The 288,358-nt window shown below is 39.7% G+C and overlaps 9 protein-coding genes across 22 annotated transcripts in view; 3 read left to right on the top strand and 6 right to left on the bottom strand.

Annotated features, from left to right (window-relative positions):
- The first annotated feature begins 7,321 nt into the window (after window positions 1-7,321).
- Window positions 7,322-22,999, top strand: MCUR1 (mitochondrial calcium uniporter regulator 1). The gene is made up of 9 exons (XM_058832701.1): window positions 7,322-7,737; window positions 8,806-8,916; window positions 10,359-10,462; window positions 12,566-12,667; window positions 13,516-13,557; window positions 15,209-15,280; window positions 18,815-18,868; window positions 20,046-20,160; window positions 21,514-22,999. The coding sequence occupies exons 1-9, from the start codon at window positions 7,494-7,496 to the stop codon at window positions 21,567-21,569; spliced, it is 900 nt and encodes a 299-aa protein (XP_058688684.1). The 5' UTR covers window positions 7,322-7,493; the 3' UTR covers window positions 21,570-22,999.
- Window positions 23,000-59,440: 36,441 nt separating this feature from the next.
- RANBP9 (RAN binding protein 9) lies at window positions 59,441-98,237 on the top strand. Of its 5 annotated transcripts, none has more exons than XM_058832509.1 (14): window positions 59,441-60,038; window positions 68,434-68,545; window positions 79,168-79,220; window positions 80,974-81,141; window positions 84,211-84,233; window positions 86,193-86,377; window positions 87,176-87,288; window positions 88,603-88,711; window positions 90,127-90,317; window positions 91,975-92,122; window positions 93,822-93,895; window positions 96,044-96,195; window positions 96,808-96,919; window positions 97,267-98,237. In XM_058832509.1, the coding sequence occupies exons 1-14, from the start codon at window positions 59,579-59,581 to the stop codon at window positions 97,395-97,397; spliced, it is 2,031 nt and encodes a 676-aa protein (XP_058688492.1). In that variant the 5' UTR covers window positions 59,441-59,578; the 3' UTR covers window positions 97,398-98,237. The 5 variants fall into 5 exon arrangements, with proteins under 5 accessions (XP_058688492.1, XP_058688490.1, XP_058688493.1 ...); XM_058832507.1 differs by having other exon boundaries at window positions 93,822-93,943; XM_058832510.1 differs by having other exon boundaries at window positions 96,047-96,195; window positions 97,267-98,119.
- Window positions 98,238-98,631: 394 nt separating this feature from the next.
- NOL7 (nucleolar protein 7) lies at window positions 98,632-102,823 on the bottom strand. Of its 2 annotated transcripts, none has more exons than XM_058832514.1 (8): window positions 102,495-102,823; window positions 101,927-101,987; window positions 101,755-101,837; window positions 101,540-101,571; window positions 100,549-100,645; window positions 99,909-100,030; window positions 99,751-99,828; window positions 98,632-98,995 (listed from the first exon to the last, which is right to left on the bottom strand). In XM_058832514.1, exons 1-8 carry the CDS (start codon window positions 102,674-102,676, stop codon window positions 98,922-98,924), a joined length of 729 nt encoding a protein of 242 aa, XP_058688497.1. In that variant the 5' UTR covers window positions 102,677-102,823; the 3' UTR covers window positions 98,632-98,921. The 2 variants fall into 2 exon arrangements, with proteins under 2 accessions (XP_058688497.1, XP_058688498.1); XM_058832515.1 differs by having other exon boundaries at window positions 100,549-100,636.
- A 40-nt stretch (window positions 102,824-102,863) lies between these two features.
- On the bottom strand, window positions 102,864-112,278 carry SIRT5 (sirtuin 5). 2 transcript variants are annotated; one of them, XM_058832512.1, is made up of 9 exons: window positions 112,216-112,278; window positions 111,535-111,673; window positions 109,344-109,477; window positions 107,706-107,931; window positions 106,203-106,290; window positions 105,758-105,811; window positions 104,765-104,888; window positions 103,377-103,492; window positions 102,864-103,001 (listed from the first exon to the last, which is right to left on the bottom strand). In XM_058832512.1, the coding sequence occupies exons 2-9, from the start codon at window positions 111,647-111,649 to the stop codon at window positions 102,926-102,928; spliced, it is 933 nt and encodes a 310-aa protein (XP_058688495.1). In that variant the 5' UTR covers window positions 111,650-111,673; window positions 112,216-112,278; the 3' UTR covers window positions 102,864-102,925. The 2 variants fall into 2 exon arrangements, with proteins under 2 accessions (XP_058688495.1, XP_058688496.1); XM_058832513.1 differs by lacking the exon at window positions 112,216-112,278 and adding an exon at window positions 111,913-112,124.
- Window positions 112,279-114,736: 2,458 nt separating this feature from the next.
- On the bottom strand, window positions 114,737-219,596 carry KIF13A (kinesin family member 13A). Of its 5 annotated transcripts, XM_058832501.1 has the most exons (41): window positions 219,170-219,596; window positions 218,870-218,960; window positions 178,585-178,597; window positions 172,497-172,557; window positions 165,370-165,462; window positions 164,715-164,895; window positions 163,584-163,671; window positions 162,171-162,305; window positions 161,536-161,648; window positions 156,446-156,557; window positions 155,842-156,054; window positions 154,123-154,233; window positions 152,822-152,956; window positions 151,579-151,709; window positions 149,721-149,807; window positions 149,446-149,612; window positions 148,248-148,370; window positions 144,138-144,348; window positions 139,441-139,603; window positions 138,664-138,804; window positions 136,848-136,997; window positions 136,519-136,683; window positions 135,785-135,958; window positions 135,095-135,246; window positions 134,848-134,980; window positions 134,608-134,754; window positions 133,582-133,620; window positions 132,188-132,287; window positions 131,970-132,096; window positions 130,877-130,932; window positions 129,617-129,741; window positions 128,399-128,575; window positions 127,929-128,021; window positions 126,949-127,101; window positions 126,453-126,530; window positions 125,892-125,939; window positions 125,317-125,428; window positions 124,204-124,355; window positions 123,572-123,655; window positions 117,147-118,242; window positions 114,737-116,282 (listed from the first exon to the last, which is right to left on the bottom strand). In XM_058832501.1, the coding sequence occupies exons 1-41, from the start codon at window positions 219,222-219,224 to the stop codon at window positions 115,996-115,998; spliced, it is 6,072 nt and encodes a 2,023-aa protein (XP_058688484.1). In that variant the 5' UTR covers window positions 219,225-219,596; the 3' UTR covers window positions 114,737-115,995. The 5 variants fall into 5 exon arrangements, with proteins under 5 accessions (XP_058688484.1, XP_058688487.1, XP_058688485.1 ...); XM_058832504.1 differs by lacking the exon at window positions 148,248-148,370 and having other exon boundaries at window positions 133,582-133,617; XM_058832502.1 differs by lacking the exon at window positions 123,572-123,655 and having other exon boundaries at window positions 219,170-219,595.
- A 13,233-nt stretch (window positions 219,597-232,829) lies between these two features.
- NHLRC1 (NHL repeat containing E3 ubiquitin protein ligase 1) lies at window positions 232,830-237,228 on the bottom strand. The gene has a single exon (XM_058833394.1). It carries the CDS (start codon window positions 236,350-236,352, stop codon window positions 235,192-235,194), a length of 1,161 nt encoding a protein of 386 aa, XP_058689377.1. The 5' UTR covers window positions 236,353-237,228; the 3' UTR covers window positions 232,830-235,191.
- Window positions 237,229-239,613: 2,385 nt separating this feature from the next.
- Window positions 239,614-249,672, bottom strand: TPMT (thiopurine S-methyltransferase). 3 transcript variants are annotated; one of them, XM_058830555.1, is made up of 9 exons: window positions 249,548-249,672; window positions 248,922-249,082; window positions 248,055-248,147; window positions 246,868-247,000; window positions 246,330-246,382; window positions 242,336-242,410; window positions 241,516-241,601; window positions 240,491-240,535; window positions 239,614-239,734 (listed from the first exon to the last, which is right to left on the bottom strand). In XM_058830555.1, the coding sequence occupies exons 2-9, from the start codon at window positions 249,059-249,061 to the stop codon at window positions 239,619-239,621; spliced, it is 741 nt and encodes a 246-aa protein (XP_058686538.1). In that variant the 5' UTR covers window positions 249,062-249,082; window positions 249,548-249,672; the 3' UTR covers window positions 239,614-239,618. The 3 variants fall into 3 exon arrangements, with proteins under 3 accessions (XP_058686538.1, XP_058686536.1, XP_058686537.1); XM_058830553.1 differs by lacking the exon at window positions 249,548-249,672 and adding an exon at window positions 249,269-249,511; XM_058830554.1 differs by lacking the exon at window positions 249,548-249,672 and adding an exon at window positions 249,359-249,511.
- KDM1B (lysine demethylase 1B) lies at window positions 249,591-277,028 on the top strand. The gene is made up of 22 exons (XM_058830549.1): window positions 249,591-249,713; window positions 249,897-249,963; window positions 252,485-252,587; window positions 253,443-253,567; window positions 255,393-255,482; window positions 256,268-256,379; window positions 257,067-257,183; window positions 257,905-257,943; window positions 259,034-259,238; window positions 260,291-260,475; window positions 261,330-261,506; window positions 262,413-262,487; window positions 263,066-263,203; window positions 264,648-264,819; window positions 265,701-265,828; window positions 267,290-267,421; window positions 267,824-267,898; window positions 268,744-268,860; window positions 269,721-269,846; window positions 271,306-271,428; window positions 273,343-273,495; window positions 274,084-277,028. The coding sequence occupies exons 3-22, from the start codon at window positions 252,498-252,500 to the stop codon at window positions 274,165-274,167; spliced, it is 2,463 nt and encodes an 820-aa protein (XP_058686532.1). The 5' UTR covers window positions 249,591-249,713; window positions 249,897-249,963; window positions 252,485-252,497; the 3' UTR covers window positions 274,168-277,028.
- Window positions 277,029-280,360: 3,332 nt separating this feature from the next.
- The window catches only part of DEK (DEK proto-oncogene), a 17,653-nt gene continuing 9,655 nt past the window's right edge, over window positions 280,361-288,358 (bottom strand). Inside the window, exons 8-11 of one of the 2 annotated variants that reach the window (XM_058830551.1) lie at window positions 286,938-287,070; window positions 284,510-284,658; window positions 283,115-283,183; window positions 280,361-282,171 (exon numbers count right to left, since the gene is read on the bottom strand). In XM_058830551.1, coding sequence (XP_058686534.1) covers window positions 282,160-282,171; window positions 283,115-283,183; window positions 284,510-284,658; window positions 286,938-287,070 — 363 coding nt within the window. In that variant the 3' untranslated portion in view covers window positions 280,361-282,159. Of the gene's footprint in view, window positions 282,172-283,102; window positions 283,184-284,509; window positions 284,659-286,937; window positions 287,071-288,358 lie in introns of those variants that run through there. The other variant, XM_058830552.1, reaches the window with a different exon arrangement.

Below are 288,358 nucleotides of genomic sequence, written 5' to 3'. Positions count from 1 at the left end.
CTTAAAACACAAAATTAACTCTACAATGGTATATAAAAACATTTTGAAAACCCAATAAATCACGACCGGCAACAAACCAGGCACCATCTCAGTGCTCCCCCACGAGAGAGGGAGCGGGGGGGGGGGTGGATGGCCCGCTCTGCTGCTGCTGCAGCTCTGCTCTTATCTTTCTTCACATTCTCCACATATTCTCGCAGCGAGGAAAAACGGAGAGAAAGAAAAAAAAAAAGCCTCACAAAGTTAACTTTAACAAATGCAGTTTTTCTCTCAATCTCTCTTGTTGCTTGCTGATAGAGGAAAAAGGGGCATGATTATGCAAAAGCAGGCGATTTTACACGAAAAGTCTCTCACGGCCAGGTGCTAACAACGGCGATCAGAGTGGCCTTGGAACTTTTCTTGCGCTGCTTCTACCCCCAGGGTACCTTTGTTCTTTGCGCTCACCTCGCTCCCTCATATCTTCCTGGTTCGGGTGGAAAACAATTTAAATTTGGCTTCTTTTCTTCCAGGGTGGTAAAGATGGAACTTAAATAAGATTGTAGTGCTAAAAGTGACTCCAAAAATGAAGCAAATAGTTCTGGATGTATCACATCCTGCCATAACTGAACAGATTCTGTTCGTTGTTTCAGCGTTCCCTGTGGAACTTTTTTCTCATTATTTTTTTTCTCCCTAACTCTCCCTCCCTCTCTCCATGGGCAATATAGATAGGAGAGCTTGCCCAGCAGTGGGAGGTAAAGGCATCTGCCACTGTGACGCAGGTAGAATTACGGAGCTCATAGCCTCAGCATATCTCACTTTTCTGTTTTTTAAGGTATTAATTACAATCTGCCAAGTTCGACCGAGAAACACAGTGTCCTTGCTCTTTTCCGTAATTGCCGTTTCCCATATCAGAGCCGATATATCAGTCCGTTCTTGCTCCGCAAGAAGCAGTGAGCACTGCAAATGCTCAAGACAATTAGCCCATATAATGAGCATATCCAGGTCCCTTTCCTGGGCTGCTTCGCCTCGTTTAACGAGGATGCTGAGAAGCAGTTGATTTACTGCCGCAAATTCCACATCCATGACGACAGTACCCGCAAGAGGGAAGGTTGCGACCCTTCTACTACGCCCTTGCCTTCTGGGCCCCCCCCAGCAGCCCTACTTCCACGTCTAACCGCTCCGCGTCTCACCGCGCTCAGGCTGCTTATTTGGTGCCGATCCAAGCCCTCGACGTAGAGCCCAGATCCACTCCGATCACTCCAGAGTCCTTCTGCCCGCAGGGTGTCTCTGGTCGGAGCGCCAAATATTGAGAAGACCCCCGAGCTGTTCACCAGTCTTCACAGAAGTAATCGTGAATGCCAGTTTATTTCTATCTTTAGCACACTTTTATAGGGTTCTACAGGGTCTGCAGGCAGAACAAGCTACTATTGGCTAACACACACAGTTTACATTTTTTCTCTTACACACAGGGATATTGTTTTACTTTACTCTCTCTTCTGCATGAAGGTTTCAAGGACTTTAGCCCTTAATATCACGACTTAGTTCAAAGGCTGGTTTGTGCATACAGGCCTTTACTAATATATAAAATATAGCAACATATAACGGTTTCTCTACTTAACTGACAGACTTTGGTAATAGTTCTCTGAACAATTGATTCATATTGCTGTTGACTCTCCCCATTTTTATTTAATATCAGGAATGATTTGCTATATAACTTCCTCATTGCTTAACTTATTATCTACACAATTGCTTGGTATTAAAATTGATTCACTGCTTAACTGTCCCACAAGATAATGAACAGCAAGTAATGGCCATCCACTTTTTACCTCCATTTGCTTTCCCTACATCTGCCTCTTCCTTTCTTTACATGACAACCCAAATTGTGCCTGACATCCACTTCAGACCCTCAGCCCAGTACAAAATGTCACTGCTACCATCAGTCCCCTGGCCCATATTCAGATTTCTCCAGCCCCCTTTAGTGTCTTTCCCTATTGCTCTCCCAGCTCTGGGTCTGTTGTATATTCTCAACATATTCTCAGCCTGTTTTTCAAACCTTTATGATCATCTCTTCTGTCCTCTTTTCACCACTTTAAGTTCATGTCTGTACCCTCTATGCACATTTTTACTTACTACTAGTGCTTGTAAACTTTCTTTTGCACATTTACACCTCTGGGCTACTCCACAAAGCCTCTTCTCTGCCTCATCCTTAAAATCTTCCCTCGAACCCACACTTTCTGCACTGCACACAATGCCTGCAATACCAGAGGCCACTACAGTATTACTGTCCTCATATGACAGTGGTAAAACTTTAAAACTGCTGGCAACACACCCAGATTGCTCATGCATCCTTGCACACACCATCACACAGCTCCTGATCCTAATTCTCTTTACAGCATATCATGTCCTTCTTAAAAAGCACACATAGGCTGCTGACTTTGTCTTGTATATTTGCACTGCCCTGCCTGAGATACTGGGGAAAACTAAATAATAGATGCATTTCCAGAAAGTTAAAAAGCCAACGCACAATAATCCCTAGGGAGGAAAGGTTGCACCAGTAGAGATGAGCCCCAAATTCCAATCTACTCCTTCCTTTTTCACTTGCCTGGAAATTATATATTTTTTCCAAATCTTCTGCCAGTACGAACCAGATCTCTGAGGAGCAATTAAAATGCAGCATAGAAAGTCCTCTCTGGCAATCCCACTGCAGGATTCCTTTAGGAAATAAGTAAGATCAGGGTTGAGGGGACATGAAATTCTTATTTGCAACTTATATTATTCCCAGCATGTAAAGATAAATAAGAAACTCCTATGGATAATCTCCTCCCTGACTTCCGTCTTCCTGCATACAGCAGTCAAAAGCAGCTGCTGCTGCCCCTCTCTATCATAACAACAATTCCTCCTGCCTTTATTCAGTCAAAGGTGGTGAATACATAAATATTTTGTATACAAGGTAATTCTTGGGTTAGCAGGAAGGGATATTGGTCCAAATTGCCCTCCATTGTAATGTACTCAGTTTTGATAGCTTTAAACACAGACGGTATTTATCTGTTCATTCTACAGGAAAAACACATCCGATGAGAACATAGCAGGATTTAATATTCTAATATAAATGCCATTTCTTACTGCTGTCAACCATAGCACTTGAATAAATATTATACCTCCTTCCTTCAAGAAATCACAGCAGGGTTATCTCTGGCAATTGAACCAGCTTCCAGGAAGATGCACTCTTCTGGTGGATTCTGCAAGGAGTTCAGTGCATGACCCCATTTTAAGATCTCTGGAATAGCTCTTTAGCGACTCAGAGGATCGGGTCAATTGGTTTAAACCTCGTCTGGCTCCCAAGGCTGAATTGGAGCGGCACTGACAGGCAGCAGCAGCAGCAGCTACTGCTGCCACCTACGGGTAGCATCATTTTGGCTTCGTTCCGCAGCGGTCCTTTCCTCCTTAGAAGCCGTCTATAGCTGTTGGCGTGTGTAAGCAAGTACAAAGGAAGAAATCTCATACTCATCGCTGATTTGTCCTCTAAAAGAAAAACAAAATAATAGAGGAAGAACTTCACCTATGCATCCCCCTGAAAAGAATCGGAGAATATTTTGAGCACTTACAATTATTGTCTGATGTAGATAATGAAAACAATGGTATCTTTTTGTTTTCTGCCTTCGGTGTTTTGGGTGCTGCCTTCACTTTAAAATCACTGGAGCATTCTCATCCCTGACATAACAGCGCTGAAATTACTAGAAATGCACCTTATCTTTTGCATATTCATGTGAAAGTTGTTACAGCCCTTTTCTTCCATTCAATATGGAAAAGCATTCATGCACTGGTGACTGTCATTCTTTCCCATACTGGGAGGTTTTTAGCTTTTTCCATTTAGAATTAAGAACAGTTTGGGGCATTCATCTCCCCTGACAGCTGTTAATCCCTTTGAACTCTATACAATTACTGCGTTAAAATATTTTAAGTAACAGCACTAGTTAATGCTATTTTGGTGCAGTTGTGGTACTTTTAGTTCATTAGTCTGTCTCTGACAGTGGCTAGTCCCAGATGCTTGAGGTGCAAAATGAAGAACCTCAATAGCAGAGAATTAATGCAAGGGCACAGGAACCAGTCCCTTGCTATTATAGGGAACTTGTATTGTAAAATCCCTTTCACAAACGAATCACACTCATCTAAGAAATGATTTCGGTTTTTGATCCCTCCTGATTCATGTGGAGAAGCTTTTCAGGCTTTTCACAAGCTGTACTGTTGAGAAAAAAACCTTTTAATTTCCAATCTACATTTATTTACAGCCACTTTATACCAAATGTTCTTTTACCAGTAATGCTCTTTCACATAAATAGTAGTTTTATTTTTTCCCATTTTTACTCTTCCATTTTGTTTACAGATGCAAACAAGAACCCCTCTCAAGCTTTGTTTTGCTTAGTTAAACAAGACAGTTTCTTTTAATCACCCACAATTGAAAGGATGCTTATGCTTCACTCCCCTTAATTATCCTGTTTACACAAGGGTCTCAGTTTCAGTTGGATTCATCTGTACTGTACTGAAGAGGCCAGAACTGTATTTCATACTTGAAATTACATTATACTCAAGGGTCAATGAAACTTTCCATGTGAACCACTGAAAAGATCCTATTTGATACACCTTGGGGTTACATTTGCTTTTCTTGCAGCCATAGCACATTGGTGGGTCAACTAATACATCCCAGAGCTCACTTTACCCTCCTTCAGTTTTCACCTAGAAGTACAGAAGATGTTGTAATTAATCCTTATTTTGCACTTTGCATTACTTTGCCATGTCTGTTACCCTAGTTTGTAAGGTCATTCACCACTTGTTCTGTCTGTGCAGATCTCACTTTTACAACCAAGGGGGTTGTAACTCCATAGATCACTGAATGCTGTGTGCCTGCAGGGATCAAGTTTTCAGGACACAAAACATTTGCTTAATTTATAGTCTTTAAGTATGGTCTATTGGTTTTCAATGGGTAATGGATAGATTAAAGTCAAGCATTAAGCAAGTTAGAATCATGAAACAGAAAGTTTTTTGTCGCATTAACTCTCCTGGCTTGCAACTACACCAGTCCTGCCTTTTCATGCAGAAATTAGTCACCAATGCTCAGTTACCAAAACAGATAATTCTGAAGTTACTGTAGCCTATGGAAGGTGCCTCCAGAACTCAAGGAATCTGCCTGCTGGTAGCACACAACAATCTCCAACATGGAGAAAAACATCAAAAGTAGGATGTGGAAGATCATAGAGTCATTCCAAGGTTGGAAGGCACCTTAAAGAGCATCTGGTTCCAGCCCCCCTGCCATGGGCAGGAACATCTTCCATTAGACCAGGTTGCTAAAAGCTCCATCCAACCTGGCCTTGAGCATTGCCAGGGATGGGGCATCCATGGCCTCTCAGGGCAACCTCTTCCAGTGCTTCACCACCCCAATTTTTTACTAATATCTAGTCTAAACCAACTCTCTTTTAAGTTTAAAGTCATTCCCCCCTGTCCTGCCACTACATGCCCTTGTAATTAGCCTCCCCATCTATCTTGTGGCCCCCCTTTAGGTACTGGAAGGTGCTGCAAGCTCTCCCTGGAGCCCTCTCTTTTTGAGGGTGAACAATCCCAATTCTTTCAGCCTGTTCTCCTGTAGAAGAGGTTCTCCAGCTCATGTTCATGTTCATGACCTTACTCTGGACTCACTCTGGCAGGCCCATGTCCTTCATCCATTGGGGACCCCTGAGCCAGATGCACTACTCCAGATGGAGTTCCACAAGAGGCGAGTAGAGGGAGAGAATCACCTCCCTCAATCAAGTGACATGACACTGGAAAGGGAAACAAAATGAACATGCTGATCTCTGACACAAAGATAGAAAGTCATCTGCCCTAGGAGATCTCTGTAGCTCGTGGTAGTGACTTTGCTTTCATTAGAGCAGATGAAAAGGGGCACTGTGTGATAGCCAGTGTGTGCGGGTGCATCTGACCTTGAAGTCAGAGCCTCAATCTGTACAGCACTTCTTGCACCCATTGTCTGCCACCATGTCCAGGCACAAAAAACAACTGAAAAATGCAAACTCACAGATAATATAAAAGAAGATATTTCAGTAGTCATAGTTTTGCCTTTCAATTACCATAACAAGCACAGGGCTTTGAAAGGGATCATCGAAGAAAGTATCAAAGAAAATACACTGCACCAGTTTCTGAATTATCCATAGAATGAAAAGACAACTGCCTACAGACTCACAAATGTCAGCAATTAGTGTTGTGCTACTGCCAGGCAGTGTGCACGAAACAGCCAAGCAGATGCAGTGAACATATTAGACGTATTTCTGCTTTTACTTACAATGAAAACAAACACGGCTGTGCGTGTCAGCCCGCTGATGTCCCTGACCATCAACAGTGCAAGCAGTTTAAGAAATAGCTATCCATGCCGTCTGCCAGTACAATGGTATCTCTCTGATACACAGAAGTAATATTTATAGTTTATTTCGTAAAAACACCAAGGCCTTCAACTGTTCTTCTTTATCACCACAGCAGCTGGAAGGAGGTGCTGCTAAAAACCTGCTGGCCTTGTGTACATGCAGTCTCAATTGCAGTGACACTGCCACGTGCCATGGTTGGGTCACCCACCTTTGCATTTATATAGATACACCTGAATGATGTCATCTTCATGCTGTTTTGCTGTAATTATTGATTCTAGTAGGAAGAAGCAAAGGTGCCGTGTGTTTTTTTCTGTGAATTTGTATCTAACAGAAAAAAATATCAGCTTGCTCTGAAGTATGTGCTGCCTGGAGAAAATGGCAGTGGGATGAAATAACTTCTTCTCCTATTAATTTCCTACAAATATTAATGTGTCTTAACAACAGCACATAAAGAAAAAAACTTGTTTTCCTGTATTCCTCAGAAATCTGTATTTTTGGCAGAACCAAACAAACAACACACCTGGCCCACTCTAGTGCTTAGGGCACCTGTTCAATAGTTAAGGCTCCAGACCCACCAAGTTGTCCAGTCCTGGGCATTACTTGGTTAATAACTTCAAGCCCGGAAATCTCAGTCCAAAATTGCAGAGCGACAAGTTCTGTTTGAAACTGTTTGTCTGGTTTAGGGGTTACAGCAGCAGTGCTGCGCTGACGGTAGAACTAGATGATCTCAAAGGCCTCTTCCAGCCTTGACGGCCCCATGATCCCAGGATTTTATGGTTTTGTGACCGGGGAGTGTCCGTCCCAAACACATCGAGCCCGGACCGCCCTCGCAAGCACCGCCCCGCCGAAACGCGGCCCGCCCGCGCCGCTCTTCTCGCCGCGGCCGCTCTGTGAGCCGTAGAATCAATCGCCGTCGCTGGCGGCGTCACCTGCCGTGTTTGGCCGCGTCCCGGAGGCGGAAGCGGGACGGCGCCTGTGGCGGAAGTGAGCCACCGGGGCGGCGTGTGCTCGGCCATGGCATCCCAATAGTAGCGACGGCAGCAGCGGCAGCAGCGGTTTCCCTCCTTCCCCTCCCCTTTTCCGCCTTCGGGACCGGGTGGCGCGGCCATGGCCGGGGCCCAGGCGGCCGCGAGCGGCGGGGGGCGCGCGCTGCTGCTGCTGCTGCTGCGGCCGCGGCCGCGCGGCTCGGACGGCGCCTCACGGGACGGCCGCGCGCCCGCGTCCCCCGCGCGCCGCTGCCTCGGCGACTGGCGGTGCCCGCCCGCAGCGCCGCCGGGCCCCGGCGGAGGCGCCGTGTGGGGAAGGGGCGGCGGGAGCGGCGCGGGGAGCCGGCGGCACCGCGGGGAGCGGGGTGAGCCCGTGAGGATGGGACGTCCTGAGAGCACTGAGAGTTCGGGCACCGGGAATGGGGGAGGAAGGGAGGGTCTGCAGCGCACGTCCCATGCAGAGCAGCTGAGGGAGCGGGGGGTGTTTAACCTGGAGAAAAGGAGGCTCAGGGGGACCTTATCGCTCTCTACAACTACTGGAAGCGGGGGTAACAAAGTGCGGGCCGGCCTCTTCGCCGAGACAACCAGCTGGGAAGGATAAGAGGGCATAGCTGTGGCAGGAAAGGTTTGGGTCGGACATTAGGAAGAATTTCTTTACAGAAAAGGTGACTGGGCCGCCCAGGGAGGTGGTGGAGTCACCGTCCCTGGGGCTGTTTAAGGACGTGACGCTCAGTGCCGTGGTCTGGTTCACAACGTGGTGCTCGGTCAAAGGTTGGACTCGATGATCGCAAAGGTCTCTTCCAACCTAATTGATTCGCAGATTCTGCCTCTTGGCGCTTCACCTCATGCCCCACCTCACGTCCATTCTGTCAAGGTAGTTTATACACTACACATCCCAGTGGAGACAATGCACTGTCTTAGATTGGCTTTCAGTGTTGAAAGTATTTTCTGCAAAGCCAGTAAATGGCAAATTGTAAGAAATTACTTCTTGCCTAAATGACAAGTGATGAAAGTTCATTTCTTTAACAAAGAAGGGAGAGAATGTGCAGATTTAGCCCTCCAGCTTTGAAGTGCTCGCAGGTCCCACCTGCTGAGGTGATTCCAGTAAAGGAACAGATGCAGGACCCTGTGAATTGGAGGGATTTTTCCCAAAGCATTGGATTCCTGGAGAGCATCTTGTAAGGGCAGCAGTAGCGTAGTGTCCTGTTTTCCAGCTCTTATATATGGAACTTAGTGATCAGATGTCTTTTCACTTCCAAGCAAACTGTGGTAATCTCAACACAAACTATTTTGTCATAAGTGAAAAGCATTCCAGTTAGTAAGGAAACGCCTGGAAAGCAAACATGTTGATAAAAATATTCTTTCTTAAGAAATAACTTTGTTTTCGTTTCTCTCTCTTTTTTTTTTTTTTTTTTTTTTTTAAATTTCCCCAGATGTAAGCATCTCTGTGTCATCTTTACAAAGCAAAGAGAATATTTCCTTACTGGGAAATAGGAGGCTTTATTTTGACACTCATGCGCTGGTATGCCTCTTGGAAGAAAATGGTAATTTGTTTGAAACAAGTAGCTATTTTTAATGGCTTTAATGAGTTGTTTTTTTAGTTTACAAAGTTTGTTACTTAACATGCAGTGTTACACCTTGATTTTTATGGATTTTTGGGGGTCTTATCTATATACAAGGTAGGGACACATAGGGTTTTCTTCAGCTTCAAAAAGGAAACAGCTTATATAACTTTGTTTGGAATAATTTTTACCCTATTGGTAGTTTAAAATGCTAAGAAAAAATGAAATTTTAAGAACTGAGTTTTCAAGGCAGTGGTTTAAAATGTATTAATTTGATTCCTTCATACCAAGTATATTACACCTTGAATATGCACCAATTCGTTACAACTGGATGGCATATGGGCTACTTTGTATCCTAAAAGTGCAGCTTTTAGGATAGAGCGTAGAATACTCTATAAAATAGTATTATGCTAAAATATAGACAAGGGAATAGATTATTTTGGATTCAATGCTGAGATGGGAGAGGTACCCAAAGATGAAGCTCAATACAGCTGAAGTGACTTGTAACAGCTCTCCATTCCTAAAATGGAGAGATTCCTAGCCCCCTTCACCTGACAGGTGGTTTCTTCTTTTTCCATGTGCCAGGAACTTCTCAGGAAGCTCTCCAGCTCTTGTTTGGTATTCTGAGACACCAGTTTAATGAGCTGCTGGATCAGTTGAGTGAGCACAGGTCAGAGCGCCAGGAGGAGGGATAAGGGGAGAGGGAGCCTTTTAGAGTAGTAAACTTTTATATCAGCTCAGCTGCTGAAAGTGACTTGCTCTCAGCCTTGCTTGCTGATGCTTAGCTGCTGGTTAGTTTGTAATAACTGTGTTTTTGCAAGTGTTTCTTTTCATAATGATTAACACTTATTCGTGACATTTTAACTCCTACATTTTGAGGGTGGAAAAGATGAAGGTATTTTTAGGGACAGTGTTTTACTATAGTTTCCAGTATATTCAGTTCAAAAAGTTTCTAATAGGCACTCAGAAGCTGGTAGACCTAGAATCAGGACAGTTGGCTTTGTTTTTAGTTGCTGAGTTTTGTACATCTTCAGTGGCACTGAGTATAATTATTTTTTTATATGGTATAATGAAGTATCTGCTTTTCAGAGTCAGAATTCTTGTTTGCTCATGAAGGTAACCATGTGTGGGAGGCAACATTCCACAATTAGTCTGGAAAATTCCCTGTTTATCCTGCTGATGGTATAATAATGCTGTACTATGGAAGCAGTCATAGTCTGTACTGTGTCACAGACATAGGTTTGGGGTGGGGAAATTTGCAGGTACTATGTTCTTTTGTTAGTGCTGGATCAAGAGGTCTGTGTTTTGTTATCTTTCATAACTGGCATTTGTTGTAATTTGATGATGAGTTATCAGCAAGTGGCATTTCTGTAAACTGTCCAGATTTGGATCCCTCTCTGAATGTTGCTTTTTGTTTCGCTTAGGGTTCACTACTCAGCAGTCGGAGGTCATTGTATCTGCATTAGTGAAAATCATGAACACCAACCTGGATATGATTTACAAGGACATGGTCACCAAAGTACAGCAGGTTAGATCAGAGGCAATGGTGGGGTTAAAGTAAAAGAATGCCTTGTATGTCTGCTAATGAAATATGTGTTGCTATTTATTACTATTAGACACTGCATTTTAAAAGTTAGAAGGTGAAGAGCAAACATTCCTCTCTATCTATTGACTGGTTCATTTTGTCTTGAGTTTATCAGATAGTTACCAAAGTGTTATGGTGGAACTTGAGATTTTAGTACTGTGGGTTGGTGTGCAAACCACAAGTAGTCTTTTAGTTTCAACCTTACAGTAACATTACACAGAGTTACTGAAAAGGGTCTAGACGGGCATAAGAGGTATTCAAGGCATGGATTTGAATTTCTACACATATTCTTTTGCAGACTTGTAACAAGGAGGTACAGATCCCCTCAGTTCGTTACCACCTTATTATGTGGTACTTTTTTATTTATCTCTGTGTCTCACAGGGACATTTATGTTGTATTAGAATCGGGCTGAAGTGAGCCTGAGGTTCTCAGCCCCAGGTCACCTTCCTATCACAAGCTGTAACTTGTTTCATAGTAACCAGGCTGCTGTCTTGAGACATGAGAAAACAGCAGCTGCTCTCTTTGTAGCGTAACAGTCTTGGCAGAAGGGTGTCTCATTAAAAAGTGGGATACTGCAAAAGTGGATTTTGTGGCACTTTCCATCTAGGGAGCTTTCAAGTGAATCTTCTTAGCTTTTGGATTGTAGGCAAGCCTACAATTCTCCTCTTGTGCTGAATTTGTTCCACAGTCACTGAGGGAATGCAGTATTAAAGGGTCCTTTTCTCCCATGGTTAGTTGTATTTTACAACAAGCGGTCTCAGCCTCCTTCTGTGCCTACTTTTTTGAATGAAAGTTGTTCTGTGTTGAATTTAATGTTGCTACTGATGGTAGATATTTTCTGAGACTGTTAGATTTGACCCTCAAGTGATTTTCTGTCATTAAGATGCAATGTGTAGCTTTGTATGGCAGCTCAGGAACTATGTGGGCTATCAACACTGGGCCACATGATAAATTTGTACTTCCTTATAGTCTTTGATTGCACAAGGGCTTCTGCAGAAAGAGAACAAAGGATTAGAAGAAAGATTTGGAATCTGTGGTTGAGCTATTATCAAAATTCTACCTTGGTTAGATAGAACCTTAGGGAAAAACAGATTTACAAGTGTGTTTATGTATATGCCTGAAGAAGAGAAAGAATATGGAAGATTCTGGTCTCTGTTTGCTGAGTCCACTGAGGAAAAGAGAGAACAAGAGCAATCTGAAGATAGTGAGGAGTATGAAAAGAGGTGTCCATGCACCCTTTCTGTAGACTTTCTGTAGTATGTCCAGAACACTGGCCCGTTTTTTTCAGTCCTGTGATCAGGTAGCCTGGAGAGGCATCTTTAGATGCTACTTAGAAATAAAATGCTGCGAGGTAGAATCACATTTTCTGACAAAACTGAAGTTAGAGTGCTGTGTAAGATTTGTAGGGGTCTTAGTCCAGAACAAAAAGCAAGGGACTACTTATTAGAGGAAGATCTTTAGTAGAGAAGGCAGTTCCTATTTGCATATGTGGGTAGTGTAGGATCTAGAACAATGTCTACAGACTTTTCCCTCCTTTAAATTTGCAGAGAATTCTTGTTTGTCTTCTGTCAGTTCAATGTAATGGGCTGAGACCAGCAATTCAAAGCATCAGTGCGTGATTCTGAGTAGTGAGGCAGAGACTTCCTTGCAGGGAGGGGAAAAGAGGTAATTACAGAAGAGTATGGTTGAGCTGAGGAATTTTGGTCTGAAGGCCAGCTTTCTTCATTTGGCTCAGAGACAGCCTTCCCTAATGCCTTTGCTAGCTTAAGAATTTGATTACTTGAAAGTGAATCTTTCCTAGGCTAATAATTGAATTATTCTGATCTGTGTTAGCACTGCCAATTTTGTCAGACATTATCAACATTTGAGCCTAACTTGCTTATTTTGACACTGTCACTCTATCTTGCTTTCTGAAGCTTGGAACCTGAAATTGCTGAATTAAAAATTTCAGGGTACCAAAATCATCTTTCATATTTGTAGGCACAGATGAGGAAAAGGCATTATAGTTGTGATATGTTCTGAGATTCATCTTCCTTCTTTTAAAGGAAATTGCACTTCAGCAAATAATGTCCCATATTGGTGGTGTGAAAAAGGACATGATTATTTTGGAAAAAAGTGAATTTTCAGCACTTCGTTCAGAAAATGAGGTAAAAAATACTGTCTTGGAAAATGCTAGTTTAGAACCTGCTCTTTCCTTTCCCCTTTCCCCTTTCCCCTTTCCCCTTTCCCCTTTCCCCTTTCCCCTTTCCCCTTTCCCCTTTCCCCTTTCCCCTTTCCCCTTTCCCCTTTCCCCTTTCCCCTTTCCCCTTTCCCCTTTCCCCTTTCCCCTTTCCTCTTTCCTTTTCATGATGTAGAAAAGCATCTTGTACCCAAGGAGATGACTGGGCCTGGGATGTTTTGGCACCTATATTAATGACATTGTTGATGGAGCAGAGCAGAGGGCACCTTCAGCAAGTCTGCAGATGATCCAAAGCTGGCAACAGCAGCTGATACACCAGGTGGTTGTGTTACCATTCAGGGGGACATCAGCAAGCTGGGAAAATGGGATGAGAGGAATCACATGAAGTTGGAACAAATGGAAATGCCCAGTCATGCCCCTGGGGAATACCCTCAGGCACCAGGACAGGCTGAGGGTGACCAAATGGAAAGCAGCTTGGCAGGGAAGACCTGGTGGACACCTGGTGTACTGTGAACTAGTGATGAGCCCTTATGGCAAAAGCAGCCAGCAGCCTCCTGGGCTGTGTTAGGATGGCTGCCAGTGAGACACTGCAGATTTCTGCCTTGTGCTGTTGTTTGGAAGGGCACAGTACTGAGTGAACATGCATGTGCATTCATCTGTACACATACTGAGGACATAGAATAGTGCTTGGTTTGCCTGCCTTTTCATATTATGAATTACAGTCACTGTTACTGATCATGCAAATTCAGTAGATTTCTAGATTGTGTGGTTTTAAATACAGTAATAAAGTCTAAAATTCTTCTCCTTCTCTCACAGAAAATAAAACTTGAGCTCCAACAGATAAAGAAGCAAGTCATGGTAAGATACTGTATCAATATAATTAAAAATTAACACCTGTCTAATTAGCTGGAAAAAATAAGAAGTGTTACTTTCAGAATTTTATTTTCTAAGCTGTATTTAGTTGTTACCATATATGTGATACTGAAATTGCTGTTGACAGTACACTGGGCTGCAGCAATGGCACTTTGATGCATACCTCATTTATGGGCCCAGGAAACTATGACTAGAACAAGATGTGAACCAAAATATAGCTGAAGAGGTTTTTATGTCCTTAATTCAGATTCAGAAAGCAGCTGCCATGTCACAGTTAAGACTGAGTGAAGTTCTGCATTTAGGGCTGCCTGTTCATTAAAGATGCAGCATACATTTAAAATCACAGTACTTCCTAATTTTGATGGTTTGATTGTTTGATTTGGTGGTGATTTTGTTTCTTTTTTTCTCTGAAGAAAAACCAGAAAAACCTGTCCAGAATTTAAGAGTCTTTAAATGGCTTTTTAAGGCCACCAAGTTTGGAACCATTATGTTTGGTCCCATTTGTTTGGGAGCAAATAACCATTGCAAGAAAACAGGCTCTGTGTAGAAAGCTTACTCTTTTAAAATACATGTGGCATCTGATTTTTGAATTTTAACTTATTTTATGGTTTTGGTTGCATGTAAATGAGTTAGTGTAATCCACTGGTAGAGCATCAAATATCTGAGTCATCTTTTCTTAAAAGCTAGATGTCTTTATATTTTACTTTGAGCTGTAAATTCAATTCTCACAAGGGTGTGTTGTTATATGCTTGCTCATACAAAAAGACACAATGTAAAACTTCAAGGAAATTTTCTATTTTTTTATTTATTAAACTGTAATGTGTTCTGTTGAAATGACAACTAAAGATAAATCAATTAAAGTTAAAAATTCAAACACAGAATTGAGTTGGCATTGGCCTACTTGAGAAATGCTTACTTGGTTCTAGCAGTAGAATCTCCCAGAACATCAGCAATGTTTTGCTTCTCCCACATATTCATCTGATCAGCAGTTTGCCACATGACAGACTGTCAGCTGGCTGGAATTCCTGCCGGGCGGTTGCATTAAAATGGCAGCTGTCACCAGGAAAAGCAGGACTCACAGCTATTGATAAAGTCAAATGCAAGTGTGCAACTTAATTAATGGTAGTTTTAAAAAGTTAGATGTTTAAAAATGCAGTAAACATTTCCTGACTCTTAAGATGTCTATAGCTTTTTCTGAAAACCCTAGATGTAGTCTTTAGAAACATATTTTCTTTTGCATTGGAAGGTGAGAAACTGCTTTGAACATTATTTTGAGCATCAAGGTTGCTTTGTGGAAGGAAGCCAACTTAGAAGTATAGCCAGACATGGGTTGCTGGATATGAGAGAGATTTACAGGATATATGAAACATTCTCTGCATTTATAGAAGGATGTGCTCTCAGTTAAGTGTTGTTCTCAGGGTTAAAAGTAATTTTTAGTTTTTGATTTTGAGATTCAGTTTGAGCTATAGAACATCATACTTCCCAGGTGAAGAATACAAATACTGAAAATTTAGATACATTAATTGGAGAGCTCATATTCATGAGTTAAATAAAGGTACAATGTATTTGTCTAAGTATTTCTGCTTATGATAAAACATAAGATCTTGCTTGCTGCTTTATCAATTTTTCCTATTAGGATGAAATTACCAAAGTTCGTGCAGATAACAAGTTAAACCTAAACCTGGAGAAGAGCAGAGTAAAAGAACTGGTAAGTTTTGGTTACTTCTAGAAACATTTCAACACTGAGTATGCTCCAAATTTGGGTAAAAGCATCTTTCCCAAAGAGCATTTTCGTACTAACCTATAGTATCACTCAGCTTCAAGATGTTATTTATCCAAGTTACTTGTCCTTATGCTGGTATATACCAGCATATATATGCTTGTTTGAGTCTGTATGTCTTGCCTGTTTTAATCTTGTTTTAATATCAGGATTAACACATTACACTTAAATATTTTAGATATTTAATGTAATATGCTGACTAGTTGCCTAGAGGGTTTTCTATTTTATATCTCTTTCTCTGTTTACACACTTAATATTGTCCACACATTTTGTTGAATCATTGTTGAAGATGTTTCATTTTCCTGTATCTAGTTTGTCAGAAAATACCTATTGTGGAACTAGTTGTAAATTTTTTTTTAAATTTTTATTTGTTTATTGTAAGTTATCCTGATTAGTATTGGTTTTGAGCTCTGAAATACCTGGTAGATCTGAATTGATGTAATCTTAAATTAGGGTAATGTAGATATAAAATTAGAAGATTCACAAGTTTTTGCATTATGCATAGCACTCTTGAGTTCTGTTCTCATAGATTTATTTCTTTTCAGTAGCTTTTACGATCTCAATGAAATGGCATCTTCTAAATTGAAGGATCTTTTAATGACTTTTTCTAAATTATTATTATTATTATTATTATTATTATTATTATTATTATTATTATTATTATTATTATTATTATTATTATTATTAATTTCTCAGTCCCTTTCCCCAGGTATGTCATAAAGACGTAACACTTATGTTCAATCCAGGCAGTAAGAGCTATTCAAGTAGATATCATTGATCTTCTGTGTGTGCCCCTAGAAGTTTTTCACAGTGATTAGTTTAGGTAACAGCTGTGTTAGTGACTCAGTATAATGACTAATAGTCTGTTAGCCCATGGTAGATGCTTGAATAAAGTACAACTTGAGCAGGTAGACTTCTTGTTAAAAGGTTAATACTTCATGCTAATGTTTAAAAAAATTTCTTATGAAATGTAATCGTGTTTATGATAAGCTTTGCAATAATTTGGGCTTACAAAACTTATATGAAATGACTGCAGTGGTGATAAATTAGGCAGCAGTGTTTTCTTGTATATTAATGTAGGATCATGGAAACTGGACTTTGGTCTTTTGTGCAGAATACAATTTTATGCCTCCCAGGAAAGGCAAACTGTGCATGTCAACTTTCTCATAATAAAGTTGACCAACTTTGTAGTCTGTTGTGCAACTATAATTTCATAGTTTCTATGGAAACTGCTCTTTTTTTTCCCCATCCCCCCATCCCACCATTTAATTGCCAGCTCTGCAATGCGTGAATAGAAGAGGAAAAAGGGAGCTGAACAAGGAGCAGGTTGTAGCACATATGCTGAGCCGGGAGAAAGATGTAATCCAGTATTTTCTATAGTAGGCACAGCATTATTGTTATATTTACTTCAATTGTAATGTGACTAAGGACTGAATATCCAGCTTTCTGAGAAAAAAACCTAAGGATAATTGAAAATTACTGTGCATTCTTACTAAGTTACTTTTCAGAAAAAAATGTCCAAAGTTTTTTAGTTGTTTTAACTTGAAGCAATAAGTAAAAAAAGGTTCTTGTCCTTCAGTTTTATGTGGAATAAGTGCTGAAAGAGAATTTCTTACTTTGCCTACACTGATGTTGGCAGTCTTTAATGTTTCAAATTCTAAATGCTTTATATTTTCTTTTATATAGTTTATTATTTTATAGTCTCTTCTACTTTATTTCTCAGAGAATCCTACATTGCTTAGTGTACATCTCTTTATGTGATTTACATCTTCAGTGTACAGATGGGGTTAAAAAATTTGAAGTACAGTACAAAAACTTGTATATATTCCTGTGTTCGTGCATCACAGTGCCTCTAATCTTACTGATAAAAACGTCAAGTATCTGACAAAACTGATTTTTTCTTGCACTGTGAAAAATGTGAACTTAAGGGGAAATCTCTCTGTTAAATTTCAGAGTGGGAGGTTTAGCCTTGTCCTTCCTTCTTTTTTTTTATGCACCATGGTTATGTTGTTACAGACATGATGATGGCTTGCAGTAAAAGGCCAATTTCACTGTCTTAAACCTAAGAGTAAAATCCTTGAGTCTGACCTAGAGAGTTCTAAACACAGATTTTCTAAAACTTTAAGAAACATCCAGAAAGAAGTAGAATATAATTCATTCGGAAGATATGTATTTGGCTAACTGCATCTATTTCAAGTAAAGCAGATGAACTATTTCAGTCCATAAAATTATTTTAATTCTCATGGTTCTTTTGATAGTGATCAATTCCTCAGTGTAAGGTCCAATTCTCTTGCATTTCTACCGAAACATAATTTTGATTAGATTATTTTTATTCTGACATTTTGACATTTTCAAAAAGGGAGATTTATATAAAATGTCTGAATTTCTTTTTTTTATCGCTGTCTTCACTTTGCAGAATCAAGTGACTCCATTAATTGTAGACATGCTGTTATTTATGTAATTTTCGACATTTGTAGCAGCCTGCTGTCTTTTAACATCAACTTGAGATCAGTCAAAAGTCCAAACAGAGCTCTAGATCTTTAAGGAATGTTTTTCAGTGCTGAGGCATTTATGTAGATTAATCTGATTTTAATGTTAAAATTAAATAAGCTTCCAGAGTGAAGGAAAAGTAAGGTGACTTTCCACGTGGGAATGCCAATAGATAAGGTTATTGCTGTTTAACTCAGGATTCTGAGCTGTGTGCCTGATGACCTTAGTTCTCTTCACTGAAGGCTGGTGTTTTGTCAGTTGTCTATAAATAATTTAATTGCGCCAGTAGTGGGGCAGGAACCATTATAGGTGTCAAGGTAACTCAAGCCTGTTCATGAAGCAGGTAACCTGGTGTGCTATCCTTATTTTGGATATAACTTTTCCTTGAATCCAAATAGCCGTAACTTAAAAATAAGCCACAACTTCTGATGATCCACAAACAAAAGGCTTCACAGTCCATACAAATGTTCTGTTTTTAACAAATATACCATGAAATGACAGAGGTCAGAAAAATCAAATTGTGAGTGCATACAGTGCTAGCTAAACATTTTGTTGCTAGCTGAGTTTGATGTGATCTAAGAGTTTTTTCCCTTTCCTGAACTGATTGTTCAGTCTTGGTTATGCTTGCATGCTCAGTAGATTAGTCAGCTGTTCCAGAGTTACTGTTTAGAGTCATAGATCCTTGCTTTTCAGAAATGCAAATCTGCCAGTCTCTCTTTAGCTGCTTACTAATATATACAGTTTTTCTGGAAGATAAGTGTCTGAAGAACTTGTTACACTTCACATTTCTGAAGTGTGCTTTTCAAAAGGACAGCTACAGTACTGTCTCCCAAGTGCTGTCAGACAATAATCTTGTCCAGATTATGTATTTTTCCTAATTTAGAGGCAAGGAAACATGCTTGTAAGTGGGGGGGAAAAAAGGGAAAAATGTTTAAGGACAGTATCAAATTTAACTTTTTTTTCCTCTTCTAGTATTCACTTAATGAAAGAAAACTACTTGAAATGAGGACAGAAATAGTGGAATTGGTAAGAACTTAGTAGCTGATTATTACACGGCAAGTCTTTTTGTAATTGTGTTATAGACCTTGTATCCTTTTTGGACTTTGTGATGGCCTTATGCACTTTAACTTAAGTGTCTATAGAATTAAAAGGCTTTCATATATATTCTTAGAGCCTCTTTGTGTCAACAGAGCTGTTCAGGAGTCACTTTAAAACCTCATGCATGTAGCATTTTCTGTAGATAAAATTCCACTCACAATGTGAAATTAATTCTTTCCACCATGTTTAGAGAAACTCATTGCTAGACTGATTTGCCTTCATTGTAGAGGAGGTTTTTACCAAGAACTACTACTTCTCTTTGTTTCCTTTCTGTAGTTTAGGGAATTATCCCTAGGAAGTCATCTATCAGTAAATCATTAACTGATTCATAATGTTCTAATAGTGCTGATTTGAAGCTATCAGCAACTCAGCAGCTGTTGTTCTTAGTTTACAAGTTAGATTTTTCAGTCTCTTCTGAGTAATAATTCTATCCCAAATTTTTTTAGCAGAAGTCCTGTCTTCTGTCATAACCAAATTCTGAATTTGTAGCTGATTTTGTGGTAAAACTCATTGCAAGACAAAGACATGATTTTCTACAACAGAAGACCAATTCTCAGTTTTTCTAATGATCCATAAATCTCTCTGCTCCAGTATGATTTTGTCACAAGAGGCTTTTAGGCTTCTCAATAGCTCTTACAATTGAGCAGTGACTTTAGTCAGTGGGCTGAATGACAGATTGAAGTTAATATTTATGCTGTTAGATTGAGATAAGAAGGCATCCAGTTCTGCCAGTTTCTAGATTACTTGTTAAGGAACTTGTAATCACATAAATTTCCTGAGTTCACCGAATACTCAGTTCCTTGGATATAATCAGCTAAGAAGGAGCTTGTTCTCTTTGAATAAGGTCTGTATTAGTTCAGTTGGTTAGAGCATGATGCTAATAATGCCAAAGTTATGGACTCCATCTCTGTACAGACCCTTCACTGCAGAGTTGGAGTTATCCTTGTGGATCCTGTCTAACTCAGAATATCCTGTAACTTCTGTAAGAATGCAAATTAACATCCATTTAAGGAGGAAGCAAAAATACAACTTGAAGGGATGGGTTAAATTTCTAGATAAACTAGGAAATGTTCAAATTGCATTATTTTGTTGCTTTGCTTTTTAGCACGCACAACAAGACCGAGCTCTGACCCAAACAGACAGAAAAATAGATACAGAAGTTGCGGATCTGAAAACAATGCTCGAATCACACAAACTTGATAACATTAAATACTTAGCAGGTAAGGAATCTGGTGGTTGTCTCTGATGGTGAAACTGCCAAACATTTTACAGTGTTTGGCAAACTCGACTGTAGAGACTGTATTTATAAAGGCCCTGATTAAAAAAAACAAAACAACAAAAACAATCCAAGAAACAAACTTGAAATAGTCTTAGGCAAGATTAGCAGCCTTATTTCTGTACTTAACCCAGAATAAGTTTCCTATGATTCACAGCTTTACTTTGCATGGGCTTTTTTCAGGTTTTTGTCCTTCTTTATACTGTTAATAATAATGTGTGTAAGAAATCTAAAAGACTGCCTGTTAACAAGGACGAAAAAGTTCTGTGCCTGACTTAATTTACCTAAGCAGCCTCCTGCGTGCATTACTAGCATTTCTTCATCCATTTGATGGAGATCTGTGTTCAAAAAAGGAACGTTTCAGTTTTTCTGTCTGTTTAAGGCAACATATTCTTTAAACTTCCATATTTACACAAGTGCTTGGAGAAGATACTATATATGTGTGCCTCTGTTATTGCCCTAGGTAATTGTAACATTTTGACATTTTATTGCTGAGTGTGAAGTATTAATAAATGAGGTTTTCAGTCCAAAATAATTCTGATTTAGATTTTCTGATGATTTTTTCACAGCTTTGTCAAAAATACGATTGCATAAGCCTATATAATTATTAATTATTGCATAAGCCAATATAATAGTGCTGTATTTCAGACATACCATTTACAGAGAACCAATAAAATGGAAAATAAAAGGTGCTTTACTAAAATGAGAGGAAATTCTTTTCCATAGCATTCCTACTGAAAAACAAGTTGAACTCTACATGGAGGAAAAAATAATTTAAAATAATATGCATTGTGTTTGAAGTGCTCCTGTTTGCAAACAAAGGCAAAAATATTTTGTGTGTATGTCTTGAAATAAAAATTTGATTTCATTTAAGAAGAAATTTTAAAAATATTAAGCTGATAAGCCTTGTTAAAAATTACTTTCATTCGTTTGCTAAATACTTGACTATTTTATTATTCCCATTATTTATTTCCTCGTTTTATATCTGTAACTTATTATATTGATCTTTTTGGAATGAAAAGCAAGTAAGGGTTTCTTTCTGCCTTTTGATAGTTTTCCAGCATTTTTTTTTTCTCTTCTTCTTATTTGTCATTTTTATACTCTTCCTACCTTGAAATGGCTTGTTGTAAATGAAAAACTTAATCTCTCACATGGGGGTGGGGAAGTCATTGGACTTCTAGTGTTGTAGCAAGATGTGTACATAGCTTTCTGAAGAGATGTTTTGAAAGCTATTGATTTAATGTTGTTTAATGTCAATATTAATGCCATTTTCCTCCCCATCTTTATTTTCTTTCAGGTTCAGTATTTACATGCCTTACTGTAGCACTGGGATTTTATCGTTTATGGATATAACAAATCACGAATTTAAACGGACTTCTTTGCCTGAGTTTTGGGAAAAAAGAAGTTTTTAATCTTTCCCTGGGTTTTAACCAAATCTTGACTGTTTTATTTATTATTTATAAAGCAGACTTTGTTGAGAATGTAACCAAAGACGTGCCTAAAAACAAACTGTGCATATACCTTGCATACGTTGAACCTTACCTCTTGATGGAAGCACTTTTGCCATTTCCCTCTGTTCTGAGCTGCAGGGCACCTGCTGATGCCAAGTGTCCTGTATAGGCAAAGACTGGCATTCCTGACAATGGAGTGGGCCTGCATGCTGTAAAGAAAACCAGTGGAATTAAGTTCCATTGCCTGCTTAGACACATTGGCCAGACTCAGTTGTGTGTATTGGACTGAAGTATTTATTATTAGTGTAAAACTGAAGCTACGTGTTCTGTGGCTTGGAGGCACTCTTGTATAAGTGGAGTTTGTGCTAACTGAATCATGCTTACTTCTCTCTTTCTAACACTTGTTCATACAGTTACTATGATCAAATATTTGTTTGGCTATTTCTGTAACATAGCTATCAGCTTGTTTTCCAGATAGCTGCCCAATCAGTTGTGCTCATGAACGAATCTTTTGTAAAGATAGCAGTGTTTGCTGCTAGTTTTGTCTGTAAGGTATTTGTAGAGATTTTTGTGACTAACTTGCCTTTGGTACACATAAGTATCTGATACTCATTCCGTATGCTAATTGCTTACCTTACTACTGTAACTGGAAGCTGGAAACGCAGTGACATATGCTGGTTGTGTTAATTTGTGCTTAGGTAATACAAAGTGTCTCAGGTGCTGCCTTCTTGAAGAATGGGAATTGATGCTTCTAGAAAGGAAGGAGATTTTAAATGGTGGTTATGAAGCAGGCTCTTAAGCAAGAGAACTGCAGTACCAACAATCTTCTGGGGGTTTTATTGTTTCATTTCTTAAAAAATCATGTTGGTTCTTCAAATGTGGAACTCTAATAGTGATTATAATAATTGAAGCAGCAGTGGACACCTGTAAAGATGTTAGACCCACATGAATCAGGAAGTGCCACTGAAAGCAGTGAATAAAGATGTCCAGTGTATCCAGGTATCTGTCATTCTTCCAGTGATTAAATGACTGTTTTAGTAGCAGAGCTGCCATCTGTATTCTTTCACTGAAGGGAAATCTCCCTTTCCTGCTTGCTCTTAGGAGAAGGGCTCAGTTTATGCACTGGTAATAAATGCTGCTAGAGCACAGTAATGGCTTTGCTTAATGAAAGTAAAGCTTTTTGGCTACTTTGTGCCTATACTGTAATAACCATTTAACATTTTTGTGGTTGGAAGTGCCAACTTTGATCATGTGCAAGTTCAGAGGAAGAGATGGATGCCTGTAACAATACTATACTGGCCTGAAATAAAAGATTTTGAATATTTCATAGAATATGATGTGTTTTCATTATAAAAGCAACTTTTTGATTTTAAAATGGTCTCTTTGGTTGAAGGTAAGTCACTGTTTGCATAGCAAGTCTTTTCAGCTAAGAATTTGCAAAGTCAACAGCCCCTCCAAGACACTGCAGACAAATAGCGAAAGGAGAATTATTATTGTAGACTAAACAGCCCCTCTAAATTAATGAATTTATACTCAAGACCTTCACCTGTTGTTTAAAAAATTATTTTTATATTAAGTTACAGGATTTGACACCTCAAATTAGACAAGCAATAATTCAGTTTTTAGAATGACTTTGCTGTTGGTCTTATCTTCCCAAGGCAGATGGTTCTATATATGTCCATGGAATCAGTACATGTTGTCCTGCAGGCTTGTGAATCTGACAAATAGTTGCTAAAATAAGTATTTAAGACTAATTTTAAACATAGGGTCTATCTAGCTAAAAACAGATACTGTGCAAATAAATTTCTATTTAGGGCAGGTGGAAGGAGGAAGTGAAAGATTATAGAGCACCAGCATCTTGGAGTTACCGAAGTGTCAGCAAACCAGCACTTCTTGGTGAGCATTTAAGCAAGGAATAAAGTCCATGTGTCATTCAGGAAAAATGCACTATAAATAGAACCTAATTATTATATCCTCATCCATAAAGTCTTCAAGTGTTGTGTAGAGAGCTTGTTACTCTCAATCTGTGTGCATAGACACAAAATCTTCTCTCATTTGCTCTTTTTAACACTGTCTCATTATATATACCACATGTATTTATTGCCTTTCCAAAAATTTAGAAAATCCCTCCATGTATTTCCAAACACAAATCTAACAAAGATATTTAAACTCAAGGAATGAGCATTTTGGTACAGGCAAGAATCTGTTACAGAATTACAGATTGGTTTGGGTTGGAAGGGACCTTAAAGATCATCTTGTTCCAGCTCCCCTGCTATTGACAGGGACAGCTTTCATACATCAGGTTGCTCAAAGCCCCATCCAACCTGGCCTTGAACAGCCAGCGATGGGGGCATCTGCATCTTCTCTAAAATGAAAAAAATAAAGAAGAAAAGAAAAAAAATCCAGAAATGTTAGATATCTCACACTTTCTCTTTAAGATGACTTGCCAGCTGAAGCTGAGCTCCAGCCTTAATTTGCTTTCAAGAAAAGTCCATTTCTATTGTGAGCATGTAAGGGTCTGTTTATACTAACACTAGTTGTGAGTTTTTCCCATAAATTTCCCCATTTACATAGGAAAGATAGAAGGTTCTTTAAGATTTTTTTCTGGAGAAGGAAATTGAGAAGCATTCCATTTGCTGGAAAGCCCAAAGCACCAAAACTTCTTTGTGTTTTGCAGAACACATTCAGATTCAGAGTTCTTACAAAACTGTATTTACTTGTGATATGTTACTGGGAGTATCCTGAGTTTGTCTGCTTTGCTTTCCTTCTTGTTTTCAGTAAAAATCTGCAAGGGAGCAGTCTCCCTTTCACTGGTATGTTTTAGACAAATTGTTTGCTTCAAGTATTTTATTACTATTAAATCCCATGTAGTCTAGCCCCTTCCCTATTGGAAGTGTTGCTTGCATCATTCATTTCCCAGAATGTTGTAGAGTTGTACTTAAAACCACAAGTTGACAAATGGAAACATATTTTTAACGTAGATACGAAATCTGCTTCAATTTTACTAACCACAAATGTTTTGGTTTACTAGAATAACACTTCTCCTAGTTGTGAATGTTCACTTAAATGACCTTTCCAAAAATGGTGAAATCCTAGCTCCAAGCAGCTACTGACAGTATCTTCAAGATGTTTTGAGTCATACTGCCTTAGTGGACTTTTCTCTTCTTACCCTTGCTACCATCTGCAGACCTTGCACAGGAAAACTGGTGAAGTTTTTCATGTGGTTTGGGGTTATTTTAATCAGCAAAGTTAGGTAAATTCCTGTAACTAGTTTGCTTGAACTACTGCAAGATGTGAGCAAGACCTAGTTTTGCATCTATCTCCCCATTGAGTTTTCAGGAATCAGGTAAACTGCCTTTATTGTGATTTCTAAAAATTATCAAAACTCTGCAAGACAATTTACTATTTAACAAAACTGCTATTTAAAGTCTCTTTTCAAGGAATAAGTACACAGTAGAATTAATTTTTAATGTTTTAATATATTTGAAAATTATTTTTTAGTTTTTGATACTAATGGTTTATTTTTAATTGTTTTTCCTTTATTTATAAAGATCTTGAATTTAAGGAGGTATTTGTTGGTGAAGTTTTTTTTGTTGGATGTTGTTTGTTTTTTTTTTAATTTTAGAATAAAGATTTCTGTGTAAGCAATACATTTCCCTTAGTCTCTAAACAGAAAGTTCATTTACAATCAAATATGTGCCTGGAGTTTTGGGGGTTGCTTTAAGCAGAAACAAATGCACACTCCCTTGGAGATAGATGGCCTGCTGTGTCTTTGTTAGGAAAGTTTCCTTTGGCTTAAAATTTATTTTTTACCCTACTGGTAAACATTTTAAAGTGGTAGTGTTGATTCCTTATTTTACACTTAAGTTCTATGTCAGAGCAGTCACCCCTGATCCTCAACATGCAGTGTTACACCTACATAGAGATCACAGAAGAAGATGGCCAGTGTTTGCATAGTGCTCCTTTGAAATCTGCCCATTCCAAGGAAGAAGATTTTGGTTTTCTTGGGAGGGTGCCTAGATGGTATCGAAAACAAAATTCTGGAAACAAGTAACAACAGAATATTGCAACAAATATCAACCATGGGCCAATGTTTATTCCCGTAGTGAGGCATGTCAACATGGTGTAATATTTCAAATAGCCCACGTTTGATATGCACCCTGTCAAACTCTTAGAAGTGCATTCGGTTCCCCATTGTATTCTGAAGCTATATCAGCTTGATTCAAATCATGAGTAATACTACCCATGAACAGTCTCTTCTTGTTGCATGAGCAAAAATGTAGTGAGGGGAAAAAAGAAGGGTGGTTTGTTGTTTTGATTGTGGTTTATTTTTTTTCCCTGCAGGGAAGTGACACATGTTCTGTGAGAACTTTAAACAGAGCTGTGTGGTACATGAATATAACAGTGGTGTATTTATAGCAGCAACTGAATTTGGTCAAATCCAGCTTGTATACAGGGCTCCAGGGTTTGCATCAAAACCGACAGAGGCAGTAATAGTTGCCTTGGCGGGGGTCAGGTATGGAAGCAGGGCAGGTTTCTCAGCATGAAGGGAAAACTGGGCATTTATACTGCTTACACTTTAATCTCCAGCATACATTGGTCTTTCTCCACTGTTAGAAACCCTGTAGTCCTCTTGTGCAGGACTGTTGGGAATGCATGTTACTTCATGAATAGGCAGCTATTAAATGTGTCACTTTTAATTGTGATTTTGTCCAGAATAATGGGTCGCTCCAAGTAATTTTCTCTTTACCCAGGATATAATTTCTTGTGGCAAAGGTATACTGTGCTTTATATACAAAGGCCACTGCAGAAGCTCTTTTAAAGGCTACTTACCACAAGCAGATCCAGATAGTGGCAGGAGATTTTTAAAATGTTTTATATTGTGGCTTTAAAAGAAGTCAGTTCCTTTTCGTAATGGTTTACATGCAGAGTTCCCTTGTGTTCCTTGACTCCAGCTAAGCCAAGAACCTAGACACCTCTTGTCTGAGCTACTAAGCTCTTCACTGAGCATTTGAGACCAAATAAAGTGACAGGCATGTGCCTATTAAAAGAAAAGACCTCTGCTGGTGCTCGGAAGAGACTGAGCATGCCTAGTGTGGATCTTGCACGTGGATTTCACATTTTTGTTCAGTGGGTTTTTTGATGTAGTTAGTTACCTTGTCTCATGTTACATTGCACCACCACACAGAAGGACTGGGCTCTGAGAAGTTTTTTAAGAATGAGCTCAAATTGTGTGGAAATTGAGGAGGGTAAAGTGCTCACACTTCAAAAATCCATGGGAGAATCATTGCAGAGATGTTAGTATTTTCATTCCCTCTAAAAAGGAACCATGTTTAAAAATAAACTGAGTTGATTTATTTCTTTAATCCTTCTAGCCACCCTCTACTCTGCATTGCAGCATGCTCTTGTATGTGAATTGTTTCATTTTTAATAATCTCTTTTGGGCATGCCCAAACTACAGCTCTCAAAAAAAGCTATGTAAAGATTACTCTCTTTTTACTACAGTAAAAATGCATTCAAGACTTCAGCGTATATGTATTGTCTGCTGAGCTGCTTAAGCAGTTAACATGTCTTGTTTGCAACAGGGTCCCAGTTTGCCCTGAGGTATCAGACCACGCCTGACAAGTTATAAATTTGGTGATTCATAAGGTGCAGCTAACTAGAGGGTTGGGAATGTCTAAGGAAGCTAATCCTGTTTGATAAACAGTGGTAGTCATCAGCTAACAAAGAAAAAGTATGCTCACTGTGAAAGGTAAATGTTCAATAGAAACCTCATTTCCATTTGCTTAAAAGTCCAATTTTTTGAAAGGTATTTTCTTTTTCTGCTGTTACTTAGAAGGAAAAAAGAAAAAAAAAAACCATAGCTCTGTACTTAGGTGCTCTTAGCTCATTTTCCTTTGCAGCTCCTATCTTCGAATTTTCCATATGTAATTTAATAAATTCTTTTTGATTTTTTTATATGCTATTTGTAGTATCAACATTGTTTTCAAGCTTTCTTGTCCCTGCCAGGTTGTAGAGAGATTTGGAGGAGGCAGTGGTTGTTTTTCAGTGTGTTCTTAATGAGGGATTTAATGTATTTCATAATAAAACAACGTTCAATGCATTAAAATATGACCAAAGGCTCCCTTTCAAGCCTTTACTTGTTGACTGAAGTTAAAGGCTTATTTATATGGAAGCTTCATATCAGTCTTCTGATTGATGCTTGTTTAAGTTTTTGTACAAATTGTATTTCAAGTAGCAATTTAAATATTTTTGTACACTGTTAGTACATCACCACATGCAGCAAAACCACAAGACCCTGAGGTACTCAAATGTCTCAGAATAAAACAAGCCACTGGATCACATATAAACAGATACAAATATAGGAGGGGAAAAATTGCAAGGTGCTGGAAGTCTGTGTACTGTAGAAATATCTAAGATACCAAATAGATAAGACAGTAGCAACAGTGAAAGAAAACATAAGCAAAGCTAGTTTCTTTGGTCCATAAATGAAGGTTAAGGCATGTGGCTCCTCTTTGCTCTTGGACAAAACCCAGCAATGGAGACAGGCAGCTGTTCAACAACAGCCTTTGCAGCAAGTGTAGCTGCCCGTTCCTGTAGCTCCTGGTAGCAGTGTGTTAACCCAGAAATTTCTTCACTGTGAAGGTGGTGAGGCACTAGAACAGGTTGTCCAGAGAAGCTGTGGATGTCCCATCCCTGGAAGTGCTCAAGGTTGAATGGGGCTCTGAGCAGCCTGGTCTGGTGAAATGTGTCCCTGTCCATGGCAGCGGTGTTGGCAACAGATAATCTTTAAGGTCCCTTCCAACCCAGCCCTTCTCTGATTCTATTAAAATGGAGCATTATTTTGTGTACTTTTCTGCTGTCCTGGGATGAAGCACATTATTACAAATAAGTGAAGTTTTATATGAACTGCATTAGACTTGGTGTGAAAATCATAACTTAAACATGATGGGGATTGGCTTTTTTTTAGATCTTTTACCTGTGTTGCTCTAGCATACTGTGTTTGAGTCCTGATTGCTGATGACCAAAGGATGATTGTTCTTTGCTAATTACCCTTACTGAAGTAACAGCTGGGGTAAGTGATGTGGTGATAGATTTAAGTCAGAAGGAGCTGTAGCCGTGCTGGTGAATTTCTGTAGAGAGATTAGAGAGCCTATAAAAGGCCAGAATCAAGAAAGGTGAATTGCTTCTTGAAGCACTGCCTCAGGGGGAAGAATACTTGAAATATATACAGATAATGAAGGGGAAAAGCTCAAGAAATGGTAACATTAAAGAAGACCTAGGACCAATAGCAGGAGCAAGTTTGTTGCTAAGTTACGAGGCAATTTTGGACAGCAGCTATGTAGGCAAGGATGGTTTAACAGGTCTGTGCCAAAGTTCCCATGTTCAGAGGTTATATGGAAGCGTTATCTCAGCATCAAATCATCACACAGAGTGCAGAAATTCTGTTGTTGGGAGAGATACCTGCACTGCCAGGGAAAAGACTGCCTTGCTTTCCACTCTACACAGGGCTGGGGGAGCTGGCCAGTGCCAGCCTTTATGCCTTGCTCAGTCCCACACTCAGATGAGTCCCTCAAATTCCAGCTCCTACGGGGATAATTATACAGGAAAATCCAGCTTTTGGGAGCAGGAAGGTAGTTTCTGACTGCTTCTCCTAGCATGGTCTACCAGGTCTGCAAGTACTTCAACCTTCGGCCCTCTCCGAAGAGATCCCAGCCTGCCTGAGGATAAGAAACAATGGCCCTTGGCATAATCTTTTCTGCAGTGTGGATGAAATAGGGCCACTGAATGACAAAAAGAGACTACTCTTCTGCTGAGATCCCAAGGGCTGAAGGGCTTTTGTTGCAGAATGGATTCTAGCATTTCCAAAGACAAAGGACGGTGAATTCAGTAATGAGTCCCTAGATAGCCAGCATAATAGGTTCACTCTATTTAAACCTTGTCCCAAGGGACCTGTAGTGGGTTGCTTTTTTTTTCATTTGTGGTCTCTGCCACCACAGAGCTCAGATCTATGGAAATACTCATCAAATTCATCAAATATGTAACTGGCACTTGTGATGGAGATTGACAAATATGGCTAAGTACAGCTATGTGTTACAGAGACTTAGTTCCTTGAACGGATGCTGTGGTCTGATATAGGCTGTTGCCAGAATCTTTATTTAATTCCTTTTGGTATGTGATAAATGTTAGTCAGCTAGACAGACTTATGAAGCCACATTTGATCTGTACGACAATTACAATTCTTTGAGCTCTTTCCCTAATACATCCAATTTCATTTCCTGAGGATTGCTACCTCTACTCATTCAGGGAGCTGTTCAAATAATACAAAGGAAAGAATACTTGGAAATGTAAAAGGAAAATTGCACAAAAGTATAGTTTTATCAAGAGTAGATTGTGCCAGACTAATGTGGAAGATTTCTTTGGTAATAACTGTATAACAGACTTTCTAGGCAAAAGAAGCTCTATGGATGTAACAGATCTTGACTACAGGTTCCACATAACCTAACTTGAAGGAGACATGAAGATAATGCTGTTAAGAAGTTACCTCATGATGGCAAGACAAAGAGTTCTGTTCACTGCTGTTCAAGAAAGGCCAGTTCAAACTGTAAGTGTTCTGAAGAAGAGCTACCAGGCTGTTCCGAAATACGATTCACTTACCCTAACAAATGAAAACTGAAGTCAGGCAGGCTCTGGGCATGCTCTCACAGGTGCTATGTTAGTAGCAAACACAAGAAAAAGGAAAGAATTATTTAAGGTGACAGGCACAGACTTACCACAAGTACACTCTAGGGTGAAAATTATAAATATATTCCCGACCATCAAAGAATTTAGAATTTGGAATAGGAGTCCAGCAAGAAGAGATATGGTTGGAAAACTTGTGTGAATCAGTGGAGTCACATTATAGTGTGACTGTGTTGTGCTTATCTTAGCAAAGACAGGACTCCATAGGGAACTTACCTCTGCTGTAGGCTCATATAAACACTGGAGGGAAATGCTTTTTATTTTTTGGCTATCTGGAAACTTTTACCAAAGCTATAATGCAACGTTATATCCACTGGTTCAAATGTCAGGAATATGTCAGCATTTTTTTACAGTAACCAGTAGATCAAAAAACACATGTCATGCCCTAGTGTTCAATGAGTATGAAAAATGAGATTTTTAAAGGCTTGAGGTTTTTTTATTCTTCTAATCTTCTGCCAATACATATGAAATAATTTATTATAAAACTCAAGACATCACTTATGGGCTATTGCCCTCAGTATTACATGAGTTTAAAAGGGGAAACATCTAGATTCTGAAGTGTGCTATGCCTTATTTTGATCTTGAAATGATATTTTAAATTTTTTAAAGATATTTTTAATATATATGCATATCTAATTACAGCTAAAGGTAATTTATACTTCAATTATCCTCCCTTCCTGCTAGTCCTCAGCAGATGAACAAGCCCAGAGAGAGGCTTTAGCCTGGGTGCTCTCTGCCTCACCATACCTTGATGGATCCTCTCTCCTGCTCCCAGAAGGGAGTCCAAAGATGAAAAAGGGTAAATGTGTGTGAAATATATACACACATGCACGGAGGGCAGGAAAGGACACATCTGCCCTGTTCTACATTCACTGTATCCAGCCTTAGTATTTAAACAGAGTTACTTCTGAACACACAGCCCAGGTTTGAAAAAGGAGTTTCCCACACTGCTATGAAAAGTTGTTTCTTGGAGTGTCAGAATCCAAGGCTCGCAAGTAATTTGATTGTTTTACAGTCTTCTTAATCTCCCTTTATGACTTGCACGTTCTCTCCCTTATTCAGTCCCAAACTGCAGACGCCTCATTTCACCACAGCCTTAGTGCCTTGCCCTGCTTCATTCTGGGCAGCTCCCAGGGGTACCTCTGCTGCTCCCCACTGTCCTGGTCCTGCACAGGCTCTTGCTGGAATCTGGGGTGCAATTCCAGCAGCTGGTCTCAGCCCAGCTAAGGCTGATGGGAAGCTGCAGGCATTTTGAGAACACATGAAATGGAAGCCTTTTCTTGGGTGTTGATGACACAAGTAACCTCTGCTCCTTTTCTGTCCACCAGCTCCAACTGCTGGTCACCATCCAGCTCTCGGATGTTGCAACCCTGCCTTGCAAGCCTCTGTGTTCTCATCCTTTGTTCCCAAGTCCCGCTCCTGCTGGCAACACCATGTTTTACCTCTGGCAAAATGACACACATCTGCTGCTCCTCAAGGGCTGTCTGTCATCCTGCCCTCCTCCACCAACACAAGACTTGCCTTAATCGGGATTTTCAGGTGTGATAGAAGAAGAAATTAAGTTATTTGGGAGGTTCAAGCTGTCAGCCTACATGTTCTCGGTTATTTACTTATTTTTTTACTTTTCCTCAGATAAGATAAGGTCCTTTAAAGCAGGTTCTTAGTTGGCAGCTTGGTGAAGGAGCAGTGGGAATGTGTATTAAAGAAGCTGGAATAAACAACAAAACCAAAACATAAGGTCACAATTCAAGCAAATATGCCAGAGGGAACACTAGGAACAGACGATGTTTATTGCTCAATATAATCTAAAGTCCAGACAGTGTGAGAATGCAGTCCAATGGAGCACTCCTGAAGCTCAGAATGGAGAGGTGCACAGAGAGCAGGCCACAGAGGAGGCAGCATGTTTTTCTTTGAAAAGGGTCAATAATGATTGTGCAGTAGGCTGGAAATACTTAGTCACATAAAAGGTGTCAGTGCTAGCAGCAGAATAGAAGCTTTCACACATTTCTTTATTAAAAAAAATGAATCAGACATTAAGTGTTAATGTGAGACAGCAGGTCAGTCACCATTTCTTATACAAACTATTGCAGCTGAAAATGACTGTGGGAAAACTTCCTAATTAGCCCTGTTGGGGTTTTTTGTTTTTTAAGAGAAAAACAACTGAACTTCTGAATCTAGTTTCCTGTGGAAACAGCTTACACAATCAGTGTTTGTCCTGTACCTAATACTTTTTGTAACCCTCTGGCAAATCAGGTTTTGACTAAAGTTGAAAGAGTGATAGTGTTGGACATGATTATATTTTTTTAAACATTTCATGAAGTCTGGCAGCAGGATAAGGGATGGAGTCAAGTTACTACCCTGACTGAAGAAAAGGCTCTCAGCCATTATGTGTTGGTCCCAGCCAGCTGGCAAGGCAGCACACACGTGCCGACAGTGAGTATATTTGTAGCTTCGAAATAGCCCCAGTTTGTTGTCTCTAGGTAGTGGCAGGGTGATCGGAGGCATGAGGAGAGATGGGATTGTTGTGGTGAAGAGAAAGAGATGTGGGACAAAGGACTCAAATCCATAGGAAATCAGGGTTCGTTAGTTGTGCTGCTCAGGAACAACATGTTTATCTAACAATAGCTTTCTGCCCAAGCACATACGTCAGAGCCAGATTAGATTTCTATTTGCATACCTCCTTACCTTTCTCAGGAATGCCTCTGGCATAAAAGTCCTTAATTTCTCTTTCTTCCTTAAGGCATGGGTCTCCTGGAAAGTAACTGTAAAATTTGCATCTTATTTCTTAATAGATTTATTACTTTGTTTACTTAAAGTCAGATGAACTGGGTTTAATAACCACATCAAATGTTTACTGCTTTTTTTTTTAATCCTCTTGGCTCTTCAGAAATAACTTAACAGAGAGAGAGCAAATGAGCTGGATGCAATTACATTTTGTGCACACACACTGAGAGCAGAACCTGAAGACAGCACTCTTGTGCAATGTAAACAAGGCACAAACTTATCCTGCTGAACCCTAGTAGCTAGTGATCTGAGAGGGAAAGAATCCAATGGATTTCTGAAGCATAGGGATGAGCTTGTAGTACTGACAGGAAGAACAGGATTATTTTGTTTTCTTTAGAACAGAACACGTTTTATACTTACTTGTTGAAATAATAAGGATGGAAAAAACAAGCCACATGAAAACTTTTATCAGCCACAGTACAAAAGAATGCTGTAGTATCCAATCTGCAGGGGGGAGAGAACTGGAGCTGTGTTCTTTCTGTCTTACGTAGTCTAAGGTCTGCATTATGCTCATTATAATGATATCAGTGTTTCTAAATTAAAGTGGCGATGTCTAGATTCCACAGGGATGCGTGTCACAGAAATGCATGTGCTAGTAATTAAAACAGAGCGTTCAAATATTGCTTCATATTCAGACAAGAACCTTTTTATGCAGTTGTGTAATAAAAAAAGGGAAGCTAGAGCCAAACTGAGGGCAGCAATAATACACTGCACAGCCGCTGAGACAATGTGAGACCTTGTGCACTATTGCTGCCACCAGCCACACTGAAGAAAAGTCTTTTCAAATACTAGGTAGCATTTCAGAAAGATTTTATGAAAGTCCATTCAAACTCCAGCCCTATGTTCCCACTGCTAAGTAGCCACTTAGGAAACTCACTCCAAAGAATAATTTGTCACCTAGAAAGTAAATGAGATACAGCTACAATGAAACAGACACTACTTTAGTAGATCCTACCACTAGGCTACTCTGCATGCAGCCATCAGTATTGTGCCTTTTCAGGGGCAAGAATTTGCAACTACCGGGGGCGGGGAAAAAAAGGCACAAAGAGGCAATTGGGCTGTGCTGCACTTCATGGGGTAGGGGATAGTCCTTCCTTATCCCCCCATTGTCGGTTTATGAAAAGAAATACAGAGCAATTACCCTAATCACAGTCTTAGCAAATGCGATTAATGATCAAACAGTTTTCCAACGTTTTGGAAAATCCTGTCTTAGTGTTATTTGCCTTGATTTCCTCCCACAGCAATAAGCTGTGTAAGTTGACAAAATGCAAATTCAAAAAGCACTACCTTTTTTGTCCCAGGGGTGCTATAGCTTCATTATACCAAACCTACTCTTTAGTAGCTGACCTAATTTCTTCTGTTGTTATAATTTTAGAAGGAAGTTTTTACAGGCTCTTTGTACATGATACAGATTAGTACTCGAAGGTATCTTGGCCAAAAAAAGAGGATGAAAAGTAGTCTTTTGTTCCCAGTACATTGTTGGTTTAATTTAGTCAGGTGTGTCCCGTGGAGGAATGGAGGAGTCATATTTAAGGCTTGCTGATTTTGCTCCCAACTTGTCTTTATGTGTTCTGAGGCTAAAATAAAGCTTGTATTGCACATGTAATGTGGCTAAAGAATTATCTGTCCTCATCAGCTAAACTACCAAGGAGTTTTACAGTGAGTCAAACCTAATGAATTGGCACTTCACAATCTAGCAGCTCAGATCTGCTTTCAAAACAAGCACCTCAAATGTGTCATTAAAAGGCTAAAATACACCCACTGGGCAAGGCCTCTATCCCAGTAAGGTGGCTGCATGAGTCTTAGGCTGAGTCAAGGTGATCCTACAATAAGCAACACTTTGCTCAGAGCAGTAGTGAAGGGGATGGCATTTGTCTCATACGATTTTTGCAGTAACTTGCTATAGTCTGTTGGTATTTGTTCAGTCACACCTGGTCAAACAGGTTTACATTGTCTCCTGCCCTATCATCCCTTCCCCTTCCCCTTCCCCTTCCCCTTCCCCTTCCCCTTCCCCTTCCCCTTCCCCTTCCCCTTCCCCTTCCCCTTCCCCTTCCCCTTCCCCTTCCCTTTTTTTTCACAGCTCTGCTACAATTGTTATCAGAAACTATCAACATGATAAAAATAGAGTGAGCTTCAAAGGCCTGTCCTGAGTTCAGACTTAACTGCCTGAGATCACTTGCTTATGATATATGTTCATTTAAGTAATTAATACATATGACTGAGTGCAGAGCAGAGCTTTAGAGTCTTCCCAGCCCTGTGCGGTTCAAGTAACTACATTTTCCTATCATGACACATGCCTCGTGAGAAATCAGAAAGTGGTTTTTGCATGGCACAAGCTGAAAGCTTTCCCCTTGCTCACAAGGGAAGAAAGGCTGACTTGCAGCAATTTTAAATCCAGGAATACAAACTCTGTGGAGATGAACTCTCTTGAAAAGCTGTGACAGCAGGGCTAATTTAGAGTAAAGCATTTTTGGACCAAATAAATGGCACACCAGGGAGAGTAGGAAGTCTGGAAGGAGGCTGCAGAAAGAGTGGATGAGTAACCTAGGTTATTGAACTAATGAGATTATATTTTACTTCGAGATCTACTGTAGAGAGAGCCTGAGTCATTTTGTCTTGGCCTGTGTCATGAGGAGGGGGAGGCTAAGATTTAATTTTATGACCAAAATAGCTGTATTTCTGCCAATATCTTGGTTCCCTGGGCACCCCCTCACAGCTGTCCAGGAGAGTTACAGGGAACTTTTCCTTTTAGTCTTCTCTATGCCACCAGCCACCGTTCTCTCACCAAGACCTCCCTTAGCTTCAGGCAAAAAGCCTCCAGGCTTTATGGCATCTCCACTGATGCTTGGAATCTCATCTGGGAAGTGTCTGACAGCAGGAACCCTCCTCACCTCACTTTTTCTGGGCTGGGACTTCCCACATCTAGGGCCTCCCCAAGCCCCCTGGTACAGGGGAGCCTCTCTGCACTGCTGGGGGACCCCTCTCCAGGGAGCTAAGATTTCCTTTCCCTACAGGCATTGCAATGCTAATGGCCCCTGCTGAGCTGGTGTTTGATCTCCCTGTTTTATCTCCAAGCACCAAACAGAGCATTTCATATCTACAAAAATGTGTATATTATATATCCTGCTAGAGTGATATAACGTAGACTGGTGTAAGTCCCTTTTATACAGCTTATCAGACTCCCTCATAGGGAATTAATTTATTGTGTTTTAATTATATTGATGTAGTTGCAGCAGTACATAGTTCTCTATGTATAAATAGGATGAGAAAAATCCCTAGGTAAGGGAAATTTTGCTGGTCAGATTAAAAAAAACCTTCATATGCCTAACTTCTGTTTCAGGAATCCTGCCATTTTCTGTATGCATTGATGATAACTTCTTTCTCCAAGTGATATAGAGGAGCCACCAAGGAGAGGGGCTGTTCTGGACCTTGTTCTCACCAACAAGGAGGGTCTGGTGTGGAATGCGAAGCTCAAGGGCAGCCAGGGCTGCAGCGACCATTGAATGGTGACATTCAAGATCCTTAGGGCAGCAGGCAGGGAGCAAAGCAAGCTCACTGCCCTGGAATTCAGGAGGCCAGACTTGGGCCTTTATAGGGATCTGCTTGGTAGAGTATCACAGGATAAGGCTCTGGAGGGAAGAGGAGCTCAAGAAAGATGGTTAATATTCAAGGATCACCTCCTCCAACCTCAGGAGTGATCCGTCTCAAAAAAGAGGAAGTCCAAGAAAGAAGAAGTCAGGACAACATGCAAGAAAGCCTGAACTGATGAAAAACTTGGTCTATTAGAAGGTTTCCCTGCCCATGGAGTGTAGTTGGAACTCATTATTTAAGGTTTCTTCCAACCCAAGCCATTCCATGCCTGACTAAAGTAACTCCACAATTATATTTCTGTAACTCCAGCCTTCTCCACTGCTCCCCTTTCCTCGGTTATCTCCAGTCTGCCATCATCCAGACTTGGTGCTCTACTAGCACAAAGTGCAGTGCTCAAGGTGGTGATGTTTGTTCAGGGATGGGTTCTCTATGGATACATTGTACAGATCACTTGTTCTGTCAGAATTCAGGTGTGATGTTGATTTAAAAATTGGAAGGAGAGAACTCATCTTAAAGTGTATCCAAACTTGATTTTAGCCTTACTCATTGCTTTTTGTATTAGACAGAACTGTCAGTAGAGTTTCTACAGGACTAGTTACACCCCAAAAATAAAAGCATGCTTATGGTTTATAGTAGTGGTGGCAGAGTTGCATCTACAGAGTGTCAGGATCTGAGGCAAAATTGCTTTGTTTAGTTCTCTTCCAACCCCAAGTACTCCATGAGTCTGTGGACATTAACAGAATTAAACACCGTGCAGAGGATGAAGCCCTAAATTAGAAAGCACTAGGCAGAAATTCAAACAGACTATGGAATTGCTGGGCCGGGCAAAAAGCTGTTAGCCTTGTAAATTCATCTCATTCATTTTCTTCCTTTCTCAATGCAGTGAAACCATAATTTCTATCCCCCATATCTTCCATGAAAATATTTTAATGTTTGTGTCAGTGCACTCCTGGCAGTTAATAGATTCTTTAATATATTTGTGATTGCTTGACTTTCATCAATTTACATTTGTTTGTTCATGGTACATTTTAATCCCTCAATGGGAGGAAGTAAAAAATCAACAACCACTTAAGCCATTTATATCAGTTTTATCAAATTGTTCTTTAATCAATACTGGGCATTTTTCCTTCCTTTTAGACTGCTAAAAAAAAAACAAAAAAAAAACCACCAAAAAACAAATCCAGTTTCCTAGCTAGTTTCTTCAAGTTTATCTGAAAGAGACAGGGTGGAAAGGGAAGATAGATTGCCCAAGTTTTGTATTTGTAATATAGCTATTCAGGTGGAATGAAAATAACTATTTAAAAATGAGTGGCAACAGATTTTTCAAGGATTAGCATTTATATCACAGATAAAGCAGAGAAAGACAGACATGGCATGATAAGAAGTAAAAGTGGTCAGAAGTGGGTGTGACTGTGAAGGAGGAAGAAAATTAGAAGTTGAATGATGGTAAAAGAGAGAGTCAGGGAAGAGACTTAAACCAATGAGAAAATGGGCAAGAATAAGTGTACCAATTTCTGTTTGTGATAGGCTATTAAGGATGTCTCCCAAAAGGAGAGAGGGGGAAAGAAAAGGCAGGGAGCATACAAGAATGCTGTGACTTTGAGAGAAAAGGTTGCAAAGCCTCAGCATGGTCCATCTGCCTTGAGGTAGGACTGATTTTGATTAGTTCAAGCAACAGGGCAGGACAAAAGGAAGAACAATGAAGACACTGGAGGAATTGGATTAGCACCGCAGGGGGCTCCTTGGAAGTTCAGCAGCAGCCATGAGAAAACTGAATTGGCAAAGACACTTCACCAAGAAGACATAATGGCTAAAATGTAGGCCTGGGTGGATGGAGAGACCAAGATAAATGCCCATGTCACTGGTGCCAATGTGACTGGGTACTGATGCACCAGGAAAGGCAGAAGAGTGAAAACCTCCTGAGATTCCCATGGCAAATGGGAATGGAAAAAGAAGCCTCAGCTGTCAAAAGGGAGAAGTAAAGATGGAGTTGCGAAGGCCAAGGAGAGCAAGCTTTGAGTGGAAAAAGAAAGTTGGCAGAGAGGTGACAGAAGTAAGAGACAGGGATCACTGAAGATAGATAAAAAAACCCCAACATCATTTAAAGGGGCACTGGTCACAAGAGTGATTTCAGTAGCGTAACGAGAGAAGACAGCAGAATATCAGAATGTAAGAGAGAGTAGAAAAGAACCTTGGAAGTATTCTCTGTGTGTGAGTTGTGGTTTTAGTCTTGATGAGATTAGAGCCAAGGAAATGAGGAGATGTTGTGATTATTGAGAATAAGTGTGCACACCACAGGAAAGTTAGTGAAGGCTCTGAAGGACAGAGGGAACAAGACAGAGAAGTGATACAAGCATGAGAAAGAGAGGTGGTGTATTAGTATCTTCAGGAATTGCACTGTGAAGAGAAGTCATAGGAGAAAGCTTGCTAGCACAGGTATGGAAGATGTTTTCAGAGATTTTTCCTTCTCTGTCTGCAACTTGATGGATGTACATGGATCCTTTAGCATCAAGGCTGGTTTTCAGACAAACCAGTAAGATGGAAAGGAACAATTAACCATAAGAAGAGATAATAAAGGGAATGGAGGAAAAGAATTTGGTTTAGAAATATGGAACTATCTAATTAGTCTAACTGGCATCCATCATCTACCATTTCCCACAGCATCACCATTTCCCAATATCCACTGTACTGAAAGTCTTTGTAATGAAAAATTGTCTGTGTAATGACAATGTCAGGTCACTTGGAAGACCAGCAGCTGTACCTGCTGATTTCTAAGGTTATCCCTGTCTTCTCTTTTGTCAAAGATGAGAAGCAAGAAAAGAAAAACCAATTTTCAAAGTCAGGGTCAGCAGAGATGAGCACACCATTTGCATTTTACTTTATCAGTGTGGGCTAGCTCAGCAGGCAAAGTCTAGAATACTGATAAAAGATTCTGTAACCAAGAAAATGTTGCAAAAAAGTAATGATTGCAAATCATTTTCCCCCTTAATGTAAATGTGGCGCTGTTAGGGGGACATTGAGGGGTGTGTCATACTTGATTTCACTGAGGAAAAACAGATTTGGGCTGGACAAAAAAGGCTCCAGATATTCCACCAAGGAAACATTTTGTGAAAAAAAGAGATTCAGCTGGGCCCCATGATGGTCACATAGTCCTGCTCCTAGGTGGTGCCTGCTGTATTGGGTCTACATGTTCTCCCTTTCTTTCTGATCTGATCAGCTCACAGAAAAAAAGCTCTATCTTTGGTTTCTGGCACAGAAACCCTGTTAGTCCTCTGTAGAAAGTGAAACCCTTCACAGCTTGGATCCTATAATCTCCCAAAACATAATTGCTCTTCCCTTTACCCCACACTTCCCATTAGCTCAAGCACAGGTTTTTGTCTCTCCCTTCCTATAAAGTAGCATGAGGTTGCTGAGTACAGAGCATCTCCTCATGGCCCTGTGGTTGTGGAAACCATTGGGCACATGCATTTGAGGGGGGCTAGCACTGAACATGCCTTACTGAGGCAACTCAAGGAATACACAGATATGTGTAAAATTATCAGTAGCTACGTGTTTTTCCTTGCCTGAAGCTTCTGAGCTTTCTTAGGGCTGGGATCAGAGATTTGGAGGCCTTCTTCTCTCCTCCAAATCACAGGAAACTTACACTTTAGTTTGAGTTGAATCTCACAGTTAAACCAATGTGCTATGAAAGAGTTGTCTGTTGTGTTCTGCTCAAGTTTTCTGTGCCTGCGAGAGCACCCCCAGCCTGTCAGGCCCACCGTGGGATTACACAGTTTGTCTCACCTGATCCAATAATTACTTGCTGCCAAAAGGAGTGATCCCACTCCACCTCCTCCCCAGCCGTGTACCCCAGCAGCTTCCCTTCCTTGGCACTGGAGCTCATCTAGTCTCACAGCAAGGATTTCAATGGACCTAATCCAGTAGAAAACTAATTGTGACACAGAGGGTGAGCAGTATTTTTGCTGGATTGGCTAGAGGAGCCACCTCACCAGAGGATCACATTAGCACAACCTGTGGGAGGCAGGACTGCCCTCCGTGGTGTCAGAGAGCTGCCAGAGAGGCTTGGCTCTATCATCACACCCTACCCCACAGCATTGAAGAATCCACGCTTAATGCTGTTTCATGCTCTGCGTCCAAGAAAATTCTTCCTCTGTCCTGGACATCAGGTAAGCTAGGCAAAACTAATCCTTCCTCCAGCCATCTGACTTTCCAGAGATGGTCCTATTTTGAATGGGAGCAATTGACTTCCACTAAATCTTGTCTCTGGAAGGTGTGTGACATGGATCTGACAGTTCAGCTCCACATTCACCAGTACATTCAGTAACTCATCAATTTCTTACCTTAAATCAGAATACAAAAATTTACACACAGTGCCCTGATTATCACAGACAGACATGATGAAGAATCTTCACATTGACCCAGAGGATGTGTTAATTCGTTCCTAATTATATTAAGCCTGGTACCAGAACAGGGATAAGCAGATACTGAATTGAGATGAATTTATGTCTATTTTATATTGAACTGACATATGTTTCAGTTTCCAGCACATTTATAAAAATTAAAATATAAAAAATACACCATGTGTTGTATTTTGATTAATTGGTACTTGTTTTTTTCTAGGTGTCTTTCTTTTTTCTTTACCTTCATGCTTTATCTGTTGGCACAGAGCTAAACCCAAATTTCACCACTGTGTATCCAGGGCTAAACAGCTGACTTACTGTCTTTTAACTGTTAATTTTTAATTTTGTGGGTCTTGGCTCTGTAATCTCAGACAAGAAAAGTTAAAAGTATTGCGCATTCTAGTCTTTTGCAATGTCTCATCCATGAACATAATCATTCTGCTTGGATCCAACACAGAGCTAAGATAAAAAACCTTATTTATGAAATGAAAATTCTGTCTTCAGTTATGGTTATTAAAAGCACGTGTGTGAAACTAAAGGTGTTCTGTCATGTTGGCTTATATCATAATGGTACAATAGCTGTACAATACAACATTTTACTTTTGCAATCCTTTGATTTGTTTTGGTCTAAACTTTAAATAGTATAACAAAATCTACTGGGGAAATAAATGTGCATACAGAAACCTTGTATCGTTACATAGGCTTCTAGATGTAGCACCGTATGTTCATTTGGAAAGAAAAATAGACAACTATTCTCTAATCAACACCTTTTAACTCTGCTTATTTACCTGGAGAGATACTCGTACATCTGCAGAAAAGAACCGTAACAGAAGTTATGCCATCACCGTGTCCCACATGAAACCTTGGGCCGTGGGGCCTTGGCAGCATGGCAAAGCAGATGTATCTCAGACCAACACAGACATTTGCTCAGTGACTAGTTTCACATGACAGAATGTGTGGGGTTTTCTCATAGGATGACAGGAATGTTTAAGTAGCGGTCTGCAGAGGCACTGCTGCACATCTCGCTGCCTGTGGCCACCTCAGTGGGTGCTGGGTGACTTAGAGTGACTTCTACTCTGTCGCTTGCAGTAGCTCAGACAGCTTTGAATGAATCACAGGATTCCAAGAATTAGCAACAAACCTCATCATGTGGGCAACCTGCAGCACAGGAGCTGTCAGAACAGTGCAGTGACTAAGGAAGCTGATGTGAAGCTGGATGTAGAATACCTTCCGTAGGAGTAGAGAGGTGATATTACAGTAACAATAAGGGAATGGTGTGTCTTGTTCTGGTGCCCACACTTGAGAAAAATTATGTTGACAGTTTAGACTTCACAAAGGACTAATGAGAGCTAGATGATATCTAAGCAAAGCTGATTAATGGCAAAAGACTTACAATCAGTCTTTTTATTTTGTTGAAAAGGAGACTAAGAGGAAACCTGGTGGTGAACAGCAGGTTGTGCAGGTTCTCAACTGCAAGGGGCTCTGTCATCATCTACAGACAAAAAACAGCCACATCCCATGGCAGGAGAAAGCTAGAAATAAAGTAGGTAGAGTAGTTCAGGGTAAAGATCAATTAACTTCATCACAGTATTGTACTTGGATGATATTCTGGCTTAACAGCCCCAGAAGCCCTTTTAATTATGATGGCAAAGGTGTCAGGAAATGTGTGCATGAATAATTGAGATTATATGCTGTGTAAATAGCGCCAAATGAAATTTCCCTCCACAGAACTTGAAAGTGCTGACTGGGATATCTGCACTTGAGCAGCTCTTAAGGGAGGGTTGTACAAATCAAGGACTCTTTTGCTGCTATGGGCAGCTCCAGGAGACACTGCTTGTGGCCTTCCCAAAAGCATGATTATCTTCAATTCCTTCCTTTGCCATCTCTGCCATGTTAGCCTGTAAAGCAATAAGTCATTCATCCCTATATTCCTCTTCAGTGATGGTCATTCTTGTATTTGGGGAAAAATACTCCTGCGCTTCTCTCTCATTAAAATCATTGAGTCTTCAGGCTCTTGAAAAATAAACACAGAGTTCAGGCTTTTTGAATGCAGCAAGTAGCCTAGTGATTGTGTCTAAGTGAAGAGTCAGTGGGGATCTTTCATTTCTTTGACTTCACACCAGTTTATTTCATGTTGTCTCTTTAGATGCTAAGTGCTTTAAAGTGCAAACTGTCATTTCTGTGGATGTAGTGTTTATCACAGCTGAAGCCTGTCTTGATTGGGGGTTCTAGACTCAACCTGAATGCAGATAATATAAATTTATAATAAGATTTCAATTAATGCTTAGTCTCCCATGCTGTATAGTTTGACATCAGTGCTGCTTTTTTACTGTGAGCATTTACAGAAGTTACAGTCTTTCCAAGAGGACTCATCAAATGCTGCGGTAGAGGATTTTGTGCTTTGTCTCATAGAATGTATTTCCAGAAGTGGAAAATTTTTTTACTTTCTTTTACATGATCATGTGCACAAAGAAGAGTAGAAGAAATCTGTATTTGCTATCAACAACTAATCTGAATCTAGGTAAGGACTGAAATGAAAATTTAAAATAAAAACAACTTTTAGCTTATATGGGCACTCAGCAGGTCCTTGGGTGCCTGCCCTCAGCTCTCTGTACATAGCTCTAGTTGCTATCAGGTCCTGGATAAAACTCAAAACAGTTTCAGCATTGTTGCTGTCTCTTCTAATTGACTGTGTCCATACACTTAGCTGGTGGGAGGGACACAGGATCAAAGCATGCAGAAAGGACCAAATGTTTTCAAACACATGCTAGGCTATTCAGAAAAATCTTATGGATGCAGAGGCCTGACACTGGACAAGCACTGGGATTCCCAGTGTCCTGCCACAGAGCACTCTGTCAGGAAGCAGAGACCTCTTTCTTTGTTAGTGTTAGAAGCATGAGGACCAGACAGACAGCGGTTGAAAACCACAGTTCAGCTGGCCATCAGTGCTGTGCAGCAGCAGAAGCACGTGGAAAAATTCTGGATGACTCATCCATAATTCATCTGGTGTCCCAAGGAATGTGTGGGATCCCTGGCACCCCTGCAAGGGAGAGTTCTCCTACCCTGGCATGATGTGGGCAGCAACCAAGCTTCTCTCACCCAGGGAACCCCTCAGTCCCCGTGAGAGGGGCTGGTCTTCCTCCTGCAGCACAGGGCCAGGAGTGGAGCACTAGGATGCTTCATGAGGATGCTACTGTGGGGAAGGGTCAGTGAGGGGGCTGGCCCCATACCCTGGGATAACACATGCAATGATTTGAGGAATCCATCCCAGCCAGTTCAGTCTTGGACCTTCGTAGCTCTGTGTGTGTGTGTGTGTGTGTGTGATGTAAACTCTGCTTTGAGAGACTCTGCTCTTGGCGTACAACCTCCTGCTGGGCTGAGTTTCCAAGTCCTTCTGGCAAAGGTCTGGCCAGGTGTTATTAAACCTTAATGATCTGTTCACACAGAACCCAAAAGGCAGGCAGCTGCAACCCAGGGCAAAGGAATTTTTAAACCTGACCTTCAGCTTGGCAGTAGCTAAGCAACATATTCAATATTGAGGGATTTCGGTCACATGATGAGGTTATTTTGAAAGTATGACTGGCCTGAAAGAGACAAGTAGAAAGTCTTGAGGGCTATTTGAAAGAAAAACAGAAGAAACAGAATGAATATCAGAGACTGTGATTTGCAGTTCTGTGCAGTAGCCTAAACTCTGTTTAGGCTAGAGTTTAGGAGTTTGCAAGATAATCTTATGGAAAAGAATGATAATAAGTAGGAGGAAAAAATTAAAGACATTAGAGACAAATTAAAGTAGATGTCAATTACTTTAGCTCCATCCATGCATTCCTTCTACTGCCAAGGGAGAAGTCCTCCAGGACTGACTGCTTCCACTAATTTTCTGAAGGGATGAATGAAGTTGAGAGTTCTCAAAATACCAGAGCTACAAAAAAAGTTTGTGGGAAACCTTTCAAACATTAGTCCTGGGACTGTGTGGTCATCCACACAGCCTGGGCAGAGCAAAGAGCTGAAGTGCATGTGTACACAGTAATTCCCAGTACAAGAGCCTCGGGATATCAGCTGGGTTGCAGATGCCCCAAGGCGCCCATAGATCAAGAGGGCTCTATGCCGTAATTCTTGCCGCGGTGAATAACTTCCAGCTGAATGCTGTATCGGCAGGAGCATGGAAAAACTTCATGAAACAGGATTCAGAACTCACTAGATAGTGCACATGAGCCAAACACATCAGTTACATCCAGAGTCTGCAAAAGTATATCTATTTTACCTCCAGATGTGGATAATCTCAGGCAATTATCTTTACAGGGCTGTAGCCATTTTTGCTACCCTTGATCATAAAAAAAAATAAAAAGAAAGAAAAGAAAAGATGTGAATAGAGACATAATATAGAGAACGTGGCATGTTTTAATAATAAAAGCTTTGCCTGGCCAAAGCAAAATTCCTTTACTACATGATGCTTGATCTTACACATGCTTCTGTAATTATTTTCTTGTCTTTTGTTACTTCACAATATTTCAGTTGGTTATATATATTTTTGTCTTGTGTTCTGCCACTGTTCTCGAGAGCACTCTTCATTGCACAATTCTCTGTATTATTTATTTTGAGGCAGCTTCTAGGATAAAGAATTAGTCCTGGGATTTATTCACAGTTTTGATATTGGCCAGCTGTGTGACTTCTGGCCAAGTCACTGCACCTCATCACCACTGTTTTCCCAGCAGGAAGTGTAGGGTAATAACCCTTTCTGAAATCACATGGAGTTCTACAGATGAAGTACTGTATAGTTTACAGTCCCTGTTTACAGCAGTGATTTCACCCATATAGATGACTTACATACAGAATTTTCCTTTTTTTTGTTTTGTTTTTATCAGATAAAAACTTGAAGAGCACCTGTCAAAGTGCTTATAAACCTACTACAGAACTGGCAGAAAAGGACGAGCACTAAATATTTCTGTTCCTCAGCCTGTTTTAAAAAAGGCACAACAGTAATAGAGATAAGCTTTTAAATTAGATGTTTGTGACCTATTTGGAACATGTACAAACAATGCAGACTTTGCTCTTTGTTTTGAATTTTTTTCTTAAGGTGGCCTCTGCAGGAAGAGATACAATGTTTATTATACCTGTAACAATGCACACCCTTGGTCCAGCCAGGCAGGGATGCTGCTTGAATTGCAGCAGCCCCAGGACATGGCAGGGAAGAGCTGCCTAAATTTAAAGGCCTCCCTGTGACACTTACTTTCCAGTCCAGCCTGAGAGTTCACTTAACTCCACATAGAAATTAGAAGAACTTCCTGTAGTGTCTCTGCCTCTTTAAAAAAGCCAACAGCCAGATTAAGTTTGTCTTCCAGTAACTTTCAGGTCCTCAGACTCAGGAGTCTCTAAAGAGATGCAAGTGCAACAGCCAAGTAATTTGGCTAGAGATTCATCAGTTAATTTTAAAAGATGTTTCCTCTTTCACTCTTTTGCATAATCTTCTCTTAAAAAAAGTAAATTAGTACTAAATACATTTTCTTATAGACATCAGCTACTGGAAAGGTTCTTTGTAACATTATAGTCATTATAACATTACAGTCATGATCCTGTAATTGTCTTGTACAGTAATCAGCATATCTTATCTCCAAAGTTCACTTTTGGAGTTCAACTACGTATCAAAAAAAATTCCCCCAAAGGGGGATATTAGTCCGATTACTCCTGGCTTGCCTTTTCTTTGTAACTTTATTTCCTCATTTACACACAGCATAGTTCAAACACTGCATGCCCCTTCACAGCAAAGCCCTCCATTCCTGCTCAGAGTTGGGGCCCCAGCTTTGATATCTGATACTCTATCTGCAAATGTGAAAGTTGATTTAGCAATGAGAATCCAAGGGAGTTCAAAATCCTACTAATACAAGTGAAACTAGATGATCAGGGACTAGGACTGCTTTGGAGCTGCTGGTCAGGGATTTTTGCAGTATTATAGTAGATGATTTGTCCATCATTTGAGCCCTAATAAACAAAGGCAAAACTCTGCAGTATTATTTTGATATTTATTTTAAGTGTATCACCTTGCAGTGCCAAAGTCAAGTCATGCATCTGTTCATTTTGTAACTAAAGTACTGTTGGTTAAATTGTCCCCCTTACTACTTCATAACTGTGGGAGGAAAAAATTTAGTGGATCAGAATAGTGCACCACAACAATGAATGTTACTCTCATCTAAGACACAGGATATGAGAGAGAGGAATCAAACTGGAGTCAGCTGAGGACATCTCTTCCACCACACACTCAAGTTCCTCTAGGAGGATGTTATCCACCCCTTGAAACCTACTTGGGATGTTTCTTCCAGTAGAGCTACACCTGCAGTGTATGCAGGGTGCAGACATTTTACCACATTCAAACCACATGCAGCCTAGTAACACTTTGTTGTGTTCTTGGCAGCACTGAAGGAGAATGATTTAGTGAATTTCTTTCATGTATGTGTTTGTAAAAGGCACAGTACTGGATGTTCGACATCACTAAGGAGCCAAAATAAATATACTGTGGTAATGACCTTCAGGATGTGGAAGAGAATGTTCTATCACTTAATGATAAGTAAATAAATAGAATAGCAATTCTGGCCTTCTTAATTCGACAATGTCATTAACTTCAATACAGTAGTAGACACCTGGCCCCTTCTTACCATGATTTTAAAGTTCTGTGCTAAGAACTGGACCTGTACAGTCCTTCCGTCTCAGTTAAAAATTAAAGTTCATTCTTATACAGGCTCAGAAACTACACAAGATTTTGATAAAATACATGGCTAATTCTAGTGGTACAAAGCCCTTACTCCTCTTCCCACCTTCCCCTGATTTTAGAACTCATATTAAAAGGAAGAAGAGTTATCTTTCAGGTAGTGTTGATGCCCATCTCCATGGCGCCCCTTTAAAATATGTTGCTGGATATGTAATCATTAGCATTCATTTCCCTGGAAATGCAGAGAGCCCTTGGTTTCCAGAGCTGGAAAGCACAAGCTCCAACAACCATACCTTGGTACTTCTCACTGGCCAATTTTTCACTGCTGCTTTCACACACATTTGTCTCTGGCAGTTCACTAACGAGGAGTGGTCAGTTTCTTGTTACAGCAGGGGTGGCCCTAAACTTTTGCTGCCCTGTTGCTCCAACAATGTTTGCTGGGTCTGTTTTCCAGTTCACATTAATCCTGCCTGAGCCAATACTGAGCTGTAAGCACATACCTGACCAAGGAACATTTAAAAGATTTGTGTGGCTGCATTTAAATTTCTGTGAGTAGATATGGTTATAATACTTCCTTTTCCTGCATTTTTCTCTGTGATTCAACATTCTTATACACAAGACTGTGACACTTTATGGATTGTGCTTCCATTTAAGTTGATAGGGAACTTGTACTAAAACTTTGTAAGAGAATTTGCTGCCTTCTCTGCTATTAATAGTATTGCTGCTTTATATAACTTCATGATTCCCATACAGTGGATAAATTATAACAGACAAATAAGCATCTCTGCCCACAAGGAACTTTTACTTCTGCATAAAAAGAGCTTAAAAGACACAGTAAGAAAGTTCAATGCAGAAAACAGACTGAGGTTTGGAGGGCAGAGAGAAAATGCTGCAAAGTAGCAAGTCACCAAAAGGTCAAATCTTACTCTATTGATGAGGGACAGTCACCAGAATTATGGCCAGCATTAATGTTTCATAATACATACAGAAATTACTGGATGAGCAGTGAAAATTGAGACATCAGGAAGAGAGAAGAAGAGGCTATTTTTCTTATAAAGTGTTTTAATTTTCCAAGTGTATTTCCTCTTGGCCAAGCTTTGTCTCACCTCTTCCTACGGGCCAAGGATGACACGTCACTGAGTCACATGTCACTTCAGCTGCATCTTCAGCAGCTTTTGTCCCCACCTCTTCAGCATTTTTGCCAGTGCTACGTCCTGTTCTTGCTCAAACACAAAGCCCAGTCAGGGTGGAGGGACAGTGAGTCTGCCCATACCCACTGCCACTCTGTGCTGTGCCACCTGTGTGCCAGGCTGGGCTACGGCAGAGCTTGGCTTTGATCAGGGTGCTGGGTGGCACCAAACGGCTCCTACGGGAGAACCCACAGGGGCCAGGTAAAGACCCTTGTGCAGAATTGCATCACATAAAGGGTTTCATGCTGCAGGCAGAGGATGTGGACAGGGAAAGCATGGTTTAAATAATACGCTGTCTCTAGAAGCCAAATATGTACTACAAGAAATCTCTGAGAGAAAACACCTCCCTCTCTCCCCCCAAATTATACTATTTAAAAGGGCATAGATTAAAATTTACTATACAGTGAGTTTAATGTAAGTATCTCATGCTTGTAAAAATATTGTAAGACATTATAAAGGTTTCAGAGTCAAGCATCCATAATAATTAGAAACACAATAATTTGAACGAAGCTTTGCAGCTTTAATTCTGAGTGCACTTGCATCCTGGTAGTCTTAATTTGTATGATCACATATAACTTTTTTAAGAACACAGAATGATTGATTAAGCTGGAACTGGTTCTTATGCTTTTGTCAAATGTGCTGGAATGGGAGGGATGTCTCCAGGCACCTTTCTGTCTCCATTAAATGCTGACACAGCTGAGGTGAGACGTTAGGTGAGAAGCTCAATGTACTGGTCAGTGAAGTGATTCATGCTTCTCATACTGACACAGAGCATTCTTAGTGGGAGTGCTACATTTGTTCCAAGTAAATTTCACCACCAGCTGATCCATGACTGGTGCAAGCCTTGCACAGAGAGAAACTGTAATGCTTGATGGTTCCTGGTGCACTCCCACAGCCTGTCACTCACTGGCTAAGAGGGCTGGCTGGCCCAGAAACCTTCTTGCAATCAAAAACTGAAGCATGTCTCTTTATGCACCAGTTTGTACCTTTCTGCAGTATGGCAACAACTTTTGAAAATGCATTTGCAGGTTCTTCTTTTTATTATGGACCCTAAGGTTGTTGCAAACAAGAAAAATCTAATTTAATTAACCCATGGATGTGCTTTTAATATGGGCTTTGGTTTGCTGTCACTAATGAGCTGATTCTCCGATACAACTTCTGTTAGTGTTGGAGGGGCTGACCTTCTCTACAGCATTGGGCCTCCTACAGATTGCACCTTTAGAAGGGTGAGTTCAGAGTAGGGGATGAATGCTATGGGTCATACGAATTTAATAGGGCACTCCAGGAAACTCGCAAGTTGCTATAACTGTGCTCTCTCAGCAAGCCCAGCAGCCAAGTGCAAGGCACTACACAAAAGGAGGTCTTTGCATTCATGGAGTTTACTCAAAGTTGCCTGGCACATCAACAAAGGTAACACATTCACTAGAAGAAATAAGGACTCTCTAACATAAGGGCACAATATATTCACTAGAAGAAATGAGTCTCTAACAGCAAGTTTATCCTAGAACAGACCATTAAAATTAAGCCACTTGTTTATCAAAAGGTTCCTTTAATTACCAAGAAGAAGCCAAATGTGACAAATCCATGACAACACTGAATTGTTATTTTACTGAAAACTTTATGTTTTAAAATAAATTCTTCTCTACCACAAGGCTCAACTTATTAAAACCAGGGAATACAGGCAGTATTTGCCTAATAGCAGGCATTATTATGCATTAATTACCTTAAGACAAAGAAAAGTGAAACTGCAATATACAATGTTAGCAATATACAATGGATAGCTTTTTGAGATGAAAAGGATTCCCACTCCACACTTTTCTTCAGCCTTTCTCAAAATACACCAAATTAACTAAATGTGAGGGGATCTATACATACAGATCACTATTTGTTTCTCTACAAGGCTGTAAAATTGAGAAGAATGCTGTCAGGTCAAATTAAGGGTTGCTGATTTTTATTATTTCATTGCAAATCCTTCAACACTTTTTTGTTCTGGGGTCAAAGTCAAGAGACTGCAGTAAGAATCCTCCCTTTTATATTTTTTAAGCAAAGTTTTAATTTTTCTGTACCACAAAGATGGTACATATGAAAAGAAAATCTCCTAAAAACTCATAAAACAGATGGCAAATAACCAACCACCTACCTATCTTCTCTAAATGTCTTATTTTTAAGTAAATGGGCTTTTAAGCCAACTTCATTTGTGGGTGGGCATTGACTCATGAGTTTTGAACACTCACTGTGGCAATGTAAATCTGGATCAAAACTTAATCTCTATATTTCAAAAAAATACAGTTGAAAAAATATTTAAAGCAAAAGAAGTGCTTGTATTCCATTTAATTTTCAGACTATCCAAATTAAATATGTATTTTCAAATCACTCAAGCATTCCCTGGCATTGCTACTAGACAAAATGCAAGAGAAACCTGTTAGTGTCTCAGTCACAGGAGGTTTAATAAAGAGTTTAAGCAAGTGCCTGTCAGGAATGCTCATGGCATATCAGGTCCAGCCATGGATGGGAGAGGTCAGATCACCCCCCAGATTTTTTCAACTTTTTGATTCCTAGAAAGGAATTATTATTGAGACACTTCAAAGGGAGGCAGTTCCATAGAGCTGTGACAAATCAGTGATGATACTGTGGTTTTTATATACTGAAGATTTTTATATCATATTCTATAATATCTTCACACAGATAAGTTCGTAAGGTAAGATAAAAAAAGCTGCCAAGTAGATAAGATTTAGTAATTTTCAAGCTGATTAAACAATATTGTTGATGACAGAGGTTAGCATAGATCTGGCTTGGCAAACAACAGTAATTGCTGATCATCATAATAATAATAATATGTACTAGAACAGGAAGCTACTCTTCCTACAAGCTTCTGAGCATATACACTGCAATCATGACAGCATACATAATGGCAAGTTAATCTTAAAAACAATCACCTGCAAAATCATGACCTTGTTTGAAATATTTTAATTGCTCTGTCATGCAAGTATTTTCCAAGGTTACTTTGACTGAACAAAGTCAAAAAAATACTTCACATTTTGTCAGACAATATGTTTTGTAGACACGTTTTTATACTTCTGAAATAAAAGGAGGTAACTGTCTGTACATCCTACAGGCTTCTTGTATATTTAACATAGTCCATAAATCATAACATAGGGATTGGTCACGTACAATAAAATGCTACAATCTAAGAAGGGCAGCAGATATTCAGGATTTCAGGTTTCAACAGATATTCAGGATTCAATACTAACTTGTTTCCCTGGAACAGATGTGAAAAAGACAAACTACAGATTGGTAGGAGTGGGAGCAGCTACAATAGCTGAAGATTATTAGAACACTGTGTTTTCACCTGACAATTTCACATCACTAAAGTCCATTTAAAATCTACTTTTGTCACTAAATTAACATGTGGAGCATTTAAATTTGTATGTGTGACAGATGCAGAGAGGAAAAAAATAGTTTCTCATACGTAAGCATCTCTTTTACTGAAGAGCCAAGTGAGCTGAAGAGAAAAGCAAGACAAAACTCTATCTGTGTGCAATTCCTGGAGCCTTACTCATCTCACTTCCTGATTCTTCTTTTTGGCCTCCTTTCCCTTAGGGCCCTCCCACCTCTATAAACACCATAACAATAATTATCACGTCAGTGGAGACTTAAACATTCTTGACATCCTAACATCTAACAAGTACAGGACATTTCACAAAGGCCTAGCCTGGCTTTCAAGAAGTGGGTCAGCTTGACACATCCCATGTGTCTCTGAAAGCCTGAAGTCTTTGAGCTTGCTCATCTATGGTAATGGGCACCCTACCAATGCACGGGCTGGAAACAAAACACTGCCTGGTTTGCCAGGGGAACTTTAAATTGTTTATCGAAAGCACATAACTCCTTAATTTCCATCCCAGAGAGGATGTCTTATGGTGCCTGGTCACACAGCAGTTTCCAAACTCGGCAGCTTTGTGACCCACCTGCCCCTGTTAGACAAAAGGGTGCTGGAATTCCTCCAGCTGCACGCAGGAGTCAGGCTGCTGATGTGCCCAGCCAGGATAAGACAAAAGGGAGCTCAGAGTGTTTCCATCCATTAGTCCAAGAAGGCTGCATGATGAGCTCTTCTCTTTCATCTTCTCCTGTCCTTCAGCCTCACTTCACTTAGTTATATACCACAACAGGATTTTTTAGTCCTACCTGATCTGGCCAAACCAACTATTTTCCAATAGAAATTCTGGACACTGTGGGTTTTTTTTAGTCACCCTTCAATAGTTTTTCTTATAGTTCAACATTTAAATCATGCCAACTTGCTTCCACCCTCGGCAGAAATTCATGATGACTCAGAAATGGATCTTGTCCTGCTAGCTGAGAATCACTTCTCTAATAGTGCTATGGTTTGATATCTGTTTTCACAAAGGGAATAAGCCAATGTGTCTCATCATATTTTCTATCCTGCCCCCACATAAATTTGTGCTGTGAATAAAAAACATTCTATTCAGCTTGGAGGGCATTTTATTTTTGTGCACATTTTGACATTTTAGTTAGAATACGATGCTTGTACAGTAACCCAGGCAGTGGAGACTACAAAATCTTCTATTTATGATCTATTCCAGTGAACAGATTTTCAGTTCTCCTTAAACTGACTTTTAATGTTAAGTAAAAAACCCGCAACTCTATGCACCAGAAAACGATCCAAAAGAATTGCTCTTCAGTGTGGAAAGACGATATGGTAAAGACATGTGAATAGTTTGGAAGAAAAGCATGAAGTTAGGTAATAAACTCTCTAAACTCATCAACAAAATGCAAAGAAATAATAAAAATCAGACTGCAGAGATTAAATTTGGTGGGATTTTGTATAAAGAGTGAATCATACTTCTATAAAACTTCGTGTGCCTGGAAATCACAATGCTCAAGTACAGACCAGAAAGGTAAGAACAGAATAAAGAGAACAAGCCTGATCCTGCTGTGTATACATGCTGATGTTCAAGTGCCAAAACTAAATCTATCTATCTATCTATCTATCTATCTATCTATCTATCTCGCTATATATTATATATATATATAAATACCACAACTGAAGCATTGGCAAACAAGTGAGATCTCTAATGACTTTTGCTCTAAGATAGCACAGGCATAGTTGAGTCATACAATAAAATTATTTCTATTAGCGGATTGCTCAGCTTTATCAAAGCAGAAGCAGCAATATAGCAATACTGTAAATTGCAAACGGATTACCATTTGATTCAACAATGTTAATAAGTGATGATGGCCTATAATTCATATGTGATTCATTTTGGCAAGTCTTCCATTTGTCAGTTCATCAATCCTATCCTATACATAAGCAATTAAATCAGCAGGGCTAAAATAAGTCCAAAGAGAAAAGGACTCTGGTAGTTTAAAGATATCTATCCTTCATACTGTTGAAATATCATTGCCTACTTCTTAGTGGTTTTCTTTTTCTGCTAGGACCAGTAAATCAGCTCAGTAGGCACAATAATAAATAACACACTGCTGATTTCCAAGCAGCTTCTAGAAGCAGGAAAATTAATTCCAAAACAGTTACAAAGAAACTACGCACTGGAAAAGCTTAACTGGGAGGAATACTAAACAAAGAACAGCAAACAGTTACCATCACTACAAACGGGAGATATTAAATTTCGGAGAAGTGGCTGGAAACGTGTCAGACTGGCAGCCGCAGCACAAGCACTAAATTCATGTGCAACTAGAAAGCTTGGTCCTATGGCAGGGACAAAGGACACATACAGAAATAGATTCCCAAGGAGAATCCTGCCTCTGTTTGTTGATGATAGCCAGAATGCTATCGGCATCACTGGCACAGATGGCCATAGCCCACTTACTCATTCTTAATGAAAACACAGAGAGCAGCCAACACAGGATCCAGGAGCTAAATTAACCTCTGCAACATCAAGGCAGTGCACAAAGCTCTGTTGTGAGAGAAAGATGTGTTAGTGCCATCAGGACAGCTTTATTCTTACTGGTGCTGCCTGAAGGGTGTCAGTCAGGGTTGCTCTCCCCTCTCCTCTGGCTCTGGATTCCCCAAGGAGAGCGATGGGTGTACTGACAGTGAGCTGATGCCCACCCAGCACACCGGCCCAGAGGATACAGCTCCTGGACTGAGGGAGTGATCACCTGCACTCATTTTAAAACATGTTCAACACATTGACTCCCTCTTGATAGGCTCAACAAGAGACCGAACAAATACCCTCTGTGCCTGGAATGTTTGGATTGCATTTTCTTTGGTTGAAATGGCCCCTAAAAGTAAATATAAATGAGAACCAAGGATACAGAAGAGAATGTTTGCATTTGAATGTCAAAATTAGGCCTAACAAAAGGGGGGCATTGCTTTCTGCAAAGCTGAATAATCTCTAGCTGATCCATCTACTGAAATTCTTTGAAAATGTCAAAAAAGCAACAAAAAACTAAAAAAAAGAAAACCACCACCCCAAAAAACCAAAGAGATTTTGGCCGACTAGTCAATGTTTTACAGTGCTTCAAAAGGCCTTTGATTAAGTCTCTAAGCCAGAGAGGACTCAAGCAGCTAAGTAATCACTGGGCAAAGAGAAAAGTACAATCATGGTTCAAAAACTGGAGATGGAAAACAAAGAACAGAATTGAACTGCGAATTTCTGCGATGGTGGAAGGTTAATGCCAGCCAGCTTCGAGGCTCTGCAGCAAGTCTCATATTGCTGCTGTATTTATCACTGATCTAGAAAGAGGGCTGTATTGTGAGATGGCAACATTTGCAGCTGTCATAATTATTTCAGCTAAGCAAGACAAGAGGGGACTGTGATGATGAGGAAGTGCTAACAAAACAGAATGCACCGTGTAATGGTGAATTAAATTCAATACTGAAAATGCAAAACAACGCACATTAGGGAGGGACATGAGTGCTGCTTCTAAATATGACAAGCTCCCATTCATTTATACTAAACTGGAAGGTAGAAACTGGGCATTTATATAAATATCTATGTGCTACCTCTAATCCTCACAAAGCTGTAGTCAAAAAACAAGTTAGTAGAACACAGGAGGAATAAGTAACATACTGGTTAACACCAATTATTAGAAATCTCTACAAAACCTCTGGCATAGCGTGCAGTCTAACCTTACTCAGAAAAGTGATGTGAATGTGTTTGTCTAGAGGCATAGTTTGGAGAAAAGACTTTTAGAAAAAGCAATGCTTTGTCACACTTGGGTTATTTATCCTTGGAAGATGGCAAAGGATGTGATAAAAGCAACCAGAGTAGCAAAGTAGGGAATAATGTCAAGAAGTAAGTGCAGAAACACCTGCTCTCCTATGTTACTGTTCAAGAAACAGGAATCTAATGGTGGAAATCTCAAAAGGGTGACACGAAGTATTTTGGCACAAATGCTAGAAGTGAGACACAGTTGAGGGAGTAGATATGGCAGAAAATGTATTGACAATCACAAAAGAGTTAAGACACATCTACGCTTATGAACATAACAAATGTATGTCTATAGTTAGCCAAATACTGTATTTTTAATAAAAATGTAAACAACTAACAACAACTAAACAACTTACAACATCTAGATATTAGAAAGCAAATTTATGAACAGTGGGAGACAGCCTACAGTGCTGGGGTAATTGACCCTCAGGCATGACTCAGCTTGTGTTTCAACATCCATCCTAGACACGTCCACTCTTGTACAGTTTTCAGTTCCTCATGATAGGGTATTTTTACATAACTGCATTTTGTCCAGCCATAAATGCTATTCGACATCATGAAGCAGTCACATGTGACAGGATATTTTGGTAACTATAGGTGAGAAATGTTTAGCTTCATACAAGCCTTTGTGAATGTCACACCTGCATTACCTCACATGCCATTTCACACAGATGAAGCATAATTAATGTCCTCTGTTTCCTGCTTCTGTGCCTATTCTCCAATATGCTGTCAGCTGGAAAAGGGTTTGTGAAGTGATCAACATTTCAGGTTCATAGATTCACAGAATTGTTAGGGTTGGAAGAGATCATCCAGTCCAACTTTGTTGCCAAGGCAGGGTCATCTAGAGCAGGTGACACAGGAACACATCCAGGTGTGTTTGGAATGTCTCCAGAGAGGGAGACTCCACGACTCTCCCAGGCAGCCTCTTCAGTGCTCTGCCACCTTCAATGTAAACTTCTTCCTCATGCTCAGGTGAAACTTCTGTTTTAATTTATAGCCATTGCTCCTTGTCCTATTGCTGGGCGCCACTGAAAAGAGTCTGGCACAGTGCCCTTGACACCCACCTTTGAGATATTTATATGCATTAATGAGATGCCCTTTCGGTCTTCTCCAGACTAAACAGGCTCAGCTCCCTCAGCTTCTCTTCATAAGAGAGATGCTCCAGACCCCTCGTCATCTTTGTGGCCTCTGCTGAACCCTCTCCAGAAGCTCAGTACAAGTTTTTCTTGTACTGAGCAGCCCAGAACTGGACAGAGGTTCTAGACTCGCCAGTGACATTCCCTTCCTTTTCTAATGTTTTCCAAGGCAAGCTTGCCAATCTGTAAACCATTTCTCTTTCACTGCTGCCATGTGAATATATTAGTGTGGGCAACCACTGAATATCCAACAACATTAAGCACAAACAAAAACCACCCTCTAACACACGAATCAAAGAAGGAAAACAGGCCCTGAACAAAGCTCCCTCAGAAACACTGCGCTGCTCCTCCTGTCTTCCTGAGTGGAGGCATTCCCAAACTTTCCCACCTCTGGAAAATGCTCTTAGTGGCATTTACCCTTACCAACTGTAGTGCTGGACACAAGGTGTGGGCAGCAGACCCGTGTTATGCCTGTCAGGAGGCGCAGCCTCCCCAGAGCCACATGCCAGCCTGTCTCCATTTTCCTCAGCCGCCGTCCACAATCATCCCCAATGGTGGCAGATCCTGCTGCGATGCTGCCTTCTCCTTCTTCTCCAGCTTGGTCTCATGACCTGCACCTGAAGGCAAAGGTAACTGAGGTTGTTGTTAATAGATCACTTGGAATGGACTAGAGTGAAATGACACTGAGTGACTGGTGTTTACATATACATATGTATGTATGTACGTACGTATATATATATATATATATATATATATACACATATACATATGTATGTATGTACGTACGTTTATATATATATATATATATATATATGTCTCTGTGTGTGTATGTGCATAGTTTATGTTCTTTTACAAGATTCATAACTTGGTCTCACTGCTTGTGTGTCATGCCAACTACTATGAGTCCAGGTCATACAGGGAAGAGAAGGGCTGGCATTAGGGCTGTTTCATTTCATCAGGAGGGGATGTTCCCCATTGGACTCACTCTGGAAAGTCAATCCTTTTGAATCGATCATTAGCACATTGAGGGTTAATGACTCTCTCCCCATTACCCCTCTGAGGGTCATCTTGACTTTGTCCCAGTGAAAACCTTTCAACAGGTCCGGGTTACACCAGAAAACTTTTCAAGAGGTCTGATGTGCCCATGTCCACACCACGAGAATTATCATTACAGTCTCATGACTGTAATGTCAGTGACAGGACTCGAGGAAACAGCATGAAGCTGTGTCAGGGGAGGTTTAGGGTAGAGATCGGGAAAATGTTCTTCACCCAAAGAGTGGTGGAGCACTCACTGGAACAGGCTCCCCATAGAAGTTCTGCACCAAGCCTGGCACAGTTCAAGCCACATTTTAACAAATCTCTCCAGCGGCATATTCAGATTCCACGGTAATTTCATAACGAGAGGACAGTCACCATTTGGCTGGCCCTCGGCAGCAACACCCTTCAGTAACCCACTGAGGGTCAGCGTCCCTTTCACCACTACCCCCGGGGACTCGCTCAGACTTCCTCCTGGAGAAAAGCTCGCGACAGGTCCGGCTCACGCCAAAGATCCCCACAGCAGCTTTGGACCGCACGGATCACTCCAGCACCAGAGCCAAGGGACCCTGTCGGTGCGGCCAGTTCAACTCCCCCGACATGGCCCCCCTCCCTCTCCCGCCTCGCGCCCCTCCCTCCGCGCCTCGCGCCCGCCGAGGGGCGGAGGCCCCGCCCCGCCGCGAGCGCGGGGAGGAGGCGGGGCCGGGCCGCGGGCTCAGCTGACGCGGGGGCGCGCGGCGGCGGGGGCGCGCCGGGGGCCGGACGGAGCGAGTGCGCGCTGGGCGCGCCCCCGACCGGAGGAGGGGCCGGGGGCCGAGTCAGCCCCGCCGCCGCGGCGCCCGCTCCCCGCCCGCCTCCCGCTTCCGCCCGGCGCCGCCGCCGCCGCTCCGCCCGCCTCGCCCCCGGCCCCGCCGCGCCCCGCGACGCCCCTCGCTCCCATCGGGCACCTCCACCGGCCGCCGTCATCGCCAACCCTCCCCCACCCCGCCCCCCGTCTTCTTCCGAGACGCTCCGGTTGTGGGGGTGACCCGCGCTCCGCACGGCCCCGGGCCTGCCCGTCGCTCCGCCCCCGGGCCCGTCCGGTGACAGTCGCGACCGCCGCGGGAGGTGGCGGCGGAGGAGCAGGAGGAGGCCGGAGCCGGGATGTCCGGGCAACAGCAGCAGCAACAACAGCCGCCGTCGCCGCAGCTCCCCTTGGCGGCCGCCGTTCCCCCGCCGGCGCCGGGGATCCCCTCCGCCGCCGCCAGCCCCGGCCCCGCTCCGGCCGCCGCGCTCCTGCTCCACCCGCCGCCGCCGCCTCCGGCCACCGCGGCGCCGCCGCCACCAGCCGCCGCCACGGCCGGCAGCAGCGGGCCCGCGGCCGCGGGGGGCGGCGGTGCCGGCGCCGCGCTGGGCCTGCCGGGGAGCGGCACCAGCGCCCCGGCGCCCTTCCCGCACGGAGACCCGGCCCTGAACGAGCAGGAGAAGGAGCTGAAGCGGCGGCTGAAGAGGCTCTACCCGGCCGTGGACGAGCAGGAGACGCCACTGCCCCGCTCCTGGAGCCCGAAGGACAAATTCAGTTACATCGGCCTCTCGCAGAACAACCTGCGGGTGCACTACAAAGGTGAGGAGGGGCGGCCCGGGCCGCCGCGACACCCCCTGTGCCCCCCTGGGGCCGGGGGCTGCCCGGCCCCTCCGTCGGGCAGTGGGCACAGGAGTAACAATAACAGGAAATAACACACGCTCCTCTCCCTCCTTCTTCCCTGTTTTCCGATCCCCTAAATTTTCCCCCGCAGCGTGGAGATAAGGGGCTTGTTTTCCCTTATTTCGGGTTTATTTTTCTCTCCTTTCCCCTCCCCCCCCCCCCCCCCCCCCCCCCCCGTTTCTGTCGCCGTGCGGGGAGAGGGAGGGGGACACAAGGGGCCGCCCCCGCCTCCTTATGCTTCTAGAGTGGGCATTATGTAAACTCCGAGACTTCCTCCGTGGATTCAGGTATCGCCAGAACGTTTGGGTCGGAGGCAGGAGAATAAAGGACGCTCGGCGTGACGTGTCCTGTTTATGGTAATGAGCGAGAAAAAGAAGTGGCTGCTTTTTTTTTTTTTTTCCCCTCTCGAGAAAAGCAAGGGTTAAATGGAGTTAAGAGCAGCAAGCGTTAAGCTATTGAACACGGAAATGACGGGAGGGGAAAGCACTGAGAAAAACACGGTTTATTTTTAAACTGTGAAAAGAATTACTTTAAAGTCACTGATAATAGTCTTGCCTAACTATTGCACAGAGTGATTTGAGGGAAGGAGCGACAATAGGACTTAAATTAATAAAGGTGACTAAAACTTTCTTCCTACACGTTTCACAGTTAAAGTTACAGATTTTCAAATAAAAGGTAAAAAACAGAGTATGCTTTTGTATTAAGAAATCACATCAGCGAGAGGCATTAGAAGAAAAACTTGTGTTGATTGTTATGAAATGTCATAAAATCTGGAAACATAAGCTTACACTCTGACCTGAAAAAACACACTCACATCTGGTGTTCTAGGCCCAAAGTCCTAAAGTAGAAGTGTTGTGGATTCAAAGCCACTTCAGAGTTGGCTGTGAAGAACTGGATCTTTTGTTAGTCTGTAGTCAAATGAACGTAGTGGGAGGGGGAAAAAACAACCGTGCAATTACCCTTTCTCAGAGTTCGCAGTGGAGAAATTCAAGGGAAATCTCGATAAACATGTTACTGTTTAATCGGAGGAGGAAAACGGCAACACAAACACATGGCAGGATTTGGCTGCCATGAAAGGATTAAATGTACTCTGTGAGACTTTTTTTTTTTTTAAATAGAGAGGTTTTATTATTACACACAAAATACTCTGTTAAAAATGCTAAGTTTAATGCACCATACAAAGATAATAAAGGAGCTTGATGACTATAGAGCAGGTTTCTGGGAGGCACTGAGTGATTTAAGGATGTGTAATTTAATGCTCAGCTCTGAATTTCCTGGCTTTTGTTCAGTGTTTTATGACCTTGTATTTTTAGAAACATTTTGTATTTTCTGCTGCTTAGTGGTGGTGGGTTGTTTGGTTTTGTTTTTTCTCTCCTAAGATGATCATAGCTTAGTGGCTATCAAGTCCTTCTGCTGGTTTTTGTTTTGGCCAACTTCTTTTTCTCATGAGCTAGAATTTAGAGGTCGAACCTCTGATCTTTCAGTGTAATTGCAAAAGTATATTTTCAAGCTTTCCTTGTGCTATCCCTGTTTTTCCTCACTTATCCCCTTTGCCACGGTGTTAAGGAAAATCATTACCTCAAAGAAATTACAGAAGTCATGAAGCACAGTCAGTAGGTTGTAACAGTGAAATATCTTTACTCTAGCTCTTAAATAATGGTAAATGTTGAAGGTTGAAGAGTTCCTAGGTTAGCCCAGAGCACTCTGAAAAGGAGAGGTGCCAATATAACATGTCTGTGCTTTTCTTTTTCCTAAGTGCAGATGGGAGTAAATGGCTCCTTAAATGGCCCATCTTTTCTTCTGGGTAATTTAATGAAGGTGGCTGTTAGGGCAACTCCGTGTTTATGTTACCAGCCTGGCGCCTGGAGTTGCTAACTGGGTTAAGCAGTGAATGGTATCAGAGCATTCCTACCTGAGAACCATGGGGCAAACATGCTAAACATCTCCTGCCTTTTTCCCCTCCTGGATCTTTCAGCTCTAAGAATACAATAAAAGGGAAGAAAATGAGGTTTAGTGAGGAGAGTAAGGGAAAATAGCAAGTAAGAATGTGCTTAGCACTGTGAAATAGTGTTTCTACAAATCAGTTCTCAAAAAAAAGGCGCTCACGGTATCTTTTGTAATATTGGCACTTTCAGTGCTTCTGAAATTACCTAAGTAGTAGTGGAAGAATGTTCGATATTTTTGTTGAAAGGAAATATGAATTATATATTGAGCAGGGATAAAGAACTGTTGTATTTTTGACCAAAATACTCAAGGAAAAAGACAGATCTGTCCAAAGAGGCCAGTGACTTAAAGCAATTCTTACCATTTTCTAGTACTGTAGTATAGGTGCCATCTTCACTAAGATTTTCTCTTCCGCCTCTGTAGATTGCTGGCTATAGAACTGTTTCTTTGGAGTAATTTCCTTCTGTTCTCTGACTGATAGGAAGCAGAAAGTGTTAACAGCAGTGCTTTGCCTTCACCTTGGACGTGTTGAGGCTGCTGAAAAAATGGGTGGAGAGGAACAATCAGTGCAAAAGCTTTCAAAGTTATTTTTCATATAGTTAGGGTCATAATTTTAATGTGCTGATGTATTGTGAACAGTGATGTTTTAGTTTCATTGGTTTATGAGAGGAATGAAGGTTCTCTTGATGTAATTTCTGAAGATTGCTTTCATTTTCTTGCTTACCAGTGGACAAGTTGTATGGAAGCATGAAGTGCAGTAGATGTCTCTTTCTACCAATTGCAGCTGGGATGTTTTGTGTACTGCATTTCTGGACCTGAAGATTTTTGCAAGCATCCTACAGAGTGCTTAAAAATGAAAACTACCACAAAATCAGGCATTGATCTGGTGGAGGTGGAGGTTTAAAAAAAAAAAAAAAAGGAGTATAATCTAGCATCAGGATAAAAGCACTTTAAATTTTGTTAGGGTCAACAAAACCCAAGAGTCAGTACTTTTTTGAGCTGTCTCTCAGAATCACAATGTTACTTGGAAAGGAAAACTTACATGGAGAGGTTTTTTGTTTAGCAGATTAGGTAGCTTTGTCAAAATATTGATACGAAGTACGTAGTGGCATCAGTGATATGTAAATATATACAAGACTATACTTAGAGTATTTTTGTTTTTCATATGGGCTGACACACATTTTTGTGTTGCTGCCAGTTAGCTGTGTAGAGAGCTAACACTGTCATACTACCTGTTGTTTGTGGTGTATCTTTGTAAGGGAGATAGTAAAAAACTATCAGAAAAAAATTGATGTCATTTCACTTAATTATAATTTTTACCGCTCTGAGGTGTAGGTAAGTGGTAAAGAAAGCGTAAGTGCATGCTGCATATAAAGCAGTTACTGCACAAAATTATGTAGCTATTAAGGTAAGTCATCTTCAAAAATATTCCTACGTATTTCTAAAATATTCACAATTAACACATGGATCCTGTTGAAAAACAGGGAATTCCTAAATGCTATATGTGATATGAAAGGTCCACGAGACAGACAAGTTAGGTTTGCAGGCGATAGTGATCTATACTGTGTAGTGTAAGGAGACAAAAACAGACTCAGTGCAGATTTGTAACCATGGAAGAAACTATAAACAGAATTAGGTAAAGGGTCAAAATCATATGTGCTGAAATCATGGAAACTCCTATAGAAATTTCACTTAAATTAGTCTTGTGACGATTGTCCAAAGAAACTGAAGAAAGTTATGCAATTTTGAGTAAGCTGCCATTTCATTAACTTTTTCTAATGTATCACAGGCCAGGGAATCTTAGCCAGATATTTATTTACAGTGCAGTTGCCTTTGAACTGTCTGTCGTGCAAAACAAAAGAAAACACCAAAAATAAACTATTTTTCAGTTGAAACTATGCGTTCCATATTCTGTTGGAAAATGAAGAGGATTCTATACTCCATATAATATATAATATATTCTATACTATATAGTAGTTCTGTGTTGTCACTCTGTTACAAGGATGTTGTCAGTTTTTCTGTCAGAAAACACTCAGGGTACATTCAGTACAGTTTGCCTGTTTTGGATAGCCTTGTAGTTCTGAGATATCTTGCTTTTTTTAAACTGGGGAAGAAGTTAAGGAAAAATTAGTCATTTGTGTCTTCTGATTTGTTTTTTTTCTTAGAATTATAGGATCGTTTAGTTTGCAAAAGAACTCTAGGAACACTGAGTCCTACCACACTCAGTACTGCTGAGTCCTTGACTAAACTGTGTCCCCAAGTGCCACATCTACAGGTTTTGTAAATACCTCCAGGGATGGTGACTCAACCATTTCCCTGGGCAGCCTGTTCCATTCTTGTCTCAATGAAACTTTCCTAATGAATTCAACAGAAGATTAGGCTTTGATTATTTTATTTTTGGCAGTGTGAGCAAGTCATGGAACCACCTGTTGGAAATAACTGCACTTCAGCTTATGTAAACTTCATTTAAGGATTTAAACTGGATAAACATGCTTGCTTTTCTCTAGGTAGGTGGGCCTATAGTCTTCTTTTGGACTATTTGGCGTGTATGCATGATACACTTAGATTTAGGTTGAAAGATTATCTTTTTGATAGCAGAGATGGCTTCTCCAAACATATTTTTCTGAATTAGCTTTTTTTGAAGTAGATAGAATTTAAATTTAGATTAATTTCACTGTAATTTTGCTTAAGGAGTGGTGATACAACTTGTACTAAAAATCATTAGTGTGAATGCTTAAAAAATGAAATAAAGCGCGGTCAACTCATGGTTGTCAAACACTTCTAATGAAAGCCCAAGTGAAAACAGTTCTGGTAATGGAACTATGATCTGGTTTACAGTGTGAAGTTCAAGATTTGTAGACTTATTTTCCCTTCTCTGCCCCCAGTGCATCTGTTTGCAGTGTTCTCTTTTTAATGCTGAAAATCTTTAGTGTTAAATATGACATACTTCAAAAGTGTTACTTTAAATACTCAACCTATAGCTTGTGACTGTAAAAGGGGTCTGTTTTGAGGAAAAACTGGGCAGTATTTGTGTGATGATCTACTTCAGATGTTTGGAACCTTTGATTCCAAAGTTCAGAGTTGGGTGTCGAAGTTCTTTTTTATTCACAAACCAGGAAGTGAGGAGTCAGGTTACCAAAGAATGTGGCAGCAGTGTAAGACATGAAGCTAATGGGCCACTCAGCTCAAGAGTCCCATTGGTGACAGTGGTCACAAGTGCCTGAGAAAAAAATATAAAAACATGCTGGGCATAAACAGTGTATGTGTGTTTCCCTGCTTGGCTTCCAGCCATTTTAAGCTGAAGGACATTCTGAACTCAATGCAGTGTCTCAGTTAACTGCTGTTCTAGAAGCTTGCCCAATGTCCTCTTAAACGCTAACATCTATAGTATCCTTTGGTAATAAATTTTACAGTTCAGCTGTCTGTTGAGTTAAGAGCCTCTTCCTTGCTTTAAAGCAGGCTGATAAACTAGGATCTCATGACCACACATAATTCAGTGTAGCTTGGTGGCACTGAAAGACTCAACTACCACGTTTAGACAGTGTAGAGATACTTGGAATATTGGAAAGTGGATAACTGGATGATGCTTAGCCTTCTCTTAGACATATTAATTGTATGTAAGTACAAATAGAAGCAGTGTGCTCAAGCAGTAAAATGGGATTCATAGGAGATTATGTTAAAAGGACAGCAGTTCTAAATTTAGGGTGTCTTCTGTTTTATATGGGATGAAAGTAGTTTTGGGCATTGACTTCCCCAACCTTGTTGCTTCACCCCATGAAGTGTTTGGCAATACTGGTAAGGTGTCTTGTTACTTCTGCCCCTCTGTTGACCTCTTACTTGCAGTGTGACAGCTGTATGTGGCTGTGTTGTGAACTGGATCAGGGAACTGATCTGCTGCTTAAAAAAAAAATCTGGTAGGTTTCTTAAACCCTGATCAACTAATCAATCTGGTTCCTGCTATGTCCTTGCAAATAAATGCCTGGGTTGGGGAGGAGGTGAGAGAAGGGGAGTTTCAGGAAGAGGTGCTAAGAATACCTTAAATAGGTCTTGTTTCCAAACACTTAGATTGTGATTTCACAAAGCTAAGTCTGCTGGGTAATAGATTTACATTTTCAATAATAATTTGGCTGGTTGATACTGCTTTAGTCTTTTCTATGTAGAAGACTTTCCCAAATAAGGAGAGTGACTCAGACTGAAACTACACAGATTGTCAAGTGCATAGAGTAACCAAGGGAACTTCTTTGCAGCCTATTTTAAAGTAAAAACCTAAAAGCATTTTAAAAGTATTTTTCCTTTCTCCACTGCATTGTTTAATCAGACTTCTTTGAACTTAAGGGATGTCTTAGGAGTTCAGTGTTCTGCCCCTTTTAGCTGAAGGATTTCTACATAGTTAGGCAAAATAATCTGTAATAGCTAAATAGTGATCTACCAGCATTTGAAAACCAAGAAAACTCGTGGAAGCTCTAACTAAGACTATGTACTTGGTTATTACACTGGTTGTCACAGCCTGAAGAAATAATTTAAATATAGTGAACAATAAAGCATATTGTGTATGGAGGAGAAAATTACTAGTTTTTCTTCATGTGATACATCAGAAATCAGTATGCAGAAAGTAGGCAGCAAACTTAACATTGTCAAACCTGTGAAGTGATCGAAGGATCTCTATACAAAGGAGAGTTGCTAGTACTAGCAAGTACTAGCAACACGCTGAAGCGAGCAGTGGATTTGCAGTCAGAAAAGTAAGGTTGTTGGCTGTTTGTCTTCAGGTAGTAGCACACTGGGGTGAGCCATTAACATCAGAGAAACCTTGGCAGATTAAACCTAATGTCAGTGGGTGAAGAATTTGTGGTGTGCTAGTAAAGGTTTGATTGCTGGTGTGGCCATGGTGAGAGTTATCCCTGGGTGAGCACGTGCCATTGGTTAGGGGCTGGTGCATGCTGGCTCTACAGGCTGATAAGCACTGACAATTCCATGAACATTTGCACAAGGGAGCACTGTGCTCAGAGGTTCTGTGCAGGTCAGTCCCTTAGAAGTGCCCTTAGAAGTTGTGTCCTGTGGGCCAGCTGGGCCTGATCTTTCCTGCCTGCGTACGCTGTCATTCTCCTGTAGTTTCTTTGCTGTGTGACCTAACTTGCTGCACCTGAGACATGATTAATCTGAGCCTGAGCAGTCATGCCAGTGTTAATGCCTCTGGAAGAAGTGTGTTTGGTTGTGGGATTTTTGCATATGCAGATCAATTGCTATGCAGGTGCAGTAGGCCTCCCTGTCTGGACTGGAAATGACAGCTGGAGTGCTGCAGCACAAGTGATTTGTACAGCACACTCAAAACAGGCAGCTCCTTTCATCATGCTACAGATCCACATGAAGAGTAGGCATGGGATCTGTGTGAATTATGGCAGTGACAGTCTATTCCTGGTTTCCATCTTACTGAATTACCTTACTTTGTGCCATGATCCCATACACTTTCCATCTTGGTTTTTAAATTTTTTTAAACTATGTCCAGGGTCCCCATGCATGACTGTCAAACAAAAGTTGAGGAATTTGGGTGTACCTGGGAGACACTGTGCTTGCTTGAGCAGGTTGTTGCTAAAACAAGTCGTCTGGTCAAAAGCCTGCTTCCAGGTTGCCTTTGGAAAGGGCTGTGAAGAGGATGACACATTCAGAAGGTTAGTCTTAGCAGAGTACAAGTGGCTCTTGGGTTTAGATTGAAAATCCTGAGAGTAGACAAGAGCTGAAATTGGGTATTATTGTGGCAGAGGTAATGTATAGTGAGCCTAATAAGAAAAAGGAGTAGGAGCTGTGTGAGTTCAGTTGCAGGCTGTAAGGCTTAATGCTGTCCTGAAACAACATTTGTTACATGGAAATTAATTATGAGTAGTACATTCTGTATAATGACTGATTTTTATTCTGGAGGACATTAGAATTGAAGTATCTTTACTAACCTGTAGATTCAGAAGTACTGAGCATTAGATGAAACTCTCTTACATCATGTTTCAGTCTATAAAAATGAGTAAGCCCTGTGCATTTGAGAAATCATACAGTTCTTTCAAACACTGGTAGCCTTTTGTCAATGGTGTTACTTAGAGTGGTGAAACTTTTTTCTAGTTTCCCTTCAAATAATTGTAGGACCTTTTTGGATTACTATATCCAGGACTTCTTTTGGCATTCTTAGTTGCAATACAGGTGCTTACAATGCAAATGTAATGTTGAAACAAAATACTTCAGCATAAAAATCAGGTTGATTAGAATATTGTATGTTGTTTGCTCATTGCCTAAGCCTTTTGAGTAGTTGGTATGCATACCTTTGAGTCACCTTCTACAATTAACTAAAATGTGGTTTTTGTGTGTTTTGAATGCTCTTGTTTTTCAGGTCATGGAAAAACTCCGAAAGATGCTGCTTCTGTTCGAGCTACACATCCTATACCTGCAGCTTGTGGAATATACTATTTCGAAGTTAAAATTGTCAGTAAGGGAAGAGATGGGTAAGCAGAGTGCATTATTAATTATTTCTTGAAATACTGCCTCACATTATGTTTCAGTCAACAGATCTCTTTGGTACCAAAACTTAGTTTCATATTTTACCACTTTATATATCTTGATTCCTTATTCTTGAGAAGTTGCACTCTTATATTTGATTATTTTAAGAGAGTTCATTGTCTACAAATCAGTGTACACGATCAATACCAAAATATCATCTCATTTTTTCTTGACAAAAAAGTTAGGGTTTGAACAACTGGTTTGATCCTGCTGTTATCTTTAAAGATGTTGGGTTTTGGCTATATGGATTTAAAGACTTCTATGTAATTTTTAGGGTGTGTAGCAGACCAGTTTATTTCCTCAGTGATCTTTTCACGGAGGTCATACCAGTTTTGAAACAGAAAGTTATTCTTAAGGCTACTTGTTGATGAACAGTAATAACAATAGAGAGGAGTATTCTGAATAAGTGCCCGGGAATTTGTCACCTCATGGAAAGAACAAGAATTGATGAATAAGAAGCTGCTGCTTCCCATAATCCATCTGAATTATGAATCTGTTGAAGCACAAGTGATACATGCTTTTAAGTCTGCTGAGGCAGATAGAATCTCACCTGGGAAAGTCTTGAAGTGCTAATGAAATCTTTGCTGGAGCACTTTAATTCCTTTTCATCTTTCACTGCTTTTGGTAGAGGATGTGTGTTAATTCTGATACACTGTAGGACTGCTTTCTAATGTGCTGTAGTACATTCTGTGGTTCTGCTTCAAGGTTCTAGTCAGGACTGGCTGTCCCTGTTCTAGGTACTGTACAATCATGTTGCAGGTGCTTATGCCCTGTTGTGAAAATAAATCTTGAGAGAAAAGAGCTATGGAGGAAATTCAGTACTTTTGTCTTTTCTTTGTCTTGCTGCGGTTTGTTTCTTTCATTTGCTCAGAGTCCTGTAAGCCATCTGTAAGTCAGAAACAGTATTCAAACTTCTTTGTTTTCCTTATAGTATTGCATAGTGATATTTTGAAGGAATAGCCTCAATAGCACTGCAGCTTTGTAGAGGTATTTATGAGTTTGTTGTTATTTCTGTTCTCAAAAGTTAGTGCTGGGAGAGTTCTTTGCTATGAAAAAGTTACATCCGTAGCTACTTTTGTTATACTGTGAAGACCTAATTATATTTAAATTGAGGGTGTAGAAATTAGTTTTTCAAGTAATATTCTGCTACCAATTTTACGAACACCTTTATTTTTTTGCGGGGGGTGTGTGTAGGCTTATTGCTTATTTAGTTTTGGTGGGTTTTTTGTTTTTGTTTTTATTCTATGAACTTTTAAAAAAATTATCCTGCTGCTGTGGCTTAAGGAGAGGTTCTTACCTTAACTTTGCTAGCGGTGTGTCTCTTCTTGAAGTAGGTTTCTGCCTACTTAGTTTGGAAGGTAGCTTTTTTGAAGTGATGGATTTCAGAAAGTGTCCGCATTATGTGGGTTTGTCATTTTACATAGCTCCTCTAACACTTCACCTTAGATACTTAGTGTTGGATTTTAGTACTTTCAAGCTCAAACTCAGCTGGCCACTCAAGGCAATCCTGCAAAAGTAGGAAAACATGACTAAGTAAAGCTTTTCAAGGTTTGGTATTTAAACGGTTGCTTGTGAATTTGTACATGGCTAGGACTTGCAAAGTTGCCTGCTGAGATTGCATAGAAAATGGTGGGGTACTTTTTTCAGTTAGTACTGCCTCATCCTTGCTTCAGCCTTGTGGCCTTCATTTAATGCCACTTTATGAAACATTAGCTGCATAATGAGCTGAGATGTTCATTTTTTCATTGCATAAGATAGTATGGTAGCTGGGAAATACTGTATACACACAGCTAAAGCCCAATGTAGCTTGGCTGATAAAAGCCAGGAGTCAACATGTGGGCACCTCACTGGATGTTAAATGTGTATCTCAGGTCCAGGAGGTCTTTTGATGCGATGCATGATGAATCTCTTACAGTTCAGTGTTAACCTTGCCTTCAAACTAATAAATTTTTCTGTAATAAGTAAACTGGGGAATTTAATGTAGAGAAATAGGGCTATAGAAACCAGTTTGTGTCTGTTTGGATTTATTGGTTCTTTTTCACTGCCTGTTGTGTTTCACCCAGCTTGCTCCAGTACATTTTTACCACTTTTTTTTTCTTTTTGTCATCTGGTAATGGGAAGAGAGTTCAGGAGGACCATGTCTGTAGAAGACCAGCCTGTAACTAATAGCGTCAATTATAAAATGCTTTCTTGCAAAATTATGTGTTCTCAAGGTCTAAGCCTAGCTGTGGAAGCAGTAGAACTGTGTTTTATGGTACTGTTTAAAGGAAATCGTAGACTATCCAAGGCAACTGAGAGATCTATCTTTGAGCTGAAGTACAGCTTCCAACTTTCATAAATGTCAATGGATAATTTAGTGGTGTTTGTTTGGAGTTCCCTTTGGTAGTAGCCTTTACTATTTCTATTTAATTTTTTAAAAAACTCAGCGTAAAGTATTTAGACCATGTACTATATTATAGGAGTATGTCTAAGAGCATTCTTGCTTCTGTGCTCTATGTAGCATGACTTGCCTGAATTAATCAAAAGACCTTTACTAAAAATCTGCTGTAGGAGATCAATTTTTCATGCTACTGTAGCACTTGAAGGTGCTGCTCCTGGAATCTGATCTTGCATATCTGAAAGTAGCAGGGCAAAAATTATTCCACTCTGAAGAAGCACAGCTCTTTTTTGTTTAGGGTGTGAATATAGCATGGCTTCTTCTGGCTGGCTGTGTTTGAGCACAGCATTGGTTTTGTCACTCTAATGACCTAGGTCATTAAATTATTTAACTTATCTAGGTGGGTAACTGGCTTGAGTAGAAATTTCAAAGTGTGTAATATGTTAATTTTGCAGAAGTTCAACTTTGGGAGCATTATGAACACACTGAAGGAAGTGTGATAAAAGCAGGTTTACTAGTAAGGAAGAACTGGACTTGGAAATCAGTGTTGCAGAGCAGATGAACAGTGAAGTTGCTTTTTGATACCTCCATGTGGTATGATAGGGTCAGTAACTGATGGTACTGGATGAGAAAAAGGGAAGTGAGAATTAAGTTCAGTAAAAGTAGTAAGGTTGAAATGTCATTCAAACAAAATCTGTCTTGGTATTTGTAAAGAGTTTGACACAAGGAGTCCTAATGTGCTGCTACGTGAAATAATTATCCTAGATATTTTTGAATTCTTGCTGAAAGTTCTAACCAACTGTCATATTGCTTTGTAAATATTTCCTGCTGTTCTTTATTTCTTCAGTTTTCTTTCTTAGTTTCATGTTGTCTTTTGTAGCCTAAGGGTCTCTATTTATATATATATATTCTCCTTTTATACTCTCTTTCGCTTTGCTTTGTTTGGCTCATGTGGAACGTTGTGGATGGTTATGTGAGTGATTAGAGACAGTAACAGTAGAAGGGTAATGGGTATATAGGGAACAGTACCAAGGTGATGATTAGAAAGCATGGTAGGAAGGGGGTTATTAACTAACAGTAAGTTATGTCTACATCTCTGTTGAAATGTCCAGTTATAACTTAAAAATAAGTAAAAAATATGGCCAGAGAAGAAGCAGTCTCTGAACACTCATTGAGTTCATATCCCTTTTCCCAGTTTGTGACTGTGTCAGCTTCATGGTAAACCTGATTGGCTAACTCATTTTCCGAAAGTTGACCTGCAGAGTGAGTTAGTTTTAATTCAGTTTTGTTCCTCAGTGTGGCTGTTTGTATTATTTTATGGGTACCTGTGACAGCAAAAGAGAGTAAAACTAGGAGCAGAAAGCAGAATCTGGAACAATGGGACTGGAAATGCTGCTTTTGGTCACAGTACTAGCTTATATTCATTAATTTTAGTTTAAATACAGATTTTTGGCTTTTTTAAATCTTTCACCATGAGAGACCTGTTTCTTTCCCAGGAAAAATGAACTTCTGGGAAGAATATCTTTATTCTCAGTGTCTTGAATTTCTGTCCATTCTTACCCACTGATTTTTAAATACAATTTATAAGAATGGGTAAATAATAGTAATGCCATGTACTTCTAGATAGTCATCACTGCTTTTAGAACAGCTGAGGAAGACATATGCTTAAACTGCAAAATCATAGATTTACAGAAGGTTTGGGTTGGAAGGGACCTTAAAGATCATCCAGTTCCAGCCCCACCACCAAGGGCAGTGCCACCTTCCACTTGACCAGACTGCCCAATACTCCATCCAACCTGGCTTGGAACATTTCAGATTTTTTTTTTTTAAAGGAGAATGAAAACAAGGATTGGGAGTGGCAAGCCATATAGAAGGATCAATGAAAACTAAGTTTAGAAAGGCTGAATTCTTTTAGCAGATTGCACTGAGCTTACACTTCTCTGACCAGGGATGTTTAGTCTGTGGTGTGGCGGTGCTGATGCAGATCTTCATGGCCAGGCTTTGTAGCACATGTGTAAGTTCTGCTAAATGTTGTGCACTAAAATAAAATGTTAGTAGAGCAGTTCATGCAAGTAATCAGTATGTTTTTGGTAAAGCGAGAAGAAAAAGGCTTTAGATGCTTGTTACACTATGGCTGGTTTTTAACACTGGGTATACAACAGTCATCTGTTGTTTTGGCAGTATCTTGTGTAGTATGTGTTGTGTATGTGAAGAAGTAGGTGGTGAAATAAAAAAGGAAAAACTATCCAAAACAAAAATACCATGAGAATTAAATTTGAGTTTTCATGACACCTATGCCTGTGGTAGAGCCTGAACTGTTTTAGAGTGTTTGAGTCATGTTTGTGAAATACAAATGCTTTGTTGTCTTCTAGAAGGATGTATGTGTAGCTCTTCAAACACAAACTATACTTTTTTATTACAATTTGTTTGTGTTGAAGTAAGTTGGCTTTTTCTTTAGCATCCAGTATACCCATTTTCTTGTTCAACAGAAACATAAACCAATAAACAAAATATATACCATTGTCAGTTGCTGGTTGGTTTGTATTTGTTTTGTACTTTACTGATGCAGTCTGAAAATTTTATGCAGTCCTAAGACCTATTTTTATAGTTTTAATATGTCTTCAGAAGCTATTTGTTACAAGAACAGGCATTTGTTAAAACAACATGCAAAACTTTGCTTAGTCTCTATTTACACGTAAGTAGGCCTTGCAGCATTATTAGCAGAGTACTTGTGTATAGAGTAGAATCTGATAAGGTCTGAAGTATCCTTCTTTCATTAGTGTCTTCATTTGAATTGTACAGCTGCAAGAAGAGATCAGGGCCTGAATCAGCAAGTGTATCTTTTCTTAAACAGTAGTAGTAATTAATTTTTTGCCTGAGTGTATGAGACCAGACATTGACAGAAATGAACATCACCTAAATGTGTAATAAGATTGTTTGAGGTTTGTGTTTAACTAGTCAGAAATACTGGAACTGTGACAAAAGTTTTGTTGTTGTATGCTAGAAATTAAAAATAGTATATTCAATTTTATCGATCTTACTTCTTGAAAAATCTTTTAGTTCTTTCTTCTGAAGTTCATTCACATAAATATAGTGTATAGATGATAACTTTACTGTAGCTCATATTTACATTATATTATTTTCTTTGCACCTATTCTCTTCTGACAGAATGGCCCCCAAAAAGGCTCTAGTGTTTGGGGACAAGTGTCACAACATGAAAGGGTGAAGCCTCAAAGTGGGATGGATGTCAGTAAATGGGATCCTTCTAGGAGAGCAATCACAAGCAAAATGTTACATGAGTAACAGTTTTGAGCACTATGCAAAATGACTGCCTGATTTATTTTTGGTTTTTCCTCTCTATGCAGAACTGCATTAATCTGAAACCTGGGTTTAACATGTTCAAAATACTGTTTCCTTGGAAATACTCCATAAAATTAAACTTGAAAGACTTGAAATGAAAGACTCAAACTGTGTATGGCATATTTTGAAACATTTAAATAGATTAACATCTCATTTCTTATTGTGATTGTGCAGACAATAAGGATCTTGAATTGGCACATACAAAATTTTAATGCAGAGTAATGATATTAAAGATAAATGTAGGTACCTTTTTCATGTGCCTTACTTCTGGCCTCATAGTGTCAGCAAAGGCAGTGTAGAAAACTATAGGGGAAAGTTATTCAAACTTTCTATGTCATTGCAAATTAGTTGTGAGGGCCCTGTGCAAGTTCATTAAATCTTTAAATTCCTACAGATGATGCAGTTTTTTCCTCTTTGTCCTCTTTTCAAGATACAAACTATACCTGTTATAGAGCTTACATTTTTTTCAAGTTGCTTCTACTTTTCTTAATAATCAATGCATTCAAAACTTTCAGGTGTTTTCAGTTGCCTTATTTATGACTGTAAACATCTGTTAGTGCTTTGTCTCAGATTCCCTATAGATATTATGGTAACTTAGGTTTTAACACTCTATGATTGAAGTTGCTTCCTTTAAATGTACAGTATGTAGGGAATAAGGTACCACGTTGATTACTTACTTTCTGCAACACCAAAACAGTTGTTTTTTGAAGCATCATGTAGCAGTTCCACAGGTTATAATGTGTTCAGTAGCATATATAGGCGCAATGGAAGTCAGAATTAATTTAACTCTGCAGATAGCAGGTGAAATTTCTGTAGTTGGGAGGCTTTTACATACTACTATGTAAATATCTGCTAAATTATTTTAGTTGTCCTTATAAATACAGTATGGAATTTTCGGTGAGTTTTTTTCTGAGAAGTGATTATTTAGTATTTGAATTTGTCTTCAGGCTTTCTGAGGTATCTGTGGTTTGGTATAGTTTTTGAGATTCCTCTTTATGGAGTGAGGAGGATAGGATATAATTAATCTGAATTCTGATTTTTATCAACTTTCATAATTAAAGATATTCCATATACCTTCCAACACAGTGGCTACAAGATCGAATGGAACAGTTATAAGTAAAAACCAGAGTTGTTTCTTTCTGTCTTTTTTTTTTTTTTTTTTTAATTTCCCAATCTTTTAGCATCTGTAGTTCTGTACCATCTCTTACTGTTGTTTTTTCCTTCCATTTGGCTCTGGCTGTTTTTATTTCTCACAATTAGTCTATTCAGGAATCCAAGTAGAAACTTCAGGCTCCAGCAAAAATGTAAATTTAGCTCTTTGACTAGAAAGATACTTGAGGAGAAAATAGTTATTGTGAGTTTTCTGCTTCTTAATCATTTCTCTGCAAAGAAGCCTAGGCTTTTCAGTATGTGTTATAGGAAAAAAGTAGGTATCTTAGTGCCTTTTTTCTTTGCTTTGTGGTAAAAAAATTGAGTCTTCAGTGGATTTTAAATTCTGTAGTTTTGTGATGTTCCTAAACTTTCTGTATGACTTGTGAAATGAAAACTAGCAAATGTGCTGAGACACTAAAATGGTAACCTATATCTTAACTGAACTGGACTGGAACAAGAATAAATACAATTCAAAGTGAAAAAGCAAAACTTTGTAAAATACATTTGCTTTCTTGGTCCTTAATACCAATTTGTCTGCACTTTAAATTGTGTTCCAGCTATAGTCTCTTATTTCTCTCATGGGTTGATTTCATGTCTTCCAGTGAGTGGCTGTTCGTTATTTTATGAGCTCCTGTAAGAGCTGAGCATGTTAATGAGGTGATGAGTGGGATTGAAAATTTGTGCCATTTGCCTGGATAAATGATCCTCCCACTGCAGAGCCAGGGACGTGGCTGGGTAGGGAGCTGAGGTGAACGGACAGTCCTCAGGTAGTGAGGGAGGCAGCATCAGAACCACACCATTGTTCGCCCTCTCTGGTCTCTCAAGCCGCACTGTGTCAGGTCCACTTTTGGAAGGTGCTACAGGATGGACTGAGGGTGCTGCTTCGTGGTGCTGACACCTCCGCCTCCCAAGGACAGCTCTTATGGCCTGACATAGCTACAGACAGGAAGAACAGGTCTGCTTTGGTCTCCTAGACCAAACCCATTGATGTGACAGGACAGCAGGAAGTGTGTCATGAGCTGACTTAGAACATTCTGGGCCTGCATTGCACCTGGGCTGCTTGTTGTGCTGCCCATCATTTTTGTTGTAGGCTAAGGGAGGAAAACTTAAATATGTAGCTCTGCCGCTGCTCTTCTCCTGATCCTGACGTGCATGAAAGGTGAACTCCAGGCAGCAAACAGGAGGACAATTTATGTACTTCCTCCTACTGAAGTGAGTCTTTTTGTATACCCTGACTTCTGACCTAAACAAAGGTTAAATGTCTTAAAAAAACAAACAAAAAATTGATTTGAGTCTGTTATGGTTACAGGTGTGAGGAAAAAGTAAGAAAGTTACATGTAGTGGTTTGGCATAAATACAATTCCTATTAATAAATTTTAGGGGTTTAAAGCCTGTCTGTCATGGTATTGTTTTCCTCCTCAATTTATAGTGTACTAATCTAGTTGAACATGGGATTACCTATCTATCAGGTATAAAAAACCAATAAATTAGCTTAGTTTATGAACCTTTAATTTTGGTCACTTCAAACCATAAGTTGTAGACATTCCTTTTGCCTTGTGAAAGATGTCTATAGTAAATTTATTAATTATTTGTAGTGTTTTTATCTAACTTCAGTTTTTATTAATAGCAAGTCTCCTTCATGAAATGGTGTTAACATTTCAAGTAGTTGTAAGTGAATCCTGGGGAAAAATACATATTTGTTGATGATCCATCTTCTTTCTGAGGTGGTGTTAGTGCCTAGTGCTTTCCAGTCACTACCATCGAGTAAAGATTCTTTGTTCCCAGCTGTATTAAATACAGTTTGTCAGTGTTTACAGCTGTTACTGAGGATGCTTGGAAGTTAGGATATCTGAGGAAGAAAACAGTGGTAATATCAAAATGTTGCCTAGACAATGATCTTCTTTGTAATATTTTACATTTTTGTGTAACCTTAGTCTTGTTACTATAAAAACACTGAAACAAAACTTTGATCACATTTTTAATATGACTTGCATTCAAAGGCTTTCTGCAGTCAGTGGAGTCCAATTAATCTAATTTAAAAGTAAACATCTTTTCTTTAATGAACAAGAGATTTTCAGTCTTCACATGAGTATCCTTCATGTGTCAGACCCCAGACTACGCTAATAACAACTCTGCCTTTATCATTTAAGACAAAATCAAGGGGTTTCCACTTATTGCTTTCATTTATAATTGTTTTGTTGAATCTGCTGCTGCAGTGTTGCCTCAGTAATGTATTCAGCAATGCAGCAGACTAATCTTTTTGTTTGTTGCCCTTTGCTTCAGCTCTCCAGTATTTTTAATTATAATATCTGCTATGTATGGTTCTGAGGTTCCATTTCATGCTGGTATGTTTGAGGGAGAGGAAGCTGGTATTGTACATTAGAAATTATCAGAGGAGGGCTTTGCAAGTATCAAACAGAATCAGGTAAGATAACTGTTGGAAGTGATCCATAGAAAAAGCAAAAACTGCCGTACACAATCAGCCATATCAATTCTGAGATGTCCTGCTCAGTTTCATTCTGTGTCAAAAGCATTTTCAATAGCAGATTAAACTGCAAGGTTAATTCCAAGTGGAATAGTTGCTTTAAAATTTCATTTTATGAGATGTGGATACAAAGGCTTGTTGACTTGAACTGCTTTTAGATTGCCACAGGTGAATATTTTATTTTCGTACACTTTTTTATTTCATAGCAAATTCTTGTTAACTGATGTGAACTAGTGTCAAAATACTTTGAACAATTTGATAGGAAATATAAGTTTAGATGATTTTTGGATGCTTGCTTTAGTTGTTGGAGGGGGGGGTTGCTTTATTTTTGGGCAAGGAAAAATGGTGAAAGCCTCTCTTTTTTCTTTTTGTATTCCAGTTGTTTTTCTTTTTGTATTCCTGTTGTCTTGGTAATCGCATTAGTTTTGCTTAAGAAACAAACAAAATTGATTTTGCTAACTTCTATTAGTGTTGTTTAGGGGTGAGGAAATTCTTCATTTCAGCTTTCCAGTATTTGCTGTTAAATTGTTAACAATTATACTGGACACTGACTTTATTAAAACAAGCATTTTGTACAGCTGGCTTTTGGACTTTATTTCAGATTACTGGTTAGTATAGTACAAATATTTTGCCCTCTTGAGTATGCCATCGGATTGCAAACAGCTAAGTACCATTGCTGGTAAATTTCTCAAGTTAACATTCTGCTCTACAATCCAGGGCTTTAATGTTTCAGTGTGATCTTTCCATAAGTGCTGTGCAGGGATGCCTTTTGCTGCTAAAGTAATGCAGTGTTGCATGTATTTTATAAAATTACTCATTCCAGTTTTTCTGCAAAACATCATTAGGTATGTTGAAGATGATAGAATTGTATTTGTATGGCTGTACCCCTACTTTCAGAATAAGATGTGACTTTTGTCTTTCGTTGTTCATGCTTTAAACATTTTAGCTAATACCATTGTTCTTCTCTGTCAACAACCCAGGATGCTAAAAAGTTGTCTTTACCTCCTACAGAGACAGGATCTGTGCATATTAAACCATATATGCTGGGAATCCCTTGTTCTTATGCCACTGTTAAATGACTTCTCAGTAGCTTAATTGGTAGATGATTAGTCATAGTGTTTCTTGGCAACATTCCACATACGTATGTATTTTTGTAAGAGACAGATGCATTTCTTTTTTTCTTTCATTTTTAGTTACATGGGAATTGGGCTTTCTGCACAGGGTGTGAACATGAACAGACTACCAGGTATGTTTCAGTTTCTTGCATTATTTTTTGAAGTATGTTTCACCTTTGGTAAGCAGTGGAGTGTAGTGTGACACCTCTGTGTTGTATTTGTTACTGGACTTGGGCAACACAGCTGAAAAGTTTAACTTTTACTGTACATTTGCTCCTGTACTACTTCTGTCAGCTCTTACTGTTATTTATAACATTATGAAGGTACTTCTTAGCAAACACATACATTTTCAAATTTTCATCATGTTTCCTGATAAAAATGAAGCTATAGATTTCCATGCTCTGTACGCTGGATTTCTAGCAATAAAGATGAGCTACTATGATAACAACTTTCTGTCAAACATGGAGGGAGCTCTCCTCCTGTCACTTTCTGTACCTTTACCTTTCCAGGCTTCATATTAAAAGTATGTAGCCTAGTTTTAAGTTTTGACTGTTCCATTGACCTGCATGGTCAGGGACACTGTCTAGTTAATTTTCTGTAATATCTGTGAATAGTACTTGGGAAAGTTTTGTGTGTGTATACATAAAAGACTGAGCTTTTTAACAGATACTTAAATGTTAAAAATATCCACCCAAAGCAAACCAACTGACTTCCTTGAAATTATCAAAATATAAACCGTGTTGAATTGACCTTCGAGTATCTGCATTTTCTTACTTTTGAGTTTTAACTTTCTTACCCAAATGCTGTGGTAGAGATCCATATGATGACTGCAAGTCCCTGTTACACTGTGAGCCCGCCTAAGGCTGATGAATTATTAGTGGCTGGCATTAAGTTTGAGTATGATTTAGGATGCTATAATTATCAAAGATACTACTAATCAATGTAACTGCAATAATTTGGGGTTGTCTTTAATTTACTGGGAGATGCTTAATGTGGTACCAGCTGAAGCTACTGATGATAAAGATTGAGGGTCTAAGTGTGGAAAATGCTGCCAAATTAACCTACTAGGCAGCAGCTTGACAGAAGAGGTTCAGTATTGAATTGCAGAGAGTGTAGATAGGTATTTATGAAAGAGCAACAGACCAAAATGGCTTGCTCTGAATTTCATTGAATAGTGTAACAGTATGAAGCTTCTTAAAGATTCTGCAGCTTCTTCACCTGCAAAATCAGCACCATATTTGCATGCATAATGATTTGCTCTAGGCTGTGATTTTCACCTGTATTGCTAATTCTTTTCCTTTTATTTACAATTTATTTTTATTTTCAGGGGCAGCATAGCTAGTTACACTTCAGTCTGGAGATTGTTATTATGCAGAGGCTGCTTGCTGCTGAATAGTCATTGAGAATAATCAGGACTAGAAATATGTTTCCCCAGAGATGCCTGTTTGGTTTTTAGCCAGGAAGAATCTGATTATGACATATGGTAGCAATAGTTTTGCAAAATGAAAGGGAGAACAGGAGAATCTTCGCTGCTTTACTGGGATGTGTCAGATCTGTATATAGCTTTTTGAATTTCAGCATTGTAGCTGATGATATTTTTGGTGTTGGTAATATCATATGTTTGCGTAAAGAGAAGAATGTGTTATCTGAATTTGTATTACCTGTTATATACTAAAAATGCAATTACTTATTCAGCGACTATGATAAAGGAAGTTGTCATTTTAAAGATTATACAGCTTTCCTAGATAAGAAAGAATAGAAAGCAGAAAGGTGAGCATAGAAATTAACTGTATTAACCTGGCTAGAATATACCAACTTAGCACAGTCTTTAATTTATTCAATAATAAAGAAAATTAATAAATTCCAAATGCTTTTGTTCTCTAGGTTGGGATAAACATTCATATGGTTACCATGGAGATGATGGACATTCATTCTGTTCCTCTGGAACAGGACAACCTTACGGCCCAACGTTTACTACGGGCGATGTCATTGGTTGTTGTGTCAACCTTATCAATAACACCTGCTTCTACACCAAGAATGGACACAGCCTGGGTATGGAAAAATGCTGCCTTTCATGACAGCATTACGTCCCTAAGTCTGTTGTGAATAGGAAACCCTCTTCACTTCAGGAGCAAAGAGTTTGAATACTTTTGATAGTTTGATAGTCTACAAAGTAATTAAAGAACTGGGAAAAATAATTTCTTCTGTACTGTTTGCACTAACATTCCTTGTGAATTTGGGAGGATTCATCTTTTAGCATCTCATTCCACAGGATCTACGTTAATGAACTCCGTTACTAAATCCACAAATAGTGCTTGATGGTCATAAGAGAACTGAAGATAAGGAGAATGGATATAGCTAAAATTCCTTGCTGTTGTAGGGGGAACACCCAGCCTTCACTAAAACCGTACATTGGATGCATGTTATTTTGAGCATATGTTGCAGAACAGTGTCTTTTGGATTCCCAGTCTGGAGTCATTCATAGTTGGGCTAAAGCCATAAATTATAAAAGTTGAGCTAAAATTAAGTCCATTAAACTCATGCAGTAAATTGTGGTATTATGCAACACTGCAAGACAGTTTTTGAATTTGAAGATGTTAGGAGTGGGTGGAGTTAAAAATTTTTGTGGAATATCTATTTCAGTTACTTAATGTAATTTAATGAGCAAAGAGAGGGAGTGTAAAGAAAGAAGAAAAAAAATTACTTCCTGCAGTAAGGAAGGAGTGGGGGCTTGGGAAGGGATCTTAGAATTGTGCTGAGGGGAGCAGGACCTGTGAAGGGATAAAGCTCAAAGAAGAATAAGGTTTCTGTGATGGGTGGAAATGCGATAAGGAAAGGAGAGGGTAGCATGAAATGAAGTAAGAGATTATTGAGATAGGTGTTCTTGAAGTTGCTGTTCTGTTTTCTTACAGTGGCAAACACAAAGTAGGTTTGGAATAAGGGGGAAGGATGTGGTTTAAATTCTTTTCCTAGCCTCCCTGAACGAGACTGACAGTTTGTTTGCTCAGGCCTTGAGCAAACACATCTGACTTGGGAGTTTTCCTGCCTCTACTCAGAGCAGGGCTTAGGAGTCTCCTGAGGTCAATTCCATGTAATCACGTCTGTGATTCTAGTCTGTCATGATTTAATGTTCCTTCTAAAAAGAATGGGTCTGTATACCTTGAGACCTAGGGCAGTGGGACACTTGAACCATGGCACTGTGTAGTTGTTTCTTCTGGCATCCTGTTGCAGGATAGGTCCAAGTGGAAGATAACAGGCTTGTGTTTGCCCTGATCTTTAACTGGGTTAAAGCTGAGAAAAGCAGTCTTACCTTATTCACTTTTTGAAGCGTTCACAATGGGCCTGCAAGGAAATTGGATCATTTGATCTGCTAAAGAGACAGGAGTGTTCTTACTATCCTTATGGTCCCATGAAATCATGAGCAAGTTAGGAAGGCAAGAGCAGAACCCTCCTTTTCAGTGGAAAACTTTAAGCAGACTGGATTAGGCCAACTGAAACAACAGTGCAAAAGATTAAAATCTGTTTTTAGAGGAGACCAGAAAGCATAGGTGAGGGGAGGCTAATAAAATGTCATCTGTCACAGACTGAGTCTGACAAACACTTTATGGATTCCAGAAGGAAACCTGACAGCTGTTCTGCTGTCATGGGCTTTGCTAGCTTTAGCTTCTGACAGAAGAAAATTGATTCTGTGTTGAGTGGAAAAAGAAATCAGAAATTTTGTCTGTCTCATTGAGTTGTTTGTTGCAGCTGCTAGTTGTCCAGAATTCCTGTATGTTCGTGACTTGGAGGACATTGATGTTTCTTCTCTGGGCCCACATATATGCTCTAGAATATTGAAAATCTCTGGCTCAGCCTGGGATTTGATGCTGCAGAGAGGGCTAAGCAATTCTCATGCAAGTGTGAAATCCTGGTTTGGAAAAAGGCCAAAACCAACCCCCCCGCCCCCACTAAGACCCCCAGCACCTACATATCAGTCATTTATTTCTCATGCCTACAGCCTCCATTTTGGAAAAGAGCAAGTTGGGTGTCAAAACTACCAATTAGAAAAAGTGGTGTATCTTAGAAAAAGTTAGGGCAAGAGCAGGGAATAAATGAAACAATAGCTTTGAGATATGATGGGGGGAAACAAAATAAACAGATTCACTCAGTATGCCATCCTTCTCTCTCAAGAGATGTGGGTAAGGAATCCAGATGCTCTTGAGGTTTGAAATTCTGGTGAAGAATAGAGATTGGAAGCAGGGATGGAATTTAGGACAAAAGGTTAAAAGCTTTGTTTTCATCTTAAATTTGAAAAGATGGTGGTGCAAAATAAATTGAAGTTTGAAAGGATAAGTGGATTTGAGTAATTCTGCATTTAAAAAAAATGCTTGCAACAATAAAGGAAATTCTGAAATACTGTTACTATTTGGCTGTCAGAAGGAGATTACTGATGGGGTTTTTTTAACTGAAAGCTTTCCGCCCCCCAAAGTTGCCTGAAGTCCCTGAAGTGTATAGAGGTCATATTTTTCTCTAATCCTGAGACAGCAAAATCACTCCCTTAGTTTTCTGGGTAGATGGATGCTTGTAATTGTGTAACAAGATATTAAGCTGTTCTGTTGGAAAACCAGAGCATGCTGGCGTGGATTAGAGTGAAAACGTTTGCAGGCTGGTCTGGAGTATTATAGACATGTGCTGCTTGTGTAAAGATCATGAGTGAATATTTATGAAGAAAAGTAGTAGCAAACAAGAAAAGACACTATTAAATCTTGATGTTGCAGCATTGTGACATGCAAGTGAAAAAGTATTTTCAGATGTCCTTACCTTTCTTCTCTAAATTTAGTAGATAGCTAGAACTTTCAGACTTTCTAATCTGCATACCTGGATGATTTGCTAAATCTTATTACCTATTATGAAAAAATTAAGGGCAATTTAAGTATTTTTGAATGACGATTACTTTTTGCCAAATATCGCTATTTATCATTTAAAAACATGAATTGTGCCTAAGCATCATGAATTTCACCATATTTAACTTATTTCTGAGATGGTTTGGGTGAGATTTCTGAGCAGATAATGACACATTTAAGAAAATGATGCTAGAATCCAGATACATGGAAATTAATCTTAATTTCCTCTTTATTACAGGCATCGCTTTCACAGATTTACCGGTAAGACACAAGTGCATTTCCAAACTATTTTCAGATACTTTCCTTTGTGTCATAAATAGGTGTTTCATATCAGACTAGCATTTACCTTATGCTTGTTGGAATTACAATGGCAATCTTTGTAACCTATTTAATATTAGATATTTCTCATCATGATTTCAGTGGTGATTTTTTAACTGAAGGAGGAAGTGTTTTGGTTTTACCCTGATCCTTACAAGAGGTTTTCCTTTTCAGTTTTTTTTTAGCAGAAAATAATACATGTAAATAGTTATTACATACTTTGGCACTTTCAAGCCTTACGTACAAAGTCAGAACTGTATTAAACACCAACATGGTGGATAGCTGCTCGAGATACTGTCTTTGTAACTCATTCTTGATGCCTGATTTTCACAATCTTTGCTTCATAGAATCAAATGTATCAAATTATTTTTTTTAAAGCTGCACATCTCTGAAGTATTGTAGCTTTTGAGTCAGTTAAATAGTGCTTTCCTTAAAACTGGCATCTGTTCCCTATACTGCTGATACAGGCATGATACTGCACTTACTGTGGTTTTCTTCTCATCCACTTCATTTCTGATTTAATCTGTTTAAGGTGCAGTGAGTGATGCACATCCATCTGGCCAGCTACTCCCTTTGTGTGGCCTTAAGAGCAAGGACAGATATTAAGGAAAAATGAAGTCAGTAACCCAAGGAGCCTCTTAGTCCTACCACAGGGTTGAGTGTTTTATGTAGAAAACCACTGCCACTGTTCTGGCTCTTCAGGATGCTAGCAGGACTCCTTGCTAGCACATGGTGCCAGCTCAGGAAAACTGACACTATAATCTAAAGTGTGAAGCTGAACCCCTTCTTAGAATCAACAGTTTCCATCTCATTAAAAGATTTGAGACTTATGGTTTGTTGGTTATTTTAGACTAGGTAACAGTATGAGCATGTTTATTTAAAACAGCAAATGGTGTATTTGTGAAAATAGAGGCAAGCTTGACTTGGCCATGGTGTGAGCAACCAGAGTGATTTCATTTCACTGGGTGCTCTGGGCTCCAGAGTTCCTACTGACCTGCATGTCGATAACTTCTTACTGATAGCTTTAATTTATTTAGCGTAGTAGTTCTGTAGATCAACATCCCATTATACCATACCACCGTTGTCTGCAGTGTAATTATGATGTAGGTAAATTTATTAAATAAACTTAAAAAAAAAAGTTTAAACTACCTCCCCCCCCCCCCCCCCCCACGAGACCCCAGCAACAAAACCACATTCACACAATTGATTGCCTTGCCATTGCTGAGATGCTCATTGAATTTAAGAAAATTACCTTTATCCCAACAGGCAGATTTTAACTTTCTCATATTTGTTGTATTTTAAATTTGCATGGAGACCTAATCTCTAAGCAGAAAATAAAACTGTGACAACAATAAATGCTGTGTTTTCCTAGATACAAGTCCAGGAATTCACAAAAACATCAATGCACTGTTACAGTTCTTGTTAGACACTAAAATTGGATTTTGAGGCTGTTGAATTTTCTATCCTATCAGTTCTTACCACTAAAATTCAACTATGTTTTAAGTATTTCACCCAAGAAGAAAAATGGCCCACTTTGTAAGTTTTTAATTTCTGTTCTCTTTTTAAAAGAACAAAAACCAGGTCTTTAAAAATCAAGAAAAAATGTTACCTAATATTTTGTGAAATTGAACCCAAAAGTTGTAGCATTTAGCACAGTTTAAAAAGTGTATTTTGTGACCAGAATGTCAGTAATATTTTCTTCTTCCAGACTAAAAAAAATCATGAGCACTGGGAATAAAATTAGTCAGTCATTGTACTGCTGTATTGGCAGCAGCTGCTTTTACTGCTGGAGCACACAACAGGAAGCAGTGAGAATATTACTAGAGATGGAAAAAAAACAAACCCCACAACAGTGGGGATTTTAGAACAAGTGTCAAAAACTAACTAAAATATTTCTTGCAGCCAAACTTGTACCCTACAGTAGGGCTTCAAACACCAGGAGAGGTTGTGGATGCTAATTTTGGACAACACCCATTTGTATTTGATATTGAAGACTACATGCGAGAGTGGAGAACCAAAATTCAAGCACAGATTGACAGATTCCCAATAGGAGATCGGGAAGGAGAGTGGCAAACAATGATTCAGAAGTAAGGCCTGTAATATTATTAATTTTTTAACAAGTTGTTAGTTGCCTGATTTCAGAGATCTTTAAAACATTCTATCTATTGCCTTGTGCAAGAACAGATACTGTTAAAAAATACTGCAAGTAATTTTGTTAGCAGGTTTGCTAAGTGTAAAAGGGAACACAAACAGATTTTGTGGCAAAGTTGTCTGTGTCATTAATAATTTGGACTTCATAATACTGAGTGTAAGATTTCTGTTCTGATTTGACCTATCTAATATGGACTGGGGAGTCTGTAGGAAAGTTGCTGTGGTTGTAATGGGCAGTTTCAATACTCTGGGCTCTGGAAATTTCCCTTTTTATTCTCAGCCCTTGGCATGCCAGGTTAAGTTGTGTCTCATTAGTGTTCCTTGGAAAAATAGTTGTGACTTTGTATTTTTTATTTTTTCAATTAAAACAAAAACTTAACAAGCAGCAATTTCACTTCTGTGTGTGTAATGAGAAAAAAACCCCCAGCTTAGTTAGCAGTTACTATTTGAACTGACCCTGCTTTTGAGTGATGAATAATTGTTATTAAAATTGATTATTAAAAAGTTAGGCATTTATTATTTTTAAAAATTCTTTTTATGTACAGTGTTTCGGAGAATATACTGACTTTTAACTGAATTACTTTTGTCTGACTTGTACAGAAATCTCTACATTTCAAGTAGAATTTTTCAATTCAGTTAGCTTATCTTAGCAAAGGGTTTTTGCATTCAGGAGGTCTTGGTTTCTTACCTATATTCAATGAGCATTTCTGAGTTTTGTTTTTGTTTATTTTTAGAATGGTATCATCTTACTTAGTTCACCATGGATACTGTGCAACAGCAGAGGCATTCGCCAGATCAACAGACCAGACTGTGCTAGAAGAATTAGCTTCCATTAAGAACAGACAAAGTAAGGCTGGAAAGCACGTTGCATCCCTTTTTTCTCCTTTAAACAGATACTACATAAAGCTTTCTCTTAAGCAGCATTGTAGAATTTGCTTGCAGCACTACTCCATAGCACAGTTCCTTGCTGTCACCTAATGTTACACATGTATGAGCAGCTGGGTATGAAAAATCTGCGCAGTAATACTTTGTAACTTGTTTGATGTAGCAGTGTGGTAAATTATCTGTTGTCTTTTCTCTTGAATGGAAAGTTGTGATATGTCTGAAACAAGTGTGTGTAATGTCTCTGAGTGTTTGTGAGAGCTAATGGTTAGTCACAGGAATATAAAACTTAGTCTTGACAAACATTTATATTTTTATCTGAACTGTGAAAAGAGATTGAGTTTAGAGAATGTTTTATAAGTTAAATGAAACTTGAGTTTTCCTGCTTACAGATGTGAGGGGGAAGAGGACAAGAACAACTAACAGCAGTTCAGTTCTAACTTGTCATGCCAGTGCTGTTTGGCAGCCTGATGGAACAGTGCCTTCCCCTTCCATTTAAATCCCTGCTCTATGACCATCAGCATTTGTGTTCCTGTATGACATACCACATGGGGAAACTGCTCTGGTTGTAAAACAACACATTTGTTGGGCTATTTTTCATTTGGATCCGTTTTTCTGTTGGTTGAGAGAGCTGGGAGGCTGTTGGCAACTTGAGCCAAGTTACAGCCACAGAAGCAATTAAAGCAGGGACTGTTGTGAAAGATTTTATTCAACTGTAATTTGATTTGAAGTTGGTGAAAGAGACTAAATTTTTGTTTTTCATAGTCAAAATTGAACCTGTAGGAGTGGGATGCAATTTGGATGTTCTTGAGTGACAGTAGTTTGGTATGTGCTTATTTATAAAGTTGTGAAAATGAGAAATAAATCACAGAAGAGTGTCTGCAGTCTTATTCTAGTTCTAAATTCACAATCTGACTTCAAAGCAATTGGATGCTGGCAATAAATAAAAATACTGAGTTCTCATTTAGATACATGTAGGTGGAGTGCAGTTCTTAAATTTTCCTGTTGAACATTTTAAGGAAGCATGATCTTTCCTTATGCTAATTTTTTCTAAAAGGAAAAAAAAATCTTGTTGATTGATGGTTGCAGTGTCTTTTAATCATTAATGTACGTGTATTAATCCATAAGCTGTCCATTTAACTGATGTTGGTTTTGCTGAACAGAAATTCAGAAATTGGTTTTGGCAGGATGAATGGAGAACCCATTGAAACAACATAACAGCTGTATCCAAGTTTACTAGAAAAAAATCCTAATCTCTTATTTGTTTTTTGGTGAACAGGAATTCAGAAATTGGTTTTAGCAGGAAGAATGGGAGAAGCCATTGAAACAACACAACAGTTGTATCCAAGTTTACTAGAAAGAAATCCTAATCTCTTATTTGCATTAAAGTGAGTCTTCAAATTATACAGATGTGTGTTTATAGATGGCACAGTACCTTCTGAGACAAGACAATTACTCATTTAAAGCTTTCACAGAAACTTATACAAAGTTAAGCAGCGCTTTTTAGAAAATGTGTATATTTCACTTTTTTATGCTCTTCTTATTTGCTACATGTTTAACTAGGTTTTGTCATCGAGGTCCTGGTTTGCAGCATAATTCACATCTCCCTGTAGACTTGTTCTCTAGAACTAAGTTCTGTAGTTTTTTTTAAATGAATTTTAGTCCATTTGGATGTCAAGTAAAACTTAAAATGGAAACTGATATAGTAGCACATTCAAGAAGGTTAAAAATCACGATGACATAAGTTAGTCTGTTAATCTCCAAAGGGGTGACTGACTTTAAAGACCAGTTTAAATGAGCTGTTTCATTCTATGCCACTTTACTAGAAACCTCTGGCTAAAACTGTGGAAATCCCATAATCCCAAAGAGTTCTCTTGGCTTCCCAGGCACACAATAGTCACCTTCATTCTGGCATTTTTACTTGACAGCTGCGCTGTTCTCCAGAATTTTGTATCACATTGCAGTGTTTGAATGTGGAAAAAATGTGTTATCTCCTCTAAGAACAAAGCACTTTAATTTTATGTTCAGTTAAGTAACTGGGAATGTGTTTGAAGTCTGTCATGCTCAAGTGCTGAACAGAATTCACGTGATAGTACTCCACACTTATCACAGAATTCACAAAATGCGAACATTTTGATGAAAGACTTCACTCAATAGCGTCAATTGTGTGTTATCTTTTTCTCAATCTCTCTTTCTAAATTTTGCCTGTTCTGTTGAGGCTAGTGAAGCCTAAAGCATGAAGCAGGAGTTCTGAGCTTCCTTAAAGTCCATAGTAAAACCTCCTTATCTAAAATGAAATTGACAAAGAGCAACAGCCTCTAAAGAGAAGGTTTGTATGGGAGTTTGATTTTCAAACTGTTTTCTAGTGCAGGTGTTTAATGTTAAAAGTTACCCTTTAACGCTTAATGTTCCAGACAGTCAAACTCTGTTCTCATTTACTTTGAGAGAAATGACAGACATGACAACATAATGACATATCTTTCTCAAGAAATAACCTTGCCCCTGCCAATAAAAGAAAACAGTTAGAACAAGAAAATATAGTTTAAATCTCTAAACTTTGAGGACTTAGTGACAAAGGCTGTCCTCCAAGGATAATATTCCTGTTCTGCTCCCTCACAAATTTGTAATTGTGTATTTTTGGTGGAATGCTCCAGAGCTTATTGATGATTGGGTTACTGATAATCCAGCATTTTGTTGAGTCAGACTTGTTCTATATTTAATGCTAAAATGAAATCATTGCTGTCGTTGGTAATTTGAAATGTGTAAATGGTTTTATTAGCTTAACTTTTTGCCTTTTGTTTAGGGTGCGCCAGTTCATAGAGATGGTGAATGGTACAGACAGTGAAGTGCGGTGTTTGGGAGGCCACAGTCCAAAATCTCAAGACAGTTATCCTGTTAGCCCACGGTCATTCAGTAGTCCTAGCATGAGTCCCAGCCATGGAATGAATATTCATAATTTGGCAACAGGAAAAGGGAGCAGCACACACTTCACTGGTAAGTTCACGTGGAGGGTAGATCACACAGATTTGGACATATCACACTACATGGATTTTTATCTTTTTTTTTAACTTAAGATTTCATGCTGAATGCTGTGTGTAACAGTAAATTTTTAATGATTAAAATACATGATTTCCAGTCACTGAGAAAACCAGAAGTTTTATCACATGAATTTTGCGTGTGCTCTTGGCTTTTCTTCTTGCAAAGTAGGTTGCCACCGATTTCTAAGACGTGCTTCCCTCTGGAAGATAGGAAGTTCTGACATAAATTTCTGTTGTCCTTTTGATGATAATTTATGGCTTGGGCAAGGTGGTTTAAATCCAGTAAGTGGCGTATATGATCCATTTCCTTTGGTGTTGATGGAGAAGTCAGAATAGCTGTGGTTGAGCAGGAAACACCAGAAGCTGGGTGGTATGGTTGAGTAAAAGACGTGCTGCTGGCAGCCACATTTCAGTCTGCACAGCTGAAACCTTTCTTAGAGCATGTAAGTAATGGGAAATCTTCAGTGGGAAATCATCAATGTTCAAAGCTGCCCCAAGCTTATGGGGAGATCCCCCTGCCTTCCAAAGCACCCCTGCTGAGAGGAAGCCAAGCATGTTCAAATGGTACCTGAACGTAGCATCCTTGAAAATTAAGACTCTTAAGGCAGCAGAGACCATCGGCTTTCACTTCTTTTTCATTTCCAGATCCAAACTGGAGCTGACTGGGGGCACTTTATTTTTTTATTTTTTTCTCTGGGATAGAGTGGAAAGCCAGTGTAGCCTGGCCATCAGAGTAAGGGCAGCAGCTTTGCTTTTTTTCCCTCTGCATCAAGAGGGTGCCATCATGTGTGTCAGTGGAGAACCACTCAAATTTTCTGGTTGTTCTTCAGGTGGTTATTGGGATGGATTGTGGAAAGTATCTGTAACTTTTGTAATTTTGAAAATAGAGGCAGGTTGATGAACGTATTATTAGAATTGATGTTTGGGATTTTGTAAACGGCAGCAGCTGTTTTCTTTATAATAAGCCCTTCCTGTGACCTGTTTCTATTTTAGAACATACTAGGGAGCTCTTGGTTTGATGCAACTTGCAATTACATGTTTGCCTCAAATGGTAGTTTTCCTGTTATATTTTAGAAGGGTCAGAAGAGATTTTAGCTAGGCATCATAATTTCACAGCATGATGTAATTTTATTTAGCAAAGCACAATATTAACAATTAAAATAATTACATGGTAAAGGAGGGAGGTTGGGTGTAAGTATAGCAACATGCAAAGTATTCAGCACTGAATTGTACTGCACAGTTATCAAAATAATTATGTGATCGGGAATTAATAATATTTGTTTCTATTCATAATGATTACAGTGGCCTAGAAAAGATTTTCTAAAAAACTCTTCCACATTAATACAGTTTTCTGTTTTACCAGTATATTAATACAACTGGAAAAACCTTTTTGTGTCTGTGTTGGTACTTGTTAAATAATGCTTAACTTCTGCGCTCTAGAAGCCTTAAAGGTTCAAATACCTGAAACGTTGGAGGTGTGTTGTACTTGAGTTTGTGTGGCAAATTTAGCATACTTGTTCCTGGTCAGTAAATGCTACACTTACTTAATTTTTTTCTACAAACTTACCTGTAAGTACCACTTCATGACTACAGTTACTAAAACTTTCTTGCAGGGTTTGAAAGTAGTTGCAGTAATGGAGTAATATCAAATAAAGCGCATCAGTCTTACTGTCACAGTAAACACACGACCACCAGCTTGAATGTACCAGAGCTCAACAACATAAATGTATCCAGATCACAGCAGGTTAACAGCTATTCCAGGTAAATAAACTTTAGATGCTTCTAAATCACATTAAGGCTTGTCTTCTCTATGTGTTTGCATGGCAGGAAAAGTTTTGATATGTTTTTTTTTCCCCAAGGACAGTTGAAACATGTTGTAAGGAACCAACAGCTTATGATGTCTGGTTATTTTGGCAGTTCAAGATCAACAGACCTTTTTCTCCTGTTGGGTTAAAGAAATGCAGTGGACAAAAATAAATTACCTTGCCGATAGCTATGGTCAATTTTGAAGTTGCATAGTGAGGGTTAATTAGCTCATTGGCACTTGGGATTTCAGTTGAAGCCACTGACACTGATTGAAGTGTGTTGCACATAGGTAATGAAAAGTTCTCCAAATACTCTCCATTTGTGGCAGTATTTGCAAAGTAAGCACAGTTGAGATTCATAGGAGGTGTGAATTCCCTTTCACTGTATACACCAGGATTGTTTGCCTACTCCAGTCACTGTCACAAGTGCAAACGCTTTCAGTTCAGAGAATGAAAATAAATCTGTTAACCAGGGTTAATACTGTTATTCATAACTGGTACATATTAAACTCTGGTTTGTATGGATGCAGCAGAACCTAATTTGATGTGAAATGCAATAGCACTCAGCTGCATTGCCCAAAATGGATTCCCAAACCTACCACATATGATGTGATGATGTGGTGGTGATAACCAAATGTATTTTACTTGAATAGTGATAATGGGTAAAAAGGTAAGAGTAACAATTTACTTTCTAACTTTCCACAATTTCTGTCTGCATCAGCAGTTGGCTCTGCCAAAAGGCCTGGCAGCGTCCAGGCAACTTGGAGATTTTTCACAGAGGAAGACAGTTCCTTGGCTGTGTTCTTGCCCAGTCAGAGAAGCCTTTTGGTTTCCTTCCCCAAAGGAAGCTGAGTATTTTTTGGTTGCTTAGAGGCAAGATATTAAACTTCCAAATTGAATCTATTTGGTCTTGACAGAGGTTTTAGGTTGCTGTTCTCTATGATGGAATAGAACAGGCCAGGATGCAACTGTCAGCAAAGCTCAGTCCCCAAAGCCACACTGGCATTTTCTAAAAGCACTTCTGTGAGCTGCTGGAAGCAATGGAGTTGAACGGTGAGGAGTTGAATGCTCTGCATTTGCCACTGAATGTCTCTTCAGTGTACTGCTTTACTCAACATTTGCTTTGGGGCTTTCTTTTTTTGTTTTTCCTCTGTCATTCCACAGAGTAAATAAGAGGAAAACACATTTTTTCAAAATAATTAGTTACCTGAGTATGGTGTTTTCAAAGTAGGATGTATATTGACTTAACTATATTTTTTATGTATAAATATTAACTATATCAAAAAGTGGGAGTAGTATATTTTCTCAATGCATTTTCTTCAGGTATGTGTACATACAGTTAAATAAATAAGGTAAGAACTTTTTGGTGTGTATTTAGAAAGTGTTATAGTCCTTACTCCTAAGTAGTGGAGGACATGTTTAATTTTTCAGCATCTGGAAATAGTATTTTACTGAAAACTAATGTTGAGACAGCCTTAAAACTTCACACAGTGCTCTGGTATCTCCAGCTGCTATCAGAGAAACTGTGGTCTAGCTTGGTAATATTTAACAGCAGCTTTTCAGTAGCTAAGATGAAGAAGTTCTGTGACAAAGCTGTAAAGATAACCAAAGTACTTAAATATGAGTAAAACTTATATTTATTACTCTCTTTTCAGCAATGATGTAGACATGGAAACAGATCACTACTCCAATGGGGTTGCTGAGACTTCATCCAATGGCTTCCTAAATGGTAGTTCTAAACATGATCACGAAATGGAAGAATGTGACACAGAAATGGGTCTGCAGTGATATTTCTTACATTTTTATTAAGTGATGGCAACAAGGTTATGTTTTTACTTGCAATGCTTCCCAACTTGAAAATTAGGGTTACTTGCTCAAATCTGAATTTTTTATTTGTTTTGCTATTACTAGATGTAAATTTTAAAACCACTGATTTAGGCAGTCCAGTATCAGTGTGAAAACAGGGGAAATGGGTAACTCATGGCCACTGAAACTAGCATTCATTTCTAAGGAAGTGCCTTTGAGAAGAAACACCCGGTTGTGTAGCACCCTGTATTTGAGTTGGGAAATTGCTTCTCCCTCTTCCCATTCATGGTTCTCATGGCATCTTTGTGCTCCGCAGTAAGCGTAGGAATTCTAAATCTTTCATATTGAAATGCAAAGTGCTATTATTTAATGCTCAAAAGCTTTATTTGGGAAATGTAAAAAATGAAAAGTTAACTTTTTTCTCCATGTTTTCCACCAAAAAATACCAATTTATATAGTTATGAGCTAAAAATTAATTTTGTTTTACATAATATGCTTTATACTCTGTCATGCCTGTTGATGTTGTTGGCAAATGAATATTTAAATCCCCTCTGCTTGCCCTTTGTGCAGCTGCAGAATTGGTATGCAAACAATGGATTTAAGCAGATGTCAGTTAAAGTGTAGTTTAAGTGAAATGTGAAACCTTCAGAATGCAGCAGCACGTGCAGAGGTCTGTGAGCACTTCCCAGTTCTGGGGCATGTGCTGCTGCTGCTGCTGAATCCTGCAGCTTTGCTGGGAAATGCAGGTAACTGTGGAACAGCAGATGTCACTCTGTTACAGCCCTGCAGGGAGGAATGCAAGCTGCCAGACTATTTTCCCTGCATTATACTCTGAAACTGGATAATAACAATTATTATTTCTGTGACAGAAAACCCAAAACAGGTTCTCACTCTCCTGCAGCTTCTTCTGCAGAGACTTGCTGTGACAGGCATGCAGCAGCTGCACAGGGCAGGGAGTTGTGTTTTTTGTAATGTAGTTGTCCCCTGCCTTTGGAAAGTCATGTCTTAGATGAGGCTGAGCTAGGGACAAACACCACTACTTGATGACTTGTGGGTGCTTCACCTACACTGTTAACACCTCCCCACACACACACTCCCCACCCAGTTTGAGTCTGGTGGTTTTTAATTTTTTAAAATATTTATATATTCTCTTAGTGCTGTGTATGTAACGTTTAGTAGGCAGGCATTTTACAGAGGTGATACATCTAAGGAAAAAAAAAGTGGCCAGTTAAAAATCCTTTTTTGGAATAGTAGTCAAAATACATCACTAAATAGCAGTGTTAAAGTGAAAAAGAAGAGTGGATTTGTAATTGAAGAGTCTGTCAAAATGCTCATTTTAAAACTTGATTTCATTGATGAAAAAAGACAAGGAATGGATCAATGCCTTTTTTTTTAATGTGGTGCTTTAGATGTAAATTTTTAAGAAGCAGATTTTTCAAAGAAGCCAGGTGTTGGTTTACTATTCATAAGCTGCATCAATATGTTTTAAAATCACTAGTATTGGGGAACATTGTAGGAAACAGTAAAGAAATCAGTTGTAGTGTCCTGCTTTATTACAAAACAAGCCTGAAATAGCCAAATGACTAAGATAATGTGTTCTGTGAGGGGTATGAACAGCCTAAATGATTGTCTTGTAGCAGAATCCATCATGGCTGTTGAGGAAGGTTGGCATTTTCTTACCCTCTGTTAGTTCCCGATTTGGTTTATCTTTAGAAATGCAATGCCAGATAATTAAGAAAGTTAGGACTGTGTGGACTTTCATTGTTGTTTTTTTAAACTTTAAAATTTTAGGGTAAAATCTGGTTTATCTTCTAGTTAGTTTAAAATTACCCCTTGCAAATAAAGAGCACATGCTGTGACAGCCTTTGCCGTTAGTTAACCAGGTCTCTTAAATGTTTATAAGGAGCAGTTCCGCAGTGTGTGTGGTACAGGAGCACGTGGGGCCAGGGTCTCTGGCTGACCTGCTGTCCCTCTGGGCAGGCAGCTGTGGTTGAGTGAGACCAGTGCAGAGAATGTAGATCCATAGGCTGTTACCCTGTCAGTGGTGATGATGACGATATCATTTCTTTAGAAGTAGATTCAAGTCAGTTAAGACGCCAGCTATGTGGTGGCAGCCAAGCAGCCATTGAAAGGATGATCCATTTTGGAAGAGAATTGCAAGCAATGAGCGAGCAGCTAAGAAGAGAATGTGGCAAAAACACAGTGAATAAGAAAATGCTCAAGGTATGTTTCATCTTCTTGTAAAGGTGCTGCCCAGCAGGAACTGCCCACAGCATGGTGTGCTGATGGAATACTGTTGTGCTTTAACTTCTGCCATTTTTCACTTGTCTCAGAGTGGGTGTTCTGGTCAGCTGTGGTGTAGCACGTGCACAGGGAAGATAATTTTGTGCTGTTACACAGTTAAACACAGAAATTAATCTAGCACTTTCTCTCATTTGTGACCACGTAACTTGGCCTCTTGAATCAAAACTGGTTTTGTCTCTAATGATAAATGAACTGCAAGGGTAGAGGTGCCCAAAATGTGCTGTGTCATTAGTACTCTGCATGTTAATTAGTTTGCCTTGATTTGAGACTGCTCTGGAATTCTTCTGCCAAAGACTGCACGCAGTTTTCAGTCTGTTTTCTCTTACCCCATCACTTAGTAAAATAATGCTACCTTTTGCCTTGCTCTTGGGAAAAAACACTAAATGGAACAAGTCCTGTCACAGTTTCTTTGTCTTTTTGTGTTGATGGACCCTGACAGTCACCTTTGTGATTCTGAATCAAAATAGTTGAACAGAATAGCCCTGCTTTTCACTAGTAGCTTGTAGCTGTAATAAAATCATCTTCCCACAGGATGCATTCAGTTTACTTGCATATTCTGATCCCTGGAGCAGCCCTGTTGGAAATCAGCTCGACCCCATACAAAGAGAACCAGTGTGCTCTGTGCTGAATAGTGCAATACTAGGTAAGTGTGGCCTGCCCAGGAAGCTCAGGGTGCCTCCCTCTTGTCCCACACAGGTGGCCCTGCTGCTCCACCGTAGGGCTAGCAGTGTAGGGTACACTTCTGGGAAGAGAGGGATAGTTTAGGAGGGTATATAAAGTAACAGGTACTTGTCTGCTGTTGTAGTTCAGAGCAAAAATAGGCCTGTTCAATAATGGTGCTGTGCACGGTCACTTTGTGTCACTCCTGCTTTGTGTCTTGCTCTAAGAGGAAACTTTGCAAATGATTTAAAGTAGTTTAAATGTCAAGTTTTCATTGTATTACTATGAAATGATTCAGGTATTTTAACTGCCACTGTGATTCTTTTTCAGAGACTCACAATCTGCCAAAGCAACCCCCACTTGCCCTTGCCATGGGACAGGCGTCACAGTGTCTAGGATTGATGGCCCGGTCAGGAATTGGATCCTGTGCGTTCGCCACAGTGGAAGACTACCTACACTAGCTATGCATTTTGAAGGTCTGAAAGGTGTTGTGGCATATTCAACATGGAAAGCAGACCAGCTCTGCTGACTGGAATTTGGAATTTTAATTATGTACTAAGGACAAGTCTGTCGCTTTATGTTGCTTCCTAGTTTACAGCATGATGCAAATGATTTCTAACTTAGTGTTAGGAGAAGATTTCCATCTTTAAACCTCTTAGACAACTAAGAGTTGAAAATATCACTGGTAACGTCAGACATCCAAATTGACAAGTACCAATCCTTTGAACGATTGTCCAAAACAAACCAAAAATCCTGCTACCTTGTGGTGGGACGGAAGAATAGAAAACATGGATGTATTAGCATGTGGGTGATGTAAACGTCAAGCAGGATGACTTGCCAACCTCCACCCCCATTGTTACATAGTTCAATCAGTGTAATTTGCAAAATGCAAATGGTTTGGATATATAGTGTTGATGGGAAGAAATGATATTTTTTAATGTGTACTGTAAAACTTGAATTACTCAGGAGCTGAGTGAATATGTTTGTTGCTACTTACAATCCCAACCTGTTGATCTTAGTAGTTTTTTGTTTTAACATGGTCTTTTCAACTTTGTTTCCTTGTTTAACTACAGACAGCTTCTGTTGTGTAGGCTCACCAGTTTAACTGTTGTATTATAACAGTATTACATGTCAACACAGTGTGGTTATGACCTATTTATATAAAAACCAAATATTTAGTCAATTTACAGTCTTAATTTAATCTTTGTACACCTTGCATTTTTAAAAGTGCTTAAATAGTACTATATTGCAATAAAATGTAGTGATATCATAATTAACCAGCCATTAAAAACTTACATCCACATCCACGGTAGCAGGGACGTGTATGCTACATTGTCTTGTTCGAGCTCCAGCGGTTCTTGTGGAGAGCGTGAGGGCAGTGGCTCATCCCTGGAGCCAGGGCTGCCACTTCCCCGCGGGAGCTGGGCTGGTGCCAAGTGAAAGGCTTTGCCCTGTTCTTGCCACACAGTGACTCTAGCTAGCAGTGCAGGAAGCTAACTCAGGACTCCCTGCAGATGGGGAAAATCCCATCCCTTACAGCTGGAAAGTAAGCATCAGGCTGAAGAGAAGTGTCCTGCTGTGGGAGCTGATTTAATGATTCTGCTGTTAGGGTACAGCCTTTCCTTAGAGACACGAGTCACTGAAGTGGCAGGAATAACTGCCTGCTGTAAGGAATTCAGCATCCACAACAGTAGGTAGAACATTGCTTATCTTTATTCTCTGCAAAGGCATTTGCCTCATGGAGGCAGCTCAGCAAGCCTGGCACTAGCACCTGGTGTTCCACAACACTGGCCTGGCTGCTCTGTAGCTTCCCCAAGAACTTCTGACGGGGAGAGAACAGGGAAGTCTGATCTGGCACAGCTTGGAGCCTTCTGCTGGCTGGAGCTGAAAGCAAAGTGATGATGAAGGGGGCAGAAAACACCTGTGTTGTGTTGAGATCAACTGTCACTGAAAGTCCTTAGCAGCATCTTCTGAAAAAGCTGTCTTCAGACTCCATTTTTAACCTGTGTTGCCAGCCAACGTTTCTTAAACCTTGCTGCTTTTTCCTTTTTATCTTGCCCTTAAAAAAAAACCAAACAAATAGCTGTTAGTTACCATTTTTCTTAGCCCATGTGCTGGAGAAGCCAATCCCTTGGCTGCTGCAGCATTTCAGAACAGAACCACATCAAACACTCATAAACTTTCTAATGTGTTTTATATGCATCAGGTGCATTCCACTGGCCAGGAGTACCAGTATGCACCAGGCTCCTTCAGAGGATGGGGGGGTACAATGTTGCTTTCAGTGATGGAGCACAGATGGAAAGCAGGCCCTGCTTCCTAAGGATCAGTAACTTTCCTCTGGTGTTCATGAGCCTCACAGATTGTGTGGCTGTGAGCCTGTCCCCATCCATTATGGAAATGAGGAGAAATGGGTCCTATTTCCCTGTCCTCACCACACAGATGTCCTGGGATCTTGCTGTCCCTCTTTATCATCTGAAATGCCTTCCAACAGCTCAGAGACTGGAGGCTGAAACAACACCTACTGAAGTATTTATTTCACTGAGCAGCCCTGGTTCTAGCACAAGAGCTGTCTCTTAACATACCAAAAATTAAGTAAATTTTTTTCAACTTGGGTCTCGTACACCATCCCCAGGGGTGTGCTCATGACACCCACTGAGGCTGCAGTGCCCTGCTGCCCCTTCCTTACTCTCCAGGTGCTTGGAGTTAAGAGAATCACAAGCCAGGATGCTCTAGCACAGAAACCCAGATTTTATTCAAGTGTACTTTTAGCCACATATGCAGAAAATAGTACCTACTCTGACTTTCTGTACTCACCCCAAGACTTGTCCACAAACTGAACTGCAGCTTTTTTGACTGGGTCTCTCTTGTTTGCAAAGGAAAAAAATTCACTTGCTGAAACGGAGACAAGTGTTAATCACCAAGCTGAAAGCAGACAAGGCTCGCTCCAGACCCAGCCAAGCAGCAGTGCTTACCCTGTACCCGGTTGGTGTGTGGCCCATAGAGCTGCGCATTTAGGAAGTCTTTGGCGACCTGTTGGTGCAGGCCTGTTACACTGTGGTCTTTCAAGCACACAGCCACGTAGTTCCCTTTTGTCCTAGTCAGAGAGAGATGTAAATCCCTGCACTGTGGTTACAGTATCCAGAACAGACCCTGCTGTCAAGCTTTGCTGCTTGAGCACAGCAGCAGCCAGTGATGGTTTCTGATACTCAGATGAGCTTCCTGGCAGTATTAAAAAAATAAAAAGCTGGACCAATACTCTAAAGCTGTTGTCATATGCATTTGTGTACCCTGAGTAGTTTTCTTGGCCATCCTGAGCTCATCCTACCAGGAGCTAGGGCAGTTACTATCTAAGGCCATCAGTGACAACGAAATAAAGAGGAGCGAGAAAAATAGCTTAAAATGCAGGAATTTGGTGCTCAACCACCCCACCTGTAGCAGCACACAACACAATGTGTATATATATATATATTAAAGGTGCTTTTAGCACATAAATATGCTTTCAATCAAAGGACAAGGGAACATAAAGTGCAGAAGAGGGTACAGCCATGCAGTGACAGAACAGCTGCTGTGATGCCCCTTCCCACATCAGGTAAAGCCATCTCCTCCTCTTACCTGGCACCCTTTCTTCTCTTGCCTTTCTTCTCCTGTGCTTCAGCTTGGCCTTGTTCCAGCTGTACGGCCCCAGCTTCAAGTTCTTCACCTAGAGTAACTTGCAAATGAAATTTCCCAAAAACGTTACAAATCAAAACCGGTCAGTGAAACAGGAACAGGATTTAAAACAAGCAGCATTTTCCAGAAGCAGTGACTAGGAAGAACAGCTTTAAGAGGGAGGGGAAGACATATGCTCAGGAGGCAACCCGAAGTACTGCTAGCGAGCTTTCCTCTTCCTTGTCATCAATTAAGTGGGATTCATCACGGGACAAAAATTCAGTGCAACACAACAGCTACAGGTAACCCATATAGGGAAATCCAGCTCTAGCTTTAGTCTTGCTTAAGTCTCAGCTTATCTCTTTGTTATGTCAGATCTTGTTTAAATAAAAGCAAGAAAAAGTAGCAATTACGGCATACAGCAGTATGTGAGGTTCGGATGAGAGAACTGTTTAAATAATTTTGTGAAGTCCTACAAAATACAGATGAATGCACTCATAAACACTAGGTTCTTGATTTTATAATTCTGAGTTTGAAAAAAGTTAATTTTCTACAGATGCTATTAAACTGCAGTTTGATATATAAAGTTTGTGGCAATTTAACAACTCTACCTAGGAATAGCCTTTATAACTTAAACACAGGCTAAATATGAATTCACCTCTGGTAGTCCTTGCTTTTCCTGCTGTAACACCTGCCCATGATTCTCTTAAACATGTCAGGCTATTTAACTGAAATCACCACACAGCAAGTGACTTCTGTAAAAGGTGTAAGAATTAGACTGAATTTTTTCCTCAGATATTTCTTTTCCTGGGGAAAAGACACTCTGTTCAATGTGTTCGTGTTTAAGACTTGGATAAGGTCTCTTCACCAGAGCTCCCCACTGGAGCTCTGGCACAAGAATGAACTCCTGAAGTACCAGATGTGCACCTCATTAGCAAAGCAAGCTGTAGCGTACCTGGGTCATCTGCCGCAGCCTGCTCAGCGGGTCTGCAGAGCAAAGGGAAGGCAACAGTTACTCTTCAATTAATTCTCCCTTCGTTTACCCAAAGCCACAGAACCCTCATTTCCAGTCTGGCTTCCCAAGCCAGGACCAGAAGAGGCTGCCCCAGGGGTGGTAGATAAGGAAACAGGGATCCCAACACCCACCGCCGCCTCCCCAGGCCCCCTCACCGTGCGGACACATCCTGCAGCTCCTGCAGCTCCTGCAGCTCCTGCAGCTCCTGCAGCACGGCCTCGGGCAGCAGCCTGCGCTTCTGTGGGGGAGAGGGGAGTCAGGCGGGCACGGGCACCGCCGGCACGCACAAGCAGGGCCCGCAGGAGCCCAGCCGGGGTAGCGCGGTACCTTCTGCTCTGCGAACAGCTCCTGGTGCCGCCGCCGCTTCTCCTTCAGCAGCTCCCGGTGCCTGCGGGGAGGCGGGAACCACTGTCAGTATTCCATGTGGCGAGAAGGGGGATTACGGGAGGGAATAAAGGAGGTCAACGAGGGCTTGGAGGGGCTTGGAAGGCCAAAGAAGGCGGTGAGGAGGGGAAAGTAGAGGGATAAGGGAGAGAGGATAGGAAAAGTGAAAGGGGTTCAGAGGGGTGAAGGAGGGTAAGGGCGGGATAAGGAGAGGCCAGGGAGGCGTAAGAGGGGTTGTGGGGTAAGAAGGGAGATAAGGTGGGGAAAGGAGATATCAAGGGGAAATAAGCAGGGATAAAGGAGGGAATAAGACGGGGCGAGAAGTGTGAACGGGGGTAAAAAGGGAGCTAAGAGGGTAAGAGGGGGGTTTAGAGAGAGATAAGCGAGGGGATAAGGGGGAGGTAAGAGGGGTGAAAGGGGAGAAGAGTGGGTCTAAGCGAAGGGGTAAGAGGAGGATAACGCTGGTGTGAGAGCCGCAGTTCGGGAGCGAGAGGCCCCGGCGTGTCCGCACCTCCGGGCCGCCTCCCCCGCGAGCTTCCGCTCGGCCTCGGCCGCCTCCCTCGCCACGCCGAAGGGCACCTCCTCCGGGGCCTCGTCCGCCTCGTCCTCCGAGGAGGAGGCCGGGCTGGGGAGCGCGGCGGGAGCCCTGCGCTTGCCCCCGGCCGCCGCCTTCGCCTTCTGCCGACGCACCATGTTCGCGGCCGCTGCGCCGCCCGCCCCGGAAGCGCTCCCGCCTTCCGCCGGGGAATGCCGAGCGCAGGGACACCCGGCCGGCCCGCCCCGCCCCGCGGGATGCGCGCACAGACACAGGACACCGGAGGAGGACCCCGCCGCCGCCCCTTTATTGCCGCAGGGACGAGTCCCGCCGCCGCCTCCGGCCCGCCCGCCCCGCGCTGGGCCCCGCCGGGGCCGCTGCCGGCGCTCCGGAGGTGATCCCGGGGCTCAGGAGATGATCTCCGTCTCGTGTCGCGCCAGCGCCGGCGGCAGCGTGGTCCCGCAGGGGCCCGGGAAGTGGAACCTGGAAGGAAGCGGCAGGTTTAGGGCGCTGGCAGCCACCAGCGCATCCCGCTGCTCGCTGCTTTACCTGGCGAGTCTGGCAGGGGGACGGGAGGGAGGGAGGGAGGGAAGAGGAGGAGGAGGAGAGAGGGGTTTGGGCCTTGCAGGGCGTAGGGACAGTCTCCAGCCTCACCCTTTAAACAATACGGTTTGTGTCTTCAGTGAAAATTCCACCATGGAAGAAGAATCCTTTTTTCTTACTTACTAACAGAAACTTAGTATTTCGTAAGCGCTGGGGGGGAAACTAGCCCGTATTTCTCTAAACCCAGCGTTTCAGCAGCTGGACGCAAAGGGCAGGATGGAGGGGACTGAAGGCTGTTTGCCTGAGCAGCGTTACCTGAACCTGTTGGTGGCTGGAGTGGTTTCCATGTTGAACTCCGCGACTGGGACCCCTCTGGCCGAGACCTGCGGGGCGAACATGGCCGCAGGATACACCACGGACGAGGTCCCGACCTGTGGGCAGCGGGACAGAAGTCACCAGAGTAGCAGGACAGCGCTCAAACAGACCAAACCAACCCAGCCCCCAGGTGAGAGCCCTTCTCACAACACTACATGTGCACTGAAGCCTGGGAAATCCCTACAGAAATTAAACCGAATCAGTATCTGTGACTAGCATCACTACAGATGTTGCTGTTTAACTGAGTGTAACAATCAGGAATTGTTTCTCTGATGCAGCTCAAAGAAACCCATTTGTAACTGGAGATAAAAAAAACATCCCGGAAACAAAATGGCATACTTTGTCTTGAGGAAAAATAAAAACCCAACGAAAAGTTCCTTCTGTTACTTGAGATCATTCTGTAAACGGAAGACAACAGTCTAAGCAAGTGATTTGATTAGGGCTCTGGAACCTAAATGGCATATAAGCCACCTTGCAAAAAAGCAGCACATTATAACTTACTTTCTTTTTAAACTGTGCATCAAAATAATTGTATTTTTCACTGTTTGAGAAATTAGAACCATAGAATGGTTTGGATTGGGACACCTTGAAGACCGTCTTGCTCCAATCCCTCTGCAATGGGCAGGGACACTTTTCACTAGCCCAGGTTGCTCAGAGTCCCATCCAACCTGGCCTTGAACACTTCCAGGGATGGGGCATCCACAGCTTCTCTGGGCAACCCATTCCTGTGCCTCACCACCATCACAGTAAAGAATTTCTTCCCATATGTAATCTAAACCCACTCTCTTTAAGTTACAGCCACCACCCCTTGTCCTGATGAGGAATCCCTCTCTGGCTTCCTTGCACACCTCATTAGGTACTGAAAGGCTGCTCTAAGGTCTCCCAAGAGCCTTCTCTTCTCCAGGCTGAACATCCCCACTCTCTCAGCCTGTCTTCACAGGGAGGGTGCTCCAGTACCCTTATCAACTTCATAGCTCTCCTCTGGACTTGCTCCAACAGTTCCATGTCCTTATGCTGGGGCACCAGAACTGTACACAGGGTTCCAGGTGGGGTCTCACCAGAGCAGAATAGAGGGGGAGTGAAATTCAACAGCCAAACAACATTGTCTAATCTCTAACCCCTGTGTACCTGTTGACTTCAGAGTAATGTGTGTACATTTTCAAACTGCAAGGTCTTTTAACGTTTCACCCTGGACACTAGAGAGTCCCTCTGGGGTTTTTAGGTCCCTCAGGGAAGCACAGATGCATCTGCTTCACCCAGGAGGTGCCACATCCTTAGCATGGCCTCCCTGCTGGTTCAGAGGACAGGTAAAGGAAAGCACCACTCACGACCAAGCAGAGGTCACAGATATCCAGCTCCTTCTCCACTGCTGTGAGTACGCCAGGATCCAGGGCTTCACCAAACCACACGACGTGGGGCCGCAGGAGCCCCTTGCAGCCGTCCTCCTCACACCTGTTCAAACACCACAACAGGACAGCGTCACGCTGCTGATGGGGTGCTTTGTGCTGTGGAAGGGCAAAGCAGTTCTCTTTCTCACTTGGGCAGGTCTCACCTGCCATCATTCTCTCTCCTCCTTCACATCCCTCTCCACACCCTCCTCTACCATGTGCTGCTGGACAGAAGGCAGCTTATTCCATGGTACACACATGCTGGAAGTACACATGTGCTGCATGATCCCATGGAAGGGGTTGCTGAACAGTTGTTTGGCACAGATACTTAATTGTGCATTCCCCTTACTCAGCTCCTGAAATGCATTAAAGTTAAAACTTGGCCTCCATCAGCTTTAACAAACCGGCTAACAGGGTTTTAAGAAGAAAATGAACCAAAAGACAGAAGCCTCGTGTTAGCCTCTCTTTCCTTAGGAATCATTAAAAATGCAGTGGCTTTTTCCACCTGCAACTAGCTAAGGCAAAGTTTCAGGCAGTGTAAAAAAGCAACGTGGCACATTCTGTGCCTGTGAGGGACCCCAGCCTAACAGTGGGTGGCACCTGCAAAGTAACAAAACATTTACTGCTGTAGGACTCATTTTCTTGCTGCAATTCTCCTACTATTTCACTTACTACAAACCCCACGAAACTGGGCATGCTTCATCTTGGTGCTCAAGTACACAAACATGCAATGCCTTTAGCACCATGGTAACTTCTACACACTCCTTGTCTGATGCCCCTGTAACTTTAGACTCAGTTTCCTGGGGCAGAGTTCTTTGTCTCCTGTGGAATCCCATGGAATGTCCTTCCAAAACAACATGAACAGTAACATGAAGCTTTGAGGTGCACAAAGCATGAAGAGGTAATAGCTCAAACAAAGTGGTCCATACGTACTGAGGAAGGTCTTCAACTGGAATTGCAGCATCTTGTGTGTCAGGATCTGGAGCCCTGTAGTTACAAAATGGAAATACATGTCCAGCTGTACAAAATGTACTTTATAGATTAATAAAAACGTAGCATTCTCTAAAAATCTTCATATTCTCTAAAGCACACTCTCCAATCAAGAAAACTTTGCAACATCAGCCAACTTCAAACACCTACTACGATCCTAAAATACCACACACAAGGCAGGCAGGAATTTTTCCAGAATTATCCTGGAGCTGAGCAACTGTAATAAGCTGACCAAGACTGTCAAAGGCACGACAATTATTTATGTAACTATCTAAAGGTCTGGTGAAATGTAAAGGGAAAAAAATATCCTAAAAAAATCTTTGAGTATATGCCTGGCCCATCCCCCTGCTCACTTCCTTTTTTAATGGTGGAAGAAAGAATGGATTACCCCTTCCCAGCCAATGCGGGGCAGATCGGGCTCTTGTAATTCGCAGCTACGTTTCCACAGCTGGTGCACCGAGTTTTAAATAAACTACCTGGAACACATGAAGAGGAAACATCAGGGATGAAACGATGGCTCTGAGGTGTGGCTGTGCAGGCAAGTGGTTGTGCTTATCCAGGGCAGCCTTTATTCACAGACCTTGGAGGCTGCACCTTGTGGGTAACTACAGAACGCAACAGCAAAGACAGTCCCACTGTGTCACCTTGTTCTGCCTCAGGACATGAGTAATACACAGTCCCATAATATATTTTTCAGGAAAATCATAATTTAAAATATCACTGAGGAAGATGATTTCTGTTTATTGCTTTTCCTCTTACATCAGAAACATTTTCTTAAAAAAATAAAATCTGCTGGTCAACACCATTTTGTTCCATGCAAAAGTCCAAAACTTCTGTAGCATTACTAACATGCTGTCGAGATGTGCAATATAGCCAAGAGCTAAAATTTGCATCCATTTTGTAAGGAATACAAGTAACCAAAATTAAACTGTTGGCAAGGCTGCATCACTGGGTCTGCAACTGCAAAACAGCTTGTGCAGGTTTCCTATGTCCAAAGCACAAGAGTGGTGGTGGTAAATCCCATTTACACCTTTAGTGATACTCGAGTTAAAAAGCATGACAGTGCTGGAGGACCAAGATGGGTCTTTGTCCTGGGAGACTTCCACCCTGTGGCAGGGCCTGAGGAGTGGAGAAATGAGTGGGGTCACCTCCAAGGATGGTGCTTCCACACCCTCCTTTCTCTCCACACCTATAATTTCATCAGATCCCAAAGCCCCACTGACTCCCTGGTGCTGCACCTGCCTCATGCTCCCCTGGCACTTTGTGGGAGTAAAGAATTCCATTGACTACAGGGAATAGAGGGGAAGGACTGGAAAGAAGAGTAAGGGAAAGAAAGGTAAGGGAATCTCAATTGTTTCCAGTCCCTTTGTCCTTCTGTAGCCAAGGACTGCACAAGTGAGGACACGACAGGATGTAACATTAATAAAAACATAACATTTGTTACAGGACAGAGGAAAAGCACCAGGGCTGGTGAGGCCAGGCTTGCCAATACACCCTTTATTGGTGGCAGTCTGACACTACTACCACACAGTGGAATCCTGGGGGGATTCTTCTCCCCTTTTCTAAGCGAAACCAGCCAGGTGTCACAGCCACATGAATTCAAGTGGATCTGCGGAAAACTGTGCAAGCGAGAAGGGAGAATCAGTTCCTGTGTACTGTCAGATTCCATTACAAACAGAAAGATGAGATTCTGTGATTCTAAAGGAGAGGAATAAAGAGAGGCTATGAAGTAGCTGAAACAACTTCCAAAAGAGAACAGGGTGTTATTGTAAATAACTTTATGCAAGTTATTATAGTTTTAAAGACAAAATTCTTTTATCTCTGTACTTATCCCACTTTCCCTTCTTCCCACACCCCATCCCGGTCTCCTGGCCTGTGAGCCAACTCTTACCGTGAATTTCTAAGAGGTGCTTGGTGCCTGCCTTCCTGTGCAGCTCATCAATATTCTGAGTGATGACCACAACGCTCCTTCCTTGCTTGCTCAGACGCTTCTCGCACTCCGCGATGGCGATGTGGGCTGGATTGGGATGTTTGCTCAGCATCACTTCCCGCCGGTAGTGGTAGAATTCCCACACACGGGAAGGGTTTCGCGCAAAAGCCCCTGGAGTAGCCAGCTCCTGCAAAAGACACAACAGGTCATCCTACAACAAAAGAAGAATCCCTTCCTCAGATGAAGCTTGCTGGATTTCTGCCATTTATACTGCTGCTTGCATCACAAGGTCCTCAAAAGCAGATTATTTATAACCAAATGCAGTTGATAAGAATTTTGTTCCACAGCCCTTACAAGGGTGTCTAGTCAAAGTGTCAGATCAAAAGAGGAAGTAACTCATAGCAAAGGTGTGGTATGTGGGCTCACACTACACTCCAACCATACTCTGTGCTGCCCTACCAAACTGTTGGGAGCTTTGCACAAAGCAAGATGAAATACTCCAATGCACACCCTTTTTTGGCACCCACAACTCTCTTTTCCACAGCAGCCATAAAACTCAGCATCACATGAATATATTTCCCTTGCTAGGGATTTCTTTTCTGCTTTAATTTAAGTGTAACACAAGCCAAATTACACCCATTGTCAAAACCAGAGTCTGTCTTGTATTTTGTGTGCAGGTAAAATTGAAGCTGCTTTTCACAGCAACTTTACTTTTGCCTTATATTTCTCAAAAACGAGGTGCAGCTCAGTCCAGCGCCTCAGTGCACAATTCTGCTGACACAGAAACACTGAATTCAAGTTTCTGATGCAGCAGGACCAGGCATTTGTACACACACACATGCTTTATTTGAATTGATGATCAATGAAAGCAAAAAACTCATCTTTAGAGTCAAAAAATCTAAAAAACTCATCTCTCTGACATTTTTTCAACTTCATCAGATCTCTCAGGAATGCTGTAATTAAAAACCACAAAGAAAGCAGGATGAGACTCATGAGGCCCTTGTAGAGTTCACATTGTTGGTGCTTTTAGCTGTACTCCCAGTGTCTGCTCCCACCTTCTCTCCCAGCTCTGTGGCTCCCAGCACTGGCAAGATCATTCCAGCGTAAGAGACAGAGCCTGTGGAAGACTTAACCTGCCCCAAAATAAAACAGGCCCGAATACATTTTTAAAGGGTGTTATGAGACACCAAGATTAAAATAAAACAACCAGTTTCTATCGTCAGTTCTTCCTTTGGTATTTTGGTTTGTTTTTAAACTCTTAAGAGTTTAAAGCAGGAAAGGTCCCACATGGTAGGAAAACAATGAGGGTGTCAAAAGATGAGCAAACAGCTGAACTGCAGGAAAACAAGGATGGCAGAAAGACTCAGAGCTGCCTGAAAAAAAGTTGTTTTTCTCAAGCAACTGATAAACAGAAGGACAGAAGCAGATCCCCAAGGGCACAGGGAAGAGCTGCAGAGGCAGCTGTAGGGACAGCTCTGTCCCTGCTGCACTGCGGTGGGAGATCTTCCACCCTCCTCCCCGAGCCGTTCCTGACCCTCCACACTCACCTGTGTGACAGACAGAGGCACGGCTGTGCAGGCACAGGCCACCAGTACCTACCTGGGCTTGCCACTTTCTCCAGAAGCCTCCAGCCCCTCTGAAGGTGGGGACGCCACTCTCGGCACTGACCCCGGCTCCGGTGATGATGGCGATGTGCTTGGCTTTGGCAAACACCTCTCGGAAATCAGCCATGCCTGTGCCAGGGCAGGGAAAACAAGGAGCTGCTCAGGTGCTCACACTCTGACCTAAGAGGCCACACTTACGTGTCCAGAAATTACTTCCATACACACCTCCCATGACTTTAATTTCGGAACACCAACTGGTTCCCAAGTTTCTGTATGTTGGAATTTAAAGGGCAATTCCTGGAGATCCTCAAAATACGTGTCTGAGCAAGCTCAGTAGGGCAACATGTGCTAATGTGATTACAGTCAATACTGGAAAGGCAGAGCCTTTAATTAAACCCCCACCCTAGATGCTACCCCAATAACAACTGTTGGCACCACCACCCAGGAACAGTTTGCTTCCTAATTATTACATAAGATCCTGAGATGAAAAAAATACATTTGTTTTGTTGTTGGTTTTGTTTGGTTGTGGGTTTTTTTTATGAAGTATCAACTTCAAAATTAAGGTAAATTGAGAAAACACGTTTTCTTTTTATGCATTTTTCCTGTTTTCTAGGTTTGCAACTGTATTTTTTAACGTGTTATTCCCACAACTTTTTCCCTGCATGGTAAAGTAGTTTGGGAAAAAGATGGAAAATTTCCTTTGCCTTTTTATGTGAGTCAAGACAAGATTAAAAAGGAACAGGTTAGTTATAGACAGACAAAAAAAGACCTTTTGCAGTTTACCTCAGATATTAATTTTAAAGCAACACAGGTTAGAATCACAAAAGGCTGAGGTGGAAGGGACCTCTGGCGATTGTCTTGCTCAACCCCCTCTGCTTAAGCAGGATCAGCCAGAGCAGACTGGCCTGGACAGTGTCCTTTGGGGTGGCTTGTGATATCTCCATGGATAGACTCCATAACCTTCCTGCACAATTCAATCCATTGTTTGACCACCCTCACAGCAGACAAACACCATGGGGTGTTTTTATGCATTGAGAAGATGCCCTGGAGCCTTCATTGCCACAAGGGCTCATCACTGGCTTAAGGCCAACATGATGCCCACTGGATCCCCAGGGACATTCCTGCCCAGCTGGTCACCCCAGCCTGTCCTACTGCCTGAGGCTATTTCTCCCCAGGTGCAGGACCCTCTAGAGTATCAATCACTCCTCCCAGCTTCATATTAGGTGGAAACTTGCCAAGGATACACTCTAGTCCATTGTCCAGATCATTAATGGAGGTGTTAAACAACACTGGCCTCAGTACAGACTCCTACAGTATCCCACGAGTGAGCAGCCTCCAGCTAAACTGTGAGCTGCTCACCACAACCCTAATCCTCACAATTTACTAGGTGGGCTTTCAAATAAAAACCAAACCTCCTGCCCCACAAAAAAAAAAAAAAAAAAAAGAAAAAAAGCCCACCCAAAGGCAGGTAAGTTCCTGTAGGGGGAAAGAGCCACTGGAGAGGTCCCAAGACCCACAGCACAGATGGGGCAGAGAACGCTGCTATTCTGATGTCCCACCTGCAGTTGCAAACCTAAGCTCACAAGCCCGAATGTGTAAAGCTCAGGCCAAAAGCCCTCCCAGCCAGATCTCTGACAGCAGCCAAATGCTGATGCTCAAGGCAGCAGAAAAAGCAAGTTTGCCTCGGCTACCCGACATTAGGGGGGTTGCTGTTGTACCTGTGTGCAGTTTTCTAGTTAAGGCACATTCTCACATTGAAAAACGAAACCAAAATACTCCCAAACAAGCCTCAATGGGTGGCCTGAACAGAGCTCCTGGGGATACCCAGCTCCTGAGCTCTTACAAATGCTTGAGGCCCATTCTTGTACAAAGAAATGAGGAATTAATTTTATTACTCATTAGGATTATGAAAGGGAAATGCAATTAACCATTGCATACTTATGTGCATTAATTATAAACATTACAAATGCATTCGTATTGCAATTATGCTGACTGCAAGGGTTTTTGGAACTATACAGAGCACAGACATAGGTAATTTTACTACCTAGGGGACAAAAAAAGCAACTTCACACTGTTTTAAGCATTTTAAATTAAGCCATGGATTTCACCTAGCACACGAAACCTTCTAGCACTTCAACTCCACCTTAAAAACCTGTCCGGGGTGCTAAAGCAAATACACGTCTTACTTGAACTAGGACGGGCCATTTCCAAGCAAAACTTCTGTTTCTTTGAAGACGAGGCCTTAAGTCCACAATGCGCTTGGGAAACCAACCTTCTAGCGGTAAATTGAAAGAGACACATCAGGATCCGTCGGAAGTGTTTCACCTGGGGAGAAATAAATCAAACATAAGCGGGCCAGGCAGGGTGCGTATTTCTGCCAGTTTCCTGTGAGGAGCTCTCCTTAAAGAACCAGGGGCGAGTGTTCGTCACGGCTTCCTCCTGCACCTGCAGAACACGGAATCATCCCCAACCCGAGACCCTCGGGCCGGGATCACCGCTTTTGTTCAGAACGGGGGAGATCGGCCCTGCTCCAAAGCAGGGCTTTCGGCCGACATTCAACTTACGCGACGCTTCCGAACGGCGCTGCTAACCCGAGGCAGCTCCCAGGACCCGACTGCCCGCCGGCATTTTAAGAAGAGTGGGGAAAAGCAAGGGACGGAGCCGCGACGGGCTGCGAGCCTACGTGCATCTGCCGGCCCGCAGAAGGGCGAAGGGGACAGACAGGGCGGGCGGGCGGAGCCTCGGTAAGGGGGAGGTGGCGGAGGCGGCGACCGCCGGGCCCTCAGGTCTTGTTCCGCCCGCGGGGCCGCCCGGCCCTCACGCAAGCTCAAGGGTCGCGAGTTCGCGGCCCGCCCGCTGCGACTCACCTCGGCCGGCGGCGCCTGAGGCCGAGCCGTGCGGCCCCGCACGTCCCGCCCCGTTCTGCCGGCAGGGCCGGGCCTCGGCGCCGCTCCGCCCTCCCGCGGGGAAGGGGCCGCGGTGTTAAGGCAGCGTGGATGAGCGGATGCAGGGATGGATGCATTGGAGGGATGGATGCATTGGAGGCATCCGCGGGTCGCTTCCAGGCGTTGCGCTGTCCCTGTGCCGTGCCGGAGCGCGCACGGATTAGCTGGGATGAAACGCAAATAGGTCAGGAAAGCTGGATGGCTTTCCAGCGTCATCCCTCTCTGCGGCCCACCCTCGGGCAGTCGCAGTTTACGGGTTCACGGATGAAAACTCCGCTGCACTTGGACAGCACACAATTTTTCTTTTTTTTTTCTTTTTTTTTTTTCTTTTTTTTTTTTTTTAATGAGGAGAGATGGTTTTAGCATGTTTTGCTGCACAAAGAAGGCAGCGCCTGCTCTCATCCAGCCGCCTCCTCTCCACCCTTCCCCAGCCTTAAATCATTACGGTCCTTTTCAGTCAAGAGATTTTGACACATTTTCCTCCGTCCCTTTGGATTCTGTAAATTCCCAGCTAAGAGATGAAGAAGACCCCAAAACCTGTACCCAAAGCGGGGAAAGGCTGAAAAGCAAATCCCACCAGCAGCCTTGTCCAGCGCCGGAGGCGGCTCCTGTCTCCCAGTCCTGTTGGCACAGGACGAGTTACCTGAGCGAGCTCACCTGAGGGAACACCCACAGGCTGCTCCCAGGGGCTGGCAGCCGCAGTTTCCCTCAATACCCTGCTCCGTGGCACTCGCTAGTGTTTACAGAGTACCAGCACCCCGTACTTTGCATCCAGCTCGAAGGAAGCCTTTGGCGGCGGAATGTTGACACAGCGAGTGGCGCTGACTAAACGCTTGTGCTGGTGCTTGCTGGGCTGTGACAGCTGTTCCCCGAGCACTCCGTGTCTCCAATAAAGGCATGTGTGCTCGTAAAAACAGCACATCATAAACTCAGACAACAAGGTGAAGGCCAGCGTGATCTTACTCAGCATTCTAACGACCCTGACGGTCAAAATCATTAATTCTGCGCAGATTGGGAAAACAAACAGAATGGCAGGATTGTTGAATGAGAGACTGGCTCTGCAAAATGTTATTCAGTATCATGATTAGTGCCTGGTTTTTTTTTTTTAACTGAGATCTTGCTACAAACTCTGCTTGTTAGGTAGTGTATTTTAGCTGCTAGTTAATATTAAAAATAAAAAAAAAAGCAATTCACAGTTGCACTATCACCACTATTTTCTTCCACTTTGAATCCAAAGTTCGAGACAGCAAAATCCTAGTCCGACATTGCCAACAGGGAAAAAAAGGTCCTGTTTACATACTAGAGTTTTGAGGAGCACATCAACCAAAGAGCTTTCACTTTCCTATCACACTGTTGCACTCGTTAGCTGTGCTCCTCCTAACTTTACATCAACCCAGGGCAGGGCATGTTAACATGCAAGGTTTGCTAAAGTAGAGGTCTTTTAATAACAACAGAACTCACAATGGCATAGATTATGTGAAATAGGTACAGAAGGACACAAGGTTGGCTTGCTTTGGTCTCTGTGGCATATACAGGTTGCCTACTCCAAGAGCACAATTATCCCAGTGTTTCTGAAGGAATCAGTCATGCATTCTGTATTCTCAGTGGTCTGAAACAATGAAGAGCCCAGCTGATGCTGGCTGATGCTAACCTGGTGTAACTACTGAATGAGTGCTGTAAGAAAATGGCCACATCGATTTTCAAAATTGTTTGTAGTGGTCCTAGACAAACATATTAATGCCAGTGTGTAAGTAGATTTCCCAAAAGGTTTATAAAAAGATTAAAATCTAAACTTCAAGGCACTGGGGTGTTTGGTGTTGATACCTGGCAGTGTTCCACAATAATCTGTGCCTGATAAAAATAATTCTGCATAAAATCTTTTTCTATTACAGTAGTTTCCTCCAGCAGCAGCATCATTAATGCAGTGACAACTCTAGGTGGACCACAGAAGCATGAACTGTTCTGCAAAGATACACATTTCATCAAAATCAATTAACATGTAAGAATCCTGTCTTAGAAGAGACAAAAGCCATGGCAAGGGTGAGTGCACTGCACTTCACAGCCCCCTCCTTTCACTACCTCCTCCAGCACACTGCCTTCCCAGCTGCCAACTGTGCTGCAGGCAGCTGAGGCCTTCATTTATTTAGCAACGATACTCTCTTGTCTGTCTTCCAGGAACTTGTCCCATCTCCCCTTGACCCACATGATTCTTTTTTCTGGCAGGAATTCCCCAGCTCTGCTCCCTCTCCTGGGAGGGACAAGGAAAGCAGCAGGTGAGGAATGTGTATCCACAGAGGCTGCTATTCTCCTCTGAGGCTCAGTGGTAAGACGGGTTCATGCCATCCAGTCTTCCACTCCAACCACACTATCCTTCAGCATTTTTACCAAGTCCATCTGAGCAGCACCAGCTAGAAACAGCTCTCTCTTTGAACATGAAGCCTAATTGTACCAAACACAAGCAAAACTTTTTTTTTTAAATCCCAAGTAAACAGTCTGTATTCTAACACACAATAGGTCTGCACCAATTAAATACAGTATGGCAGTATATAAATTACAGTTCTTTACAGTAAATAGTAAAAGACAAGAGTCCGCTTACTGTACACAACAATCAAAGAAAGAACAGCAGCTTTTCAGTAAGGTCCCAGGTATCTCAATCATTCACTTGCTAAGGAACAAAGAAAAGATACAGCAGGCCATTCACTTCACTCATTTTTTACCATGTTGCTTTACAAATATCCAGAACACTTGTACAGGCATCTACAGTATCTACATGTGGAACAACCTTCTTAGGAATTCATGAGCACCAGACATAAATCCCTCCATCATTCCCATTATTAAAATAAACTTTACAGATTAAAATTACTTTAGCAGGTCCTATTTCATCTTGATAATAAACCAGCAAGTAACAAGTGCAAAGTTTGCAGTCATGATCCATTTACTGCTTCTTTATTTCCCATTTCTCCCCACCCCACACCCAAAGGACCCAAAACCCCCTAAAAATCCCAGAATGTTGTCCTCTCACACACTTGCAGTAATACTGTTTCTGCAGTCAAACTGCCCGGCTGGCTTTTGCTAACATGTGAAATGCCAGACTCATAGCTTCAGGCATCCTCAGTCATTCCAATGCCAAGTCAGCACAGTGGCAGGCCTCTAGGAAGACAAAACATATGAAGCAGTTGGATATTTCAGTGTGCTTAAACACAGAAGGCTGCACGGTGCCCAGTGACTGAAAGAAACATGGCACCAAGTTACCAGTTAAAACATTTACAATAGAAAGATATAAACAGCAAATATGTCAGTCTAAAACAAGTTCTTTGGTAATTAAGAACAGCAAACCTCAGTGGTTGGGTTTTTTTACCAAATACGGATTTACATCCTGTTTTTTCCTCAATAAAATATCTTTTGTTGTTTAAAATATATCTCCCAAGTTGTTGTGTAACAAATAGTCCAGTACCTCAGTTATCTACAATCAGCTTTAACTGTGTTTTAGTGTGCAGCCGTATCTGCTCACTGGCAGACAAACTATAGATACACATTCATATATATATAATATATATATTATTTATAAAAAATTAGATAATTAAGTCAAGGACTCTAGAGAATACACATTCCGTATGGACAGGTTAAAATGTACAATAGCTTCAAAAATCCATAAAGTTTTCTACACAGTGATGCGTGTAGTAAGTGCAAAAATACTGCAGTTTAGTTAATCCAAGATTTTCTGTTTTCCTGTTTCCTAGAAAAAGCAGAAGCTGCTGCATCTCCTGAATGGCAGAGGACATCTCCTCCTGTCTTGGGAGTGGCTGATGAGCCTTGAAGCACAGAACTCTTCCGTTTCTCTGAGGTGGAAGATGCCTGAGACCGGGAAGTGCTACTCCATTTCCTCGCGGGAGCTGGTGCTTTGCTGAGGCGCCCAGGACGAACGAAAATGCCGTGTCGTGGTTTGCAGTGGAAGTACTCTCTGCCTTTCACAATTCCATCGTGCTTCCCTTCAATGGAAAAAAATGCACAGGATTAAATGCTGGTGCTGCCATTAGCACATACAATTGGGCGCTGAAGTGTGAATACTTTTGGTTATCTGTCAAATAGCCAAGATTGTTCCTGCTGAGTGACAAAGCCAGATGCTCACCATACACTAGGGAGAACAAAACTTGGAAAGGAGGGCTTGAAATGTGACCAAAAAGATGATTTTCTAAAATATTGCTTTGTTAACTAACATTTTAGAAGGCCAAGCATGTGTTCATTTTGCAAAATAAACTGTCCTCAAAACCAACTGCTTGCAAAGCTTAAAATTTATCTGGAGACAAACTTCTGGCATAAGTGATATTACCTATTAAACTACAAAAAACATCTTTTTAAATGACCTGAAGCATTTCTATAGAAGTTTCTTAACACTTGCAGAGCACTGACTTTTTCTGATCCCTCTGAAGTTACGTAAAACCTGTGCTCTGGAATTCATCTTTCCCCAGTGGAAAACAACAATAAATCTCAAAAATCCACTGACAGCAAACCCATCTGACAAGTGATGCACACTGTTAGTACTGTTCATGAATGTGTGCACACTGATTAAAAAAAGATATGCCAATTTTAGGCTTTCCTTTTTTCTCTGATCAGTAAAAACAGATGGGTACCATGGGGAACTACCACAACATGGAAAAGCAGGGCTTTCAGACAGTTAAAAATGGATCAGAGCATCCCTATCACCAGAAAGCCAAGAACTGGGTGTATCAGATACCAAGCTTCATGAAACCAGAGGTACTTCCCAGGACTGAACTGGAAGGAATGATTGTACTGTGACTTTAAAAATTGGTCACACTAGCTGCACAGATAACCCAGAACACATTTAGTCTTACCCAGCTGAACATTGAGTTCAACTCCAACCCAGATTCCAGATGAAAAATCCACCGTTCCAACGTATCTCACTGTGCCCATCTTATTACTTCCAACACAGACTTGTTCGCCCACGGCCACCCAGCTCGGTAAGACGTGGGCTTGATCTGCAGAAGCACTTTCTTCACAATCAGAACCATCCAAGTGGTCCTTCGTAATAAAGTCGTCCATGGAAGCATCGGGATAAGTCTCGGGGTCTGAAGCGTCTTTCACCAGTCCAGAACAAAAAGGGCTTTCCACAGCATCCGCAAGCCAGGCGTCACCTGCTGCTGCTGCCGAGCTCTGCTGGCCCGTGCATGGGCTCTGCCCCTTGCCAGGGGCTCGGGGTGACTCCAAGGCGCTCTCTCCGTTAGAGGACAGAAGGGAACACGACTGTGGAGCTGTTGAATGGTCGAAGTCCTTCCCATCTTCAACGCCCATGAACTCAGTAAAGGAGTGATCTTCCAGAATGTCTGTCGTGTGCTCAACCGTCACCTCGCGCGCTGAAAATTCGATGGTGTTTTTGCCATCCAAGGAACTTAGAGCTGAGAAGGATCCAGCTCTGGGTAACTGCTGAGAGTCTCTGTCAGTGGCACTGAATGACAGTGGTACTTGCTCTGTTAAGGCACTGTTTTCTTTCAGTGGCACCACAGGTAACTTCTCTTTCGCTAACTCCTTTTCTGACTCTCGACATTCCTTGTTCAAAGATCTTAAATCATGTGCAAGGGATGATCCCGAGGGATCGCTAGAGTCCAGCTCCTTGGTGTGACTGGCTAGCTGGTCTGTGCTATCACTACAGGGAACAAGCATGTCAGACAGGGTGGCGTTAGAGGCACTGTGGGAAAAGTAGCCACTAGTGATGCTGCTAGTGGTGGGGCTGCGGGACACCTCTTTCTCAAGAACACGTGAGCTCATGAAGTCTGATTTAGAGGAAAACCACTCCCTGTTCTCCAGGCTAGCATTGTAAATACTGAAGTCAGCAAACTCCTCCGGTACATAAGGCCGGAAATTTTGAAAACTTTGTGGACTTATCAGCTTCTTATTAATGGCATCCAACTCACTGTCTTCCTCCTCAGAGTCCTGCAAAGGAAAAGAGGAACTGGGATTAGGAACCTGTGACAGTGAGGTTTTCAGAATAAGCTAACCATCCTTTATTTTTTCCTTTGTGACCATGGAGAAATATGTTCCTTTAATATTCTTTAATTGAAGAATGGAAGACACCATTGAAAAGAGCTGCTGGGAGCTACAGCTGGGATCTACACTGAGCTACTCAATTTTTAGAAAATAAATTCTAAATAGTTCAGAAAATATAAAACAATAAAAGGAAGGTTACATATTTTCATCCACAGACTTTTTTCTCCTATGATTTAGACTAATTAAACCTACTGAAGGTATTTTATAGAGTTAATTCACCACCTAACAACAGAAACATAAATATGAATGGTAAAGGCCTTACAGAGTCCCTGCTGCAATACAGATTTTAAAAACTATGAGATTCTTAAAAACTTTGCACAGTGGGATTTTCTATTAACCTGATATCAGCGAGGCTAAATAATTTTGCTTACCCCTGGCTATTCACACCTGAACACGTTCAGGATGTTTGAATATGCAAGCAAAAAGATCAAATCTTACATAAAACCTTCAAGGAAGCATTTGTATGCATACATGTATGTGTTTGGATGGAAATAAGTGACAGTAATCACCCTGGCAGAATTTGGAGGTGCCTCCCTAAATTTCTCCTTGGTGATGTGAAAGGATGCACTGTGATCAGACCACAGATGTGGCTTTCACAGAATTGATCTGAAGCTAAGAACTTCAGTCTGTAAAAATAAATCTGAGAAAGACTCCAGCAACATGGTAGGGCTGCTCCCGCAGGATAAAATACTGTAGGCAGGACTCCACATGGCTGCTTTTTAAAGTATTTCCTTTTTTATAGACATGTATGTCTTCATTTACACATATATACGCATGTATAAACATAGGTATATGTATACACACATATATATTAAAAATTGTTAGTTTACAGGAAATTTCTACTAGAAATAATTGTATTTTAGGAAAATTTAAAACTGCTGAAGTCCTTTAAAAAATCTCAAGCCTCCATTATTTCTCAGCTCCTTATCTGCATCACAGATTTCAAACTCTGATCAAAGCAGATCCTGTGTGATATCTGAGTACCTGGATGCTTTCAGACACCTGCTGTGACTCACCAATGTAAAAGGAAAAGCAGAACACTTAACCAGATGACCACAGAGTACCAAGACATCAGGATAAACATCCTCTTGAAAATGTTTCCTCACTTCAAAATAGCCAAGACTGCTCAAATGACTTTGTATAACAAAATTTCAAATACCCAGACAGGAAAGAGTTGCCCATGTCAGAATAATCACACAGAATTGTTTGGATTGGAAGGCACCCCTTGAGGTCAATTAGCCCAATCTCCCTCGGCTCAAGCTGAGTCAGCCAGAGCAGCCTGTCCAAGACAGCATCCAATTGGGTGGGTTTTGGGATCTCTACAACCTTCCTGCACAGCTCATTCCAGTGTTTGACCCTCCTCACAGTAGACAAAGTGTTTTCATGTTTCATTTTGTGATCAGATGGGATCTCATGTGTTTTGATTTGCCTCATGTCCTGTCACTGGACACTGCTGAGAAGAATCTGCCTTGGCTCATCTGGTGTTTTTAAACATTGATAAAATGCCCCTGTGACTGGTCTCCTTAAGGCTGAACAGCTCCAGACATTCCAGCCTCTCCCTATATGTCAGACGGCCCTTATCTGTAATAAGGTCTCATGTCCATTCTCACCATGTTCAAACTCAGCAAACTCATAGCAAATATAATTCAGTATTACCCATGCAGAATGGCCTCTTAAGAGGACTGGACTCAAGATTTTCAATATTAATTTTTTTTGTTGTCACAGCTATCAGTATTTGAACAGGATGTCTCTACTTGTCTAAGTATATCTGACAAATCCAACCACATTTCAGATTATTAATATTTGCTCAAGTAAACACTTGGTATCCTTTGCTTTCTAATTTTCACAGCACTCTTTCAGAGTAATTTCTCATACAGAATTTGGATGAAGGTTTTAGTTTGCAATTATTTATTTCTCTGAAGAGGAACAGTAGTGTTATGAAATGTCAGTAAGACTCCTGAGTATTATTTATACTATTGAAAATCTTGCTATTTACATCTTAAATCCACAGTTCCTTCAGAAGGAATGGAAAAAAAGTAATACCTGCTTTATTGAGACTAAGAATACCCTTCCAAGCACTAATATTGCAGGATACCAGTTGCTCATCTCTGAGGGATGTTTTCTCAGTCATTCTGCTTACCTCTTCCCTTTTGCCAACTTGTACAAAAATAAGTTTTGTTCTGCGCAGAAGCTTATAGTTTTGGTTTTTTTAAGCATTAAAAACTAAGAGTTTATCAAATATACTTTTTAAAGTTGAAGATTATGTATGAACTCCAAACTAATAAACATTTAATGAAGGAAGTGTTTCTAGTCGATACTAGCTAAATGTTCCCTTGAGACCAAAATGTATTTTTATAACAGAGTTCTTTGTATCTCCTTTGAAACTTGCAGAATTCCTCATTTAACTGAAAAAAAACCCCACTTTGGTGGTGTTCCTGTTCAGAATCAGACTGGATAAGAGCCTGTAACTGAGAAATGGCTCTACAGACACACAGACATTGGTGAGTGATTAGGAAAAGTCAAACAGGTAACCACAGTGTCAGTCATGTGCCATTTCAGGGTTTTTGTCATCCTAAGTAGAAAAGCTGAGGTACAGAGAACCAGTCTTCTTACTAGAACATGGGCTATGAAGAATGCTGAGAATAGGTGAAGAGACGCCACCTTGTGACAGACAAAAAGTGCCCCTGGTAGGAACAAGACATATTTTCTTTCAGAGCTTCTCTTGAATTTCCTGATTGGGAAATTCCATAAGCAATGCAATTTCAGAGTTCTTCAAATTTCTGTCGATGTGATATGTTGGGGGAAAAGCAAAAGAAGTTGCTTTGTACAGCTCAGGCTATTGGTACGAATAAAGATAAAATCTTTGAAAAACCGGTCAAGAAACTTCAGCAACTTCCCTGGGATGTAACAGAATGACTATAATGAAAAGCAGATTTAAGAACTGGTAACAGAAAGACCATAAGAGCAAGAGCTAATCAGACAAGACTATATGTCAAGTTCCAGCAGTAAAGAAGCAAAATACGCAAGAGCACAGAGCAGCTTCCCTACACCTGCTTCGTAACAAAGATACTGTGTCATTAAAAGTTAAAGCATCTGAGCTTTCAAATCCCTAAATTACACCTCTCAAGTAACCTCAACAAGTTAGATCCCATTTTACTAATTTAAAAATCAGTAATACTTATCTAGTCGTTGCACTACTGGTGCCTTAATTTTTATTGCCCGCTAGAAGGGTTTCCTCTTAGCAAATCCTCCCTTAAACATGTTAAGTACTGGCAGTATTTAAATACACTTAATATGAAAATATTTAATCTGACCTTAACATAAGTCACAGTATTCCTGTATTATCCAGAACGTGCCCCTATATCACGCTGTTTTGATATAGTTGCAATATCAAGCATGTGTAAGTACTCTCTGAAATTTCAGGTTGAATGCTCTATTTCAGGCCAACTGAAAAAAAATATTTTTTGTTAACTGCCTTTTTTTTTTTTTTTTACCCTTTCTTTGACAGGTGTGTTTTGAATATTGGAATACTCCAGCCTAGTTAAAACATAGGACTCACTGCAGCTCTTAAAAATGGGGTAGCTTGGGAAGCCTACATCCTACAAAGGCTTCTCTCCTAAAGCATCATTTGCTAAACACAACACCATAGGCTGGCTGGGCTATGCAAAGTAGCTGTGTCAACCTCCTCCCCACTAGCAGCTGCTACTTCTTGCCTGTCTCTCCAGGACCCACTCAAAGGTCTAAAAGGTCATCAGACTTAGAGGACTAGATCCAAATGAAATATAACTCCACTGTAGTCAAGCCATCAACTGAGTGGATCAGTTCCCTTGATCTGACTTCCTATGCAACCAAACAAAAAACTGTGTTGATACAAGGGAGAAGTCAGTACGAGTTAAGCAGATGAGAACTGAAAGAACAGCTCTTTCCATGGTCCTGTTGGCTATGGCAGGTTTACAGTGTTCAGTGAATTAGTTCCCTTCTGGTTGGCAAAGCCTGGTGGCAGGATATTGCCCTTTTCTAGCTCTGAAAGCTTCTGTGTATCTGTGGAAAGCAGCACAGGCAAGTGCCTGGGTTAATTCAGGGCATGCATGGGGTGGGACTTTGTTTTCACTCAAGGGATTAAAACTGCCCTCAAGTTGCTATGGAAAGTTTTGTAACAATTTATTTTCCAAAGGATGTTTTTCAACCCTCTAGAAGATTTCTTTTTGCCAAATACCTTCATGCTATTTGTATCAGTGACTCAGTGCAAGTCAGCACGTCAGCTAATCTTATGGAAAATTAACATGATCAAGAATAAAACAGTTGCCACCCAAACCCAGCAGCCAAGCTTCAAATATATACACCATAATACTCAGGATACTTTGGTCTAACAACATACAAAATAGCATTAGAAATCCAGAACAGGTTTTTAATGGCTTGGCTGTATGGTAGGAATGAAAATAACTTTGAATAGGAAGAACCCATCACTACCATTTTGTGGAAAAGTGTTCCATAGGACTTAAAGGAAATAATTTGAAGGTTCTGAATTTTATATCTAAAGCTCTGATTAAAGCAAGTATTTGCAGCCATGTTCCACAGCCCCAAAACCAAAACCATCATACAGCAGAAATGATGATACACCTTTTGTTGAAGCAGCAGTGAGAAAAGGATTTAGCAGGTGAAGATTAAAACAAAAGCCCTCCACCTCAATTTCCACCTGAATTATGATGAAGACAGGCTGCATGTTAATTAAGAGCGGCAATCTTATTTTAGTCATATTATTTCCATGTCAGGCAATTAAAAGCTTTTTATAGTGTACCCACACCTAAATGCATGGTTACTTACACCAAATGGGATCATTCCATTTACTCTGGGGTATAGTCACAAAATCTAGGTAACATACAAGGTATATTAGAGTGATAACAGCATGGCTCACTTACTGGATCAGTTGTGCCCTGTAAAAACTACAACTTCCCCTCTCCCCCCGCCGTACTGGACAAATGATATATAAACATTAAAGCACAAAACAAAACAAAAATAAAACACCAAACCCCAGTGGAGTTAGTTCCAATGACAGAATGCATTTGCAAGCCAGGCAAGCAACTGTTAACAACCATAACCTACAATCAGTCCCAAGTGGTTATTTCCACCTCACAACCTCTTTTTCCTGCTGCAGTAGCGTGAGTGCCTCAAGCCCACCACCAGGCCTCGAGACAGAAACTGGTACAAAACTTACAATCTTCTCCTCAGACATGCTGCTGGCACTGCTTCCTGCAGGCACAGCACAGCCAGCACAGTGCACCTGAGATGGAGGCATGCTCTGCAAAGGTTGAGACACACAACACATCACACAAACCACAGCTCTGACCATGGTGCTAAGTGGGTGCCAAGTTAGAAAGGTGGGACAACCTGATGAAGGTGAAACACTCATGCTGGCCATACAGACATCAAAATTCAAGTTAATGGGTAGGGAAACTCATGCACTCCTCCCAGAGTTTGAGGGTGAGGAATAAAGGCCAGAATCACAACCACCCCAGAATAGTTTCACAGAACTACGTTTGATCTGTGAAAAAAACCCACACCAACATCTAGCTGAATTAAAAAAAAAAAAAAGGGTAGGTTACTGCTACTTTAAAATAGAAGTGCCCTGTAAAGGAGATTACACACCAAGAAGTAAAAAACCCCCAAAACCCACAAACCCTGTATTCAGGCAAAAAACAAAACGCAAAATTCCACCACATATGAAGAGTGGCCTGAATAATTTTACCAGAGAATTACAAAATTCTGTTGCAACAGATGCAAATAATTTGCTAAGTACACAGAATCACTCCATCTGCTTTAAAAAAGCAGGTGGTTTTCAAAGATTACCTCTTGACTAAGTAGAGGTCGGCTTTCAAGTGGGGTCTTCCTTTTATGTTCCTCTTTCACTGGCATTAAGGGCTTGAAAAACTTTGGTGGCTGGGGAGAAAATGCTTTAAAAGGGCTGGCCATTAAAGCATGGGAATTCTCTGCTACAATACCTAGGTAAAAAAAGCAAAAATAATGTACTTCAGTTCTTCATATCCTGACTGCAAGAGCATATTTCAAAACAAGTGAAGGTTAAGCCATGCAATTGACAAGCTGCTGGCTACAGAAAAATGTCAAAATTTTAGTATTTAACCACTGGCCTAGGCATGAAATAATGCAGAGGTCAGTGAGAAGTCTTCTTAGAATAGTCTAGAAACAGAAGGAAAGCAGAGAACATCAGGATCTGTCCCCTCCATTCTGGGGTTCCAACATTTTTCCTTTTCATCCTGGTCATAAAAACAGCAGGAAGTGTCCTTGAAACTAGAACTCAGAAGCTCTTTGCTTCCTGGGTCTCACCTGACCTCTTCCCACAACACTGCAAGTCTGCCCTGTAATGAAGCCAGCCATCCTGCACAGCCAGGATGATCAAAAAAGGAAATTATAAGCAAGGAAGTGATGAATAAACCCTCAGTCCCGCTTTATTGCAACAGTATTTCTACCTGCACTGCCTGGTCAATGTGACCTGAAGGAAACAAGGCATCTGTTACACACTGACAAGGAGGCACAACCAATATCCACATATCATGTAAAGAACCTGTCTAAGGACAATTTCCACTTTAAACAAAAGCATCTTCATCTTCAAATTCGTAAAATAACAGCAGCTGCTTTTTGTTCTTTTGTGGTGTGTGGTTTTTTGTCTTGGTTTGGGTGGGTTTTTTTCTTTTTTTTTCTTCTGCAGTTTTGATTTGTATTTAGCATGTTCTGCCCCACTCTTGGTTTTTTGGATATTCTCAATTTTAAACCCTTTCCTGGATGTCTTATGCATTTCTCCCTTTCTCCCCTACTTCCAGATTATGGTTAGCTCCTTAAGTAGAAGCTGGATAACACATTTATTAGGGAAAGAGCACTGGGAATTTAATTTTTAGTTTAATGCAGTAAATAAGAATCCACCAGCACTGTCATATGAAATCTCACCACTGCCATCTTTGCTCTTGCGAGGTGACTCCCTGGGCAAAGTACCATAGCATGATACATCTTGGTAACTGGAACAACAGTCAGATATATCTAGGTGACTTTCAGACCAACCCTAAAAAACAAAAATACATAAATCTGCATGATGATGCAGGCAAATGTGGAAAAAATAATAGGTAAACTCGGGTGTTTGTTTTTTTTTAAAGTCAAACAAACCCCATAAACCAAAGGTATGTCAATTACTGACTTCAGACAATTTTCCTGTCACAGAAATGTATTGTTTTAAAGCTAATCAGCTGGTCAGTCAAGTATTTAAAGTTTTGCTCTGTTTCTTAAATATCAGTTTATAAAATTCTAATATGAAAAGCAGAGAAGGATAATAAGGTTTTATGCAAAATTGTATGTAATGGGTGCAGTATCTTTGAAGATAGATTATGTAAATCAACTGCTTTAAATACTATAAAAGGAAAATACTATTTCTATTTCCTTTTGTTTCCCCCCAGTTTTCAAACACATCTTGCTTCTGGTGGGGCTGGGAAATCTGGGAATGTGAGCTGTTTGTTGCTACATTTCCATACCTTGTCATCTTCATCACAGGCAGAAAGATCCAGTCGACTACAGGACACCTACAGAACACCAACAGACAGAATGACAAAATGCCTACCTTTTATTTGTGACATGTAATACTTTGCAGAAACACTATGATCATTTAGTCCTAATAAATATTTTTCTCTCTCTTTTCAGACCAGATTATGCATAAAGACATCTGTGTTTCTGCTGTATGAGCGCATGAGAGAACACATAAAATGGAAACTACCCCTTATAGTATGAAAAAAGTTAAAGGGACTTGAAGGTAAAAGTAATCTGAATCAGGGTAGTTGTCATCCTGAACTGCTTCCTAAATGGATATCCTTATGAAAGGAGAAGAGTTTCAACCAACCCTCCCTCTTCCTTGTTAACTTTGTAATCTCCTAGGACAGACAATTTTGGGGAGGGGTTTCACTTGGTGACCACTTTCCTGCAGGCTGGTTAGTCCCAGAACAGAGTAGTCATTACCACATCTCATTGTGCAAGCATTACACCAGCACACACAGACAGCAGGCCCTGCCCCATCAGTGCTAACCACGAAGGGTCCTTACGTTGTGCACGTTTGGAGTGCTGATGCTCCTGCGGATGTTCCTGGCTTTGGTGGAGAGAGCCTCTTTGACAGTGACTGCCTGTGTAAAGAGAACAAAACACTAGCAGCAATGCCATGGTCTCCTCAGGAAAACAGAGCAAGTGGGACAGGCACATTTTTTCAGTGTAGCTAACAACAGCAATCAGGGCTTGCATTCACAAATCTTAATTTGCACGCATAGCCACCAAAGCCTCTGTCTGAAATTCATTCTTTGGCCTTTGCTTGTTCAGGTTCTGAGTACTACATCATTGCCAGCTTTAGTTACTACATCCACCACCTCTGGAAATCTGTATTTCGCAGAAGTAACTTCGTCTTACGTTTATCTGTCCCATGATCTCTAAAAAAAAAAAATCCAACTGAAACAAAAAAAAGCAACACAGTATTTTTAAAAAATCAATCATCTCTTCTTGAATTCTCATAATCCAGTGCAAAGGGTGCAAGAAACGCCTTTTCCTTGCCTGTCTTAGTCGTTCAAGGCTCAGAATGTTCTCCACTTGCAGCACACCACGTGTGTATTTCTCAATGTAGGTTTCGCCATCGGATGTGCCCTCATTGTCACTCCTTGCTGCCATCAGTGCTAGGGTCTCACGATCCTCAATTTCTTCTGTAGCCTAAAGTAGAAGTTACACCATTCAAGGTTTCAAAAAGGAAAGCCAATTGTTTCAGTTCACTTTTTTAGACCAGTTCAATCCAAAAATCAGCTTGAATTGGGCATCTTAATCAGCAAACTTAATTACAGTCAATGACTCAGGGCTGCTCCATAGAGATGCAAATGACGCTGAAGAAATCAAGCTTAGAAGTTTTGAGCAGTTGCTATAGTAAAAGCACCTCCAGAAATAATGCAAATATAACCTGAAGTTGTGTATGTTAAGGCTCAACTAATGACAACTTCCTAGGCAGGGAAATTTAATTTCCTTCCCAAATCTTAAAATACGCTGTGATTTCACTAGAGTTTAAAATTTAAGTAGTACTGCAGCAAAGTGACAATCACATGGTGACAAGACTATTTATGTTTTCATTTGTCCAGTTTGTTTGCCTTTAAAATGAATCTTATGGTACATTTACAACTTGTATAAGCTTTTTCTATAAAAAGTAATTTATATTCCTGTGAACTCAGCTTCCCAGCTATTCTCTTTTCAAAGACCTGAACATTCCTCTGAGTACCCTCTATATTTTCCCTGTAGACACTAATGGCCATTCAAACATAACTCTACCACAAAAACTCAGTTAAACACAGTAGAAGAGAAAATAAAATCCCCACAGTTTTCAACTGTTTAAAGATAAACATGATGTCACACAGAACTTCAGTATATTCACTTTGGCAAACTGCCTCATATCAGCAAAGCAGGACATTTACTTTCTAATCAGTATCACCCACTGCAGTAGGTCAAGTCTGTTGGTTTCTGTGAATTTGCCAGAGAAATATGCTATAGTTTACCTTTGGTATATTGGATACTATTTCATAAGTCACTCCACAGGCATAATATATATTTTTCAAGGATATTCTCCTTTTCAGGCTCTGGGTAAAACTCTAGAAAGAAATTTTCAGTTACTGTTTTGATAATTATTATTTATGACATCCTAAAAAATAAAAACGTGCCATGCAAAATCTGGCTACAAAGGCAATCAGAATCATAATTTATTAAATTACTTTTTTAGCATTTATGATATTTTATGTCATATTTACAACACTGTGCTCAGTAGACAAGGCTACTAAGTTCAATCATTTGAAAAATGGACAGTTCAAAGAAATATACCAGTACACAGCTTCATTGCAACCTATAAAAACCTAGTTTTCATTTCTCTCTCATATGACTTCCAGAATTAAGCAAGCAGTTAAGGAAACACATTTGTTAAATTAAGAATATGGAACAAAACAAGGAATAAAAGAATATATAAATTTATTACCTGTTTGTTATAAATGTTGGCTGCAATCCTTTTGCGTAATACCAGTTCCATTGCAGCAGGGTGACTGAGCTGCACAGTAGTCTTCACAATTAAGTAAATTCTCTCATTTTGAGGAGTTACCCTATTCAGGTGCACTGAATCATGGACAGAAGAGTCCCAGGCAGCAGTGGCTGAAATCTATAGAGACAAATTAATAGAGGAAGGAAAGGGAAATCAAAGATTTTATTACTCTAACAACAGGTATCATTTTCAAAGATTTAACATGAAGTAAAACAATTACTTAATTTAAGAAAAATCAGCATCACTGAACTAAGTGGAGTCAAACCTCCTTTCCATAGTAAGGAATTTATCCAAAGAAGCAAAAAAGAGGTGTCAAGATACTGGGGAAAACAGTCATCACCACAATCCCTGCACTGTGCAAACCCTGCCCCAAAAGGAAGTCTTCACATGGCTGGAGACAGAAAGGAAAGCAGAAGCAAGACTGGATGAAGGAATACAAGTCCTACTGCTACTGTATTAAAACTATTACTTTTAATGTAAAATCTTTCATCTATATTGGATTAGGCTATAACAGCCCCCACATAAAAACCCTGCATCCATTCTGCACAATGGGGTATTTTCCTTTCCTCTGCCTTCTCCCCAACTTTGATGTCTCATTTGTTCTGGAAATGATCTCAAACAATAGTCTAAGTAGGCACAGAACATATAAGGAATCAGTTAATAAATACCTAAATGGATTCAGAACCATTAATTTCCAACAATTCCCAAACCACATATTTAAAAAACAATAATTTTGTGCCACAAATTAAAAAAGTTTAAGTAATAAATTAAAAATTTATTTAAGTATTAAGCTTTGCATTGTGTGCACAAAAACCAAGTTATTTTTTCTAAAGAATTAAGAATTTGCAAGAGAAATTATGGAGGGGTGAGGAAAGCAGGAAAAGGGATTTTGAGTCAGGCAGTTGAACTGTTCTTTTGCAAAGAGCTAAGTCTTGTCATCTCTGAATTAAGGCAGGAGAGCTAACAAGTCGTAGCCTCTTAAATTCTATATAAATAGGCCAGAAAATCAAGGCAGCCCTAGATACAGGTGGTACTTCTAAGACAAAAAGGTAATAATAATAATAACAACGATTAAATACACAGAAGTAGGAAATAAAACATAAGAAGAAAGCATTAACAAGCTTCAGCTGTCTAGAAGGAGGCTTGCTAACAATTTACCTCATCATCACTGTGTTTTATGATCGGCAGATAAAAGAATGGGCTCCCATGCTCCTTTGGTAGTATTGAGTTAACTCCTGATGCATGGGGACCTATAAGTTGTTCATTGGCACTGAGGTCATCAGCTAATGAAACAAATGTGCAAAGAATGAAATAGTTTTATACCAAGGGATATGAATATATAGAGGCAAAGTTGTAATACAAAGCTGTAATAGAGGTCTACACATATTTCATAATATATTTAATCCTGCTTAATCTTATTACTATGCAGAATTTTGAAGATGATTTCAGCATACAAAAGAAATTGAAAATAGCAGTTCTAGCTACATTAGGCTTTTAGCTAAACAAACAAACAAACGGTGTGTTATGCCACAATCAACCTGTTTAAATATCCTATTTGATCTATTGTCTGCTAATCTCTACTGACAGTAAAAAAACAACCAAATAAAAACATTCCTTGTGAGCATAGATGAAGAAAGAGGGTATTGCATTTTCCAAAAGCATCTGCTAAAGCAGTTATTGATGCATTGCTTATATAAATATGTGTAGTAGCCCTCTTCAGTGCTGGATGTGATATGGCCTGTGGATCCTCCTCTGCTTTATGTCCAGGTTTGTAATTAGACTTGCTTCCTGAACAGTCCTTAAATGTGGAGCTATCTCTAGTCTCTTGTTACTTACAAGAATATATATCAATATTCTTCTCATATTGCATATGGCAGTTGCTGTGAGGACCAGAGTTTTAAACATCCTGATATATATATATTAGAACTAAATACCTTCAAAGGTAGAACACTTAGATTCTCTTAAAAAATCTCACTATAGCCCTAATAGTCTTCATTAAATGAACTGCTTAAGACTCAACAGATCAGTGGAAGGAGCTCTGAAAGCATTGGGAGATTCTCCATTAATGCTTTAATAACATGTGCATTTGTACATCAAAACACTTAAAGGATTTTCTCAGCTGCTGTTTGATTCAAACTAAGCTTTCTTTCTTACACTGTTTTCTGTTGTATGGCATATCACTGTACTCCTGTGTTCCCTGACTTTTATCTTTATGCTAAAATAATTGTTCTTAATTATGCCAACATATGCAACCAGAAGAAAAAGCACTTTACAAGCCGTATCAGACACTGTCATTGCCAGGACTTGTTTGATTTCTTACACCTTTCAGGTTCATTCTTCCGCGTAACAATTTATTCACCCAAATTAATTCCCCCATTTCTCCCTCCACAAGTTTCTTAATCTGCTTTTACAACATACCATTCAGATCAAGGAAGAGGACAGGTATATGTGTTTCCATTCCTGCAGGTGGAATCCTGAAACAAAACAAACTGCTAGTAACAAAGAAGGCAAACTCATACCTAAGCTAATGTGGGCAAACAGATCTCCATGCAATATTCATTAACTGCAACCAATGGCTCAAGCTGTCAACATTTTGATGGCTACTTTGAACGCCTGTGTGGCACAGACAGCATTTTGTTTATTTACACACAGAGCTTAATCTAGAGCTTTGCCAAAGCTCAATTCACACCACACAGCATGTGGCAGTTACTGCGAGGACCAGAGTTTCAAACATCCTGTTCTGTTCCTTATGAAGTCAACTGGTTGTAGTCATCTCATATAAAAAGACCAGCAACCCTCCAAACAACCAGATATGTAACTACTGGCACTCTTTATATCCGTAAACATGCTTTTAGCTACATGTCCACGGCACACTTCAGATGGATAAGGGGAAAAATTACGATAAAAGAGTATTGCTATATTATTGCCCAAATACTATAGGAGACATAAGTGGACACTTGATTAGAGGAGTGTTTCTTGTCCATACTTTCCCAAACCTAATATGTTGCTTTCCCCATTTTTGCATGTCAGCTTCAAAGATCTTAGTTAAAACACAAATTTAAACGAAACTAAAGAGAAATATATTACAAATTCAGATGAAACAGAAAACACATCCTTTGAAAACTTTGAGTTTATCCTCTCTCCACCCTTTATCGATGACATTATCATGTGTTCTACCATTCATCTTTCAACTGCTCCCTTTCTGAAAGGAATCAAATGACTGGATCATTTTCTCAATTATATAAAGTTGAAAAACATTGTATTATATTCAAAGGTGATTTTCAAACCTTGAAAGCCATTTCAAAGCTATGTTATGTAATATCTTAGTTAAGCTAATCTTTCTTACATTCAGAGCAGCACCTGACCTCCTAAAACTTTCTGTCAGCTGAATGCAGTTTGTAGTATCACAGGAGAACACAGGAAGCTCCAAAACATCCTTAGATTTGTGCCTTGCAGCATACACAGTTTATGCACAAAAAGATGGCAACTCCAGTGGCTTTTCTGAACATACCAATTTGCGGGGGCACCGGGAATTCCACTGCCCGGTGCTGGAACAAACACTGCATTCCTCTCTTCTGTCAGCCCTACCCACTGTTCCACCAGCCGGGCCTCTCGTTCTATATCATCCTCAGATTTTTCTACAGTGGAAGAGATTAGGATTACAAATGAGACACACTTTTTGTGGTACAGGGCATAAAGTACTTAGGATAGAAACTTTGAACTGCGAACCTTGTTTGTTGCTGATCTTTTGGATCTGCTCATCTAAGTACTCTCTGCGTTTTATTAATGCATCAGACCACCTTTCTCGTACACAGTTCAAATCTTCTTCCTAATATGGAAACAGAGAAAAAAGTCACTGGACTATGTGGGTAAGAATAAAGAGCAGCGAATTTTGTGGTAATTTAATCAGAATTTATATTAAATGGCTTGCATGATGCAGAAAACTTTTTTTTCCCCTGAATGACATGCATACTGATTAAGCACCTCATCACCCATGAAGGGAAGTTTATTCGCTTTCAAGTCTCATACTTCAACAGGAGAAAAGAAAATGTGACTGTCTGTGCTGCTGAACAGATTACACACCATGGGTTAATTACTCACAGAAGTGGCAATCAAATTTTTGATAGCATATGGAAGAGGAAAACCCAGTATCATCAGTTGATCGTAAGTTCTCCTGAAGATTAGACAGGTCAGTACACCCTCAAACCTGCACAAAATTCCATTGCTAGCAGCTGCTATCCGCGCAATTAAAAGATTTCTCATGCAAACAAAACCCATCATGCAATCATGCTTCGTGGTATCACAGAAAATCTGGTTGGTTCTTCTCTGTGATATGACAGAAAGCGCATAAACAGCCCATAGGAAGTTAGTACCTTAAATTATATTTTTGAGATTGCTAGGAAACTTAACATATCATCTTAAGGGATGTCAGCATTCTCACCTAACTGGTTTTACTTCTGTAAGGACTGCCTATTAGAAAAAAGTCTTCTATGTAGAAATCTGAAATTTATTTTACTTTGGGGGGGATTTCCTCTTCTGCTCTTTGCCACCTTTTGAAATGAGTCTTCTGCTACACTGTCTAAATTGTGACTTATCTCACAGAAAATCAGGGTCAAGGTTGGGTTTTGTGCAGATAAAAGAAAATTGCTTCACTGAAGCTTCTGTATCTACCCCCCATTCACATCCTCCACTCTCTCTCACTCAAGGATTTCAGAAAACTGCACAACATAAAAGGTTATGATATTTTCTTTAGAAAACAAACAAAATATCCTATGCTGAATAATTTGCCTGGAAAAGATGCCTGCAGCTGCTGGTTCTTTTCCCTGTGATATTCATTGGAAACTGTTTTCATTCTAAATTAAAGTTTCAAAGCTTTTATTCCCATAGCAATTCATGTAGCCAGTTAGGAGAGCTGACTGCAGAGTACTAGAGAAGAGAGGACACTGTAAGAGTATAAAGTCATAAGGTAAATTGAAATAGCAGTGGTTTATAGCCCAGGTAGCCTCTAAAATGCACAGCATGTGTGTATTTCAAAGCCGCTTTTGCTTGTTCATTTGAGAGCTGCTGGCCATTAGCATTAGCTGTGCCCCATGCCGCAGGATTGACAGCAACAGCAGCAATACCTGGTAACTATCCATATCACCACCATCATCCTCCTCCTTCTGGTACGAGAAAATACATTTTGTAAAACACAAAAACCCATGCATTTCACCCAATAGAAATACACAGAAATAACCCAAAACATGAAAATCAACATTTCTGCCACAAACTTGTAAATGTTAAAAATCACAATATTCAAATAAATAGTCATATTAATTAGTAGAAAGATTTTTTTTCATTATACTATAGCAGGTCAGCCATGATTTGAGGATTAGTGAATATGTTTATTTAAAAAAAATAAAAATTAAAAACCTCACAGAATCCAGTGCCAGAAAAATGACTAAGCAAGCAGATCACTAATCTCAAGTTCTAGTTTCATCTGTATCCAAGGTTAGAATTATTTGTGGAACTGAATGCAAACCTTCTGACAAAAGGCATCTTGCTTCCCTGGATGGCCCATTCCACTTGTTCTTTGCCATCACTGTCAAAATCATGCTTCATTTCCAATATAAATTTGTCCAGTGTCAGCTGAAATAATTTATGCTTCTTAAGGACTTATTTGGCTATGTGGAATAGCCCTCTCACATTCAGTGATGATTGGTTTTGATTCTTTGATAAGAACTACTTGGTGTTTTTTGCAAAGCTCAACAGTATTTCACTACATTTTCTCTATTAAATTTATCTTTTTTTCTTTTTTTTTTTTTCTTTTTTCTTTTTTTTTGCTTTTCCCCTCCTCAGCTTTCACCATCCCTGGAAGGGAGGGAAACTAACAGCACTAGGAATCTAGTATTAATTAACTCTACACACAAAGATAGAAACAATTTCCATATTCCTTCTGTTCTATCACACCCAGTACTTTCTCAGTCATACTTTCAGTTATAAGCAATAAAATACACAGGTTTAGCACCACAGGCTCATGTTACATGGATTAACCTCAAGCACATGTAAAACTGTAAATTGTACCAGTGTGCTAAGGTCCCTTTTGGAATTATGTTGGGCTGGGTCTAGAACAGCAGAACCACACCAAACTGAAAAATTAACTGCCTTACCTGGTAGCTGTCCAAGCCCCTTTGCAGCTTGGTTGATCTGGCAGTCACCCCACCTACAGAGACTGAAAGAATTGCTTCTACCATGAGAGGCAATGTTCCTGAATGCTGCACAGGTTTCACTGTCACCTGAACTCTGCGAGAATGACCCTAAGCAGGAAATTGAGAGGGAGAGAGAAGCTTAGAATAAAATTTAAAAAATCAATTTAAGCATTAATAAGATGTGAAGGAGAAAATACATACCTGCCTAAGCTGGAAAATTCCCCCTGTGTTTACATCTTTTGCCTGATGGAGTTCAACAGCAGTGTATTCACCCATCTCATTCAATTCTTGTATGGAAATCCACATTTCTATTCTTCGAGTTACTTCATTCCATCTAAAAAGACATTCCCCATAAAAACTCACAGTTGCCTCAAAAGGTTTTGTGCAGCACAGATATTAAATGCTTTAAGAAAGTTGATGGAAGGATTCATTCGTAATTTATTTGTACCTGTCTCTCAGTGTCCTAGTTTTTGCATGAAGAGAATCAACTTCCCAAACAGAGCTGCCATTGCCAGTACATCTGTGACCCCACACCTCAATAGCAAGAGCTCCTTCTGAAATGAACTCCAAAAACTCCTCTGTGACATTGACCACATAGTCCTGGCAATAAGAAAAACAAATCACATTCAACCATATTAAAAAATTGTATCTCCTCAATTTGCTCATAAGGACACACCAAACAACCAACTTCCTGCGTGATGAAACCATACAGTTTGCATCAGAAAGCTCAACTCTGAACATGAAAGTTGTAAAACCTCATCATCTCAGCAATTCATGCTCCTGCATACCATATTTCATAGTTTGAAAATTTCCATAAAAGTGATGTCTCAGCTCCAGAGATCTCTTTTAGGCTACTAAGCTTACCAAACAAGGATATAATCAGCTGTCATTATATAAATATTAGCTTTCTCCACACATTAAAGATAACATCTGAATTTAAAAGATCTTTTCCTTTTGCTACATTTTGAAGAAGTGACGAAGTGAAACACTATGGGATTCTTAAGCATAGTTAAAAGTCATTAGTTATATGACTTGACTCCCTCCTTATTGCCCCAGCAAAACAAGGCTCAGACTCTAAACAGTTTCTCTCAGATATATGATCTTACTGGGAACACTATTTCATAATAAAAATACTTACCTTACAGTGAGAGAAGGTCACTGTAAAATGAGCATCTTTGCTCTGAGGTGAAGGCACATCTGGATCTACCACTGGTGCTGCTACTGTTGACTCACATTGATCCCAAAATGTGTATTGACAAAATACAAAGTTGGAGAGATTAGGTGGTAGTCCAGTTGCTTCTTTTATTTTTACCTGTGGAGACAAAACAAACATTGTCATGAATACGACTGTTTCTTCTTCAACTGAAAATTGAAGATCAACAGCCAGTAGAAATTTTAAAGGACAGTAAGTATGTTCCCATTTAGGAAATCTGATTTTGCATATACAGAAACATAGATGTAAGGACCTCACCCATGTACATGTTTTGTTTGAGGAAGCTGATAAACTCAAGTGGAGAATGAAATGCTTTACCACAGAAGAAATTAAATCCATACACCACCCATAGATACTACATTAGAGGATCAGACTACAGGAGATAGATGTAGAGAAAAACTGTTACTCCTTCTGTGTCTGTAAAGGATTGTCCTTGTAACACCAGTATTTATGATGCAGATGTACATCTACTAGAAACTAACACAAATTAAATCAGCCACTGGCAACCACTGACTGGCCTACCCTGAGCTGGAACAAGAAAAGTCCTTTCAGAGACTTCTCAGCAAGCAATAGTCTAGACAGCTTAGTACTTTACATCAGACTGACTACTTAGTTACAGAGGCCTGAAACCATAAACTTCATCAAGCTTTCTCACTCACCCTGCAGGAGAGCTTTTTCGCTCTGTGAATAATTTCCCCGTTGTTATCCATGACTTCCAGACTCCCACTCTCACTGGAGTTCTCAGATGAGTCATCTCCTTCTACCACACGTTCTGGGACAGACCCAGTGACACGCATGACTTCAATATGCAGCCGCCCTGCAACCTGAAGGCAATTACACAGAGGACATACATGGCCACTTGAAAAACACTTATTCACTGGGGAACAAGACAGCAGGCACCATTTGCTTGCTAAAGCCCCGGTGCACAGGGATCCTCTGAGCTCAGTGAGCCCTGCAGGAGCACCCAGCATGCTCAGCCCAGTCCTACCTCGCCCTGCTGGCTGATGATGGGCACGGCGTACTGCAGCTTCACGTCGTAGAAAAGGCACTCCAGAAACACATTGGCGACGCCGATCAAGTTGTGGTTCTCCTGTGCTTCATAGAAAGGATCTCCCCTCTTGCCAATCAGTTTCCTTATCTGTTTTAGAGATAATGAAAGAGATGCCACAAAACCACCAGTGTGGGAACAGGAGATAAAATAACCTCATAGTATTAAAAGATTGTGGCACAAAAATGACTTCACTAACCATTTTTGTTCCTTCCTGTTACACAGGCAGAAAGAGACCAGAATCGTTTTACAAATTTGACATGAAATCTTTGAGATGAGACATTATACAATCCTTTCTTTACTAAGGGATATAATAATATCATGACCTGCATATTTTAGCAATGTCAAGGCAAAGCAGACTTCACCATGAGCAATCACAGTAGCCATTGATTTCAAGATGTTTCATTTTTTCTGCTCTGTTTATAATTCTTAAACGAGAAGTCAAACCATTCTCAGGTTGTGCTGGTCTGGCTGCTGGCTACCACTACAAGGGCAAAGGGAAGGTGCAGGATGACTCCTATTTAAACCATGTTCTTATGACTCCCATAGAGCTGAGATCACACCTGCAGCATTCCCCATACAGCCACAAAGAATTCATGCAGATTCCTAGCACAATATGCACTTCTCAGTGAATCTGTTAGTTCCTCCCCTTCTTCTCTTTTGTCTTCAACACATGCACTTGACCTACATGTTTCTATGTAGCACATAGAACACATGCATTATGGACGGCATAGGTCATGAAAAGAATGATCCTGGCTCAGGCAGACATAATGTATTCAAATATGTGCTATCAGTTCTTACTAAAGTCAGCAGCAAAATCATCGTTGTCTTCAATGGGAACAGATGAAGTGCTTGACCTCCCCTGTGTTATGATTTTAGAGATTCCCATTGTCCCGTCCAAAGCATGTAACAAAGGCACAAGAGTTGTTCAAACATATTTAAGAATGATTCTTGATACAAGTAATTTAGGTGCTTCCTAACAGCCACAAGACAGTAAGATATATTTCTTATGCACTTCTACCTGGATACTTAGATGATGTCTTCTGGAATACCAAATATCACATCTCTTTCCAGTAAACAAGCAAGTTTTTGACAAATCTCAGGCTTATCTGCCAAGGCTAACATGCTACTTAAATTCTTACAAAACACCACTTGGTTTTGATGGAAATACTGATGTAGACTAATATCTTCAATTGATTTCTTCACTGCTTTAAGGCTGGGGAATATACAAATGAAATTAAAGAATATTTCAGAGTTTTAAATCAAGTTTTATCCCACTAGTATGTTCTGCACCTTGAGTGCAGAATTCTAAGAATTCTAAGAAGAATTCTAAGAATTCTAAGGAGAATTCTTGTTAGCTTTGACACTGACTGCAATTTAATAATTTTATTTCTAATGCAGCTTGCTGCTTCCATCAGAGCTGGTTGTCATCTTCATGCCAGGTAAACATATGCTTTTAGTGGCACTGTGAGTCACTACCTCAGCACAATTATATCTGATCTCAGCACACTTACCATCTGAGAACACAAGTGAGATAAGACATACCTGTGTTTTATTATGTATGGGCATTTTGAATATTTAGTATTAGTCATACTGTTTTGTTCTGCGTTTTTGTTTGCTTGTTTTTGTTCTTAAAAATAAAACATAGTACCCTAATCTTTCACATACAAAGTCATTGTACTTGCTCTCTACAACATATTAAAAGGGGTTTAAAGAAAACAAACTCAGTGATCCATTTCAAAAATACATAGATTACCTCAGGAATTTTCTCCTTCCATTCTTGATAGAGGTCTCTCATGTCAATCAATTTGTTCTCTAGTTTCTCGATAGTCCACACTTGAGTACCTTTTCCTTTTCTTCTCACTTGAATTGCAGGCTCGCTTACTATTGCACCCCTCTAAATCAGAAGAAAAAACAATCAGTGTAGGGAAGGTGCAGGTAAGTAGTTTAACTCTTCACTCAAATTGCATTCTTAGAAAGGAATAAAACACAGAACATGCAGCTTCTCTCTGCATGCCAGTCATGCTGCTTCTGTCCTCAGACAGGGCATGGCCTATACACATCTCTGAGGATCCATATCTCTTTATTCTTCTCAAACAATGACCATTCCCACAGGAACATTAACACACTCAATCAAAGCCCTTAAGACAATCATATTATCCTAATTGCTATTACATTTACAGCAGCACTGTAAAACCCTTCAAGACACAAAACTGTAGGAAACTGTAACAAAACTCATTAATTTCTGCAGATAAAACTAAAATGCAGGTTCTGCAGCAACAGAACACAAATGTCTGTTCATCATCTGCATGCACATATGGTGATCAAACACTTGAAAACAGCAAGAGCCATACTTAATGCTCTGTTGCCATTTTTACTTACTTTCAGCATATTAATCAGGTAATACTTCTATTTTGCCTATGCGCAATCTAACAAAAGTAACACTTTATTGGCTCAAGCTGGATGAATGTTATATATGTCTACAAGGTTTAGCCACAAAGCTACATTTCCCAGCATTCTTTGTTACCATTACCTTTTTGTTGGCACTGAGGTTTTCAGCAGGGATCTGAAGTGTTACTTGATAATCTGTTAGCTTACTCATTTCTTCTGCTAAGAAGTTTGCTTCTCTCACCAGAGTATTTGCCTTTACTATTTGCTCTCGTAGTTTAGCCAAGCTCTGTCGAAACAATTCATCCCTGTGGTGCAGTAGGTAACATGAAAAATACACAGAAACCTATTTCTATTATTGGAAATCTGCAAATAGAGGTGCTAACAAAGACTTTTCTGTAGCAAGTTTAAGAGGAAATGCTGAGTAGCACTGTGTCAGTGAACACAAAACACTCCAACAATTTTATTGAGGGAAAGCAGTGATCACATATTAAACAAATTACTGTTGAGGCATGTCTAGTACAGTGATGCCCAAATAAAAGGTCACAGTAATATGGGAGCTGGTACAGTGATAATTTGTTTAAAGCCCTGAGGACATTTTGAATTTTCAAGAAATGAAATAATTGCAGCTGTCTTTGTCTTTAATCTGGAGTCCTGTTCCATAGAATCTACCAGTCCCAACATGTGAGACTTCATCTTGATAAAACCGACTCTTCCTCAGACCATAATGTTAGAACCTGCATTCACTGCAGCCCACAGCTTTGTATCACTCCAAGGGCTTTGCAGTGACCACAGACCTCTCCCCACTTACTCAAGAACACACATTAAAAAATATTAAGAAAAAAAAATCTTAAACCCTATTTACCCAAGGTGTCTTTTAAGCAACAGATGAATGAGCACAGATTAAAGCCTGTGCACTCAGTTTCTGGACAAATTCCAAACAGGTTTCTCAGGCCTGTCTGAGCAAATCTACTCTAATGCAACACCTGGCAAACCTGCTATGACACATACTATACATACACCTGTGTACTAAGATATGCCCTCACCTGGGATTCTCATCTTTAAATTACCTTTTAAAATGCTCATGATTATCCCTCTGAGCAAAGTCCATTCTGCCTTTCTTTGTAATCTCAACAGCACTTACTGAGTTTTATAAAGGTGATGAGACACAAGATCAAACCTTGGATATTTCAGTCACCAGCTCTCTCCTGTATTATGTTTTTAGCCTTTCTATGCGAAGTCCTACTGAAATATGGTACACGTTGAGCACATTCACTTCTCATTTCTACAAAACACCTTAAATTATACACAGCTGTAGGAGGAACAAGGGCCTTCCTATGAATACAGGCAAAGTCTGCCTGCTGCTAACATGCCTCTCAGTCAGCAACAGAATATTTGAGTGGTTGATTTTTCCAAAAAATCCCAAGGAATGGCTAATTCAAACTGCACTCTGACAGCCCCCAGGTTTACCACAACCAAAGTGGTAAACAACCAGCAGTGTTAGCAAGCAGCCCTGAATTTTAGTGCCTTCAACATGACAAAACATGCAGCTTTGTCTCTCTCCCCTACCAAGCCTAGGTTTGCAACAATGGTGGGTTTTATTTGGTCTTAAATAGCTGCTACCCTCAGTGGATTTTTAGTAACTTCCTCCATATCTCCTCCCAGCATTAGATGGAAAATTCCTTTCCCTCTGCCTCTTGTTTCTGCTATCCAGGCTATCAAAATTAAATAAGTAATTCCAGCCCATGCAAGTGGCACATTCCACAGACAGCTATAATTCTGGATTCACACAGCAAATTAAGGTAGTAAAAAATTAATCACAAGAAACTAGTTGATACTGAGAATGCACTACTACACCTACAGCCACTGTAAAACAACTGCCTAACTTGGGAAACTGAAGGCAGCTTTTATCTGTATGTAAGTGCTGTAAGAGCCATTGGATCCAGCTACAGCCAGTCACTTCCCTGATCTGGGACACCAGCATCTGGAAAGCTTTTTGGGAGGCTCTCATACCAATCTTAGCTAGATTCTTGAGAAAGGAATGGCTTAAAACTAAGGCAAACTTACAAGTAAGTCAACCAATTATTATGGGCAGTTCTTAAAACAGTTGTGTTTTTCTGGATTAAAAAAGAAAAAGTTTCTGCAACTTTTAAGGATGCCAGTCTGCTGCAAAGGAGGGAGAAAAATAAACCTAGATTTAATTACACTGTCCCATTTTGGAACTAGAGGTGTGCCACTCAAAAAAACCCCCACAAAACCAAGCTGTACCAGAACCCTTCCAGAAAGAAAAAAAAAATAAAATAAAAGCTTCAGATAGGATTTCTTAGTTCTTACTACATTAAACATATGATAAGCTCCACTAGGGTATTAACTGGAGCAAATACTCATTGAACATGAAATCCTGAAACAAAGCCAGACAAGGAGAAACAAGTGACACTCACTTGTGGTCATTGCAAGTCTCTGGGATTCCCAATGGCAGATAGAGAATATGCTGGACTAAACCCCTGGTCCAGTATACCACCACCCCAACAAATAAAATTTGTTCAAAGTTACAATGGGTTAACTTTATGCCAACAGGATTCAACACCAGGCCAGGTATCATCTGTCCTTCCACAGTCAGCAGAAAGTGGGAATAACCTCTGTGCAATGTGTTCCAGCTGATCTGACAGATACAACAGCCACATGCCCACATTTGATACCTATCAAATTAATTTTGCTGGCTGATCCAGTAGAGCTCAGCTTCATTTGCCACAGCAACAGATAGACAAGCTAAAACTACACCAGTCAAATCACCTGCAATCCAGACTCTTGGAACTTTTGAACATTTTACAGATCCAGTCTTCCCATTCTCCCCAGGATTTCTTGCCCTCTGGCCAGTTGGCTGGTAAACATCCTCTCAGCAACATGTTGCCATGCTTTTACAGCAGAAACCACTCAAAGATTTTTTTTCTGGTTTCTTATTTAAGACAATTCATTTTCCCCTCCTTTTTTCAGGAGCCAAAACCTCTTCTAGAACTAAAAATAAAAATAAAAACTATACCTAAGAGGATCTTCTGGAGGACAGGGAACTGATAAGTTCTTCCAGAAACCTGATTATTCAAATGCAGTGCCATCAAAACACTATGAGACTCCTCATGGATTGCTCCAAAGAGAATCCATTCTCCTCTTTTTTACAATGCAGCAAAGTACAGGCTTCAAGCAGCTCAACGGTTACACAGAGTAAAGCATTCACCCATGAAACTCAGAAGCAAAACTTCTTTTTCAGAGCACAGTTCCTTCTCAGAAACATCTGAAAACTGATGAGAAGTGAAAGCTGACAGAACACTTAGCCTTGATATCACTCCAGATTCTCTTCATTGTGATTACATGGTTATGGTGGTTAATTTTAAGCTCATCAATTACCATTTTCTCTTCTAAGCTCTCAAAGACAGGCAAGTTTTTTGCTACTTCCTTTTCCCTTCTGCTGCATCTTTTTATTAGTACTGCCTCCCCTGCCAGTAAGCCCAGTTCTCTTCTCTGCTACAGCAGTGCAAGAGATACTGAAATTACCAATGATTTCTTGATGGCCTTGCTGTGATCAAAGCAGCTCTGAATAGAAAGGCCTCCAGCTAACACATTTCTCACTCTGTGCACATTTCTGCACTCCATATGCAGCTTTAAGAGAGTCTGCAAATCCCAACCATGACTCCGTGACATTTTACATTCAGTTCCCAATGATTCTGTTTTTAGCTTTTACAGGGGCAAACAATTATTTTAATTAATGTTGAATCATAGAACTACTCCCTACACTTGCCATGAAAAACATTATAGTCATCACTGGTCAACAGTTAGCTATTTGTTTAGCATTTTTCCCAGGCTAAACTGGGCAGAAATTACAAAATAAAATCTTGCACAAAAACTAAACGAAGATCTGTTCTGTTCTATTTCTAACACTCTCAATTGAAAGCTGCAAAACAATCTTGACTATCTTGGTTTACACCCGTATTGTAAATGGATTTCATTTTTTAAGGATGAAGAATAAAGCAAAAATAATTACATGAAAAAGCACTCAAACCCACTACATATAGAAAAAAACACTGAGTGAATAAGGAAGCTTATGTTTTAAAAGAAACAGATTAAATAAATTTACAAGAAACCTGTTAGAACATCTAGGCATTCTTCCTGCTGAATTAGCCTCATGACAGAATACTCACTGGTATTCAGAAAACTTAAATCATCTTGGCTGCTGCCCCTTGAACTTCCCTCCATGGAGCTGGCATCCTTCTCTCCTCAATGACAACAAGAGCAAGCTTCTTCCATTGTCAAAATGCAAACATTCTGCTCACATCTTCCTAGACTGCATTTTAACTGTCCCCACAAACCTCATGATGGTCTTTCACCAGAGCTGCATTCAGGTGCTTGCTATTCCTTTGCAAAGATGCTGATTCACCTCATGGCAAGCCTTTAACTTCCTAAGCAGCTCAACCAGAGCATTTACCTATCTGCACTATTCTTTCCTTCCTTTCATGAACTAAAACAGTTGTTTCTAAATCAAACATTTTATAAGCAGTTTTCAAGTTTAAAATAAAACAAGAAAAACACAAAAAAACCTACAGAAAACTGACCAATAATACTGCTCAAAAAAAGCTAAATTTTTATGTCTTTTGTGGGTTAAATCCTGCACTCATTAAACGTCAGAACTCAGCCCTAAAAAAATGCTAATACTTTGGTGGAAGTGAAAATCTTGTTCTGCACATCAGCTCCACAAAAAGCTTTTACTGATTTTGGATGCAAGGTTCAAGCCCCATCTTTCACCCTCTGTAGTTCTTACTAATTTGTTTGTTTTAACTCCAGTATTCTCACCTCTCCTCTGTCCAGAGATTCACTTTCTGCTGTGCAGCCTGAGCAGTGTAGGAGAGCCTGTCACTGCCATGCTGGTGCTGCCTTTCTGGGGAGAGCTGCTGCCGCAGCAGCTCCAACTCGCGCTCGTACATCACCCGCTGCTCCTCCAGAGCACTCCGCTTCTCCTCCAAGTACTGCTTCTCCAAGATCTGGACCACATTTTGTACTGGGTCTAAAAAGAAGGGAAGGGAAAAAAAGAGAAAAAAAAACCCAGAAAATGTGAGAAAACGTCATTTCAGCATTACAGGATGCTCATTATTTAGTTGGCAACAGCAATCAACATACTCCAGAGTCTGCAAACACAAACTGCACCCCAAAACAAAAGCCAAATTATTAAATATTGCATTAAACAGATAAATCCAAACTAAAGTTAAAAAATCAAATGGCATGCAAAAGGCTACAACAATAGTTAAGACCCTTGTCTATTGCATATTAAAGTGCTGTGTAGTTATAATATATTCCAGAATCTCAGTAGGGAAAAAAAATGGATGGAAAAGGAAACAAATTTGTAAGAAAACAAAGCAAAACACAAGGGAAAATGATGTTAACCAGAAGAGGAAACGACTTAAGGAAGTAAAAAGCAATGTACTTTCTCTATTTTGGCAGAGAATGAAACATGTTGGAGAGCTGTAGATGAAAACTGAGACAAACAAATGGTCTGACTGGTCAGACATCACACTACACTAATGTGCTGCACAGCACTGAGGCAGACAAAATATGTCCCAAGGGGCCTTCTGCATTTAGCTTTACCAACCACATTTCACCTCGGTACCAACACAGAACAAATATCCGTTTGGATAGTCTATTCTAGAAAAACTGCTTCTGTCAATCAGCTAGGGATAAATCTGAAGTGCATTCACATTAATGAAAAATTACTCTGTCTGTTCCCAGGATTAGGTCCAATGCCAGCCTGTGCCTCTGAAAGAGCCATTTAATAGAGTAAGCTGTATGTACTACCAATATATATACCCGGCTCATGCACACATCTCTGAAAGCTCAAATATAGCAAAAAAAGTGCTTTGCAAGAGGACCAACCTAGACAGTTGAGTGACAGCACACCACCTAACAGAGTGCTGATTCTGTACACCACAAGAGAAAGGGTGAGGGGTTCCAAAGCTGGAGTGGTGGACTGTTAGGGGAAGCAATACTGAAGCTCTAGGACATGCCAGTATTTTCAAATGCAAAAAAAATCAGCTGTAAAATAACTGTTTGTGATATCTCTTCCATTTCATTATTAAACAAAAAAAGTTTCTGTGACTTTTAAGGATGCCAGAATGTTGCAAAGGAGGGAGAAAAATAAACCTAGATTTAATTACACTGTCCCATTTTGTCACATATCTGTGTGATTTAGTTATAAACCATCTTCTCCTGGCTTTTTGCAAACACTTCTGCAAGTTGCTTCTGTGGCCCTGGCCTTATTTATGGAAGAAATCACTGGCTTCACACAAAGGCATCATAAATACCACAACAATGGCAATTATAAAGCACAAAGTTAAAAATCAGTCGCTATAAATAGAAACCAAATAGCAAATTAGTGATGCATAAAAGTGTCTTAAAATAACTAGAAATATTGCTTTTTAGTACATTACATTCTCAGAAAGAAGTTAGCTATTATTAGCTTTTAAACAGTGCAACAAAAACCCCTAACTGAACCAAGTTCTAAAATTCTGGACTACAATATTATTAATGTTCATCATTAATAATCATTATTAATTAATAATGTTAATTATCACCATCATTATCCTCCAGATAATACCAGAACTACTTTAAAATACATGGGCTTTGCTGCATCATTCCCCAAACCAATTTTAGTTTTATATAAGAATGTCTGAGAAAATCAGGTATTACACAGATGACAGAATGGAAGAAATTAAAATCACTCCATTGTGTCTGTAAATACAGGAAATTAATCTAAGGCTGACTCATTAAGATGAGACTTTCCTAAACTGCTCAAAACCCAGCTATGAGTTCAGGAAGCAGATTCCTTTAATAAAAGTGATGATTTACACCTAGATTTACAGGATCACTACAACCATAGGATCGAATTACACCATGATAAATATTTGGAGCAAGATGCAAGAACCTAGTAGAAAACTTTCCAACTGCAACATAATACTGTAGTGCTTGGGGATAAAAGAAAAAAAGGTGGTTTATGCTTGTCTTGTAATGCAAAAGGTAAATTTACAGTTTTAGAAAACTTTTTAATTTAGCTTTTGAAAGAGTTTACTAAGAAAACCTTAACTCTGTTACAGGAAAAAAGTAAAATATGGTATGAGTTATAAACTATCTAGGTAGAATTTGAAGAAATAAACAGCGTTTTTTTACAATTCAAAAGAACTACAACAGAACTACAATTACAGAACTACAACTACAATTTAATTAAATTAAATTCAAACACCATGTTCTACAATTTTGCATTTCTCATGCAAAGTCAAATAAATTATGGAAGATTCTACCCAATGCCTGCCAAATACACAGCAAATTCCATACAGCATTAAAAATTCCAAGCCCCAATCCTTTACGTATTTATGTGACAAGAGTTCAATGACTCTGAAAAAAAAAAATCATATGCAGTTAATCCCCTGAAAAATCACAGACTACTAACACTGAACAATAAAGATGTCTTTTCTTCATAGGATGAGCAGCATTTACTACCTTGCTACAATGTCATTTAATTCACATCTGTAATCTGTTAATCCAGTCACACTGATGCTGAATAAATTCCCTAAGATTTCTTCCAAGTATATTTGCCTAGGCAAGCAAGAAGAGGGTTATGACACAGGCTGCTTTGCTAAGTTTTATGAAAATCATCTCCCTGAGCTGTAACAGTTTTGTTTGCTAAAATGAGAAGCTGCCTAACCTAATCACACTGTTTACTTAACCACTGCACAGTATACAAGAATAAAGTAAACTTCTTTGATGCATTCTGTGTTTGACCAGCATCACAAATTATCAGTACAAAGCTGATCTGACAGAATCCCACAAAGAAAGTTAACATGCTGAAGGAAGGAAAGGATCTGGATGTTTTCTTTACAGCAGTTTTCAAAGTTACACATTTTCCTCAGAGGTTCTTTGGAGCCAGATGGAGTCTGTGACACTGTTGTACCGGTTACATGCCATAAAAACAAATGTGCTTGCACCCTGGAGAAGTCAGGATATTTATTTAAAGAGGATTATAATTCTCAAACAAATCCAGGGGGGAATCCAAAAACCAAAACAAAGGAAAACCAAACCCTCTTGCTTTGGACTGTATCTATACAAGATTATAAAATAATTATCTAATAAAATTTTTAAAATACCTCTTCATTTCCCTCTTAGGACTTCTCCAGAGAATATGTATAATAGAATTAACAGTGTTCAGTCATTTAGTTATTTCTTCTTCCTTACCCATATCTATTTTTAATTTTAAGGAAGAATAATCAAATGGTACTGTAACAGCGCTGCTTTACCTCTTACACAACAAACTGGAAGCCTGTCTGAGAAAAGGTACCTTAGCTAAACCATTGAGAAAGTGCTGCTAAGTTCTGTTAGTGCTGCTAAGTTATCTAACTTCAGATCAAAAGACCAGGCTATGATCCTCACACTCACTTGTTTTGTCAGCATTTTATTGTCACTAACTACTCCACTTTAGTTAAGCAACACTGATGTGGGAGCGAGCAGAAGCAGCAGAAATTTGGATGTGACCCTTCTGAAACAGTGTGACGTGTATCACTGCAAACATTTGCTCTGCAGTAGGGAAGAAAGAGCTTTAAGGAATAGCAAGGTCTGAACTGCCCTCAGCAAAGACACAGAAAGCAACCAACCAAAACAAAAACTGGCCTGGACCACAATCAGAAAAGCTTACTGAACTAAAATGTAAAAGACACGTGGAATGTTGTGAAGAATTGTTTCAATCAGCTGGATAACAACACATGAGAACCAAAAAATGTGACCCTTGTTCGAAGAACACTGACTCATTATAGACTGATACACTTTGGTCAAATCTCCAGTTAGTAACAAGCAGACCAAGCATCAATTAATGCTTTCAGACTTTTCCAGCAGCCTCATGCACAAGCCAATTGAGTTCAAAACCTTTGTCCCAGTTTTGACACAGATATGGGATGGTTTGAGGCCTTAAAACGGGCAACAGAATCTTCACAAGGGATGACAACACTGAAGACCACCAGGATGGTAGATTCATCTGAAATTCATCTCTTGGTATGAGTGAACCGTAATGAGAATATTTCTGTTATCAAATAGCAATTTCATATCAATTTAAGTGATCTGTAACTCACATAAGCGATCTCATTAAAAATTAAACTAAAAATCCTGCAAAGTATTGCTGCATTGAACATATGAAACCGTCATGCTGTACTCAATGGCAAAACAGACAAAGTAAAAGAATAAGAGAAGATGAAATAAAAAGTAAATGCTGTATTTCAATAAGCAAACCACAGCAAACAATGGAAATACTGTGAAGAAAGGAGAACAGAAAGCAATGAAACACCATCTACTGTGTCTTCTTGGTCAGGGACCAAACCCCAAGGTATTTGCCTCTGATTTTGTGTATTAAAACACCTGAACAAAGTAGTTTACCAAGTTTTTCAGCATTTCTTTATACTGTGTTGTATCAAGTGTACTATGACCTGACTTCTGAAAATCATGAAAAAGCCCCATTGTTTCATATACACCATACCATTATTTTATGTATATTATACCTTATTGTGTTGTTCCAAAAAAGCATCATAATTTGTTTTAATAAAGATGATGTGAAATATTGAGAGTGATCAAGTGTTGAAAAACAAGCTGGTATTTGCCTATTGTTTTTTTATAATTTTGATTATTTTTTAATAAGGTTAAAATGGTGTCAGTAACATTTGATACAAAAAGTAGGATGAAACTAACTGAGCCATATATGGTACACCCCTTTTTTCTACAGTAATTCTCAAAAACAAGAACTTAGTAAACTTGGATGTTAATTTGACAGGCATGTGGTTACAAGTCAGCTTCACTATAAAAGAAAGCAGAGGTACATAAATAAATAGATACATAATAAATAAATAGATAAAATTGTGTCAGGGCATAAACCAACCACTAATTTGTGTATGTATTTATACCTAGGTGCACATATTTTGCACACACTTAACATTTTTTCTGTAAAATATCTTATCCTGAAAATCCTCCAAAGCCCTCTGGAACATGTGTATTGCTTGTTTTACCTAGAAATTAAGTTTCAGGCTGAATTTTTTAGACAATCCAAAAGAACATTTTTATCTGTCAGTTGCCTTACCATTACTATTCAGTGTCTTCATAATGACTTCCATTTGTGCAAACTCATAGTTGTAGTCTGGTTCTGAAGAAGCTTCACTAGCTGCATCCAGATCATGCTCTCCTAAGGAAGTTTCTTTCTCAAGGTCTTTCAGCCAATCTCGACGTTTCCTCTTTGGTAAATTGATTCTGAGTAAAAACAGAAATTCAGTTTATAAAAAAAAAATATCTGGAACAATGATAAGAAAATAAATTGGCTGAATGTAAAGTGGGTGGAATATAAAGATCAACTATTACCTAAAAAAGTGGTTGTTTCCCCATAATATTCTATCTCCATGCCATAACTGAGTGGCAGAACATACCAGTGCACCATTTACACAGGATCTGAAAGAAAAAAAAAAGACAACTCCAGTGAAATCCTGAAAAAAAAAAGATTGAAGAATTGCTGTTTCTCCCATCTACTGACAGTCATTTGTATCATATGGTAACAAACCAGCGAGGTTCTCATGAAAGGATCAATGGGAAAGCTACTGGTCTGATTTCGGTAGTCAGAATTAGCACCTTTCCCCTCTGCCTTTGGCTGGTACAACTCTCTTCAGTAAACATACAGACAGGGTTGATTTTGGTTGCAAAGTTTTCTCTAAATGCCTGTTTCTCAAACTGGGTCACTGCCTGTTTCTTATAAACTTATAAAGTCCAAACTTAAATGTATGTAAATCCTACTGATAGAGCTCTCCAAAATACAGCTTAGTCAACACTGAGTTGTAAAACATGCTGTTAACATATTCAGCATTCAAGCATAAGAAAAGATTCTTAGATCCAAGTTTTGTTCTTTCAACAAATGGAGTCTCTATTATTTACAAGGGTCTATTTTTGTGAACATCTGGTATACTGCTGTATTTCTTTGTACGTTTCTTTGTATTTAAGTTTCAATCACAAAATGGGAAAAATTTAGCTGTTGAACTTTTGCATGTGTGAGTCACAAAGCAGAGCATTTTATTTGAAAGGGGAAAAAAACTTCAGTAAAATGAAAAAGGCCTTTTCAGATGCAGCATTCTCATTTCAGCTCTCTCATGTAAGTCAACACAAACATAAAAGCATTAATTTTAGATCAGATCTTTAAACTTTTTTCAATGAATTTCTGGTAGCTAAATTTCTGTTGATACAAGTATCTTAAGAACAGTTACTTAAGCCATGAGTAGAAAAAAAAAATATGTTTTTTCCATTGACATGTGCCCTTGTTCCTGCCAGTCAAAATGACTGACTTCTAGTAAGTAACTATCACCACAAGCCTGAATCCCATCTGTTTGTGCTGTAGGCTGCAGAAATAAAATACAAATGCATTTTACTAAAGTAAGAATGAAAGAAATCAGATTTTTTTATGTATCTCTCAAACTTTAGTTTCTCATTCTGATACTGATCTGCACATTATTTAGACACTCAAATTTCAGACAAGCAGCATGACTATTAACTAGGACAAAGGTACTGCTTTATCACAGGCTGGATATCCACATCCACATATTGGAGACCAAGTGACAAAAACATTTACACCTAAGGAGCCCCAGTGCCCCTGGAATAAAAAATAATTAAAGTACAGAAGTTAGAAACAAAAGGTGAAGCATGACTTTACACTGCATATTAACTAGACACAATTAAGGATTTAGAAACAATTCAGATCTTTAAAGCAACTTTTCCTCACAAAATACTGAACTTTTCAGCAGGAACTACTGAACTTTACAGCAGGAACTACTCACGAGGCACCATTTATTCTCTGCCATCAAGACACAGGTTACTATCCCATCACACAGGCCAGGACAGCCAACGGCATCTCAGGGATCTTGTTACTACCCAAGATACAGACAATGGCCCTCACTCCTACCAAATACCTTCTTTAGATGGCTTATTCCAAGCCAAACCACTGATAGCCTGTTGCCCTGCAGAGTGGGTAGGTGGGTGTTCATTCGTGCAGGGAAATCTTAGTTTTAATCTCTGAATTTCCCTCTAAGTATCTGTTTAAATCAACTGTAATGAAAATACTCGTTGATCAGAACATTAGATACTTCTGCCTATGTAAAATAAAAATGCATGAAAGTCATGTTCTGCCAAAGAAAAGCAAATTTCCATTTCAATGGAAACTGCTGCTGATCTTCCTTACCTTGCATTTCCTTTTGGTGTGAGTGTAACTTCTCCATCTAAAGCAATATCAATCTCACAGTGTTCTGGTTGGATTCCTATACCAAAGAGCTGTATATCCTGAGAGGTATCTGCACCAACTCTTGTGTGATCCTAGAAAACAAGCTGTTACTAAGAGACAAGCAAACTACCACTGTTGACATAACTAAGAAAATATTAGCTGAAGTGGTGAGACTGCACAGTTTGTGTGTCTGTCGAGCAGAAATGGTGCCACAGCAGATCTCAAGACTGCAACTGTCACACACAAACTGTTGTTCTGCCCTGAACTTCACCGTCATACAGTTTTAGCTAAAGCAAAATAAAGCAGTTGACACACAAATTCTGATTTAAAAGTATTCTCATACTATGCCTGCATACATACATTAACCACAAAAACCAGAAGAAAAGCAGCCATGTCACATAGGCATAATTAAGACAACAACATGGACAGTAAAACAAGGTGCAGCGTTCTCTGCTTTTCAGAAAACAGCTATACAGTAACTCAACCAAACATACCATTCTCTACACAACTCCAAGTCATATTTTAAGTTCTACTGAAATAGTTTGTGTTTGAGACGTGTTTAATCTGATACTGTTCAAATACAGAAGTCCTCCTTCAGCTACCAAAGCAGAAGACTAGCTAAAAAAAAGACAAAATAGTCTTTCATATATTATTGACAAGCAGCTCACATTTCCCTATGAACCTACTAGGTTTGTATTTGACACTTCTTCACTCTGGTATGGGAAAAACTGGGAAATTTTTAACAGTGCTTTTCTTAACCTCCCTCTCTCATAAGCTTCCCTGTCATTCAAGACTGTGTTACATTATTCTTCCTGATTACTACTGAATATCATGTCTTTATGATTAACTCTTCACGTATTTAAAGCAATCCCCAGCTCCCTAACAAAAAGAAGCATCTAACATGAAGCTCCTCCTTGAAGTTCAGGCCAGAAGACAATTAGCCAGGTACATCCTGCCTGGAAAAGCTAGGATTGACCTCAAAACTGGCCCACACTGAGCATTTCTCCCACTGTTGGCAATCAGGAGATCAAACTGGAAAACAGTGAAGCTGAGCTGCAAAGGGAGAACAAAAGACTGAACATTAAGAGGAGGCCTATCCTATTTTTCTGCAGCAAAAGTCTACATTCCCTCTGAGTAAATTAAAGCTAGAAATTCAAAGCAAGTGTCCTTCCACTCTGTGCAAATATCCTGTTCAGATCCTTACCTTCAAATAGTAAACCAAAAGCTCATTGAGTGCAGGGTCTGCATTCAGGTTCACCAGATAACACTTGTCATCCCCAACCTTGATACCTGAAGACTCAAGGGAGATTCCCATGCTCTCCAACTGTCTTTGCCTCTCCTGTAAGCACAAAAATAGGCTAATTTTACCTGCTGCAATATGTAGGGACAAGCACAGAGCAACTAAAGCTGAAGATGCACATGCTGAGTATACATTCTGTATATCACCACCAGACAATGACCAGGCACCCTAAGTCAGTAGAATTTATTTTTACACACCAACCATAAAAAGTTAGATGTAATCCTCAAACACCTGCCTCCCCAAAGTGGAGCTTACTTAAGCAGTTCTATTAAATTTATTAGGCTTACCTACACAGCTCTATTGAGTTTATTAAACCTACTTGTAAGTAACACAATGTGGCTTTGAGTCTTTATATTAGTAAAAAGTGAAACTCAGTTCCAATTACTTCAAAGATAATCATAGTCATATATGATTTAGAAAATAGCATGCCACAGTTTAGGCTTATTCTTTTGCAGTTTTATTATTAATTCAGCTAAAGCACTTACTTGATCATGTGAGTCTTTTTTTTTTTTTTTTGCTACAGTTTGGATGTTGGCGTTTTTTATTTGGCTGGTTAAGTTTGGGTTTTTCCCTTGCCTCTTTTTTTTTAAAAAAATATTTAAACAGTGGTTGCAGCAAAACATGCTTCTGGAACATTAGGACTAGAAAGAGAAACCAACACCACTTATTCTTCAAGCTATGGGTGGAGAAAATGATGGAAAAGCACACTAGAATCCAGAAGGTTTTTCTTTTTATGTACAAAAATAATAACAAACAAACATTAGTGACTACATGTAAACATTTTCCTTTTCTGGTTAGAAATCGCTAAAAGCAAAAGCAACAAATACCACCCACAATTCTGATCCTTTTGTAGTTCTTCACTTTCTTAGACACTTCAAGGGACACATGTCCGTGGTCCCACTGTGGTCTTATAAATAAATGAGCTGCCCAAACACATTTTGATGTTTTATTTTTAAATCAAATACTGACTTTTATCAATGCTATCATGACACCACTAGATTTATGCTAATAAAATCCAGACTTTAAAAAAACTACCACCAAACAAACAAACCCACCCAAAAACAAGAAACAAGGGGAAAAGGTAGAAGTTCAGAGACATTTCAAATAGGTGATAGGAAAACAGCATAGTACACTAAAGCTCATGAAGTTCAGCTGACTAGCACTATATGAGTATCTGTCTTTCCTCCTAAAAATTTCTGACGTACCTGTGCAATTTCTTCTGTTTTCCTTAGCTTTTCTTCCCAGGTGACTGTCAACTCTTTTATTAGTTTTTCCGATTCTTCCAATTTTTCCTTCAGTTCTGGTGCCTTCATGGCCTAAAAGGTAGAAATTAGTAAAAACCCTCAGCTACTCTTACCACTGTGACATCTGACTGAACAAGGAAACTGAACGCAGCAACATAATATCAAATGCAACAAGTACAGATTTCCACTATGTCCCCAGGTTTTTCAAGGTAGAAGTTAAAGAAATAGGAAACTTGCAAAGGAGGATGACGGAAACAACTTTTGTTGGATCCAGATCTGAAATAGCTGAAGATTGACATAGCTACAGAGGGAAAGATGGAAAGAACAAAAATCTCTGGACCTGGCCACTCAAACTTCACTTTCTGTATAAAAATATGTGAATATTTAAAAACTTTAATTCCTAGCTGAATTTCAAGCTGAAGTTCAAGCACAATGTCTTTCTTCCAAGCGTAGCTTCAAACACCAATTCCTCTAGACATTTAGCCTTCCATTCTGTCTTGGTTTTGTAAGTGTTCTTAGAGTTGCATTAAAGCTTTCAGACTGACTCTTGATTACCTAAGGAAGGCATGCTCTGGAGATAACGCAAGATTCTGATTTCACAACAGGAAACAAAAGCAAAGGGCTTGAATATGTCCAGTGCCAAGTAACAATTGAACAGGTTGGCCTATAACCCTACATAACTGTTTCTAACAGAAGGTAGAAGAGAAAACACTTAACAAAATAATTAGTAAGACTTTGGACACCTTCCTACCGATTGTGTTCAGCTGCAGCCTGCCAACAAAACTAACAACATGCTACAGTAATACTTTCCAAATTAAAATAAGGCCTTAGAACAGGTTTTTATTTATGAAAATAGTGAATGGCTCCTTTTCTTTAAAGAAGATTTTCCCATTTCAGTCTGTAAGGAAGTATTCACATGAAAACACTAGTCCTTAAATGATGATGAAATTTAAATGCCACACAAATTTACCCTCAAGCACAGTTCTGTTTCTTTTCCATCAGTATTTTGTGTCTTCCCTGAAAAGATAAAAAATATTTTCCAGTCTGTTAAGTACCTAATTTGTCCAGATATCCTGGATACCAAATAAACTATCCTACTACCTGGATAGTTTATTCTTCAAGTAGAAGTATAAATCTAAGATAAGCATCAATCACACAGTGTCAACTATTAAGGCAGTGAAGCAAATTGTTGATGGTTTTCAGTGTTGCATTTTTGACGATTTTTAACAGATTTTCACAAATGTCAGAGAGAAATGTCCCCTAAATTTTGTTGCCCAATAACAGATTTATGATTTTCACACTTTTCCATCTAACATTACATATAGTCCACCAATGCAAAAAAAAATTAAAATCTGCTAATAAGTGAGTCTACACAATGAAGATGTAATCTAGTCCTTATCTGTGCTGCATCAATTATTGCTTGGCCTTAAGGTCCTCAAGATCTGAAAAGGGTCACCATCAGTACAAAGTTGTCCTCATTTAAAGGCTATTAAAGATAAGCATACATATGTTGAATTCAGGAAAAAAGATTCTGGTTTTTCTTTTTTTAAAGGAAAGAAAACAAAAAAGAATGGGTGCAAGGCTCTTTCTTTCCACATTTTGTAAGAACGATGTTCTTCCACAAAGAATGTGACATTTCCTTGAGAAACACATTTTACATTGTACTCTGTATAAGATTACCTCAGCTTGTGAGAGCTGTTCTTTCAGTTTTTCAACTTCTTCACGTAATTCTCTGATGACCCTAGCATTCGGATCTTCATTCACCACAGCATGATTAACTATCCTTTTGGCTCTGTCTGCATATCTCAGAGTTGAGAGTGTTTCTTCATAGTTGTCTGCTGCTGGACTAATTGTGGCTATCATGGCAGTTTGGCTGTTTCCTCCCAAGTTGTCCTGCAGTACAGCCACAGAAAGTTCAAGAGTTAAAAACTGTGCTGAGACTATATACTATCTTCACAAAGAGACTTAGAACACTTAATAAAGGCACTGAAAGTACTATTTAGGCACTGAAATGTATTCTGGATATAAACTAGTCTGTGTGTTCCATAAACATTTCTAGCCACCTCTACCACCTTTGATTCCATTACAACTGAAAACAGTCAAGTAGGATTTTACACTGAATTAATAAGAAACACTCAGCTGTCCACATTACTTGGAATAACATAGCTATGAGGGTTCCTTCACTCACTTCTTTAAAAAAAGATGAGAAGTCCATGTACACAGGAATCCTACAAATAAGTAAGCTGACATCTTGTGAACATGGTGAACAGAAAATATAAATTACCTTGAGAAGCCAAGTGAGTACAGAGTCTCTGTAAGGCACAAACTTGTTTTTCCCCTTCCCTGCTGCTTGGTCAGCAAGTGATGATATAACCAAGCCCAGTGTTGAAAGTGATCTATGAATGCAAAACAGCAGAACAGCTTTAGCACATATTCCAAATACAGATTTAATAACACAGAAAAAAAGGATTGCGCTGCAGAACTGCACATCCAATTTTAAAAATATCATAGAATAATTGAAGTTGGAAATGACCACCAAAGATCAGCTAGCCCATTGCCCTGCTGAAACAAGGCGGTGTATTTCTTTAAAGTTATCTATTTGGAGGAAAGAAACTGTTATCAACAGTGTTTCATCGTAGGTGGTACTGAGATCGTATTTCAGAAAGACTGAGACTGTGTTGAAATATTTAGAATAGTTTGAAAAGTGTAAAATAAGACTGCTTCAGAATATGAAAAATCGCTGCCCTGGATTAGACATTTACCTTTTCTCAGAGGATAAAAATCTTTCTGATTTGGATGCAGTCTCATGACAGTGTTACAAGTCAGTGCTGGCAGCACAGCAAGAACCTCTGTCTCTGGGAACAATGTTTAAGAACGCTGACTCAAATGCCAACTAAAACCAAACAATCCTCCAGCCATAAGGAGGCAGATTTGATCCTCAGATCAAATCCAGCTATGGCCCAGGAGTACTCATCTGCCTGGTGAACCAGTGACCAGCCAGTCATTACAAAGCCATAGAAGGCTGCTGATCAGAAGAGGCAGATTAAGACGTCCCTTGACAATTGGGTTGGGCTATAATTGAGGTAGAGCCTCAGCAGCTTTTTCTGGGGAGCACAGATCAAATGATCTCTCAGTTACAAAGGCGCTGCACAAGTGTGAAAGAGAAAAGACCCCAAAATGCTTAGCAGGCAGCAATGCTCTAGAATTGTGAAGAAAATAGTCAATTAATGCATTTTGGTACATGTACAACTTCCACCAAAAGGGGTAACTGCATCAACAATCCATGCAAAGCATATGTGCTCTACATTATGCAATTCTTATACAACCCTGTGTAAATTTTAAGTGACATCAGGGCTCTTGGGCTGAGTATGTTTAAGATAATGAGCTTGTTGAGGAGCCTGAGAACATTAAACAGATGCCTAAAGGGTTTTAATGGAGACATCACTGAAGCCCAAGAGAATTCTGGGTCTCTCACACTCCTCCTGCGCAAATATCCAGCTACTCTCTATAAGTACCAAGGAAAAAGCTACAGTAGCATTGCAATTAGATAGTCAAATAAATCTTTTTTTGTACTGTTCCATTCCACCTTCTTGTGTTTTCTTTTCAAAGAAGTAATTCTATTTTGGTTTATAAGCAGCATTTGCACAGTATTTATAACAGAGCCTCAGTGCTGCTTAGAACCACCACTGGTTCAGAAATAGCACTTAGGGAATGAAAAAAATGTTGCAGAAGTGTATTTCAAGGAAGATATCCAAGGGTAACTTAACAAGAACCATTACATGTGCCACAAAAGGTATCCCATATTGCATATAAAGATAGCATAGACCTGGGAGCAAAATGAAATTTAACGAAAGGCTAGGTAATCTGAACTCCCAAGAGAGCACTCTATTTTGTAAATTTGCCTGTAAGATAACTTTCTGATTCACCTCTGAAAAATTCATAGCAAAAACAGAAAGTTAATTTTAGTTTTGTGGCCTGAAGAAAAGCCTAATAACCTCTGAATGTTTTTGAATGGAGGATAGAGAAAGGAGAACTGGTTCTTGCATCCAGCCCCTGCTCTCCACAGAGATTTTAGCATGCTAAACTTGCAAGAGCAAGCAGTAGGATGCTCCATGCTGCTCTAGAGCAACCTCCTCCAGCACATCTCAAAAGTACCACCAGCACACTCCCAACGGAGTCCAAGGAGCATAAAGCTAAAAATCTACCCTAGACTGCTTTCTTCTGATTTCTCTTTCTCTCTTTAAATGAGGGGAAATGTGAAAACCAAAGCCAAACCCTGAGGGAAGCGGAAGAAATGGACAGTCAGATGGGAAGTAGGAAGAACAGGGATTCAAAAAGACCTGTGATTGAAAACTATTTCCCAACTGGGCTGCAACACTAATTTGAGTTATGGGTACTGCATTTTAATGAACAGGAAATTACAAGGTGCAGTTGATTAACATGGGATTAAAAAATGTGATACTATTACTGCACCTTACAAATACTGATCTTATTTTAAAATTTTAAGATCTTTTTATCAGCAATAAAAGCCAAATTGGAACCATTTATGTAGTTTAGATTTCGTAACACAAAGCTGTTTAAAGACTTTAAGGGAAGCAGCAAAAGGAATGGCTGCCCAACAAAATGATTACAGAACTCATCAGCTGCTTTGCTTCCTGCTGAATGATGCATCAGAGATCTGTCATTACTCTGATCCTATCTCACAGTACTTATATAATGAATCAACCAGAAGGCCTAAGCCCACAGCACACAGCAGACTGAGTCAGTCCAGAAGAAGCAGAGTGGACTTGCTACAAGTTTACAGGAAAGTGACATTTCTGCACACTGTCTGTTCTCCTGTCCCTGTTCCTCAGGCATGTCCAGGCTGTCCTTGCTAGTGGGCACACTCCCACCAGGGGTCTGAGCCAGCATTCAAAAGGAAGCATCACTTCCCCATCACAGGCTTACAACTCTGTCCCTAAGTGACACCTTTTCAAGCTACTTCTGTACAATTTAGAACCAAACTCTTCAATGAGCAGAACCCACTTTTCTATTAGTTAACTGTGAATACTAAAACCCTCCCTTAAATCAGCTTGGAGCCAGACTTGTCCCAACTCATTCCTTGGTCCTGCCTACATCTTCTTTTCATATTCTAAAGTTAAAATGACAACAGCTATGATTTTACTAATCAGAGGTAAAATTGCAGACTGCTCAAAGTACTTTTTTTGGTAGCCACTAATTGACAGATTGTTTATTCTGCTTCCTCCTACTACTGCGTTCTAGAAGTTCTTTGACTACACCACAAAGAGTTGTTAAGCACCTCCTTTTCTACACTGGGTATGGGAACTAGCACATCCTGGGGAGGAACAAACATATCCAACTTTTCTATGAGGTATGCCAAATCTCCCAAAAACCTCCTTTACCAAGGCAACTCTGCATCAGCTCTGAGGAACAAAAAACAGAAGACACCTCTTGAGGAAGATGTTGACACAAAATGACACAACTCTCAGTTGCTTCAGTAAGTGAGAGAGCAGCCCCCCTCTGCAACATGCTGCCCCCGAATCAAGAATGAATGTTTTCAACAAGAAAAGTCATGGGACCAAGGTGGCATCTAGCCACAGCTCTAGCCAGCTTTCATCAGAAACAAATGGTACAGACACTAAATCAACAGGCACATTATTTCCACATTCGTCTTCAAGGCAATAAATTATAAAACAAGCAGCAAGTTTACGTGCCAGCAGCTCCATTTTTTATCTCATTAAACATAACACATGCCACTGATATATGTTACTGGGGTTTTTTATAGAATAAAAATAATAAGAAAAGGAGCTGACATAGAATGGTATATGGTTTAAATATACTCCATCACTCCAGAAAAAAGTATCACCTTTTCCTAATGATAAGTTGCATCTCACCCTAATGAAGATTGCACACAATGTTCTCTGAAGAACTAGTCTGACTAAACATGTACATGTACATCTATTTTGAGGCTTAAAAAAGTCAGACTTCATTAAAACTCCAACAGCAAAACTCTAACAGAAGACACCAAGCACAGCAGTAAGAATTCTCGTTCACCTATCAGTTCCAAAAGGGATTTCAAATAGGGAATGTTAAATAAATGGACTAAGTATTACAGATTTGTATCATATAAGAATTTAATTGAATGCAAAATGTATAGCTGTCCAGTTTTTTTTTAAATACTTTTACAGAAATGTTTAGTGCTTTTATCTGAAGTTCTGTATTGCCAAAGAGGTTCAGCATGGGCAAAACAAGCCTCTCCTACTGCATTGATACCATAAAAGTTTAACGCTGAATAAATATCCTAAAAGGAAAAAGAAACCTGAAGTCTTTCTATATCTGTAGTTATATTTTCAATTTGTTAATAGCTGTTGGGAGGGGTGGCATTTGAATTATTTTCCAAGAATTAGAAAGAAACATTTAATTTCACCTTTGTTTATGCAAACTACAAATACAGTTTCTAGCAAAACCAATCTGAATTTAACTAGGAACCTGTGGGGTAAGGTTACAATATCTGCCATTAAGCAAAGACAGCCACATCGTTTTGTTTCATAAGAACTATGCCAATGTGACTACCAACATGATGCATTAAATACAAAGTAGGTTAGAAACTAAACTAGAAAGAGCAAATATGTTTGAATTAACAAGAGGTAAATTTGAATCATTGTAAATATGGGTGCTGTTCATACACACATTGTGCTGTCATTGTTAACATAAAATACCAAAGCATTTCATAACATTTTGAAATAAACTGAAAAAGAAGTAGCTTTTAATGTAACAGTTACACTCTTTCTTTCCCAGAAAATTAGTATATTTAGGACAACAGCAACAGTGTGCCACATTCCTGCTTTTGGACAGCAACACAGTAATTATGGCTAAAAACATGCTTTGAAACTTGTCATTGCTTGAGCACAAATGCCCAAGGCAATGCTAAACCAACACAGCTTCATTCTGATCTGATTTTCTCAAACTGTGCATTATACTCTTACATATTTTAATTCATGTTGGAACAAAGCCATTAGACTCCGCAACTTTGCATTCTTCCTTAAGCAGATGATGAGACAAACACATGAGCCTGGGGACAGGGTGTATAAATGAATCACAAAAGGTATATGCTTAATTAAAGAGCACTGCTGTCACTTTTTCCAGATAAAATTCATATAGCCCTCATCTGAGTCAAGTATGAATCAGGATCCCTATGCCAATGTCAGGAAACACATGCTGCTCAGCACAGAGCAGCTGAAAGAGCCATATTGAACTGCTCCTGATGAAGCTCATTTGAGCTGACTTGTGACAAGCACACCAAGAGGAGGCCAGGGAACCAACAGTGATTCCTTCAAGAGTAGGGTTTGCAGCATGCGTATGCCGATGTCTTACTTGTTTATGTTGCTGCCTTCCTTCAGGCGCTCTCCTGCAGCTCCTGTTTTGGACACTCTCTCGCTCCCAGCCAAATCCACCAGGCTGACCTTGCTGACCTTCTCTCCAGAATTCTGCACAGATGGGACATGGGAGAACAACAGCTAAGAAACACTGGCATGAAGCACCAACACGCCTGATGCTGGCACCATGAAACACTGTTCTTCGTAATAACATGTGTTAAAAGTTATGTCTCATCACATATGAGACATGAGAGAAGAAGAAATTGCCAGAGGTCTTACAGATCTTTAAAAGTCACCCATATATTTTCTAGTAAAGGCCTGAAGCATCAAGTAACCAGAATCAGCTATGTGGTAACATCAATCACCTTATGGCAGTGTGGGCCATTAAAACATGTTAACTCCAGCAACAGTTAAGACCTAAGAAGGTCTCATGGTGTCAACATGATCTTAAAAAGTGATCCAACTATTTTTTTTAATCTGGTGTGCTTCCTCACTCAGGGTTCTCTCAGTCTTGATTACTGGACTCCATGGCACCAAAAATCGAAGCACAGGTAAACAGACAATGTATGTGGAAGAGAAAGGAAGAAGAAGAACCCACCCCAAGTCCATAAATTAATCAACAGAAATACATACACCGGAATGCAGGTCATAGAGTGTCTGAGTCACTATAATATTGAACACAGCATGAGAGCGGCTGCTTTCTTCATTCATGTTGGTTGCAGCAACTGTTCGTGATTTGTTTCCCTCTGACATCAGTGACTCAATATCCTAGAGCAAAAAGAGTAAAAAGGGATGCTAGGATAAAAGAAGAGTATTGTGCTTGCTAAACAAAATCCCCATCTAGATGGAAGGGTGTGTGGGAGAGAGGAAGAAGGGAAGGTAGAAGTAATGAGAAAATTCTTTGCACATTTTGAAATGTATTGCTACAGAGGCTTGTAAATCCATAGAACAATGTTAAATAATACCTCTGTTTTAAGTGCTGCACTTAAAAGCCCAGCAACTACAGTCAATGCATGCTTTCCTTATCTGCTGCTGAAATATGTTGGTGACATCCACATTACAAATCATATTGTTTAATGCCAGGAATCAGGCCAGCACAGACTCACTTACACAGGGCACCTCTTTACTGACCTACACTAATACTGTCTCCACTTAATTGGCTCAAAACGTTACCTCACTTCAACCTGTACCTTCCCACATGCGCAAGACAAAGATGACTATGCAGAGCCTGATATATGTGCTTGCTGAGTCTTCCAAAACCGTTTCAGAAGTCATCAGCCAAAACCTGATGCATGAACTGAAGCACGAACAACATGTACTAGAATTTGCACAAAGGAGATGTGCATTCAAAATAAGCAATTAGCCATAAAATCTGCAAAAGCAGTTTTTATAACTAATATGCACAGATGCTGCAGAAAAATAAAAAAAAAACCACAAAGAAACAAAACATAAAAAATAAAAGGTAACACTACACAAATAATTTTTTACAAACAACTTCCAAATCAGTTTCCTCTTAGAAAGTCCCACACAATTCATAAAACTGCACTGCTTTCGTTAATTCCATTGTGCCTACAGTGGTTCATTGGCTTCCACAATACTGACTTATTTGAATGTGTTCCGGTAAATCATGTGGGCTTAGATGCTGCTGTGATTTAAGTTATGAATAACCTACATATACACCCATATAAAACAGAATGTGGTATTCAACAACAAAGTCAAATTCATGCTGGAAGACTAATATCCTTCTTATAGTATCCTCATACTTCCAGTGTCAAGTAAACAGTGTTTGTGGCATATATTATATGCAGTGAAACTGCAAGTTAATGAGATACCTCTACTAGATTTGTAACTAACGTAAAGGCAAACCTAGTGCTTCCACATGAAATTAATACTCCCAGAGAATTAGAGAAGATCTTTGCAATTGCCAGAGACTATAAACACCCAAGAACCAAAATATCTAGATAGACATTAGTTTACATCTTCTGAGACTCCTATTGCTCGTGGACATAAGTGTTATTTATAAACTTGCCCCTGGTTTAGATTTACCTCAAAGTTTGTAACAGCCAGCTGAGACAGGCCATCGACGTATGGACCCAACACCTTGTGCTCGCGAACCTTGAGGGACTGCCGACTTCTGTGGAATAAAGTACACCTCATGCACAATCTACTAATTAGCCAGTATAATATCCAAAAATTACCTAATATGAAATAAGTACCTCTTATATAGCAGAAGTCAACTTATGTCTTTTTTAATTGTAACAGGAAGAAGAAAGCACTCCAGAATTTGTAACTCAGACAACAAAGACTCAAACCAATCTAACCAGTTTTGATCTATATACATAAATTATTTCTAATGCATCTTCCCACTCCAGTATTTGTGGCTGGAACAAAACCTGAAACGTCTTAATTGGCAGAAAAAATGCTGAGGGGAAAAAAAAAAACAACAAAAAAACCAAAAACCACCCAAAAAACCCCTAAAAATCCCCCCCAGCAATTTGCTACAGCTGCTAAAGCTTCCATTCTTCCCACATTTTCTACACTTTTTTGACACATACTGAGTAAGTCTGAAATCTATCTTGCATACAACACCTTCAGCAATTATGTTCAAGAATTGAAATATAAACCACATATATCAATGCTCAGTTGAAAAAGTCCTATCAAACTACTTCCTGTATACACATCTCCAAGCCAGCGTGCTTGACCACTATTTCTGTGTAAACAAAACAGAAGAATTCCTAAGTACATTCTAAGGTGTCACCTTTCCACATTCAAAGAAGTTCAGCATCTAAACCATAAGGAGCAAGCTTCGAATTTCTTCTAGCTGACAAAAATTCCTACACAAATACTGCCTGGATCATCCAGCAAAAATACCCCAGAATTTATTTGTATGTGGTCTTGCTTTCTGGTGTAGTACTGGTAAAGTACTTCACACAGTATTTGTTTGCATCAGTAGGCCGGTATCCTAATGTTTAAATTAATCACACCAGTTACTATTTCATATACAAGCTTCACCTGAATATTCTCCTCTTTCAGGTGTTTGATATCTAATCCTCTCTAAAGAAGTCATATAAACATACATTCTGAAAAAAATTTCTCAGGGACTTCCAAAATCAATTCCTATTTTTAGAGTTTTAGACAAAAGTACAGAAGGCTCTGGGGTAAAGTGAAGATACTCACCCTTTTGGGTCAAGCAGATCTCTGACTTTCTCATTGTAGATTTCCATATAGGACACTTCAACTTTAAAAGTATGAGATTCATTTTCTTCTACAGAGATTCTCTGAAATAAAGCACAACAGAGCCGTGGGATCAGACCCAGCTGCTCTGCATTGCCCATCATGGAAAAGGATTTTCCTGAACCTAAAAGAAAAAAGGAGAAGAAAATGCTTTAGAATATAATTTCTTAATTACTCATTCGTTCAAGAAGTACATTTTATTTCTCTTTTTATTGCTCCAGGAGCATGTACCAGAACAATGCTATTCCACACAGATAGCATATTTTTTGGACAAGGTAAACAAGAGAAATTATCCTGAAGGTTTCTTTCAGTAGGGACGCTACTTGGGAGCCCTTGGAACACACTTCAGCACTAGAAACTGAATAAGTCTCCAGTAGGAACTACTCCTTTCAGGCTTTAAGAGGCCCCAACAGGTAGCAACCAGGATCATACTGACAGAATTTTAGAATCTTTAGAATTCACTTCTCACTGCTTGTACTAAATGTATATGAAATATCGTATTTCAAAATACCATTTTTAAATGTTATCTACCTTAATATTTATTTTTGTTGTTCTCACTTCCCATGTGCACAGTGTTCTCCCCCTTTAGGGTACTCACCTGTCTGTCCATAGGCAAAAATACAAGCGTTATATCCCTGAAAGGCCTTTTCCAGAATTCCTTCTCCAAGGCACTTGAACACCACTTCTTGACCTAGAAAATAATTGGGCTTGTTTATTTTTAATTGTATAAAATACTAAAATTGACTGAGAACAAGAATAAAAAAAGGTTTGCACACATTATTTTTTACTATTGAGAGCACCGATTAATGAATATGTGATTCATGTACAGCTGAGTGATAAGATCAAAACTGTTGGTACCTGTGTTTAAACATATTGCTGATTATCTTATAAAGTGAGCAGTTCTTCAAAAGGTGTCACAGAAGTTGAATGCTTAGAAAATAGTACAGACATCTAAATTTTTTATTATTTCAGTGTATTTTCTGCAATTAATATGTATTATTTAATCAAAAAAGATATCCAAAAGAGTTCTTTAACAAAATTTCAATGAAACCCATTGGTGAGCTGGGACATTAGGGGCACATAGGAATACAAGTAGTTGTTCTCTTAGAAACTGGCCTCAAGTTTCACTGTAAGCTATTACAATTTACCCTGTGCAAGGAGATGTTGGAACAAAGATAAAAGCATTCCAATGATATTCAGGAAGAAAATGTATATTAGGAGGTCGTGAGACTTCAACAGAGAAGTCTGAGGACATATTTTGCCAAATCCATAATTTGAAACATCAGTTGCAAAATTTCATAGTCTGAAAATTGTGTCCCTAAGCCAGGCAGATTTTAGACGCACTTCAATCTTTCAGATGTGGAAGATGAAAATAACCAGAGTGGTTGACTATGTTTGTTTGGTTTTTTTAATAGGAAAGCCCAGGATTTGTACACCACAAAGAGGGTCAATGTGTTGTCTGCTTTGAGTTCTGATCAGACAATTACACCAGCTGTGTGTACACCCAAAACAAGAAGAGCTGAGCTAAGGATAGTATTTGTTCACCTTCAGGTGTATGGTTTTAAACTTAGATTCACTGCCTGGTGACTGGATGAACACCTGTGATCAGCTGCCTCTCTCATCTTGGTATGGGAGTTTCAGCAATTGCCAGTAAGGAGAAATTATTTCTTACAGTGAATGCAGTGGTGACTTCTGTACTCTCAAAATGGCATATACTGGCATGAAAAATAATCGCACTACACAATTATTTATGAGAACATCTACATTCCATAGTCCAGAGAATTCCTGCAGAGGCACCTCTGGAATGACTACAGAATGTTTTAGAGACATGTAAATAGGACAAGAAAGTACATTACTTTCATTTTCCTTTAATTACAATCTAATTTCTTTTCTCCTAGAAAGAAAAACTAGTGCAGCGATGCACTATGGTCTTTGTGTATCTTTCTAGGTGGATTTCTAAAATTCCAAAGTGTCACTGGACTTGGATTAACACAGTTCAGAAATGCTGAAAATAGGAAATAAAATCAGAGGAAAAGCCACTGTATTCTGGAGTAACTCCATTTACTTCACCACGTGCATTCAGTCACTTCTCCTTCAACTAGGGGTCATTTTATAATATCTATGCTGAGACAGCACTGTTCAACAACTTGGAAACAGAGACTGTTCAGCTACTGATGAATGAAATATATCAGCAGAAGATTTAATAAGAATGTAGAATAAACAAAAATTTGCTTTCTAACCAGCTCCTGAAAGAGCCACTTGCTGAGCAAGAACACAAAATCAAGCAAAGACTGAAGCTGAGTATAAATATTAAAAGAAAAATAAATTATATATACACATTACATAGTGATTGTGAGTGGAAGACAAAGCCATTTGTCAGAAGAGGAAAAAGCTATTATCACCCACTTCTGACAAGCAATAATCCAGTAACCTCCATGTTTCCTAACGAGGAAAAAAAGCAAATACCAAAGTGTTTTAAAACTGCATGGTCATAACGACCATAGGATGACCTACAGACACCTTTACTGCTAAATATCAGGGAAGGAATCCATTTTAAATCTCACTGGCAAAGCTGGATTTATTTTTCAGGAGATACTAAATTTTGAGACTGTCATCACAAACAAAAAACCAATGAGATACTGATATATAACTCTAAAATGATCTTTTTATTACATATTTGAAGAGCTCAGCAATACCAACATAGACAAACGGGTCATTAAAGAGTGTTGTTTATAGTAACCAGTCAAACGATCATGGAATAAAATAAGAATTAGTTTTAAGTGCATTCACAGAAAAGAACACAAGATATTGAACTTCAATTATGGATATTTTATAAACTTGCAATTGCAATGCACTGAGAGTAGCAGTATGTCATCCATTATATTTTGCTATTTTTCATTAAGAAACCTCACTGCTTCTTATGACTTTATTTTCAGCAAATGGGAGAAGTTAAAAAAAAGCCTAACAGGAGGCTTTCCCCTACATTAACCCTTACTGTCTTTAAGATGGGAATTCCCAATCTTCCAGCTGGCTAAGACAATTTAGCATCTTACAGAGGCACCTAAAGGCCAAAGACATCCATCCGCTCTCCCACCTTCCGCTCAGAACAAGGGCAAGCTTGGGACAGCATGTCCAAGGCTGCCAGAGAGCTCAGGGTAAGCAAATGAGCTGCCAGTTCTCACAGGCCAGGATCTCCCTTCTGCCCATCCTTTTGAGAAAAGGGAAGCAAAGTCCAGTGAATTTTTCTTGCAGACCAGGAACAGCTCCAATGTTAAGTCAAAACTACAAAAAAAAACCTACAGACAAGACACTTGTGTCTGCTCAAAATCCACAACTCACTATCTCTCGTGAGGGTAGAAGGGTAGAGTTCTTTAAGCCAATTGCCTGGTTTGCTTCCTTTTAAAATTGATGTGCTGTAGTCAGTATGATATTTCCTATAAAATTACAGTTTAGCTCAAAGACAGGTGTATGGCCCTTGAGGAGCCTGTAGAAACACAGAGCTGAGATTTCAGGCCAAACATGATGCAGGTTAGGGAGTTTACAAAAAATCCAAGTCAAAACAGCATGGGGTCCTAGGAATGGACCTGCCCAAGTGCTGCAGTAGTTATTTATGCCATCTCTTGAATCCCTCCCCAACTGAAGGGTTTTGTTTCCTCCTTCTAAAGATCCACTTCATTGCAGACTTCAATAGGCTCGTACTGTTGTCCAGGCTTGTAAAAAGAATCCTTTGTTCTCATCTCTGAGAATTTCTCAATATCCTCCTCTTCACCAAAATGCCAAGAAGTCATTTGTCTCTGTGAGCTTTTCAAGGCAAGCAGGTGTGTCCTTTACCCATGAACTGACTCTTGACCCACTCAAGTCAAGAACAAATGGTAATAAGCTATTTTGCTTACTCTCAAAACACCTCTTCTGCAGCCTATAGACAAAGCTCATCCCTCTTCCAGATCAAGGCAAACTCATTCTGTCCTACAACCAAATTCTTCCTCCCTTCACAAACTACTTCATTGACTTCTTTTTCACCCCTTCCCAATGAGAGATCCATATTTTCACCAAACACCTAACTACGTATTTCAGAAAAAAGGTGCAGGAGCTAGCATGTGATGATCAGCACAAACCATTCCTTGCTTGGAAATAACACAGACACAAACTGTTCAGAAATGCACAGCATCAATATTCAGTGTAAAAACCAAACAAACAAAAAGCCCCCACACTGAAAGAGTATAGGCTTCGATGGGATATGGAAAAAATTCTTTACTGTGAGGGTGATGAGGCACAGGCACAGAGAAGCTGTGGAAGCCCCATCCCTGGAAGTGTTCCAGGACAGGTTGGATGGGGCTCTCTCTAGCACAAGATAAAGTTGTTAAAGAGTCCCCTTATCCTGGGGGGCAGAGATCAGAGCACCGGTTCCACAAAGGCTTTTAATAGTTTACTTCTCTACTCCAGACCTTCTGCTGTCTTTTTGAGAGACAGCCCTGCAAGGACAGCTGCAAAGATGTCCTCTACAAGTTTTTTGTCACATGAAGGTTACCTTCACTATTTCTGTTGGTGATATCACTGGATCATTTAGAATTTAAGACTGGAGTTTCCATTTCAACAGAAAAAAAATTGCTAAAAAAGCAATTCTGCTGCCAACAGCAACAATACCCATATTTTCAAGTGCTGGAAAGATAAGGTAGGTACTTCCCGAACATAAGTACAGAAAGAAAATTAGTACAAAGAAAATAAGCCTTATGTTCAGCCAAATAAGTTGAAGATCTCTCATAAAAGAAAGATGGCTAACACCATTTCAGGGTCAGCTCTACACCCGCAGAGACTCAGAATTATTTTCAAGTACTCATGCAATTAACTTTATCCAAACAGGAATTTTGCTCTTGAGCAAACAATTTCAGTAAGTGCTGGTAGCATAAATTAATCAATAAAGTGAGAAATAAAGCCAGTCTGACCATGTGTGATAGTTTTAAAGATCCTGTAACAAATGTGCATTTCCAGAAATTGACAAACTTTGGGTTTGTGGGCATTAAAAAAATAACAGCAAGGAAGTGTTACCCACATATGCTATCTGTGGTGCACACCATTCTGTGTGTTCTCACGACCCACCTGTCAATCAGCAAATCTTTAATACAGTGTGATATACACAACTATATATCCATTCAACATAATGCAAGATGAGCACATTTGGTTTTGCACAGAGAGCAATGACTGATAGGGTAGCCTAGTACTTGTCAAACATTTCACTGTATCATCTTCCACTGTATTTCTGTAGTAGAGATAAAAGGGTTTTTCAAGGAACTAAATTTGTCACACATGCCTTTTCTAAGAATTTTACTTCAGCCTAAAGTTCATACACAACTTACATTTTCAAGCAGTCTGGACTTAGCTTTCAAGCTTCACAGATTTCCTTTTAATTGTGCCACTCATCTCTGCTCTTGGCAATGACACTAAACTTACACATGCACAGAAAGCTGCTTTGGCCAGGGAGTGTTTAATACACCTAGCTTCCAAATCAGCATTTCTTCTGTAGTCCAGCATCCAAGAGATACCAGTTTAGCTCCAAAAGTCAGATGGTCAGATGGCTTGTTTGGACTCTAAGATTGTACCAAAGACTATTACAGCATTAACAGTCTCTGGATGTAAGACAAGAGGGTTATTTGCAAGGTGCCTGGGACAATGGAGGTTTGTTCCATGAGGCAAAGAAGTTATCAGATATCCCAAGCAATTCCAGTTACCGTAATTTTTTTTAGTTAACAAATATGCACATTGAGGCCAAGCTGTGAAAACAGACTTAAGGAGATTAACATTAACAATACATAAAAACTGAAATATTGTTATATCAGCATTTTTTGTTGGATCTAAACCAAGAAATGCTACTGCTGTATAGGATAGCATCAGCTCATGCTCAAGCAGGTGAACAAGCCAACAACCCAGTAAATTACACCTGAAACACTTTGGGTTTGGTTTTTAATTACTTCTGTTTTGATACTGTATCAAATTCATTATGTTCTAGAACAGAAGGAGGACTGGCAGTCATAAGATAGCTTCAAGACCATACAACAAACTCAACAACAACAAAATCAGTGAAACTATTGTTTTTTGTGTGCAAGTCTTTAAGCTCACATTCTTAGCATATTTCTGAAAAGAAAAAAAAGAAAAAATCACCACCAAAGCCTCCCACACAGCCTTCCACCAAGAAAAAAACTCCAACAGCACATCCCCCCGCCCAAAAAAACAAATCAAAAATCCAAAGCCAAAAACCAGTTTTGGTTTTCTTTTCTCCCCAGGCAGAAATATTAACTGGAATAGGCAAAAAAAAAAAATCACCCCTTAACTTTCTAGCCAGTAAAAAATGGAAGAGATGTGAGGCACCGTTTTCTAGAAACCAGTGCAACAAGAGGTTTATCTACATACAGATAATGCAACTTCATTCCTTAGGTAAGACAAATCCACTTACAACTTCTGAAACACACTAGAGATCTAGCTTTGATTCAAATGAAAAATAAATACATCTAGAACCCCCACTGAATTCACCTGGAGATGGGTTGAACCGAGACAGAAACAAGTTTAACTGGTTAGGAGTGTTTCTTGGGTCTATCCCATCTCTGCTGTGGGTTAGTGCCACGGTGTGCCCAACAGGTGTAGCTCCCACATGCACATGGGGCCAAGATATGGGTGCACACCATCACCTCCTTCCTTTTAAAGGAATAGGTGGTGTGCAGGCACAGAAGAAGGTGCTGTGGGCTCCAATGGCTCTCCCAGCCTGAGATACAAATACTGTGTGGTGCAACTGCTCAGTGTAAATGCAGCTCTTGAAAGCTGAACCAGTGAAAAACTTTTTTTCCTGAAGAAGCCTCTCTTTGCTCAGGCAATTGAGAAACATAGCAGAACCTATTACCAAGTGCAGTCCTTAAGATCTGGGATTTCATACAAGAGCCTACAGTAGTTAGAGATGTATCTTTAATACACGTATATGGCAGTTCATTTATGAGATCACTGATCTTAAACTTCATGGTAATGAACCCTATAATCTTTCAAGATTATGCTTGGGGTTTATTTCCTTTCCATGGACCACAGCCTTGAAATCCCAATGTTCAGAGCTCTCTCTACCAAAACAAGTTATCTTATAGAATAAGAATATACTAATAGACAAATCCAGTTATGATAAAACTGCTAGGATTACAATCTAGCGTGGATTATCCAGTTTTTGGTAGGAAGGAGTCACAAAGTTGATCACTCAAAACACACTAGGGATCTGAACACTCAGACTTATGAATCACTTGAAAGACCTGAGATAACCACACTGTCTAAGGAGAACATGCTTTATTCCCATCTCGTGCACAGAGATGCAAAGCACTGAAAACACACACATTCATCACTAGCATCAGTCAGAAGTAATTGCTGGTGCAGAAATGAAATTTTAAGTGACAGAAATGACAAAAGGTACTTACAGGTGATAAAAAAACCCAAACATTATAGCTAAGATGTAAAAGCATCCCTCCTGAACAGTGTTCCAGGTACCTGAAAACTTGCATTCCTTCTCAGCTGAGGGGCTAGCACCCAGATGACTCAATCTCTCTAAAAATAAGTCTGCCTCTGGGAAGAAGTCACTTGAGCTTTACAGTGCAAAATGCAAAAAAAAAACCTAAACCCAAACCAACTTCAAAACAAAGGGCCAAACTCCTGTATGTTCTCAAACTATTTACACTGTCTAACATATAGAAAATAGTTTACCTGCATATTTTGTGGTGTTTGATTCATCCATGGACCAGAAGCAGTGATCAAAGGCAAACACCTGTAGAAGCACATAAAAAGACAAATTAGGAACTCTGGCTACAACACTTTTGTTTTAAAGCAGTACAAATCCATGACAGCGTAACTGCAGTTGAGCTCTACTATTTCTGCAGATCCTAGATCAGAAATGTTAAAAGGCATAATCGGCAGGAATACTTTTGTCTAATCATGAGAGTTACAAAGCCCAATACTTCTTATCTATCTGTAAGATACATTATACAGATTACTCCTTACTCCATTCCCTAATACAGGTTTCAAAAAACAGATGAAACCTAATAATTAACTCCACTGTTCTCCAGGCACCAACAGTGGTAAATGTTTCTGTTAACAGTAAAAAAACAGCAGCACAAGAACTCAATATACAGAAATTGGTGGGATGACTATTTAGCAAACGTCAGCACAATACACACCAAAATTTTACCATGGGATGGACTTCTGATACTCAGTGAAGAGTATGACTACTTACAAGACTTCAGGAGCAAATAAATAGAATTAGATTATCCATCTAAACTAAGAGCACAGTATTGCACCCCATCAGAGGAGGCTCAGAAACTACAAATGGAAGATGTAGCTCTATTAGAGAAACAAGCTATCAGTGCCTGCTCTACTGAAAAAACTTAGTATCACTTCAGTCAAGAGATCCAGAGTGGTAGAAACTGAAAGACATTCAATAGTGCACTCAGAGGGCTTGCAAACCTGTAACAGTGTCCTGTAAAACCACTTAACACATTGGGATTTGATCCAAGTTTTTTTTCCTGCACATTCCAGAACATCATGACCGACATTTAACATTTCTTTTTACAGCTTTAAATTGCTACAAACACACCTTAAGCTGCAGTGTATTTTCCACATTTTGCCATGATAAACTGTGGATGAGTTAACAGTATAGATTCTGGTTTTGTTATTTGGTTTGGGTTTTTGCGGGGGCGGGGGGGAACGCAAGAGGTGGGGAAGAACTCCAACCACCGTTTTAATAAAACTTTGCCTGGGTCAAGATTTTCTTTGCCTGGTCATCCAACAGATCTCCTTTGTGAGACAAACTACGCATGTCAGTGTAGAGCGAGAGCCACAGGCTGTTGGCCAAAACATGCAAATTCCCTAGAGACAAATCCTGAGGTGAGGAAGAAGGTGGATCATTTTTGTTTGGCTTTTGGGGATAAAGACCATCTTAAAGTCCCAGCTATTCAAAGTTACTACACAACATAATCTACAGATATGTTGCAATCTAACCGTTTCCAAGATGCCCACTGCTGCAAATATTACAGAAGATAACACCAGGTTAGCACAGTGACCTCACCTCCTTCCCTTTCCAGCTTAATGCAAAACACATCAAATGGTCTGAGAGAAGACTTAATACTGAGACAACATTTAGTCTGTAAGTGAAGAGTTCTGGAATTCCCTTCTCAAGAAAAAACAAACAAACAAACCCATAATAATAATAATCTAACAGAGAGGCCTGAGTCACTGCAGCACAATTAGAATCAGACATCATCATGAAGCAGGATGCTCCCTGATGTGACTGAGTCAAAGATGGCATCTGGCCACTGAACTGCAAGTAAAATGCAGCAGTTACTCCACCTTATCTTCAGACATTTACATAAGTAGGGGGAATTTAAAATTACCTTTTGTGCATTTGATGATCAAATCTAGGCATAAAACCATGTAATCAGTAAGAACAATAACCCTTTTCCTAACTTTTGTTGTCCAAGAACTACTGTTTTTATTCTCATATTCCAATTCTATGGAAATTTTCCTCACAGGACATGCTAACAATACCTAGTCTCTCCAATGATCAAATGGCAAGCAATTAAATTACCAAAAAACCCCATACCCTACTGTAAGGATCACAAACTGACCATTCTTCCCCCTTAAAACTCTTATCTGCAGTGGATCACACAGAGCAGTTAAAAAGGTTACCAACTACACATGCTCATGTGCATTGACTTAAATGTCAATACAGCACTGTTATAGGCCAATTTAATCTATTATCCTACACATTTTCCCTTGGTTAACAAAGAAAATGATAAAAGAATCATTCAATGAGTTCTAATTTAAACACTGATCTTGCAAAGAGACTCTTAAAACTAAAATATTGGCTTGCAGCCAAGTGTGTCTCCTAGAAAAGCAGACTTTTTTGGGATGTTCTTAAAATGGTAAAAAATGGTCAGACTGGTTTTCAAAAGGTCAAAAATGATTATGCAATAGAAAGAGAAAAATTCTGTCTTAAGATAAAACAAATGTAAATATAGCATTTTATTTTGTTTCCATAATAAACATTAAAAAAGCCGGGCACTGATTTGGTCTATTTATAAATTCTGTTTTGGAAAATTGCCAAATCCCTCTAACAGAAGTAACAAGATTACTTAAAAAAAGAAAAGTGTCAGGCAAAAAGGCAGAAACTGCTGGGGCATGCACTATCTGCAAAACATTCAGAGCAGCTGCAGCAAAACTCCCCTCTCCATTAAAACAGGCAGGCAAACACTTAAACATTGCTTCGACTAGTGATGACAAAACAGCAACCTTGAACATTCACAGCAACTATACTTCAAGGATTCAGCCAACCAAAACAATTTTATGGACAACTGAGACCTTTGGGAAAACAGATTGCAAACACAGCAATTAACAGAGTAAAAATAAGGCACACAGGAGCCCTATTGGCACATGGTCCCAATCAGCAAGGCTCTTCAACATGTACATCAGGAAGGCCTTTTATGAGAAATATCTGCATCCTACCGAAAGAATAAGCCTTGTACAGAAAAGATGGTAAAAAAGGAAAACTATTTTATATTTTTCTGATGTCCAGTGCAGGAATGGCAGAACAAGCAATCCCAAGCTGAGCATGGAAGCATACTTGGAGTCAATACACAGAACATATGCCATGAAGAAACAACTTAAGTATTGTAAATATTATCTAATGTGCTCCCTCCTTTCTCCTCTCTTCACTGATTCTTCTTCCTTAAAATGGAAGTGGTGGGTATTACTCTTTTTTCTTATAGAAGTGTGCAAAATAATTACTTTTTTGTATTAATTTTTTCTCCCCAGAATCCATTTTCCTGAAAATGGTATTAATGCACCTGTAAATATGACTATCAAAGCCATGAGAAATTCTGCTGATGTTCAAGTCTCAGACTCAATAGCCAATATTCAAACAGAGCATTATCAGGCACTGAAAACGACTTTTTAGCAGAATTTTTTACCGACTTGTACCAAAAGTGTAGCTACCAACTATATCAAAACTATTGAAATGTATTTGAACAGAGGTATCTGTGGCACAAACAGAACTTATTATACTTCAAGCATCCTATATGAATTAGTTTTTAACTACATTTGCAAGGTGTCTAATAGTATTCTTTATTCTCATCAATAGTCTTCTGGGCCTTTAAACAACAGAGGGAATTAACAAACAAGCCTTAAAATTTCCTTATTTACTGCAAGATTCTGTATCTCATATTTTATCCTAGCATCTAAAAGAGAAAGCTAGATAAAAGGAAGCTGCCAGAAACCTGCCACACTAGGGCAGAAGGTTACAAACCTAAGATTTTGAATGAAGGGATGAACTGGGTATGGTTCAGCACAATCATATAAAAATGGAAATTGATGAGAAAGAACTAGCTGGGAAGTGCTGGATCCTGGTACTACTACATCCAGAGTCATTGTAAGTATGCACATTAGCCTAAATAAAGTAAGTTATGTAGGCCATTTCTAGGTTATAGAGAACTATACTTGGAGTGTTAGAAACTATTAGAAATTGTACAAAATATTTGTTCTGGTAACCACAACATTTAAGAAAAACAAAAGATGTGGGGCTTTGACTGCTTCAGCAAATACCTGCAGAAGTTCAAGATGCTTATTTTTCTAAGAAGATAACTAGATGGTTATACTAAATAATATGATGGTTATTTTTCTAAGAAGATAACTATAAGTTATGGCTTCTTCAAGAAGGCAAACTGGGATGCAGGTCCATGCATCCATCACATGTGTCAGTGAAAAATCTGGAGTTTTGTCTGAAATTCATCTGTACCTATGGCTTTAAAATTAAATTGCAGATTTTAATTAGATTTTAAACTAGAGGAGCCAATGTGCCTGCTGCTGCAGTAACGTATCACAGAATCTAAAAAGACAGCCAAATGGGTGTTCACATCTTAAAAAGCCAAAACAACATTCTGCACAACTTGTTTTCATTAAGGTTCATAATCAATGGCTTACAGAAATAATAATTTTAAGGGTTTATGCATGTAAGCATACTTACGGAAAGTACTTACAGGTAATGAGCACCATACCCAATATTAACTGCCTGTCAGCTTAAGCCAAATTACATAATTAGCTTCAAAAGGAGTTTAATTTCACATTCATTACTCTTCTGAAGTCTAATCCTCAGTATAGGCCAGGCAGAGTCTGGGGCTTCCGGCATTTAGCAATGCAGTACCCAGATTGAACATAATCCCTAACACATTGTCTATGCAGCTATAAAATGTTCCAGATGTATGACCAATGTTTCAGAGCCATTTCTATCTGACCAAGAGGTGGCAAATTAATCACATTTTGCTTTCATTGAGAAGCTGTCAGTCTGACAGGTTGTGTGACTTATGGGGCTACCTGGTTCCTAAAAAGGAAAGGAAGGAAGAGCTGAGGAAGGGAACAACTGCTGACAGAGACAAGTGACACAGGAGATACACGAGGAAATGGCAGAGTCTATACCAGCCACCTTAATGTCAATGGAAGCAAATAAAGAACTGAAAATAAAGTTGGTCACTGTGACCACACAAGACCTATGACAGGGCTGAAGAAGCATGAAGGGAAAATCTGAAGGGACCCTGGGACACAGCTCAGAGATCTCAGCTCAGAGCAACTGTTTTACCTTTGTCACAAAATCACACTTAAATGCGATGTCTGCAAAAATAGCAAAATATAAAGCAAAATAGCACCCCAATATCCTTATATAAATTTTTCTATCACAGCTTCTGAGCTACCAAATTGAATTGGGAAAACAATTTATCCATGGGAGATGATAAAGTAGCACATTAAAGATAAAGAGACTTCCAATATTTACAAAATTTTATTTAAAAAAAAATTTAATTTTAAAATCAACTATGTGCAGTACCCTAAAAACTGTAGAAATCAAGAAATCTCATACCACATCTTTACAAACTCAGCAATGCCTATTTTTCACAGATGGCACTAACCTCCCTCTGTCTAAATCTGATAAATATTTCACATAACATCCTAAGTTTCAGCACTATAGCTTAAGGATATTAATGACCATCCAGCTATACCTAACAATAATGTGACATTTACGCACAAGTCTGCAGCTGCTCTGGTTTTGTCAAGGAACCACAAGGCCATAAGCAAGCTTTTACATAATGACCAGAATAACTTTATCTGCCTATAATGGAACATGAATGATGCACTACAGAAAATGGAGGCTCTTGTAAAAACATTTCCTGGTGAAATTACAACAACAGAAAGGAGAGTTTTCTTCCTTTTAAAAAAATGTTTAGCAATGATCTCTTTTATTAAGCATATCAACTGATAGAAGAATTCTCCTGCCCTTTCCCTGCACTACAAACAACACAAACAATCTTTTCTATGTGAATTCTGGTGTACTTTGGCAACTTTTACACTAATTATTAATTCCTGACTATTGTCAAGTGCAAACAAAAATGGTTTATTTATTACTGGATGGTTTTTGTTGTCTTTTAAAAATATTCTTTTAAACAGAACTGTGTGTAAGGAAATGTTTTACAGGCACTACTTATTCAGTCTTTCAAATGTTTTTATGACTGCATTAAAATTTTGTCTTGTCTTGGTCACAGCTTTAACAAGCTGTGTGTGCGCCTTGCCTGCATGTCAGTTGGATTAAAATATATTCTTCTGACATTATGACTCTTCTAATTTGTAAGAACATATTTTTTAATATGTTTTCCTTTTTTGAAGCTGTGTTGTTCACATACTTCAGCAATGCCCAATACTTCTGCATTGGTCAATATTTTCAAGCAGATACATATGTAAAAAGAGACAAAATACTTACCTTTGGTGGTTTTCTAGATGATTGGCAATAAATCCAGCAACAGTGATGTGAAGCATGAATACACCATTCACATAAAGAGAAGGGAACAAATAAAAAATGAAGAAACACAGTCAGTGTATGTCATTACTATAATTTGAACATTTTTTTTTAATCCACAATGTATTTAAGAGTAATCAGATCAGAAGATATTTAAATGACATACCACATATTTTTAACCAGTAATTACTTAATTACTAATACCCTCCCACATTAAAAGGAAAGTATCAGACTCCTTACAGATATAAAAATCTAACAGAGCTGCATTCCAGAAGAAAGACAAGTATCTGTTTTGTCATAAAAGATGAAACACAGCCCATTTCTGGTGGCAAATAAATCGAGCCTGCAAACTGGCAGACCAAGGTGCCAGGGTGAAGCCCCACTGAATTCAGCAGTGCTACACAAGCAGGTCCAAGGTAAGAGTCAAGCAAATGTTTCTTGAAGAGATTAGAGAAGTGAAGAAAAAGAAACTTGTGTAGGCTGTGTTCTCCCCAATCACAGAAAGCCCACAGAGCACATAAGAAACCAATGTAAAAACACCATCACCCTTCACACCCAACTGCAACAAGTGCTATCAGAAATAACACAGGGATGACAAATCCCCAGTCTAAAGACACCAGCTCAGAGTACTTCAAATTGTCCTTAAATGCTTTCATGCTTTTGCTGGCAGGCATACGGCCACATTATAATCAGCTTGGGTTTTTCTGGTGGGATTGGTTTCAAGTGAGATCGCTGCCCTGTCTCACTGTGCAGCCCTGTGCCCACTGATGCCAATGCAAGAGAAGAGGTGAACATACAGTACAGAACTAGACTGAGTTAGGTCATTCATCAAAACTACAACCTTAGGCACATGTTTAAACTATATATGGAAATAAGAATTTTTCACTCGCTATTCACATCAAGAGGAAAAAAGCATGGATGAAGGAAAGAAAGAAAACATGGATGAAGAGAAAAAAGCACGAGAAAGGTCTGTAGACAAACACAAGCAGAGACTGCAGTAAGGTTTATAAGATAAAGACACGGATGAAAGGTATAGCAACCGACACACTATACAAAATTCAAAGATATCAAAAGCCTGCACTGTCAGTGCAGAAACACTTGGGACCAAGCCATACTTTCATCCACCAGTCTGTACCAACCCCATACCATCCCCACCAAGACAGGAGGAGTGCAGGGAAGACACAAAACACTTTAAGCAGTTTTCTTAGCAACCCACAATACAAGGGCTCAGCAAAAAACTCTGAAGGGACGCAAATCCACAAACACATCTTATGCAATCTTTTCTGCCTACTCTCAGCTCATACCTCAGATGACACATCTGCCTGAAACAGAAGTTACAGAGCTGGGACACAGGACTGGTGTAATGCAAACATCGTTTGCCTCCAGCCAAACCACTCACTGCAGCTTTACCCTTTCATTAGTACTGGCTACACAGCTCAGTCCATGGCTAGCTCATGTACAGGTGGCTCAGAACTTGCACAGAATGCACTCCTATCTATTTGAAAAATACATTTAGCTCTACCCTGAATATTATCATTTTAATCCATTTTCAGATGTGATGCAAACAATGTTATCAGCTTGTCTAGACAGAGTCCCAGCACCACCTCTAAACTTCCAAAAGAAGCTCCTATTGAAAGAAGTTATCCAAAGTTTTTTGGAAAGCTTTTAAATACACTGATACCTTGAAAAACAATTCAGGATTATATCAGCTTTACTAGAGAATTTCTGATAGACTGCTGTACAGATTCAGCAGAAGTCCTAAACAGTTTCCTTGCAAGTAAAATCCATCAGAAAGTTTATCAACTGCTTTTCCTTCCTGAGATCATTCATATAAGTCCTAATTGGAAAAGGTACAGAACATCACTGAAGTAAACAAATGGTTTGACACATAACTCTTAAAATATTTACTTAAGCAGTGTAAGCCACTACCTTTTTTGAAGTTTCCTCTAATATCACTTTGATGTCTATTTCAAGAAAAGAGTAACAGTCACATTTTAAAACCCTGGTGGACGGCAAAGCTTCCCCGTAGCATCATTGATCTGTGGGATTTCAAAGCACAAGGAGCTGCAGCTTCCTACCATATGTCACGTCCAAGAGCTCCAAACTCTTAATACCAATTTCAGCAACTCCCCACATCACCAACAGCAATATGATCAAAGGCCTCTGGAATAAGTCTGCTAAATTAACTCACAGGATAGTTTTTTAAGCTATTTGGATATTTCAGCTAATCAACTCAGTGTAACCATTGTTCTGGTAGTGATTCAGATGGAAACACTCCAAAATACTTCAATCAAAGGACTCAAACTAATAACTAAAGAACTGTTTACAGTTTACCAGAAATCACATCTGTGGCAGCTTAAAGATGTGATGTAAAATCTTGCATTAGCCTAACCAATTTTTGACATACTTTTTTTTTTTGTTTCCTTTCTTTCTTGTCTTTCTTCTAAAAACATGTGCTTCCTTACTTCTTTCCATTTGCAGAAACCAGCATTTTTCAGCTTCATAGATAACTGAAGCTGTCTCAATTTTTACCAGTGACCATACAAATGTGGTCATTCAGTGTCACATCTGGGGCTGGAGAGGCAGAGACACGCACAACACGCATATGGACAACCAGATCAGAGATACAACAACTAAGATGTTTATTTCCAGGAGTTTTTAATTCCATGTCTAGTCATCATGGTGTCAATGACAAGATACAGCTATGCCTTTTGAGTGACAACAAAATCTCCTCTAAAGCAGACAGCTAGTATATACTTCAGGAAATTATCAAAGTTACCTAACCTTGTAATGCATCTGCACAACAGCAGATTTTGGTTTAATCTGATGGCCATCTTCAATCTGTACACACAGACAGAAGACTGACTATTTTCACATGCCTGGAATTCAAAACCCAAGCACATACAGCCAAGAGTCTGAAAAATATTCTCACAGGTCAAAGGAAAAGTATGAATTTCATGACCACAAAGCCCACTGAACTTCTGGACTTCCTCCTGCCTTAGTCCTTAAGCCATCATGACTTTAGTAAAATACCTAGAATGATTTTCTAACTTTACTGAACAGTGTGTCTTCTGTGGGTATCTACTCAGGCTTTTTGTTTCACAACAGAACTAAGCCTCTCCCGCCCTGCTTGGCTAACACACATCAAGATCTCAGAGTGCTTAGCTACCTCAAACTTTGAGCTAGATGAAAAAAGATAGGTTACAGAAAGGTTTGTGCTAATGTCAACTTTTTTTTTCTGTTATCTCTTGCTGAAACTAATCTCAACACTTGCCACGTTTGCTAAAAGTGACTCACAAAATGTCACTTCTCATGTTCTATGTCAGCACATGAATGAGACGTCTTCCTGACTGCATTCACATTTTCTCTCTAGCACCTCAGCCCATTGCCTGTGACAGCACACCATGAGAAGAGTGCATTTTGCTAGTAGTTTAACAGCAGCAATGGTTCTTCCTTCATTTTTTAACTATATACATTCTCTTTCATAGGAGTCTCCTTTTGCCATACAAAAAGTTGATACAAGATGACACTGCATATTCTGACTAGAAAACTAGTCCTTGGAAATAGGAAGCAACAGAAGACACTCTTGCACTATGAGCATCCAGATGTGTGCCATACTGTAATTTTAAAGACTTAGTAACTTTCAAAACAAGACTTTTTTGTCCCTTAGTGACTGTAGTCAGCATTCCCAACCAAATGTTGCTTCTACTAGAAGGAAAGTCATTTTATACATCAAAAAAACCTTGAAAGAACTATTTTTTCTCTGCGTTTCAAGTAATGAAGCTTCATCATCCCATCCACCCCCAGCCTTCAGTCAAGAAACTCACCTTCAATAGGGACAAGGTACATTATAAAACAAGAAGGTAGGCATAAAACCAGGTACTCCACATTAAAAGAAACAGAGGAACAATGTGTCTCTGAAAAACAGGTCTTAGATTCTTTGGAATATGCACACAGCCCAATTCATCTCCAATTCAACTGTTCTAAGCAGCCAAGTAGGTCACAATTGTACTATAATTATTTCACATTTTGGAAAGTATTTGGGGTTTTTTTTTTCCCCAATACTTTCACATTAGTTAATCAAGATGAAGCAACCATAACAAGCTATTTTAAATAACCACACACAGCATCTATGAATGAATGAACCAGATGAGTTTGCAACTCTTGTAAGCTGACTACACTGAAAGTCAACATCTAAGACACCGAGCTGGAAAAAACTTTTTGCTCTCATCACATGTGCAACCACAGCAAATTCACAGTACTGACTGATTTCCCAAATATATAATTGCTTACATTTAGTGGTTACATAGTCATTGACATACTCTTCAGGGTCACTGGTCAAAAGACAGCAATTATCAATATACAAGAAAACGGAGAAAAGTCTTCAGGTCTTTTTTCAACTTGTCATATAAAACACTCTTTCCTCTGAAAGCATAAAAATGATCAAATTGCAAAGATCATCCTGATAAAAATAGTATTTTTTACATTTCACTGCTCCAGCATCTCTGGAGTCTAAAGGCCAACTGTTCCAAACAAGTATTATAGTTTTTTTGAGTGGTTTTAAATTTGGTTTACTTTTTTAAAATCAGGCTCCCTTACAGCTCAGGCTGAGCCTGTCACCAGCAGTGTGTGTTTGCCTCAGTCAGTGGCAAAGTGCAAGGGAGCAAACCTGAGGAAGGATCACTGTAAGGAGTGTGCCTCGCTATCCAGGACAGAAGTAACTGCACTGTTTGTTTATCCATGTGTGTGCAGCTTCCAGAGTGGCAGCAGCAGAGACAGCAAGCACTCCGCACTCCTAACTGCAAACAGTGTAAATTATGTAGAAGCAGAGAGATCGTGTTTCTCCTGTCTTTCACAGTAAGGTCAAGCAGCTCTAGGACCCCTCCTTGTCTCCTGGTTTATCACTGCAGGCTGTTACCTGCAGGCTTGATACCAAGCACCTTAAAAAGCACGGCTTTATATTATTGATGAACACGGTACTAAACTACTTAGATAAAGATCACAGTCTGCCACAGCAGCAGTTTCAGGTGTTTATACACTGCAAACTACTGGGTAGTTCACCACTTTCTCTACAAAGAACACAGAAAAGGACAGTTATTTTCCCATTTCTCCCATGAATTTTCTAAACAGAGAGTAAAGTAAATGGCAGGGGCAATGCCCTTAAAGGGAACAGCATCCCACCTTTGTGCTTGTCTGGGGGGTACCTCCTGTACAGCTGACTAACGAAACTGGCATCACGATTCCTTAGTGGGATTCTTGGAAGAGTTACTTTACATACTGTGTGAGCATACATACATACACAAATATAAATAATTAGTTATTTTATATTCTTGCATAAGGTGAGCAGCACATGCCCTGTTTAATCCTCCTACCCAGCAAAAGCCTGTTCTATAGACAAAAGAACCCTTTGAAGAACAGCAAAAAAACCCCAAACATTTTAACAAGTAAAGCAATTTGAGCAAGTGCCTGCATAATAAGGTGGTAGCTGATCATAATCAGAAACACCATGAGAGACAGACGCATACTCTAATAATAAGTTGTTCTCACACACTTTATGGAAACCTACCACATGCAAAGAGAGAAAAGTCAGACGCTGGAATCAGAAGGATAAATACTGCAGTGCAAGTTAAACAAAACAGGTATTACAGTAGCAGAGTGACTTCCATGACACAAAAGAAACAAAGACTCCTGGATATTTCACCATAACAGGGTTCCACTGAAGTTCAGTCACTACAGCAAGGAAACTAACCAGGTTATGAAACCAACCCAAGCTCATTAAAGAAAGTGAAAGACATTATATTCTGACATTTACAAGATGGAAGACAAAGTGACAGCTGTCCAGGAACATCATTAGTTGCTAACTTACCTTCACTCCCAAATTCTGAGTATTTTTACTGCCCAAGGCATCATTATTCCAATGCCAACAATTTGTTGATGTGAAGTTCAAGTGTTTCTAGCCTCTACACAGAAGCCTTGATGTCATGTAAAAACAAGTTCTATCAACAGTCTGAAAAAGGACTGATACCTGCCCTACATGCAATTGTACATCACAAACAGCAACTGCCTTAAGACAGCAGTCACCACCCATCAGCAGAAAGATTAATACTCTGCTAGAAAACTCACCAAGAAACTAAAACCTGAATACTCTCCCACATAAAATAAGTTGGGGTTTTAAAAGCCTGTTTCAGTTAATTTGTTTAGTTTCACTGAAAAGGCAAAACCTAACTAAAATTGTCACTCTGCACTGAGATTCAGGAGCTTTAATGCAATCCTGCTGAGACCCCATCTAGAATCCACCAAGTTAAATGATCTATTTTCACCAAATCTTTAATCATACAAATTCAAAATTATCCAAGACTCTAGTTATTGTAATGAACACCTGCTACACCAATTACAAGCATAATATAACAAGGATAACAAGCTTGTTCTTACTAACATCCAGCTATAGCCACATGACAAAGAGGCAAAGGAATGAAAGTCTACCTAATGTCCCCAGGTACATTCCCAAGTAGTCCTGTCCCTTTTAAAACCAATTATTTTCCCCTCCTTTTCAGTAAAATTGAATGTGCAAGAATCTAACCAAGTAGATTTTTACCACCTAATCAGGTTTAACTAATCAGGACAAGGAAATGAGGGAGCGGGAAAAGAATCTGATCTCAGAACCCAAGATCTATTAGCGCTTAAGGGTAGTCTCCAATGAATCTTAGTCTGAATGCAATGAGACTGCTGTCAGAGCAAACATGCTACAGTTTTGGAAAGTAAGTGGAAACACATTCTAGGACTGTTCATAAAATTGCAGTGGCACTTATTAGGCACCTATAATTCTTATCCTGTTGCATTTATTACCAGTGCTTTTGAGGAGAAAACACCTCAAGCATTAATGGGCATTTCAACTCTGTGCATAAACTGTGTGGAGACTCTCACAACCAACCCATCACCGGAGTTGGCTACTGACAGCTATTAACTACATCCTAAGTCTCCCACGTCAATGGAAAATGTTGCCTTTCAATACTACTCCTGTAGCATTCCTTCAGAAAGGCTGCCTGTAAGAACCATCAAAACACCAGTGAAGATACACCCCTTGTGGAAGTAGTGCTCAAAGTGTCACTGACAATCAACAGCTTCACTGACAAGGTGGAAGACAGAAGAGCTCTTGTCAGTGGAACGACCGTGTACCAGAAAGAACTAAAGCATAAGTGTAAATCAATTAACTGGATCTGAACTTTGGTTGTAACACCTTGCTTTCTTCAACAGTTGATAAACAAAAAAACACACTCTTTTTGCTGCAAGATAAGCATATTTTTCATACTCAATCAGGACAACAAGGATATTGTTGAGAAGTTACTGCATGTACAACAGTCCTAACCATGTATTCTGACTGAAAAACAGACAAGAACCCCCAGGTTTCACTGTCACATTCCTTTATCATAACAGGGAAAACTATCATTCAATTGTCATCTACTTTATTTTACTAATGAGATTTCAAGAGAGATGCTAATTGGATTTGACACTTCATCCTTTCACACAGCTCTGCAACCCTATGTTAGTATTCTTCAAACAACTGCAGTATGAAAAAGTTATCTGAGATTCATCAAAACTCACAAATTACTGGTTTTATTTCATCCTAGCATGTGTTTTTATTGCCATGAATATTAAATGAACTTATCAGAATGAAAATATCATTCATTTATTTGTAATTAAAATTAAATCTTAGGTTTGATGACAATACATTTTAGCACAGCAAATTCACCAAAAGCATTTTGCAAAAAAAAAAGTCTGTCTCATCTGGCTGCAATACCAGCTGTCAACTTTGAGATGACATTATTTGCTTTAACAGACAGCCTTAACATCTGCTACCATTTACCAGAAAGTGGACATAATACAGAGAAAGATGATGATGGTGATTCATGGGATAAATAAGGTTTATTGTGTGGAACAATTCACCAAGAATGTAAACTCGAATCAACTCTACATAAATAGTAAGATCTCCTGAGCTGTTGCAGGACCAACACCTAAAAGTACTGAGGAGACTTTATTTTTACACAGCATTGTTGTGGTTTTAAAACAGTAACTAAAAAAATTACTTATTTCTTGCTGTGAGATATGAATTAGAACAAGAGAAAAACAGGCTTAAAACTTAAAGGGAATAAACACAGTTTATTAACAAACTACAAGAATAAGAACACCAGAATAAACTTCCAGAAAACCCTTTTATCTCCCACTACTTGACCATTTCTTTGTACACATGATAACAGAGACAAAAAAACTTTAGAACTTTGGTAGTTAAAAACAGTCTCAATTCTTGCTAGAGTCTTTTCATCAGTCTTTGTAGAGAAACAGAAGTCTTTTTCTGCTAACTTATGGTGTTTCTCACAAGAAAACTATTTCTATTATAGTTTTCTATTGCTCTGATGTCAGCTGCCCGGAAATCTGTCATCAGTTCTTCTCCTCCCATTTCACATCACTCTGAGGTGTGTATGGGCCATGAGTTTAGGGATGTCATTTTAAGGATAAGTCATTCAAAGGCAGAAGTCTTCTTCATCTGTCTCTGTGAGCTTTCCTGGAAAACAGTTTTCTCATTGCCCCCAAGGCTTCAAAATCTTCACTCTACCCAATTCCAGCAACTCACTGTATCACAAGTACTCTCTCTTTTGCTACTTTGAACACTCTATTCCTCCCAATACTCTGTCTTGAATTAAAGGAGTCTTTTTAAACTACTATTGTCCATTTCCATAGCTTTAACAGAAAGATATTTCAGCTGTAAAGCATCTCCTTATTCTCTCTTATTTAAAACGTAACTCTTCTCCTCACTGTTTTTGGTGTTTCTATGATGTCTTCTTCATGTTGATTGTCTCTCTTTCTCTGTCTTTCTGAGAAAAGGAGTAATCTGTACATTTTATCCAGGTAGTAAAATAATTAAAAGCTTTAGAAACGCTGCAAGAGTTCATGGTGTCAGGTTTCAGTCCAGCAGCAGAAACTGAAAACTAAACCAGGCTGCCAGCTCTGCCTTCCTTTCCTCCCCCCCCACCCCCTTTCGTCCTCTGCAGCCTTGTCCAGCTGAGGGAGGGGGGGATGGAGGAGGCCCGACAGAGCCTTGTTACCTTCTCAAAAGCTGAAAACAGAAGAGGACAAGAGAGCTCTGACTGTACTTCTTAAGGGGGTGTTCACAGGTTGAATTCACTTTTTAATGGTCAAAACTGCTGTCAATTTTAGAAATGACTGATAATTGGTCAGGAGAAAAGACTCCCATCAGCCACCAGCAGCTTCAACTTCCTTAGCTCTCAAAACCACCTTAAAGGTAAAGCTACCCCATGACAAGCATTCATGCAAGTGACACCTCTAGAAATCTTTCCACAGAGCTCTGCAAAGCTTAAGAAGCAACCCAGCGTGTTGCTTCTTAAGAAAACCACATAATTAATCCAAAGGCTAGAAAAGTTCTTCATGGTGTGTGGTCCAAGTTTATCAGTTAACAAATCAGGCAAGTAACCACTTTTACAGAGAAATGACATCAAGCACCAAGTTACTGAATCTATTATGGAAAGGTACAACCTGAATGCACCTCTACAGTCTGAGAATAGATCTTTCCCAGCAGAGATGGGTGTCAACTGTTATGGCACTCAGTTTTTCTTTTCATCTGAGGACCTCTGACAGAGGCTAGAGATGCCTTTCTAGTAGACAACAGAAAAGTATATCAGAACATCCTACATGACAAGGGATGTGAGAAAAAAAAAGTCTTTAACAGGCTCTCCTTCTCTGGTGAGCTGTGAATTTGTGAAAATTTGTATAAATATTATATTACTTTGAGCTACAAGCATTTTTACAGCAAAGCTTGCAGGCCAGGCCTCTCTAGCAGGCATTATGTGATGTATGTAACGTGTACTTGGTGGAAATGACAACCACCTCCTTGCCAGATGTCTTACGATAAATCACAAATTACAGGAGTGACAAACACATCACACTTTTAACTACTACAATAAGCACTGTGGAAAAAAAGATCCCTAAGTCTCTATGAACTGAAAAATGAAGTATACATTGCTTTAGTACAACAAAACAGGAAATATTTAGACTTGCAGCAGCCCTACAAGTCTAACATTTTTGCAGGGCTAAAAAAACAAGGATCAATTCATGACAGAAATATATTAACAGATAACAAATTAAAAGATGAAATGATTAAATGATATTTCAATCCAATATTAAGGAAATTTTTTTGCTAGATCTAGTTGAATCCTAAATGTTTTGGATTCATGTTTTTAAAGAAGCCTGGCTTGATACGATGAAGAATAATAATAACGTGGGGGAAAAAAAATTAACTATTAGGAACTGGAGTATTTTTCCTCTGAGGAGAGGCTGAGGAAGCTGGCATTGTTCAGCCTGGACACGAGAAGGCTTGAGGGGAATCTCATCAAGGCATATAAATACCTGAGGGAGGATGTAAAGGAGAGAGCCAAGTTCTTTTCATTGGTGCCCAGTGACAGGGCCAGAGGCAATGGGCACAAAGGGAAACCAGAGAGGTTCCATTTTTCAGTGTGAGTGTGACCAAGCTCAGGCACAGGCTGCCTACAGAGGTTGCAGACTTCCCTCCTTAGAAATACTCAAAAGCTGTTTGGACAAAGTTCTGCTCAGATTGCCCTAGGTGGCCCTGCGTGAGCAGGGGGTTAGAACTGGATGGTCTCCAACCTCAACACTCTAGCGGAAAAAGCTGAAATCACTTTTTAAAGATGTGGCACTCAGCAGTATGCCACTTTATGGACCTTACATATATAAACATATAGAACATGAATAAATAAATAAATGTATAAAATATGATCTGCAAGGCTTCAGACTCAGGAACTTTTAGCCACTACTATAATTCCAGACTTGTGTCAATTTAAAATAAATAAGTAAATAAATAAATAAATAGATAAATAAAACCCACCTCTAAAAATCCTCAGATCATGTGTTCCCACACCAACCGATACACAGCAGTTTCATAGAAGAAAAAAATTCAATGTAATATAAAATTTGTGGCAGCTCAGCAACCTTCAGTGAGGTTTCATACCTGGCTTTCATGACCAAATCTTTTCCACATCTCCAAAAATATAGGCAGTCTTCTGTGAAGAATATTATTCACTGTGCTCATCAAGGGAAGTTACCAGGCAAGGATGGGCATCTAGGTTTCACCTCTTGATTTTCAGTGACCAAGCTGGGACAGTACTCTTAACATCATAGTAGCAAATTTCCTAGTTCTAAGCAGATGGTCACAGTCATTACTAAGAAAGTAACAGTACAGCTGTGGTGGAAATGAAATGCCTAAAGACAAACTGAAAAAATACTCAGTAAGACTGAGAAGGGATAAGGTACAAATTAGAATAAATCTTAAAAGATTTGTATGTGCAAGTCAGCAATGTAAATGGGTAAAACAGACAAAGCTGATTTACTGCTGACTTTACAGAGACTCTACTATAGAGGGAAGACAGTTACAGCTTTGAAGTGCCTTGTGGAGAATGAGTCCACAGATAAATGCCAGCATTTGTAGTGCTTAACTCAAAAACAGAAGAGCAGCATAATTTATTTATTTTGTTACAACAGACTTCATTTTTACAATACCCAAAAGAGTTGGCCTCTGTCCCATAAAAATTTCAATTTATTTGAAAACCAACAGCAATACTACAGTGTAGGTCAAGAGTGAAATTCCTGATTAAGTATTACAAGCATTTTTCCATATAAGAAATGGCGATTTCAGAGTAAATGTGAACTCACATGATGACTAGCATAGCGAGAATGCAGTTCATAAGACAGTAGAAGAGAAAAAAGTCATCTCAGACCTCACAGACCTTAATGGCTTATAGAAAGTCTTATTAAAGAGGTCACAATATAATGGTACACAAGTCATTACTGTGATCAGACAATTAAGAATGAAAATGGATTTTCAGTATTTCCTGAAAAGACAGAAACAAAAATTGTGTCTATTCTTACAGCTAAAGAGTGAATTTACATCTGCCAATACACATTAGCTGGCTGAATAAAGCAATAAAACAGAGAGCAAGAATCTCCATGTCATATAGTCTATAACTGTAACAGGCAACAATGCCATAAAGTCTTTTGAGATTGAGTAGCCTTCCACGAGGCAGAACAGCACTGACTTTGAATTATTTTGACTCATTCTCCTGCTGCCCAGAAAGCTTTCCCAAATTCTGATAGTGTAGAAATTGAATCTCATTTATTTTGTTCTTGTACCAACACTGTCCTGTAATTTAACCCTTCAATCAAACTTGGCATTCTACATGTGCTCTCATATGTTGCACTTCCCTCACAGCTCTAAACCCAATTCTACATAGGGAGGTTTTGCAGTTCTCTTCAAATCAGTTTGAATTCATACTTCTTAAGCATAGTGAACCTGAAATGCAGAGAATACAACAAAAGTCCAAGATATTACGAAGTCCAATACTACCAAAGAGTCTCTTAGAATGGCATTGTTCCATGTTGCATTCATACAGTGCTGTTTATGTAGGAATATTTGCATTTTAAAAAATTGGAAAATAATGGAGAGAAAAAAAACTTTCAGCACAGAAAGCATAACTCTTTCCAGACTTTGCTATATTCCTTCAGTACTCTTGAAGAACTGTTGCTAACTCTTCTGTGAATTGCAAAGGGACGAAGCATGACACATTTTGGTTTGCATTAGAGACCAGAAAGGAGGTGAGAACCATAGAAATTGCTTTATTTTCAAAACCTGAAGAACTACTTTCGCTAGCAAATTCTTTCTGAGAATATCTCAGAGAAAGGAAAACTTTGAAAGTAGAGATTGTATCTTTAATTAGGCTGCAGGTGAAATAGTTTTATCGCCGCAGGAGATGGGGGAGGAGGAAAAACAGGTAGGGTTTCAAGCATGTATGCTGTTTCAGGTCTGAGGCAGAATGAGTAAGCTTCAGACCAAAACACTGGCAACAGTTGCTCTAAGAATACCTCACTTTAATTGCCCAAGAGGCTAAGCCAGTTTAAGAAGTTTCTGCTCTTCTCCAACTTCTTGTTCCTTGCTCCATGCCACAGCCTCTCACATTCAGCTATGCTTCTGCTGGAAAAATGCAAGGCAGTGGGAGGGTTGGGGGGAACATTAATTTGTTTTGACATTCTTTATTTGAAAAATTATCTTAGTTTTACAGAACCAGAAACCAGCTGTACCAATGCAGAGAATATACACAATAAGCATCAATGTGCAATGAACCCAGGGAGAGGGGGTGAAGCTGTACTGACTGCTAGACCACTGCCATATCACTGAAGGGGCAGATCCTGCCTCTGACAGCCATCAGGTCCCTTTAATCAAACCACCTGATGAACACAGCCGAAAATTCAGCAGCAGCCTAGTGCAGCTGCAAAACACAGCCATAGACAGAAAATACAGATGGAATTGACTGGTATATTTAACCTTAATGGCCTTCTATTACTCGTTTGTTATATACTAATTTACCTAACCATTTTTAAATCAGACTTCTAAAAGTTGACACCCTGTGGCAAAGTCCACAGTTTAATTATAGATATAGCTTTGTACTTGCTCTGAATCTACCTTCTGATAATTTAAGTTAAAGTACCACAGTTCCTGTAAGGCAGTAAATCCTTCCTCCTGTTGCTCGTGGATGTACAGATCTCTAACCATTATCCCTTTTCTCGTCTCAACTGTCTTCTTCTAGACTAAAGACATCTTGCTTTATTATTGGTTCCTCATGTAGAAGTGGTCCATAAGCTCACCACCCTTACTGCCATTCTCTCTCTTCCCAGTTCCAGCAGACATTTTTGAGACAAGAGAGCCAGCATAAAACACAACAGTCAAGAGCACTTTGCAGCTGTCCAGAGACATGAAACTCCCTCCCTCATTCCCCACTCTTTCCTGACGTGCTTTCCCAGTAGGTCATGACAGCCTCTGGCCATTTTTCACCCACTTGCTGAGCACTGAGCTGAGGTTTCCCTCGAATGAGCACAACTCCAAAATTATTTGCCTGGGAACAGGGAGTCCAAAAACCATGGCTGGGTTCATAAGGTCAGAAGATCTTTGTGCTTCACAGTGAGTTTCATGTACCCTTTTATCATTCAGCCACAACCCACCTGAACCCTGAAGGTCCTCCCACAGCTTTCTGAGGCCGCCATGCTCCAAGAGCAGCCACAGCAACACCATCTTGCCAATACATTCCATCACACCCATATTCACCTCTTCTGCCATTCATTTATAAAAGATGAAATACCAGACCAAGCAGAGACCTCTTCAGGACTCCACACATGATGTTCAGGGGAGAAAGAAAGGATTTTGCCTGAACACTGGCTCATGCCTACTGAGTCTATTATTTTTATTAAGTGGGAGAAGCTAAAAGTCAGTAGTCCATGGGTTGTGGCTGGCTTATTTTCTTCCAAAACACTCAAAGCACGAATATCAGTGCCTTGACAGCTTAAAATAACTCACTGGAACTGTAAAATTATTTTGAGTATTGAATCTTACAGAAGTCTTTATAAAAACAGACTAAGGAAACTTGCAGAAAGGGCACATCCCCCCCAAAGGGAACAGAATCATCTGCAAAACCCTGGCTAAACTATATACCCAATACCATTCATATAGGAATTGCTGAAAAGAAAAGCAGAAAATAAGAGAGTCTTAAAAATGCTATTAATATTTTCACTAGACATTTGTTTTTTAAAGTAAATTAGGTGTGGATAAGTTAACTACAGAATCTCTTGGTCAGCTCCCAAATATATGGAATGATGATGCCATTACCAGAATGTCATTTTACTGTTGTTTCAGAAGAAAAAGATGCAGATTAAAAGAATTCAGCAATTAGGAAAGAAAGTGATAGAAAAGTCCAAAATCAAAATGACAGCACTGAGCTTTGCCATATCCTTCAAAAGCAAAATATCCTTCTGCCTTTGGATCTGTATGCACAATCAAATCTAAAGCTTGGGACATGAAGCAATATTTTTCTTTAAATATATTGCGAACAAATTATGTGGCATCATCAAATTCAAAAGCTGCACCCAAGAAATTGTACTTCAGAACACAAAAAAAAAAAAAAAAAAAAAAAAAAAAAAAAAAAGCAAGGCTAGAGACAGCAGGGACTAAAAATATTTGCTTTATTTGTTGTTTTCTTCTCAACAGGTTGCAATGGAAAATTATACAAACATCTTAGCTTTTCTACCCCTCACTTTCCAAATACTGAGGATCAAGATAAGTGAAACACACATAAGCTTCCTTCAAATGCAGCTTTCCACATTTATTATTATAGTATAAACTGAGTGGCTACATTCTGGGATTGCAATTTTGTTTTTATTTAATGTACACTGTGCTACCTCTGATAAAAATAGAAGTTCTTTGCTTTCCCTACTGAACACACATGTACCTTCTCTTCTATGTAACACCTGTAGGTAACTAGTCAACAGAAAAGCAGAAATGCAATTATTCCATATTCAGTGTGTCTCTCCTAGCCTAAACAACTTCTTTGTAGGTAATGGAGCGTATCCCTAACAAATAGAACCGAACCTCAAAGGCTCAATATAACATTTCCTTTAGTTATGCATCAGTTGCATAAAAGTTACTGTCAAGCTCAGACAAAAACAAGTTAACTGCACAACATGATATATGAAAGTGGTAACCTTTCAATAGAAACCTAGCTTTTCCAAATGGCTGTTTTTTAGACTAATCCACATAATGAGGGTAATTAGTTACTCTGAGAACCATAACTCTTGACTCTTGGGCAGTTACAAATAGATACAATTTCTGTACAGTGCTGCAAAAAGTATCAAGCATTTTCTAAATCCTGTCTCACTCAAAAAACAAACAAACAACCAAAAGCAAAACAAAAAACTAAAACAAACAAACAAAAATCACCTCAGGAAAATAACATTGTATACACTAAATCAAACGCAACGCCAGCTTGTCAAGAAAAGGCAATAGTATCACATTCTACCCAGGAAGGAAGGAAAGAAGGAGTGAAGGCAGCAAGTGGAAGAGAAAGATTCCTTTTTCCTTAGAGAAGAAAAATGACCAAAAAAGAAGAAAATGACCATTAGTAGTCACCAAGTGGAAGACAAAAATATTCCTTTAGGCAGCTACCTTTCTACTCTCCTCAAATGAAATTGTTTGGTTGTTTTTGTTTTTTTAAATTTTTTTTTAAATGCTGTTCTAGTGAACTGGAGTGACCCTAATAAAACCAAAGAACACCTGAAACAAAAAGTCTGAAATATTGCCAACATTAATTTTGGCCAGTATTCTTAACAGAGTCTCACTAACTGAGCTCAAAATCATTTATGGCTTGAATGTTTTGGATTAAACTCTGCTGTATCAGAGCAAACTCACAAACAGCAACATGGCAGTTTCAGTTAGTCTTTGACCATTTTTCTATGGATATTTTTCAGATCTTGTTTTAACTGCCATGTGTTTTAATATTTGTTGTAGCAACATGATAATGAAATGTGTACAAGTCACTGCAATCACGTAACTCTTCCAAAACTACAAAGACAGGATTTATTCCAGTTGCAGAGGAGTCACATCCTCAACCTCCAAGCCAAGCTTTATGTTAGGCACTAGGTATACAGCTTAGAAATAGAACTGTATAATGGAAATACTGAGAAGCTCTTTGCCATAGCATCACTGGCAATAAAAACACCCAAGATTACAAACAATATCATCATGTGAGCATTCCAGGCCAGCCTATAAATAGAAATCAGAAAGAACTGGCCTCCCACAAATACGGTGTCCCAGTTCAACATGTATCCGCTAAAAATACCAAATATGTTCAGTAATGTTAAGTCCATCTGAATTTTGTGAATTAAATACCTATTTATACATCTGAGCTCTTTTATTTAGCTGATTATAGTTCATGATGGACAACTCCGATGTTCTGACTGAACAAGTGCATACTTTGTGAGTGTTACCAGTATTTGATTTATCCAGGAATATGCATATATTTATGGATAAATCAATACTTTCCTTGATAGTACTGAAATACCATGACTAAGAGGCTGTCTTGATCAACATCAAGATTAGAATTTATGATTCTGTAATTAATTTAGGATTCCAGCCACAAAATCAAAAAGACATGATATTATGCAGAGATTCTTAGGGATAAGACGGTCATCTGTAGCTACCTACAAAGATGATAAAAATAAACATTCAGAAAAAAATATTTTTGGTACAAAAAACCATACTATTTCGATACCGTTAATTAATTTTCCAGAAAGAACAAGAGAACAACAGATTCATATTAATGGTTACACCAAGTACTTATACAATAGAGGGAGTGGACACATTCCTCAGGTAGCAGATCAGTAGTACGCAGCCTTTCAGAAACAATCAGAACTTCCTGAGAGATAATGGAAAAGATAATTCATGTATTACTCAGGATAGGCTTATTCATTTTGCTTTGCCAAAAAAAGGAAGGTGTTGGACACTTAGGGAAGAAGATGACAATTTACTTGAAAATATTAATGACTTGAAAGTTTCTCAGCGGCTGAGAATTGATTAAATTAATTAATCAGGTTCAGTTAATGATAATTGAATTAAATGTCAATTTTAGCAGTTTATATGGATGTAGCCAATGAAAAAGTTGGTGTCTCTGCAGCAAGTCTCACACCCTGCACGTTTTCTATACTTTACCAGCTTCTGTAACACTATCTCACACATCAACTGCTTCATTCACTGTAACAAACCAGTGACAGTGAAGTTAAATGAAGAACAGAAAAAAAACCCCTGGATTTAAACACACCCCAAACTATCTTCACTTGTGGCATTCATCAAGCTGTCCATGTCAAGCCCTTTAAACTTCCGCAGAGCTGTTAGTGATTTCAGCTTGGCACAGGAGCAGGCGCAGCAAGGCATGCTCTGACTGCCAGCCCCCTTCCCTGTAAGGCCCAGAGCAAGGCCTGGCTGGTGGCTCAGTAACCTGTTCTGGAGATTCCCAGCAAAGCACTGGCACCTGAGCAGCAGCACCAGGAGCTGCTACAGACTGCAGGGAGTGACCAGAGCTGAGGACCAGAGTTAACCAGCAGAACATCCAGCCAGCACTGCACATACACCAGAGTGCCAAGGTGTCGGGCAACTCTTGCAGAGTATTCTCCTGTTCCCATCCCTCTCCAAGCAACAATCACTGATCTGGCTCCTGACCACTCCATGCAAGCTGCACAGATAGAAGAGTTTACTCTAGAAAACTAGACACGACCTTCAGCAAACACCCTCTAGAGCATCAAGGGGAAAAAAAGACGGGGTAGGTCTAGGAAACCGTAACACTCGTTTTTCCTTCTTCTGTGACTAGTAAGTTTCATTTACCATACAGCACTGAAAACTTAAATTTACTAGACAAGTTTTAAGTGCAAACTCCAAAATGACCACAAAATACATGGAAATTTCTTTAGATTGGTAACAATGCTGAGACAGTGCCAAAATTTTCCAGCATCCTGGTACATTGTTTTAATCTTCTGTTTAGCTGCAGTTACAGACCTGCTTCAGAAACCCAAATATTTATACGGATACTAGCAATAAATAGAAAATACTCCAAGATAGAACAGGAAACTACAACATTCTCAGTGTTAAAGACAACTAATTAAGTCTCTGTGATGGACAAAGAAGTGCCAACACTAAATGGTTCTTTTTTTTTACAGAACCACACAGAGCTTTTAATAGAGTATAAGCCAGTTATCCTTGGAACTACATCAGTTGATTACTGATTATATTTAAAGAATATAAATAACAGGAATTTCAAAGTATAGATTTTATTCCTGACTAGCAGGACAGATCTGTGCCGTTACCAAAAAGTGTTCAGAAATACAGGGAATGTATGTGAGACAGTTTCAGTTTCCAAGTTGCATGTTGAAGCAGGAATGTGCTCTTTTGTTCTATTTTTTTCCCCTCATTTAATCATAATGAAGTCACTTGCGACGTTACAACGGTTTCCAAAGCAACAGTCCAGTCAGATGTGATGAACAGAAGATAAGGGTGTGTGGGGAGAGCTCTGTAACCCACCAGTGATCTTGGTGGGAAACCCAGCATTCTGTAAAATTCATTTTGAAATTCATATTCTGCAAGAATACCTTCATATAACAGGATCAACATTAAAGAAACACAAGATGAGGGTATGGGTGTTTTTCCAAAATACCTCAAAAGAATTTGTAAATCTGCTGGTCTGTTCCATGGGGAAAACACAATAGATATAAAAATCAAGCAGAAAAAAGATACCGTAACCCAGAGTTTACAGTTGCAATAATGCCAATGATAATCCAATGACTGGCTATACTCACCATCCTTGTATTTGCCTACAAGATTTCCCAAGAACTTAAATAATGCTCCATGAATCCAGAGCAGAAAGGGTAAGGTGTAAGCAATGACCTCAGATCAAGTCAGGTATATATGCCAACCAGACACTGTCAGAAATATGAGAAACAGAGGATTGTGCCTTGAACTTCAGCACGAGAAATGCAGTCTGAATTCATCCAGAGATACACTTCAGCATATTTCTATAGACAAATCGCCTTTAGGGGTTTCACAAGGTGTCTGCAGTCTTTCAGAACAGAGTGCTTGAAATGCCATGGATTAACCGACTCATGTGTCTGTGTCCTGGGGCATGTTACATGTATATACTTCATATTAATGCTCAACCCACAGCACAAACAACACCAAAACTGCACACTCAGCATCATTTGAATATGTGAGGCACAGGAGATGAGCTCCTCTTTCTTACACTACATTAATACTTCACAGATAATTAGTATCTTTCCTAAAGATTCCCCTCAGAAAAAGTGGTAAAAGTATATTGCAATATTCTCCATCAAAGCACATGCCTTCCTCCAGAAGGAACAACCTCAAAAGAGCATTTGAAGGAACAATTACCGACAAAAGCAATTGTTTCCTTATTAGTATTTTCTAACTATGGGCATGAAAATTAACCAGGAGCCTTGCCTCAATAGCAATCCAACCCTTGAACCATCCTTCCACATCTTTCATACTTCAGGTCAAACATAACACTAAATTACAGTAAAAAGGAAGTAGAAGAAATGCAGCAAACGTGTAAAAAAACAAAACAAAACAAACCCTGTATAAACAAGTGATACAACTCAAGAATATATGCTATGCTAATCAGAGGCCTTAGAAAAAAAACAACCCCAGACACTGATAATTTCTCTATTTAAAAGGCAGAAAAACAAACAACACAGAACTTCATGAAAAGGTCTAAGTTCTGAATAGTACAATGAGTACTGGCACACAGAATTTCTTCTTCTAAGGGTACTTTCAACACAGACACCTATCTATAAAACCACAGGACCACAAATGTGTCTGCATCAGACCCCAAAACAGCAAGAACTTTAATTTAAAGCTCCATTTTCTGTTTAATGCTTTAGAACAAACAACAATAGGCAAACGACAGCCCCCCTGGTAAACTTGGCTACTAATTTTCCAAAGGAATAAAATCCATCCAATGTCAGTTCCCAAGAGCTGTTTAGTACATCTAAAGTAAATCTATTGTTACTGCAATATGAGTAGCTATCTCCTAATTAAGCTTTCAGAGGGACACATAAGCAAACAACTCCAAGAGACATTTTGGAAATGTATATTTTAATTGGGGGAGGCAGTAGCAGGGAAAATAATACAGGAAAATCTGGGTGAAGTGTTGTTTCCAACAAACTCAGCAGCTTGAAAGTAAGTTTTGCAAGCCTAAAATCTCACTAAGCTTGTCTTGCCCCATTTTAAGAATTGTCTCAAAAATTTTTCTTAGGAAAAACCAGTCACTTAGAGCAATTTTCTTCCAAAAAGACATCTCATACATGAAGAAAAAGGGGAAAAAATTTTAAAAGTTTGCTCTATACACTGACTATACTTCAGGAATCTGCAAAAGCTGATTGTATTTTCATGGGCAGGCTGATTTGTGCACGGCAGTAAAACAGCCCCCAGATTTTTCTGAATGAAAGATTATCATTCTTACACACCTTAATTTAGTATCAAAACCTCACAGTCTGGCACACAAACAGAAAACCAAAGTTAAAATTTTATTCCTTGACAGCAACTCTTCTTCAGAAGGGAGGCACAGCATGGCAACCAACATCTGATTGTCTCTGGTGCCCAACAGCAGCAGACACACACCCAGCCTACTTTCACTCTTACTTCATTGCCAACAGCAACACCAGATTAACAGTGGAAGAAGTGCTGAGAATTCTTATATACCTCAATCTTAGAAATATTATTCCAGTATATCACCCCATTAACCGTTCATATTACTATGTGAACAAGTGTAATCCAAAGCTGTTCCGAAGACGTGCTCACTTCATTTTACCTGTAGGATAGTGTGAGATGCCAGAGATTCTGCCTCCTGCCTACAGTAAGAGGAGGCTTGGTGACCCTGGCAGGGAGCAATGAAAAAGCCCTCTGCCCTCCAGCTTTGCTCTGCCCTCAGTTGTTTGCTTTACCCACATCCTGCAAAGAGCTCCACAGTCAAAGCAATAGTTTAATGGTTTGTTCTCCTCCATACCATAACCTAGAGAACAGTTAAAACTGGAAAAAAACTTTTAAAAAATCCCAAAAAACACACAAGCAGATGTATTTCTTCAGAGAACAAGTTTCAAATGTTTTTGCATTCACAGAAAGTCAAAATAGACAAGTTACTTCTGTGAATTTTTTCTTTCAAACTAATTCCTGAAGAACCTTTAAAAGTCATCTATTCTTCATTACTGTAAATTACTTCCATAATCTCAGAAAATTGTGATAAGGGATTTACAGCAATTTTCCCTTTCCAATAGCAACCAGTGCCTTCTGACCCAATTCCAACTAAATCACCTCGTCTAAGCTTCAATTTGTATCACCAGATTTTTCTTCCAATGATAAACACCGACCATTCTGTTTACAACCTCCTGCAGCCTCTGTGTGAAACCTTGCCTCTGCTCTGCCACAAGCTGAGGAAAAAGAAAACATTTCCCAGAAATTCTGTACTCCAAATCCAAAACACTGATGATCATAATTTACTGTAGCTGCACATATTCACTATCTGATCCATAAACCTTGTCTCTTTACAAATCTATCACTTCCTTCTTGAATTAAGTTTATTGTTTTTTAAAAAGGTGTTTTTCTTCACATCACAGCAGTTCATAATAATGTTTAGAGAAATTTCTCATTCAGGACTTGCTCCTACAGGTACTCAATATGTCTTAATAAGTACTAGTAAATGCATTACTTGGGACCTCTAACACTCCTCCATGGCACAACAGAGCAGCCATTTATCTTTGCACAGTGATGGAAACTATTACTGCCATCTGTGCTGACTCCAGCTGGTATAGGACTAATGTAAAATTCTGTTAGCTGCTTTGAGCTGCTTGTTCAGCTGGTAATAATAAAAGTTGAACTCGTTAACAGCAGTCTTGCATAGCAAAGTTTCTGCTTACCTCAGAGAGACGACTAAGCATCTCCATGAACCTTCTCACCATTAAAAAAAAACCCAAAACATGACTATTTACTTGGCACCTGTTTTTAATAACAATCACAAAAAACCTCACAATTACATGCTGGAGTTTTTTCAAATATGTCTATCAACTGAGCCAAAATTACTGAAAAAAAAGGACAAGCTGCTCCATCAAGGCGATATGCTGTTTGCTGTATACAAACCAAAATAAATTTCTAAAATCAGAGACCTCTCTAATGCTATTAGAGGCAGTCAAAAGAATGAGCATCTCTGAAGCAAGTGTTCAGGAAACAGTTTTTTTATCACTCAACCATCACTTAATTGCACAATGATTCAGACTTTACATGTCATTTTATAATTTAAACAAACGAGACAAACTACTGGATTGCTCAAGCAATCTGTCATCTTAAATACACACTGGAGAATTTTTTGCTCCTCTGCCTGCAAATTGAAGAATTTTGGGACTACAGTCTGGGAGACAGTAAGAAGTCTTTCTGTCTTTAACAACAATTGTGGTGAGCTTTCCATTCTCCCCACAACTTGAACAGTCTAATATATCTTATTAAATGTACAAATGCAGTAGAAATTCTCTTGTGAACTGTTACCAGCTTTTGATTCTATCATGCTCCTCCAAAACTTTTCTTTCCCATCTACACATTTTGTAAGAAACCCTCTTGACACAGCTCATAATACACAATGCTCTTTAATATTTTGTCCTCCTATCACTTCTGTCCAAAGCTTCTGCACAATGGTCAACCTTCTGCCTGCAAGTGATTCCAATTTTTCACATTTAGAAATTATCTCAAATTCTTATCTTTCATTAAACTGCTGAGGCCCAATACACAGGGCAGACAAATACTAAAGGAAAAGCTGTTTTTAAAAGAAGATGGTCCTAGCTGATAGACATGGGCAATGAAAAGAAGTTAATTACCACCTTATATTTGATGGTTAACAAAAGGTGTTATCACATACTTTCTCTCAAACCTGAGAAATCCCATACTGTGACTCAGAAGAAACTGCTCACATTTTAAAAATTTCTTTACTGTAATTGTCATGACTGACCAACATGCCACACCACCAGCAACCTGAGACATAGTATTAAAGAAAACTTTGCAGGTGTAGTTTTTAGTGCAGGCCTTGAAGACTGAAGACTTTTTTCCTGTGATACCAGAAACTCAGAAGATGGTAACCACCATCCCAGCTTTGCCCAAGCGGCAGGAGGCCAAAGTATTCCACACATCAGAAAGGAGACTGACTTGTCTCACACACCATACAGTCCAGAAATAGAGAAGCACAAGGTAATCAAAGGCCAAAGGAAAGACCTATCTTGTTTCCTCAAGTTAGCAGATACATTCCTTCTTTCTTCAAGCAGTTTCTTCCAATAAGTAAGTAAATGCACTTCTGGCCTCTCCTCCCCCACCCTAAACCCTTCACTAGACTTGAGCTTTCAGCTATTAGTCTTTAGTACATTATGAAACCTTCTGTTCCTTGTATGAAATTATCCATCTACCATTAGAAGTAGTAAAATACCTATTTTTTAATATTCTTATTTAAAACCTAAGTATTATACCAGAAAATAAAAATAACTGAAATACAAAGAACCTCATTGACATTACCTCTCTGGGCACAGTATTAAACAGCTGAAGGGTACTAACTTTTGATGTCACCTCACCTGATGTGCAAGGCACTACCTGATCACACTCAAGTTCAAGGGCAGTCATTCATCCAGTCCAAGTTAATGGTCTACAGTTTCACTCAGTTTTCTATGGAAAAGCCTTAGAACTTTCAGCAGTAATTTATGCAGCACTTCATCTCAAAAAGCCAGAAGTAACAACATGCATGGGAGAGATTTAACTACTAAGCCAAAGCAATCTGGCCTCTCATCCACTTGTTGAATTTCAGTATTCATTCATATCTTGACCTTTTAAATTCTTAATGTTCAATACGAAAAAGCATCCACAATACATTTTTCTTCTTCAGAAACTACTTCAAGTTGGATCTGCCATATGCAGAATTATTAGATCACAACAGACATTTTAATCATTTTACCTCTCAAAAAAAACCCAAAAAACAACAAACCCACAGATCATAATCTAATTTGACCTGTTAATTACTTGTAGTTGATGGTATCTTTACTGAATGAAGACAGCTGGAACACTTTGTTCAAGAAAATTGGGAACATGATGAAAAATATCCTTCTGACAGCAAGAACATGCTCAGAACTGATTAATCCTCACCTGTTTTTGAGGTCCCAGAGAATTAAGTACTCAGAAAAGGCAATTCTGGCAAAGGGATGGAAAATAGGGGCTATTTGATGTCTACTTTAAAAACATTATATCAAATACCATGTAAAAAGAAAAAATCAAGCCCAAACTAAAACCAGTAATGCAATGTTTTTACAATATTTTAAAATCACAACTGGTATACAACCTACAGAGATCTACAACTTATTACTATATTTGCTCGCTAAAATATCTGGATTCTTCTTTTGGTTTTTGACTTGTAAACTTTAAAACTCTGAAAAGTAGTATTTAAGCTTTTGCAGCCTTTGTTACCAAAAAAAACAAAAAAACAACCCAAAACCCAGTACAAATGTAAATTTAAGAGAAACATTAAAAATCTATTTTAAATTTGAATTCAAGTCTGTCCCATTCCCCAAAATCCCCACATTTCACACAAGCATGTCCAGCCCAACTACTCCTGTCACATGCTTCACCAAACCTCTGATCACAAATTTCTTCCACGCGTTGCTCTGCACATAAACACTGTAATGTGCTTGAAACAAGTCCTAGTGGGTTTTGCTCTGAAAAATGTCTAGCTGGGATCAACAACTTCTCTCTCCACAGAACTTGCCCAGTGAATTTGCAGTGGCATGCTGGCTTTGGTGGCAAAATTACTATTCTCATATTCAAAGCCTCTTTCACTACAAGAAATATGGATACATCTACTCTTTTCTGCCACAGCAATTGGTGTTAAGCTCCAAGAGATACAACGACAGACAGTACAGACACAATGAACTGACAACAGGAAACAGGAAGGTAAAGATTCTAGCCTCTAAAATTCCACAGGGCTGTAATAATTAACAAAAATTTGATTTTGCATCTTTTCAGGTCCAATCATAGTTTAAACGCCATACTGACAAAATCAAAAACTTTGCTACCTAGATCCTGACATGGTTTACTCAAAGACTGCCAGTCATCATAATCACCTTTCCAAACTGACTTCCTATGCTGTGCAACTCTCACACTTAATGATAGCAGACATCATCACAGCAACTCTGACTGGCAGCCTGCACAGCATGCTGCTGTCAGAAAATACTTTTTTCCTTAAATAATTTGTTTCTCTCTCCACACACTTGACATTTAAAAACACATATTCAAACAACATGCAGTATTCTCAACAGAATTTTACCCAAAGCCTATATATAGCTCAAATATTTTAAAGATATGATAATCCTTCTTTCTTAAAAGCTTGTTCATTCTTCTTTAATGCCTACTGGAATCTTTTTTCTCTCGCTGTCTTGCAGCTAACAATACCCCATCAAAATGTTTTATTGAGTTGTGATCTCAGACAGCAGAGACAAGTTTATCTTTTTATGAATACATGTTTACAAAGAGTGGAACACTACTGTATTATTATACTCAAAGGCAGAAATTTTTTTGAAATATCTTCCCACTGCAATTACCTGTGAGAATTTTAGCCATGCTGCAGATTTAGTGTGCATGAAAAATCCCAGACACTGAGTCCAGCCAAGTTGTTCTGTTTTTGGTTTTTTTTAACTCAGGGCATAAAACAAAGCAAAAAAGTGGCAAAGATACAAATCAATGCCCAAAAATAGAGAAGGTGCATGGACCCTTTCATGCAATGGAAAGCACCTGATTAGGTACTAAAAAGGGCACAGCTTCAGCATGGACACAACCAGAAAAGGAGCACTCCAGGTTAAGAGAGGGGGAGTTTGAGAATGGGAGTCTATACCACTCTGCAGAAATGCAGAGGCCTTTTCATTCAGCATCAGTATACTAAGCACAGCTGCATTATGGAAGAAGTTATTCCGTTATAAGATTTGTCTTATTGCAGCAGAAAAAACCCTACAAAACCCAAAAAAACAACCAAACTCTAAATTAGACATCTTAAAATAAAATCAAGCTGTCAGCCCTGATGTGTTTCAGAGCAGGAGGAATATATTTACCAATTAGCATACAAAAATATAAATACAAAGTAGTAATAGGATAAAAAAAAACCCAATCCCTGTCAGTGAGTACTTACTATAAGGGAAGTTACTCAGAGGAGTGAAACACAGCAGACAAAAGAGCTGAGACACAAGTGACACAATCACATACACACACACACACACTACCATAATAACTATAGATGATTAAATGTAATCAAAGCTTCCAACTTAGATTAAGCAGCAGAGTGCTGCTAACAGCATTCAAGCTCTACTCTGAAGCACCATCATTTCTGGAGATAACACTTTACATGGTATCTTTAAAGAGCATGGGAGAATGCAGGTAGAAGGTCAGGAGAATGAAGGGTAGAAAAAGAAGGAAGTTAATCTTGAGAACAGAAAAAGGCATAAACTTTATCTATGGATCTGCTTGCACAGAAATTATGAAATTTAGTACTCAGATTAGCTCTGTATGTTTAAAGAGCCTGCAAGGTGATAAGTCAGGCCTGGCTACTGGGCCCTGCAAGCTGACCCAGAGACTGCAGAAGAGTCTGCAGCCTGTGCCAGCACCCACTCAGAGACAGTTAAGAAGGGAGTTCTGGCATTCTGCAGTACAGTGATGCTGTACTGCAGTTACACAATGGAAAGTCTCCTTCATAGAAAGAGAGAACCGTGAAAAATGTATTCCTTCCTGGTTGTTTTTCTCCTGGTACTGCAAATAACTGTGCTTTAAACTTAACATTCAATGCAATCAGTAAGCTGAACAGGTATATTTAAATCAATCTGTGAGTGTTACCCCACTTTCTGGCAAAATACTTCAACTACTTAGTTTCTAGTATTCAACTAAATACTTCAAATACTACTTAAGACACATCTTTCTAGCTCCATTTAGTACCATTTCTGTTGTGATTGCAGTCAGCTCTACCACTCATGATGGGAGTAGGCTGAACCACTCTGGAAACAGAAAATCCCAGATAACAGAGTGTACACTCAGAGGTATGTTGCAGGTATTCCCAAACACCAAATCAACACCATGGTGTCCATTAGATATCTCTATATAGCTGGTTTATAACACATGAGTTTTAGGAGCTTTGCCTCGTTACCTGAACATGTGCTCATCTTGCACTGCATCTGAACTAGGAGAGCAGTAGTGGAGGCCCACACCCACCTACCTTTTGCCCTTTGCTGTCCTTGGCATTGCTCTTGATTCCAACACTGCCACAAATACCAGGTACAGCATGGGCAGCACAGGCCAGTGAATCTTTGCTAGACACCCAGACTGTGGGAGTCCAGCACTGAGTGTCCTGATCTGACTCGGCACGGGAGGAGCTGAGGCCCCACAAAGCTTATCAGCTAAACTTCCACGACACTGAGCTGCAATTCTTCTGTTTCAGGAGCTGCAACTCAGCTAATTATCTCTGCCATAAATAACCCACGGCCTAAATGATCTACCCAGGGATCTGCCTGCATAGTGAATAGAGTCACACAAAACCAGCAAGAAGAAATAATGCAGAATTACATGTGGTCTCTCACTGACAAAAATCCTTAGAAGAGAATGAGAAGCCATATATTAAGGAACAAGAAAGACTCTGAGCAAGCAGATCAGTCTGAAATACCCTTAAAAGTCATATGAAAGGGCACACAGGTTCTGAACACTGATAAGCATTACATTAATTAGGGACCAGCATTAATGAGGTCAGCAGTTCCAGGTTACTAACACTATGATAAGAATGTGAAGGAGCAAAGTAGATGAGGAGCAATACTGCAAACAAAACTCAGGTTTGACAAATACAGCATTAAGTTCAAAATTATTTTAGAAGTGTAATCCTTCAATGTAGTTTTCCCACTTTGACCATCATCATTAATATTTTAAGTCAGAGCAACCCTCAGTTATTAATTTTCAATGTAATAAGGAGTCAGCTGTTTCCTTTTTCTGCCTAAATAGCCATTCTACTAAAAAAAAGGGCTAAGATGATGTTTGATCGGTAATTCCACACTAGCTTAATTTATTTTCATCTACTACACCTGCAAACTGAGACATGAAACAGAAAGAGCATGCTGCAAGAGAAGCAGCAGCTAAGGCAGGTATCCCATTTCAAATACTTTTAGATTAACAGTACTTTAAGAGAAAAAAACTACAAAAATAGCTCCAACCAACCAACCAAAAATGCCACAAAAGAACAATACAAAGCAGCCTTTGCTCCTTCTGTTAAGAGGAACAGTTCTGCAGGGAATTTTAAACTTTTCTTCTACTTTGGAAGAAAAGTAGAGTGATAATTACAAAAGTATTTCAAATACAAAGTATTTCCACCATTATTTGGGAAAAAAGTGAAAGTTTGCTAGTTAAATCAAACACTTTGAGCTTACTGAACTCTGACAATTCTCATTACAGCTACTAGTCAGCATGTTGTCAGACTCTTATCACTTCCAAATATCTCTTGAAATTAAAGAAATTAAATTTAGTTTTTCTTTTCCTACACAACAACTGCTTGATGTCAGTATTTCTATTTTCTTTCCTTGGTACACACTGCTAATGAAAAATCCCACACTCAAAATTCAGTTCTGCAATTCAATTTTGTAATATACCATTTCAAAGTCCTCAAAGATGCAGCACTTACTTTCCTTTTTCCATCTGAGCAAAGGCAAGCTCACTTGCCTGTCTTCTTTGAACCATGACGAAGATGCCAATACCTTGAGAAAAACATTTGAACCACGATCCTTCAGAAGTCATCCTACAACAACCTCCTAGACAAAGGATGACAGATTAAGATCAATTTGGCTTAGAGAGATTTTAATAAAACTAGTTTCACACCTTGGTCATGTGAATACAAGAGTGTTTTCAAAGTCAATTTGATCTGTCTTGCACATGAGCCATGGATTTCTTCCTCATTCAGGTAAGAAATTCTGAAATAGCAACCAATAGTACAGGTCTGACCACACACCAGAGAAATCATAAAAACATACTCAGAAAACACACATATTTTGCAAAACACTAAGGGCATTCAGCCTACTCAACACTGTAAATCTGCATTTCTGGGTTTAAACTAGCCCAAAGTTGCAAGAGGACATCCTGAAATTTCCAACAGAGGTACACCACATTCCTCAGAGCACACACAAAACTTCTGTCTGTGAGTGTAGATGGCAGCAAGGACAGTATTAGCATTTCTGACAAAAATAGTGCCACTGTCACATTCACATCTGCAAAACTGAAACTTCAAAAACTACTTGAGGGGATGCAGCCTGCCCCAAGGAGTAAACAAGGAAGGAGAGATTAGACTGATGTCTATCCAGGTTCAGTACTCATCCACCACATCCTGCTGAGAGCTTGAAAATACAAGTGTCAAGATGTAACTTCTAACTTTCACCATGTAGAAGTCAGACATCTCCCTCCTTCAGTACCCAGCAATTCTGACAGTAAAGAGGAATCCTATAATGGAACTGCAATGCTAAGAGAGAAAGATCATCTACTAAATATACTAAAAGATTCAATTTACTGTTCCATTGAAAGGGACCTAAGGAGAACACCTAGATGCTCCATCTTCAAACATACTTCATCATCCTTTTGACGGTCACATAAGTTGTCTCACGTTAGATTATTTCACAGTCAATTAAAAAAGGTTCTCATTCATCACATTTAATGCAATAAATAGTAAAAATTCAGTGTTAAAATATGGATTACAGCTATGCACTAAAACATGCCATGGACTTAGCTACCATGTTATAAACAACTCAAACAATAAACATTCTAAGGATTTGGAAGCTCTTGACAAGGAAGCTACACAGCAAAGCTGTCCAGTGTTCAATGGTCTGTTTACAATAACTGATTTTCCTTTTTGTGTTCAACTTGGATCTCAACCAGAACACCCATGAAGACTAGTACCACCCCAGAATGCCAGGTTTTCAGGAGGATGAAAAGAAATATTTTTTTGGGGTTTTTTTGGAGGGGGGAAGGCAGGAGAGGTTGTTGATTGGTTTGATTTTCTCCAACATGTATTTTAAGAAGTTTCATCATGTTGTTGGACAAACATTTCTGCAGCTCTCTTTTGCTTTTCATTGTCCTGGTTCCCAAGTACCCTTTCCCTGAATATTCTACCACATCAGCAGCAAACCCATTAACAAGCCATCTCTTGGGTTACTTTCTCTGCAGACACTGAAGCAGCATTTCTCAAGGGCACTCCTATCAAAAATGCAGGTACAAGGATTAGATTCACACCAGAAGAATTAGAACTATTCAAAAGTTCCTTCTTTTTAAATGTAATGGGCACAATGGAAAGTACTAGCTTGCTCTCCAGGCAGCTTGTTTCAGAATAGCATATCTGCTGTGGACCCAGAAAGAAGCTCCAAACCAGCAAAACATGAGTGTTGGGATGATGGTTCATTACATACTTAAAACAAAACTTTCAGAACCATATTTTTATCCCAATGTAATAAAATAGCAAAGTGCAGGAGGTCTGCAAATGCATTCTGCTATTACTCCCTTACATAACTGCACAGTTCTCTTTAAAGAAAACAAATTCAAACTCAGCCACTTGTTGCTGAGCATTCAGAGGATACATAACTAATATATTAATGTCTTCAGCTACATACAGTGAATAAATTAACATTTCTCTGTTTTGCCAAATTCAGTCTGATTTTGCTAGAAAAAAATTCACTGCAAATTTATTTGAAGTCTAAAAGAAATGGAGAAGTATCTCAAAATAAAGAATGACAACACAGTATGACAGGAAGGAAAAAATACCAAAACTCATCAAAATGTTTAGGACTTGCATCATTCAGGGAGGTGGCACTACTGAACCAAAACAAGTCTGGAGCACAGCAGGCTTGCACCACACTGCATATCTAAAAAACTCACATTGAGAGATGCTGACAAAGAAACTTTCCAAAGCAGAAGAGGACACTGCTCATTCAGGGCCATAAAGCAGCTTTGCCAGTAAAGAACTTCCATCAGTTCTGTGCCTCCACTGGAATGCTCTGTTGATTTATCTTTTGCAAAAGCTTGTCAACTGTAAAACAAGCCTGGGCTTTTGAATCACAAAGTAAAACTGAATCTAAAGTAAATATTCAACAAGAATAAGAACGCTGAAGTTTTAAAAATTACATTACAGCCAGTGCCAGTAACCATACAAGTCAATTTGTTTGGCAGATAAATTGCCCCTTCTACCTCACACGATCCTTTTTGCTTCAAGTCTGAAAGAATCAAGTTTATGAAAGGCCACCTCAGCTACATTAGACATTATTTTAATAATGAAGTCAGACAGAAAGTGGAAACCACATGAGAAGTATCAAATCCTCCAGTTTCTTATCTAAGATCTGCTGTTCCTTGTCATCATGTAAGAATTATTAAGCAAAACACATTAAGCAAAACTGCTCCACATACTAGTATTTAACACTAGAAAAATTATTGCAGTAGCTGAAGAGACAGATTCTGAATTTTGAAGCCTTAGACTAGAAGAAAATTTAATCTTGGCTAGAGATTTTTGTACACTATTTAATTGGGATTGGCATTTGTGTTTGAAAAGAGACTGTGGAATAAACTAAGAAAATGTAAGCTCAATAAATAAAATATGGTGTGTGTTTTTCTCATTGTATTTGTAAGCCTAAAATATTCTCTAATACAAAAAAAAATCAGAAAAAAATATTCCAGTGTTGACATTTTCAGCAATGTGTTTTTAAAACAAAGCATCAAGTTACTTTATAGAAACTTTACAGTTCACAATGCACCCTGGCACTTTTTTAAACATATGGAGAAGTATCTTCCTAAGTACATGCAGAGATAAGCATGCCATTCCAGCCACAGCAGCTGCTCTGATTCATGTTTATGAAATGCTTAAAATTCTTGGAATATACATACACACTGCAAAAAGAAGATGCAGTGACACCAGTCACTACTAGGCTGCTGTCTATGCTGTTACTGAACATGAAGAGGCAGCAGCACAGGCTTGGTGGAGACTAGTTTTTCAGAAACAGGTGAGTACAGAACCTGTTGCTAGTGCACAGTAAGCCTCTCTGCACTCATCTGCAGCATCATCATTAACCATGCACTAACACAAGCACCCAGAAATGTTTCAGGCACACCTTTCAGCTCCTGTGCTGACTCATGCACCTCAAAATAAGCCCTGTACCATTAACAAGCACCAAAATATATTCATGGCTTTATTTGTCAAAACAGTAGTTATGGTATAAATTTCTATCCTGAGTTATAACACTTAAATAAGTCACTATAGGATGAAAAGCAGTGGGGGACTCCATGTGGGGCTGTGACTATATAGATTACCCTACAGTGATCCAAGTAAAATTAGACAGAACATTCAAACTGCCTCTTATTGATAATGTTCCACCTTACAAGCCTCTAGCTTCACATTATCCAAAGATAGGATAGGAGTAGGAGTATTTGGTAAGCATGTACGTGAGGATGTCTCTACTTAGGATATTAAGGGTATGGCTGATGACCATAGACTATACTAGTTCAGGATATGGTTATGAATTTATAGATGTCTTGACAGTTGAATTTTTAAACTATTATTTTTATATTAGAAGACAACTATCACAAGTAAAGGCCAGAGTTACAGATGGTAACAGTAACCAAGCACAACACTATCAGAAAGCCACTTACTCACTTTTCACCCAAAATGAGAAATTATAGAAAGGGATACTCTCCTCTGGCATTGAAAACAGCCTGTGTAACTCCTGCTCTTCATCAACACGGGTATCTTGAGCTCAAGTCATTGATTTTCAACTCCTGTCAGCAATGCACTTTTCTGATTGACCTTCATATTCTAAGACAACTTACTGAGCTCTCCTATCACCCCCCAGCAAACATCCATCTCAAGCTTCACACAGAAGAACCACAAAGGCACACACAATCACCCCAAGCTCCATCAAACCTCAAACTCTAATGATCAATTTCATATCAACATACAAAGTCAGGTATTGGCTAGACAAACTTATGGCCCTTGTACTGCCTCTTGTAACACACACAGCAATGTTACTTCCAGGCAAGGACACAACTGTTTTAGTTAAGTTGGTGCTTTGGGTCACAAGTTAACTCAAGAGTTAAGTCCTGTGGTGCACATCATTGCACATAAGGGGTCTTTTTGTTGTGGGCTGCACTCACTGTCTCCAGCCAACACTTTCACACTTCCTTAAAGAGCCTTCTCCACTCTGCCATCAGTAACAGAAACTCTCCCAAAATATCAAACAACCAGAGAAATCACTCAGTTAAGCAAGAGCATCTGCACAGCACTGCTGCAGCAGTTGGCGTCTCGCTAGAGCAGGCAGTAATTGTTTCCATTAATAGATTCAAACCATGCCCAGGGCAGGCCAAATAAGCAAAGGCACTGCACTACTTTCCCATCATTAAGGACAGTCTGTCCATGCAGGAGACACTGGCACAGCAGCCAGAGGCAGCCACCACTACTCAGTCTGCACCAGAGGAGCGCAGGAGTTCAAATCTGATAAAGTCTCAAACACAATAGCAACAAGTGCATTCTTCAATTTAAAGATTTAGCTCTAATCTTATTACTAGAAGTTCCACCATATTGAATGCCTGAACGGCAGCTGCCTGCCTGCACATGCTGCCCTGCAGGCCTGGTCAGACCGAGAAGGGATTCGCTTTGTCCCTGAAACTTTGTGCCAAGATTCACACTCCAGCTCTCTGAGCTCAGGTTCTGCAGCACCAGCACTTCTTCAGCACTTCCTGAAGTACCCAGAGTCTAACCCACACCTGGCTCACACCATGTTTACAAGCATCATTTAAGTTTTTTAACTATTAAAGTACAGTGAATTAGAAGTCTGGAGTCTTAACACATGCACATTTAATAAACCTACTAGATGCACAACAGAGCAGAGAATCTTGTTTTCAGAACAAGACAACTATCTCTATTTACACTAAGGGGGTATGGAGGTGAAAATAAAATTTTTCCTCTAGTCTTGACATTTCCCAAAAAAAGGGCCAAAAAAACCCTCTGTTTTAAGAGAGCTGCAATTCTTTAAAATTTGTAACTCATTTCAATAGACAACATATTCAAGGTGTATTGACTAGTAATCCAGAGCTCAAAAATACCCGTGGCTGCAGAAATAAACATATGCATGAATAGCTGTACCTTCTAAACACAGAAACTAAGCATGTCTATAGGCCTACTGATCTTTTTATACATATTTTCCTGTCCCACAACTTAGGTACTTCCAATATAGCAAAAGAGAAAAACTGGACAGGTTTGAAGCTGCACCACATTCCACTGTGCTCTACTCAGAAATATTTGAACGTAACACTCAGTAGTCCAGAAGCACAGAATGGCTACAAAGCAATGATTGCCTAAACATGGTCATTCTAAGAAGAGTTTTCCTTCTCCTCAAATGTTTTATCTATTTTTATTCTGAAATTTTGCCAGCTAAGTACTACAGGCTGCTCACCCACAATCCCAACAGCTTCCAACAGTAGTTTCCTCTAGCAATCACATTTGAAGAGCAAACCACAAGGTCCTATCAGCTGTCTGGATTTTATAAACGCAGTAAAATAATGAATGCTGCATTTACTCACAATTCAGGTCACCTCATGAACCAAGAGCTGTATCACACAGTACTTTAGACAACAAATTTGTGCCTCATTGTGCTCCACATTACGTGCAATTTTAGAACAGCACTTTCAAGGAACTGCATCTAGTGTTGCATCTGAGGCACGACTGGATTAAAGCAATGCAAATGTACCTCCCAAAATGACATTTTTCAACTACACATTTCATAACTCAAATCCATCTCCTCTGCCAAGGTTCAAAGCTAACAATTCACACCCTGAACACCAACGTCTAACAGGAAAGTTAGACAGGTCAAAGTCAGATTACTTTTACAATTTCCTGCAAAGATAAAAGTTGCTGCCTTCTACTATTTTATGATCCACCTCCAACAGGTGCTAATTTGAAGTTCACACATCAAAGATGTGATCTGGTCGGCCATTCCTTCAGATACAGAACTAATTAGCAGCTGTCCTACTTCAGATTCCAGAATTTTCAGTTTGAAAAAGTTACCATTATCATGAAGGCCTCCAACAGCACTCTTCTCTCATCTCTGATGCTACTCAAAGCAACATATCAAAAACGATGAAGTACCACAACCACCAAGGGAAGGACCATGTACTAAAGACCACCCAAAATCATGTTTTCTCCAAAGCAGAAGGAGCAACAGCTGTTTTCTGGAAAGAAGAGTTTCAGGACTAGCTGCCTAGGGATGAAATCTGTGCTTCAGATATTAATCTTTGAAAGTATTATGACCTACAAAAACTAGATACACACACACACATCTGCCCCCAACTATTTTATTAAAGAGCTTAAACCTATTAAAAAAAAAAAAAAAAAAAGCCTCCATATATTCTGGAATTTTTAGTCATTTAGCACTATAAGAAAAGGGGCTTTTTAAGTAGAATTGGGCTTTGCTGCTACTTGTCTTATAAAAATGGGGACAGATGAGGACAGAATCAACAAGTCATAACATGGGGATTTTTTTTAAGAATCAGGCAAGAAAGATACTTTCAGAACAAAGTGAGATTTTTTAGTTCAGCTCTACAATCTGAGGACTTCTTTCTTCTTTTCTGCTCTGAGATTTTTATTAAGGCAAAGTTTGCAACAGGCTACTGTGTTCTAATAGAATGAATTGCCCAATAAACAAATCTGTGTTTCAGTTAAAACTACAGATGAAATAGCGTTACAGTTCTACTGTCTCCATGGTTCCTTGTTTATTTCTGTCAAGACAAATACTTTTGCTTACTAAAGGAAAAATCATGTCATGAAGAACTGTTATCGGGGAGCTAAAATAAAATTTTTCAGATCCTATGTGTTAAAAGGTGTAGTGGAAAGGAAAGGAAGGAAAGAAGGAAAGCATATTTTAACAATCAGAAACAGAGAAGGAACTAACCTAGCAAGACCTCATTTGTCCTACTGAAAAATAACATCCATAATGTAAAGTGAGATCTTTAGTAGACACAGAGATGTGAAATCTACATACTCAATCATTTTGCAGGATTGTCTGTGACTCCATACTCTGATTGTCTCATGGTTATATTTTAATAGGTACCTCATTGCCAACAACCAAATACAAACATTTATAGCAGGACAGCAGGATGTATTCAATTGGCTTTGAAACATCATACCCATTTTTGAAAGCCTATAAATTAGAATATATTTCTTTTCTGTGAAGAGAGTACTTTGAGAAAAGAAATTCAGGTACCTGGGTAAAGACAGGAAAAAAATCAGAGAGCTCCCAGAAACTTTCTTCTTGGGAAGAAATGGAAATCTATATTGGTTTGGGAAGGAAATGGCTGAGAGACACGAGAGGTAACTAAAAGAACACACAAGCACATATAAAGAACACTTCAGCATATGTAAAGGAAACTACTCCTACCAGTAAAAACAAAACATGGGTTAAAGGTATGAAGTCCAACAACGAACTTCTAAAAACTTTGCCAGCACCAGAGATTATACCCGATAGTGGCTAATGAAAACCGTCCCTTTTTGAACTCTGTCTCCTATTATTTCAGTTGATAAAGATTTTCCTGTGCCTTTCAGGCTCAGACTGTTCAGTTTTACTATGTTCTGGTTTTCCTCCTTCATTAGTTTAGAACACTGGAAGTTATGTGCCTGTGGGCAACAGCAGGCCTGCTGCTTATAAAAAGACAGAACACTTGCATTTAATAACAATTACTATTTTGTAGCTGGGCTTGTTACATGTGAGTGCTGTGTGGTCTAACAGTTAGAAGATGCAGTCAGAACCCTGTACTAATTTATGGTTATAACTTTACCTCTAATACAATAACGTAAGTTGGACAAATGACAGCGCTGTCTGGTATTTTAGGGCTTTTACATCACCTGTAAAACTAGCATTACTTGTACATCTAAAATCCTTCAGAACAATCCTTAATAATGCCTAGAGACTAATTGAAATAATGCAACTGAATTCAGATTTAATTCAAAAACTCTGTACAGCATAGGCAAAGCTAGTAAAACATGATTTTCCTAACCTTGGATGTTCTTCCAAGAGCAAATTTTATCATTTTATAGTTATTAAAGATACACCTATTTTTATTTTAGAAAATTCTGTCAGTACCTTTTAAATTATAACTGAGAGAACAAAGCAAATAAAGTGCATGGTCCTGAATTCTACTCCCTACACCCTATAGTCTCTTGGCTTCAGCTGAATTAAAAAAAGCAGCCCTAGAAACCAAATTTGCCTTAGAAGACTACTTATTCTTATTCCAAAATGCAGCACAAAACTTGTACTTCCATTCAGCTAGAAAAGGGAAATTTCCATATAAAAAGATAAAACGCAAAAAGGGAAAGGTAAGACTAAACAGAATATTAAAATAACGCATAGAATAGAGAAAGACCAATTCATCACCCTAACAAATTAAATCATTTTCGCAATGACATGGTTGCTCTGAAAGAAAAATCCACTTAAGCTATATGAAGACAAGCTACACAAAGAAAACCAAAAATCCGTTTGACATCTCTAACCCTGCCAAGGCATCAATCCAAGTACAAACAGCAACTACTCAGCAATTCAGAGCCAGTTTATACAGACATTTTATGGTGGGTACACACAGAAGAACAGAATCCATTTCTCATCATGAGAAATTAAACTATTTATATTGAGTAAAAAATATAAACCAGCAGTTTAGCACTGAAGGAAATGTAAGGATGTTCATGAGGCGCTAGAAAGCCCAGCAGGCATCTTGACAGATTACAGGCAAGGTCTGCCATTAAGCAGGCACCCAAACTATCTGCTTGCACTAATGAGAGTTAGTTCTGATCAGTATTTCTGACTGTTCCTTCCAATAACACATCTGGCAGTTGTTACAAACACACAAGTTAGCAGCCAGACAAATTCCAGCCTCACACTGTGCTGCAAGCAGGACAGCTATCTATCCCTTGCCAACACAGCTGCCGATGGTGAGGTCGCACACAAGCGTCACAGCTCACCCATAAGGCTCTTGATGTAGAAACAGAAGCCAGTCCCCACCAAGAGAATTTATATATTTTATAGATATTAAAGCCTGATAAACACAAGACACACAACCTCTCAAAAGACAGTCACTGTGTAGTCTCACTGAATACCTGCGGGCCAATGTGCACAACAAGCAAAATTCCCACATTACCAGCTCTTCATTAAACTACCTGGCCCTTAGTCTCTCAAGTCTACTGAAATAGTGATTTTCAAATCTTAATTCTGTTTTTGCTTTATAAACTCTATGTATATTTATGCCTCATACCTCTCAATTCCATTCACTTGAGGAGTTTGTTATTCTTATTACAGCAGTGTTGTGACTGAAGCTATATACACACTTCAATAAACTCCTGTTTGTTGAAAAAAAACCCCTATACGTTCTAAAACAAAATAGTTTTCAAAACCCTCAAGGTTTCCATTTCACAGATGAGCTGTTAAGACCCAGAGAGGCAGCACAACTTATAGATCACACAGAGATCTTTGAAAGAGGCAGGAAACAAGCACAGATCTATCAAGATGCAGACTAGCACTTTAGCCACAACAATGGTTTTGAAGACAATACAAGTTGGATTTAAAATAAACTGGTGTGATTACAGCTATATTCTAGTACATGGGTTAATGTGAGAAGCACCTTCACACCTTGGACATGTAATAGAAAAGGTCTCAGCTTTTTCCACTGGAAAATTATAAAAGCATGACACTCTGTCTTTGCAAAACAACAAAAAAAAAAGAATATTCTCACACTACAGTTTCTTCATAACCATTACGAACTGAGTCAAAAATATTTTTTAAAAAGGCTTAAGTAGTAGGAAAGTGCTAAGCTGAAAATCTCCATATCCATTCAAATGATTTCTCACTCCTTGGCATTAAGTGCATTTAACAGATTTTGAGCAGTCAATAGGTAAGCAGGCAGATAAGAATATAACACACAAGCATACAACATAACTATTCCCCTTGCACCTCCCTGTCTTTCCCCACACTCCCTCAAAGGAAAGAAATCTTTTCCTGTTCTGATCTATTTTTACAGTCTAGTGCATTGGTATTTTGGATTTTTTCCAAGGGTATTCTTTACTGGGGCATCACAACTAAACGCCAGATTTCAAAATTATTTTAACATATTCTCTCATTGGCTACTTCATAGAACAACACTGAATTAATAAAGATCTAGCAATTACAGCCTTTTCAAATGCAAATAGGTTAAAACCTAGTAAACAAAGTTATATAAAAAATAAAATGCATCAGTAGCATAAAAATCAGATTCTGCTTCTTGTTCCCCCACAGGTTACACCAAGTTGTTAACAGCCTACACTCAAGGAAAATTTCTGAAAACAGCACACACAGTCTAAGTCCTTACCTACTCAATAGTTTATTTTTTGAGCAGTCAATCAAGAATCAACTTCTAAACCTGGGAGACTAACAGGGATCTTCTGTCTCCACACCGGGTACCTCCGACTCCCTCAGGAAGCCAGGTAAAGAACCTAGCCTTACTTCCCATGGATGCAAACCCAAGACAGCGGCCCCGGTCAGCGCTCGCCTCTCGCCCTCTCCCTCCCACCGCAGCCCCGAAAAGCACCGAGCGACACCCTGGGGACCCCGCGGCTGCCCTGACAAAGCCAAGCGAGACATCTGCGAGGGCGAGGCGGAGGAGCAGGGGCTGGGCTTTCACTCGGGGCACGGCGACTCGGGCTTTTACCTTTCTCCCTGCTTGGCGTTGGAAGGCGGCGGGTGAAGCACAGTCTGGTTCCCTTCCATCTCCACGATGCACTTGGTATTCAGGTCCAGCTCTGCAAGGCAACACGGCGGGGGGCTGCAGCCAGGGCGAGCGGAGCACCCCCTTTCTCCCGGCACGCCGGTGCAGCTCGGCCCCCGCCGGCTCCCCCGGGAGCGAGGGGCGGGCGAGGGGGCTCGTCCTCCCGCCAGCCTGGACAGAAGCCGGGGGGACGCCGCGCTCCGGTGCCGCCCCCGCCCCGAGCTGTCCCCAGACCCCGGTTACCTCTCCTGTTCATGGGCCGGACCCTGACGGCAACTTTCACCTTGGTGTCCGACATCTTCCCCGCTCCCGGGAGCGGCGGGCGGGCGGCCCCGCTCAGCGCCGGCGGCGGCAGCGACACGGCGGAGCGCCAGCGTCCATGCCGGGCCGGGCGCGAGGGCGGAGGGCCGGGGCAGGCGGGGAAGGCGACAGAGGGAGGGAGAGAGGGAGGGAGGGAGAGAGGGAGGGAGTGAAGGAGAGGAGGAGGAGGAGGGTCCGGCGCCGGGGAGGGCGGTGGCGGCGCAGCCCCAGCCGCCTCCTTGCTCAGCCGCGGTCCGCGCCGGCGCTGGCTGCCCACGGGCTCGCTCGCAGAACCGCCGCTACCGCCGCCTCCCTGCCAATCCCCACCGCCATCTTCCGCCTCCTCCCGCCGCGCCGCCGGGAATGCGGGCGCTCAGGCAGGCGGCGAGAGGGCGGGGAAAGGCGGCGGCGCCGGAGAGCGACGGAAACACCCGAGCGCCTTCGGCCCAGAGGCGTGGGGAGACTCCCTCTCCCCCCGCCCCATCCTCGGCCAGCCGCTGCTTCCCAGGGAGCACGCGCGGAGGGATGCGCTTGAGCGGGAAGCGGGGATGAGCTTGAGCGGCGCTGGCGGGAGCGGGGATGCTGCGGCGGGAGCGGGATGCGCCCGCGGGGCCTGCCCGACGGACACCGTCCTGCCTTGGGCAGGTGTACGCCGCCACCGCAGAGACACCGGCTTGCTCGACTGGACATCGAGTTTCCTTGGGGCAAGGAAAGGAAAAGCTGCAATCTGCCACGGAAAAGAAATGTGACGGCGTATGGGGGATGGTGTTTTTTTTGTTTGTTTTTTTGTTGTTGTTGTTGGTTTTGGTTTTTTGTTTTACAAAATGTGCACCACCCAGGAGGCCTGGAAGCGGTGCAGCACCTCGAGGTGACGGAGCGAGGAGCTCTGCCCGGGCTCCAGCCTGCGCGTCGCCTCCTTGGCTATGAAGGGCTACCTGCGAAGCGCCGGGCCCACTCGCGGTGTCCTGCTGTTCCAGGCGGCGACGGGCCTGCACTGACGAGTGCCAGCCCAAATGCTGCAGCACAAGGTAGTGGCCAGTTCAGTACTGGAGGAAAGCATTACAGACTGGTGTTTTATCCAGCAACTGAGAGCTCCGAGCATGGCTGAGCTTCCAGTGGGCAAGCCAAGAAACATTTTTTGTTAAAAAATGCAATAGGGCTCTTTTCAAAGGTCCTGTTAGAACCTTTTCTCCTCAGAAGTGTTTCCTTAGATTCAGTAAAATATCTCCCCAATAATCAATCCTTACTATCGATGAAACTAACTGGCAGGAATCCCAGTGCAAAACAGCAATGTCTGTGACATTTTCTTTATGGAAGACAGGCTCAAACCCAAATGGGATTATTCTGTCTACTCCGGGGCTAAACCACTGTAGGGAGAATGGGCTAAACAACCACTGATTAATAGATAGCTGCACTGAGAAAGAGCAGACCTTTCAAACAGAGGTGGAAACAATGGAGGGAGGCTTAGAAGATCAACCCCTTTCCCGGGTGCCAGCACACCAACCAGAAGGGCCCTGCAAAGCAACTGAGAGGAATGTTTCTGGAGGAGGCCTGGCTGTCCTGCATGGTCACAACTCGCAGGAATGCTGAAAGGAAACGAGACACTCACTTAGCACAGCAAAAGAGAAAGGTTACCAAATAGAACTGGCCATCTGGAGAACGTCAGCAGAAGTAGCTGATGCACATGGACTTCTTGCCCGTAGAAGCAGGCATAGGGAATGAAGTTCATTATGAAATGCATCACAAGCATGTGGCCCAACGAGTAAAGGAGTGATGTTGACATGAGACATCCAATTTTCTGCTGTAGACTGTAAGAACCCAGATCAAAGTAAGTGCTGGCTCAACATAAGGCATAAGGTCTGAAATGGCTGTGCGAAAAGGGAGTTGTTCTGTGAAATTTGGACACTGCTGGGAAAGAGAAGACAGCCAACAGATGGAAGGGAAAATACTCCCTTCCATCTCAGTTTTCCATCTCTTAGTGGAAAAACTACATCATTGCAAGATTACATAAAAACAATTACATTAGCTGAAGAGAAACTAAAGGGAGGCTTTATAAGATTGACTACGATTTTGCCTGTGAGATCAGTCTTGGTGAAGAAATTTTTACAAATATCTGGTATAGGCTTGTGAATTATAATACATCATTTGCAGGTACAGAAAACCAGCCATGCAAAACTGTTTAAAAAGGCAGATACAACATATTTTGTTTTAATGCAGACTGTAACTGTTCACTTCTTGTGAAATTCTGGTTTATTCTAGTGTTAGATAGTTGAGAAAGGGATTTTTACTCTTTCATTTACATCAGTGTACCCTGAGAAACAGCTGCCAAAAATGTTGTCTGGGTTCTACCAGGTTTTTCTGCCCTCTCGAGAAAGGGCTTTTGGCAACATTTGTACCATGACCTGACTACACTATTGGGCAGCATGCCCAATAGTAGAATGCATTTCTGGTCTCACCCCTAACCCTTTGCCATTAGGTCAGAATAGGAAGAGGGTCATGTTATAGAGGCCCCATGAGATTTTTAGGTAGATCAAAGAACAACCTGTGAATTCAGGCTGATGAGACATTTCTCTTTTGGCATTGTATCTCCCCATTGAACGCCATATGGAAACCTTTACATCTCTGTCTTTGCTACTGGTAGCAACTGAGGATGAATATCTCTCACTGTCAGAATTTGTTAGCTTGATCAGTTTACATGCCCCGTGGGAACTGGCAAGTGATACTGATGGGTCACTAACCCATCAGAATTATCTGCCAGCTATCCCAGACATGCTGATGGATGGATGGGAGATACCGGATGAGAAATAACAACTTACTGCTTCAGCAATGAGAAAAGATGAGAGCTGGAGAAAGTGGAGACTGATGGTGGGTGAGGGGAACTCAGATGGAAGCAAGGGGGTAAAATCATCTGGAGCCATCCTTCCCTGACTTCTGTTTCCTCTCCCTGTTTTCCTCCACCCTCTATTTTATTCTGACTCTGTACTACTGCAGACAACAGGAATTTTAAAGCCTTAATAGGGCCAGGATTTCATCCTTGTCTGTTTCTTGTTTTTCATCTGTTTAATCTTTTTTGCCTTAGAACAATTCTGTACATTTGCCCATTGTTCCACAGTTCAGCAAAGAGCATAAAGAAAACATTGCTCCCTCCTTTGGTTTGGTGGGAAGTTCCAAATGCTCCTCATCTTCCCAGGGCATAACACAGGTAATGTGTTATATCACAGGGTTTGATGTGATTTGCCCACATCTCCCCATATAGTCTGAGCAGGAGGATCAGTTGCTCTGCTTCATGACATGGAAATGGGGGAGTGATGCTGTGCATCCAGGTTGATGCCTGAAGCCCTGATGATGTTCCAGTGACCTCCTTTCTTCAGCAAAGGGCAAGGAGAAATGTCACGGAGCCTGCCAAGAATATCCATCTTGTCAGCAGCGTCCCCAGCACATACCTTACTGTGCCTGACTGATGCATGCTGTCACTGGCACATCTAACTTCATCTTGTGTCACAGGAGCCAGAGAGGAGGAGGAGCTGGCAGCAGTGAGAGCATGGGAAAGCAGTGCTATCCTTTTGGTGCTGAAAGTGATAAAAGAAAGACAAAGTGTCTAATTTTATGGAACCTGAAATCCAAGAGATACTTACAATTAAGGTTTTCACTACTAAAATTAACTCAAGGAGTGTATTTTATAAGATTGGCCCAAATAAGAGTTTTGTGTTTCCAAAATTTTACGAAGTATTTTTTTTAAAATGTGAATTCACAGAGAAAAAACCCTCTATTTTGAACCCAAACACTTTACAGCACGATCCAGTCAGAAACAAGCACTGTAATATAAACAGAATATACAGAACAAACACTGTAATATAAAACCAACAGATATTTTTAAGGTTAATAATCTAATACAATACACATAACTTAGGGAAAAAAAACAGGAAGAAACCATAGGTCTGACAAAATAATTGATAGATCATTCACTTTTCATTTTGTTGAAAAAGAACGGCTAATAATTCATGCATTTTTTTAAAATAGCATTTAGCACACAGGAAGGAGGCATTGTCATTATGGAAGGAAGAAATATTTCATATTGGAGGGGTGGGATAAAATATGACTATATTTGTGACAGTACAAAAATAAGTGTCCTGTTGTGCAGACAAACTTGAATTTTTCATTTAATAAGATGCATTTAGAGAGCACCTGGGGGAGCAAATATCTGCCCATAATTGCACATCAGGAAGCAAATTTCTGTCACACATCTCTAGGTTTTGCAAGTAACCCTGCTGGACACATGCACTGAATTTACAAAAGAGTGTGAGGGCAGGAATTTAGCCAGTGACCTGTCTGAGGGCACTTTTCAGTCTGCTTTTCCACTTCCTTCTTGCTCCAAATTCAAGCTGGACGTTAGTCAGGCTGGATGGTTGCCACCTCTGTCTTATCAAAGATCTGTTTTGACTGTCTCTAAAGCTGTGCAGGAGGCATGAAAATTGTCCTCTATGTGCAGCATATTTATGGCAACACTCTGGGCCCAGGAAAGGGCTGCAGTGACAAATGCTCTTCTGACACTCAGAAAAAAAAATGAAGCCGTTTGAACTGCCAGCATTAAGAGCAAATGCAGAATATATGCACCTAAACATTACCCTGCCTGACAGGTGCTGCTCAGAGCTACACAAAGTAAATAGCTTTGAGCAGACACTGTAGTTTAAACCTACCTCAGCTCTGAACAGAGTTGTCTTTCTGTGATGAACAGACTAAATCTCTTCTTACAGGTTAAGTTACAAATGTTTTGAATTACCTGATTGGCTTTACCTGGCTGGGGTGATGACCTCTGCTAGACCCTAGCTTTGCCTTCATGCTCATCCTGGCTGCTCCACAGTAGATCTCACACTGGGATCAGAGGTGAACAATTGCAATCAACGAATGTCCCCAAGACATGTGCAGTCATCTCTCCATCAAGCTGAAACATTCCTTGCTGTGGGGGGAAAAAATATTGCATGCAATTTCACTGATAGAATCTCATGTTTTCTCCCTGCCTCTGGTACAATATTGCAGTAGGCTTTTATAAACTTCATTCCATGATCAGCGCAGTAAATGAAACTAATCCACCTGTAAGAGGAGCAGCTCAATTTTAGCAACAAATAACTCTACGACCATTCTGCAGAGGACAATCTCATTGCTCCACTCACTGAAGAAGAGGGGGCAGAGAGCTCTGTTCCCCATCTCCTATCACTTAGAACAGAGAAATAGTTTCAAATTACTGTGGGAACTTTAATGGTCATTACTACATATAGATGAGATGTCCTATTAATAGAAATAAATGAGCTTAGAAACAGAGTAATGTGTCTATAGCAAAGAAACTGATGGGAAGTAAAAAAGAGGGGAAAGGTAGCAAGGAAATTGATGGGAAGTAAAGAAAATTTCTTTATGTGGCTCAGATACATTTCCCTACACTCCGAAAGTGTGACTAAAGCTTTTCCTGAATCCAAACTGAACTTACTGGCATCTTGGGAGGGATTTGGTTATTACCAAATATATTGTTAATACAATTGCAGAGAATTTAACATCCCTGCAATTGTAAACTCAGATATGAGCAACGGTTGTGAATTTCTCTGACAGCTAGTTGTGTTCTATGTAGCTCACATTCTTTAGTTGTCCAGGAAAGAAATGGTGGCTTTATTTACTTTTTTTTTTTTTTTTTTTTTGCTATTGCTGTTAATTATCTGTATGCCATCTCTTTTTCTCTTCAGGAAACACTCCACCCCCAACTCAAATACCTTCCTAAATTTGTTTATAGCATGGAGAGCAGGGCTGTGGGTCTTCATCCTGGACTCAACCAAGTAATACCTGAATGAAAACCTATGTAGTTCTGTTATCACATCAGTTATTTCCTACAGTGAAAGAAGAGGTACAGATGACGTGGTAAAAAGCATGGCTGAGATTCCACCTGGAAAACTCAGTGGAGCATTTAGGAAGAGGAGTTCAAAACAGAACTGAGCCATTAAAGGGTTACTGGGAGAACTGTAGAATGGTGAGCATTATCAAAGAAGAGCAGACTAAAAAAGTTCTGTTTGTTTAGTCTAGCAAAATAAGAGAAGGGATATGGCTGTTTATGCTTTCTTTCAGGCCAGTCAAAAGCATGGTGCTAGCGAAGTTCCAGGAAAAACACTAGGACAAGAACAAATGGGTGTAAACTCTCTTTTATACAGACCTTTTATTCTGGGTTGCATTAGTAGGAGCACTGCCAGTAGGTCAAGAGAGGTGATCCTACCCCAGCACTGGTGAGGCCACTCTTGGAATGCTGTGTCCAGTTCAGGCTTCCCAGTACAAGAGGGACATGGCCATGATGGAGACAGACCAGTGAAGGGCCACAAAGATGATTAAAGGTCTGAAGCACGTCCTAAGAAGAAGGGCTGAGACAGCTGGGGCTATTTAGCATGAAGAAGACTCAAAGGGAGGAATCTTATCAATGTATAGATTTATCTGAAGGGGCAATGCAAAGAAGAGGGAGTCAGGCTCTCTTCAGGGGTGCTCAGTGACGGGCCAGGAGGCAATGGGCACACACTGAAACATGGGAGATTCCCTCTGAACACTGGAAAACACTTATTCACTGTGAAGGTGTCTGACTACTGGCACAGGTTGCCCACAGAGGTTATAGAAGCTTCAGCCTTAGAGACATGCAAAAGCCATCTGGACAAGGTTCTGTGCAACCAGGAGGCCCTGTTTGGGAAGGGGAGTTGGACCAGATGGGCTCCAAAGGTCAATCCTCCAATCTCAATCCTTCTGTGTTTCTGTCTCAGGCTGGAAATGAATTGACTTCTACCCCCAGAGGAAGGAATGGCTTCTTACACAGAAGACCAGAGGACTAATTTAAGCTAATTTTAGGAGTGAGCTTGATTGGGTTAGGTGACGTGATAGCAGGCAATCTTTCCTGATGACCGTATCCGACATGTGCCACTATACAGTCGTTAAACACCATGGTGATAATAATGTGTAATGGTAGTGGAAAGGTAAAGGAAACGGTTTTGTACTCTTAAAAAGTAAGATCAAAAACTCCCAAGGGATCTGACATCACATATCTGTGGTTAATATAACTATTAAGTTACGAAAAGGGATATTAAATTAATATCCCTTTATTAAGGGATATTAAATAAATATATTAAATTAATAGAATTTTCCCTTTTTTTCCTTTCAATTTTCTCCTATGTATTAGTAGAAATCAGATGCTTTGCCTAAGAAGAAACAAAGTGCCACAGCTGGTTTGTAAAGTTATTTACAATTTAAATCAGTAGGCAGGCCCCAGTGAAAGGACAACCCTGCCATTATTCCCCCTATCCAGAAAGCTCTCGCCCCTCTTCGTCTTTATGATTAGGAATGTCTGGTATGCAAGCATCACTCCAGCACATCCATGCAGTTCTCTTGTGACTACAAGTTCCAAATTGAGATTAAGGGCAGTTGTGAGCAGGGAGTTGGTTCACAAACATTGTCCAGGGCATCTCTAATTATTATGCATTTGCTAAGTGCAGGTATGTGCCTTTCCACAGGTAGGAAAAGTGAGTCTGCAGCCTTCAAGGGTCTTCAGTTAGCAAACAGGTACTACATGCAATCTGTCAAACACACAGCACTGCTCAGACTCTGTCTTCAGAGGTGAGCCTTGTGCTCAGTAGGGATGACTGGGAAAGCTGTAAATATAAACAGCCTGATTAGTGGCAGCAGTCTCTTGGAACAAAAGAGCAGCTTTCCTGTTAACCCCTCTGCACCTAGTCACAGTCCCCTTGTTGGTTTACTTTCTGCTTTGAGAGAGAAGCTGAACTTTCTGGCTGCCATGGGAAAGATTTGCAACTGGGGCCCTGCCCTGGGAGGAAGAGGAGGGTGGGGAGGGAGGAGTACATCCACCAAGCTTGCTTACTAAGTAAGCTGAGCTGTTAACCATGCTGGCCAAGCCAAAATTTCTCCTTACACAATAACTTTTTAGTGATGCCTGCAAATAAGCACTCTGGACAAAGGTGTTATCTTTATAAAGTGAGGAGAAGGAAAGAAGCTCTTGTTTGAAAGAGATTTGAAAGGAGAACAGTACACACTGGCACGTCAGCTAAATACGGAAGCTGAGTGAGGCAAAGCCTTGAGAGAGGAGGTGGAATTGTGTTTGTTAAAACACATGGAAGTCAGCTCATCACAGTCTTGGATCTTGGATCTGTCTCCTATCTATTGAAGTCATCGGGAAGACACACATTAAGTTGAGCAGGTTTCATCAGTTCCTGTAGAAGGTAGAAACAAGTGCTGAAGGTGCTAATTAAGGTGGATAACAAGACTTAAGATCTTTTATTTAGAAAACAAAACACCCCATTACTTCTCGTCCCAGTACTCTCCAGTCTGACGAAAACATTCCAAAAATAATAATCTCATAACTATCACCATCACCAAAATGATTAGCAACAGATCATACTCTCATTTTTCTATTGAAGATTGTCAAAGAGTGCAACCACTATGTATCCTTTGTTATCATGTCACTTTAAGTTTTATCTTCTGTAAAATATGACAAAAGGCTTGCTCTTTGCAGGTAAAAATATAAATTGAGGAACAGATGACCTATGGAAGCTTCTTGTAGGTTGTCCACCAGCATTTGATATGAAAACTCAGACCAGTTATAGCAGTCACCCACAAAAGCCAATACAAGGTCATGGTTGTGGTCACTGAGACCAGCCTGCTGCTGTTGCAGAGGACTGAAATAAACCCTAACAAACCAGTGACTTGCAAGTTATTGACTTCTGATTTAATTTTTCCCACAGTCAGTATTACAAATGGAGCTGCACAGGAGGAAGTACAGGGGTAGAAGGATTCCTAAAACTGTTAGTCCACACATAGTTCGAATTGTACAGTCCTTCACCCTCTTCTCTCCTGTAATAAAGCTTGCATTGCCTGTCTCCCAAAGGCATTCCCTGAATGACTTGGTCCTTTTCCACCATTCATATTGTGATCTGAGGTTTCCTCCCTTTAATCTGACAGCAAAGATGAAAGGCTGTTTTAGAAGAGAAACACAGCAAAACCAAAACATGGACAGAACCTCTGGGGGAATTAACCTTTCTTCTGAAATCAAAGTAGTGAGGACACACATGTACACTGCAGTTTGACTGAACAACAACTAATGAGAAATACAGTTCTGAATTGGACTAAACCAGCTGGTAAGAAAGGGTAAGGTTTGCACAGAAGTCACAAATAGGAACAATGTGATTGAAAAGAAATCAAACTTTAGCCTTATCATCAAGAACATTGACTTGAGGTTTAAGTCAAGTCAAACAAAAGAGTGAAAGTTCATCGCTTGATATAGATGTCTGATAATAATTCAGTTGCATGGCTTTTATTTCTCCAGTGAGAGGGATACAAGAAAGACAAGATTTACTTCTGCCTTCAAGGTGTGCTTTTCTAAGTGGTTTGGGTTCGTTGTTTTTTTTTTTAATCTCAGTAACACTGACACAGTGGAAATGTGTAAAATGTAGTATCAGCTGCATTTTAATGATAACACCATTCAAGTACTGAACAGCTTTATGAACATCAAAAATAAATTACTAAAAGCTCTAATGCTGGGCCTGGGGTAATTTAAATTTCATTTTGCCATTCTAGGGAAGAAATGGTGTTTCCTTTCACTTGGTCTTTAAAAGGCAGCAATCTTTCTTGCAAAATAAAATTAAAAGTGGCTAACTACTCTACAGCCTTGGAAATCTTTTCATACAGTCTTCTTGGGACTAGAACCTATGGTGTCATCTCTACTACAGTGTAAACACCATAACTTTTGTAACCTGTTGGCTAAGACTAAAAACCTCCGCTGTAGGATCTGCAAGACATATTCAGGTATAAGGTCTCCACTGAGGCTGGTCCAGAGTGGGTCTTGCCCCAGCTTCCTGTTACTGAGAAACTGCACATGCCAAAAGTGAAGTGTGGTACTGATCCACTTTGTCTAAAGGAGTGTTAGGAACCAAGCACGGGTTCAGTATATTATGAAAGAATAAATAAGAAAAGGTAAACTATTACAATAAATTTCTTTCACGAAGGTTTTCTGATGCTGAAAGTCATAATTGCTTATAATATATTCTAAACATGCACAGGGCTTCTAGCACATAAAACCCCAAAGCAGCATTCCCAGAAATTGTCATCGTAAATTCTGCTGCAAAGACTTCTCCAGGGAAAACCTCTGCACTAGCCTGAATCTCCCTGACTTCAAGCCCAGTCCTGCAGCATTTATTTATGTGGACAATTCCATTTGCAGTACTCATGACTGCACAGATAAACTACTCATGACAGAGCAAGCCTCAACTCAAACAAGTCAGTTCAAGTAATATTAGGAATAGAAAAAGACTAATACATGTACTTTAAATACTTCTGGCTCCATAATATCATGCTGTAAGTTGAGGGGAAGTTGGCAGAGAACTCACTGAAGAGCCCTATTTCCTACCTAATTAAGGACAGAGACAGATAAGGGAGCCAGGTACATCCTTTTCATATTAAAGTGATTACATATTTTTAATAGTTAATCTGTCTGACTCTTTTTGCTGGATTTCTTATAAAGCATATTTTAATGACATTATATTTCTTCTCATGGTAGTACCTTAGTCTGTGATAGTAAAAGACACAATTGGTCTTTGTTTCTTACTTTTAGTACTGATCAGTAGTTACTAAATACTGGTTAATACTGGTTAAATTCCATAGTCCATATTATCAGGAAATCATCCTAGGTGAGTATCAAATGGGTTTTACCTGTTATCTATTTATATTTGGAAAAATTCCCAGTAAGAGTTACCTCCTGTGATTATGTAGATGCATAGTTCTTTCAATATATGTTTTTTTTTGTACTAGAAGTTTTAAAAGCAAGCTTTGATAAAAAACATTTTTTGGGGGGGGGGGGTTGGTTGGTTGGTTTTCTTAGTATCTTCAGAGTTTTCTCAAAGTAAATTATTTCTTTTTCTCAGTTATAATTTTAGATCTCTAATCCTATGTCTTGCTTAAAATTGCCTTCATTCGAGGCATATAATGATATTTAAAGTATTTAAAATGTTTTAAGGAATCTTGTGACAAGAAATAGTTTCCTGATTTAAAAGACAATATATTCCATGAAAGCAGGATTTGTTCACTCACCTCAACTCTCTGCCCATATAGGGCTCACCTGTGAACAAATAAAAATTGCCTACATTAAGAGGGATCTTTAGAAAAATGCTACATATGTATTATTTCAATTACAGGGAGCATACTCCCCTAAAATGCCTAGTTTGCTCCAAATCTTTATTTCCCCCCAACAGATTTTTGGTCCAAGCTAACAGATAATAAAAACTACAAGTAACTGATAGCTCTCCGAAGGACTGCCATCTGAAAAGTGTCTAATTTTAGCTGGAAAATCTGTTCAAATGCAGGTTATTCCTCTGCCAGAGGTAAATACTAATCAAAAGGCAACAGCCCTTATCATCTTGTCCATTTTCCAGGCTGAAATGCTTCACCTCTTAAGAATGTGTTCCCTTTACTGGAATGATGGGTGTGCTCTGTGCTCTGACTTGGTGGAGTTCACCCTCTGCTTAAGCCACAGACACCTTTCATTAATTTTTTTTCCTTTTCAGAGTTCGTCTCCTCTCCTCCTTTCTACCCTCAATGTGAAATTTGAGCATTTCAAAACTGAAACCACACACTGTTGTGAAGCACACTGGAAGCAATTATCTAGGAATACACTGTGGTTTGGAAAAGTATTAATTTCTATGATTTGTAGGAAACACCAAAGGAATTAGTAACAAAAAGATCATCAGTATAGTGTCAAAACTTCTTCCAGAATCAAGAAGGCACCTCCCTGACAAGAGGGTGATTAAACACAGACTCTCCCTACTTTATTAAGGTAACCTTGTAATGGGAACTCTGAGATCTAGCCTGAAGTCTGCCAAAGGCTTCCCTTGATTCTCAGCTTTCTTGACAGCAGCTGCAGGGCCGAGACATTTGTACTGTGTTTGCCTCACAGAGAGGTTGGAGTGCCAAGCTCAGGAATATCTGTAAATCTCTAGGAAAGCAGTACTGAGAAAAAGGTGTAAGTGCGATGCACCATCAGCTCCCTGAGAACCTCTCCAGTATTAGAGAGCTTTGAAGCTGTGCAGGAGAGTCAGACCTTACACAAAGGAGGCACCTTAGAGAAAGCCTGGATGTTTATGTAACAGTATCAAAGAAGCGCTTGCTGTTCTCCCAACAAACTGTCAGTTCTCCTGAGATGCCTGAATGAAGAGTAAGGTTTAGAACTCACTTGAAAAATATGTGTATTTTTGCTTTGCTCCTGTGGAGGCAAGCTGTGACTCACAGGTGACATGTAAACTGTAAGAAGAGCCTCTGAGAAGAGCCGGGGGAAAAAAACCCAAACATTGACGAGAAAGAAAAGAAAATAAATTCCTCCTCTGTGGGTGCAACAGCACTGTGTCCCTATGGTCCCAGTGAGGAAAGCTGCTTTTTTTGACCTCCATCAGCCCTTCCAGAATTGAAAGGTCCCCTATATTCAAGGCTATCGTCTTGATGGACCTACTCTATAAACCTGCTCTTAGTGGTTTGGGGACTGGACATTACAGGAGAACCCCTCTTCCACTGAAATTAGTTCTATGTTAAAAAATGCTACAGTGACATTATATCTGTGATTTGGGATAATATAAAAGATCAAACTGATATGCACAGCAATGTGACCGGAGGGAATGGACAGGTACTCAAATGGACAATGGCCAAAATGAAAAAATTTTACATTTTTTTTTCACTTTTTCTCCCTTATTCATCAATCTGAAAAAAAAAATCCTTTATCTAAAAGTATTTTCTTCACAAAACAAAAAATATATATGTTACATAACATCATCTCAATATGCATTTCTGAAACTCCTGACTCCTTTAATTCCTTAACACTGTAAACATACCCTGATATATTTATATGCAACCTGAGACCAGTGCTTAAAAATAAACCAAATATGAATTGCAGTGTGTATGTGTGCACAACAGACATAGCAATCTCTACTAGAGGCTGAAGACATGACACTAAAGGAATACTGTCCAGTATATTTATTTGGTTTTAAGCCAAAGGCTAGAGCATGAGGTGCAGAGAGTTATGCAAAGGTGGTGGATTTTTAAAGAAATAAACTCAACAGTAATTGTCATTGAAGCAGCTAGACACAGTCCTATGTTCCTTTCTAAATGGAATGGCCACCACTCTTTTCCAAAGGTAAGCACACATCTAGCTATTCCCTTTCCAAGCACAACCAGTCAGACCCCAAACCTAAGGAATCAGTTCAAGCATGGGCCCTTCAATATTTGCCGTCCTTCTCTCAGAACACAAGATTTCGTGTTAAAAAAAAAGATTTCAGATTTACTGCTGCATTTTCCTTTCCGCGCCGAAGAGCTCAAATTTTTTAATACTTGGCTTTATACAGTTCATTATGGCTTCTCAATTTTACATTAATTAAGGCAGAATGTAATGGTTCCTTTGATGTAGTGTTGTAAAACACCAATCTGTAGAGTAAAAGGAAAACAGTTGCATTGTTCACAGAAGTCTACATTTGCTTTCAGTTGGTAGGTAAAGCAGAGAATGCAGGAGATGGCACATAGAAAAAAAAATTCTATTAGGTAGAATAAAGCCCCAAAGTTTATTTTGCTTACAAATCCAAAAATCAAGTGATTGCTAGTCCAAAGGAGACAGGAACAGAATGGGCAACAATGAGAGTTTTCATAGATTTTAAACCAGTATGAGTCAAATGTTTAAAAATCAGCATTTCAACTGCTGGAAAGTTGCCTACATGGCAGTAGGTCCTAGGAAATTTGCCCATCCATGAATGTAGTAGCAAAAACAAGCTCCTGGTGCACACAAAGGTTTGAGAAGATGAAAGCTCACAGCCCATGGTTCAGAGGAAGCGTTACTGTGACAAGGTATTAATAATGAATGAATACAGCACTGATGGTATTGCATGCATTTTGACACACAGCAGTCCCCCAAAGGAAGTGTTATCTAATTGGTTCTATCAAAGGCAGGTGGCTCCTTGGCATCTAGAAAGGAAGATAAAATCCAGGGGTGTGCTTCTCTGAGTAAATTTCCTTCCTGACCTCCCAACTGGGCTCCTGCTTAGGGCCATGCAGCTCATACTGTGGAACAGCCAAGGAGGATTTCTGGTTCTTCCAAAGGCAATTGTTGTTTGGCCAGGCACCAGAGAAGGCTGAAAAATATCAACTGTGCACATCCATATAATTTTCAATAGCAAAAGATGACACTACAACAACTTCTGCAGGATATCACCAAACACAAGAAGAAACCATCTGCAGGGCAACTGCAATACAGAAATGATCTTGTAACAGGGAAACATGATGAAAATATATGAGGAATTATCACTAAATTATTAAAATATAGGAGAAAGCAAATCACACTTTATTGACAGGTCACTGTTCAATTAACCTTTACAAATAGCTGCAATTAATGGATTTGTTTTGCTTATATAAATGTTGATATGAGACAGATTAACACATTGGCTGAATTAAACTGCTCCAATTTAATGCAAGTATTTGGTAAATCACTGGAGCTGTAACACATGCACTTATTAGATGCCCTGAAGTCAGACCAAAAACCAGATAAAAATTTACTGATACATTGCCTGTGAATTTCAAATTACATTAGTTAATATTAATGATTTCAATGCAAAAAAAAAAAAAAAAATTACCCCAAAAGTTTTATGCCATTTTAACCTACTCATCTCTGCCTCAGACAGCATTTACATCTAACTTCATTTTAATGCTGAACCATTTTAGCAGCAGGTAAATGCCTAAAAATGCAGCAGTGACTTCTAGTGGGGGTATTAAATCTTTCTCATAGTCATATATACCATAATTTCCACTATGCAGTAAGGCAAAAGGATTTGTGTCCACAGTAAAACTGTAAGAATATAAGTGAGAATATAATATTACTGTGAGTAAAACAAGAGAACGTAAATGGATCTAAATCTTCTGTGTGTTCACAATCAACAACACCTCATTTGGAAGCTAGGAAAAAAAATGAGGCTTACGTCTCACTAGCACTTCAATTTGCAGTTGAATCCTGGAGTTTGGAGTGCAAAAGCACCATATTAATGACAAAACAGGGGCAGGCAGTGCTGAAAACCTCCTATGTGTAGCTGTGTTAGCAGCACAGCCAACTGAAACTTACATATGCAGGAGTATTTGTGGTCTAAACGTGAATACTTCAAGAGGCTTTTAGGCAAAGCAGCCCATCTGTGTAATCACACACAAGATTATCTCCAGGTAAAGACACTATCAAAGACATTATCATCTAGGTAAAGACTTGGGCATTTTAGAGGAAGACAAAGTGCTCCAGTACAACCTTAATAAAGGTGGGAATAAACTAGCAGAGTGCCCCCAAAAATGTATTTTCCTAGTACAGAAAAAATATACTTTGACCATGATTTCACTTCTCATAACTCACTCATCAGTGGTAGCTCCTCCATCACAATGATTTTAGATGGATTTATGCAACCTTGAGAGACTTCCAATTCTCCTATCATTCCATCAAGGCAATCTCCTTTCTTATGCACAATTCCAGGTAACAGTCAGGAGTGTATCTATACTTAATTAAGAATAGTGAAAACTGTGTGCTTGGAAATATAAATAAATGACATGTTACTTTCATAGGTGCTGGTCTTTGATTACTTGTCAAAAATAACCAAAACCGCTTGGTTGTCAAGGCATGGAATAGTTTTAAAATGCCAAATGGTTTGTTTGGTTGATTTGTTGTTGGCCACAGGCAGCAACAGCCTGGTCCTCTCCCACAGGTAGGCAAGAGACGTGATGCAAGTTTTGCAGGAAGCATGGCGTGCTGGTCAGAGGGTGATTTCTCTCAAAGCCCCAAAACCACCTCCTCCCTCCTCTCCTACAAACTCCAGAACTCTGCATGCTTTATGGCCAGAAGTAAGTAGCCTGAGCCTGCAGCACTAAGCATCTAAGCCCACTCAGATAGAGCTATATACTTTTATTGAATGATCACCGCTGTCTAAAACTACGAGGGAATTGTTTGCCGTGTAAGCCAGTCCGACAGGGTAAGAAAGCCCGTGGCTAATTAGAGGATTAAAGACGGGAAATTCCTCAGGTTTCCCTAAGCATATGACAGCCTGGCTACAAACATCCGTTACTATAACATGACCTTCTTTGTCAAAGGCCACAGCAGTAGCGTATATTCTGGAGGGGAAAACGAGGTTCAGACCGAAGCTGTCCATCTGGCCGATGAGATCCATCTGCGCGCTGAATATCTTCACGCGGGTGCTGCCTTTGCTCGGTCCTCGAGCTTTCAGGTGCTCTATCACCACGACAGCGCCCGAGGTCTGGCAGACTGCAACCCCTCTGGGGCTGACAAGCCGGGACCGGATCATCTGACACTTCTTTAATTCCCCGCTTTGGAAGTCGGCCGCCAAGCGGTAGAGCGCGCCTGCCTCCGAGTCGGTCACGATTACTTCGTTCATGGGGGTGGCATCCAAGCCCCAGGGCAAACAGAATCCTTCCCGAACAGCCAGAACCCCTCTTCCCTCAAAATCGAAGGCCTTCACGGAGCAGTCCCCGCCGTCGGTGACCACCACGTGCCCGTCCGACGTGACCGTCACATCGAGCGGATACTTGATGTCTTTGCCCGCGTCCCCCCGCTCCCCGAACCGCCGCAGGCAGACCCCGCTCGGCCCGAAGACGTGGATCCTCTTCTTGCCGTCGTGTGCCACTGCCAGGCGGCCCGACCAGGGGCAGACCGCCACCCCGGTGGGGTTCACCAGCGACCCCCAGCCCCCCAGGCACAGGCACAGCCGCAGCCCGAGCCCCGCGGGGGCCGCCGCCCCTCCGCCGCTCCTGCTCAGGGCCGAGGCGAGGCCGCCGCCGGCGGGGCCCAGGAGCTCCAGCAGCTGCAGCAGCGGGCGGCAGTCGCTGGTCTCGGCGGGGCCGCAGAGCCGCCGGCAGAAGGGACACTCCAGCCTCTGGCGCTCGGCGCCGGCCAGGGCCCCCACGCAGCCCCGGCAGAGGACGTGCCCGCAGGGCAGGTTGAGCGGCCGCCGCTGCCCGTCGGGGCCGTACGGCTCGAAGCACACCCGGCACTCTAGCAGGCTCAGCTCCGCCTCGTCGTCCGCCGCCATCCCCGCCTGAGGAGAGCGATCGGAACGCCCGCAGCGGCCCCCGAATCCCCGGGCCCAGCGGGGCGGGCGCTGAGGGCGGCTGAGGCGGCCGCGCGCCCCCTGCGGGCCAGCGGGGGCGGAGCAGGGCCCGGGCCGCCCTCAGGACGGAGCCACCACAGCTCCCGAACATCCGCCAGTGTCCGTATTGCCGCCGGAACATTCAAACACCCACCAGAATGTTCAGCTGCCCGCCAGAATATTCATATATCCACCAGATTCTTACTGACATCCAGTTACCAAGTTACCGCACTGCTACTAGCTCTCTTCATGCCCCTACCGGAATAAGGAATTAAGCCACAATTTCACAGAATCACGGAATAGCTTAGATTGGAAGGGACCTTGATGATTATCTAGTTCCAAATCCCCTCCCATGGGCAGGGATGACCAGGACAGACCAGGTTGCTCAAAGCCCCATCCAACCTGGCCTTGAACACTTCCAGGGATGGGGCATCCACAGCTTCTCTGGGCAACCTGTTCCAGTCTCATCACCCTTGCACGAAGGAATTCCTTCTTAATATATCACCTAAACCTACTCTCTGTCAGATTTCCCCTTGTCCTGTCACTACATGCCCTTGTAAAAAGTCTATCTCCAGTTCTCAGGCAGGCCCTTCAGGTACTGGAAGGCTGCTCTAAGGTGTCCCCACAGCCTCCTCCGGGCTGAACAATCACAGCTCTCTCAGCCTGTCTTTATAGGAGATGCACTCCATCCCTCTGAGCACCTTGATTTAATTGGATTTTCCTGCTGTTCTGGCAAAATTTAGAAAATATTTACACTCATCACTAGTAGACACATTTCTCAGACAGGCATGTACACACATTTTTGTAAGGCACATGGACAGCATGTGCTTCTTCTGCTAGGTGTATTTACTGGGTATTTTCAGAGTAATTGCAGGGTACACACAGATCTTACACATCCTAAAATGGCTGTTTTGGCACATGGCATTGCTCTTGCCAGGCTGTTGCATGCCTGGGAGTCCTGCGCAGGACACCACAGAGCATGTGGCAGCCTCGTGCCAAGCGCCCAGCCTTTTGTGGCTATCACGTATCTGGAAGTCTGAGATAAACTTTGGGAGCTCTCATGTTGCACCTGGAAAAAACTTGAAAGGAAGGAGATGCTTTAACCTGGTAGCTGCAGTTCTGGCCAGGAGTGAAAACAAAACCAGCAGCTCCCAGCTTGCACTGGCCCACCAGCTACATCCCTTCTTCTCTCTGTCAACCCAACCTTAAACACGAGTATCTACAAGCAGTGCTGAGTGTTCAATGAGCTGTGGGTGTGGGGACTGCTGTGCTAAAATCAGCAGAGCCATTTGCAGCTCTAGGACTATGGCACTCTAAAAAGCTCCATGGCTTTTACTCACCTTCTATTCTTGATGGACTGTGATACATTACATTGCAATCACACCTTTCCTTTCAATATAAGCTGCAAAGGGGAGAAGTTGCTGTGCTCTGTCACCCTCAAAGCAGAGAAGATTTTCCTCATATTCAGATGGAACTTCCTGTGTTTCATTTTTGTGCCTTTTGCCCCTTTTCCTGTCCCTAGGCACCACTAAAAAGTCTAGTCCCATCCTCTTGTCAACTGCCCTAAACATATTTGTAAGCATTGATGGTCCCTTCTAAGTTACCTCCTCTCCAGGATAAACAATCCTAGCTCTCTCAGCCTTTCCTTTTAAGCAAGATGCTTCAGTCCCCCAGCCATCTTTATAATCCTCTGCTGGACCTACTCCATGTCAAGGTCTCTCTTGTACTAAGGAGCCCAGAACTGGACACAGCACTCCAGATGTGGCTTCACCAGGGCTGAGTAGAAAGGCAGGATCACCTCCCTCTACCTGTTGACCACACTCTTCCTAATGCACCCCAGGATACTGCTGTCCTTTTTGGCCACAAGGGCACACTTCTGGCTGACTTGTTGACCACCAGAACTCCCAGGTCCTTCTCCACAGAGCTGCTTTCCAGCAGGTCAGCCCCCAGCCTGTGCTGGTGCCCTGGGTTTTTCTTCCTCAGCTGCAGGACCCTGCACTTGCCTTCTTTGAACTTCACTAGGTTCATCTCTGCCTGGCTCCTGTGTCTGTCCAGGTCCTGCAGCTTGGCAGCACAGCACTTTACTGTGTCAGCCACTCCCCCTAGTTTTGTACCATCATCAAACTTACTGCAGGTACACTCTGTCCCTTCATTCAGGTCACTGATTAATAAGGTGAACAAGACTGGCCCCAGTACTGACCCCTGGGAACACTGCTTGCTAAAGCCCTCCAACTTAGCCTGATCACAACACTGAGCTCTGTCACTCAGCCAGTTCTCAATCTACCTCACTGTCCACTAACCCAGCCCATTTCACTTGGTGAATCTATGTTGACTACTCCTGACAACCTTATTTTCCTCCACCTGCTTAGAGATGACATCCAGGCTGGGTTATTCCAAGGGTGAAGGTGAGATTTACTGGCCATATTGTTTCCTTGGTCCTCCTTCTCGTTACTTTTTCAAGACTGTTTTTCCTCCAGTCCTCAGGCATCCCTCCCATACTCTGTGACCTTTCAGAAATGATGGAGAATGGTTTAGCAATAACATCTTCAGCTCTCTTGGCAGTCTATGAACCCTCTTACCCAAGTCCTGTTGCTTTGCTTGCCCATAGCTGTGCTCTCAAATGAGAGAGAAGCACGCTTGTGAGTGACTGCTAGGACATTTTCCACCCACACTCTCCCCTTTACTGTCATCCAACCTACTTCCCTCCAGCCTTTCTTGCTGGATGGTCATTTCCACTTAGCAGCTGCTGCCTTGCCTTGCCCACTCACTGCCAGCTCTTCACTTGACATATATTCACAGGGATGGAGAGAACAAACTTGCAGCAGCTTCCCACCTCTCTCTGCCCAGCCTGGTGCAAGGCCAGTGCCCCAGAAAAGAGTGTTTGAACTGCAGCTGCCACACTCTCAGGGCTGCCAGCTGACGAGGCCAAGATGCAGAGTGCCAGGCAGACAATATCCACTAGCAATGGCTGAAAAGAAACAGGAGCATTTCCTTCTCACAGCTCTCATTTGAATTTATATGGAAGAAAAAGGTATATTTAGTAATAGCTATTTGTGCATGGAGTTTAAGAAAAGCTGTTAACATCTCAAGGCAGTAAAGGCACCTGGTAAGGAAAATAGACAAATCCCCTGCTTTAAGAATGCCCCCTTTAAAAATGTCAGTTATAAGTAAAAGCAAGGTGGGAGATAAGTTATTTTAATAAATTTTAATCAAGCTACAAACTTTAGTAGATACAGCACCTCCAGAAAATAATCTAGTCCCCATTGTCTGTGCTTCTCTGAGAAGTCATCAACTTTTTCAAGACACCTAATTTCACAGCAGTTGCCTGAAAAGGAGGTAAGAATAATAAATTAGTGAATAATTAGTCAATGAAAAATGCAAACTGTTCAGGAAAAAAAAATAAAAAATCTTATCCACAGATTTCCCCACAGTGCCTAACATAGTGACATAAATGCACTGGGGAAAACTTAATTGCTCTTTTGCACTGAGATGCAAATGTCTATGCCAATGACTCACTGCACACAAACACTGCCAGTCTCAGAAAGCTGTAAATTTAAAAGTGCGATATTACAGCACATCAGGAGGAACTTCTAAAATTAAACTCCTGACATAGCTCCAAATTTCATTATTTTGGTGGATTTGAGTTGTACATTTTTAGCATTTTCTTTGAGTGCCATGTTACTTTTCTTCTTTGTCACAAAAGTACAGTAGAAACTGTAGCACTGGTAGGACTTGTATTAAAACCAGGGCAACTGGTTGATAAGGGTGCAGACAAAGACAAATTGGTTAAACAGGACTCTGAGACTGCAGCTACAGGATTACTGAGTGCAGTATGAATCCTGGGAGAATAAAAAGGTACCAAATAGAGACAAGGAACTGTTTGTCTCTTGGGTTTTCTTCATATCTTCTGAAAAACTGAGAATTTTCAATGACAGCAAAATCCCTGTGGATAAATGATATTTATTTTTCCTAGTATTTTTCCATGACTCCAGCCTTCAGATTAGAAGCAAGTGACTGTATCATTTGTCACAGGGCAAGGCAGAGGCATCTTTATGTGTTTTGGAAAAAAATTTTTACTCACCAAATAAACTTTTAATTTCAGATTCAGGAACATAAAATGGTGGGCCTGAAATAAAATCGGTGAAGCTAATCAGAGAAGAGACATGGAAAGAAGAAAAAATTTACACTGTAGTAGGAGAGCAACCCCTTCACTCACAGCACCTGGCCTGTAATTGGGCCCTACAGTGTAGCACCATCAGCAGGAACCAGAAAACATGTCCAGGAACTCCTGGCACCCTGGTGGGCCAGACAGCTTCAGGTGTTGCTGCTGCTTTATCTCCAGCTGCAGCAGGGAATGTCATGTGGATATGACCACTCTCAGTGTGCTGTGGGATTCCAGTCGACAATCTCCTTATACTACAGTGGCATAATTAAGGCTAAGAGCTGAACAGTGTCAGAGGGAAAGCAATGAAATAAACTGTTGTTGCTTGTGATAGCAAGACCTATTTTTTTGGGGAATAATTATGCTGAAGGGCTCAAAAGCAGAAAAATATCTCTTTATTTTGTGAGTTAATATTAACTAAAAGATCTCCCACGTAAGCATATAATATAAAAACTATAAAAGGAAAAATACCTTATGATTTTACAGAATTTCACCTCTTCCAAATGCATTCAGAGCATGGTAGTGGCTGAGAGAGAGGCACAAGATGGGAAACACATTGGGTTGCAAATACTGGATAAACAGCATGAAGCTGATGTTCTTGGGCGTGTTTCAAGCTCCCGAGGCCAGACAGGATGTTACTAAATACTCTGACTTCCAGCCACACTGGAAGCACATTGTAGCAGCCACACTTACAGTTTCATTTCATTGTTAATATACCATGGCTGTCCTCAACTTACCCTCAGCATGTCTCAATGCTATAGAAAACACAAATTTAGTCCCAAGCTTGGTCATTAGCTCAACTTTTTAACACACAGTTATACTGCTGTCACCAGCTAACAAAGCTAGCAGATATAAATCTTGGGGAAGATACTTATACATCTATTATATCTTTATACAATTTGTATTAGAGCAAAATCACAACATGAACAGTACAAAGTTCTCACCTTTGTGTTTGTTTGGATCATATGAAACCGTAACAAGGAGATAAGAAGAGCTTTTCTCCACTAAGTTGATCATCAAACTGGCATAGCTAAAAGGAAAAAAATATACTTTATTATTTTTGTAAAGCATTCAAGCATAGCATTCAAAATATTCAACAAAACACGTTTCTATGCAGACAGAATTTGAACTGAACTGTACAGAGATTAAACAAAACTTAGTTTAAATTTCAGAAGCATAAAATTCCTGTTACACATGAAAAATATAAAATAAAAGTTATATTTATTCCTCATAAACAAGAACTTATCTTTTTTTGCATGTTCAACTCAAGATTAACAGACAAAGTATTTATCTGCCATAGTCTGGAATACAGTACGCAATACAGTACTGATCTTTTAAAATTATTGTGAATTGAAGATTCTGTACCTAACTAAAAAATCCCAGGAGCAGGTTCAAATTAAATCTGGGCTACCTATAGGCAAGAACAAAAATTTAGGAGAGTAATCTCTAATCAAGGAGAGTTAGGGGAAAAAGGACAAAGACAGAAGAAGTAGATCTGGTGAGAAGGAAATAATAGAATTCAGATGAGACTTGCAGCTCTGCTTTTGCTGGGTTGGAACAAACCACATATTTTCCCACCAAGAGGCAGGGTGGCTTCCTGAAGGAAGAGTACAGCACTCTGCAACTGCAGCAGATGCTTGTGGTAGAGGAGAACATGTGTAGGTCGGTCCTTTAAATGAAAAAGGACTCATTAACATTTTGACAGGTTCAAAAATTTGTCACTGACACATCAGAGAAAAGACAGTAACAATACAATTTACTAACCTTTGTCTGTCACATGGATTCACAGCTACAAGAGCTCCTCTGTCCCAAACCCCATCAAACTTGCCAACTATCGAGCTATAAGGAGATAAGGAAAAGGCTTAAAAACAGTAAAAAGGGATCTTGATCTTCTTTCAGACACTTTTGTGAGGACACAAGGATTCTGCAGCTAGTGATTCAGATTCCTCACCACCTTTTTGTTATGGTGCAACATTTACATAATCCAAACCAACAGGTCTGGAACTCAAGAAACCCTCCTGGTTCTTTGTCCTGCTGCGAAAGCAAAGAAGTGTGGGAATAGGTCAGTGCTTCCCCATCATTAGGGGCTGCTGAGACACAGCAGGGAGGAAGGAATATAGTTTTAGTACATTTGGGCTACAAGTCTGTGTGTTCAGTAACCACATCCTGCTGTCTAACATGCACTCAGCACATCAACAGTTCTTGACCACCTTCTAAAACCCATGCATGATTTCATATGCAGGCTAAGGAAGGTGCCTTGTGGCTTTATTTGACTTTACTTTATCATTGACTCAGCACATTCAGTAACTTTAGACATCCAAATTCCCAGCTACATGCTCAGGACAGTTAGCTCCAGCTTGCAGTTTGTTTAATGTTATAAAAACTAAGTTACACTGCTGCTCGCCTCAGTGTAGCTCTGCTGCAGACACTAGTTCAGCTCCAGGATATGCTGGCAGATGGCTTCAGTGGCCAACCAAAGCCTGCAAGTGAGCAATACTATCAAGAACTGCCTTTATTAATGGGTGGAACAGCCAGAGTGATGCAAAAGACAAGAATATCTGGGGATAAGAAAGAGCCTCGGTTTTGGCAATTGTTAAAATAGGAGCTTAGATAGTAAGATAGTAATAAAGTAAATGGCGTAGTTTTAAAGAAAGTTTGAATAAGTTTACTTAGAAAAACGTGGCATAGAATTGTGCAATACTCTTCTCCCTACTGGGCAGAGTCCAATTGCATCACCTCTGTCTTCATTTCTGTACAGGTTTTGGCTAGTAGTTTTCATAGAAGCTTGCATGGGGCTGTGTTGGATTTGGGCTTGCAATCATGTTGATAACACACTGACAATTTAGTTACTGCAGAGCAGTACTTGCACAACACCAACACCTTTTCTGTTCCTCACACCCGGACACCAGTATGCTGGAGAGCACCAGAATGAACAAGATAGCGGGTGGGGACACAGTAGGCAGAGCTGACCCAGACCATCTGGCTCCATTGTCAGAAATAAAACTGGATAAAACTGGGTGGGAGGTTGGTGGATGGGAGCACTGCTACATGGCTGGCTAGGCATCAGTTGCTTGGTTTGTTGTGGGCAACTGCTTTCATTTGCACCACTTGTCTTTCTTGGGTTTTATTTTCCTCTCTTTTTTTATTTTGTTGTTGTTTTTTTGGTGGTTTTTTTTTTGGTGGCTTTTTTTTCCTTACAACTTTTTAAAATTTCTTTTTAATTATTAAACTGTTTTCATCTCCACACACATTTCTTTCTCACTTTTACTCTTTTGATTGTCCCCCATCATCTCGTAATTGGGAGTGGGCAAGCAGCTGTGTGGTGCTTAGTTCCACCAACTTAGCCAGAGTTAAACCATGGGAACTCTCTGCCCACTGCTACTTTCATTGCAATGGCATTGCTTAAGTCTTTGGCATCTAACCTACAAGCTGATCTGTATTTCCCATTCTACTGTAATGAGACATGATAACGCTTTCAAGTGCTGACTTCTTTTAAAGTTTGCCAAGTCTAAGCATCTAATTTAAATAACCAGCCTCGTAACTGAAAGAAGATTTTTAAAGAGACAGTTAAACAAGCAATGGACATGCAGGGCACAAAGGAGATTTAGTGGGGCAGGTGAACAAACTTGATCTTCTGAGGCTTGGAGGCAGTTCTCCTCTCTGCATAGCTGAGTCTGCTGGGTGACCTCAGGCAAACCACTGAGGTTTTCTGCACTTAGTTTTTCTTTCCAACCTTAATCTGGTCTAACTGGAATGGCAGCAGTGGTTCCATACATGAATTTCATGTACTTTACTTCTCAGTGATTTCATCAAGGCCTACAGACATCCCAGGCTGCAGACAGGCTCATGCCTTGTCCCAGTGCTGGTCTCCCGGCTTCCCAGATCTCAGGACCTGCTGAGTGTCTGGGTGCTCCTTGTCCCTCTGCACATCCAATTTCCTTCACAACACAATGAAGCCATGAGGAAAAGGTAAAAAAAGGCACACAAAAAGCTGTCTTTCATCCTGATGTGGAGTCAGGATGAAGCTAAGGTATGAGGAAGCACTTCCCTTGGCTTTACCTTTCACTGCATCACACTGCTATGTGTTTATACAGCACTCAGCATGGGTTAGGTACTGCTACATCTAACAAAATTAACATGAAAATCAGAGATTCACATATCTGCAGAAAAACCACTGGATTTAAGAGTAAACTTGTGAATTTCTATCTCTGCATATGTTTAGTAGTTTCAGTAAATGCAATTTTTTATTTTCTTTTGAAGTCTTGCAGCCATAATTGTATTAGGACTACAGTAATTGTGTAATATAGCTGTTTTACATATGTCCCAGAATTCCCAGAAAGAGCAGTAATTCCTGTTACTCTTTAACTAGCAAGAGTCTTTGAAATGTCCCATTCTGACAAAGGTCAGGAGCACATCTGAGTTTTATTCTAATGAATGCTAGGCTAATGGAGATGAAAGGGACCTATTAGTAGGCCAGCCTCAGCAAGAGAGAAATAAGTTTAATTTCCATAATTACTGGGTAATTAATCAAATTGTCTGTATACAGAAACTAGAAGTGTGTGTGCATTTTTTAAGTCACAGGTCTTTGCTGACTGATGTTGGGAATACAGTTCATTCTGCATCCAGAATGTCTATCTGCCATTTTATTTTGTGATGACAAACTATGTAATAGATCCAGTGATATGCACTGAAATTGTCACTAATTATCTAACTTTGTTTATTTCAAAGTATTATTCCACCATGTTGTGATAAAAGTTACAGGTTTCACCGCACAACTTGCTACAAAACTTATGACCGAATTTTTCAAACATTTCTGAGAAGCTTAAGCAATCCTTGGGCAACCTGTCAACTCACAGCAAGAAAGATTTAAAGGGATCTACAGTGTAGCAACTAGCTAGGCAGGTAGGAAACCGGGCAGTATCTACAAAATCACATTCATACACACCATCTGTTTGACACTGTAAGACGAGCTACATATATACACTGTTCAAACCAACTGGAGTCAGCTGCAGCAGCAGAAGTCCCAGTCATGGCCTGCTGTCTGAAAGACTCTGGACTCTAGTAATGAATAGTCCTTTTTCCAGTGTTTTGGCAGAATGAAAAAAAGAAAAGATCATTTTGTAAGCACTGTGTTCCAGTGTCCTGAACTACCTATTGCACCTCTATGTACTTGTTCTGGAAAGCCCACCAAAGAAAATTTTAGGACTTTACCTCCTTACTGAAGAGGTATGGAACAAATTCTTGTGCCTGACAGTCACAAGACAGTCTTCTTTGTAAGAAGAGCAAACAAACACAAAAAATCTCACCAAAACCTTTTAATCTAGGGAAAATTCACATCTGAGTAAGAACTGCAAGAGGAAGGAACTATTGTGCTAAGACACCTCTGGATATATTCTCTTTACTTTTACTACTTACTCTGAGTAAGGGATTGTGCCAAAGTTTTGCCTCATAGAATTCATCAGTAATGTTAAAGATTATTTGGTTTTACTGTAAAAGCAAAAATGTTTTTTGGTAACTTTCACAGAATGGCATGGAATAAGAAGCCCATTTAAAGATAATTAGTTATCATCCTTAATGACTAGCAATGGAATTAGACTTCTGTTGGAGATTGGCCATTCAAATTTCTCATACAATTTAATACGAGTTTGCTTGAGAGGACCTGACAAATCTTTGCCTGATCCAAATAAAATAATATCATTGGATAGTATTAATACACATTCGATTATGGAGAATTGTAAAACATGATGAGTATTCCTACCTGGACAAATCATAAATACTGCAGCAGTAGAGGGAAATGTTGCCAGAGGTACTCTACAATAAAAGCAAAGGAATCAATTCTTATCAGCTAACTGTCTTTAAATACACACTCTTAAGTATATATTTCTACTTCACATCTTAAAATATACTCATACACTATTAAAAAAGAAATTTTAAAAATACATTCATGTGTAATGGGGAAAAACACTGAGAAATATTTTTAGTTTTAGTTCAGTGAGGTAACTGTTCTGATCCCCTCAAGAGAGGTTCTAATCTATCAAGGCATGCAACTGTCCAGTTTTAAAATACATTCCTTCTACATTCAGGTGCTTCATTGTCATAAGAAGGCCAAAATAGTAAGTTCAGAAGAACAACTTCTCAATCCAAAAATACAACTCAGAGCTTCCTTTAAGACCTCTTCAGGAGAGGTGAACGATTACCAGTAAAACTTGCATAAAAGCAGAATGACTTGTTTGCTCACTTATGCCAGCATTGCATGATTAACCACACCAGACCATTTGACATCACAGGAAACATACCTGGAACATTTTTGCTCCTGAAATCTCAGGGACTGGCTCCTCACAATAAGGCAGACTGTGTTCTGAAAAAAAATCCTTCACCGCTTGCTCGCTGACTTCCACACCAACAACACTGTGCCCCATGTCTGCCAGCCTGCACACAAGAGAGGGAGGGCACAGGTTTATGTGAGGCCCGCAGGCTGGGCAAAATATGTATCTCCCATGTATCATTTATTTATTAGGGAAAGCCTAGTTTTATGATGCCCTGATATGTCTAATTCTGACTTCCTGAAATGTTCACATTGAACACCTCCCTTCCATGATCTGAGCTTAAATTAGCACCACTCATCATAGAGCTGACAAAGATTTACATGCTTTATTTAGATTTAATGAATTATTCATTTATTCCTACTAACTTGATGAAAACAGAGGTGATCACACTGAGAAACTCCATTACAGAAAGGTGCTGTGCTCTGAACTGAGGTGGCTGAGGCACACTGTCCACCCAGCTGCCTCTCTGGCTTGGCAGGAAGGGGCAGTGAAGGAGGTGTGGTATCCTCCATGCTGCTGCAGTTCAGCAAAATACCAACGTGTGTCAGAGCCCACAGACAGACTAGAAAATAGTCACTGTGGTAAAACCTGATAGCTGGGTTACTTGAAGATGCAGTTCAAGCTTTTCTCCAAGAAAAAACACTGGCTTATATAGGCCCTAATTTTAAATACAGCACTCCCTCCCCCATCCCTCCCTCCCAGAAAATGGTAAAAAGTAAAATAAGTAAAATAAAAAGGATAAAAAAAGAGAAAGTTACATTTAGCCCAAATCACTTAAATCTCCAGAGTGGCATGCAACATGGTCTCTTGAAAATGTTGTCTAACACAACTGACCTCATTGCGGGCAATTTAAGCTGACATTGCTACAAAAAGCAGCAGTGGTAGGGGCATAGCTTCAGTCACTCCATCCATCTAAATTCAGCATTCCCCAAGCTGAACTTGGGACAGTCAGGAGGACTTTCAGGTCAGACTTCATCCATTCAATTTATGCTATTATACGAAACACCAGCTTCCTCCTCCCTTCAGCTTCCAGTGACACTGCTTTCCTAGCAGTGGAAATGCGGCACATTTCCACCAGCCAATATAAGGTTGGGAATCCCCCTCTCCTTCCCTCCCCACATCAAGTAAGATTTTTGCTCTTATTATCTATGTTTTACCATTTCATCTCTACTGCTTTACCACAAAGTGGGAAAAATATCCTCAGTCCACTCCTGCCATTTAAAAGAACATCCAGGTACTTTTGGAGGAGCCTGCAGAAGAACAGACACGTTTCACTTAACTCTGTGAGTACTTGTGCTGGCACATGAAAAGCCAAGTGCTACACACTACGCCAGGTAGCACAAAAACTCCACGATGGCACATATGTTATTAGCTCAACCTACTTTGTGCCATAAGAAATAAAAGCATAAAATAAAAGCATTCACCTTCCATTTACACAGCAAGAAAGTAAATTTCATGTCATTCAGAAATTAACATATTTCTGTTTGTCCTATTTTCTCTTTGTCTTTACAAGTAAACAATCCAACCAACCCACCTCTAAGAGGATCATAACAGAGATTTTAAACAGAATAATGAAACTTCTGCATCAAGTGAATCACTTCTACAGGTCTTGAAAGACTATATAATCAAGTCTGCTCTCTTAGGTCCTTGTCTTTTACTGCATGGCAGTGCTCTGATGCCCTCTGCACATTGTTTCAAGACCCAGTTACACACCATGAACAATAGCGCAAAGCTTCTCATCAGAAAATTTAAGATTTTCTAGTCAAACTATCCAAACTCTAAGGTTTAAAACCTGATTCAAGAATAAAAGCTCTAAATTCATGTCAATACTCTCTTTTATCTTCCTTTTGACAATTGTAGGTGAAAAAAAATCTATATTTATTTTTGTTTCAAGCTGTGCCCATGTAAAATTATTTGCTTTTTCCAAATGTTCCATTTTCAACTAAGAGTTTCTCAAATGAGCCAAGCCACTCATCTCATGGCATTACTTAAAACAGCTTAGGCAGAAGAGTGAAGTCACATACGGATGCCCTTGTTCCTTGTGAAATCCGATGTCACCCATTTCCCATTTTTGTAGCCATTCCTCCTCTGTCACCACTCTCTCTTTCTGAGACCCAACATCAGAGCCTTCCAGGAGCCCGGATGCATCCGCTGAGTGGTCCATGTCACCAGGGAGTGCTTGTAGCTGTGAAAAAAGAGAGAAGAATTACCCCCACCTAATGCATAGTTTGGAACTGGTTCTTACTTCCTCGAACCGGACAAAAATATCGTAGCTCCCAAGAGACCACAATTTGGTGACAATCTCAAGGTAGCTGTACCGAACCCGACAGAGCAATCAGCATATTCTTGCTGCCGATAGCTCCGGCCATACCCCGTTTCCCGGGGCGGCGGAACGCGCCTGTCCAGCACTGCGGGACCGCCGGTGGCCTCCCTTTTCGCACCCATGGGGAAGCCCCCCTACCCCGGTAACGAAGGAGGGAGACGCCGACATTTCTGTCCCGTGAAACCGGCGGGCAGCAGGCGATGGCAAGCGCCTGCTGGGGGCCGGGGGACCCGCGGGGTGACCCGTGTCCGCTGAGCACCGCCCGGCGCCCCCCGCCCGGCGCCCCCCGCCCGGCGCCCCCCGCCCGCGCAGCGGCAGCCGCGGTACCTGCGCGGCCGCGGGTCCCGCCAGGGCGGCGGGGCCGGGGCGGTGCCTCCCCGCCCTCCCCCTCGCTACGCACCGCAGAGAGCGGAAGCGGCGGCAGGAGGAGGCGGGCTGAGGGTGCACGGCACCGGGGAGAAGGAGGATGGCGGTGGGGATGGCGGCGGCGGTGGTGAGTGGCTCCCTCCCTCAGCTGCAGCGCCCACCGCGGGGCCGCCTGTTCCTCCCCGGAGTGGCGGGGCAGGTGCCAGCGCTGCCCCCGTCCTCACCTCCCCGCTTCACTCTTCCTTCCCCCCTTCTCTTTCTCACTCCCTCCCTTCCTTTCCCCTTTTCGACCCTTTTTTCCTCGCTGCAGCTCTAGCAGGAGGCGGCGCGGACACGCGTGAATGTGGTCTCCGGCCCCCGAGTGACCCGGCCCCGAGGTGAGTGCCCGGCGCCGAGCGCAGCGCCTGCCCCGCCGCCGCCCGGCCCCGGGGCTGCCCCTCGGGACCCCCGCCAGCTGTCACAGCCGGGCCGCCGGGGCTGGGCGCCGCCGCCGCCGCTGCTGCTGCTTTACTCGGGCTGAGTTTTAAAGGTGTGTGCACTCCCCGTGTTAATCAGGCTGCTCTCGCTTCCTCTCTGTCTCTGACGGTGTGTCTGTCTGTGTGGTTTCTTAATTTATTTTCTCTTCCCCAAAGACAAACTTGCGTCCAACCGTGCAGGTAAACCCCACTAAGCTTTCCAGTATAGGCCACGCACTACAGACGGATGAAACGTTATCGAATGTGACAGTGCATTACACATCTCTCCTTTTAAAGGGCTTATTTTCTCAGCCAGTAAGATGTCTACAGGATAGGGTGCAAAGTCATGTAAAGCTTAGCAGAGTAAGCTATGTTTGTTTGTTCTATAAAAATTTGTGGTTTTTTGGTTTTATCAGGGGAAGTGGGGAGCAAGTATCCTACAACTGCTCTTTTTATCTCTTTCTCCCCACCTCCCTCTTAACCCTATTGAAGGGGTAAGAGCAAAAATATTTCTGCAAATTCTGTACAACTGACCTATATCTTTCAACATGGGCAGAGTTCCATCTGATTCTACAGAATCACAGACATATCTTTTGCTCTTACCCCTTCAGTAGAAGGGATAAGAGCAAAATAGATTCAGAAATCTCTTAATTTAAAATATTTTTACCAAACTTCCTAGTGATTGGTAACTAACACTTTTTCTACTCCCCACATACACAATACAAAATTTGCATGTTCTTTTACCTCCTTGGATAAAAGGGCCCCACAGCAGCAGCAGACTCTGATCACCTGATGGTCACCAAAATGAGTCACCTGGTGCCTTGCTCAGGGCTCCTTGCTCAGTTGAAAGCCTGTGACTGTAAGGACCATGGCACACCAGAACGATTATTTACCATCAGAAGCTTAGGTGACACAGAGAGATACTGTTGTGCCACTGATACCTACATAAAGAAAGCTCTAGGGGAAAAAAGCCTCCATTTTCTGGGCGTTCACAGCAGTTTAGGGAAATCTCATGTAAATGAAACTGGTTGGTTTTCTTTACTCTCCAACCTCATCGACACCCATACAGTGGTAAGTTGCAGTGAAATAATGCTAATTTTTTTTTTTTTTTTTTTTTTTTTTAGGTAACAGTTTAACTTAATGATCTTTTTCTTACCTCTGGCTAGTTATAATTGGAGGGTATACATACAAGAAACAAAGTTTAATTTTGTATTGGGTTGTTTGAACTAATTTTTCACTTATGTAGATATCCTTATGTGATTTCTCTTCCTCTCACAAATAATTTCTTCTCTCTTGAGAGGAGAGTGAAGCATCAGTTTACTTGACTTGGATCAGCTTAATATAAAATTTTGTAAAAATTCCACTCTCCTCCTGTTACCTTGACTTTTAATGGAATTTCTGAATGAAGATACTGCTGCCCTGTCCATCACTGACAGCTTGAATAAGGAGGTTGCATCCTGAAATAGGGAGAATTGAGAAATCTCATATATATATATATATATATATATATATATAAACACTCCCAAAAACATAATTACAAACTGATCCCTATTAGAACAAGATAACATTCATGATGCAGTGCTGTAGTACAAGGAATATATTTCTACTTCTTTTCTGTATGTTGTAGAGCACTTTAGATTTACTTCTTCCTCTAGGCTGTCTTTGTGCTTTATCCCCTGTGAAAAGAATGCCTTTGATAATACCATTTTAAATATGCTTTCATATTTCTGCATCATACTTTTTCACACTCTATGCTTTCCAGTTTACTGGAACTGTGGTTCATTCTATGCTCCTACCAATGCAGTCAAAGACCGCTACAGAGCGTTCTCGTGCCGTAAATCTTTTATTTTGTCCTACAGAATACTTAACAACAAACTCTGTAATATTTCAATCATTTACAGGTGCAATATAATGGCAGTCTAGACTTCAAATTCTGGTGTCTTTTCATAGGTTGCTGTGCAAGTCTTGGGACTGATTGTTCATCTGGCATTAACCGTCTCTTCAGTACATTGTTTGGAAAAGTGCTTTACAGTGCAAATCTCTTGCTGCCAATAAATCAGTAGTTAGCAGGATGAGTGTTACTCTGAGTGGTATTTGAATGCTTGCATCAGCACTGAGCTGATGTCTGTTCACTTTGCCAACCCAAATTCCAGTCCAGGTCTTCACGTAATGCAAATCAGATTACTGAAATCCAGGATATGCTGGTCTGGAACAGCCTGTCAAGATGTACTCAGGGATCTAATCTTAACTACGAATTTAGTTTAAAATAGTCTTATTGTTCATTCCCGTAATGCCTCATTCCCATTTTCCCCTTGAATTAACAGTCAAGCTGGACAGATTCTTACCTAGGTAGCTCTGTGAAAAGTAGTATTGTGAGTGTCTGTGATTAGCTCTGCAAAGTCAAACAATTTAAATTAATTAACTATTGCCTACCTTTTTTCAGCTCTAACAATACAATGTCAACGGGAAGGGTACGAACGAAGAAAAAGGCATGTTCTTCAGATCAGTCTCCAGACAACCTTCCTGTGAGGAGTTCTGGAAGACAGGTATTTATAATAATTTAAAAACACATGGGTTTGTACTTTGCTATTTTTTATTTTCTATTGACATTTGTAAAGAAAGTGGGCTTCCTTGTGGGTAAATTGGGTCTTAGAGTACTGAGGCCCAGGGAAGGAGACAGAGTTAATTCTGTGAATAAACAGATCAAGTGTCTCATTTTGCAAACAATATTCAGAAAAGATAAATACTCTATATAATCTGTAAGTACTTAATGTGTTAAAAATACAGTAATGGATTTCTGTACAGTCAGACAAAGCTGTCTCCCCATCCAGGCAGAGGCCTAAAACTGGATAAGACACAGTACCTTTGAGGCCCAGAAGAGATATTTGGTATTTAGTTTCGTATCAAAAAAATGCCCTAAGCTTACCCTAATATTTTATTTGAGGCACAGATAGGATTAGCACTTGTAATTAATATCAGTAAGTATTATAAAAGAGGAGACTTTCCAAAGGAGAAATAAAATTAATGTATGAGGCTTGACTCGTTAACACATGATGGAGCTTAAAATACTATTTAAACTGTAAGCTTTGCTTATAATTTTTTCAGTGCCATCAATTAGACCAAGGCAAGACATTTTTAGATATAAATGATATTTCCAGTCTTACTGTGGGTTTGGGGTTTTTTTTCAGTGGGTTTTTGTTTGTTTTTTTTTTAAGTAGAAAAATCTGACCTAAGTTGACAGCTGTTTCATGCTGCAACTATTTCACAATGGCTACAAAGATTTTCATTAGGATCATTTTAACTACAGAATGCCACTCACAAGCTGCAGGACTGTCTGAATGCTGCTTTGTGGAAGATGTATTTGTGTCATTTATGGTCAGATTCCAGCTATTCTTTATTAGGTGAAGAAGAAAGCAGCTGAAGCAGCAGATGATGATGATGAAGCGTCAGAGAAGAAATACAGGAAGTGTGAAAAAGCTGGATGCACTGCAACATGTCCCGTTTGCTTTGCCAGTGCAGCAGAAAGGTTTGTTACTTTTTATTTGCATTTTTCATGGACTTTCTCAATCTGCAGCTGAAGTTTAAGATTCAAATTGTATTTTGAAAAATTCCTTCATATCTAAATATAGAGGGAGAATTAAAATATACTTCTAACAGGAATCTTAGGATGCCAGGAAAATGTCACAAGTTATTCCTGGTGTCAATAACTTTCTCCTGTGCAAGTTGCTAATTCAGATACAGAGTATCTTTGGGATATACTTATGTTATTAACGGTGTCCTCTGGAACATGCCTTGCTTCTGTGAGAGCACGTTAGTGTAATCTGAGAAAACTAAACTTGCTTTTGAGATGGAAAAAGAAACCATCATTTACTGTAGAAAGTTGTTACCACTCTTTCACTGGAATGCTTTGTAGGCTGAGGTGAGATTCTAGCCTTGAAATTTTATGTCTTAGGAGAGACAGTCATTCTTATCTGAACTCTTTGTTCTTGTTCACTTTCTCTGCACTTTCACAGTGCTTTTGCATTCTGACCTTGGTGGTTTTGAATGCATAATATTGGCAAGGTATACCTATAATAGGCAACATGTTAGACCTCATTATGAAGCAGGCACACTGTAGTTATGTAGCGCTCCTCCCTCCCTGATAATTGAGGCAAACTTTCCTTCTTTATAGCATTGAAAAATAAATATAACTAATTATCTGCTTCATTTAGTTATATCCATGGATTATTCTTTGGTGGTAGGAAGTCAATGTATTCTAGATGTTACAATCATAAGGAAGGGAAGCCAAGTGCTTTGGCAGTTGCCTGAGAGACTTCTCCGGGAAGTGAGCACCTGTGAAATCAGCATTGGTGATACTACAGTTTTTATTCAGGAAACAATGCATACTGCTTACTCATCTTCTTGAATTGTTATTTTAATATTTTGATTTTCATCTTTCCCACCCCCCCAAGTACATACTTTCAACTTTATCTATTTGAGATGAGCTCATTTCATGGCTATTTGAGTTAGTAGCTGAGGTCACTGCTTTTTACCTTGTGCATTTATCTTGATTAATTTCATTGAGTTTAATGACAGTATCCTAAGTGAAGAACAATTGCTTTGTCTGATGACTGTAATTTTTGTAATGGATATTTTTTGAGAGTAGTAAAGAGCAAATGCCCAGAATGCATACTGCTTCCTTAGGGTTTTGTCTCACTGGGTTAAAATCACAAATTGTTCATGAGAAAAAAATACGCAACATCTGTTTTGTGTTCAGATTTGCCTTTATAGTTTTGTCAGTTGTTCTGGGGACAGAACATTGTAATGACTTATGAATCAATTGATCCCATGTACAAGAAAAATGCTAATTTAAATGATCCCTCCCAACTCTGCACTAATATTGGAACTAAATACAACAAAGTAAAGGAACTCTCAGTTCTTGTGGAGATGAGTTTTGTCTTCTTACACGTTTCCAAAACGCTTAGTGTGTCACAGCACATATTCACTGTTTCATGTTCAGGAAATGCCTGCTTAAAGGGTACTAAAGACAGGCTCAGTTGACCATTGTTAGAGGGAGGCTGCTGGAAGCCAGACCAACTATAAAACTGCACATTGTTGTACACTTTGCCTCCCTTGCATCTGGTGTTGCTTAGTTTGGAAACTGGAAATGTTTGAGACAATTGAAATGACCTTATTGTTATTTGTATGGCTGTAGTGCCATGTGTAAGTCAGTCTTCATGAATCTAACATAAAGCCCTGGCTTGTTCTGAATATTTTGTTCACATTCTAGAACGTGCTACTGTCAATAGAAAGATTTTTTTTTCTTTCCCTAAATGTACTATAAAACTAATTCTATGTCTCCTGCATTACAGATGTGCAAAAAATGGGTATACATCTAGATGGTATCATCTGTCCTGTGGGGAACACTTCTGCAATGAATGTTTTGACCACTATTACCGAAGGTAGATTTACCAGTTAAGGTTGTGTCCTTTCAGATCTTCTTAGAACTTGGCAGCTGTTGAAACATCATGTTCATAAACAAAAGACAAAGATTGGTCCTCTGTGCTTGCTTTGGTCAGAGTGAGGCTTATACACTGATGATAAAACTGCAGGTGTTGTATGGACTAATCAACTTAAACAGGGCAGCGTGAACAAAACTGGTTAGTTTAGGCAGGCTGGTTTGTGTGTGCAATTATTCTGAAGCTTTTGTCTTTTTTAAAAACAATGTCCAAGAATTTTAAATTACGAGAAGAATTACGAGTAAATGTGTTTTCCTTTATAAGTTGACTTTACTGTGCATTCGGAAGACCTTGCCTCTCTAAAGCAGTACAATAAAAAGCAGTTAGAAATCAGTTTAACTCTTGTGGTTCCATGAAGTGACCATGAAGACTCTTGTCAGGCTGACAGAGTGCTTTCATTCCCAAGTTCCCTCCTATTTGAGTGGGAGTTACATCCATCTCTATCAAGACTTTTGTGTGCCTATGTGCTCAGCAATACCCATCACTCAGTCCAGGCCTTACATAGCAGGAATTGTGCTTATAAGTAACTGGACATAATGGTCAGGATACAATTTATTGCTGTCGTAAGAGCAGTGATTCTCTCCTTTTAACAGCAGAAATACAGTGCTCTCTACAGACTTATTTCTCTGTCCTTATATAAAATATTTAATTTTAGAGTAACTGCTATTGCTTGAAGTGAACTAGATATTCAATTTTCTGACTGCTTGCTGTTTTCTCTTTCTTCTTAGCCATAAAGATGGTTATGAGAAATACACTGCCTGGAAAAGGATTTGGACAAGCAATGGTAAAAGCGAGCCCAGTCCAAAAGCCTTTATGGCTGATCAACAGCTTCCTTACTGGGTGAGGTGAAAGGTGATTTATTTAATAGAAATGTGATGTTCTGATGTGTTTCTGATATTCTGCTGTTCAAACAGAAGTCAGCTGAGTTTTTGTGGGTTTTTTTTCCTAGTATCAGAGAATTGTGGAAAAGCTCAAGATAAAAATTCTGGTCAGCTTCTCCACTGTCGGAGACTTTCTCCACACCCCACAAAGACCAACCTTCTGTTACTTTTCAGTGAAGCAGAAGCTGCGATTTTCAGGTAGAATAAGATTTGGCAGGGAAAGTATAAGTGTGAAAGACTCTGAAATCCGATTTTGTATTTCCCTGGTAAAGAGAGCAGAAGAAAGATGGGAATGTAAGGAAGTTGTGGTAGTGATGTTTTGTTTGAAGGTTTTTTTTTTTTAAGTGATGAAGAATATATTTTTGAAGTAATGCTTGCAAAGTCCACCAAAGACTGCAGTAATGGGGAATTGAATTAATTTTGGTCTTAGGTTCTGTGCAGAAATTCAGTTTTGCAGGAGATGAGTACAAGATTTCTGTAGCTCAAACACCTCTTATGACCTGATGATTACACAAGAATGTGTCTAACGATTATATTTTACAACTTTCTCACATCTGGCTTCTTTCTAATTGGTTATTTAAGTTGCACTAATCTTATCTGTAATCACAAGCAACAAGTAAAAACATGTTTGTTTTTTGACTTGTAGGTGCAGTGCACAAAGCCAGAATGTGGTAAATGGCGTCAGCTGACAAAGGAAATCCAGCTGACACCACAAATAGCAAAAACCTACAGATGTGGTATGAAACTGAACAATTCCACCAAGGTACCACACAACAGTTTTGCTCATATTGAAACTTAACAAGTTGGTGTTTCTTGTTTGCAGAAATTAATTTCTTCTTGCTTGCTGCTCAGTGTCTCTAATGTCAAAATGATAGTCTGATGGCCTGGAGAGCTGCACAGTGAGAGGCCTACATGCTGCTTGGACTTCTTGTTTTCTGACAGGAAATGTCAAGAAAGAAGTATCTGAAATATCTTTGTCTACACAGTCAATTTTAAAATCCTTCAGCTAGGGGATTATTATAAGCATGTACAAAATAGACATACACCGAAATGTTCTTACCAATTCTGTTTGGTCTTTCTTCATTACTGAGGAAAGCATTTGAAAAGCTCAATGAACTTTTCCTAATTGCTGTCAAGTCTGTCATGGAGCTTTACATGAAAAGTTTCAGCTTTAGCATGAAGATAATTCCTGAAATTTGAAAGAGTCTTTGAAGTGCCATATGTCTGATCAGTAGAAAGTAACTTAACAAATGATAAACACTTTTTAGAGTGTTTTTGCTTTATGGTGTGTTGTGTTTTTAACTTATGCATTTCTCTACTTTTTTTTTTAACAATCGTGTCTACTACAGAAAGCTAACACTAAGCAATTTTTTTTGTTTTATTTTAATTTAGAGAATTATCCCACAGAAAATTATTTTGTGTTATACTTATTTTTTTTTGGTACAGCTTAAGAATAGCTCTCATACCATTCAATTTTCTTTCAGACTGAGGGCTCAGACCAGTGTTCCATGCCTGAGGACTTGGTGAGTAGTGGCTGTTCCTCTTCATTTGTCCTAGAATATGAAAGCAATTTTAAAGCATGACATATTTATTCCTTTTTAATTTTGGTTCTTTGGCCAATTATGTCAGTATTTATGCATTTTACTCAGGAAACTGTCAGACACTATTTGCAACAGAGCCTTTTATTTTCTCATCTTTTTTCCTCTTCTCCTTTGCCATACTAAGTAGCTTTCAAGTGGTTTGTGGTGTCCTTCAGTTGTAGCTTTTGATTCAGTTTACTCTTAATTCTCATTTTTGATCAGGCTAAATAGTATTCAGTTGCCAGCTTTCAAGTAAAATTCCACATCCTAAAATTTTCTTGTCTTTCAGGTGATTTCTGTCTTTAGTTAGGCTTTTCTCACTTTTTTGAAGACGGCAAGAGAACACCAAAACGTGTTTTTCTCTCTCGTAATACAAAATGTACACACAAGATGTATGTTGGTGTTTGAAGGGTTCTGTGATCATGTCACCCTGCATTTCTGATTTCATATGAAAATATGTTCAATATGCCATGTTCACAAGCGTACCTGAGGACTTCTATCAGAGGGAACACGTTCAAGTTTATTATTGACTCTTGTAGAAGCTTTGTGGCTTTGTTTTCCTAATGCATGTCTGACTTGTAAATTAAGGTTGAATCATTAGCACTTCTTAGGTTTCTAGAAGGTCTTTGATGGGGTTAGCAGAATCTGAATTAAATTGATCAGTTAGTGTGGACTTAGTTCTAAGTTCAGATTTCTGGATGCATAAGTGACTGTAAATGTTTTATAAAGGGCTGGATAAGGCATAGATATGTTGTTATGGCATGTCTCATTTGTTTGATTTTCACATGGTGTGGAGTTTGTGAAGCTGCAGCTCCATGTCTGAGAAGAGATCAACACTACAGGTTTTCTGTGTCATGCTGAGGAAGGGGAAAGAGGGAGAGAAAATGTCTTTATGACTTGCAATTCTGAGATTGATACTTCCAGTGCTTTTTGGTATCAGTTTTGGAGGGAGGGGGGAAATTGGTTCATTGTCCATTGTTTTTAAAGTACTGATGTGTTTTCTTCTCCCCTCTTCACTTCTCCACTTGGCCAGAGAGTGGCTGAAGTTTCAGACCATTGGTGGTACTCCATGCTCATACTCCCTCCTTTGCTGAAAGACAGTGTGGCAGCTCCCTTTCTAGCTGCATATTATCCAGACTGCGTGGGCATGAGTCCCTCCTGTACCAGCACTAATCGGTTACCTGGTGAATCCAACCTTGTGAAGTTAGAGCACTTAAAGAGCGTGCCTAATGTGACTGGTAAGGGCCATCTGCAGGGCTGTGTTGCTTAAACAGGTGTGGTAAATTTTGTCTTATAAGTGAGTTTATAAGGCACATTAATTCCCCTGATTCAGAACACTGGTTCTGTTCTCAGCACTAATACACAGTCTCCCTGTGACTGCCTCTGTCATTTGATGCCCTTTGCTTGTTTGTAAGATAAAGGTTATACATTTCTTAAGGCTTTACTTTAGGGAGTAAGCACAGACTGCAGTGGCTTTCTGCGTGCCACTGTGTATAAAAACAGGAAATTACCATGCAGGTACTTAAAGACTGTTTGCATTCTCAAGGAAATGAAGATTTATCAAAAAACCCCAGGATTCTGCTAGTTTTGATATCATGGATCTTTGGGGTTTTTAAGAAAAAAATTTGATTTCTTAAGGCACTCAGATTCTGTGTAGGTTATTTTTGTTTTGCTAGTGACAGCCTGGGAGTGCAGATTGGCAGAATAGGTCAGGTATCGAGAAAGTTAATTCAGGATTGTCATACTCATCTCAGAAAGAGTGCTTTGAGGAAATTTCAGCTTCTGTGTTGTCTTAGCAGGCTTCGTTCTCTTCAGGTGCTGAAAAATTAATCCGTTCATATGTTCAACAGATATATCTGCTTAACAGAAAACTTCATTACATAGAGCTACCAATACTGAACGTGGAAGATGATTAATTATTACCCTCTCCTGAAGAAAGGAGTTCAGAGTACTGCCTGAGTCTGTACAGTGATACTAATCCTCAGACGTGAATTTAGATCCCACTCCTTGTTGGACTCCTCATGGTATTGGGGTGCCATGAAACATTACTTTGACATAACTTCAGCTCTGATAGGTCCAAGGCATACCCATGAGGCAGCAGGACAATAATAAATGCACAGCCTAGAGGGCAGGAGAGAGGAGAGCCATGTAAAGGGCATCATTCTGGAGGTGCCTAGAGGGTGGAAAGCTTCCTTGCTATCTGTGGGAAGTCAGTGGGTTGTTTTAGAGGGAGAAGGATGCGATAAAGGTATGATGGAGTATGGCTAATTCCTGGTGTGTCTTTATTCAGTTGCAGGCATGAACAAGTATTTCCAGCCTTTTTACCAGCCCAATGAATGTGGGAAAGCACTTTGTGTGAGGCCAGATGTCATGGAACTGGATGAGCTCTATGAGTTCCCAGAATATTCACGAGACCCTACCATGTACCTGGCATTGAGAAACCTGATTTTGGCTTTGTGGTACACAAACTGCAAGGTAAGAGATGATGATTTGTCTGTTTAAAAATAATAGCAGCTTTTCTGGGATGGGGACTCACTTGGATTTGAGAAATTGCTCCCATGTTTTTGAAAATCCATTCTAAGGTTGGCTGTGTTTTGGGGGCTTGTTGGGGTTGAGAGTTTTTTGTTTCTCCCCTCTCCCTCTTCCTCTTCTTGCATAGGAGCTTCTTCTGCAGTAAAAATCAAAAGTCTTGAAATTCTTAAAACTCTATAGTGCCTGCCCAGCTATTAACTTTTTAAAGGGATGCTTGAACACATTTAAACACTGTTTTGCGGTGCTTTATGATTTTTTTTAACCTGATTGTTGGACAGGGAAGTGATTGTCTTTTTATTTAGGCTAAACCTGTGGCACTGCCTTCAGTAGAACTGCTTTCCACATACCAAAGTTCCACATACCAAACCTTTCTGACTTGAAAGTCTACATTTTTGTGAAAGGTTTTGGATATTAATCCCCTTTTCCCTCAGAATGCAGTTTTGGAATGGATTTTACTGGAATGCCATTGTGAACATTGCCACCATGTAGATTCATTTTGTAAACAGGAATCCATTTCAATATCATTCCTGTAGTAATGGAACACATCATGGAGTTATCAGAAGTCTCTTGTAGACTCATTTGGTTTTATTCCATGCTAATCTTGCTTAATAAATTGTTACCTTACTGTGTAAAGCTTGCTAATAAGAACTTTCCACAAAAATTCTATTAAAATGCTCTCATAAGCCTGAGTCATGATTTTTTACCATTTGGTTTACAGTTTAAATATGATGTAAACATATGAATAAATAGAATATTAGAAAATCAACAATTTTCTATTCTTCCTTTCTCCTTTGCAGGAGGCTCTCACCCCTCAAAAATGTATCCACCATATAATTGTTCGGGGGCTTGTGAGGATCCGCTGTGTACAGGAAATGGAGAGGATCCTGTATTTTATGACAAGGAAAGGGCTAATTAATACAGGGATTTTGTCGGTCAGTCCCGACCAGTACCTTCTTCCTAAGGAATACCACAATGTAAGTTGCTGTAATAATCTCTATGTTATTAGTGCTGTAAAACTACATGGTGCATGGAATAATTGTTTTGGTTCTGGATTTTTGGCTCATTTGCATAAATGGATAAAATTATCAGTAAAATTACATCTAGAACCTAATATGTGGAAAGTTTTCAACATTGCTCTCTTATGCCTTCAATGGGTATGGAAACTACATAAATTGGACTCGTTCCAGAAAGGATTTTTTTCCCACTAAAATCTGTGGAGTTCATTCCCATGGATTTGTGTGTCCCATGTGCTGTCCAAGTGGAAGGGAACTGTGTAAAAAATATACAGGTTCTGTGGCTCCTTATAATACACCTCTGCTTCCATAGGTGAGAAAACTGCTACTCCATGTTAGTTTGCAAGAACTAAACGGAACATGTTTATGACTAGCAAGTTGTTAAATAGCACCCAAAACTTATTAATGTATTCTGTAACAGAGTATCTCCTTGAAATTATAAGTCATGTTTGGAACACCTATTTGGAACACCTAAATATCTATTTGTCGATGTTTTTAGTTTATAAAATAGATTTTACTGGTCAATCCAATCTATGATTGAAATCTTTTCAAGGTAAATATGTTTCTTGTCTGATAAATTCAATTAGATTCTTACTTTTGTTACTGATAGCTTCAGGTCTTTCTGTTAAAAGAAACTGAGGCATCTTCTTTTGAAGTTCTTTGAATTTTAACTATTTTCAAAGCTACCACTTCTCTTTTTTCTATATTAAATGCACTGCCATCTTTAAAAGTTATCACAGATTACTTTAGATGACAAGAGAGTCTAGACTTCTGAAACCTACAAACATTTTTGCCTTTAGCAAATAAGAGTGAAATTACAATTTTTATTTCTAACTATTTTTATTTAAATACTTTAATATTTTTTAGAAATCTGTCATTATTGTTGGGGCTGGTGCAGCAGGATTAGCAGCAGCCCGACAACTGCACAACTTTGGAATTAAGGTAGGAAGCTTTAGAGTATATTACTTAAAAAAATCAGATTTCCTCTGCTTTGAAAAGTGAAGAAAAAAAAAAGAAAAAGTGTACTTTCTTGTTAAAAACATGTATGTATAGGGTATCCTAATTAATTTGTGAAATCTGGGGTTTTACTGAGTAAACCTGCTGTTTGAAACCAGCATTTATTTGTATCTAAAATTAAACAGCATGCAGCATACATTTTGTACAGACAGTGCACCCAGATCATTGTGTTTAATAGCCTGTAGCATGCCTTAAACTCCAGTTTTGAGATTTCCTGAATAAATCTAGCTTTTTTAAAAAGAAGGCTTATTTTTGTTAGGGTTGTTTCTAAAGTAACAGTTGTATTTGTATATGCATATCCCGAAGTTTAACCTTTCTAAGATGATTTAAATGCATAAATTAACTACAAATAATCCAGAAATGAAATAGTGTTAAGATTGCTAACATTGCTGGATTGCTTATGGGGGGGTTTTTGTGGGTTTTTTTCTCCTTTGCTCTGGAGTTGAACAGACACGTATAATAGAATTAAATCTTCCAATTTACTAAGCTGCATTTTGCCACAGGTCATTGTCTTAGAAGCTAAGGACAGAATTGGAGGCCGAGTGTGGGACGATAAGACATTCACAGGAGTCACTGTTGGAAGAGGCGCACAAATTGTCAATGGATGTGTCAACAACCCCATGGCACTAATGTGTGAGCAAGTGGGTTCCTGCTGTGGTCATGATTATCACTAGTGAAAAACTTGTTAATGCCAGGCTCAGATGGCTGGGTAAGGGTGGGAGTCCTTGTGACATGATTAAAATCCTGTTCTGCATTGTAAGTAAACTCCACGTTGCTAATATATCTTTGATAACAGTTGGGAATAGAGAAGGGCAGTAGAATGGTTTCAGGTACATCATGTAAAGAAAAACAAGGTGGTTCCAGCTTCAGAACCGGAAGAAACCACTTTTTTCCTTGTTTCTAGAGATAGTAACATAAAAGGTCCCCAGAAGCCTTCCTTAGGACTGAGAAAAACTTTACTGTGGGAGGCTACTGCTTCTGTGATGGATTTGCCTATGCTGCCTCTCGATATTTCTAGTTAAATCCTGTGCAAATTAAGATTAGTATGTCTTAACAACTAAATTGCTACTGATGCAAACATGCTGTGGTTCAATTTCTTTAAAAATTCTCATTACTTTCTGGTTTGGTTTAGGTTTTTTGGAGGTAGGAATCTGAATTTCTCCCTGTGGAACCTGAGTATGGGTTTTGCTCAGAGACGTGCAAATCCAGCTCATGCCATCTGAATTGTTTAGTGCCCTATAGTGCCATGAAGAAATTCTATTTTTTTTAAAAAAAACATGTTTTGTTTATGAAACGGGGACCAATGACTTCTGTATACACTTAGATACTCATCCCTTTGTGGTCATTTAATGTCATTTTTCATTGAAAGTACAGCTGTATTCTTAAGATCTGCAGTGGTGACCAAAAGCCTAGAGAGATGTGAGGATATATGAAAAACATTGTGCCCTAAGGAACAAGGCAGTAGGAAGAAATTAGCAGTATATTTTGCAATTTTTTTCTGCAAAATTTTTGATCTGTAGAACGCAAAACTGTCTTTACACGAATTTAGCTCTGTGGTGTTTTCAATGAAGATTGGACAAGCAAAGCAAGGTTTAACTCCAAATAGTTTCTTTCTTTGCTTGGTTGTTATTAACATTGGTGGTAACTGGCAAGCAATATCCAATGAATTCAGGGAACTGTTTGGGCCTTAGACACCAGAAAGTTGTAGAAAGTAACTGATTTTAACTGTGAATTAGAAAATAAATTGAGGTAGAAATAAAGGTTTACCATGTTTCATTACCAGACTCTAAATTTCTGTACTAGCCCTTGCCTGCAGAAAAGTTGCAGAGGAGGTTTCTTTGAATCCTCAATAAAGGAAAGGATGGAAAAGTGGGGAAAAAACCCGATTTGTGGACAATTAACAGATAGAAGGATTGTTGGTATTCCAGTTTGAAGAGAGCAAGAGTTACTCTGAGTTAAGTTGTTGATGTTTTTTAAATGGTATCACTTAAATGTGAGGCATTCACCTTACATTAAGTAATTGAGAAGGCTGGGTGCTGTAGTTTTTCCATACTTAAAAAAGCAATAAAATGTCTTTTTCTTAAGCTTGGCATTAAAATGCACAAACTAGGGGAGAAATGTGACTTGATCCAGGAAGGTGGAAGGATAACAGATCCCACTATTGATAAACGTATGGACTTTCATTTCAATGCCATCCTAGATGTTGTCTCTGAGTGGAGAAAAGATAAAACCCAACATCAAGATGTTCCTCTTGGTGGTAAGTGAGACATGTATTGCAAAAGTGAAGATGTTAGCTGTGTTCATAAAGTTCATAGTAAATTGGTGCTTACATCAGACATTTTTAGAAGTGCATGGCTGTCCATCTGACCTTAAATCCAATAGATATTTCTGATATTGTAGATATTAGATACATTGTATATATTATATATATATTGTAGCTTGTTTTCATGAGGTAAGTTTTTCAGTATAACGAGTGTCACTAGCAGTTCAAAAGACGTGCTTCGGACTGAAGCAGGCCATAGCTAGACTTAGCTCTTGTGCTTTTTGACAAATCTGCCTAAAAAAGAGCCTGATCAAAGCCTTCTGCTGACAAGAATAGTCCCATCTCCATTGGTAACGCCTCCCACCACACTTACAGCTTGTAAACTCAACAGCAAAAAATAAATGCTCAGAAATGTCTGCCTTCCAAATCTCTTCAGCATGGATTCTGTAAGACAGAATTAATAGCTCCTATGTTCTTCAGTGAGCCCTAGATCAAGTTTCTCTGTTCTTCCATTTAGTAAAAATTAATCAGGATTTATTTGCAAGGATCCTCTATCTTAAAAGTGTATTTTACCTGAAATCTACAACTGGATATTATGAAATCTAAACAATTTCTCTCCTGTCTCATTCAGAAACCTATGAGTAAACAACAAAGCTGTACTCTATCACTGGAAAGATCTCATGGGTTTTTTTTTGTGTTTTTTGTGTTTTTGTTTTGTTTTGTTTGTTTGTTTGTTTTCTATGAAAGGAAAAACATCTTGGTACAAATTAACAATAAGCGTGAAAATCTTGTGAGCCAGGGAACAGCATGTTTAAATGCAGTAGAACTTCTGACAAATTGTCAAATGTTCTTCTTTTAAATGTGTTCTTTCACAGAAAAAATACAAGAGATCTATAAAGCCTTTATTCAGGAGTCTGGTATCCAGTTCAGTGAGCTGGAAGAAAAAGTACTACAGTTCCATCTCAGTAATTTGGAATATGCCTGCGGCAGCAATCTCTCTCAGGTGAGTTTTGACAGCTGTGTTCTGAAATGACTGAGTTTCGCAGGAGACAGAAGTAACACTGAGAAATCACTCGATCCATTCTATGGCCCTAGAGGAAGAATCAGCTATCCTAACTATTCCTACGCCCACAATCTGTTGTTTGAAGGCACTGAGACACTGAGTCCAACACTGCCATATTTAATCTGATGGGATTTCCTGATGTGCTTCCAGTGAAGCTCTTTAAGTAGAAGTTGAGAATAGATGTTTAGAAGGGAGTTGCCCATTTTGCTGAGATGCTGGGTGATACTATTTGCAGGAGAGTTACTCCTCCTCAGATGCTGGGTGTGACTTCTGCTTCTCAGTTCTCTTTTTACAAACTGAGGAATTTCTCTTTCCTGCTATGTATCCTGAGGTCTCTGTCAAACACATTTGACTCCTGAAGTGTTCCAACTCCCTGCTGGTGAGCCCCAGTTTACCACTCCTAAGTACTCTCTTGGCTAAGTGATACTTGGCTGCCCTCCTGACTTCAGTTTTAACCAAGCAGCTTCAGGAAATGCAAAAGTATCATATCATATTGTTGGCAGTGCACTGTTTACTCAGTCCTGTTACTACATTAAAAGACATTTAGCATCAATTGTACCACAGCAGTGGGACAGCTGACTGATATGTGCAGAAGCACAAAATCTGAACTGAGAAGCACACAAGAACATAACAAAAAATCTGCAAAACAATGCTATACCATAGCAGTCACTGGAAAATATTTTGATATGTGAAGTTTTCATATTCCATGAGCATCCAGGGGAATTAAGAAAGATGCAAAAATCTACTTTAGCTTCAATTTTAAAATCAAAATATGATTGATTTTATGCATCTGCAATGATAGGAATTGGCACCTGAATAATAGTTTGAGAATTGTTTCAGATTTTTCACTGCTAAGTGGCAATTGATTAGTGCAAATACCACTGTTTTATTAACTATAAGATTGCAGGGGCTGGAGGACAAGGTCAATGAAAAGTATCATGGAACAACCTCCAAAGTGACAGAAAAATTCATTGAATTTGGGTTTTTTTGTGTTTTATTTTCCCCTTCATGTTGGGAAATAAGGTATTTCCATTTTTATATGAAGTCCTAAGGCTGTAAAATCTGATTACCTTGATAGATACAGACAACTGAAATAAATACACTACAATTCAACTGGATTTTTGTACTATTTTCCTCATTTTCTTTACTAAGCAGAACCATAAATTCCCTGCTAGTGATCAACCCATGTTATGACTCTTCTTAATCCAGCAATTCATATGTTTTCTACTAGCATTAGGTTAAAAATCATTTTGATTTTGTCAGCATTACCATAAATTCTGGTGGTGCACTTTTTTTTTCCCCAGTTGCAAAGGGGCTAGGGTGGTTTGTTCTAAACTGTGGAGCTTTCATAGTACCCATGTCCCTCGCCAGTAGAAACAGCTAGTTATGTTCTGTCCACAGGTATCTGCACGCTCATGGGACCACAATGAATTTTTTGCACAATTTGCTGGAGATCACACTCTTCTAACTGTGGGATATTCAACTGTGATTGACAAGTTGGCAGAAGGGCTGGACATCCGGCTCAATTTCCCAGTGAGTCTAGAAAACGTTGACGCAGTGCCTATCTTGGATTGCTTTGAGGACCCAGTCAGATATTTGTATTCTTTGGGACCAGGCGAATCTGTGCCTGTGATTGTTTCAATTTGTCTTTAAAAAAAACCCAGGAGGACAATTTCAACATTTCTGAAATTCTCCCTGAGGACTATCAGTATTGAAATATTAGGATACGATGATCTTACAAGTTAGAATCGTGATGATTTTTTTCTTTTTCTTTTTCCTTTTATGGAGGCTATTCTTTGTCCATCAGGATTTCTCTGGAAATTTGTGTTACTCACTTTCTAGATTGCTGACCAGTGCTATTTTAGCTATTCTTGCTGGAATTTGCTTTGCATATGTACATTTTGTAGTACAGACTCTCAGTGTGTCTTTCAATAGGTTCAGAGTATTGACTATTCTGGTGAAGAAGTGCAGGTCACTACTGCAGATGGAACAGTGTGGACAACACAAAAGGTACTGAGTATGCTTCAAGAATAAGAATTTTAGAGAATACACAGTATATGTCCTTTCCTTTTATTATCTTTCTCTCGGATGACTATTTAGTCCATTTTCTCCCCATTCAAGGAGGAATACTCATGTATTTTAGTGGCCTTTATTTGGGTGTCCTAGAGCCTAATTTTTGGCGAGCATGCTTGATATTTGAGTATGAGTTGATTTGAAAAACTAAGGACTATAAAGGGTAGTACTAAAATCGTGATGCAAATAGATTTTTATCTGGTCTTTGAAGTGACATTTATGTTATCTAGTTCCAATCCCTGCTCAGCTTTACCCTATTCAGCATGTCTATCCTGTTAAAATTTCCAGGATTTGACAGCCCCTATTTCTCAGTCTCTCTTAATCCCTGTATCTCCACCTTCTTCATGCTGAGTAATGTACCTTGTAATTTTTAAAATGATACATAAACTTGATAAAGATTGGATTGACATCAACAGTGTTACTGAGTGCATTTTAAAGAGAAGGAGTCTCTGAAGGAATTCAAGCCACTGACTGACTATCTCTCATTTCAAACAGACAGGTTTGTTAATCTGAGAGCCATTGATTATCATTTACTGAAGCATGGTTAGCCACTGTGATACAAGCAGTTCAACAGACTATGACTTAAAATCAGTGAACTGTGGGATCTGTTCTCACCTGAATGTATTTCCCATTAATGGGAACTAAAACCAGACACTAACCTAGAAATGTCTAGTGCAGAGTGCTGCATCCTACTGGCATAATCCAAGATTAGGAGGATGCTGTGAGGCTTAAGTGCCATATTCAGGTTTTGGTACTGTTGTGATTGTAGCTATTTCTTTCAGGTATTAGTGACTGTACCGCTGGCCCTTCTTCAGAAAAATGTCATTCAGTTTAATCCTCCACTGTCAGAAAAAAAAATTAAAGCCATCAATAGTTTGGGAGCGGGAGTCATTGAGAAAGTAAGTGATTTCATATTATCTTTAATTTTCTTTTCATAGAAACATTGGCTGTTTTGTCCCTGTTGCTTTTGCAGTATATTTATTTTAGTTTATTTATGATGCATAAACATACATTTATGTTTTACTTGTATACAGTAGCCCAGGAGAGCAAAATGTTATCGAGGATCACCTGTATTTCTGTTTCTTGGATTTCACAATTTAATGGTGTTTTTAAAGAAACTGTTCGCAGAAGAATTTCTTGGCTTAAATATTTTGTACCTAATTTGATTAATGATGGTCTTGGATCTTTTAGAATTGTAATAATGTGTTTATTTCAGGACATTTTAACCTAGTAAATTCATAAATTATTTGCAAAAAATACTGAAAGTTGTGTGTTTGACCAATGTAAAATCTCCCTTTCCCACTACAAAAGCACAGCCTCTCCTGAAAAGCTCCCCAGTAAAATGTGTGCTTAGAACAAAACAGTAACAAAGTAATGCCAGAAGCAGGTTTATAAGAATGTTGAAATTTAAGGACAAGATTAAGTAACTCAAATTACAGGAATGCCACTCATTTCAATTATACAGTAGGTTTTCAAAAAAATCTGCCAGATTTCTTGAACATTTTACACAATTACTTCCACCGTAGATTTGATATTCCATGCATTTGCAATTTATGACATAAACTTTTTTTTTTTTTTTTTTTTTGCCTGTCCCCCTTGGAGGACAGGTTCATATATTCTTTGTTGGGACCCACTTATAGGAAGAACTGTGTCTAAATGTGTGGAAACAGGAAAATGTATTAGAAGAACATATACCTATATGCTGTTATGAGTTTGGTGGTATGAAATGCTTAAATTCCATTTTTCTATATCTTTCTAGATTGCTTTGCAGTTTCCATATAGATTTTGGGACAGTAAAATTCAAGGAGCTGATTTTTTTGGTCATGTTCCACCCAATTCCAGCCAACGTGGGCTCTTTAGTGTCTTCTATGATATGGATCCAGAGGTATGATACATCCCAACTGTATTTTCTCTTGGCACTTCATAAATTCAGTTTGAAATCTAGGTGCAATAATTACTGAACAACAAAATTTTTCTTCTACCCACGCCCCCACCTGCAACTATTAAAAGCAGAATCAGCGTTATTTATCAAGATAAAGCTCATTAATATTTTGTTGTAACAAATGGGAATGTTTTCCATGATTTGGATACAGACTCATATACAAGCAAGTACATTCTCAGTTTCTACTGGAGGCAAGGCTGTAATACCTTCCTATAAACCTACTAATGTGGGAAAAATGCTACTAGTCACATCCAGTTGAGGACTTCTGTTCCCTTATTAAATCAGCTAAAAATCCAGTTAAGAAGATCATGCTGACTTACTAATGCTTTCTGGCTTGCACTAGTCTGAATAACTATTTGGAATAGCAGAAGAGAAGACACCAAGTTCTGCGGGAAACTGAGATCCATAGGGTCAGTCCCATACTCATAAATTTCAAAGCAAATTCAAACCAGTGGATTGACATCACGTTTCTCTTCCCTGCCAGTTCCAAGAAGACACATTACACATTTCTATTATACCTCTTCATACTTCTACAATTGCTGCTTACTACTTGGTAGCAATTAAAAGGCCATTTTGTAACCTGATGTCTTACTCCAAAAGGAAACCATCCTGTGACATTTGTGCTCTGTTACCACCTGATTTGTGCTTGCATACAGCTTTGCCTAAATGAGTTTTCTCCAGTACTCTTAAGCTTATGCTACAAGAAATTCAGTGTGCTGGTGCTTTCCAGAGATCCTACATTTAATGTTTAATTTGCTTGATAGCTATTCTCTACTAGTTATCAAAGTTAGAAAAAGAAGTATTATTGCCTTACATAAACAAGAGAGGCAGAGTTCTTTAAAGACACTGAGAACCTGTGTGCTCTTCCCTACACACTGCTTCACCTCTAAAAGTTCTGCATGGTAGCAGATGTCATGAAGTGGAAGGAAATACCAGTAGATGTGACCTTTAATTTCTTGCTCCAAAATCTGCTGGTAAGAACCTAGTATTGGTCTAATCAAAAACATATCTAACTCATATTTAAATAGACTCTCTGTCACCACAGTTTGAAAATGGAGTACAGCTCAGGTAAAAGTTCAGCACAAAACTGAAGCTTAAGAGGGTGCACACAAGAATAACACTATCAATATTTTTTTGTGGGGGTACAGCCTTTAAGTAGGTAGATAGGAAGTTTTCAGTGAACTCAGCAAGTTCTAAAAGGGGCTGACTGTAACAGATCTGTGAACAAGGCATCAGAAGATGTAGTAATTTGAGCATAAATACTGCAGAATATGCACCCTTTGTTCCAAGTAATCAAACCCACTTTTCTCTAGAACAACAGTTGCTTTGCAGCTGAAAATATCTTTGCAATAGCAGTTAAAAGGGACTGTTTATGAAGTACTTAATAAGGTCTTGTTTTTAGGGAAAAGAAAGCATTTTAATGTCAGTGGTCACTGGAGATGCTGTGACAACCATTAAGAATTTAGATGATCAACAAGTACTGCAACAATGTATGACTGTACTCCGAGAGCTGTTCAAGGAGCAGGTAAGAGAAGCGTCTTACTAAGAGATGAATTAACTTGTCACCAGAATAAAACTTCCATGATGTATAGGCAGACCTGTGACATTTAAAACTATTTTTCCTTTCTTGTCAGTTTCAGGGAATAGGTTTTCTTTGATACATACTAAAAATCACAATTTTTGCTGACTTGTGTGAAAAATGTATGTTGAAATATCTTAGATCTCTCTGAAGGATAGTAGTATGTAACTGAAAAATAGAAATGACCTATCATCCTTTAAAATGCTTTTAAAAAGCAAAATTAATTAAAAGTAATACTTTAGGCAGGTAACACAAAACATGCTTCTTACTTAGTTGTCACTTTTTTTCTGGTTATCACCACTTCTAATATTGATAAGATCTTTAAGCTAGATGAATTTGATTGATTTCTGCCTTCCCCCATGCCAAGGCAACTGAAATTGCAGCACCCCCAAATCAATCGAATCCAATCCATTTCTCTTCTACTGACAACCCTTTCTCAGCTGCCTTGGGATGGAGGTATGGGCAGAATGATCTAGCAAGGGCCCTACATCTTGAATGTAAAAAAAAACACTAGATAAAAATTTCTACCTTTTTTCCTTTCTCCAGATCATCAGTAGGATAAAAACTAATAGGAAAACCTGGGGCAAGCAAAACATTATCACTCAGCAATGTTATTTGCATGCCACTCTAGCAACAATAATGTTTAATTATTAGTTTTCTTGTAGAAGTTAGATCCCCCAGAATTATTGTGTTCAGGGGTGATCTCAAGTTTTACTGATTGTTTGAATGTTAGGATTAATGATCTTGCAAGAACTTCAGTATCTGAAAACTTTTCCTAGAAACATACATCTGGTAATGGTGATATTCTTACTAGAACCACATGCAGTGGAAGTTCACATACCTGTATCTTGATCTCATGAAAATGAAGCATATGAATCTTTGGTTTCAGTGCTACTCTAGTCCAGAAGAGTGATTTTCACAGCTGTCTCCATGGTTTACAGCAGTTGTGAATTTCAGTCATCTGAGGATGATGCAGTGGGATTTTCAAAGACAAGATAGCTCGGGGGTGTTCAGAGCTACTTCTGGGACATCCATACAACTTGTCGTATTTGGCTGGTCCTTGTCTTGGTTGCTTGAGCTTGAATTTCTCATGAGCTGCCTGAATGGAATGTATCTGTTGATACCAGATGTTGTACAAGAGGCAACCAGAGCTGTTTCTGGTTACTTGTCGTGAACTCCTCCAGAGGAAGACACAGCTGTAGTTGACTAAGCCTTCATGCAAGTGTTATTCAGGCTCTTTTTGGTAGAAATCTGTGAAATTTCCATGCTGCAGTGTGACAAATAATACACACTATTACTTGTCATGGCTCAGCCAGACCCTGACCTCCTGGTTTTTGTTTTCTCCCTAAACCTAGTTTTCAAGACAGCTCATTTTCTGATCTAAGATAAGTAATCTTATTTATGCATTGGAATAAAATTATCTCTAAAATGAAAATTGAATTTTGAGATTTAACAAGCTGCATGTAACAAGCATTGTACCTAACCAAGACAAAAATCGCTTACATAATACATACAAACATGCTGAACAGTATCAGTATTATATCTGATTACAAGAGCATGTGTATATGCATTTTGAGGGGATTTTTTTTTTCTCATGTACTTCTAGGTGTATTACAATATGCAGGTCTGTTGCATTCAGAATAGTGCAGCTGTGATGTTTCAGGCATCAGGCAAGTGTAGGAAATGAAATTATCTTTGTAGTTAGTACTATAATAAAAAAAAATAGGACTTTATAGGACTTTAATTCTGGACTGTGATCTAATCTAATCTAAATACTTTAAAGATCACTAGAAACTGAGAAGAAGCTGTGCAATGCTGAACTTCTCTTTGCAGTGTTTAACTTCTAGTTTGGTTATGCAGGAGGTTCCTGACCCAGTGAAGTTTTTTGTTACTCGATGGAGCAATGACCCTTGGCTGCAGATGGCCTACAGTTTTGTGAAAACAGGGGGCAGCGGTGAAGCTTACGACATGATAGCTGAAGACATCCAAGGAAAAGTTTTTTTTGCTGGTGAGGTAAGTATCTTTGTTACTTACAAAGTTGATTTTGTAATTAAATCAATTACAAAATTGATTAAGGTTACTGGGACCAGTTTCTTATGGAAGATCATCTCTTGCTACCCAACACCATTAATGTAAAGGTAGTATATAAATATTCTGTTATGTAAATATGCTAATGATTCTTGACACAGAACCCTCTCTATTAATATTATTACTGGGCATGCAGAGTTCACCAAATATTTCAAGTCAGAAGTAAAATGCATTTTTAGTCAAATTGTCTTTCTGTTACTCTATTTGTGGGTAACATAACAAATGCACCAGGATGGTGTAGGTGCATTCTGTACTGGGGCAGAACTTAACCTGCCCCACTAAGGTGCAGATAGCAGAACAGACTGCTGCTTTTGTAGCTGACTTGCTTGCAAATTTTGAAGTTGTTAAAAATCTTACGTGTTTCCTTTAATGCTCTTTCTAAGGAGTCTTCCATGGCTGTTAAAAATGTATGTGCTTAAGGAAAACAAAACTGATGTTATTAACTATAATTCTGTATTATTAGTTTTAGAAACAATTGACTTTTTTTTTCTTTTTCTATTTTTTTAAATACAGGCCACAAATAGGCACTTTCCTCAGACCGTTACAGGAGCTTACTTGAGTGGGGTTCGAGAAGCCAGCAAAATAGCAGCATTTTAAGTACTGAAATTTTGTGTTTATAGATATATTTTTAAATTGATTTCTGTGGTTAAAACTATATTCAAGTTTCCTATTGCTGCCTTTTTCCTACATGGTACTTGAATTGTATGTGGTACCTGAAGATAAAATCTTCATCTTCCTTTTCCTCTTTCTCCCCCACCCCATTTTTAACCCCTGATGATATATACTGTTGGGGGCTTTTTTCCAGCTGAGGTCTTACTAGCAGGAGTGACATTGGAATCGCTGGCCACAGCTTAACTAAGAGAACTTTTGTCAAGAGTCCTCTTCTGTATGGCTCAAGTCATGCTATTGAGAACCTTCATTTCAGAAGGTCAGATTAAAACAAGACTAAGTTAACATATGGCATTAAAAATGCTGGCAGTTAGTAATGATACAGGAATTTTCCACTAACTGTGCTTCTCAGGTTGATTATGCTCATAGGAGTTCAAACTGGCTTCCAAGAGCCTGAATAGCCTAGAAAAATTCTAGGATTAATGTAGGAAGGAACTCAACTATCACTTTTCCCACTTGAAATCGATAACCTTTTCTATAATATTTTTTCATATTCTTAGCATCCACTAAGTGGGCTTTGGGATATGAAGTTTGTTCCTTTAAATAAGAGAGCTGGAACAGTTTACAGTGCAATCATAGAAAGGTTATTGTAGCTAATCAAAACTTGAAAAATTTACTTCTACATTACTTTAAAAAACTTTGGAATATCTCTATTACTTATTCAGAGAAATTCTTGTTACGATAATAGGCTGAGTTTAGATTTGCTCATTGCTTCTGTAGAAACAGGACAGCTTAAAAACACCATATTGCTATGATTATTTTGAAAACAAACTTCCAGATTCATTTGGGCTGAATAGAGGAAGTATCTGCTGATATGACTGTACAGTGGGGGGTGCAGGACTGTAAGTTCCTAATCATTCATTCAACTTTTATATTAAAAATTAAGTGAAGATGAATGAGGAAAAATATTAACACTCTTATGAAGGGCTGAAACAAGGTGGCTTGCACTTTGACTTGAAGTTTATTTTTTTTTTCTTTTATTATGAAAGTATTATTAAAAACAACTTGAGAGAGTAATTCAGTAAGGGCTAGACATCTATCTGGTAGCTTTTTCATGGGACAGGGAGGAAAATATTTTTCAACAGAAATAAGAGAGATGTAACTGGGAAACCTAGTGTAATACTGTTCTACTATCTTGGTATTAATTAAAAAAAAAAATAAAATCCACTGTTATATCTCTTTCCCCACACCTTCTCTACAACTTGGCCGTGTAGATGTCATGATTTCTGAAATGAACATAAGCACTTACTCTATCCTGCCCCATTCTCATGCATAGGCTTTTCTCTTTTATTAATCCCTTCATTTAAGAATGACAGCAAACGTTTTTGACTTACAGTGCTTATTTTCTTAAAGCTGCATCCTTGGAAATAAACAACAAGCAACCTTAAGAAAAATCATAAGATGTTAAGGGGTTGGAATAGACCTTAACAATCATCTAGTCCCAATGCCTGTGGGCAGGGACACCTCACACTAGACCAGGTTGCTCAAGGCCTTAGCCAACCTGGCTCTTAACACCACCAGCGTCCTACTGAATAAATGCAATTCTTCTTTTCAAATATGTAATATTTTGTTTTTAGAGTAGGTATGATATTGTTAAAAACCCTTTATTTAATCTCTAATTTACAAGGTGAAGATGTTTATATAACTAGATGTTTTTCAGATATATATTCTGTTCTGCTTCTTAAAGCTGAGTTATATGAACTAATCAGAAGAGTGTAACTGTTCATGATTTTCCTCTACATAAATGCTGGTATGTACAGTTTTAAAGTATTTCCAATTATTAAATTGCAATCTGAAGCTGCAAGAAGCAAGACAAAGCCTTCTGATTATAAAAAAATTTTTTTTTTTTTTAATAGGACATAAATTTTTGCTTTTGGCAGTCATTTGCACTTTGTTAATTTCATATATTACAGGCCTACTTATGGCATAACTAGCAAAAATTGAGAGCTATGTACGTCTGAGTTGCAGGTTTCTTTCCTGTTTTATCATGTATGACAAATTATTGGGAGAGGAGCTTCTGGTGGTGGGGAAAAAGCTTATTACTACAAGCCCAAAACCTTATATTCAATGGCTGCTTCAGCTAACCTTGCTTAGAAACTTCAGTCAGCTTAGTAACAGATAAAAACAAGTCACATTTTAGGTAGGAATGTTTTGGAAAGTTTAGCTCAGCATCCATTTCTCCAGTCCAAAGTTTATATGAACATGCTTGATGTCATTCTGTTAATTTGTAGCTGGCATTTTTAATTTACCTGAGACTTTGCAGCTAGATAAATGCTGTATTCTAGAGAAGAGAGATGGACATGAAGAAATACTATCACATTTGGCTTTAGATAATGCATGCTTACGGCATTAGAAAAATTGGTAACAAATGATAAATTGGCCTAGTCTACTAATTACTAAAATTATTTGTATATTGTTTTGGTGCTAGGGCACTTAAACTGTGTTGTGCTGCACTGAAGTTTGAGGAGTAAATGAAATAAGTATGTTCCATTTTAATTTACGTTCATTTGAAATACGTAAGAACATCAGGCTGGATCTGAGATTTCATTCTTTAATGTTGCCCAAAATTTTTTTAATATCTATGTTAAAATTTATTTCAAGCATGTATGTGTTTTTAATTTTGTGTTTAATTTATTCCCTCAAATAAAGAACTAGGGAATATTTTCTTTGAGTAGGTTTGTTTAAATGTTATTGACAAGATTTGAATGCAGAGCATGATCTGTTACACTTCAGTTCTTCTGTGTGACTATGTTATGGCAGCAGAATAAAACTGGAAAGTATCCACGGGATGCCCCTGTTGTGGTTATTTTTTCTTTAACTACTGGCCAAGCCTACTTTTTTATTACATTTTAAGTTTTCATTTTGGTATTTTCTTACAATTCCTAGACAATTCCTCAGACGGGCTGCTTTACAGCCTTCTCTAAGGCCTAACTCCGCTGTTCTTTCATAGCCAGTCTTTTTTGCCTCCAAGTTTTACAAAGCAATTCAAAAGCTTGTGTTATATTATTTTCATTAGGCCAGAGGAAATTTAAGCTAGTAACAATTGTTGAGAAGAATGGCATATAATTTTCAAATATTACCAAATAACCATTTAATGCTTTTCATGGAGTAAGTGTGTTGTGAACACGGTTGGATTGTGGTCCTGAAAAGCACAGACTACTAGCACAGATCACTCTAAGCATGTGCAAGTTTGGCTACATACTCAGAATGTTTAAAAGTCAAGCTATGACAAATCCTAGTAACACTGACCTACATTGTTCTTTGAGAAAGGGATGTTTCCTTTAGCAGCTGCCTTAAGAGAAAAATACTCTTACTGCTTTGAAAGTTATTTCACCCACAAGTAGGTCTGAACCAGTGAAAGCATTACTGGGGGCAAGATTCACTGCTTTCCCTGAACCCTGACATACTTGGTGAGCAGTCCCAAGTTTGTATCCAGAAGATGTTTTATTCTCCAAATGTCAACTTATTACACCTGATACTTCTTGTGGAAAATGACAGCTTCATTCTAAGAAAAACAAGCTTGAAAATAGAAATGAAATACTACTTTATTTTAACATAATGTACAAATCAGCAGATTTCATCATATTCCCCATAAAAATTTCAATCCTTCAAAAAACCAAGAGTACTTTTTTCCTTTTGGCCCAGTTGTCTAACACTTAGATCAGAAATAAGTGAAATAGTGCAGTCCAGTAAATGAGGTCAGGTGAAAAGGCAGGACACATTACATCATACTGCCATCCTCTTACACCCAGAAACTCTGAAGATCATCTAGTACCAAAGCTGCTACTTGGAACAAGGCCAACATGGGGCTGGTTGCTTGGGACCGTGCCAGGCTGATGTCCAAACATCTCTACCAAATCGGGATTCCACTGCTCCTCCAGGCCCCATTTCTGTGACCACCCACACGGTGAAAGTTTCTTCCCCTAACACATAACTGCAGTTTCCCTGGTGGCAACTTGTGTCTGTCACCTCCCATCCTCTCTCCCTGTGCACCTCCAAGCAGAGCCTGGCCCTGCCTTCCCCAAACTCTCCCATTTGGGAGCTGCAGACCTCAGGATGATCCCACCTCACCCGTCACTTCTGCAGGCCCAGCTCTCTCTGCCTTCCCTTCTGCACCCTGAGCTCCAGCCCCTTCATGATCTTGGTGCCCCCCACTGGCCTCACTCCATGATGTCCATGCCTGCCCTAGGGAGCCCACAGCTGGACACTGCTGCTGAGGCCAGCTCACAGATGCTGAACAGGGGTGCCAGTCACTTCCCTGGCCCCACACTTGCTGCAAGAGCCTCGAGTGCTGTCAGTGTTCCTTATCAGGAGTGCCCATTGCTGAATGGCGCTCAGTGAGCTGTCTGCAAGAACCATCTGGCCCTGCCCAGGCCCTTTTGGGCAAAGTTGCTTGGCAAGACACCACTGTCCCCACCCTCACTGTTCAGAGGAGATACTCTGTTCCAAAAGCAGGATGCTGCTTCTGTTTTTGTTAACCTGTATGAGATTCCTGTCAGCCCCTTCTTGCATGTCAAGAATAAATGTTTAGACCTGTACTTTCCAGCATCTTGCTTTAATAAATACTTCTAAATTCAAAGGCAGGAGAAACATTTCTTTGCAGAAGGAAAACAACACACTTGTCAGCATTCAAGGTGTTTCTTTTCTCAGCAACTGAAATATTGATTTTACTAAATTTCTTACTGCAAGTTTTCAGACAGTGTTCTGGTATCTTACAGCTTTTTCCACTCTTCTCCCTCAATAACAACCATCAGAAGTAATTTCAAGAGTGTTTTCAACTAGTCCAGTTGAAGCTACTGCATTACACTCAGCTTTCTGATTTGGTAACAAGCAAGATTAGATCTGCCCAAGTGGTCACGAGCCACTCTCTATCTCTGAAACAGACAAATTAATAATAAACTTTACTAGAGTCACTATGCTGACACCCTGGGGCTTTATTTGTCTAATTGTCTGAGATTAAGTATGGGCCTCCAAAAGGGTTATTTTCAAGTACAGCTTAGCAATGGCTAATACAAACTCAGCCAATTCTTAGATCTCGCTTTGTCATGTGCTTTTAACAGGATAACACAGAAAGACAAGACCCTATTAACCACCTGGTCAGGTCCAAGAAGGCTGTTAGTTTAGAGCTTCTGGAAAGAAAGTGGGATGGAATTTACAGCTGTCTTTGTAATTTCATCTTGATTAGACATGCCTCACCACTATGCCATGGGTTACCACATAACTCTTAAATGCATGTAACCTCTTTACACTCCAAATTGCTGATCTCCTCCCCACTTAGCCCTTTCCATCTTCCTTCTCCTGCAGGGCCCATATACTGTTGCCACAAGTACTCATAAGAACAGCTGTTTATACCTGGAAATCATTCAGATTAACTTGTAGTTTTGCTAGTCACCAACCAAAATACTGAATACCAAACACTTAACTAAAGAAGAACTGATATATCAGATTGTAGGAATTATGCTGGAAGCAATCAAATCAAGATCTTAGGACTATTTTTTCTCTAGAGTACAATGGTCAGGGCAATACCTTAAGCATCTGGAAGGTACACACCTGAACAATTTATTCAGTTACCTTTTATCCAGTGAACCCATTTCTATTTTTACGAGACTCTGTGAACAGGATTTAGATCCTTGATCAGATGTGCTTCTAAACCATCAGCATCAGGGTAAGTAGGACATTTATTTACCTTTTTGTACTGTCTTGCAGCCTTTCTCCCAGTTGCAGAAAGAACTGGAATCTTGTATCAGCTGCAGCCAGACTGGTATGGATTTGATAGGAAACAGGCATTTCTTCTCCACTGAGGCCTAACACCGACTTGTTAAGAGATTTAAACAAAGCTTTTGAAGAATGTCAAGTTCATTTCCATTCCATCAGTGCAATTCCAAAGTGGCAAGTAATGCATTTATACAATAAATAGAAGTATGCTATCCTTTTCTAAGTTTTCACTAGAATTCAAACTATTTAAAAAATGTTTATACTTTGGAGTTGTGAATCTTAAAAACACTTCCTGATCCATATCATTAAAACTGGCTAGTACATTTACATAAAAATCAAAAGATCATTCAAGTATTTGTAAAACATCAAAACTTAATACAAGTAACTTTCTGCTCTTAAGACTGACTTGGAAATTTTTGATGTTTTTAATTGCAAATTAAAAAGTATTCTTTCTGCTAAGACAGTTCAGAGACAAAAACCCACAAAAAACCAAAACAAAACACAAATTAACCTCACAGAAGATATAAAATCCTGGTGCAAGGACATACATTTTAACTATAGTGTCTTCTAAAGAAGAGAAGCCAATAGTTTATAGCAGATGAGATAAAGACAAACAACCTTGTTCCTGTATAGGCTTTGTTTTTACTACACATGTAAGCAAATGTTAGATTAAAACTGATTTACATTTTTGTGAAAGACATTTATTGAATACAAAAAATCCCCATTACATTCAGCCTTTTTAAAAATGGTTACACGCAAAGAAATTCAAAAGTGTGTGTAAGATCAACAGTCTGACTGGCTGAACATTTTCGGAATTTAGATAATTTATGAACCCTTACTTCTCATCTGTACAATAATAAAATTCAAAAAAATACACTTTGTCTTTCCAGCAATACTAGTCAGAGGGATTCTGTGCTCGTGGTGTGAATGGCAGCCCACACTTTGGCAGCTCTTAGTTTTATGATTTTAAGTGTAGGACTTCCCATGTTAGAAACAAGGTGTATGCAGAAGAGTAAACCTAAACAAAAATTTATGCAAAGAGTTTGCTTTGATCCTAAAAGCTGCCAGCCAAAGTTCAAGACTGCAGGCTTACAAGTACCATTGTCCATACTGAGGCAATGAAGCTCAGGTTAAGAAAAGCATTCCCACACAGAAGAGAGGTTAAACATATGTTCACATCAGTGCTGCCCAATTTGGAAGCCCTGTGGATTTCTGAAGCTATCAAGCCTCCAGCTGTATATCTTGGATAGCCACTTCTGAGATGCTAGGCCATCAGGTCAAGACACCAACATAAAAGATATTTTGCAAAGTGAACTTTAGAAATTTTCCTATTGCCTTTGGAGGGATTTTATTTACTACATCCAAGACATTGTTTCAATGTCTGTGGTCTTTGTATAAAGTTAAACTACAGGTTTAAATTCAACGAAACCTAAGCTCATTTTCATGAAACTTCTGCACACCACTTGTTATCACTGTGCCACTGCCTCACACTGACATTTCATGTCATAAATTCAAAGATACCAAGATTAAAAAACTGATTTGCACAAAAGAAATTTGAAATAACTTTATATACACAACAAAAAGCCTTTTAAAAGTACAAAAATAACATCTATATGCCAATTAGTTACCATGCTGTGATAGTTCTTTCAGTGCCTACACATGCAAGACTGATCTAGATTCAGAGTAGTTCTGTATCTGTAGAATTAATCAGAATATAGAAGAGATTAATACATGACTAACTCTTCCTATTGTCAGAATTAATGTCTTCAAAATATCTTTGTAACCAATACTGCAATATTCCAGTCTCTGCATGTATATGTGTAGATAAGCAGCTTTCATCTTAGTCGATTTTAAAATCTCCTGTAGGCAGGTAATCCACGCTAAAAAGCTACGATGGCTTTAATGAATCTAGTTACACAACGCAATTCAAAATGTACAAAACTATAAAAAAGGGAACATTTACTGCCATGCAAGAAACTTATGTATGTTCAACTAAAAATTGAATCAAATGCAGTTCTGTTAAAAAAAACAAAACAAAAAACCACACAAAGCAATTTACATTAACACTCAATATTAGATCAGCAGAATTAGCTCTGACTAAATACCACAAGGGTAAGACAACATTCCTTTTGCTGGTGCCTATCAGATCTTCAAATCCATGGAAACATAAACCCAGGAATCTTCATTTCCCACAGTCAAATCAGATCACGAAATCAACTGAAAAGAGAAATGTATTAGTTTTCTCCTTTTTCTCAATCCAATCACATATAACCTCTCCTTCTGTATCCAATTATCATGAAAATACACTCTCCTTTTGCTTTTGAAAAAAACCCAAAAACATCCCTAGAGCAGACAAATTGCTCTCTTGTGCCTTTGCTGATAGTGACACAGGTATGCACAAGACATAGCAATTCAACATAGCCATGTATCAACATCTCTAAGTGAAGCCACAAGAAAATGAAGTTACTTTATTAACTCCACTAAGTGAACCTCACTTCTACTGTTCCATTTTTACTTTTAGGGCAAGCAAAAGTAATGAAACCTGATTTTTTTTTAACAAATTAGAAAGCTCAGATTGGACAATAAACCCTCTGTCGTAAGTACAGTAGATAAGAGCTGATCTTCAGCACAACAAACTCAAAGGCAAGATCATCATATCATAACTGTACTACCAGGAACACATAAAGAAAAGCTATCTGTCTTTATTCCCTTTTGCTTTAGCTGACAAGTCTGCAGAGCTTGTACAACCTCATGTGCTATTGTCTACGGATGTATGTGGCCAGTGCCTGAATAAGATTATATCTTGCAGCTGAGGTTGTAATTTAAAGCAAATTCATAGATTTCAGAGTACAAATCATTAAAAACTAAGATAATGTTAATTCAAGTTATGCTTACCAAACAAATACATGAGAGTAGTAGTAGCATGCTAAGAAAAGAATCTGAAGCAATTATTTTTTTAAAGAGGGAAACACAAGGGAAAAGGGAAACACAAGGGAAAAAAACCCTAACGAAACATCCAAGGTTTAGGTTTAGGTGAGCACTAAACTTCCAGAATTATATAAGAAGCTATTAAAACTGTGTAAGAGGATGCCATGCCAGGCTGAAGGAAAAAAAAACCTCACCCCAACCCAGAATATTTTCTAAATGATCAAGTCTTTACCTCTTTGACTGTTTTTTTAATGAAGTCTTTTCTGTCAGATAAATCGTAACTAGGATATTTTTCATACACCTAAAAAAAAGTAAAAACAAAACAAAACCACTAAACAAGCCTCAAATTACTTTCATTCAATGGATTGTATGAATAGAAGAAGCTTAAATGAAATTAGGGCAAAAACTGATGTTGGAACTTCTAGTACTACAACTGCTAAAATGCCCTCTGCTAATAGAGAAAGACACATGCTTATTTTCCTGTCCTTATTTGGACCACATAAATATTTAAATGCAGATACTCTTATGTTTGGTCACTGACTAAACTATAATTTTTCACATCAACAAAGTGAAATGTCTAGCTTGCCAGGTCACACAAGTAACAATTCTCCAATTTTTGTTTTAAATGCTCTCTTAAGTAGTCGGATAGGCCTGCATTAGTGAAGGAAGCTAAACAATTAATGAAAAATAAATAAGCCATGGTATTTGATAATAAATAAAACTGTGATCCTTTCAAAAGACTAACAGAAGAGTCAATATATTAGTACTATTGTACAACTGCTCTTTGCTTAACGGCGTGGGAGAGGACCAAACAAACAAAAAAACAGATGCCAACACTGACAACCAATTCAGACTATTTTATTTCAGCATACCAAAATTTCAGGCTTCTAGAATGACTATAAATATGAAAACAAGTTACATAGAGTTTTCTCATAAGTTCTGGTTGAGTTTTCTCAAGACAACTTCTTGAAATTATCAGGAAAACCAAACACGTGAGTTAACCAGAAAATATCAAGGTAACTATATTTGTGTTTTTAGTCACTTTTCCCCCACCTTTCCCTTTTTTGGGCATATGGTTCCCACCTGTTCTGGCAATTAATTGATTTCTTGTTGTATTGATTCCACTCACTAACTCAGCTGAGAACTATCCTGATAGATGCTGATAGGTGACAGCTGAATGGACTTCTAATATGAGGAATATGAACATATGACATATGAAGAATGACTGTGCAAAGTGAGCAGCAGAAATGAAACATGTGAAATGTGAGAAACAGAGCACAGGACACAGCTGTCCCCTATGGACAGCAGCAAACCTGCTGCACTGTCTAAACATGTCAGATATTTTCTCTGTCACACAAGGCACTTGGTCTGGAGGTAATACCGTCACTTCCCAGGTAGCTAATTTTAGTATTTCCCTTTTAATGCTGATATCAGTGTTGCATATCTGAAGATTAAAACTCTCATTATTATAGCTATTAGCAAGTAAATAAACCAATGCAAAACTATCTAGTTTCTGAACAACAGTGCAGAGTACAAGCCTCCATTTCTGAAATGATGATAAAATGATGATAAAAGTCAGTTCACAAAATCCACTACCTCTAAAGACTGCAAAATTGTATTTACTTACCTCCTTACAGATTTGTTTCATTGTAACCTCCTCCAAGTTGGCATTGGCCAACAAATTCTTGACAGTTTCCTTCAGTTCTTCATCTGTGGGTGGTTTCTTCAGTTTTTTAATTAAAGGTTCATCATCTGAACTATCCTCAGATTCGCTTTCTAAATATGAAGAACAATTTGGATTGTAACAGGTTTTCAGTTTGTCCATTTTCTTCCTTAAAAATAGAAGCCATCAGAACTTCCCACAAACATCCAATCCAGATGTTTTCCTTCAAAATAGACATCTTGCTAGACCTGGTATCCATTTAAAAACAAAGCTAACGCTATCAATACTACATTTATTTATGAATTTGTGTAATTATTGATGAACCATCAGTTTAAATATCAACAAGAACTCTAAAAAGTATGGGACTAATTTAATCTATCAAACTAATGGAAAGTACTTATTACAACAATTTTAATTCAGGTATTACATGCCTAAGAAAATAGAAAGTAATTATTTCCTTTAAAAAGGAATTTGTGTTTCTTTTTTCCCCTAGGAGTGCTGTAGACTAGGATCTTGTAATTTTGCAATGTAATTTTGGAAACTTACTATCAAAAAGACGAGAACAAAAAAGGAGAACTTTGTAAATGAAGTTAAGGAGCACAGGACACTCCTACCATCTTTGCCAGCAGAAAAGGAATTAGACTGAATGACTCCAATATCCACTCAGTTCCTCTACTGCCAACAAGATGAAATTCAGAGCAGATGCCAAACAAACTAGATAATGACCTTACAAAATGACCTACTTAACATTTTGATTTTTGTACTGCAAACAGAAATGCAGGAGTAAATAAGAAATTATGAATATCTTATGTAACTTACAGGAAAAACACACATATAACATTTGTGTGTGTATATATATATATATATATATATGTTGATGACAAAATAAGGTGTACACAGAACACAGCCACATTTAGAAGTCAAACTGATAATACACTGAGTTAAGCACAGGCCAGTTGCTCTGCTGAGAAATAAGATTATGAAAGAAATTTAGCATAATTCTATGATTAAAAGTTTACTCACAGCTTTTCACAAAGCACTGACAAGAAGGGTAACTAATCTGACCTGATGCTTGTGGTGTAGCATGCATATGCCACTACCAGCATTAAATAGAGTACTTTGCAGTATGGATATAAACTGCCTTAGTAACTCAGACTACAATTGTGACAGACTTGGCTGCTATCGCAGAGTGTTACAGAATTTAAGGTGGGAAAGGAGCTCTGAAGATCATCTCGTACCAAAGCTGCTACTTGGAACAAGGCCAACATGGGGCTGGTTGCTTGGGACCGTGCCAGGCTGATGTCCAAACATCTCTACCAAATCGGGATTCCACTGCTCCTCCAGGCCCCATTTCTGTGACCACCCACACGGTGAAAGTTTCTTCCCCTAACACATAACTGCAGTTTCCCTGGTGGCAACTTGTGTCTGTCACCTCCCATCCTCTCTCCCTGTGCACCTCCAAGCAGAGCCTGGCCCTGCCTTCCCCAAACTCTCCCATTTGGGAGCTGCAGACCTCAGGATGATTCCACTTCACCTGTCACTTCTGCAGGCCCAGCTCTCTCTGCCTTCCCTTCTGCATCCTGAGCTCCAGCCCCTTCATGATCTTGGTGCCCCCCACTGGCCTCACTCCATGATGTCCATGCCTGCCCTAGGGAGCCCACAGCTGGACACTGCTGCTGAGGCCAGCTCACAGATGCTGAACAGGGGTGCCAGTCACTTCCTTGGCCCCACACTTGCTGCAAGAGCCTCGAGTGCTGTCAGTGTTCCTTATCAGGAGTGCCCATTGCTGAATGGCCCTCAGTGAGCTGTCTGCAAGAACCATCTGGCCCTGCCCAGGCCCTTTTGGGCAAAGGTGTTTGGCAAGACACCACTGCTCCCACCCTCACTACTGCAATCTTTACAGAGCAATTAAGAAACTCAGTGTCTGTATACGCTTCATGCACATCGTGAGATGTGAGAAAAACAACTGCAAAAGGACACATGGAGAAACCATATCTATGTTAACAAAAAACCCATATCAAGCTGCTGAACCAAAGACACACACATGGGATACACACTACTGGATCAATTACAAGATTTGCATAAAGCCACTATAGAGGCCCAAACAGAACTTTACCAATATTCTTCCAGCAAAATGGAGAACTTGGCTGATACTTTCAGTTTATATGCAAATAAAAACTATTCACATACACACAGCAGAAAATACATTAAATACACCCAAACCAACCGTTTTTTTTATTAAATACTGTTTCAAGGAAAGAAGCATCAAGTAGCAAACCAACAATTTACCAAATTCCATTTTCCTTCACAATACAGTGCAAAAGCTTCCTTTCTAATAAACATGCCAGTTAAGCTACAAGGCAATGCATGATGAAAGATTTGAAGAATTTACCTTTTCTAGAACTGTTCTGGTTTTTCTTAGTAGTGCTGCTGTCTGCCTTCTTGACATTTGCACCCTTCACAGCTTTCTTGGTTTTAGAAGTCATCTTTTTAGATTTTTCTCTTTTAGATGCTTTTCTAGGGGGCTACAAATAGAAAATCATAAAGTAATAGGTATTGCTTGAATCTCTTCCATTAAGAGAAATCCATACCTCTTTTTCATAAAAGGAAAAATTTCCACTCTGAGCACAATTTACTCCAGCCACTTCATGCCTAAGTTTCCAAAAGAGCTGGTACAGCAAAATAGATACACTGCCTACATCCAGTATATCAAAAGCTGTCATAACCCTAACTCTTTAAAAATACTGCAATCTTAAAGCTGTACAGAGATTTTCCATTTCACCAGGTCCTATTTTCAAACTCATCTGACAAACAAGTGCTTTTGTAATAATTATGCTTTTATTCCATACACCTAAACTTCAGTTTCTGAAGAATATAGTCCACTCAGACATTGCAGACATATATAACTCCTATCTTCTGAAAGAAAGCAAAGATGACCCACTTAGATCAATGGAGTTTACCACTATGCCTTTTTGTTTGTTAGAATTTTGTTTGGAGGGTTTTAGATTTTTGGTTTTTTTTAAAAACAACTGAGTTCTTAGGAAAAAGACAACTCCTGCCACTGAAACAGATATTCCTCTCCTCACAATAGAAACCCTGTTTTCCTGAAAAAATTAACAGATATGTCAACTTTTAGTATTTCAGCTCTCTTTCAATTTGCCATTTACAAGGAATGAAAAAGGCACAGTAAGAATTAAGGTTGTTTCATGGAGGCATAAAAATTCCCTTGAACCATCTTTTTACATTAAACCAAACACCTATCAAAATGACCCCAACAAAACAAACTGTTAAGTTACATTAATTGCCTTTCAACAAAAGATTGCTACTGTTTCCTATAGCTCAGGCTATTAACAGCCTATTACACTTCCATTTCAAGAGACAGAACATAACCTAAGTAAAGAGTGGACTTTTATTACCACCAGGGGTTCCATAATTTCCGTAAAGAACTTGGGCACCAGCAGTTTGACTAATTGCACTTTGTTGCTGGGGTCTGATAAGGAGTAATGATATTAAACCGAAGGAGGGTTGATTTAGAAGAAAAATAAGGAAGAATTTCTTTTACAATGAGGGTGTTGAAACACTGAAACAGGTTGTCCAGAGAGGTGGTGAATGCCCATCCCTGGAAACATTCCAGGCCAGGCTGAATAAGGCAACCTGATCCAGCTGAAGATGTCCCTGCTCATTGCAGGAGGATTGGATTAGATGATCTTTAAAAGGTTCTTTCCAACCCAAACTATTCCATGATTTGATGCTTCCTGCCTAGTATGCAAAAAGTTTTAAAGAAAACACAAAATACAATGAGATTAAGACACT

The sequence above is a fragment of the Poecile atricapillus genome, chromosome 2 (assembly GCF_030490865.1).
Source record: "Poecile atricapillus isolate bPoeAtr1 chromosome 2, bPoeAtr1.hap1, whole genome shotgun sequence".
Lineage (NCBI taxonomy): Eukaryota > Metazoa > Chordata > Aves > Passeriformes > Paridae > Poecile > Poecile atricapillus.
Note: the sequence above shows the minus strand (reverse complement) of the source record. Positions and strands in the feature narration are given on the sequence as shown.

Coding starts and splice junctions, on each gene's coding strand:
- MCUR1 (XM_058832701.1), top strand. CDS start 7,494: ATGGCCGGGGCCCAGGCGGCCGCGAGCGGCGGGGGGCGCGCGCTGCTG. Junction 12,668..13,515: donor CACTTCGTTCAGAAAATGAG/GTAAAAAATACT, acceptor CTTCTCTCACAG/AAAATAAAACTTGAGCTCCA. Junction 13,558..15,208: donor AGATAAAGAAGCAAGTCATG/GTAAGATACTGT, acceptor TTTTCCTATTAG/GATGAAATTACCAAAGTTCG.
- RANBP9 (XM_058832507.1), top strand. CDS start 59,579: ATGTCCGGGCAACAGCAGCAGCAACAACAGCCGCCGTCGCCGCAGCTC. Junction 81,142..84,210: donor CAAGAATGGACACAGCCTGG/GTATGGAAAAAT, acceptor TCTTTATTACAG/GCATCGCTTTCACAGATTTA. Junction 87,289..88,602: donor TTCCATTAAGAACAGACAAA/GTAAGGCTGGAA, acceptor TTTGGTGAACAG/GAATTCAGAAATTGGTTTTA.
- NOL7 (XM_058832514.1), bottom strand. CDS start 102,676: ATGGTGCGTCGGCAGAAGGCGAAGGCGGCGGCCGGGGGCAAGCGCAGG. Junction 101,838..101,926: donor AGCTGTTCGCAGAGCAGAAG/GTACCGCGCTAC, acceptor TCTCCCCCACAG/AAGCGCAGGCTGCTGCCCGA. Junction 101,572..101,754: donor CTGCAGGATGTGTCCGCACG/GTGAGGGGGCCT, acceptor TTTGCTCTGCAG/ACCCGCTGAGCAGGCTGCGG.
- SIRT5 (XM_058832512.1), bottom strand. CDS start 111,649: ATGTGTCTCTTTCAATTTACCGCTAGAAGGTTGGTTTCCCAAGCGCAT. Junction 107,932..109,343: donor GGAGAAAGTGGCAAGCCCAG/GTAGGTACTGGT, acceptor TGTCTTTTGCAG/GAGCTGGCTACTCCAGGGGC. Junction 105,812..106,202: donor CCCGCATTGGCTGGGAAGGG/GTAATCCATTCT, acceptor TTGTAACTACAG/GGCTCCAGATCCTGACACAC.
- KIF13A (XM_058832501.1), bottom strand. CDS start 219,224: ATGTCGGACACCAAGGTGAAAGTTGCCGTCAGGGTCCGGCCCATGAAC. Junction 164,896..165,369: donor TTTTGCCTATGGACAGACAG/GTGAGTACCCTA, acceptor TTTTTCTTTTAG/GTTCAGGAAAATCCTTTTCC. Junction 156,055..156,445: donor TACTCACTTGGCTTCTCAAG/GTAATTTATATT, acceptor GCTGTACTGCAG/GACAACTTGGGAGGAAACAG.
- NHLRC1 (XM_058833394.1), bottom strand. CDS start 236,352: ATGGCGGCGGACGACGAGGCGGAGCTGAGCCTGCTAGAGTGCCGGGTG.
- TPMT (XM_058830553.1), bottom strand. CDS start 249,388: ATGTCGGCGTCTCCCTCCTTCGTTACCGGGGTAGGGGGGCTTCCCCAT. Junction 248,148..248,921: donor CACAAGGAACAAGGGCATCC/GTATGTGACTTC, acceptor GTTCTTCTGCAG/GCTCCTCCAAAAGTACCTGG. Junction 242,411..246,329: donor AGTATTTATGATTTGTCCAG/GTAGGAATACTC, acceptor ATCTCCTTATAG/CTCGATAGTTGGCAAGTTTG.
- KDM1B (XM_058830549.1), top strand. CDS start 252,498: ATGTCAACGGGAAGGGTACGAACGAAGAAAAAGGCATGTTCTTCAGAT. Junction 253,568..255,392: donor TTTGCCAGTGCAGCAGAAAG/GTTTGTTACTTT, acceptor CCTGCATTACAG/ATGTGCAAAAAATGGGTATA. Junction 264,820..265,700: donor TCAAGATGTTCCTCTTGGTG/GTAAGTGAGACA, acceptor GTTCTTTCACAG/AAAAAATACAAGAGATCTAT.